The sequence below is a fragment of the Catharus ustulatus genome, chromosome 39 (assembly GCF_009819885.2).
Source record: "Catharus ustulatus isolate bCatUst1 chromosome 39, bCatUst1.pri.v2, whole genome shotgun sequence".
NCBI lineage: Eukaryota > Metazoa > Chordata > Aves > Passeriformes > Turdidae > Catharus > Catharus ustulatus.
In genome coordinates this window covers 314,364-555,346 of record NC_046259.1, presented here as the reverse complement: position 1 = coordinate 555,346, position 240,983 = coordinate 314,364, and the positions used below count along the sequence as shown (strand labels likewise).

The 240,983-nt window shown below is 51.1% G+C and overlaps 15 protein-coding genes and 7 long non-coding RNA genes across 47 annotated transcripts in view; 14 read left to right on the top strand and 8 right to left on the bottom strand.

Annotated features, from left to right (window-relative positions):
• Positions 1-6: 6 nt before the first annotated feature.
• On the top strand, positions 7-20,814 carry MAG (myelin associated glycoprotein; the record flags this gene model as incomplete). The annotated part of the gene is given in 10 exon segments (XM_033084504.1): positions 7-223; positions 6,117-6,413; positions 7,938-8,023; positions 8,025-8,199; positions 13,363-13,418; positions 14,302-14,506; positions 17,050-17,370; positions 18,402-18,498; positions 19,494-19,569; positions 20,594-20,814. Coding segments are annotated over 10 exon segments (1,677 nt in total), but the record flags the coding sequence as incomplete, so codon positions are not given.
• A 5,275-nt stretch (positions 20,815-26,089) lies between these two features.
• On the top strand, positions 26,090-44,838 carry USF2 (upstream transcription factor 2, c-fos interacting). Its single transcript, XM_033084474.1, is given in 10 exon segments — positions 26,090-26,207; positions 27,222-27,268; positions 28,724-28,836; positions 32,833-32,884; positions 32,887-32,958; positions 34,256-34,352; positions 35,060-35,118; positions 36,831-36,925; positions 41,641-41,769; positions 44,733-44,838. Coding segments are annotated over 10 exon segments (801 nt in total). The 5' UTR covers positions 26,090-26,157; the 3' UTR covers positions 44,820-44,838.
• LOC117010194 lies at positions 29,073-29,633 on the bottom strand. Its single transcript, XR_004420582.1, has 3 exons — positions 29,591-29,633; positions 29,451-29,531; positions 29,073-29,111 (listed from the first exon to the last, which is right to left on the bottom strand). It is a non-coding gene; the product is annotated as an uncharacterized LOC117010194 (long non-coding RNA).
• Positions 44,839-55,134: 10,296 nt separating the features above from the next.
• On the top strand, positions 55,135-58,252 carry LOC117010183 (hepcidin antimicrobial peptide). Its single transcript, XM_033084442.1, is given in 4 exon segments — positions 55,135-55,224; positions 56,916-56,978; positions 58,147-58,215; positions 58,217-58,252. Coding segments are annotated over 4 exon segments (258 nt in total).
• A 14,361-nt stretch (positions 58,253-72,613) lies between these two features.
• Positions 72,614-84,062, top strand: TMEM147 (transmembrane protein 147; the record flags this gene model as incomplete). Its single annotated transcript, XM_033084432.1, has 7 exons — positions 72,614-72,853; positions 73,109-73,178; positions 74,524-74,589; positions 77,619-77,755; positions 81,541-81,625; positions 83,004-83,125; positions 83,978-84,062. Coding segments are annotated over exons 1-7 (642 nt in total), but the record flags the coding sequence as incomplete, so codon positions are not given.
• An 890-nt stretch (positions 84,063-84,952) lies between these two features.
• On the top strand, positions 84,953-85,396 carry LOC117010188. Its single transcript, XR_004420579.1, has 2 exons — positions 84,953-85,110; positions 85,183-85,396. It is a non-coding gene; the product is annotated as an uncharacterized LOC117010188 (long non-coding RNA).
• Positions 85,397-86,016: 620 nt separating this feature from the next.
• On the top strand, positions 86,017-95,257 carry ETFB (electron transfer flavoprotein subunit beta). 7 transcript variants are annotated; one of them, XM_033084467.2, is made up of 7 exons: positions 86,017-86,134; positions 87,198-87,356; positions 89,969-90,121; positions 91,873-91,935; positions 92,280-92,438; positions 94,104-94,286; positions 94,461-95,166. In XM_033084467.2, exons 1-6 carry the CDS (start codon positions 86,078-86,080, stop codon positions 94,275-94,277), a joined length of 765 nt encoding a protein of 254 aa, XP_032940358.1. In that variant the 5' UTR covers positions 86,017-86,077; the 3' UTR covers positions 94,278-94,286; positions 94,461-95,166. The 7 variants fall into 7 exon arrangements, with proteins under 7 accessions (XP_032940358.1, XP_032940356.1, XP_032940360.1 ...); XM_033084465.2 differs by having other exon boundaries at positions 94,451-95,166; XM_033084469.1 differs by lacking the exon at positions 94,461-95,166 and adding an exon at positions 95,238-95,257 and having other exon boundaries at positions 86,018-86,134; positions 94,104-94,296.
• A 937-nt stretch (positions 95,258-96,194) lies between these two features.
• Positions 96,195-120,210, top strand: PPP2R1A (protein phosphatase 2 scaffold subunit Aalpha). 13 transcript variants are annotated; one of them, XM_042780132.1, is made up of 16 exons: positions 96,195-96,355; positions 97,011-97,101; positions 97,339-97,439; positions 99,183-99,415; positions 102,088-102,235; positions 105,567-105,722; positions 106,583-106,697; positions 106,788-106,858; positions 108,067-108,201; positions 109,700-109,873; positions 111,368-111,428; positions 112,613-112,767; positions 115,647-115,688; positions 116,135-116,235; positions 119,141-119,232; positions 120,127-120,210. In XM_042780132.1, the coding sequence occupies exons 1-16, from the start codon at positions 96,278-96,280 to the stop codon at positions 120,141-120,143; spliced, it is 1,770 nt and encodes a 589-aa protein (XP_042636066.1). In that variant the 5' UTR covers positions 96,195-96,277; the 3' UTR covers positions 120,144-120,210. The 13 variants fall into 13 exon arrangements, with proteins under 13 accessions (XP_042636066.1, XP_032940336.1, XP_032940335.1 ...); XM_033084445.1 differs by lacking the exon at positions 115,647-115,688 and adding an exon at positions 114,325-114,366; XM_033084444.1 differs by lacking the exon at positions 115,647-115,688 and adding an exon at positions 113,577-113,618.
• On the bottom strand, positions 113,782-114,322 carry LOC117010189. 2 transcript variants are annotated; one of them, XR_004420580.1, is made up of 3 exons: positions 114,302-114,322; positions 114,143-114,266; positions 113,782-113,807 (listed from the first exon to the last, which is right to left on the bottom strand). It is a non-coding gene; the product is annotated as an uncharacterized LOC117010189 (long non-coding RNA). The 2 variants fall into 2 exon arrangements; XR_004420581.1 differs by lacking the exon at positions 113,782-113,807 and adding an exon at positions 113,954-113,991 and having other exon boundaries at positions 114,154-114,266.
• A 495-nt stretch (positions 120,211-120,705) lies between the features above and the next one.
• On the top strand, positions 120,706-144,221 carry SMG9 (SMG9 nonsense mediated mRNA decay factor). 2 transcript variants are annotated; one of them, XM_033084497.1, is made up of 13 exons: positions 120,706-120,970; positions 121,654-121,725; positions 121,815-122,058; positions 122,918-123,015; positions 123,096-123,208; positions 124,384-124,495; positions 129,876-129,971; positions 132,546-132,631; positions 133,614-133,717; positions 137,750-137,857; positions 140,019-140,144; positions 142,327-142,468; positions 144,091-144,221. In XM_033084497.1, exons 1-13 carry the CDS (start codon positions 120,878-120,880, stop codon positions 144,167-144,169), a joined length of 1,473 nt encoding a protein of 490 aa, XP_032940388.1. In that variant the 5' UTR covers positions 120,706-120,877; the 3' UTR covers positions 144,170-144,221. The 2 variants fall into 2 exon arrangements, with proteins under 2 accessions (XP_032940388.1, XP_032940386.1); XM_033084495.1 differs by having other exon boundaries at positions 121,812-122,058.
• A 64-nt stretch (positions 144,222-144,285) lies between these two features.
• Positions 144,286-153,922, top strand: XRCC1 (X-ray repair cross complementing 1). The gene is given in 15 exon segments (XM_033084494.2): positions 144,286-144,664; positions 144,766-144,858; positions 144,942-145,040; positions 145,996-146,121; positions 146,124-146,171; positions 146,434-146,499; positions 147,246-147,345; positions 147,844-147,920; positions 148,675-148,991; positions 151,189-151,305; positions 151,803-151,994; positions 152,494-152,573; positions 152,657-152,747; positions 153,542-153,617; positions 153,705-153,922. Coding segments are annotated over 15 exon segments (1,638 nt in total). The 5' UTR covers positions 144,286-144,613; the 3' UTR covers positions 153,810-153,922.
• On the bottom strand, positions 149,288-150,101 carry LOC117010206. 2 transcript variants are annotated; one of them, XR_004420585.2, is made up of 3 exons: positions 150,086-150,101; positions 149,418-149,674; positions 149,288-149,346 (listed from the first exon to the last, which is right to left on the bottom strand). It is a non-coding gene; the product is annotated as an uncharacterized LOC117010206 (long non-coding RNA). The 2 variants fall into 2 exon arrangements; XR_004420586.2 differs by lacking the exon at positions 150,086-150,101 and adding an exon at positions 149,798-149,824 and having other exon boundaries at positions 149,418-149,664.
• Positions 150,138-151,717, bottom strand: LOC117010207. The gene is made up of 4 exons (XR_004420587.1): positions 151,703-151,717; positions 150,646-150,659; positions 150,228-150,450; positions 150,138-150,166 (listed from the first exon to the last, which is right to left on the bottom strand). It is a non-coding gene; the product is annotated as an uncharacterized LOC117010207 (long non-coding RNA).
• Positions 153,923-155,481: 1,559 nt separating the features above from the next.
• ETHE1 (ETHE1 persulfide dioxygenase) lies at positions 155,482-163,261 on the top strand. The gene is made up of 7 exons (XM_033084473.2): positions 155,482-155,617; positions 156,750-156,894; positions 158,139-158,284; positions 159,260-159,389; positions 159,988-160,077; positions 161,599-161,715; positions 163,077-163,261. Exons 1-7 carry the CDS (start codon positions 155,525-155,527, stop codon positions 163,124-163,126), a joined length of 771 nt encoding a protein of 256 aa, XP_032940364.1. The 5' UTR covers positions 155,482-155,524; the 3' UTR covers positions 163,127-163,261.
• Positions 163,262-171,944: 8,683 nt separating this feature from the next.
• PHLDB3 (pleckstrin homology like domain family B member 3) lies at positions 171,945-183,586 on the top strand. Of its 5 annotated transcripts, none has more exons than XM_033084415.2 (7): positions 171,945-172,012; positions 172,979-173,057; positions 173,838-174,017; positions 174,257-174,270; positions 176,154-176,331; positions 178,114-178,199; positions 183,325-183,586. In XM_033084415.2, exons 1-7 carry the CDS (start codon positions 171,984-171,986, stop codon positions 183,401-183,403), a joined length of 645 nt encoding a protein of 214 aa, XP_032940306.1. In that variant the 5' UTR covers positions 171,945-171,983; the 3' UTR covers positions 183,404-183,586. The 5 variants fall into 5 exon arrangements, with proteins under 5 accessions (XP_032940306.1, XP_032940305.1, XP_032940303.1 ...); XM_033084414.1 differs by lacking the exons at positions 174,257-174,270; positions 183,325-183,586 and adding an exon at positions 179,237-179,466 and having other exon boundaries at positions 173,838-173,891; positions 173,925-174,017; XM_033084412.1 differs by lacking the exon at positions 183,325-183,586 and adding an exon at positions 179,237-179,466.
• LOC117010172 (ly6/PLAUR domain-containing protein 3-like) lies at positions 183,499-190,502 on the bottom strand. Its single transcript, XM_033084431.1, has 6 exons — positions 190,239-190,502; positions 188,412-188,537; positions 185,827-186,000; positions 184,183-184,323; positions 183,572-184,105; positions 183,499-183,509 (listed from the first exon to the last, which is right to left on the bottom strand). The coding sequence occupies exons 1-6, from the start codon at positions 190,441-190,443 to the stop codon at positions 183,499-183,501; spliced, it is 1,191 nt and encodes a 396-aa protein (XP_032940322.1). The 5' UTR covers positions 190,444-190,502.
• Positions 190,503-190,702: 200 nt separating this feature from the next.
• Positions 190,703-196,194, bottom strand: PLAUR (plasminogen activator, urokinase receptor). The gene is made up of 8 exons (XM_033084430.1): positions 196,146-196,194; positions 195,881-195,988; positions 195,482-195,664; positions 194,803-194,919; positions 193,813-193,932; positions 192,555-192,677; positions 191,214-191,359; positions 190,703-190,714 (listed from the first exon to the last, which is right to left on the bottom strand). The coding sequence occupies exons 1-8, from the start codon at positions 196,192-196,194 to the stop codon at positions 190,703-190,705; spliced, it is 858 nt and encodes a 285-aa protein (XP_032940321.1).
• A 10,009-nt stretch (positions 196,195-206,203) lies between these two features.
• Positions 206,204-208,810, top strand: ZNF526 (zinc finger protein 526). Its single transcript, XM_033084428.1, has 4 exons — positions 206,204-206,501; positions 206,586-206,684; positions 207,337-207,744; positions 208,788-208,810. The coding sequence occupies exons 1-4, from the start codon at positions 206,204-206,206 to the stop codon at positions 208,808-208,810; spliced, it is 828 nt and encodes a 275-aa protein (XP_032940319.1).
• On the bottom strand, positions 208,755-211,283 carry ZNF576 (zinc finger protein 576). The gene is made up of 3 exons (XM_033084427.1): positions 211,258-211,283; positions 210,808-210,908; positions 208,755-209,666 (listed from the first exon to the last, which is right to left on the bottom strand). The coding sequence occupies exons 1-3, from the start codon at positions 211,281-211,283 to the stop codon at positions 208,876-208,878; spliced, it is 918 nt and encodes a 305-aa protein (XP_032940318.1). The 3' UTR covers positions 208,755-208,875.
• A 1,330-nt stretch (positions 211,284-212,613) lies between these two features.
• Positions 212,614-213,785, top strand: LOC117010199. Its single transcript, XR_004420583.1, has 3 exons — positions 212,614-212,635; positions 213,000-213,112; positions 213,311-213,785. It is a non-coding gene; the product is annotated as an uncharacterized LOC117010199 (long non-coding RNA).
• A 106-nt stretch (positions 213,786-213,891) lies between these two features.
• CADM4 (cell adhesion molecule 4) overlaps positions 213,892-240,983 on the bottom strand; it is a 28,819-nt gene continuing 1,727 nt past the window's right edge. Inside the window, exons 2-9 of the mRNA XM_033084509.1 lie at positions 230,252-230,398; positions 227,953-228,105; positions 223,526-223,660; positions 222,057-222,221; positions 220,907-220,997; positions 219,161-219,330; positions 216,600-216,728; positions 213,892-214,067 (exon numbers count right to left, since the gene is read on the bottom strand). Of these exons, the coding sequence (XP_032940400.1) occupies positions 213,961-214,067; positions 216,600-216,728; positions 219,161-219,330; positions 220,907-220,997; positions 222,057-222,221; positions 223,526-223,660; positions 227,953-228,105; positions 230,252-230,398 (1,097 nt within the window). The 3' untranslated portion in view covers positions 213,892-213,960. The remainder of the gene's footprint in view (positions 214,068-216,599; positions 216,729-219,160; positions 219,331-220,906; positions 220,998-222,056; positions 222,222-223,525; positions 223,661-227,952; positions 228,106-230,251; positions 230,399-240,983) is intronic.
• On the top strand, positions 214,129-214,790 carry LOC117010213. Its single transcript, XR_004420588.1, has 4 exons — positions 214,129-214,207; positions 214,469-214,513; positions 214,544-214,623; positions 214,762-214,790. It is a non-coding gene; the product is annotated as an uncharacterized LOC117010213 (long non-coding RNA).

The window sequence follows — 240,983 nt, the reverse complement described above, 5'->3', positions numbered from 1 at the left end:
CCCAAAAATTACCCGCCCGTGGTGGCGCGCTCCAAACCCGGCGCCGTGCACGAGAGCTTCGCCGGGAGAGCGCGGCTGGTGGGGGACCCCGGGCTGCGCGACTGCTCCCTGCAGCTGGGGCCGCCCCTCAGCCCCGAGCTGGCCGGCAGGTATTACTTCAGGGGAGACCTGGGAGGATACAACCAGTACAGCTTCAGCGAGCACACCACGCTAGAGGTTATGGGTAAGTGGTTTGGGGAGAAATTCCAATTTTTTTCTGATTTTTTGGGGTTTTTTTCTGATTTTATTTCGATTTTTTTGTGATTTTTTGGGGATTTTTTTCGATTTTTTAGTGATTTTTTAGTGATTTTTTAGTGATTTTTTAGTGATTTTTTAGTGATTTTTTAGTGATTTTTTAGGGATGTTTTAGTAATTTTTTGGGATTTTTTCAGGAATTTTTTAGTGATTTTTTAGGGATTTTTTCAGATTTTTTTTGGATTTTTTAGTGATTTTTTAGTGATTTCTTAGGAATTTTTAAGTGATTTTTTAGTGATTTTTTAGAGATTTTTAAAGGATTTTTTAGAAATTTTTTAGTAATTTTTAGGGATTTTTATCTGATTTTTTAGGGATTTTTTAGAAAATTTTTAGGATTTTTTAGTGATTTTTTAGGGATTTTTTAGTGATTTTTTAGTGATTTTTCAGAAATTTATTCGTAATTTTTTAATATTTTTTAGGGATTTTTTTGAGATTTTTTAGTGATTTTTTAATGATTTTTTTAGTGAATTTTTAGGAATTTTTTGCGATTTTTTGGGGATTTTTTCGGGATTTTTTGGGTATTTTTTGGGGTGTTTTTCGGGGCTGGTCGGGGAGCCCGGGCTGCGCGACTGCTCCCTGCAGCTGGGGCCGCCCCTCAGCCCCGAGCTGGCCGGCAGGTATTACTGCAGGGGAGACCTGGGAGGATACAACCAGTACAGCTTCAGCGAGCACACCACGCTAGAGGTCATGGGTGAGTGAAATTTGGGGTAATTCTGACTTTTTGGGATTTTTTTGGGGTTTTTTTCTGATTTTATTTCGATTTTTTGGTGATTTTTTAGTGATTTTTTAGTGATTTTTTAGTGATTTTTTAGTGATTTTTTCTGATTTTTTCGGGATTTTTTAGTGATTTTATAGTGATTTTTTAGGGATTTTTTAGGGATTTTTTAGAAATTTTTTAGTGATTTTTTAGTGATTTTTTGGGGTTTTTTAGTGATTTTTTAGTGTTTTTTTAGGGATTTTTTAGAAATTTTTTAGTAATTTTTTGGGATTTTTTAGGGATTTTTTAGTGATTTTTTAGTGATTTTTAAGTGATTTTTTTAGTGATGTTTTGGGATTTTTTAGAAATTTTTTAGTGATTTTTTGGGATTTTTTAGGGATTTTTTAGTGATTTTTTAGAGATTTTTTAGAGATTTTTTTAGGGATTTTTTAGGAATTTTTTTGGAATTTTTTGAGATTTTTAAGGGATTTTTAAGGATTTTTCTCTGATTTTTTAGTGATTTTTTAGGAATTTGTTTCGATTTTTCTGAGATTTTTTAGGGCATTTTTTCTGATTTTTAAGCAATTTTTTGGGGATTTTTTACAGATTTTTTTGGGATTTTTTGGGTACTTTTTGGGGTATTTTTCGGGGCTGGTCGGGGACCCCGGGCTGCGCGACTGCTCCCTGCAGCTGGGGCCGCCCCTCAGCCCCGAGCTGGCCGGCAGGTATTACTGCAGGGGAGACCTGGGAGGATACAACCAGTACAGCTTCAGCGAGCACACCACGCTCGAGGTCATGGGTGAGTGAAATTTGGGGTAATTCTGATTTTTTTCTGATTTTTTGGGGATTTTTTCTGATTTTTTTGGGATTTTTTAGTGATTTTTTGGGGTTTTTTAGTGATTTTTTAGGGATTTTTTAGTGATTTTTTAGGGATTTTTTAGTGATTTTTTTGTAATTTTTTTGTGATTTTTTAGTGATTTTTTAGTGATTTTTTAGGGATTTTTTAGTAATTTTTTGGGATTTTTTTTGGATTTTTTTCAGATTTTTTAGTGATTTTTTAGGGATTTTTTAGGAATTTTTTAGTAATTTTTGGGGATTTTTTAGGGATTTTTTAGGGATTTTTTAGGGATTTTTTAGGGATTTTTTAGAGATTTTTTAGTGATTTTTTAGCGATTTTTAAGTGATTTTTTAGTGATTTTTTAGTGATTTTTTGGGATTTTTTAGGGATTTTTTAGAAATTTTTTAGTGATTTTTTAGGGATTTTTTAGTGATTTTTTAGTGAGTTTTTAGTGATTTTTTAGGGATTTTATAGTAATTTTTTGGGATTTTTTAGGTATTTTTTAGTAATTTTTTGGGATTTTTTTAGGATTTTTTCAGATTTTTTTGTGATTTTTAAGTGATTTTTTAGGGATTTTTTAGGGATTTTTTAGAGAGTTTTTAGAGATTTTTTAGAAATTTGTTAGGATTCTTTAGTGATTTTTTAGTGATTTTTTAGGGATTTTTTAGAGATTTTTTAGGGATTTTGTAGGGATTTTTTAGAAATTTGTTTGTATTTTTTACAGATATTTTAGGGATTTTTTTGTGATTTTTTTAGTGATTTTTTAGGATTTTTTAGGGATTTTTATCTGATTTTTTAGGGATTTTTTCAGGATTTTTTTTTTTATTTTTTCGGGATTTTTAAGAAATTTTTGGGGATTTTTTTGGGATTTTTTTAGGGATTTTTTAGGGGTTTTTTTAGTGATTTTTAAGGGTTTTTTTTAGTGATTTTTAAGGGGTTTTTTTAGTGATTTTTTGAGATTTTTTTTAGGAATTTTTAGAGATTTTTTAGAAATTTTTTAGGATTTTTTAGGGATTTTCTCTGATTTTTTTGGACATCTGGAACTCGATTTTTGAGACATCTAGAACTTGAATTTTGGGATCAAGGACAGGGATTTTTTTGACACCTAGAACTCGACTTTTGAGACATCTAGAACTCGAATTTTGGTCCATCCAGTCCCATTTTTTGGGATCAAGAACAGGATTTTTTTTTGACATCCAGAACTCAATTTTTGCAATCAAGAACAGGAATTTTTGACACACCCAGAACTCAATTTTTGGGACATCTAGAACTTGAATTTTGGGATCAAGGACAGGGATTTTTTTGAAATTTAGAACTCAATTTTTGGTCCATCTAGAACTCAATTTTTGGTCCATCCAGCCCCATATTTTGGGATCAAGAACAGGGATTTTTGGGACATCTAGAACTCAATTTTTGAGACATCCAGAACTCAATTTTTGCAATCAAGAACAGGAATTTTTGACACACCCAGAACTCAATTTTTGGGACATCTAGAACTTGAATTTTGGGATCAAGGACAGGGATTTTTTTGAAATTTAGAACTCAATTTTTGGTCCATCTAGAACTCAATTTTTGGTCCATCCAGCCCCATATTTTGGGATCAAGAACAGGGATTTTTGGGACATCTAGAACTCAATTTTTGAGACATCCAGAACTCAATTTTTGCAATCAAGAACAGGAATTTTTGACACACCCAGAACTCAATTTTTGGGACATCTAGAACTTGAATTTTGGGATCAAGGACAGGGATTTTTTTGAAATTTAGAACTCAATTTTTGGTCCATCTAGAACTCAATTTTTGGTCCATCCAGCCCCATATTTTGGGATCAAGAACAGGGATTTTTGGGACATCTAGAACTCAATTTTTGAGACATCTAGAACTCAATTTTTGGTCCATCCAGTCCCATATTTTGGGATGAAGAATAGGAATTTTCGACACACTCAGAACTTGATTTTTACAATCAAGGACAGGAATTTTGGGAAATCTAGAACTTGATTTTTGGGACATCCAGACATGATTTTTAGGATCAAGAACAGGAATTTTTGGTACACCCAGAACTCGATTTTTTGGGAATCCAGAAGTTGATTTTTGGGACATCTAGAACTCAATTTTTAGGATCAAGAAAAGGGATTTTTGGGACCTTTAGAACTCGATTTTTGGGATCAAGGACAGGGATTTTTGGGACATCCAGAACTCGATTTTTGGGATCAAGAACAGGAATTTTTGACACACCCAGAACTCAAATTTTGGGACATTCAGACACAAATTTTAGGATCAAGGTCAGGAATTTTTGGTACATCTAGAACTCAATTTTTGAGACAACTAGAACTCGATTTTTGGGACATCCAGACACAATTTTTAGGATCAAGGACAGGAATTTTTGGGACATCCAGTCCCATTTTTTGGGATCAAGAACAGGAATTTTTTTTGACATCCAGAACTCAATTTTTGCAATCAAGAACAGGAATTTTTGACACACCCAGAACTCGATTTTTTGGACATCCAGAACTCGATTTTTAGGACCAAGAACAGGGATTTTTGACAAACCCTGAACTCGATTTTTGACACACCCAGAACTTGATTTTTGGGACATCCAGTCCCATTTTTTGGGATCAAGAACAGGGATTTTTGGGACATCTAGAACTCGATTTTTGCAATCAAGAACAGGAATTTTTGACACATTCAGGACTCGATTTTTGCTCTATCCTGATCTCGTTTTTTGGGATCAAGGACAGGGATTTTTGACAAACCCTGAACTCGATTTTTGACACACCCAGAACTTGATTTTTGGGACATCCAGTCCCATTTTTTGGGATCAAGAACAGGGATTTTTGAGACATCTAGAACTCGATTTTTGCAATCAAGAACAGGAATTTTTGACACATTCAGGACTCGATTTTTGCTCTATCCTGATCTCGTTTTTTGGGATCAAGGACAGGGATTTTTGACACCCCCAGAACTCAATTTTTGACACACCCAGAACTCGATTTTTGGGACATCCAGACACAATTTTTAGGATCAAGGACAGGGATTTTTGGGACATCCAGAACTCAATTTTTTTGGACATCTAGAACTCGATTTTTGAGACATCTAGAACTTGAATTTTGGGATCAAGGACAGGAATTTTTGGGACATCCAGATCTCAATTTTTGGGACACCTAGAACTCGATTTTTGGTCCATCCAGTCCCATTTTTTGGGATCAAGGACAGGAATTTTTGACACACCCAGAACTCAATTTTTGGGACATCTAGAACTTGAATTTTGGGATCAAGGACAGGGATTTTTGGGACACCTAGAACTCGACTTTTGAGACACTTAGAACTCGACTTTTGAGACATCTAGAACTCGATTTTTGGGACATCCAGACACAATTTTTAGGATCAAGAACAGGGATTTTTGGGACATCTAAAACTCAACTTTTGGGATCAAGGACAGGAATTTTTGGTCCATCTAGAACTCGATTTTTGGTCCATCCAGTCCCATTTTTTGGGATCAAGAACAGGAATTTTTTTTGACATCCAGAACTCAATTTTTGCAATCAAGGACAGGAATTTTTGACACACCCAGAACTCGATTTTTTGGACATCCAGAACTCGATTTTTAGGACCAAGAACAGGGATTTTTGACAAACCCTGAACTCGATTTTTGACACACCCAGAACTTGATTTTTGGGACATCCAGTCCCATTTTTTGGGATCAAGAACAGGGATTTTTGGTACATCCAGAACTCAATTTTTGCAATCAAGAACAGGAATTTTTGACACACCCAGAACTCGATTTTTGGGATCAAGGACAGGAATTTTTGACACACCCAGAACTCGATTTTTGGGATCAAGGACAGGAATTTTTGACACACCCAGAACTCAATTTTTGGGACATCTAGAACTTGAATTTTGGGATCAAGGACAGGGATTTTTGGGACACCTAGAACTCGACTTTTGAGACATTTAGAACTCGACTTTTGGGACATCCAGTCCCAATTTTTGGGATCAAGAACAGGAATTTTTGAGACATCTAGAACTTTATTTTGGCAATCAAGGACAGGAATTTTGACACACCCAGAACTCAATTTTTTTGACATCCAGAACTCGATTTTTGGGATCAAGAACAGGAATTTTTGGAACCTCTAGAACTCGACTTTTGGAACATCCAGAGCTCAATTTTTAGGACCAACAACAGAAATTTTTGACACACCTAGAACTCGATTTTTCTCTATCCTGATCCCATTTTTGACGCTTTTTGGTGCCATTTGTTGACATTTTTTTGCCTTTTTGGTGTTTTTCAGAGGAGCCGGTGCTGGAGGTGCCGGCCGAGCTGGTGGCCGGCGCGGTGGCCGAGCTGCGGTGCCGCGTGCCGGACTCGTGTCCCCGCCAGCGGCCGCGCCTTCGCTGGGAGGGGACCGAGGAGCTTCCGGAAGTTTCCGAGAGCGAGCGGCGCGAGGACGCGGCCGGCGCCGGCTCCGTGGTGGCGCGGCTCCGCTTCCGGCCCCGGCGCGAGGACGGCGGCCGCAGGTTGGGCTGCCAGGTGACCCTGCCCAACTCCAGCCTGGCCTTCAACGCCGGCGTGGCGCTGGACGTGCAGTGTGAGCGCGACTGGGGGGGGTGGAGACGCACCTGGGGGCACCTGGGCACACCTGGGGGCACCTGGGCACACCTGGGCACACCTGGGCACATCTGGGGGGGATGGAAACGCACCTGGGGGCACCTGGGCACACCTGGGGGGGAGAGAAACACACCTGGGCACACCTGGGGGCACCTGGGGGCACCTGGGCACACCTGGGGGCACCTGGGGGGGATGGAAACGCACCTGGGGGCACCTGGGGGTGGTAAAAACACACCTGGGGGCACCTGGGCACACCTGGGGGTACCTGGGGGGGTGGAGATGCACCTGGGGGCACCTGGGATACACCTGGGGGCACCTGGGGCACACCTGGGGGCACCTGGGGGCACCTGGGGGGGTGGAGAACGCACCTGGGGGCACCTGGGCACACCTGGGGGGGAGAGAAACACACCTGGGCACACCTGGGATACACCTGGGATACACCAGGGATACACCTGCGGCACCTGGGGCACACCTGGGCACACCTGGCGGGGATGGAAATGCACCTGGGCGTACCTGGGGGCACCTGGGTGGGATGGAAACACACCTGGGGGCATCTGGGGACACCTGGACACATCTGGGGGGGGTAGAAACACACCTGGGCACACCTGGGGGCACCTGGCGGGGATGGAAATGCACCTGGGCACACCTGGGCACACCTGGGCACACCTGGGGGCACCTGGGGGGGGTGGACACACACCTGGGAATACCTGGGCACACCTGGGCACACCTGGGGGGGGGTTAGAAACACACCTGGACACACCTGGGCACACCTGGGGAGGTTTTGCAGAGATTTTGGTCTCTCCCTGACTCACCTGGGCAGTTTTTGCTGTCCCTGCCTCACCTGCCCAGGTGTCCCTGACTCACCTGGACAGTTTTTGGTGTCCCTGCCTCACCTGGGCAGTTTTTGGCGTCCCTGCCTCACCTGCCCAGGTGCCCCTGACTCACCTGCCCAGGTGTCCCTGACTCACCTGGGCAGTTTTTGATGCCCCTACCTCACCTGTCCAGGTGTCCCCGACTCACCTGTCCATGTTCTGAGCCCTCCCTGACTCACCTGGGCAGTTTTTGGTGTCCCTGACTCACCTGGGCAGATTTTGGTGCCCCTACCTCACCTGCCCAGGTGTCCCTGACTCACCTGGGCAGTTTTTGTTCTCCCTGCCTCACCTGTCCAGGTGTCCCTGACTCACCTGGGCAGTTTTTGTTCTCCCTGCCTCACCTGCCCAGGTGTCCCTGCCTCACCTGTCCAGGCGTCCCTGACTCACCTGGGCAGATTTTGGGAGGTTTTGTCTGTCCCTGACTCACCTGTCCAGGTGTCCCTGACTCACCTGGGCAGATTTTGGGAGGTTTTATCTGTCCCTGACTCACCTGCCCAGGTGTCCCTGACTCACCTGGGCAGTTTTTGGGGTTCCTGACTCACCTGGGCAGTTTTTGTTGTCCCTACCTCACCTGCCCAGGTGTCCCTACCTCACCTGCCCAGCTGTCCCTGACTCACCTGTCCCCCCCCCAGACGAACCACAGGTGCTGGAGGTGTCGGGCCCCAGCGAGGCCCTCGAGGGCTCCCAGGTGGATTTCGGCTGCCAGGCCGAGGGCCGCCCCCCCCCCGCTGCTCACCTGGTTCCGGGGGCCGCAGGTGCTGCGGGAGGAGCCGGGCGTGGCCTCGCTGCCGCTGCACCTGGCCCAGGTGAGCCCCCAGGACAGCGGCACCTACACCTGCGTGGCCGAGAACCGGCACGGCCGCCACAACCGGAGCCTGGAGCTGCACGTGGCCTGTGAGTGACGCACCTGGGCACACCTGGGGGCACCTGGGATACACCTGAGATACACCTGGGCACACCTGGGCACACCTGGGGGGACAGAAACACACCTCGGCACACCTGGGGGACACCTGGGCACACCTGGGCACACCTGGGCTCACCTGGAGGCACCTGGGGGCACCTGAACCCATCTTTGGGTCCCTCTGCACACCTGTCCCACCTGTTCCTCACCTGTCTCACTTGTCCATCTCTCACCTGTCCAATCTCACCTGTCCCAGGTGTCTCTCACCTGTCTCTGACCTATCACACTTGTCTGTATCTCACCTGTCCATATCTCACCTGTCTCATCTGTCCATATCTCACCTGTATCTCACCTGCCCCAGGTGTGTCTCACCTGTATCTCACCTGTCTATTTCTCACCTGTCCATATCTCACCTGTCCATGTATCACCTGTATCTCACCTGTATCTCACCTGTATCTCACCTGTGTTGAACGGCATGCTCTGGGTCGTTGTGGGTGACCAGGTGTGACTCACCTGTGCTCACCTGTGTCTCACCTGTCTCTCACCTGTGTCTCACCTGTGTCTCACCTGTGTCTCACCTGTGTCACCTGTCCATATCTCACCTGTCCCACCTGTCTCACCTGTGTCTCACCTGTGCATATCCCACCTGTCTCACCTGTCCCAGGTGTCTCTCACCTGTCTCACCTGTATCTCATCTGTATCTCACCTGTCTCACCTGTATCTCACCTGTCTCACCTGTGTTCACCTGTATCTCACCTGTCCCGAGTGTCTCTCACCTGTCTCATCTGTCTCACCTGTCCATATCTCACTTGTCCATATCTGACCTGTCTGTATCTCACCTGTATCTCACCTGTATCTCACCTGTATCTCACCTGTCCCAGGTGTATCTCACCTGTCCCTCACCTGTCTCACCTGTATCTCACCTGTCTCACCTGTCTCACCTGTATCTCACCTGTCCATATCTCACCTGTCCCACAGACGCTCCTCGCCCCCCTGTCCTCAATGGCACGCTGTGGGTGGTGGCCGGTGACCAGGTGTGACTCACCTGTGCTCACCTGTATCTCACCTGTCTCTCACTGTATCTCACCTGTCTCACCTGTCTCACCTGTCCCAGGTGTCTCTCACCTGTATCTCACCTGTCCATATCTCATCTGTCCATGTCTCACCTGTCCCACAGACGCTCCCCACCCACCTGTCCTCAATGGCACCCTCTGGGTCGTTGCCGGTGACCAGGTGTGACTCACCTGTCTCACCTGTATCTCACCTGTCTCACCTGTATCTCACCTGTCTCACCTGTCTCTCACCTGTATCTCACCTGTGTCTCACCTGTCTCACCTGTCCATACCTGTATCTCACCTGTCCCACAGACGCTCCCCGCCCACCTGTCCTGAACGGCACCCTGTGGGTGGTGGCCGGTGACCAGGTGTGACTCACCTGTATCTCACCTGTCCCGGGTGTCTCTCACCTTTTTACCTCACCTATCCATATCTCACCTGTATCTCACCTGTCTCTCACCTGTCCCAGGTGTATCTCACCTGTATCTCACCTGTATGTCACCTGTCCATATCTCACCTGTCCCAGGTGTCCCTCACCTGTATCTCACCTGTCCCAGGTGTCTCTCACCTGTCTCAGGTGTCTCTCACCTGTCCATGTCTCACCTGTCCCACAGACGCTCCCCGCCCCCCTGTGTTGAACGGCACCCTGTGGGTCGTTGCGGGTGACCAGGTGTGTCTCACCTGTCTCACCTGTCTCACCTGTGTCTCACCTGTGTCTCACCTGTATCTCACCTGTATGTCACCTGTCCATATCTCACCTGTCCCAGGTGTCCCTCACCTGTATCTCACCTGTCTCTCACCTGTATCTCACCTGTCCGTATCTCACCTGTCCATATCTCACCTGTCTCTCACCTGTCTCTCACCTGTCCATATCTCACCTGTCTCTCACCTGTCTCTCACCTGTCCATATCTCACCTGTCTCTCACCTGTCTCTCACCTGTCCCACAGACGCTCCCCGCCCACCTGTCCTGAACGGCACGCTCTGGGTCGTTGCGGGTGACCAGGTGTCACTCACCTGTATCTCACCTGTATCTCACCTGTATCTCACCTGTCCCTCACCTATCTCACCTGTCTCATCTCTCTTACCTGTCCCACCTGTCCATATCTCACCTGTGTCTCACCTGTATCTCACCTATGTCTCACCTGTCTCTCACCTGTCCATATCTCACCTGTCTCACCTGTCTCACCTGTATCTCACCTGTATCTCATCTGTCTCCCCTGTCTCACCTGTCCCACCTATCTCACCTGTGCCAGGTGTCTGTCACCTGTCTCTCACCTGTATCTCACCTGTCTCACCTGTATCTCACCTGTCCATGTCTCACCTGTCCCACAGATGCTCCCTGCCCACCTGTCCTCAATGGCACCCTGTGGGTGGTGGCCGGTGACCAGGTGTGACTCACCTGTGCTCACCAGTCTCTCACCTGTCCATATCTCACCTGTCTCACCTGTCTCATCTCACCTGTCTCACCTGTCTCTCACCTGTATCTCACCTGTATCTCACCTGTATCTCACCTGTCCCGCAGACGCTCCCCGCCCCCCTGTCCTGAACGGCACGCTCTGGGTGGTGGCCGGTGACCAGGTGTGACTCACCTGTGCTCACCTGTGCTCACCTGTATCTCACCTGTCTCCCCTGTCTCATCTCTCTTACCTGTCCCACCTGTCCGTGTCTCACCTGTCCATATCTCACCTGTATCTCACCTGTATCTCACCTGTATCTCACCTGTCTCACCTGTGTCTCACCTGTCTCACCTGTCCCAGATGTATCTCACCTGTCTCATCTCTCTCACCTGTCTCACCTGTCTCTCACCTGTCCATATCTCACCTGTATCTCATCTGTCTCACGTGTGTCACCTGTCCCACCTGTCTCACCTGTCCCAGGTGTATCTCACCTGTCTCTCACCTGTCCATATCTCACCTGTCTATCACACCTGTCTCACCTGTATCTCACCTGTCCCAGGTGTATCTCACATTTTTACCTCACCTGTCCATATCTCACCTGTATCTCACCTGTCCCACCTGTATCTCACCTGTCTCATCTCTCCCACCTATCTCACCTGTCTCTCACCTGTCTCTCACCTGTATCTCATCTCTCTCACCTGTCCCACAGATGCTCCCCGCCCACCTGTCCTGAACGGCACCCTGTGGGTGGTGGCCGGTGACCAGGTGTCGCTCACCTGTATCTCACCTGTATCTCACCTGTATCTCACCTGTATCTCACCTGTATCTCACCTGTCTCTCACCTGTATCTCACCTGTCCATATCTCACCTTTTATCTCACCTGTATCTCACCTGTCTCACCTGTATCTCACCTTTATCTCACCTGTCTCTCACCTATCTCACCTGTCTCATCTCTCTTACCTGTCCCACCTGTCCATATCTCACCTGTCTCTCACCTGTATCTCAACTGTCCCCCAGACGCTCCCCGCCCACCTGTCCTGAACGGCACCCTGTGGGTTGTTGCGGGTGACCAGGTGTGACTCACCTGTGCTCACCTGTCTCACCTGTATCTCACCTGTCTCACCTGTATCTCACCTGTCTCACCTGTATCTCACCTGTATGTCACTTGTCCATATCTCACTTATATCTCATCTGTCTCACCTGTCTCACCTGTCTCACCTGTCTCACCTGTCTCTCACCTGTCTCATCTCTCTCACCTGTCTCTCACCTGTATCTCACCTGTCTCTCACCTGTCTCTCACCTGTCCATATCCCACCTGTATCTCACCTGTCCCAGGTGTATCTCACCTTTTTACCTCACCTTTATCTCACCTGTATCTCACCTGTCCCCACAGACGCTCCCCATCCCTTGGTGTTGAACGGCACGCTGTGGGTGGTGGCCGGTGACCAGGTGTGACTCACCTGTGCTCACCTGTATCTCACCTGTCTCACCTGTCTCAATTGTCCCAGGTGTATCTCACCTGTATCTCACCTGTGTCTCACCTGTGTCTCACCTGTCCCGGGTGTCTCTCACCTGTATCTCACCTGTCTCTCACCTGTCTCACCTGTCCCACCTGTCCCACCTGTCTCACCTGTCCCAGGTGTATCTCACCTGTCTCACCTGTATCTCACCTGTCTCTCACCTGTCCCACAGACGCTCCCCGCCCCCCGGTGTTGAACGGCACCCTCTGGGTGGTGGCCGGTGACCAGGTGTGACTCACCTGTGCTCACCTGTGATCACCTGTGTCTCACCTGTCTCACCTGTGTCTCACCTGTATCTCACCTGTATCTCACCTGTCCCTCACCTATCTCACCTGTCTCATCTCTCTTACCTGTCCCACCTGTCCATATCTCACCTGTCTCACCTGTATCTCACCTGTGTCTCACCTGTCTCTCACCTGTCCATATCTCACCTGTCTCACCTGTCTCACCTGTATCTCACCTGTATCTCATCTGTCTCCCCTGTCTCACCTGTCCCACCTATCTCACCTGTGCCAGGTGTCTGTCACCTGTCTCTCACCTGTATCTCACCTGTCCATGTCTCACCTGTCCCACAGACGCTCCCTGCCCACCTGTCCTCAATGGCACCCTGTGGGTGGTGGCCGGCGACCAGGTGTGACTCACCTGTGCTCACCAGTCTCTCACCTGTCCATATCTCACCTGTCTCACCTGTCTCATCTCACCTGTATCTCACCTGTCTCTCACCTGTATCTCACCTGTCTCACCTGTCTCTCACCTGTCCCACAGACGCTCCCCGCCCCCCAGTGTTGAACGGCACCCTCTGGGTGGTTGCGGGTGACCAGGTGTCACTCACCTGTGTCTCACCTGTCCCGGGTGTCTCTCACCTGTATCCCACCTGTATCTCACCTGTATCTCACCTGTATCTCTCACCTGTATCTCACCTGTATCCCACCTGTCCAATCTCACCTGTATCTCACCTGTCGATATCTCACCTGTATCTCATCTGTCTCACGTGTCTCACCTGTGCTCACCTGTCTCACCTGTCTCTCACCTGTCTCACCTGTCTCTCACCTGTATCTCACCTTTATCTCACCTGTCCATATCTCACTTGTATCTCACCTGTCTCACCTGTCTCACCTGTCCATGTCTCACCTGTGCTCACCTGTCTCACCTGTATCCCACCTGTATCTCACCTGTCCCACAGACGCTCCCCACCCACCTGTCCTGAACGGCACCCTCTGGGTCGTTGCCGGTGACCAGGTGTGACTCACCTGTGCTCACCTGTCTATCACACCTGTCTCACCTGTGTCTCACCTGTATCTCACCTGTATCTCACCTGTCTCACCTGTCTCAACTGTATCTCACCTGTTCCAGGTGTATCTCACCTGTCCCAGGTGTATCTCACCTGTATCTCACCTGTATCTCACCTGTATCTCACCTGTCTCTCACCTGTCCCACAGACGCTCCCCGCCCACCTGTCCTCAATGGCACCCTCTGGGTCGTTGTGGGTGACCAGGTGTGACTCACCTGTATCTCACCTGTCCCGGGTGTCTCTCACCTGTATCCCACCTGTATCTCACCTGTCTCACCTGTCTCAATTGTCCCAGGTGTATCTGACCTGTATCTCACCTGTCTCTCACCTGTGTCTCACCTGTGTCTCACCTGTCTCACCTGTGCTCACCTGTGCTCACCTGTCCCGGATGTCTCTCACCTGTATCTCACCTGTATCTCATCTGTCTCCCCTGTCTCACCTGTCCCACCTGTCTCACCTGTGCCAGGTGTCTCTCACCTGTCTCTCACCTATCTCACCTGTCTCATCTCTCTTACCTGTCCCACCTGTCCATGTCTCACCTGTCCATATCTGACCTGTGCTCACCTGTCCATATCTCACCTGTGTCTCACCTGTGTCTCACCTGTGTCTCACCTGTGTCTCACCTGTATCTCACCTGTATCTCATCTGTCCCAGGTGTATCTCACCTGTATCTCACCTTTATCTCACCTGTCCATATCTCACCTGTCTCTCACCTGTCTCACGTGTGTCTCACCTGTCTCACCTGTATCTCACCTGTCTCTCACCTGTCCCACAGACGCTCCCCGCCCCCCTGTTCTGAACGGCACCCTGTGGGTGGTGGCCGGTGACCAGGTGTCGCTCACCTGCGCGGCCGCGAGCCACCCGGCCCCGATCGTGACGCTGGCCCGCGGGCGGCGCGTGGTGGCCGCGGCCGTGTACGAGCCCCAGGTGAGGCTGGAGCTGCCGGCGGCCGCACCTGAGGACGGCGGGGAGTACCTGTGCCGGGCCGAGAACCAGCACGGCGCCAGCAGCCTGGCCTTCAATGTCACCGTGGAGTGTGGGTTTGGGGGGAAAAATGGGATTTTGGGAAAATTATAAATTTTTGTATTTTTTTGGATGTGAAAAATGGGGAAAAAATGGGGATTTCGGGAAAAAAAATGGAAAAAAATTAGGAAAAATTGGGATTTTGGGGTGAAAAAAGGGATTTTGGGGAGCAGCCTGGCCTTCAACATCACCGTGGAGTGTGGGTTTGGGGGGAAAAACGGGGATTTTGGGAAAATTATAAATTTTTGTATTTTTTTGGATGTGAAAAATGGGGAAAAAATTGAGATTTTTGGGGAAAAAAAGGGGATTTTGGGAGGGAAAATGAGGATTTTGGGGATGGGAAATTGGGGTTTTGGGGCCTTCAACGTCACCGTGGAGTGTGGGTTTGGGTTTGGGGGGAAAAAGGGGGATTTGGGGAAAAAAAGAAAAAGTGTCCCCAATGTCCCCACTGTCCCCAAATCCCCCCAATGTCCCCAATGTCCCCAATGTCCCCAATCCCATTTCCACCATTTTCCCCCATTTTTTCCATTTTCCGCCATTTTATCCCCAATGTTCCCAATGTCCCCAATCCCATTTTGTGTCCCCATTGTCCCCAATGTCCCCAATGTCCCCAATCCCCTCAATGTCCCCAATGCCATTTTCCCCCAATTTCCCCCCATTTTTTCCCTTTTTCTGCCATTTTTCCTCAATGTCCCCAATGTCCCCAATCCCATTTTGTGTCCCCAATGTCCCCAATCCCCCCAATGTATCCAATGTCCCCAATGTCCCCACTCCCATTTTTCCCATTTTCCGCCATTTTGTGTCCCCAGTGTCCCCAAATCCCTCAATGTCCCCAGCGTCCCCAATCCCATTTTGTGTCCCCAATGTCCCCAATGTCCCCAAATCCCCCCAATGTCCCCAATGTCCCCAATGTCCCCAACCCCATTTCCGCCATTTTCCCCCATTTTTTCCATTTTCCGCCATTTTGTCCCCAATGTTCCCAATGTCCCCAATCCCATTTTGTGTCCCCAATGTCCCCAATTTCCCCAATCCCCTCAATGTCCCCAAATCCTCAAAGTGTCCCCTATGTCCCCAAATCCCCTCAATCCCCCCAATGTTCCCAATGTCCCCAATCCCATTTTGTGTCCCCAATCCCCCAAATGTCCCCAAATCCTCAAAGTGTCCCCAATGTCCCCAAATCCCCTCAATCCCCCCAATGTCCCCAATGTCACCAACCCCATTTCCGCCATTTTCCCCCCATTTTTTCCATTTTCTGCCATTTTGTCCCCAATGTCCCCAATCCCATTTTGTGTCCCCAGTGTCCCCAGTGTCCCCAATGTCCCCCAATGTCCCCAAATTCCCCCAGTGTCCCCAATCCCATTTTGTGTCCCCAATGTCCCCAATGTCCCCAATCCCATTTCCGCCATTTTCCCCCATTTTTTCCATTTTCCGCCATTTTGTCCCCAATGTTCCCAATGTCCCCAATCCCATTCTGTGTCCCCAGTGTCCCCAATGTCCCCCAATGTCCCCAAATTCCCCCAGTGTCCCCAATCCCATTCTGTGTCCCCAGTGTCCCCAATGTCACCAATCCTATTTCCGCCATTTTCCCCCATTTTCCCCCATTTTTTCCATTTTCCACCATTTTGTCCCCAATGTCCCCAATCCCCCCAATGTCCGCAATCCTATTTTGTGTCCCCAATGTCCCCTCTGTCCCCTCTGTCCCCAGACCCCCCGGTGCTGCTCCCCGAGTCCCGCTGCGCCCCGCTGGGTGACGGCGCCGCCCGTTGCGTCTGCGCCGCCCCAATGTCCCCAATGTCCCCAATGTCCCCAAATCCCCCCAATGTCCCCAAATCCTCAAAGTGTCCCCAATGTCCCCAATGTCCCCAAATCCCCCCAAATCCCCAAAGTGTCCCCAATCCCCTCACTGTCCCCAATGTCCCCAATCCCCTCACTGTCCCCAATGTTCCCAATGTCCCCAATCCCATTTTGTGTCCTCAATGCCCCCAATGTCCCCATTGTCCCCAACCCCATTTCCGCCATTTTCCCCCCATTTTTTCCATTTTCTGCAATTTTGTCCCCAATGTCCCCAATCCCATTTTGTGTCCCCAATGTCCTCAACATCCCCAATGTCCCCAATCCCATTTTGTGTCCCCAATGTCCCCAATGTCCCCAATCCCCCCAACGTCCCCAATCCCCCCAACTGTCCCCAATGTCCCCAATGTCCCCAACCCCATTTCCGCCATTTTCCCCCATTTTTTCCATTTTCCGCCATTTTGTCCCCAATGTCCCCAATCCCCTTTTGTGTCCCCAATGTCCTCAATGTCCCCAATGTCCCCAATCCCATTTCCGCCATTTTCCCCCCATTTTTTCTCAATCACCCCAATATCCCCAATCCCATTTTGTGTCCCCAATGTCCTCAATGTCCCCAATGTCCCCAATGTCCCCAATCCCATTTCCGCCATTTTCCCCCATTTTTTCAATTTTCCGCCATTTTGTCCCCAATGTCCCCAAATGTCCCCAATCCCATTTTGTGTCCCCAATGTCCCCAATCCCATTTTGTGTCCCCTCTGTCCCCAGACCCCCCGGTGCTGCTCCCCGAGTCCCGCTGCGCCCCTCTGGGTGACGGCGCCGCCCGTTGCGTCTGCGCCGCCGCCGCGCTGCCGTTACCTGTGCTCGCCTTCGAGCTGCCCTCGCTCAACCTCACCGTGGCCGAGGGCCACCGCGACTTCGCCCTCACCGCACCTGGCGGTGGCCCAGGTGGCCCCGGTGGTGGCCCGGGTGAGGCGGTGACGGCCGTGCTGACGCTGCGCGGGGGCCTGGAGCCGCGGCTGGCCGTGCTGTGCGCGGCGAGGAACGGCCACGGCGCCGCCAGGATGCAGCTCCGCTTCCATCATCCGGGTGAGTCGTGTTACCTGGGCACACCTGGGCACACCTGGGGTCACCTGGGCACACCTGAGCACACCTAGGGGGTGTATTTGGGTCACCTGTGTTACCTGGGTACACCTGGGATACACCTGGGGCACACCTGGGAGCACCTGGAGGGAAGAACATCACACCTGAGCACACCTGGGCACACCTGGGCACACCTGGGAGGTGTATTTGGGTCACCTGAGCACACCTGGGCACACCTGGGGGACACCTGGGCACACCTGGGCACACCTGGGGGATGTATTTGGGTCACCTGAGCACACCTGGGCACACCTGGGCACACCTGGGGGGTGTATTTGGGTTACCTGGGCACACCTGGGGGCCTGGAGCCGTGGCTGGCCGTGCTGTGCGCGGCGAGGAACGGCCACGGCGCCGCCAGGATGCAGCTCCGCTTCCATCATCCGGGTGAGGCACCTGGGGGGACACCTGGGCACACCTGGGGGTACCTGGAGGACACCTGGGCACACCTGGGGGGTGTATTTGGGTTACCTGGGCACACCTGGGGGCACCTGGGGTTTGTATTTGGGTCACCTGGACACACCTGGGCACACCTGGGCCACAGCTGGGGGCACCTGGGGGCACCTGGGCACACCTGGGGGACAGAATATCACACCTGGGCACACATGGGGGATGTATTTGGGTCACCTGGGCACACCTGAGCACACCTGGGCACACCTGGGGGTTGTATTTGGGTTACCTGTGTTATCTGGGTACACCTGGGCACAGCTGTCCCTATCTCACCTGTCTCACCTGTATCTCACCTGTCCCACCTGTCTCACCTCTGCTCACCTGTATCTCACCTATGTCCCACCTGTCCGTCTCTCACCTGTGTCTCACCTGTCTCACCTGTATCTCACCTGTCCTGTCCCACCTGTCCCTCACCTGTCTCTCACCTGTCTCACCTGTCTGTATCTCACCTGTCTGTATCTCACCTGTCTGTATCTCACCTGTCTCTCCCCTGTCTCTCACCTGTCTGTATCTCACCTGTGTCCCACCTGCAGCCGGGCTGGTCTGGGCCAAGGTGGGCCCGGTCGGCGCCGTCGTCGCCTTCGCCGTCGTCATCGCCCTCGTTTGTTACCTGAGCCAGAGCCGCCGCAAGTGAGCCCCGCCCCCCGCCGGCCACGCCCACCGGGGGGCCACGCCCGCCTGGGGAGGGGGGAGGGAAAAGGGTGGGGGGTGGGGAAGCCACGCCCATTTTGGGGACCACCCCCGTGATAGGCCACACCCATTCTTGGGACCCCTCCATAATAGGCCACGTCCATTTTAGACACGCCCCCAAAGAGACCACGCCCACATTGGTGTGGCCACCATATAGGCCACGCCCATAATCTAACACACCACAAGAGGCCACGCCCATCTAAAACCCCCATGCTAGGCCACGCCCATTTTAGACACGCCTCCCAAATAGACCACGCCCACATTGGGGTGATCCCCAAATAGGCCACGCCCATAAGCTGACACACCCCAAGAGGCCACGCCCATTTTAGACACGCCCCCCAAGAGACCACGCCCACACTTAAGTGATCCCAAATAGGCCACGCCCATAATGTGGAATAACCAAGAGACCACGCCCACATGGCGAGGCCACGCCCACTCTGACACATCATTAGAGAGGCCACACCCATGATCTGACACACCCAAGAGGCCACGCCCACTCTGACACTTCATTGGCACGGCCACGCCCATATCTGGAAACTCCCAGTTAAGCCACGCCCACATTTGGGAAGAGAGGCCACGCCCACAGTGAGTTATCCCCAGCAGGCCACGCCCACATTGATTGAGGCCACGCCCATTTTTAGGAAAAAAAGAGACCACGCCCACATTTATGGTTTAATGAGAGGCCACGCCCACATTTGGGGATAAACCACACCCACGTTTGGGTGTGACCTCAGAGGCCACGCCCCTGCCAGTAACCACGCCCACTTCTATTTTAAAAAAAATTATTGGCCACATCCATCAAGCCACGCCCCTTGGACACCATTTAGGCCCCACCCACTTTAGGCCACGCCTACGCCGTGACTCAGAGGGTGTGGGGGCGTGGCTGGGGGCGTGGCCAAGGCTAACGAGGCCACGCCCCCGCCCCGCCCCTGCAGGAAGGCGTCGGGAAGCCCCGCGGTGACCCCGGTGACCCCGCCGGGGGGGCGGGAGGCGGAGCCACGCCCACTGCAGGTGAGGGGGCGGGGACATCGGCTGGGGACATCTGGGGACATTTCAGGGGTCCCTGAGTGAAATTTGGGGACGTTTGGGGACATTCTGGGGGGTCCTGACCAAAATTTGGGGACATTTTGGGGGTCCTGAGTGAAATTTGGGGACATTTTGCGTCCCTGGGTGGGGATTTGGGGACATTTGGGGACATTTCGGGGGGTCCTGAGCAAAATTTGGGGACATTTTGGGGTCCTTGGTGGGAATTTGGGGACATTTTGGGGTCCTTGGTGGGAATTTGGGGACATTTTGGGGATGCTGAGCAAAATTTGGGGACATTTTGGGAATTCTGAGTGAAATTTGGGGACATTTTGGGGGTCCTGAAGGTGGATTTGGGGACATTTGGGGACATTTTGGGGGGTCCTGAGCAAAATTTGGTGACAATTTGGGGGTCCTGAGTAAAATCTGGGGACATTTTGGGGGTCCTGAGTGAAATTTGGGGACATTTGGGGACATTTTGGGGACATTTGGGGGTCCCTGAGTAAAATTTGGTGACATTTTGAGGGGTCCTGAGGGGATTTGGGGACATTTGGGGACATTTTGGGGATTCTGAGCAAAATTTGGGGACATTTGGGGACCATTTGGGGACATTTGGGGACATTTCAGGGTCCCTGGGTGGGGATTTGGGGACATTTTGGGTGTCCTGAGTGAAATTTGGGGACATTTTGGATCCCTGGGTGGGGATTTGGGGACATTTGGGGACATTTTGGGGGGTCCTGAGTAAAATCTGGGGACATTTTGGGGGTCCTGAGTGAAATTTGGGGACGTTTGGGGACATTCTGGGGGGTCCTGATCAAAATTTGGGGACATTTTGGGGGTCCTGAGGGGATTTTGGGGACATTTGGGGACATTTTTGTGACATTTTGGGGCCATTTTGGACCCACCTGGGAGGACACTTGGGGCTCCAGGTGACCCCAGGTGACCCCAGGTGACCCCGGGTGACCCCAGGTGACCCCAGGTGACCCCAGGTGACCCCGCCCCTCCCCCCCAGCCCCGCTGGCTCCGCGGCGCCGTCGGGCGCTGGGCCCTGGGGGTGGGGGAGGGGCCGGGAGCCCCCCCCGAGCCCGCCCCTCCCCCCAAACCCGCCCGGGGACCCCCCGAGGAGCCCCCGGAGTACGCGGAGATCCGGGTCAAGTGACACCTGGGGACACACCTGGGCACACCTGAACCCGACCTGGACACACCTGAGATACACCTGGGCACACCTGGACACACCTGGACCGCACCCATCACACCTGGACACACCTGGAACACATCTGGATATACCTGGGCACACCTGGACACACCTGAGCATCACCTGGACCACACCCACCTCACCTGGACACACCTGGGCACATCTGGGGACACCTGAGATACACCTGGACCACACCCTGTACACCTGGACACACCTGGGCACACCTGGGTGCACCTGAGCACACCTGAGATACACCTGGACACACCTGGACCACACCCACCACAACTGGGACACACCTGGGGACACCTGAACCCGACCTGGACCACACTCACCTCACCTGGACACACCTGGGCACACCTGGGTGCACCTGGGCACAGCTGGGCACACCTGGACACACCTGGGCACACCTGGGGACACCTGGACGTGACCTGGACCACGCCCACCTCACCTGGACCTGACCTGGACCACACCCATCACACCTGGGCACACCTGGGTGCACCTGGGCACACCTGGACACACCTGAGATACATCTGGGCACACCCAAACCACGCCCACCACACCTGGGCACACCTGGATACACCTGGGAACACCTGGACCTGACCTGGACCACACCCTGTACACCTGGACCACGCCCATCACACCTGGACATCACCTGGACCTCACCTAAACCACACCCACCTCACCTGGACACACCTGGGAACAACTGAGATAAACCTGGGCACACCTGGACCTCACCTGAACCACGCCCACCTCACCTGACCACGCCCACCTCACCTGGACACACCTGGGGACACCTGGAAAATACCTGACCACACCTGGACACACCTGGAAACACATCTGGACACACCTGGACCTCACCTGGACCACGCCCACCACACCTGGACCTCACCTGGACCACGCCCACCTCACCTGGACCACGCCCACCTCACCTGGGCACACCTGAGCATCACCTGGACCTCACCCGGACCACGCCCACCACACCTGACCACGCCCACCTGTCCATCCCGGCTGTGACCACGCCCACCAGGACTCACCCCACCCGGCCACGCCCACTCTGACCACACCCACACCCACATTTGGTCATGTAGCCACGCCCCACTCCTCCTATGACCACGCCCACACCCATATTTGGGGTTAGATCACGCCCATTCCTCCTACGACCACGCCCCACCTCCATATTTGGGGTTAGACCACGCCCAGTCCTCCTATGACCACGCCCACACCCATATTTGGTGTCAGACCACGCCCACTCTGTGACCACGCCCAATTTCCCACACACAACCACGCCCATCTCCTTATCCGGGCATGGCCCCGCCCACCTCTCCAGGCCCCGCCCCCTCGTTAATTATTTATTGTCCCTCATTAACGCCCCTAACGAGCGCCACCCCTCCCCCACCCCCCTCTCCAATCTGTGACCTTTGACCCCCAAATAAAACCGGAAGTGCCCGAAGGGGCTCCTGGAGTTCAAGAATTTTGGGAATTTTGGGGAAATTTGGGAATTTTTTAATTTATTTGGGATTTATTTGGGATTTATTTGGGATTTATTTGGAGGAATTAATTGGGATTTATTTGGGATTTATTTGGAATTTTTTGGGAATTTTTTGGGGGAATTAATTGGGATTTATTTGGGATTATTTGGGATTTTTTTGGGATTTATTTGGGATTTATTTGGGATTTATTTGGGGATTTTTTTTTTAATTTTTTGGGGAAATTTTAAAAATTTATTTGGGATTTTTATGGGATTTTTTTTTTTTTTTTCCTTTGGGATTTATTTGGATTTTTGGGGAATTCTTTGGGATTTTTTGGGGATTTTTTGGGGGGATTTATTTAGATTTATTTGGGGTTTATTTGGGATTTTTTAATATTTTTTTTTATTTATTTGGGATTTCTTTGGGATTTTGGGGGGAAATATTTGGGAATTTTTTTGGGGAATTAGTTGGGATTTATTTGGGATTTTTTGACATTTATTTGGAATTTTTTTTTTAATTTTTTGGGGAAATTTTAAAAATTTATTTGGGATTTTTATGAGATTTAAAATTTTTTTTTAAAATTTCTTTGGGATTTCTTTGGGATTTATTTGGATTTTTTGGGATTTATTTGGGATTTTTTGGGGGAATTAATTGGGATTTATTTGGGATTTTTTGGGATTTTTTGGGATTTTTTGAGATTTATTTGGAATTTTTTGGGATTTTTTTGGAATTTTTTTTTTAATTTTTTTTGGAAATTTGAAAAATTTATTTGGGATTTTTATGGGATTGTTTTTTTTTTTTTCCTTTGGGATTTATTTGGATTTTTTGGGGATTTTTTGGGGGGATTTATTTAGATTTATTTGGGGTTTATTTGGGATTTTTTTATATTTTTTTTTATTTATTTGGGATTTCTTTGGGATTTTGGGGGGAAATATTTGGGAATTTTTTGGGGAATTAGTTGGGATTTATTTGGGATTTATTTGGAATTTTTTTGAGATTTATTTGGAATTTTTTTTTAATTTTTTGGGGAAATTTTAAAAATTTATTTGGGATTTTTATGGGATTTTTTTTTTTTTCCTTTGGGATTTATTTGGATTTTTTGGGGAATTCTTTGGGATTTTTTTGGGATTTTTTGGGGGGATTTATTTAGATTTATTTGGGGTTTATTTGGGATTTTTTAATATTTTTTTTTATTTATTTGGGATTTCTTTGGGATTTTGGGGGGAAATATTTGGGAATTTTTTTGGGGAATTAGTTGGGATTTATTTGGGATTTTTTGACATTTATTTGGAATTTTTTTTTTAATATTTTGGGGAAATTTTAAAAATTTATTTGGGATTTTTATGAGATTTTAAATTTTTTTTTTTAATTTATTTGGGATTTCTTTGGGATTTATTCGGATTTTTTGGGAGTTATTTGGGATTTTTTGGGAATTTTTGGGGGGAATTAGTTGGGATTTATTTGGGATTTTTTTTGGATTTTTAAAAAATTTATTTGGGGATTCTTTTTTATTTTGGGGGGAATTTTTTAAAATTTATTTGGGAATTTTACGGGATTTTTAAATTATTTTTTAAAAATTTATTTGGGATTTCTTTGGGAATTATTTGGAATTTTTGGGGATTTATTTGGATTTTTTTTTTTTTAATTTATTTGGGATTTCTTCGGGATTTATTTGGATTTTTTGGAAGTTATTTGGGATTTTTTGGGGATTTATTGGGGGAAATTTTGGGGTTTCTTTGGGATTTTTTTGGGATTTTTTGGATTTTTTGGGGATTTTTTTTCAGATTTATTTGGGATTTTTAATGGGATTTTTTTGGAAATTATTTGGGATTTTTTGGGATTTAATTTGGAATTTTTCTGGATTTTTTGGGGGGATTTTTTTGGGAATTATTTGGGATTTTTTTGCGATATTCTTTTATTTATTTGGATTTTTTGGGGATTTTTTTTTTTTAGAATTTATTTGGATTTTTTGGGATTTATTTGGGATTTTTTTCAATTTTTGGGGGGGATTTATTCAGCATTTTTTGGGCTTTACTTGAGAAAATTTTTTGGATTTTTTTGCGGGATTTTTTGGGCTTTTTAAAAATTTTTTTGGATTTATTTGGATTTTTGGGGGGTTTATTTGGGATTTTTTCAAAATCTTTTGGGGATTTATTTGGGATATTTTCAGATTTTTTTCGGATTTTTTGGGGGAATTATTTGGGATTTTTAAAAAATTTATTTGGATTTATTTGCATTTTTGGGGGATTTTTTTGGGGGGATTTATTTGGAAATTTTTTTTTATTTTTTGGGGGATTTTTTGGGATTTCTTTGGGATTTTGGGGGGGGGATTTTTTTAAATTTATTTGGGATTTTGGGGGATTTTTTTTTTTTAAATTTGGATTTATTTGTATTTGGGGAGGGGGGATTTATTTGGGATTTTTTCAGAATTTTCCCCAATTTTTTCCCTTTTTTCCCCATTTTTCCCACTCTCCCCACTTCCAAAATCGCCCAAAAAATAAAAAAAATCCCCAAATTTTCGCCTCCCCTCCCCCATCCCCAAAATCCAAAAAATCCCCAAAAAAAACCCAAAAAAAACCCCAAAAAAATAAAAAAAATCCCAAATAATTCCCGAAAAAATTAAAAAAAAATCCCAAAAAAATCCCCTAAAAATTCCCAAAAATCAAAATAAAAACCCAAAAAAAATCCCAAAAAAATCCCAAAAAAATCCCAAAAAAATCCCCAAAAAATCAAGAAAAAATCCCCCAAAAAATCCCCAAAAAAATCCCAAAAAATAAAAAAATCCCCAAAAATAAAAAAAAATAAAAAAAAAATCAGAAAAAAATCCCCAAAAATCCCCAAATTTCCCCCCACCCCTCCCCCACCCCCTCCGCCCCCTCCCCCACTCCCAAAAATTCCCCAAAATCCAAAAAAATCCCCCAAAAATCCTAAAAAAATCCCTAAAAACCTCAAAAAAAATCCCGAAAAAATAAAAAAAAATTAAAAAAAAATCAGAAAAAAATCCCAAAAAATCCCCAAATTTCCCCCACCCCCTCCCCCACCCCCTCCGCCCCTCCCCCACCCCCCAAAATCCCCAAAATTCCCCAAAATTCCCCCAAAAAATAAAAAAAAATCCCAAAAAGACTCAAAAAAATCCCGAAAAATTAAAAAAAAAACCCAAAAAAATCCCCCAAAAATCCCCAAACTTCCCCCACCCCTCCCCCACCCCCTCCCGCCCCCTCCCCCACCCCCCAAAACCCCCCAAAACCCCCCCAAAAACCCCCCCAAATTCCCCTCCTCCCCTCCCCCCACCCCTCCCCCCGCGTTTCCGTTCCCATCCCGGAACTTCCCCTCCCCCCCCCCCCCCTCGGGCCCCTCCCCCCCCTCCCCCGCCCTCCCCCCTCGGCCGCCATCGCTGTCGCCGTCCCCGCTGTCGCGAGAGCCTCGCGCGGACCCCCCGGGGGAAGTCGCGATAGTCGCGAGAGAGGGGGAGGGGGAGGGGGGGGGAGGGGCGAATTTTTTTTTTTCCCCCCCTCGGGGTGGGGGGAGGGGAGAGACCCCCCCTCCCCAAAAAGGTGGGGGGAGGGGGGGGGGGGAGGGGCTCACGTGACCGTGTTTGGCCCTCGTGACCGCTCTCCAAAAAAAAAAAAAAAACAAATTTATATTAAAAAAAAAAATTTATTAAAAAAAAAAATTTCCACCCCTCCCCCACCCTTTAATTCCCCTCCCCCACCCTCAAATCCCCTCCCCCACCTTAAAATCCCCTCCCCCACCTTAAATTCCCCTCCCCCAACCTTTTCCTAAATTTTAGGAATTTTTTAAAAATTTTTTTCCGCCCCTCCCCCACCCCCCGTAAATTTTTTTGGGGGGTTTCGGTCGCCCCTCCCCCCCCCCACTATCGCGATATTCTCTCTCCGCCCCTCCCCCCACTCCATGGACATGTTGGACCCCGGGCTGGACTCGGCCGGAAGCGCCGCCCCCAGGTGAGGGGGGGGAGGGGGGGAGGGGGGGGACCCCCGGAATGGGGGAGGGGGGGAGGGGCAAATTTGGGGAGGGGACCCCAAAAATGGGGGAGGGGGGAGGGGCGGGATCCTGAATTTGGGGAGGGGGGAGGGGAGAGGGACCCCAAAAATGGGGGAGGGGGGAGGGGCAGGATCCTGAATTTGGGGGAGGGGGAGGGGGGGAGGGGACCCCTAAAATTGAGGGGGGGGAGGGGCAAATTTGGGGAGGGGGGAGGGGCAGGACCCAGAATTTGGGGAGGGGGGAGGGGAGAGGGACCCCAAAATTTGGGGGAGGGGCGTTAAAGTTGAGGTGGGGGAGGGGCAAATTTGGGGAGGGGGACCCCAAAATTTTGGGGGCGGGGGGGGAGGGGCAAGACCTCAAATTTGGGGAGGGGGATGGGAAGGGAAGGACCCCAAAAATGGGGGAGGGGAGACCCCGAAATTTGGGGGAGGGGCCTTAAAATTGAGAGGGGGGGAGGGGCAAATTTGGGGACGGGGATCCTGAAATTTGGGGGGAGGGGTAGGGGGGAGGGGCCCTAAAATTGGGTGGGGGAGGGGACCCCAAAAATGAGGAGCGGGGAGGGGCAGAACCCCAAATTTGGGGAGGGGGGGAGGGGCAAATTTGGGGAGGGGTCCCAAAAAAATCAAAATTTGGGGAGGGGGAGGGGAAAAAAATCCCAAAATTTGAGGAGGGGTCCCAAAAAAAACCCAAAATTTGGGGGAGGGGAAAAAAACCAAAATTTGGGGAGGGGTCTCAAAAAAAAACAAAATTTGGGGAGGGGTCCTAAAAAACCAAAATTTGGGGAGGGGAAAAAAAACCCCAAAATTTGGGGAGGGGTCCCAAAAAATCAGAATTTAGGGAAGGGGGGAGGGGAAAAAAATCCCAAAATTTGGGGAGGGGTCTCAAAAAAAGGGTGGGGGAGGGGAGGGGACCCCAGGGTGATTTTGGGGAGGGGTCCCCGAATTTTTGGGGTCTCTCTCCCCTCCCCCCCCCAGTCAGGAGAAGCAGCAGGAGAACGAGGAGGGGGCGGAGCTGCACGAGGGTGAGGGGGGAAATTTAAATTTTGGGGGAATTTTGGGGGGTCCTGGGGGGGTTTTTGAATTTTGGGGGAATTTTGGGGGGTCCCAGGGGGGCTTTGGGGGAATTTTGGGGGGGATTTTGGGGGGGATTTGGGGGAAAATTTTGAATTTTTGGGGGGATTTTGGGGGGGATTTTTTAATTTTGGGGGGGCTTTGGGGGGATTTTGGGGAAATTTGGGGAATTTTTGGGGGGTCCCGGGGGGCTGGGGGTGAAATTTGGGGAAATTTTGGGGGGGATTTTTGAATTTTGGGGGAATTTTGGGAGAAATTTGGGAAATTTGGGGAAAAATTTGAATTTTTGGGGGGGGATTTTGGGGGCAAATTTGAATTTTTGGGGGGATTTTGGGGGGTATTTTTGAAATTTTTTTTAATTTTGGGGGGGGATTTTGGGGGGATTTTTGAATTTTTTTTTAATTTTGGGGGGTTTGGGGGAAATTTGGGAAATTTGGGGGAAAATTTTGAATTTTTGGGGGGGATTTGGGGGATTTTGGGGGGATTTTTGAATTTTGGGGGGATTTTGGGAGAAATTTGGGAAATTTGGGGAAAAATTTGAATTTTTGGGGGGGATTTTGGGGGGAATTTTTGAATTTTTTTTTAATTTTGGGGGGTTTTGGGGAGGATTTTGGGAGAAATTTGGGGAAATCTGGGGAAAATTTGAATTTTTTGGGGGGGATTTTTGGGGGGAAAATTTTGAATTTTTGGGGGATTTTGGGGTAAATTGGGGATTTTGAGGGGGATTTTTTAATTTTGGGGAATTTTTAGGGGGATTTGTGAATTTTTGGGGGGAAATTTTTGAATTTTTGGGGGGATTTTGGGGGGGCTTTTTTAGTTTTGGAGGGATTTTGGGGAAATTTTGGGAAATTTTGGGGGTTCCCAGGGGGCTTGGGGGAATTTGGGGGAAATTTTGAATTTTTGGGGGGCATTTTTGGGGGAATTTTTGAATTTTGGGGGGGATTTTGGGGGACCCCAATTTTGGGGAGGGTTTGGGGGGGTCCTGGGGGGATTTTGGGGGGATGTTGAAATTTTTGGGTGGATTTGGGGGAAATTTGGAGGGGCCTGGGGGGATTTTGGGGAGATTTGGGGGAAATTTTGGAATTTTGGGGGGATTTTGAGGGGGTCCCAGGGAATTTGGGGGGAATTTGTGGGGGATTTTTTCAATTTTGGGGAATTTTGGGGGGGATTTTGGATGAAATTTGGGGAATTTGGGGAGGATTTGGGGGAGATTTTGGGGAAAAATTGAATTTTTGGGGGAATTTTGGGGAGATTTGGGGGATTTTCGAATTTTGGGGGGATTTTGGGGAGGTTTTTTTTTGGTATTTTTGGTGCCCAGGTGAGGCCCTGCCAGGTGAGGGAACATTTTGGATTTTTGGGGTTAATTTCAGGTATTTTGGGTTGTTATTTGGATGTTTTTTGCCCAGGTGAGGCCCCCCCAGGTGAGGGCTCCGTCGCCGTCGCCGCCGTTCCCGGAGCCCCCGGGGCCTTCGCTGAGGGGGGGCTGCAATATCAGTTCAGGAGTGACACAAATGGACAGGTGAGCACACCTGAGACACACCTGAGACAGGTAACACACCTGGGACACACCTGGGATACACCTGAGACACACCTGGGGCACACCTGGGACAGGTAACACACCTGGGGCACACCTGGGCACACCTGGGCACACCTGGGACAGGTAAATACACCTGAGATACACCTGGGATACACCTGGGATACACCTGGGATACACCTGAGATACACCTGGGATACACCTGGGACAGGTAACACACCTGGGACACACCTGAGATACACCTGGGACAGGTAACACACCTGAGATACACGTGGGCACACCTGGGCACACCTGAGATACACCTGGGATACACCAGGGACAGGTAAATACACCTGGGATACACCTGGGACACACTTGGGCACACCTGGGATACACCTGGGACAGGTAACACACCTGGGGCTGCAGTACCAGTTCAGGAGTGACACCAACGGACAGGTGAGCACACCTGAGATACACCTGGGCACACCTGGGGCTGCAGTACCAGTTCAGGAGTGACACAAACGGACAGGTAAGGGTACCTGAGACAGGTAAATACACCTGGGATACACCTGAGACACACCTGGGACAGGTAAATACACCTGAGATACACCTGGGCACACCTGGGATACACCTGGGACAGGTAACACACCTGGGGCTGCAGTACCAGTTCAGGAGTGACACAAACGGACAGGTAAATACACCTGGGACAGGTAAATACACCTGAGATACACCTGGGACACACCTGGACAGGTAAATACACCTGGGACACACCTGGGCACACCTGGGCACACCTGGGATACACCTGAGACACACCTGGGACAGGTAACACACCTGGGGCTGCAGTACCAGTTCAGGAGTGACACAAACGGACAGGTGAGCACACCTGGGACAGGTAAATACACCTGGGCACACCTGGGCACACCTGGGATACACCTGGGACAGGTAACACACCTGGGGCTGCAATATCAGTTCAGGAGTGACACAAATGGACAGGTGAGCACACCTGGACAGGTAACACACCTGGACAGGTAAATACACCTGAGATACACCTGGGATACACCTGGGACACACCTGAGACAGGTAACACACCTGGGATACACCTGGGACAGGTAACACACCTGGGATACACCATGGGTACACCTGAGATAGACGTGGGGGACACCTGGGACAGGTAAATACACCTGGGACAGGTAACACACCTGGGACAGGTAAATACACCTGGGACACACCTGAGACACACCTGGGACAGGTAAATACACCTGGGAACACCTGGATACACCTGGCACACCTGGGACAGGTAAGCACACTTGACATACACCTGGGACAGGTAACACACCTGGGACACACCTGGGATACACCTGAGATACACCTGAGACAGGTAACACACCTGGGATACACCTGGGACAGGTAACACACCCTGGGACACACCTGGGCACACCTGAGATACACGTGGGGACACCTGGGACAGGTAAATACACCTGAGATACACCAGGTGTGCCCAGGTGCCCCCAGGTGAGGCTCTCACCCCCACCCAGGTGTGCCCAGGTGTGGCTCCCTGCCCACCCAGGTGTGCCAGGTGCCCCCAGGTGCCCCCAGGTGTGGCCCCCACCCCGCCCAGGTGAGCCCAGGTGTTGTGTCCCTCCCCAGGTGACCCCAGGTGCCCCCAGGTGAGCCCAGGTGTTGTGTCCCCTCCCCAGGTGACGTTACCGCGTGGTTCAGGTGACCGAGGCTCCCCTCGATGGCACCGAGGGCGGCGCCGTCAGCGTCGTGTCGGACCTTCGCCGGACCCCCCAGGTGAGCGGGACACACCTGGGACACACCTGGGACACACCTGGGACACACCTGGGATATACCTGGGGACACCTGGGACACACCTGGGACACACCTGGCACACCTGGGCACACCTGGGACACACCTGGGATATACCTGGGGACACCTGGGGGGTGAGGACACACCTGGGACACACCTGGGACACACCTGAGGGGTGGGGATGCACCTGGGAACACACCTGGGGGGGGCTACACACCTGGGCACACTGGGACACACCTGGGACACACCTGGGACACACCTGGGGGGGTGGGGACACACCCTGGGACACACCCTGGGATACACCTGGGGACACCTGGGACACACTTGAGCACACCTGGGACACCTGGGGGGTGGGGAAACACACCTGGGGAGATAGAAACACACCTGGGCACAGCTGGGACACACCTGGGGGACACCTGGGACACACCTGAGGGGTGGGGATGCACCTGAGACGCACCTGGGACACACCTGGCATGATAAAAACACACCTGGGGTACACCTGAGGGGGTGGGGACACACATGGGGTGTACCTGAGATACACCTGGGACACACCTGGGACACACCTGGGGGATAGAAACACACCTGGGGACACCTGGGGGGTGGGACACACCTGGGACACACCTGGGCACACCTGGGGCACACCTGGGGCACACCTGGGACACACCTGGCCACAGCTGGGACACACCTGGGTGATTTGGGGGGCATTTTTTTGGGGATGATTTTGGGTTGTTTTGGTTCCCCCAGGTATCCTCAGGTGTGTTTGTGCCCCCCCCCAGGTGTGTTTGTGTCCCCAGGTGTGTTTGTGTCCCCCAGGTGTGTTTGTGTTCCCCCCAGGTGTGTTTGTGTCCCCCCAGGTGTGTTCCCCAGGTGTGTTTTTTCTATCCCCTCCCAGGTGTGTTTGTTGTCCCAGGTGGTGTTTGTGTCCCCTAGGTGTAGTCCCCCAGGTGTGCCCAGGTGTGTTTCTCCCCTCCAGGTGTGTTTCTATTTCCCCCAGGTGTGTCTGTGTCCCCCCAGGTGTGTTTGTGTCCCCCCAGGTGTGTTCCCAGGTGTGCCCAGGTGTGTTTGTGTCCCAGGTGTGTTTGTGTCCCCCCAGGTGTGTTTGTGGTCCCCCCCAGGTGTGTCTCCAGGTGTGCCCAGGTGTGTTTTTCCCTCAGGTGTGTCCCCAGGTGTGTTTGTGTCCCAGGTGTGTTGTGTGTCCCAGGTGTGGTCCCCCTCAGGTGTGTCTGTGTCCCCAGGTGGGGTTTTGGGGTTGTTTCAGGTGTCCCCAGGTGTTTTTTATCTGCCCCAGGTGTGTTCCTATCCCCCCCAGGTGTGCCCAGGTGTGTTTTTTTCTCCCCCAGATGTGTTCCCCAGGTAACCCAGGTGTGTTTTGGGCAGGTGTCCCAGGTGTGTCTGTGTCCCCCAGGTGTGTTCCTATCCCCCCCAGGTGTCCCCAGGTGTGTCTCTCTCCCACCCAGGTGTTCCCAGGTAACCCAGGTGTGTTTTCTCTCCCCCCAGGTGTCCTCAGGTGTGCTTTTCCCCCCATGTGTGTTTGTGTCCCCCCCCAGGTAACCCAGGTGTGTTTGTGTCCCAGGTGTGTTTGTGTCCCAGGTGTGTTTGTGTCCCCCCCCAGGTGTCCCCAGGTGTGTTTTTCCCCCCAGGTGTGTTTCTCTTCCCCCAGATGTGTCCCCAGGTAACCCAGGGTGTTTTCTATCCCCCCCAGGTTGTGTTTGTGTCCCAGGTGTGTCTGTGTCCCCCCAGGTGTGTTTCTATCACCCCCAGGTGTGTTTTTATCCCCCCCAGGTACCCCAGGTGTGTTGTGTCCCCCCAGGTGTGTCCCCAGGTGTGTTTCTATCCCCCAGGTGTGTTCCCCAGGGGTCCCCAGGTGTGTTTGTGTCCCCCCAGGTGTGTTCCTCTTCCCCCCAGGTGTGTTCCTATCACCCCAGGTGTGCCCAGGTGTGTTTTTATCCCCCCCAGGTAACCCAGGTGTGTTTCTATCCCCCCCAGTGTGTTTGTGTCCCCCCAGGTAACCCCAGGTGTGTCCCCCAGGTAACCCAGGTGTGTCTGTGTCCCCAGGTGGGCTGTGGGATTTGTTTCAGTTATCCCCAAGGTGTGTGTTTCTCTCCCCCCAGGTGTGTTTTTGTCCCACCCCAGGTGTGTTTTTATCCCCCCCAGGTGTGTCCCCAGGTAACCCAGGTGTGTTTCTCTCCCCAGGTGCTCCAGAACCCCTTCAGCAACGGGGGCAGCCCCGGCAGCGAGGGCGGGGCCGAGGCCGGCTCACCTGGGGGGGGGAGGGGGCGGTGGCCGTGCAGGCTGACCCCGCCCTGGGCCAGGCTGGAGGTGAGAGCGCACCTGGGCACACTGGGGGGCGGGGGAAACACACCTGGGTACACTGGGGGGGAATAAACACACTGGGGGGGATAAAAACACACCTGGGTACACCTGGGCACACCTGGGGGGGGATAAACACCTGGGATACACCTGGGGGGGGGGAAACACACCTGGGGTAGAGAAACACACCTGGGGGGGAATAAACACACCGGGGCACACCTGGGGGGGATAGAAACACCTGGGGGGGAGAAAAACACACCTGAGATACACCTGGGGGCACCTGGGGGGGAGAAAAACACACCTGGGGAGGACAGAAACACACCTAGGGGGAATAAAAAAACACACCTGGGCACACCTGGGCACACCTGGGGGGGGATAAACACACCTGGGGGGGAGAGAAACACACCTGGGCACACCTGGGGGGGGGATAAGCACACCTGGGGCACCTGGAGGGGAGAAAAACACACCTGAGATACACCTGGGCACACCTGGGAAGGGAAAAACACACCTAGGGGGAGAGAAAAACACACCTGGGCACACCTGGGAGAATAAAAACACACCTGGAGGGGAGAGAAACACACCTGGGGACACCTGGGGGGGAGAAAATCAAACCTGGGGGGGATAGAAACACACCTGGGCACAGCTGGGCACACTGGGGGGAGATAAACACACCTGGGGGGGAGAGAAACACACCTGGGCACACCTGGGGGGGGGGAAAACACCTGGGGGGATAAAAACATACCTGGGGGAGAGAAAATCAAACCTGGGGGGAATAGAAACACACCTGGGGGGGGGGAAAAACACACCTGGGTACACCTGGGGGGAGATAAAACACCTGGGTACACCTGAGGGGAATAAAATCACACCTGGGTGGATAAAAACACACCTGGGATATACCTGGGCACACCTGGGGGGAGGAAAAAACATAACTGGGATTCACCTGGGAAGGAAAAAACACACCTGGGGGGGAGAGAAACACACCTGGGCACACCTGGGGGAGGATAAAATCACACCTGGGAGGGAGAAAATCACACCTGTGGGGGAGAGAAATACACCTGGGGGGGAAAAAAAACACACCTGGGTACACCTGGGATATACCTGGGCACACCTGGGGTACACCTGGGGGAGGTTTTGAGCCCTGTGGGTACCCAGGTGTGTGACAGGTGAGTCCAGGTGTGCCCAGGTGTATCTCAGGTGTGATTTTATGCCCCCAGGTGTGTCCCAGGTGTGCCCAGGTGTGCCCAGGTGTCATTTTATGCCCCCAGGTGTGTCCCAGGTGTGCTCAGGTGTGTCCCTCCCTCCCCAGGTCAGTTCTACGTGATGATGACCCCTCAGGACGTGCTGCAGGCGGGGGGAGGGGCCCCGCGCGGCCTCGGCCCCCACGGCCACCCTACTCACCGTGAGTCACCTGGGCACACCTGGGCACACCTGGGGGGAGATTGGCACACCTGGGCACACCTGGGGGGAGATTGGGACACCTAGGCACACCTGGGGACACCTGGTGACACCTGGGGGGGAGATTGACACACCTGGGGACACTGGGGGGCACCTGGGGGAGAGTTTAAGACACCTGGGCACACCTGGGGCACACCTGGGCACACCTGGGGGATACTTGGGCACACCTGGGGGGTACCTGGGGACACCTGGGGGGGAGATTGACACACCTGGGCACACCTGGGCACACCTGGGGGGAGATTGGGACACCTGGGTGCACCTGGACACACCTGGGCACACCTGGGGGGAAGGCTGGGACGCCTGGGACACACCTGGGTACATCTGGGGGCACCTGGGGACACCTGGGCACACGTGGGGGAGAGTTTGGGATACCTGGGACACACCTGGGCACACCTGGGGGGCACCTGGGGTTACTGGGACACACCTGGGCACAGCTTGAGGGGAGTTTGGGACACCTGGGGCACACCTGGGCACACCTGGGGGATACCTGGGCACACCTGGGGGGGAGATTTGGACACCTGGGCACACCTGGACCCACCTGGGGGCACCTGGGGGGGCACCTGGGCATACGTGGGCACACCTGGGGGGGAGATTGGCACACCTGGGGCACACCTGGGCACACCTGTGGGTCACCTGGGCTCACCTGTGCCCACAGGAAGCTGGAGGGGCCGCGAGTGCCGCGGGACGAGCGACGGCGAGCGCAGCACAACGAGGGTGAGACTCACCTGGGCACACCGGGCACACCTGGGGGGCTCTAATGTCACCTGAGTGACACCAGGGTCACCTGGGGCTCACCTGGGCTCACCTGGGGCTCACCTGAGTCACCTCAGTGTCACCTCAGGGTCACCTGGGCACACCTGGGGCACACCTGTGTGACCTCAGTGACACACTTGGGCACACCTGAGAGTCACCTGGGATCACCTAGGGGCATTTGGGACTCACCTGGGCACACCTGGGGGTACCTGGGCTCACCTGTGTGACCTCAATGTCACCTGGGGCACACCTGGACCCACCTGTGTGACCTCAGTGTCACCTGAGCTCACCTAGGCTCATTGGGGCACCTGGAGCACACCTGGGCACACCTGAGACTCACCTGGGCACACCTGGGGCTCACTTGTGTGAGCTCAGGCTCACCTGGGCTCAGCTGGGATGCATCTGGGGCACACTTGGACACACCTAGGACCCACCTGGGGACACCTGGGCTCATCTGGGACTCACCTGTGTGACCTCAATGTCACCTGAGACTCACCTGGGCACACCTGGGCACACCTGAGCTCACCTGGGACACCTGAGTGGTCTCAGGGTCACTTGGGGCTCACCTGTGCACACCTGGAACTTATCTGGACACACCTGAGCTCACCTGGGGCTCACCTGGGGGTACCTGGGGCACACCTGGGGCTCACCTGAGCTCACCTGGACACACCTGGGGACATCTGTGTGATCTCAGTGTCACCTGGGGCTCACCTGGGGCACACCTGGGGCACACCTGGGGGGACAGAAACACACCTGGGGCTCACCTGGACACACCTGAACTCACCTGGGCACACCTGGGACCCACTTGAGCTCACCTGGGGCTCATCTGGGGGTACCTGGGCACACCTGGGACTCACCTGAGTGACCCCACTGTCACCTGGGCACACCTGGGCACACCTGGGATCACCTGGGACTCATCTGGGGTTCACCTGAACACACTTGGGCTCAGTCTGAGCACCTGAGACTCACCTGGCGCTCACCTGTGTGACCTCAGTGACAACTGGGGCTCCCCTGGGCACACCTGTGCACACCTGAGCTTTAACTGAGCTCACCTGGGATCACCTGGGACTTGCCTGGACACACCTGGGGCTCACCTGGAACTTAGCTGGGCACACTGGGGGACAGAAATACACCTGGGGGTCACCTGTGTAATCTCAACGTCACCTGGGCACACCTGGACACACCTGGGACCCACCTGAGCTTTAACTGAGCTCACCTGGGCACACCTGAGACTGAACTGGGACCCACCTGGACACACCTGGGCCTTACCTGGGCACACCTGGGGCTCACCTGAGCTCACCTGGACACACCTGGGCACACCTGGAACTTATCTGTGCTCACCTGAGCTCATCTGGGACTCACCTGTGCTCACCTGAGCACACCTGTGCACACCTGGGACTCACCTGAGCACACCTGGAATTTACCTGTGCACACCTGGGACACACCTGGGGCACACCTTAGCACACCTGAGCTCACCTGTGCCCACCTGGGCACACCTGGCCCACCTGGGCTCACCTGGGACACACCTGGGGCTTACCTGGGACACACCTGGAATTTACCTGTGCCCACCTGTGCCCACCTGTGCCCACCTGAGCTCACCTGAACTCACCTGGGCACACCTGGAATTTACCTGTGCCCACCTGTGCCCACCTGTGCCCAATTCCCGTCCCCAGTGGAGCGGCGGCGCCGGGACAAGATCAACAACTGGATCGTGCAGCTCTCCAAGATCATCCCCGAGTGCGGCGCCGACGGCGGCAAGGCCGGGGCGGTGAGAGAAAAACGGGGGGAAAACGGGGAATTTGGGAAAATATAAATAATAATAATTATGGGGGATTGGGGGAAAATGGGGATTTTGGGAAAAAAAAAAAAAAATTATGATGGGTGTTTGGGGGGAAATAATAATGATAATAATAATAATAATATTAACAATAATAATAATAATGATGATAATAATAGGGGGTTGGGGGAAAAATGGGGATTTTGGGGAAAATAATTATAATATAATATAATATAATATAATATAATATAATAATAATAATAATGGGTGTTTGGGGGAAATAATAATAATGATAATAATAGTAATAATAATAATAATAATAATAATAATAATAATAATAATAATAATAATAATGATGGGTGTTTGGGGGAAATAATATTAATAATAATAATAATAATAATGATGATATAATGGAGGGTTGGGGGGAAAATGGGGATTTTGGGGAAAATAATAAAAATAATAATATAATATAATAATAATAATAATAATAATAATAATAATAATAATAATAATAATAATAATAATAATAGTAATAATGGGTGTTTGGGGGAAATAATAGTAATAATAATAATAATAATAATAATAATGATAATGGGAGTTTGGGGGGAAAATGGGGATTTTGGGAAAAAAATTAATAATAATAATAATAATAATAGGAGATTGGGGGAAATAATAATAATAATAATTAATAATAATAATAATAATTAATAATAATGGGGTTGGTGGAAAATAATAATAATAAATAATGATAATAATTAATAATAATAATATTAATAATGGGCGTTTGGGGGAAATAATAATAATAGTAATAATAATAATAATAATAATAATAATAATAATAATAAAATAATAATATAATAATAATGATGGAGGATTGGGGCAAAAAATGGGGATTTTGGGTAAAAAAAATAATAATAATAATAGTGATAATAATAATAACAGTAGTAATAGTAATAATAATACTAATAATAATGGAGGATTGGAGAGAAAAACGGGAATTTGGGTAAAAGATAATAATAGTGATAGTAATAATAATAATAATAATAATAAAATAATAATAATAATAATAATAATAATAATAATGGGGGATTGGGGAAAAAAGGGGAATTTGGGAAAAAATATAATAATAATTATAGTGGGGGATTGGGGGGAAAAAAACGGGGATTTTGGGGAAAATATAAAAAATTGGGATTTTGGAAAAAAAAATGTGATTTTAGGGAAAATTTAAAAATTGGGGGATTGGGGGAAAAACGGGGATTTGGGGAAAATATAATAATAATTAAAAATAATAATAATAATTATAGGAAGGGGGGATTGGGGGAAAAAAATGGGATTTTGGACAAAAAATAATAATAATGAAAATAAAAATAGTAATTAAAAATAAATAATAATAATAATAATGAGGGATTGGGGAAAAATGGGGATTTTGGGAAATAATAATAATAATATAATAATAATAATATAATAATAATAATAATAATAATAATAATAATAATAGGTGTTTGGGGGGAAATAATAATAATAATAATAATAATAATAATAATAGTAATAATAATAATATTAATAATAGGTGTTTGGGGAAAATAATAATAATAATAATAACAATAGTAATAATAATAATAATGATGGGTGTTTTGAGGAAATAATATTAATAATAATTAATAATAATAATAATGATGATGATAATAATAATGGGGGGTTGGGGGGAAAATGGGGATTTTCGGAAAAATAATAAAAATAATATAAATATAATATAATAATAATAATAATAATAATAATAATAGTATAATAATAATAATAATAATAATAATGGGTGATTGGGGGAAATAATAATAATAATAATAATGATAATAATAATAATAATGGGGGGTTGGGGGAAAATGGGGATTTTGGGGAAAATAATAAAAATAATAATATAATAATATTATAATAATAATAATAATGGGGGATTGGGAGAGAAATAATAATAATAATAATAGTAATAATGATAATAATGGGGGGTTGGGGGAAAAGGGGATTTTGGAAAAAAAAAAAAAAAGGTTGTTTGGGGGGGAAATAGTAATAATATTAATAATAATAATAATAAAATAATAATAATAATAATAAAATAATGGGAGTTTGGGGGAAAATGGGGATTTTGGGAAAAAAATTAATAATAATAATAATAATAATAATGGGAGATTGGAGGGAAAATGGGAATTTGGGAAAATATAAAAATAATAATTGTGGGGAATTGGGGGGAAAAATAATGGGAATTTTGGGAATAAAACGGGATTTTGGGGAAAGAATAATTATGGGGTTTTGGGAAAAAAAATTGGGGGTTTAGGGGGAAAAAATAGTAATGGGGTTGGGGGCACAAAATGGGATTTTGGGAAAAAAAATAAAAATTGGGAATAGGGGGAAAAAAATAATAATGGGAATTTTGGGAAAAAAACGGGATTTTGGGCAAAAATGGGAATTGGGAATTTGGGGGGAAAAAATGGGATTTCAGGGGAAATTTGGGGATAATTTTGGAGGTTCTCAGGTGGATTTTGGAGTTCCCAGGTTAAATTTTGGGGAATCCCAGATAAATTTTGGGATTTTTGAGGGATCCCAATTTATATTCTGGCATTCCCAGGTGGATTTTTGAGAATCCCAGGTTATATTTTGGAATTTTTGAGGGATCCCAGGTTAAATTTTGGAAATCCCAGATAAATTTTGGGATCCCAGATAAATTTGGGTTTTTTTGGCAGAGCAAGGGCGGGATCCCAGGTGGATTTTGGGATTTTGGGGGATCTCAGGTTAAATTTTTGGGGTTTCCAGGTGGAATTTGGAAATCCCAGATAAATTTTGGGTCTCCCAATAAAATTTTGGGATTTTTGGGCAGAGCAAGGGCGGGATCCCAGGTGGATTTTTGAGAATCCCAGGTTAAATTTTGGAATTTTGAGGGATCCCAGGTTAAATTTTTGGGGTTTCCAGTGGAATTTGGGGATCCCAGATAAATTTTGGGTCTCCCAGGTAGATTTTTAGGGATCCCAATAAATTTTGGGATTTTTTTGGCAGAGCAAGGCGGGATCCCAGGTGGATTTCGAGAATCCCAGGTTAATTTTTAGAAATCCCAGATAAATTTTTGGAAATCCCAGATAAATTTTGGGTCTCCCAGATAAATTTTTGGGTATCCCAATAAAATTTTGGGGTTTTTTTGGCAGAGCAAGGGCGGGATCCCAGGTGGATTTTGGGATTTTTGGGGATCCAGGTTAAATTTTAGGGATCCCAGATAAAATTTTGGGTCTCCCAGATAAATTTTTGGGTATCCCAGATAAATTTTGGGGTTTTTTTGGCAGAGCAAGGGCGGGATCCCAGGTGGATTTTGGGATTTTAGGGGATCCCAGTGGATTCTGGCGGATCCCAGGTTAAATTTTGGGGAATTCCAGGTGGAATTTGGAAATCCCAGATAAATTTTGGGTCTCCCAGATAAATTTTTTGGGTCTCCCAATTAAATTTTTGGGATTTTTGGCAGAGCAAGGGCGGGATCCCAGTGGGATTTGGGGATGTTTGGGTGTTCCCAAATGGATTTTAGGGATTTTTGGGGGGAATCCCAGGTGGATTTTTGAGTATCCCAGATAAATTTTGGGTCTCCCAATAAAATTTTGGGATTTTTTATTCAGAGCAAGGGCGGGATCCCAGGTGGATTTCGAGAATCCCAGGTTAATTTTTAGAAATCCCAGATAAATTTTTGGAAATCCAGATAAATTTTGGAAATCCCAGATAAATTTTTGGAAATCCCAGGTTATATTTTGGGTCTCCCAATAAATTTTGGGATTTTTTATTCAGAGCAAGGGCGGGATCCCAGGTGGATTCGAGAATCCCAGGTTAATTTTTTAGAAATCCCAGGTTAAATTTTTGGAAATCCCAGATAAATTTTGGAAATCCCAGATAAATTTTGGAAATCCCAGATAAATTTTGGGATTTTTGGGGTTCCCAGGTTAAATTTTGGGTCTCCCAATAAAATTTTGGGATTTTTTGGCAGAGCAAGGGCGGGATCCCAGGTGGATTTTTGAGAATCCCAGGTTATATTCGGAATTTTTGAGGGATCCCAGGTTAAATTTTTGGAAATCCCAGATAAATTTTGGGGATCCCATTAAATTTTGGGTCTCCCAGGTTATATTTGGGTCTCCCAATAAAATTTGGGATTTTTTGGGCAGAGCAAGGGCAGGATCCCAGGTGGATTTGGAGAATCCCAGGTTAAATTTTTGGGGATTCCAGGTAGATTTTGGGATTTTTTGGGGGATCCCAGGTTAAATTTTGGGGAATTGCAGGTGGAATTTGGGGATCCCAGATAAATTTTTGGGTATCCCAATAAAATTTTGGGATTTTTCTGGCAGAGCAGGGCGGGATCCCAGGTGGATTTGGTGAATCCCAGATTAATTTTTAGAAATCCCAGTTAAATTTTTGGAAATCCCAGATAATTTTGGAAATCCCAGATTAATTTTGGGTCTCCAGGTTATATTTTGGGTATCCCAATAAAATTTTGGGTTTTTTTGGCAGAGCAAGGGCGGGATCCCAGGTGGATTTCGAGAATCCCAGGTTAATTTTTGGAATTTTTTGAGGGATCCCAGGTTAAATTTTTGGGGTTTCCAGGTGAATTTGGGATCCCAGATAAATTTTGGGTATCCCAGGTAGATTTTCAGGGATCCCAAATAAAATTTTGGGGTTTTTTGGCAGAGCAAGGGCGGATCCTGTCCAAGGCGTGCGATTACGTGCGGGAGCTGCGCCAGAGCAACGCCCGCCTGCAGGAAACCTTCAAGGAGGCCGAGAGGCTGCAGGTGGACAACGACCTCCTGCGCCAGCAGGTGACACAAAATCCCCAAAATCACCCAAAACACCCAAAATCCAAAAAAAAATCCAAAAAAATCAGGCAAAAAATCACCCAAAATCGGCAAAAAATCCCCGCGAAAAATGGCCCAAATCGCCAAAAATCACCCTGAAATCACCCTAAAATCACACAAAAATCCAAAAGAAATCCAAAAAAAATCACCCAAAAATCACCCCAAATCACACAAAAATCCCAAAAAATCGGGCAAAAAATCACCCAAAAATCCCACCAAAATCGCCACAAAATTGGCCCAAAATCACCTAAAAATCGCCCCAAAATCAACCAAAATCAGCCAAAAATGACCCAAAATTGGACAAAAATCGCCACAAAATGACCTAAAAATCACCCCAAAATCACCCAAAAATCACCCCAAAATTGGCCAAAGATTACCCAAAAATTGCCACAAAATGACCCAAAAATCAGCCCAAAATGCCCCAAAAAATCACCCCAAAATCACCCAAAAATCGCCCCAAAATCCCCCAAAATCGCCACAAAATGACCTAAAAAATCACTACAAAATTGGTCAAAAATTACCCCAAAATTGCCCAAAATCACCCAAAAATCACCACAAAGTCACCCAAAATTGGCCAAAAATTACCCCAAAAATCCCACCAAAAATTGCCACAAAATGACCTAAAAATCACCCCAAAATCACCCCAAAAATCAAAAAAAATCGGGCAAAAAATCACCCAGACTCGGCAAAAAATCCCCGCAAAAAATGGCCCAAATCGGCCAAAATGACCAAAATTGGACAAAAATCGCCACAAATGACCAAAAATTACCCCAAAATCGGCTAAAACCACCCCAAAAATCACCCCAAAAATTACCCCAAAATTGCCCCAAAATGACCCAAAAATCACCACAAAATCAGCCAAAAATCGGCCACAAAATCACCCAAAAATCGCCCCAGAATCCCACCAAAAATTGCCAAAAAATGACCCAAAAATAATCCCAAAATCACCCCAAAATTGGCCAAAAATCAGCCAAAAATCACCCAAAAATTGCCATAAATGACCTAAAAATCACCCCAAAATTGGGCAAAAATTGCCACAAATCACCCCAAAAATTGCTACAAATTGGCCAAAAATGACCCAAAAAATCGCCACAAATCAGCCAAAAATCATCCCAAAGTCAGCCAAAAATCCCCTCAAAATCGACCAAAAATCACCCAAAATTGCCCCAAAATCGCCCAAAAATCAACCAAAAATCACCACAAAACCACCCCAAAATCACCCCAAAGTCACCCCAAATCCCTTCAAAAATCGCCACAAAATGACCTAAAATCACCCCAAAATCACCCCAAAATTGCCACAAAATCGGCCAAAATCGGCCAAAACCGCCCCAAAAATCCCCCCCAAAATCACCCAAAATCCCCCCAAAATTGCCACAAAATCACCACACAAATCACCACAAAAATTGCCACAAAATGGCCCAAAATCACCCAAAAAATGGCCACAAAATGACCCAAAAATCACCCCAAAATCAGCTAAAAATCAGCCAAAAATCCCTGTGAAAAACGCCCCAAAATCACCCAAAATTGGCTCAAAATCCCCAAACCACCCCAAAAATTGGCCAAAAATGACCCAAAAATCACCCCAAGATCCCTCCAAATCCCACCAAAATTGCCACAAAATGACCTAAAAATCACCCCAAATCGGCCAAAAATTACTCCAAAAATCACCCCAAAATCGTCACAAAATGGCCCCAAAATCACCCAAAAATCAAAAAAAATCGGCCAAAACTCCCAGTGAAATTGGCCCAAAAAGACCCAAAAATTCCCCAAAACCTCAAAAATTTCCCTCTCCCCCAAAAAAAACGGGTTTAAAGGGGAAAATTTGGGTTTAAAAAATGGGAAAATTTAGGTTGAAAATGGGGAATTTAGGTTGAAATGGGGAAAATTGGTTAAAAATGGGAAAAATTTGTTTAAAAATGGAAAAATTCAGGGAAAAAATGGGATTAAAGCCGTGAAAATCGAGGAAAAAATCAAATTAAAATCGGGAAAAATTTGGAAAAAAATTGGGTTAAAAATGGGAATTTTTGGGGACACGAATTTGGGGCTAAAAAGGAATTTTGGGTTTTTAAATGGAATTTTGGTTTTAAAAGGGAAATTTTTGGTTTTTTTAAAATGGAATTGTGGTTTTTAAATTGAATTTTGGTTTTTAAAATGGAATTTTGGGTTTTTAAAACGGAATTTTTGGTTTTTAAATGGAATTTTGGGTTTTTTAAATGGAATTTTGGGTTTTAAATGGAAATTTTGATTTTTAAAAGGGAAATTTTTGGTTTTTAAAATGGAATTTTTGGTTTTTAATGGAATTTTGTTTTTTTTTTTTTTTTTTTTTTTTTTTTTTGTGTTTTTTGGTTTTGGTTTTTTTTTTGGTGCTAAAAAAGGGAATTTTGGGGTTTTTAAAAGGGAATTTTTGGACTTTTAAATGAAATTTTGGGGCTAAAAAAGCAAATTTTGCGTTTTTAAATTGGAATTTTGGGGCTAAAAAAGGGAATTTTGGGGTTTTTTTGTGCTAAAAAAGGGAAATTTTGGGTTTTTAAAAGGGAATTTTGGGGCTAAAAAATGAAATTTTGGGTTTTTTGGGGCCAAAAAATTGGAATTTTGGGGGTTTTGGTGCTAAAAAAGGGAATTTTGGGTTTTTAAAAGGGATTTGGGGGTTTTTTGGGGGCTAAAAGGGATTTTGGGTTTTTAAAATGGAATTTTGAGGTTTTAAAGGGAATTTTGGGTTTTAAATGGAATTTTGGGTTTTTGGGGGCTAAAAAAGAATTTTTGGTTTTTAAATGAAATTTTGGGTTTTAGATGGGAATTTTGGGTTTTTTGGGGGTTAAAAATGGAAATTTTGGGGTTTTTTAAGGGAATTTTGGCTTTTAAAATGGAATTTTGGGGGCTAAAAAAGGGAATTTTGGGTTTTTAAATGAATTTTGTTTTTTTTGGCAGTGGAGGAGCTGAAGAGCGAGAACGCCGCGCTCCGGGCGCAGCTGCAGCAGCGGGGGCTGGGCGGGAACCACGAGGGAATCAATCAATAATCCATTTATTCATTTGGAATTGGTTCATTTGGAATTTATTAATTTGAATTTATTCATTTGGAATTAATTAATTTGGAAATTTGAAATTAATTAATTTGGAATTTATTCATTGGAATTTATTCATTTGGAAATTCGAAATTAATTAATTCAGAATTCATTAATTTGGAATTTATTCATTGGAATTCAATAATTTGAAATTAATTAATTCAGAATTAATTAGTTTGAAATTTATTCATTTGAAATTATTAATTAAATTGGAATTAATTATTTTGGAATTAATTAATTTGGAATTCATTAATTTGAAATTTCTTAATGTAGAAATTTGAAATTAATTAATTCAGAATTTATTCATTGGGAATTTGAATTAATTAATTCAGAATTCATTCATTTGGAATTCATTAATTTGAAATTTGTTAATTTGGAAATTTGAAATTAATTAATTCAGATTTATTCATTTGGAAATTTGGAATTAATTAATTTGGATTTATTAATTTGGAATTCTATAATTTGAAATTAATTAATTCAGAATTCGTTAATTTGGAATTTATTCATTTGGAATTTATTTAATTATTTTAAAACCCATTAATTCAGAATTTATTCATTTGGAAATTTGGAATTAAATTAATTCAATTTGTTAATTTCAAATTTATTCATTTGGAATTTATTAATTATTTTAAAATCCATTAATTTGGAATTATTCATCGGGAATTTGTTAATTTGGAAATTGAAATGAATTAATTCAGAATTTATTCATTTGGAATTTGGAATTAATTAATCAGAATTCATTAATTTGGAATTTATGCATTTGGAATTTATTAATTAATTTGGAATTAAATAATTTGAAATTTATTCATTTGGAATTCATGAATTCGTTTGGAATTAATTAATTTGGAATTAATTTGGAATTAATGGATTTGAGATTTATTCATTTGGAGTTTATTTATTTGGAATTTGTTAATTTGGAATTTATGTGAAATTAATTCAGAATTAATGAATTTGAAACTTATTCATTTGAAATTGATTCATTTGGAATTGATTCATTTGGAATTTATTAATTTGGAAATGTATTCATTAGGATTTATTATTTGGAATTAATTAATTAATTTGGAATTAATTAATCTGAAGTGAATTGATTCTGAATTGATTCATTTCAATTTATTAATTTGTAATTCATTAATTCAGAGTTCATTAATTGAAATGTATCATTTGGAATTCATTAATTTGGAATTCATAAATTTGAAATTTCTTTGAAATTCATTAATTCAGAATTAATTAATTTGAAATTTATTTATTTGGAATTTGTTAAATTGAAATTCCGTTATTTTGAAATTTGTTTCATTTGAAATTTATTAATTAAATTGGAATGAATTATTTTGGAATTTAGTGAATTTGAAATTCATTATTTGAAATTTGTTAATTTAGAAATTTGAAATTAATTAATTTGGAATTTATTCATTTGGAATTTATTAATTATTTTAAATCCATTAATTTGGAATTTATTCATTGGGAATTAATTTATTTGGAAATTTGAAATTAATTGATTTGGAATTTATTCATTTGGAAATTTGAAATTAATTAATTCAGAATTCATTAATTTGGAATTTATTCATTTGGAATTCTATAATTTGGATTTAATTAATTCAGAATTATTAATTTGAAATTTATTCATTTGAAATTTATTAATTAAATTGAATTAATTATTTTGGAATTCATTAATTTGGAATTCATTAATTTGAAATTTGTTAATTTGGAAATTTGAAATGAATTAATTCAGAATAATTAATTTGAAATTTATTCATTTGAAATTTATTAATTAAATTGGAATTAATTATTTTGGAATTATTAATTTGGAATTTATTCATTGGGAATTTCTTAATTTGGAAATTTGAAATTAATTAATTCAGAATTTATTCATTTGGAAATTTGGAATTAATTAATTCAGAATTTATTCATTTTGAATTTATTCATTTGGAATTAATTTATTTGGAAATTTGAAATTAATTGATTCGGAATTTATTCGTTTGGAAATTTGAAATTAATTAATTCAGAATTCATTATTTTGAATTTATTCATTTGGAATTCTATAATTTGAAATTAATTAATTCAGAATTTATTAATTTGAAATGTATTCATTTGAAATTTATTAATTAATTGGAATGATTATTTGGAATTAGTGAATTTGGAATTCATTAATTTGAAATTTGTTAATTTAGAAATTTGAAATGAATTAATTCAGAATTTATTCATTTGGAATTTGTTCATTAATTGGAAATCATTAATTTGGAATTCAATCATTTGAAATTCATTTGAAGTTAATTAATTCAGAATTATTATTTGAAATTATTAATTGGGAATTAATTTGAAATTCATTATTTCGAAATTTATTCACTTGAAATTTATTAATTAAATTGGAATTAATTAATTTGGAATTAATTAATTAATTTGGAATGTATTCATTTGGAATTTATTAATTTGGAATTCATTAATTTGGAATTTATTAATTAATTTGGAATTCATTAATTTGGAATTTATTAATTAATGTGAAATTAATTCAGAATTAATTAATTTAGAATTCAGTCATTTCAAATTATTTAATTTGGAATTTATTAATTCAGGCTTAATTTGAAATTTATTCATTTGGAATTTATTGATTTGAAATTCATTAATTTGGGATTCATTAATTAGAAAATAATTCAGAATTCAATAATTTCAAAATTTATTCATTTGGAATTTGTTAATTTGAAATTTATTCATTAATTCAGAATTAATTAATTTCAAAATTATTGATTTGGAATTTATTAATTTGAAATTTATTATTGGAATTCATTAATTAATTTGGAATTAATTAATTTGAAATTTATTCATTTGAATTTGTTAATTTGGAATTTATTATTTGGAAGTGATTAATTTGGATTTAGTTAATTTGTAATTCATTAATTAATTTGGAATTAATTAATTCAGAATTCATTAATTTGAAATTAAATATTTTGGATTTAATTAATTTGAAATTAATTACTTGAATTCAATAATTCTGAATTAATTAATTTGAAATTTATTTATTTTGAATTAATTAATTCTGAATTAATTAATTTGAATTTTGTTCATTTGAAATTCATTAATTCAGAATTAATTAATTTGAAATTAATTAATTAATTTGGAATTCATTAATTTGTTGCTTCCAGCCTCGTGGGATTTTTTTGTAGAGTTTTCTCCTCTTTTTTTTGGTTTTTTTTTTGGTTTTTGGGATTTTTTTGGGTTTTTTGGGGGTGGGGGAGGGGGAAGGGAAGGGAATGGATTGAAAAATTTTAAAAAATAAAAAAAAAAAACTTTAAAAAAATAATTTTTGTGTATTTTTTTGTGGTGGTTTTGGGATGGGGGAGGGGAAGCTGAGAAAAAAAAAATTAAAATAATTTTAAAACCTAAAAACATATTTCAAAATTAAGAAAAATATTAAAAAGCTAATTTAAAATAATTAAATCATTTTTTTTTTAAACTAGAAATATTTTAAAAAGAAGAAAAAAGGGAAATTTTGGGGGATTTTTTGGGGTTTTGGAGTTTTTGGGGGGTGGGGAAAAAATAATTTGAAAAACTTCAAATAATAATTTAAAAAAATGAAAATTGCATTTTAAAATAATTAATTTTTTTTTAATTCAGGAAAATTTTGGGGTAAATTTTGGGGAATTTTTTGGAGAAACTTTGGGAAAATTTTGGATAAATTTTGGGAACTTTGGGGAATTTTTGGGGAAAATTTGGGGGATTTTGGAGAAATTTTTTTGGGTAAATTTGGGGAATTTTTGAGAATTTTTTGAGAAATTTTTTTGAAATTTTGGAGAAATTTTAATAAATTTTGGGGGAATTTGGGGAATTTTGGAGAAATTTTGGAGAAATTTTGGGAAACTTGGGAAATTTTGGGGAAATTTTTGGATAAATTTTGGGGAATTTTGGGGGAATTTTGGGGAAATTATTTTTAATTTTTGGGAAACTTTTGGGAGGAATTTTGGGGAATTGTTGGATAAATTTTGGGAAACTTTTGGAGAAATTTTGGAGAAATTTTGAGGAATTTTTGAAGAAACTTTTGGGGTATTTTGGGAATTTTTGAATAAATTTTGGGGAAATTTTGGAGAATTTTGGGAAATTTTGGGAAATTTTGGGGGGAATTTTGGGAATTTTTTTTTTAATTTTTAGAAAAATTTTGGGTGAATTTTTTTTTATTTTGGTGAAATTTTTGAGAAATTTTTGAGAAATTTTTGGGAAATTTGGGGAATTTTTTTGGGACATTTTTGGGAAATTTTCCGGGAATTTTTTTTGGGGAAATTTTTGGGAATTTTTTTTTTTTTGTTGTTTGGGGAGGGGAGGGGAGGGGGGAGGGGCGAGGGACACCGGCGCTGCCACCCCGAATGTCGCAACTGTCACCGTCAGAGGCGCCAGCGCGGCGCCGGGGCCACCAACCCCCCCTGGGGACATCGATGGGGACATCAGGGACATCGGGACAGGGCCACCAACCCCTGGGGACAGAGCCACCAACCCCCCATGGGGACATCGACAGGGACAGGGACAGTGCCACCCCCCCTGGGGACATCGGGGACAGGGACAGGGACAGGGACAGTGCCATCCCCCCTGGGGACATCAGGGACATTGGGGACATCAGGACAGGGACAGGGACAGGGACAGTGCCACCCCCCCTTGGGGACAGGGCCACCAACCCCCCCTGGGGACATCGGGAACAGGGACAGGGACAGTGCCACCCCCCTTGGGGACATCAGGGACAGTGCCACCCCCCCTTGGGGACATCAGGGACAGTGCCACCCCCCTTGGGGACAGTGCCACCAACCCCCCCTGGTGACAGCGGGGACATCAGGGACAGGGACAGGGACAGTGCCATCCCCCCCTTGGGGACATCAGGGACATCGGGGACAGTGCCACCCCCCCTGGGGACATTGGGACATCAGGGACAGGGACAGGGACAGTGCCACCCCCCCTTGGAGACATTGGGACAGGGACAGTGCCACCCCCCTTGGGGACAGGGACAGGGACATTGGGGACAGTGCCACCCCCCCTTGGGGACAGGGCGACCAACCCCCCTGGGGACAGGGACAGGGCCACCCTCCCCTCCTTGGGGACATGGGGACAGGGCCACCACCCCTTGGGGACATTGGGACATCGGGACATCAGGGACAGGGACAGTGCCACCCCTCTGGGGACATCAGGACAGCCACCCCCCTTGGAGACAGGGACACCCAAACCCCCCTGGGGACATTTGGGACATCAGGGACAGGGACAGTGCCACCCTCCCTTGGGGACATCGGGGACATTGGGGACAGTGCCACCCCCAATGTCATTGTCACCCCTCCCCAGGACGCTGCTGTCACCCCCTGGGACATTGTCACATTGTCACTCCTTTAGGGACAGTGCACCCCCCCCAGGACATTGTCACCCCTGGTGCCACCCTGTCCCCCTGTCCCTGTGTCCCCTGTCCCATCATTGTCACCACCAGTGTCACCAAAATGTCCCCTCAGTGTCACCATCATTGTCACCAGATCATTGCCACCATCAGTGTCCCATCAATGCCACCATCGGTGTCACCTCCCTGTGCCATCAGTGCCACCATCAGTGCCACCATCAGTGTCACCATCATTGTCACCAGATCATTGTCACCATCAGTGTCACATCAGTGCCACCATCATCAATGTCCCATCATTGTCACCATCAATGTCCCATCATTGCCACATCAGTGCCACCATCAATGTCACCATCAGTGTCCCATCAGTGTCACCTGCCTGTCCCACACATGCCACCATCAGTGTCACCATCATTGTCACCACTAGTGTCACATCCCTGTCACCATCCCTGTCCCATCAGTGTCACATCCCTGCGCCATCAGTGCCACATCAATGTCCCATCATTGTCACCACCGTTGTCACATCCCTGTCCCACCAGTGTCACATTAGTGCCACCATCAGTGTCCCATCAGTGTCACATCATTGTCACCATCAGTGCCATATCATTGTCACCAGATCATTGTCACCATCATTGTCACATCCCTGTCCCACTCATGCCACCATCAGTGTCCCATCAGTGCCACATCATTGTCACCAGATCATTGTCACCATCAATGTCACCTCCCTGTCCATCAGTGCCACCATCAGTGTCACCTCCCTGTCACATTGATGCCACCATTAGTGTCCCATCAGTGTCACCCGTTGTCACCTCCCTGTCCGTCAGTGCCACCATCACTGTCCCACCGGTGCCACCGTCGATGTCCCCTCGGTGTCGCCGCCGCTGCCACCCCTCGTCACCTCGGCGCCACTCAAGGCCACCGGCGCGGCGCCACCGCGGTGTCACTGTCCCTGTCCCTGTCCCTGTCCCTGTCCCTGTCCCCAAGGCCACCCCCGCTGCGTCCCTGATGTCCCCTCACTGTCCCCCTGTCCCCCCTCGATGTCCCCAAGGTGTCCCCAAGGTGTCCCCATGTCCAGCCCGGTGTCCCCCGCGATGTCCCCCGCTGTGCCACCAAATTGTCACCAAATGTCCCCTCACAATGTCCCCTCTGTCCCCCCTCTGTCCCTCTGTCTGTCCCTCTGTCCCTCTGTCCCTCTGTCCCCCTGTCCCTCTGTCCCTCTGTCCCTCTGTCTGTCCCTCTGTCTGTCCCTCTGTCTGTCCCTCTGTCTGTCTGTCCCTCTGTCCCCTCTGTCCCCCTGTCCCCCTGTCCCTCTGTCCCTGTCCCTCTGTCTGTCCCCTCTGTCTGTCCCTGTCCCTCTGTCTGTCCCCCCTCCCTCTGTCCCTCTGTCCCTCTGTCCTTTCCCTGTCCTCTCTGTCTGTCCGTCTGTCCCCTCCCTGTCCCTCTGTCTGTCCCCTCTGTCTGTCCCCCTGTCTGTCCCTCTGTCTGTCCCTCTGTCTGTCCCTCTGTCTGTCCCTCTGTCTGTCCCCTCTGTCTGTCCCTCTGTCTGTCCCTCTGTCTGTCCCTCTGTCCCCTCTGTCCCCTCTGTCCCCCTGTCCCTCTGTCTGTCCCCTCTGTCCCTCTGTCCCTCTGTCCCCTCTGTCTGTCCCTCTGTCCCCCTGTCCCTGTCCCCCTGTCTGTCCCCCGTCTGTCTGTCCCCTGTCCGTGTCTCTGTCCCCCTGTCCCTGTCCCTCTGTCCCCTGTCCCTCTGTCCCCTCTGTCTGTCCCTCTGTCCCCGTGTCCCTCTGTCTGTCCCTCTGTCTGTCCCTCTGTCCCCCTGTCCCTCTGTCCCTCTGTCCCCCTGTCCCTCTTCCCCTCTGTCCCTCTGTCTGTCCTCTGTCCCTCTGTCCCTCTGTCCCTCTGTCTGTCCCCCTGTCTGTCCCTCTGTCCCTCTGTCTGTCCCTCTGTCCCCTCTGTCCCTCTGTCCCTCTGTCTGTCCCTCTGTCCCCTCTGTCCCTCTGTCCCTCTGTCCCTCTGTCTGTCCCCCTGTCTGTCCCTCTGTCCCTCTGTCTGTCCCTCTGTCCCCTCTGTCCCCCCTGTCCCTCTGTCCCTCTGTCCCTCTGTCTGTCCCTCTGTCTGTCCCTCTGTCCGTCCCCCTGTCCCTCTGTCCCCTCTGTCTGTCCCTGTCCCTCTGTCTGTCCCCCTGTCTGTCCCTGTCCCTCTGTCCCTCTGTCTGTCCCTCTGTCCCCCCTGTCCCCTCTGTCCCTCTGTCCCTCTGTCCCTCTGTCCCTCTGTCCCTGTCCCCCCCTCTGTCCCCGCGCTGGCGCCGCCGGGTCTGGCCCGGGGTGACCTCGGGAGGGGACAACAAACACGGGGACAGCAGCGGGGGGGGCACCTGGGGGACACCTGGGGACACCTGGGACCCCCCTGGACACACCTGGGACACACCTGGGGACACCTGGGGGACACTGGACACACCTGAGAACACCTGAACCCCCTGGACACACCTGGACACACCTGGGGGACACTTGAACTCCCCTGGAACACCTGAGTGACCCCTGGACACACCTGAGTGACCCCAAAACACACCTGGGGGACACCTGAACTCTCTGGGGGACACCTGGGGACACCTGGACCCCCCTGGACACACCTGAGTGACCCTGAAACACACCTGGGGGACACCTGGGGGACACTGGGACACACCTGAGAACACCTGGACACACCTGGGGGACACCTGGGACCCCCCTGGACACACCTGGGGGACATCTGGGGGGCACCTGGACCCCCCTGGACACACCTGGGGGACATCTGGGGGGCACCTGGGGGACACCTGGGGGACACCTGGGGGACACCTGGGGGACACCTGGACCCCCCTGGACACACCTGAGTGACCCTGAAACACACCTGGGGGGCACCTGGGGGACACTGGGACACACCTGAGAACACCTGGACACACCTGGGGACACCTGAACCCCCTGGACACACCTGGGACACACCTGAGTGACCCCTGGACACACCTGAACCCCTCAGACACACCTGAGCCCCCCTGAACACACCTGAGTGACCCCTGGGCAGACCTGGGACACACCTGGGGAGGCTGGGATGCACCTGAGCCCCCCTGGACACACCTGAGGGACACCTGGACACACCTGAGTGACCCCTGGACACACCTGAGCCCCCCTGGACACACCTGAGCCCCCCTGGACACACCTGGAACAGACCTGAACCCCCCCCGGACACACCTGAGCCCCCCCTGGACACACCTGGAACACATCTGGGACACACCTGAACCCCCCCTGGACACACCTGGGGGACACCTGAGTGACCCTGGACACACCTGAGTGACCTCTGGACACACCTGGACACACCTGAGCCCCCCGGACACACCTGAGTGACCCCTGGACACACCTGAGCCCCCCTGGACACACCTGAGACACTTTTGGGGGGTCCTGGACACACCTGAGCCCCCCTGGACACACCTGGGGGACATCTGGACACACCTGAACTCCCCTGGACACACCTGAGTGACCCCTGGACACACCTCAACCCCCCTGGACACACCTGAGTGACCTCTGGACACACCTGAGTGACCCCTGGACACACCTCAACCCCCCTGGACACACCTGGGGGACATCTGGACACACCTGGGACACACCTGAGCCCCCCTGAACACACCTGAGTGACCCTGAAACACACACCTGAACTCCCCTGGACACACCTGAGGCCCTTTTGGGGGGTCCTGGACACACCTGAACTCCCTGAACCCCCCTGGACACACCTGAGTGACCTCTGGACACACCTGAGTGACCCCTGGACACACCTGAGACCCTTTTGGGGGATCCTGGACACACCTGAACCCTCCCAGATACACCTGAGCCCCCTGGACACACCTGGGGACACCTGAGTGACCCCCAGACACACCTGAGGCCCTTTTGGGGGACATCTGGACACACCTGGGACACTTTTGGGGGGTCCTGGACACACCTGAGCCCCCCTGGACACACCTGAGTGACCCCAAAACACACCTGGGACACACCTGAGTGACCTCTGGACACACCTGAGTGGCCCCTGGACACACCTGAGAACACCTGGGGGACACTGGGACACACCTGAGACACTTTTGGGGGGTCCTGGACACACCTGAGCCCCCCTGGACACACCTGGGGGACACCTGGACACACCTGAGGCCCTTTTGGGGGGTCCTGGACACACCTGAACCCCCCTGAACCCCCTGAACACACCTGGGACACACCTGAGACCCCCCGGACACACCTGAGTGACCCCCAGACACACTGAGCCCCCCTGGACACACCTGAGTGACCCCTGGACACCCTGGGGGACATCTGGACACACCTGAGCCCCCCTGGATACACCTGAGCCCCCCCGACACACCTGGAACACATCTGGGACACACCTGAACCCCCCCTGGACACACCTGGGGGACACCTGGACACACCTGGAACACAACTGAGGCCCTTTTGGGGGTCCTGGACACACTGAGCCCCCCGGACACACCTGAGCCCCCCTGAACACACCTGGGGGACACTTGGACACACCTGGGACACTTTTGGGGGGTCCTGGACACACCTGAACCCCCCCGGACACACCTGAACCCCCCTGGCACACCTGAGTGACCCCCGGACACACCTGAGTGACCTCTGGACACACCTGAGACCCTTTTGGGGGGTCCTGGACACACCTGAGACCCCCCGGACACACCTGAGTGACCCCCTGGACACACCTGAGCCCCCCCAAACCCTCTCCCCTCCCTCCCCCACCCAATCTTGGCGTTTTTCCACCCAAACCTCGCTGGGGGAGGGGGTGGGGCGGGGGGCGGGCCAGGTGCGGGGGCGGGGCCAGGTTTGGGGGCGGGGCCAGGTGCGGGGGCGGGGCCAGGTGCGGATAAAGGTGCGGAGGGGCCGCGCCCCCCCCCCGAGCGCGATGAGGCCGCTGCAGGTGCTGCCCCTCCCCCACCTGGTGCTGCTGCTGCTGCTGCTGAGCGCGGGGACAGGTGTGGCACACCTGGGACAGGTGGGACAGGTGAGTGACACCTGGGGGAACAGCTGGGGAAACAGCTGGGGAACAGCTGGATGGGGGCACACCTGGGACAGGTGAGACAGGTGAGTGACAGCTGGGACAGGTGGGACAGGTGAGTGACACCTGGGGAGCACACCTGGGACAGGTGAGACAGGTAAGTGACACCTGGGACAGGTGAGACAGGTGAGAACAGCTGGGACAGGTGAGACTGGCTGGGGGAACAGCTGGGGAATAGCTGGGACAGGTGAGACAAGTGAGTAACGGATGGGGGAGCACACCTGGGACAGGTGAGACAGGTGAGTGACACCTGGGACAGGTGAGACAGGTGAGTGACACGTGGGACAGGTGAGACAGGTGAGTAAGAGATGGGGAACAGTTGGACAGGTGAGTGACACCTGGGACAGGTGGGACAGTGAGACTGGCTGGGGAACAGCTGGGACAGGTGAGACAGGTGAGTGACACCTGGGGAACAGCTGGGGAACAGCTGGATTGGGGGGACACACCTGGGACAGGTGAGACAGGTGAGTGACACCTGGGACAGGTGAGAACAGCTGGGACAGGTGAGACAGGTGAGAATGGCTGGGGGAACAGCTGGGACAGGTGGGACAGGTGAGTGACACCTGAGACAGGTGAGTGACACCTGAGACAAGTGAGTGACACCTGGGACAGGTGAGACAGGTGAGTGACGGATGGGACAGGTGAGAACAGCTGGGACAGGTGAGACAGGTGAGTGACAGCTGGGGGAACACACCTGGGACAGGTGAGACAGGTGAGAGACACCCGGGACAGGTGAGACAGGTGAGACTGGTTGGGGGAACAGCTGGGGAACAGCTGGATTGGGGGGCACACCTGGGACAGTGGGACAGGTGAGTGACACCTGGGGGAGCACACCTGGGACAGGTGAGACAGGTGAGACAGGTGAGTAACAGCTGTGGGAGCACACCTGGGACAGGTGGGACAGGTGAGTAATGGATGGGACAGGTGAGACCAGCTGGGACAGGTGGGACAGGTGAGAACAGCTGGAGGAACAGCTGGATTGGGGGGGGTCACACCTGGCACAGGTGAGGAACAGCTGGAGGGGCACACCTGGCACAGGTGAGAACACCTGGCCTTGAGGGGGGGTCCACATCTGGATTTTGGCCTCTCCAGGTGTGCTCTGGGCTGTTCAGGTGTGCTCTGGCCTGTCCAGGTGTGCTCTGGCTGCCCAGGTGTGCTCACCCAGGTGTGCTCTGGCCTGTCCAGGTGTGCTCTGGGCTCTCCAGGTGTGCTCTGGCCTGTCCAGGTGTGCTCTGGTTGCCCAGGTGTGCTCAGGCCTGCCCAGGTGTGCTCACCCAGGTGTGCTCTGGGCTCTCCAGGTGTGCTCTGGCTGTCCAGGTGTGCTCTGGCTGCCCAGTGTGCTCACCCAGGTGTGCTCTGGCTGTGTCCAGGTGTGCTCACCCAGGTGTGCTCTGGGCTCTCCAGATGTGCTCTGGGCTCTCCAGGTGTGCTCACCCAGGTGTGCTCTGGCTGTCCAGGTGTGCTCTGGCTGCCCAGGTGTGCTCTGGGCTGTCCAGGTGTGCTCACCCAGGTGTGCTCTGGCTGCCCAGGTGTGCTCTGGGCTGTCCAGGTGTGCTCACCCAGGTGTGCTCTGGACTCTCCAGGTGTGCTCACCCAGGTGTGCTCACCCCCCTCTCCCCTCCCCCCAGCCCCAGGTAGCCCCGGAGTCGCCGCTGGAGCCGAAACCCCCGGCCCTGATGGGGGATGGGCAGGTGAGTGACCCCAGGTTGCTGGGACCCTCACCTGGATTTGGGAGCTCCAGGTGTTCTCACACCTGGAATTTGGGGTTCCCAGGTAACCCCACACCTGGATTTGAGGGGATCCAGGTGATTCTCACCTGGATTTGGGAGCTCCAGGTAACTCCACACCTGGATTTGGGGGGATCCAGGTGTTCCACACCTGGATTTGGGGCTCCCAGGTAACTCCACGCCTGGAATTTGGGCTCCCAGGTAACTCCACACTTGGATTTGGGGGATCCAGGTGTTCCTCACCTGGAATTTGGGGTCCCAGGTAACTCCACACTTGGATTTGGGGGGGATCCAGGTGTTGCTCACCTGGATTTGGGAGCTCCAGTAACTCCACCCTGGATTTGGGGGATCCAGGTGTTCCACACCTGGATTTGGGGCTCCCAGGTAACTCCACGCCTGGAATTTGGGAGCTTCAGGTGTTCTTCACCTGGATTTGGGGTTCCAGTAACTCCACACCTGAGTTTAGGAGCTCCAGGTGTTGCTCACCTGGATTTGGGGTTCCCAGGTGTCTCACACCTGGAATTTGGGGTCCCAGGTAACTCCACACCTGGAATTGGGAGCTCCAGGTGTTCCTCACCTGGAATTTGGGAGCTCAGGTGTTCCTTACCTGGATTTGGGAGGATCAGGTGATTCTCACTTGGATTTGGGGCTCCCAGGTAACCCCACACCTGGAATTTGGGAGCTCCAGGTGATTCTCACCTGAGATTTGGGGTTCCCAGGTGTCTCACACCTGGATATGGGGGGATCCAGGTGTTGCTCACCTGGAATTTGGGAGCTTCAGGTGTTCTTCACCTGGATTTGGGGGGATCCAGGTGTTGCTCACCTGGAATTTCGGAGCTCCAGGTGATTCTCACCTGGATTTGGGAGCTCCAGGCGTCTCACATCTGGAATTTGGGGCTCCCAGGTAACTTCACACCTGGATTTGAGGGGATCCAGGTGTTCCACACCTGGATTTGGGAGTTCCAGGTAACTCCACACCTGGAATTTGGGGGGATCCAGGGTTCCACACCTGAATTTAGGAGCCCCAGGTGATTCTCACCTGAGATTTGGGTTCCAGGTGTCTCACACCTGGATATGGGGGCTCCCAGGTAACCCCACCCCCACACCTCACCTGTCCCCCCCTCACCTGCAGCACACCTGGGCGCGGCGCCGCCGGCACAGCCCCCACTTCCCGCTCTGCTCCTTCTGCTGCGGCTGCTGCGGCAAACCGCGGCTGCGGCTTCTGCTGCCGCACCTGAGCGCACCTGGGCGCGCCTGGGCACGCCTGGGACTCACCTGAGAACACCTGAGACTCATCTGAGAACACCTGAGGACACCTGAGAACATCTGGGCACACCTGGGCCTCACCTGAGACTCACCTGAGACTCATCTGAGAACACCTGAGGACACCTGAGAACATCTGGGCACACCTGGGCCTCACCTGAGCCCCCTGCATACCTGGGACTCACCTGAGCCTCACCTGAGTGCACCTGAGCACACCTGAGCCTCACCTGAGCTCCCTGCACACCTGGGCCTCACCTGGGACTCACCTGAGAACACCTGAACCTCACCTGAGCCTCACTTGAGCCCCTTGCACACCTGAGCCTCCACCTGAGCACACCTGAGCGTCACCTGAGACCCCTGAACACCTGGGCCTCACCTGAGTGCATCTGAGGCACACCTGGGACTCACCTGAGCCTCACCTGAGCCTCACCTGAGCCCCCTGCACACCTGAGCCTCACCTGAGAACACCTGAGAACATCTGGGCACACCTGGGCCTCACCTGAGAACACCTGAGGACACCTGAGAACATCTGGGCACACCTGGGCCTCACCTGAGCCTCACCCGAGCCCCCTGCATACCTGGGACTCACCTGAGCCTCACCTGAGTGCACCTGGGCACACCTGGGCCTCACCTGAGCCTCATCTGAACCTCACCTGAGCCTCACCTGAGCTCCCTGCACACCTGAGCCTCACCTGAGCACACCTGAGCCTCATCTGAGCCCCCTACACACCTGAGAACACCTGAGCCTCACCTGGGGACACCTGAGCCTCACCTGGGGACACCTGAGCCTCACCTGAGTGCACCTGGGCACACCTGAGCCTCACCTGAGACTCCTGAGCCTCACCTGAGCCCCTTGCACACCTGAACCTCACCTGAGCCTCACCTGAGCCTCATCTGAACCTCCTGCACACCTGAGAAACCTGAGCCTCACCTGGGGATACCCGGGCCTCACCTGAGCCTCATCTGAGCCCTCTGCACACCTGAGCCTCACCTGAGCTCCCTGCACACCTGAGCCTCACCTGAGCCTCACCTGAGCTCCCTGCATACCTGGGACTCACCTGAGCCTCATCTGAGTGCAACCTGAGCACCTGAGCCTCACTTGAGCCCCCTGCACACCTGAGCCTCACCTGGACTCACCTGAGAACATCTGAGCCTCACCTGAGCCCCCTGCACACCTGAGAACACCTGAGCCTCACCTGGGGACACCTGAGCCTCACCTGAGTGCACCTGGGCACACCTGAGCTCACCTGAGACTCCTGCACAGCTAGACCACACACTGGGCACATCTGAGGCTCACCTGAGGGTCACCTGGGCCTCACCTGAGCCTCACCTGAGCACACCTGGGCCTCACCTGAGCCCCCTGCACACCTGGGACTCACCTGAGCCTCACCTGAGACTCACCTGAGCTCCCTGCACATCTGAGCCTCACCTGAGCCTCATCTGAGACCCCTGCACACCTGGACATTACCTGGGCCTCACCTGAGCCTCACCTGAGCCTCACCTGAGCCCCCTGCACACCTGAGCCTCACCTGAGCACACCTGAGCCTCACCCGAGCCCCCTGCACACCTGAGTCCCCCCCTATTTATTACCTGTCCCCTCCCCCCGCATTAAAGATGATTTTGTAAAATCCTCGCCTGGTTTTGGGGGGCCCGGGAGGGTTTGGGGGGGCTCAGGTGAGGGGGGGGGGCGGACAGGTGAGGTTGGGGGACAGGTGAAGTTTGGGGGGGGGGTCCCAGGTGGGATTTGGGGGTCCCAGGTGAAATTTGGGGATCCCAGGTGAAATTTGGGGGGTTCCAGGTGATTTTTAAGGAATTCTCAGGTGAAATTTGGGGTTCCAGGTGGATTTTTAAGGAATTCCCAGGTGAAATTTGGGGGTCTCAGGTGGATTTTGGGGGTCTCAGGTAAAATTTGGGGGGTCCCAGGTGATTTTTAAGGAATTCCCAGGTGAAATTTGGGGGTTTCCAGGTGGATTTTGGGGGGTCCCAGGTGAAATTTGGGGTTCCAGGTGGATTTTTAAGGAATTCCCAGGTGAAATTTGGGGTTCCAGGTGGATTTTTAAGGAATTCCCAGGTGAAATTTGGGGTCTCAGGTGGATTTTGGGGGTCCCCAGGTGAAATTTGGGGGTCCCAGGTGATTTTTAAGGAATTCCCAGGTGAAATTTGGGGGTCTCAGGTGGATTTTTGGGGGTTCCAGGTGGATTTTGGGGGGTCCCAGGTGAAATTTGGGGGTCCCAGGTGAAATTTGGGGGGTTCCAGGTGGATTTTTGGGGGTCCCAGGTGGATTTTGGGGGGTCCCAGGTGATTTTTAAGGAATTCCCAGGTGAAATTTGGGGGGTCCCAGGTGATTTTTAAGAGGTTTCAGGTGAAATTTGGGGGTCCCAGGTGGATTTTGGGGGGTCCCAGGTAAAATTTGGGGTCCCAGGTGATTTTTAAGGAATCCCAGGTGGATTTTGGGGACATTTGAGGAATTTGCACCAATTTTGTTGTTTTCCAACCCCAAATCTCTCAAGGGGTGCCTCAAAAATCCGGCAAAACTTGTGAAAAATTGGGAGGTTTTTGGTTTTTGTGAGGGGATTTGAGGGAGATTTGGGTTTTTTCGAGGGGGTTTTTGTTTTTTCTGAGGGGATTTGGGGTTTTTTTGGGAGGTTTTTGGGTTTTGTGAGGGGATTTGAGGGAGATTTGGGTTTTTTGGGAGGTTTTTGGGTTTTGTGAGGGGATTTGAGGAGATTTGGGGGTTTTTTTGAGGTTTTTGGGTTTTGTGAGGGGATTTGAGGGGGATTTGGGGTTTTTTGGGAGGTTTTTGGTTTTTGTGAGGGGATTTGAGGGAGATTTGGGTTTTTCGAGGGAGGTTTTTGATTTTTCTGAGGGGATTTGAGGGAGATTTGGGGTTTTTTGAGGGAGGTTTTTGGGTTTTGTGAGGGGATTTGAGGGAGATTTGGGTTTTTTGAGGGAGGTTTTTGGTTTTTCTGAGGGGATTTGAGGGGGATTTGGGTTTTTTTTGGGAGATTTTTGGCTTTTGTGAGGGATTTGGAGGTTTTTGTGGAGGTTTTTGGTTTTTGTGAGGGGATTTGGGGGATTTGGGTTTTTTGAGGAAGGTTTTTGGTTTTGTGAGGGGATTTGGGGGTTTTTTTTTGAGGTTTTTGGTTTTTGTGAGGGGATTTGAGGAGATTTGCGGGTTTTTTTGGGTTTTGTGAGGAGATTTGGGATTTTTGGGGAAGGTTTTGTGAGGGGATTTGGGGGGGATTTGTGTTTTTTGGGGAAGTTTTTGGGTTTTGTGAGGGGATTTGGGGAGATTTGGGTTTTTTGAGGGAGGTTTTTGGTTTTTCTGAGGGGATTTGGGGTTTTTTTGGGAGGTTTTTGGGTTTTGTGAGGGGATTTGAGGGAGATTTGGGGTTTTTTGGTTTTTGTGAGGGGATTTGAGGGAGATTTGGGTTTTTTCGAGGAGGTTTTTGTTTTTTCTGAGGGGATTTGGGGGAAATTGGGTTTTTTCGAGGGAGGTTTTTGTTTTTTCTGAGGGGATTTGGGGGGATTTGGGTTTTTTCGAGGGAGGTTTTTTTTTTTCTGAGGGGATTTGAGGGGGATTTGGAGTTTTTTGGGAGGTTTTTGGGTTTTGTGAGGAGATTTGGGATATTTGGGGAAGGTTTTGTGAGGGGATTTGGGGGGATTTGGTGTTTTTTGGGGAAGTTTTCGGTTTTCGTGAGGGATTAGGGGGAGATTTGGGGTTTTTGGGAGGTTTTTGTTTTTTGTGAGGGGTTTTGGTTTTTTTGAGGAGGTTTTTGGTTTTTGTGAGGGGCTTTCAAGGGGGTTTGCCGTTTTTGGGGGGCATCTCCGGAGTTTGTGGGACAGTTTTTGTGGGGCGGGCTGGAGGGATTTGGGGGGAAGTTGGAGTGCCCCGGGGCGCTCTGCGGGGAGGATTTGGGGCGGTTTTGGGTGGATTTTGGGGCATTTTCCGCGGTTTGGTGTCTCCCCCTCCCGTCCCTTCCCACCTTCCTCAGCCGCCATCTTCAAAGCCCCGCCCGCGCTCGGCGCTGATTGGCCGAGCTCTTCCCGCGCTTGGCGCTGATTGGCCGAGCTCTTCCCGCGCTTGGCGCTGATTGGCCGAGCTCTTCCCGCGCATGGCGCTGATTGGCCGAGCTCTTCCCGCGCTTGGCGCTGATTGGCCGAGCTCTTCCCGCGCTTGGCACTGATTGGCCGAGCTCTTCCCGCGCTTGGCGCTGATTGGTCGAGCTCTTCCCGCGCTTGCCGCTGATTGGCCGAGCTCTTCCCGCGCTTTGCGCTGATTGGCCGAGCTCTTCCCGCGCTTGGCGCTGATTGGCTGGTACTAGTCACGTGCCCCCGCGCTGATTGGCTGCTCCCCTCGGCCAGCCATCTTTTCCCCGCCCTTTTCCGGTTCCCGCCCTTTTTGCCACCTCACCTTTTCCGCCGTTTTCTCCTCACAGTTTCCTCCATTTTTTACTCCCATTTTCCTCCTTTTTTTTAACTCCAATTTTTAGCACTTTTAAACTCCCATTTTCTACCCTTTTCCCCTCACATTTTCCTCTTTTTTACTCCCATTTTCTGCCGTTTTCCCCTCACATTTTCCTCTTTTTTACTCCCATTTTCTGCCCTTTTTACTTTTCCCTTCGCATTTTCAACCCCGTTTTTTGCTTTCTCAGCCTCATTTTTTGGCTGTTTTCTGCCTCATTTTTTTCTGTTTTTCACCCATTTTTTGCCGTTTTCACCCCATTTTTTGCCATTTTTCACCTCATTTTTTACCATTTTTCACCGCATTTTTTTCTCTTTTCCATCCCCAATTTTTACTGGTTTTCACCCAATTTTATTCTGTTTTTCACCCCATTTTTTGCTGTTTTTCGCCCCATTTTTTTCTCTTTTCCATCCCCAATTTTTGCTGGTTTTCACTCAATTTTATTCTGTTTTTCACCTCATTTTTTGCTGTTTTTTCACCCCATTTTTTGCTGTTTTTTGCCCCATTTTATTCTCTTTTTCATCCCCAATTTTGCTGTTTTTCACCCCATTTTATTCTGTTTTTTCACCCCATTTTTTGCTATTTTTCACCCCATTTTTGCTGTTTTTCACCCCATTTTTTTCTCTTTTCCATCCCAAATTTTTACTGGTTTTCACCCAATTTTATTCTGTTTTTCACCCCATTTTTTGCTGTTTTTCGCCCCATTTTTTCTCTTTTCCATCCCCAATTTTTGCTGGTTTTCCACTCAATTTTATTCTGTTTTTCACCTCATTTTTGCTGTTTTCACCCCATTTTTTGCTGTTTTTTGCCCCATTTTATTCTCTTTTTCATCCCCAATTTTTGCTGTTTTTCACCCCATTTTATTCTGTTTTTCACCCCATTTTTTGCTATTTTTCACCCCATTTTTTGCTGTTTATTCACCCCATTTTTTTTCTTTTTTCCATCCCAAATTTTTGCTGGCTTTCACCCAATTTTATTCTGTTTTTCACCCCATTTTTTGCTGTTTTTCACCCCATTTTTTGCTGTTTTTCACCCCATTTTTTTCTTTTTCCATCCCCAATTTTTGCTGGTTTTCACCCCATTTTATTCTGTTTTTTCACCCCATTTTTTTGCTGTTTTTCACCCAGTTTTTTTGCTGTTTTTTCACCCCATTTTTTTCCCATTTCCACCCCGTTTTTTTTCTCTTTTCCATCCCCATTTTTTCTGTTTTTCACCCCATGGCCTTTGCCTTTATTGGGCATTTCGGACCCCCCCCGAATTTGGGGAAATTTTGGGGGATTTGGGGAAATTTGGGGATTTTTGGGGTCACTGCTCGCCCTGCCACCAGTGGTAGAGCTGATCCGTCAGGATCCCGTTGTAGGTGACCACGGCCGTGGTGCCCTGCTCGTACGCGGGTTCTGGGGAAAAAAAACCAAATTTTAGGAAAAAAAAAATTTTTATAAATAAGCCAGAATTTTTGGGGAAAAAAACCAATTTTTTTGTGAAAAAAACAAGATTTTTGGGGGAAAAAACCAAATATTTTTGGGGAAAAAACCAGATTTTGGGGGAAAAAACCAAATATTTTTGGGGAAAAAACCAAATTTTGGAGGAAAACCAAATTTTGGTGGAAAAAACCTGATTTTAGGGGTGAAAAAATCTGATTTTTTGGGGTATGTTTGAAGGGATTTGGGGAGGTTCCTGCTCGTACGCCATTCTGGGGGAAAAAAAAACAAATTTTAGGAAAAAAAAATTTTTTATAAATAAGCCAGAATTTTGGGGGAAAAAACCAAAATTTTTGGCAAAAAAATCAAAATTTTTGGGGAAAAAAAACTGATTTTGGGAGGGAAAAACGGATTTTTGGGGGAGTTGTACACCATTCTGGGAGAAAAAAAACAAATTTTGGGAAAAAAACAAATTTATGGGGAAAAAAATCAAAATTTTGGGAGAAAAAATCAAATTTTTCTGAAAAAAACCAAAATTTTTGGGGAAAAAAACTGATTTTGGGGGTGAAAACTCTGATTTTTTGGGGAGTCGTACGCTGTCCTGGAGGAAAAAAAACCAAATTTTAGGAAAAAAAAAATTTAAAAGAAATTGGAGGGGAAAAAAACCAGAATTTTGGGGGAGAAAAACCAAGATTTTGGGGAAAACCCCCAAAATTTTGGGGAAAAAACCAAAATTTAAGAGGGAAAACCCCAAGATTTTGGGGAAAAAAACCCCAAATTTTAGGAGAAAACCAAATTTTTTTTAAATAAACCAGAATTTTGGGGAAAAAACCAAAATTTTTGTGAAAAAAACCCCAAATTTTTTGGAGAAAAATACCTGATTTTGGGGGGAAAAAACCAGATTTTTAGGGGAGTCGTACACCATTCTGGGAGAAAAAAAAACAAATTTTGGCAAAAAACCAAAAATTTTTGGGGAAAAAACCAAATTTTAGGAAAAAACCAAAATTTTTGGGGAAAAAAATCAAAATTTTTTTGGGAAAAAACAAAATTTGGGGGAAAGAAAACCAAGATTTTTGGGGAAAAAACCTGATTTTGGGGGGGAAAAATTGGATTTTTTGGGGAGTCATATGCTGTTCTGGGGGAAAAAAAATGAAAATTTTAGGAAAAAATGAAATTTTGGGGAAAAACCCCAAAATTTGGGGGGAAAAAAAACCAAATATTTTTGGGAAAAAACAAATTTTGGGGGAAAAAACTGATTTGGGGGGAAAAACCAAAATTTTGGGGGGGGAAAAATCTGATTTTTTGGGGGAGTCCTTGGAGGAATTTTGGGGAGGTTCCTGCTCGTGTCCCGGTCTGGGGTAAAAAACCAAATTTTAGGAAAAAAACCAAATTTTTTGGGGGGAAAAACCCAAAATTTTGGGGAGAAAAAACAAAATTTTAGGGGAAAAAACCCAAATTTTGGGGAAAAAACCTGATTTTTTTTTGGAAAAAAACCCAAAATTTTTGGGAGAAAAAACCAAAATTTTGGGGAAAAACCCCAAATTTTAGGAAAAAACCCAAAATTTTAGGAAAAAAACCCAAGAAGGGTCCCTGATTTTTGGGGTTCAGGGTGTTTATAATTTTGGGATTTTTGGGGTTCAGGATTATTTTGGGATTTATATTTTAGGATTTTTGGGGTTCAGGGTTATTTTGGGGTTTTTATATTTTGGGATTTTGGGGTTCAGGGTATTTTGGAATTTCTATTTTAGGATTTTGGGGGTTCAGGGTTATTTTGGGGTTTTTATATTTTAGGATTTTGGGGGTTCAGGGTTATTTTGAGGTTTATATTTTGGGATTTTTGGGGTGATTTTGGGTTTTTGGGGTTCAGGCTGATTTTGGGATTTATAATTTAGGATTTTTGGGGGTTCAGGTGTTTATATTTTGGGATTTTTTGGGGTTTCAGGGTGTTTATAATTTAGGATTTTTGGGGTTCAGGGTGTTTCTACTTTGGGGTTCGGGGTCATTTTGGGATTTATATTTTGGGATTTTTTGGGGTTCATGGTTTTTATATTTTAGGATTTTTGGGGTTCAGATTATTTTGGGTTTCAGGAGTGTTTATAATTTAGGATTTTGGGAGTTCAGGCTGTTTTATATTTTGGGGTTCAGGGTCATTTTGTGTTTTTGGGGGTCCCAGATTTTGGGATTCAGGGTGATTTTGGGTTTTTGGGGTTCAGGTTATTTTTGCGTTTCTATTTTGGGATTTTTGGGGTTCAGGGTGTTTATATTTTGGAGTTCTGGGTCATTTTGGGGTTTCTATTTTGGGATTTTTGGGTGATTTGGGGTTTTTGGGGTCCCAGATTTTGGGATTTTTGGGGTTCAGGGTGTTTATAATTTGGGATTTAGGGTGATTTTGGGTTTTTGGGTTCAGGCTGATTTTGGGGTGTATATTTGGGATTTTGGGGTTCAGGCTGTTTATATTTTGGGGTTCAGGGTCATTTTGGGGGGTTCTATTTTAGGGATTTTTGGGCTGATTTTGGGTTTTTGGGGTCCCAGATTTTGGGGTTCAGGTTTATTTTGGGATTTATAATTTAGGATTTTTGGAGTTCAGGGTGTTTATATTTTGGGATTTTGGGGTTCAGGGTTATTTTGGGATTTATAATTTAGGATTTTTGGGGTTCAGGTGTTTATATTTTGGGGTTTTTGGGGTTCAGGGTGTTTCTATTTTGGGATATTTGGGGTTCAGGTTTATTTTGGGATTTATAAATTTGGATTTTTGGGGTTTCAGGGTGTTTATAATTTAGGATTTTGGGAGTTCAGGGTGTTTATATTTTGGAGTTCAGGGTAATTTTGGGGTTTCTATTTTGGGATTTTTGGATGATTTGGGGTTTTTGGTGTCCCAGATTTTGGGTTTTTGGGGTTCAGGCTGTTTATAATTTAGGAATTTTGGGGTTTTGGGGTTCAGGATTATTTTGGGGTGTATATTTGGGATTTTTTGGGGTCTCACCTGATGCGCTGCTGAGCCTCGGGCAGGCTGAGCCGCTGTTTGGATTTTGGGGTTTTTGGGGTCCCAGATTTGGGATTTTTGGGGTGATTTTGGGTTTTTGGGGTTCAGGCTGATTTTGAGATTTATAATTTAGGATTTTTTGGGGTTCAGGCTGTTTATATTTTGGAGTTCAGGGTAATTTGGGGGTTTCTATTTTGGGATTTTTGGGTGATTTGGGGTTTTGGGGTCCCAGATTTTGGGATTTTTGGGGCGATTTGGGTTTTTGGGTTCAGGCTGATTTTGGGGTGTATATTTGGGATTTTTTGGGATTTTGGGTCTCACCTGATGCGCTGCTGAGCCTCGGGCAGGCTGAGCCGCTGTTTGGATTTTGAGATTTTTGGGGTTCGGGATGTTTCTATTTTGGGATTTTTTGGGTGATTTTGGGTTTTTTTGGGTTCAGGCTGATTTTGGGGTGTATATTTGGGATTTTTTGGTCTCACCTGATGCGCTGCTGAGCCTCGGGCAGGCTGAGTCTCTCCAGCACCGCCCCCGCTGCCGAGCTCACCTGGCCCAGGTAACCCCGGAGCTGCCCCAGAGCCCCCGGGGGGGGGAGGGGCGGGGGTGGCCCCGGCTGGGGGAGGGGAAAGGGGGTGAGATTTTGGGGGAATTGGGGGAAAATTTGGGATTTTTGGGATTTTTGGGGAAATTTTGGGGAATTTTTGGGGAATTTTTGGGGATTTGGGGAATTTTGGGGTGAGATTGGGGGGATTTGGGGGAAAATTTGGGGAATTTTGGGATTTTTGGGGGAATTTTGGGGAAATTTTGGGGAATTTTTGGGGATTTGGGGGAAATTTTGGGGAAATTTTGGGGAATTTTTGGGGAATTTTTGGGGATTTGGGGGAAATTTTGGGGTGAGATTTGGGGGGATTTGGGGGAATTTTGGGGGAATTTTGGAGGGGTTTTGGGATTTTTGGGGAAAATTTTGGGGAAATTTTGGGGAATTTTGGGAGAATTTTTGGGGATTTGGGGGAATTTTGGGGGAATTTTGGGGAGATTTTGGGAGAATTTTGGGGAATTTTTGGGGATTTGGGGGAATTTTGGGGAATTTTGGGGGGGATTTGGGGGATTTTGGGGAAAATTTTGGGGAAATTTTGGGGAATTTTGGGGAATTTGGGGTGAGATTTGGGGGATTTGGGGGAAAATTTGGGGAATTTTTGGGCATTTGGGGGATTTTGGGAGGATAGGGTGAGATTTGAGGGAATTTTGGGGTTTTGGGGGAGAATTTGGGGGAATTTTGGGGAAATTTTGGGATTTGGGGGTGAGGTTTGAGGGAATTTTGGGGTTTTGGGGGGATTTTGGGGGGGATTTTGGGGAAATTTTTGGGGAATTTTTGAGGATTTGGGGATTTTGGGGTGAGATTTGGGAGGATTTTGGGGGGATTTTGGGGAATTTGGGGATTTGGGGTGAGATTTGGGGGAATTTTGGGGTTTTAGGGAATTTTTGGGGGAATTTTGGAGTTTGGGGAGGATTTTGGGGTTTGGGGAATTTTGGGGTGAGATTTGAGGGAATTTTGAGGGAATTTTGGGGGAATTTTGGGGGAATTTTGAGGGGGATTTGGAGGAAATTTTTGTGGGGATTTTGGGGAGGATTTGGGGGAATTTTGGGGGAATTTTTACAGGGATTTTGAGGAGAATTTGGGGAAATTTGGGGAGGATTTTGGGGAATTTGGGGAATTTGGGGAGGATTTGGGGGAATTTTGGGGAATTTTGGGATCGAGATTTGGGGAGGATTTTGGGGTTGATTTTGACATTTTGGGGGGGATTTGAAAGGATCAGGATGCCCCAAAATTGGGAAAAAATCTCCATAAAAATTGGAGAAATCTCCTCAAAATTTGGGGAATTCTCCCCAAAACCAGGATGGGGATTTTTGGGGGGGATTTTCCCCAATTTTTTGGGGATTCTCCCCAATTTTTGGGGTCTCACCCGAGCAGAGCAGCAGCAGCAGCAGCAGCGCCCCCATCACCCCGGGGGGGGCCCGGGCCATGCTGGGACCTGGAAACCCCCCCAAAAAAAAACCCCAAAAATTCAGAATTTCGACCCAAAAAATCCGGAATTTTATCCCCAAAAAATTCCAGAATTTGATCCAAAAATTCTAGAATTTTATCCCAAAAATTCCAGAATTTCAACCCAAAAATTCCAGAATTTTATGCCTAAAATTCCAGAATTTAATCCCCAAAATCCCGGGATTTCATCCCTAAAAAATTCCAGAATTTAATCTAAAAAAATTTCCAGAATTTTATCCCAAAAATTCCAGGATTTAATCCCCAAAAATTTGGGGTTTTCTCTCCCCCAAAACCCCTCCAGGACCCCCAAAAATTGGGATTTACTCCCCAAAATTTGAATTTTCCTCCCCCAAAATTTGAATTTTCTCCCCAAAATTTGATTTCTGTCCCCCATAATTCGATTTTTCTCCCCCAAAATTTGAATTTCCCCCCCCAAAATTCGAATTTTCTCCCCCCAAAATCCCTCCAGGACCCCCAAAATTTCAATTTTATCCCCCAAAATTTAAGTTTTTCTCCCAAAAATTTAAATTTTCTCCCCCAATTCGGAATTTTGTCCCCCAAAATTTAAATTTTCTCTCCCAAAAATTCGAAATTTCTCCCCCAATTTGGGATTTTCTCCCCCAAAACCCCTCCAAGACCCCCAAAAATTGGGATTTACTCCCCAAAATTTAACTTTTCTCCCCCAAAATTTGAATTTTCTCCCCCAAAATTTGAATTTTCTCCCCCAAAATTTGAATTTTCTCCCCAAAACCCCTCCAGGACCCCCAAAAATTGGGATTTACTCCCCAAAATTTGAATTTTCTCCTCCAAAATTTGAATTTTATCCCCCAAAATTTAAATTTTCTCCCAAAAATTCGAAATTTCTCCCCCAAAACCCCTCCAGGACCCCCAAAATTTGATTTTTTCTCCCCTCAAATCGAAATTTCTCCCCCCAATTTGGGATTTTCTCCCCCAAAACCCCTCCAGGACCCCCAAAAAATTGGGATTTACTCCCCAAAATTTAAATTTTCTCCCCCCAAATTTGAATTTTTTCCCCCCAAATTGGAATTTTCTCCCCCAAAATTTAAATTTTCTCCCAAAAATTCGAAATTTCTCCCCCAAAACCCCTCCAAGACCCCCAAAATTTGAATTTTCTCCCCACAAATCTGAATTTTTTCCCCCCAAATTTGAATTTTTCTCCCCCAAAATTTGAATTTTCTCCCCCCAAAATTTGAATTTTCTCCCCCCAAATCGGAATTTTCTCCACAAAATTTGGGATTTTCTCCCCCAAAACCCCTCCAGGACCCCCAAAAATTGGGATTTACTCCCCAAAATTTGAATTTTCTCCCCCAAATCGAAATTTTCTTCCCCAAGTAAGAATTTTCTCCCCCAAAATTTGAATTTTCTCCCCCCAAAATTCGAATTTTCTCCCCCAAATTTGGGATTTTCTCCCCCAAAACCCCTCCAGGACCCCAAAATTTGAATTTTCTCCCCACAAATCTGAAATTTTTCCCCCAAATTTGAATTTTTCTCCCCCCCCCCGCACCCACCGTTGGTAGCGGCCGCTCCTTCCCCTCCCCCCGCTTGGGCCGCACCATTTATGGGGGCGGGGGGGGGGGCGGTGCCGGGGGGGCAAAGTCCGGACAAACAGAGCGGGGGGGAGGGGCCAAATTTGGGGAAAAGTCGCGGAATCGGCAAAAAAATAAAAAATAAAAAAAATCTGAGATGAGTTCCCCAAATTCTCCAAAATTTCAGAGTTTTAGCCCAAAAAAATTCAGTATTTTTTCCCAAAAAATTCAGCATTTTATCCAAAAAAATTTCGTTATTAAAAAAAAGTTCTAGAATTTTATCCCAAAAAATTCAGTATTTTATGCCAAAAATTTCAGCGTTTTATCCCAAAAAATTTCATTGTTAAAGAAAAAAATTCCAGAGTTTTATCCCAAAAAATTCAGTATTTTCATGCCAAAAAATTCCAGGATTGAAAAAAAAAATATTCCAGGATTTTTTTCCAAAAATTCCAGGATTTTATCCCCAAAATACCAGTATTTTATCCCAAAAATTTCAGTATTTTATCTCAAAAATTTCAGTATTTTATCCCAAAAAATTCAGCATTTTCATCCCAAAAAATTCCAGGATTAAAAAAATAATTCCAGGATTTTATCCCAAAAATTCCAGGATTTTATCCCAAAGCTCTGGGATTTTTTCCCCAAAATTCCAGTATTTTATCCCCAAAATTCCAGGATTTTTTTCCAAAAATTTCAGTATTTTATCCCCCAAAATTCCAGATTTTTGTCCCAAAAATGCCAGGGTTTTATCCCCAAAAATTCCAGGTTTTTATCCCAAAAATTTCAGTATTTTGTCCCAAAAATTTCAGTGTTTTGTCCCAAAAAATTCTGGGATTTTAAAAAAACTTCCAGGATTTTATCCCCCAAAATTCCAGATTTTTGTCCCAAAAAATTCCAGGGTTTTAGCCTCAAAAATTTCAGTATTTTATCTCAAAAAATTCCAGAGTTTTTTCCCAAAAAAATCCAGATGTTTTTCCCAAAAATTCCAGAATTTACCCCCAAAATTTCAGTATTGTATTTTAAAAAAAATTTCCAGGATTTTATCCCAAAACTCCAGTATTTTTTCCCCAAAATTCCACCCAAAATTCCAGAATTTTATCCAAAAATTTCACTATTTTATCACCAAAAATTTCCAGTATTAAAAAAAAAAAAAATCCAGAGTTTTATCCCAAAATTCCAATATTTTTTTCCCAAAAGTTCAGTATTTTATCTCAAAAATTCCAGTATTTTAGCCTCCCAAAATTCCAGATTTTTATCCCCAAAATTCCAGAATTTTGCCCCCAGAAATTCCCGTTTTTTTTTTTTTTTTTATTATTTTTGACAAAATTTTGGGATTATTTCTTAATTTTCGGGGATTTTTGAGGAGTTTTGAGAGAATTTGGGGGGATTTTGAGGCATTTTGGAATCCTGGAATAAATCCGGGAAAATTTTATTTTTTTGGGATTTTTTTGCGATTTCTTTTTTATTTTTTGGGGATTTTTTGGGATTTCTTTTTTATTTTTCTGGGATTTTTGGGGCGAATTTTCAGCGATTTTCAGGAGTTTTTTGGGGGGATTTCCGTGGATTTTGAGGGAATTTTGGGGGTCCTTGAGGGGATTTTGGGGTAATTTTGCCTCATTTTTTAATCCTCGAGTAGATCCAGGAAAATTTTTATTTTTTTGGGGATTTTTTTGGGATTTTTTTGCCTTTTTTGGGATTTTTTTGGGGTGAATTTTCCGCCATTTTGGCGCCGTTTGGGCGCGAACCGCGAGGATGGGCGTGGCCTCACTAAACCCCGCCCTTATGACGTAACACCCTCTGATTGGCCACTCAACACGCTCTCTGATTGGCTACTTGTAACGCTCTCTGATTGGCTGGCCCAACCGGAAGTCCCGCCTCGTGTGGGCGTGACTTCCGCCTTCCCATCACCCCCCACGGCCGCCAGGCCCCGGTGTCCCCAAACCCGGAAACTCCAAACAAAAAAAATCCCCAAAAATCCCCAAAATCGCCCCAAAAATTCCCGAATTTTCCCCAAAATCCCCTCAGGGGACCCCCCCGCGGCCGCCATGACTTTGTTTCACTTCGGGAATTGCTTCGCGCTGGCGTATTTCCCTTATTTCATCACCTACAAGTGCAGCGGCCTGTGAGGGACTGGGGCGAACTGGGACAAACTGGGACAGACTGGGAGGGACTGGGGGGCGCTGGGAGGGGATTCGGGGGCACTGGGATGGACTGGGATGGACTGGGAGGGACTGGGAGGGGGTTAAAGGGAGATTCGGGTGTTACTGGTTTATACTGGGAGGGGATTTGGGGGTTTACTGGTTTATACTGGTTTAAATTTGTCCATACTGGTTTGTACTGGTTCATACTGGTTTATACTGGTTTGTACTGGTGCCAGGTCCGAGTACAGCGCGTTCTGGCGCTGCGTCCAGGCTGGAGCCACCTACGTACTGGTGCAACTGGGAAAGGTGGGACAGCAACTGGGAGCAACTGGGAATCCCCAAATCCAAACTGGGAGCAACTGGGAATCCCCAAATCCCAACTGGGAGGAACTGGGAACACCCAAATTTTAACTGGGAGCAACTGGGAACCCCCAAATTCCAACTGGGAGCAACTGGGAATCCCCAAATCTCAACTGGGAGCAACTGGGAACCCCTGAATTTTAACTGGGAGGAACTGGGAGCAACTGGGAGCCCCCAGATTTTAACTGGGAGCAACTGGGAATCCCCAAAACCCAAACTGGGAGCAACTGGGAGGAACTGGGAATCCCCAAATCCCAACTGGGAGCAACTGGGAACCCCCAAATTTTAACTGGGAGCAACTGGGAACCCCCAAATTTTAACTGGGAGGAACTGGGAACCCTCAAATTTTAACTGGGATGAACTGGGAATGCCCAAAACCCAACTGGGAGCAACTGGGAACCCCCAAAATCCAACTGGGAGTGACTGGGAACGACTGGAACCCCTGAATTTTAACTGGGAGCAACTGGGAACCCCCAAATTCTAACTGGGAGCAACTGGGAATCCCCAAATCCCAACTGGGAGCAACTGGGAGCAACTGGGAATCCCCAAATCCAAACTGGGAGTGACTGGGAACCCCCAAATTGCAACTGGGAGCAACTGGGAATCCCCAGATTCTAACTGGGATGAACTGGGAATCCCCAAATTTTAACTGGGAGGAACTGGGAACCCTCAAATTCCAACTGGGAGCAACTGGGAATCCCCAAATCCAAACTGGGAGTGACTGGGAACCCCCAAATTGCAACTGGGAGGAACTGGGAACCCCCAAATCCAAACTGGGAGCAACTGGGAATCCCCAGATTCTAACTGGGATGAACTGGGAGGAACTGGGAGCAACTGGGAACCCCCAAATTCCAACTGGGAACCCCCAAATCCAAACTGGGAGGAACTGGGAATCCCCAAAATCCAACTGGGAGCAACTGGGAACCCCTGAATTTTAACTGGGAGGAACTGGGAGCAACTGGGAATCCGCAAATCCCAACTGGGAGGAACTGGGACCCCTCCCCCAAATCCCAACTGGTCTAAACTGGTCCATACTGGTCCATACTGGTCCATACCGGTCCATACTGGTCCATACTGGTCCATACCGGTCCATACTGGTCCATACTGGTCCATACCGGTCCATACTGGTCCATACCGGTCCATACTGGTCTGTACTGGTTTGTACTGGTCCATACTGGTCCGTACTGGTTTATACTGGTCCATACTGGTCCATACTGGTTTATACTGGTCCATACTGGTCCATACTGGTTTATACTGGTCCATACTGGTCCATACTGGTCTCTTCCCCCAGATGTTGTTCTTGGCCACGTTTTTCCCCACCTGGGAGGGACCCTCGGGCGGCTTCGACCTGGTGGGGGTGAGTGACCCAAAATCCCCAAAATTCACCCCAAAAATCCCAGAATTCGCCCCAAAATTTATCCCAAAAATCCCAAAATTTATCCCAAAATTTATTCTGAATTTATCCTGAATTTATCCTGAATTTATTCTGAATTAATTTAAATTTATCCTGAATTTATCCTGAATTTATTCTGAATTTATTCTGAATTTATCCTGAATTTATTCTGAATTTATCCTCAATTTATCCTGAATTTATCCTGAATTTATCCTGAATTTATTCTGAATTTATCTTGAATTTATCCTGAATTTATTCTGAATTTATCCTGAATTTATCCTGAATTTATTCTGAATTTATTCTGAGTTTATTCTGAATTTATTCTGAATTTATTCTGAATTTATTCTGAGTTTATCCTGAATTTATCCTGAATTTATCCTGAATTTATCCTGAATTTATTCTGAGTTTATCCTGAGTTTATTCTGAATTTATTCTGAATTTATCCTGAATTTATCCTGAATTTATCCTGAATTTATTCTGAGTTTATCCTGAGTTTATTCTGAATTTATTCTGAATTTATCCTGAATTTATCCTGAATTTATCCTGAATTTATTCTGAGTTTATCCTGAGTTTATTCTGAATTTATCCTGAATTTATTCTGAATTTATTCTGAATTTATCCTGAATTTATCCTGAATTTATTCTGAATTTATCCTGAATTTATTCTGAATTTATCCTGAATTTATCCTGAATTTATCCTGAATTTATCCTGAATTTATCCTGAATTTATTCTGAGTTTATCCTGAGTTTATTCTGAATTTATCCTGAATTTATTCTGAATTTATTCTGAATTTATCCTGAATTTATCCTGAATTTATTCTGAATTTATCCTGAATTTATTCTGAATTTATTCTGAATTTATTCTGAATTTATCCTGAATTTATCCTGAATTTATCCTGAATTTATCCTGAGTTTATCCTGAATTTATCCCAAATTTTTCCTGTCCTGGTGGGGGTGAGTGACCCAAAATCCCCAAAATTCATCCCAAAACTCCCCCTAAAATTTCTCCCAATTTTCTCTTTTTTTTTTCATTTTTCCCTCTTTTCTTTCTTTATTTTCCCCCTCATTTTCCCCTAATTTTCCCTAATTATCCCCAAGTTATTCTGTAATTTCCCCCTAATTATTCCATAATTTTTCCCTAATTATTCCCGAATTTTTCCCTAATTATTTCCTAATTACTCCTTAATCTTCCTCTAATTTTTCCCTAATTATTCTCTAATTATCCCCTAATTATTCCATAATTTCTCCCTAATTATTCCCTAATTTTTCCCTGATTTTTCCCAATTATTCCCTAATTTTTCCCAATTTTCCCCTGATTATTCTCTAATTATTCTGTAATTATTTCCTAATTTTGCCCCAATTATTCCCCAATTTTCCGCGAATTTTTCCCTAATTATTCTCTAATTATTATTTAATTTTACCTAATTATCCCCTAATTTTTCCCTAATTATTCCCTAATTTTCTCCTAATTTTTCCCTAATTTTTCCCTAATTTTATCCTAATTGTTCCCTAATTTTTCCCTAATTTTTCCTCAATTTTCCCCCAATTTTCCCCCAATTTTCCCCAATTTTCTCCCAATTTTGCCCAATTTTCCCCCATTTTTTTCCCAATTTTTTCCCAATTTTTTCTCAGTTTTTTCCCATTTTTTTCCCAATTACCCCCAATTTTTTTCTCATTTTTTCTCCCATTTTCCCCACCCAAAAACCCATTTTTTCCCCAATTTTTTTCCCAATTCTTCCCAATTTTTTTTCCATTTTCCCCCATTTTTCTTTGTTTTTCTCTCATTTTTTCCCCAATTTTTCCAAATTTTTTCCTGATTTTTTCCCACTTTTTCCTCCATTTTTTCCCCAATTTTTCCTCAATTTTTTCCCCACTTTTTCCCCAATTTTCCCCATTTTTTCCCCAATTTTTTTCCCAATTTTTCCCAATTTTTTTTCCATTTTCCCCCATTTTTCTTTGTTTTTCTCTCATTTTTTCCCCATTTTTCCCCCAATTTTTTCCCCAATTTTTCCCAATTTTTCCCCTGATTTTTTTCCCCGTTTTTTTCCATCATTTCCCCCACCCCTCCCCAAAATTCCCCAAATTTCCCCATGTTTAATTTTTCCCAGTTTTTCTCTCAATTTTTTCCAATTTTTCCCCAATTATTTCCCCTTTTTCCCCATTTTTCCTTCCGAAAATCCCAAATTTTCCTCAATTTTTCCCCAATTTTTCCCCATTTTTTCTCAATTTTTTCCCAATTTTTCCTCAGTTTTTCCCAATTTTTTTCCATGTTCCCCCAATTTTTTTCTCATTTTTTCTCCAATTTTTCCCAATTTTTACTTGTTTTTTCCCCATTTCTCCACCATTTCTCCTCCTTTTTTTTCCCCATTTTCCCCCAATTTTTTTTCCCAATTTTTCCCCATTTTTTCCCCATTTTCACCTCAGTTTTTCCCCAATTTTCCCCCAATTTTCCCCCAATTTTTCCTCATTTTTCCTCAATTTCCCCCCAATTTCCCCCCAATTTTTCCCCAATTTTTCCCCAATTTTCCCCCAATTTTTCCTCCATTATTTCCCTATTTTTTCCCAATTTTTCCCCAATTTTTTTCCCAATTTTTCCCAATTTTTTTTCCATTTTCCCCCATTTTTTTTCTCATTTTTTCTCCATTTTTTCCCCATTTCCCCCCATTTCCCCCCCATTTTTCCTCAATTTTCCTCAATTTTTTCCCCAATTTTTCCCCAATTTTTCCCCAATTTTCCCCCAATTTTCCCCCAATTTTCCCCCAATTTTCCCCCAATTTTTCCCCAATTTTTCCCCAATTTTTCCCCATTTTTTCCCCAATTTTCCCCCAATTTTTTCCCCAATTTTTCCCCGTTTTTCCCCATTTTCCCTCCCAAAACCCCAAATTTTCCCCGATTTTTTCCCCGTTTTTTTTCATTTTCCCCCCCTAAACCCCCCTAAAATTCCCCATTTTAAATTTTCCCATTTTTTCCCATTTTCCCTGTTTTTTCCCCCAGGAATTCCTGCGAGCCACGGTGGACGCCGCCGACCTGGGGGGGCTGCAGCTGGCGCTGGGCCGGGGCGGGGGCCGGGGGGAGCTCCGGATCCTGGTGGCCGCTCTGGGCTGGGCCAGTGCTGAGCTACTGACAGCCAGGTGAGAGTTCTGGAAAGTTCCAGAAAATTGGGAATTTATTGGGAATTTTTGGGGATTTTTTGGGATTTTTTTGGGATTTTTTGGGGATTTTTTTGGATTTTTTTTGATTTTTCGGGGATTTTTTTTTTATTTTTTGGTGATTTTTTGGGGATTTTTTTAGGGAATATTTGGGATTTTTTGGGGATTTTTTTGGGGTTTTTTGGGATTTTTTTTGAATTTTTTTTGAATTTTTTTGGATTTTTTTAGGGAATATTTGGGATTTTTATGGGATTTTTTTGGGATTTTTTTGGGATTTTTTAAGGGAATATTTGGGATTTTTATGGGATTTTTTTGGGATTTTTTTGGGATTTTTTTGGATTTTTTCTTTATTTTTTAGGGGTTTTTTGAGAATTTTTTGGGATTTTTTAGAGAATATTTAGGATTTTTTGGGGATTTTTTTGGCATTTTTTGGGGATTTTTTTGGGAAATTTCGGGGCTCTGGGCTGGGCCAGTGCTGAGCTCCTCACAGCCAGGTGAACGTTCTGGAAAGTTCCAGGGATTTGGGAATTTATTGGGAATTTATTGGGAATTTTTGGAATTTTTTTCGTAATTTTTTGGGGATTTTTTGGGATTTTTTTTGAATTTTTTTTTAATTTTTTGGGATTTTTTTTTTATTTTTTGGGGATTTTTTTTTTATTTTTTGGGGATTTTTTTGGGGATTTTTTTAGGGAATATTTGGGATTTTTATGGGATTTTTTTGGGATTTTTTTGGGATTTTTTGGGGATTTTTTTGGATTTTTTTGGGATTTTTAGGAATTTTTTGGTGATTTTTTTTGATTTTTTAGAGTTTTTTTGAGAATTTTTTGGGATTTTTTTGGGATTTTTTTTGGGATTTTTAGGAATTTTTGGGGATTTTTTCTTTAATTTTTAGGGATTTTTTAAGGAACTTTTTGGGATTTTTGGGGAATTTTTGGGGATTTTTTTGGGATTTTTTTGGGATTTTTTTGATTTTTTTGGGATTTTTTTGGATTTTTTATGAATTTTTTGGGGATTTTTTTAGGGAATATTTGGGAATTTTTTAGGGATTTTTTTGGATTTTTTGGGATTTTTTTTTGATTTTTTGGGGATTTTTTTGGGATTTTTTTAGGGAATATTTGGGATTTTTTGGGGATTTTTATGGGATTTTTATGGGATTTTTTGGGGATTTTTTTTTAATTTTTAGGGATTTTTTAAGGAACTTTTTGGGATTTTTGGAGGATTTTTTAGGGAATTTTTTGGGATTTTTAGGGATTTTTTTGGGATTTCTTGGGAAATTTTTTTTTATTTTTTAGGGAATATTCGGGGTTTTTTATGGAATTTTTTGGGATTTTTTTGGGATTTTTTTGGGAATTTTTTGGGGATTTTTGGGGGATTTTTTAGGGAATATTTTGGGATTTTTTTGGGATTTTTTTGGGATTTTTAGGAATTTTTTGGGGATTTTTTTTGAATTTTTAGGGGTTTTTTAAGGAACTTTTTGGGATTTTTTTGGCATTTTATGGGGGATTTTTTTGGGATTTTTTTGGGAAATTTCAGGGCTCTGGGCTGGGCCAGTGCTGAGCTCCTCACGGCCAGGTGAGGGTTCTGGAAAGTTCCAGGGATTTGGGAATTTATTGGGAATTTTTGGGATTTTTTTCGTAATTTTTTGGGGATTTTTTGGGATTTTTTTTTATTTTTTTTTAAATTTTTTGGGGATTTTTTCGTGGATTTTTTATGGTTTTTTGGGGATTTTTTTAGGGAATATTTGGGGATATTTAGGGATTTTTTTGGGGGTTTTTTTTTTTCATTTTATAGAGATTTTTTGGTGATTTTTTTTGATTTTTAGAGTTTTTTTGAGGATTTTTTAGGAATTTTTTGGGGATTTTTTGGGATTTTTGGGGGATTTTTTTGGGATTTTTTTTTTAATTTTTAGGGATTTTTTAAGGAACTTTTTGGAATTTTTTGGGATTATTTTGGATTTTTAATGTATTTTTTGGGGATTTTTTTAGGGAATATTTGGGATTTTTTTAGGGATTTTTTTTTGATTTTTAAGGGGTTTTATAGGGAATGTTTTTTGATTTTTCAGGGAATTTTTGGGATTTTTTAGGGATTTTTTGGGGATTTTTTGGGGATTTTTTTTCATTTTGTAGGGTTTTTTTGATAATTTTTTGGGATTTTTTTGGCATTTTTGGGGGGATTTTTTTGGGATTTTTTTGGGAAATTTCAGGGCTCTGGGCTGGGCCAGTGCTGAGCTACTCACAGCCAGGTGCGCGTTCTGGAAAGTTCCAGGGATTTGGGAATTTAATTGGGAATTTTTGGAAATTTTTTCGTAATTTTTTGGGGATTTTTTGGGATTTTTGGGGATTTTTTTGTTGTTTTTTGGGATTTTTAAAAATTTTTTTTTAGTGCTATTTTTTAAGGATTTTTTTAATTTTTTTAGGGAATTTTTGGGGGATTTTTTCAGGATTTTTTAGGGATTTTTAAAATATTAGGGATTTTTAAAATATTTTTAGGGATTTTTTTTTTTATTTTTTTAGGCTTTTTTTAGGGATTTTTGGCGATTTATTTGAGATTTTTGGGGACTTTTTTTAGGAAATTTTTGGGGGTTTCTGTAGGAATTTTTGGATTTTTTTGGGGATTATTGTGGGGATTATTTGGGATTCTTTATGGAAATTTTTTTTTATTTTTTAGGGAAATTTTTGGGGATTTTTTTTATTTTTTAGGGTTTTTTTAGGGATATTTTTAATGAATATTTGGGATTTTTAGGGATTTTTTTAGACTTTTTTTGAATTTTGGGGGGATTTTTTTAAATTTTTGGGAATTCTTTTGGATTTTTGGGGGATTGAGGTTTTTTTTGGAATTTTTTTTATTTTTTGGGATTTTTTTGGAATTTTTGGGGTTTTTTGGGGGGGGGTTTGGAATTTTTTTGCATTATTTTTTGGGGATTTTTTTTATTTTTTGGTAATTTTTTTGGAGATTTTTTACAGGATTTTTTGGAAATTTTTATTTGTTGGGAATTTTGGGCTTAGTTTTGGAGATTATGGGATAAATTTTTGGGTGAATTTTGAGGATTTTGTTGTGAATTTTTGTTGTGAATTTTGGGAATTTTTTGGGAATTTTTGGATGAATTTTGTGAATTTTGGGATAATTTTTTTGGGTAAATTTTGTGATTTTTTTGGGGTGAATTTTGGAGATTTTAAGATGAATTTTTGAGTTGAATTTTGGGTATTTTGGGATAAATTTTTGGGTGAATTTTGAGGATTTTGGGGTGAATTTCTGTTGTGTTTTTTGGGGATTTTTTTGGAATTTTAGGGTGAATTTTGGGGGTTTTGAGATGAATTTTTGGGTTGAATTTTGGGTATTTTGGGACAAATTTTTGGGTTAAATTTTATGAATTTTTGGGTTGAATTTTAGGTATTTTGGGATAAATTTTTCAGTGTATTTTGAGAATTTTGGCGTGAATTTTTGTTGTGAATTTTGGGAATTTTTTGGGAATTTTAGGGTGAATTTTGTGATGAATTTTTGGGGTAAATTTTGTGATTTTTTTGGGTTGAATTTTGGGTATTTTGGGATGAATTTTTGGGGTAAATTTTATGAATTTTTGGGTTGAATTTTACGTATTTTGGGATAAATTTTTGGGTGAATTTTGAGGATTTTGGGGTGAATTTTTGTTGTGAATTTTGGGGATTTTTTAGGAATTTTAGGGTGAATTTTGGGGTGAATTTTGGGGTAAATTTTGTGAATTTTTGGGTTGAATTTTGATGATTTTGGCTCTCCCTGACCCCTCCCAGGTGTGTCCCGCTCTGGGTGGGGGCGCGGGGGGTGGAGTTCGACTGGAGACACCTCCAGATGGGGCTGGACTCCAACATCAGCCTGGTGAGACTGGGGTATACTGGGATATACTGGGATATACTGGGATATACTGGGATATACTGGGATGGACTGGGAGGGACTGGGATGGACTGGGATGGACTGGGATGGGCTGGGAGGGACTGGGAGGGGACTGGGAGCAACTGGGAGGGAACTGGGATGGACTGGGATGGACTGGGATGAACTGGGAAGCACTGGGAGGCACTGGGAACAGGGCGCAGTTCCCAAAGGCGCCACCAGGGGGAGACAGAGAGACAATGGCGGTTTGTTAATGGGAACTGGGAGGGACTGGGAGTTACTGGGAGGGACTGGGAGTTACTGGGAGGCACTGGGAGAGGGTTGGAACCCAGTTTGGAGGTACTGGGATGGACTGGGATGGACTGGGAGGCACTGGGAACAGGGCGCAGTTCCCAAAGGCGCCACCAGGGGGAGACAGAGAGACACTGGGGGTTTGTTAATGGGAACTGGGATGGACTGGGATGGACTGGGAGAGGGCTGGAGCCCGGTTTGGTGGTACTGGGAAGGACTGGGAGGGACTGGGAGGGACTGGGAGGGGATTGAGAGGGACTGGGAGGGATTGGGAGGGACTGGGATGGACTGGGAGGGAACTGGGAGGGACTGGGAGGGGATTAGGATGGACTGGGAGGGACTGGGAGAGGGCTGGAGCCCGGTTTGGAGGTACTGGGAGGGACTGGGATGGACTGGGATGGACTGGGATGGACTGGGAGGGACTGGGAGGGAGTTGAGGGGCATTGGGACAAACTGGGATGGACCCATTTGTACTGGTTTTTACTGGTCCAGACTGGTTTATACTGGTCCGTACTGGTCCATACCGGTCTGTACTGGTCTGTACTGGTCCAGGCTAGTTCATACTGGTCCGTACTAGTCCAGACTGGTCCATACTGGTTCATACTGGTCCGTACTGGTCTGCACTGGTCCATGCTGGTCTGTACTGGTCTGTACTGGTCTATATTGGTCCAGACCGGTCCATACCGGTTTATACCGGTCCAGACTGGTTAATACTGGTCCATACTGGTCCAGACTGGCTTATACTGGTCCATACTGATCTGTACTGGTCCAGACTGGTCCATACTGGTCCGTACTGGTCCACACTGGTTCATACTGGTTTGTACTGGTCTGTACTGGTCCACACTGGTCCATACTGGTCTGTACCGGTCCAGACTGGTCCACACTGATCCAGACTGGTCCATACTGGTCTGTACTGGTCCATACCGGTCCATACCAGTCCAGACTGGTGCACACTGGTCCGTACTGGTCTGTATTGGTCCATACTGGTTCATACTGGTCCGTACTGGTCCATACTGGTCCGTACTGGTCTGTACTGGTCCAGACTGGTTCATACTGGTCCGTACTGGTCTCCCAGGTGCGCCACGTCGCCGCCGCCGCTCTGCTCTGGGCCTCGGGGCGCCACGACCTCCCCTCCCCCCTGCGGCTGCCCCTGGGCGGGCTCCTGGTGGCCGCGGCCTACGAGGGCTTCCTGATTGGGTGAGAAAAGGGGCGTGGTCTGGAGGGAGGGTCCTGATTGGGTGAGAGAAAAGGGGCGTGGCTTAAAGGGGCTTCCTGATTGGGTGAGAAAAGGGGGTGGTCTATGAGGGGCTCCTCATTGGGTGAGAGAAAAAGGGCGTGGCTTAAAGGGAGGGTCCTGATTGGGTGAGGAAAAGGGGTGTGGTTTAAAGGGGGTTCCGGATTGGGTGAGAGGAAAAGGGGCGTGGCTTAAAGGGGGGGCCTGATTGGGTGTGAAAAGAGGGCGTGGTTTGATTGGGGGTTCCTGATTGGGTGAGAAAAGGGGCTGTGGTTTGAATGGGAAGCCTGATTGGGTGAGAGAAAAGGGGGCGTGGTCTGGAGGGAGGGCTCTGATTGGGTGAAAAAAGGGCGTGGTCTATGAGGGGTTCCTCATTGGGTGAGAGAAAAGGGGGCGTGGTTTAAATGGGGGTTCCTGATTGGGTGAGAAAAGGGGCGTGGCCTCAATGGGGTTCCTGATTGGGTGAGAGAAAAGGGGCGTGGTTTAAATGGGGGTTCCTGATTGGGTGAGAAAAGGGGCGTGGCCTCTGAGGGCTCTGATTGGTTGAGAAAAGGGGGGGGGGCGTGTCCTGGTGGGAGGCTCCTGATTGGGTGGCACAGAATGGGCGTGGCCTGAATGCTGATTCCCAATTGGGTGAGTAGGGGGCGTGGCCTGAACGGTGCTTTCTAATTGGGCAACAAAAAGTGGGCGTGGCCTCAACCAGGCCTCACTTTTCCCAGCTGGGTGGGCGGGGTCGGAAACCAAAAATGGGGGCGTGGCCCAGGTGAGGCTTTACCTGAGGCCCCGCCCCTTTTTTGTCTGTTTTCTCCCCCCAGGTGGGCGGGGCAGGTGCTGGGCCTGGGGCCCTGGGGGGCGCTGGGGCTGCGGGCGCTGGGGGCGGCGGCGCTGGGGCTGGGGGCCATGAGGCTGCTGGTGCCGCTGCTGCCGCCGCCCTGAGCGCACCTGGGCACACCTGGGCACACCTGGGCACACCTGGATGGACACTGACACACCTGGATACACCTGGAGGGGTCACCTGTGCATGGCCCAGGTGTGCCAGTGAGTCCCAGGTGTGCTGGTGCCGCTGCTGCCCCTGCCCTGAGCTCACCTGGGCGCACCTGAGCACACCTGGATGGACATTGACACACCTGGAGGAGTCACCTGTGCGTTTATTGGTGGGGGCTGGGGGCCATGAGGCTGCTGGTGACGCTGCTGCCGCTGCCCTGAGCGCACCTGAGCACACCTGGATACACCTGGATGGACACTGACACACCTGGAGGAGTCACCTGTGCATTTATTGGGTGGGGTTGGTGGCCATGAGGCTGCTCGTGCCGCCCTGAGCTCACCTGGGCACACCTGAGCACACCTGGATGGACACTGACCCACCTGGATGGACACTGACACACCTGGATACACCTGGACAGACATGGATACACCTGGAGGAGTCACCTGTGCATGGTACAGGTGTGTGAGTGAGTCCCAGGTGTGCTGGTGCTGCTGCTGCTGCTGCCCTGAGCTCACCTGGGCACACCTGGATACACCTGGATACACCTGGATGGACATTGATACACCTGGAGGAGTCGGCCCAGGTGTGCAAGTGAGTCCCAGGTGTGCTGGTGCCGCTGCTGCCCCTGCCCTGAGCTCACCTGGGCACACCTGGATGGACACTGACCCACCTGGATGGACGTGGACACACCTGGAGGAGTCACCTGTGCATGGCCCAGGTGTGCTGGTGCCGCTCCTGCCCCTGCCCTGAGTTCACCTGGGCACACCTGAGCTCACCTGAGCTCACCTGTGCCTTTGTTGGGTTTACTGGGGCTTGGGGGGGACAGGAATCGATTCCAGGTGTGCTGGGGAGGGGCTCAGCTGCATCCCAGGTATCCAGGTGAGGGCTCAGGTGTGCTGGGAAGGGGCTCAGGTGGGTCCCAGGTATCCAGGTGAGGTCTCAGGTGAGGTCTCAGGTGTCCAGGTGAGGTCTCAGGTGACCAGGCGAGGTCCCAGGTGTACTAGGGAGGGGCTCAGGTGCAACCCAGGTGTGCAGGTGAGGGCTCAGGTGGGTCCCAGGTATCCAGGTGAGGTCCCAGATGGGTCCCAGGTATCCAGGTGAGGGCCCAGGTGAGGTCTCAGGTGAGCAAAGACGGTCCCAGGTGCGCGGTGGGCGTGGCCCAGGTGTCCAGGTGAGGTGTCAGGTGTCCAGGTGGGTCCCAGGTGGGCGTGGCCTCTCCCCCCCCAGCAATAAACACACCTGGACACACCTGGCAAGGTCACCTGAGCCTTTATTTGAGGGGGGGAGGGGCCCAGGTGGGCTCCAAATCTTTGGGTGAATTTTGGGCAAATTTTTAGGGAATTTTGGGTAAATTTTGGGCCATTTTGGGTGAATTTTGGGGATTTTGGGCGGTTGTGGGGGGATTTCAGGGGCCCACAAAAAAACCACAACCTGGCCCAAAAAACAAAACAAAAAATCACCCTAAAACCTCAAAACCCCCCAAAAAATCTCCAAAAAAATCCAAAAAACCAAAAATAAATCCCTTAAAACACCCAAAAAACCCCGAACCCCCCCAAAACCCCCAAATCCCCCCAAAACCCAAACAAAACCCTGAAAAACCCCTAAAACAACACAAAAAAACACCTAAAACATACCAAAAAAACCCAAAACACCAAAAAAAAACCCTAAAAAATAAGAAAAATAAATTTAAAAAGCGGCTAGGCCGCACTTCCGGTCACGTGACGCGCTCGGATCACGCGCTTTGCGTCAGGGGCGTGGCTTAGACAAGGCGTAAACAACGCGATGACGTCATTAAGAGGCGTGGTTTTGTTCGGCCGGGGGCGTGGCTTGCGCAATAAGGGATTACGTCACAGTCTAAGTGGGTTTGTGGGCGTGGCTTGTCGGTGTTGCCGCGTCGCGCCGGAAGTGACGTCAGTTTAAAGCGCCCAAAATGGCGGCGCTGAAGGTGCTGGTGGGGGTGAAGCGCGTGATCGATTTCGCCGTCAAGGTGAGACCCCCCCCCAAAAAAAATTCCCGGGAAAGGCAAAAAATTTCCCGGGAAATCCTAAAATATGGCGGGAAAGCCTTGGGGGGGTTGGCGGGAAGGGAAAAATTCGGATTTCGCGGGAAAATGGAGCGGGGAGGGGGGAAGGTCAAAGGTGGGGAGGGGGAATTTGGGGGAATTTTTGGGGGATTTTGGGGAATTTGGGGAAATTTGGGGGAATTTTGGGGGGGATTTTGGGAATTTTGGGATTTTTGGGGGGAATTTTGGGATTCTTGGGGGAAATTTGGGGATTTTTGGGGGGAAATTTTGGGGATTATTGGGATTTTTTGGGGGGATTTTTGGGGTTTTTGTGAGAATTTACCAGGAATTTGGGGGGGAAATTTTTTGCATTTTTGGGGGGAATTTTGGGGACTTTTGGGGGAGGATTTTGGGATTTTTTGGGGGATTTTTGGGATCTTTTGGGGAGGATTTGGGGGGATTTTTAGGAATTTGGGTGGGAATTTATAACGAATTTTGCGAAAATTTGGGGGAATTTTGGGGGCGAATTTTGGGATTTTTTGGGGAGATTTTTGGGATTTTTACGGTAATTTTGGGATAATTTTGGGGGGATTTTTTTTTTAATTTTGGGATTTTTGGGGGATTTTTGGAGGAATTTTTAGGGATTTTTTGGGGGGGATTTTGGGTAAATTTGGGGGGAATTTTTTTTTTAAATTTTGGGATTTTTGGGGGGAATTTTTGGGGGGATTTTTGGGATTTTTAGGGGAATTTTGGGCGGATTTTGGGGGGATTTTAGGGGGGGAATTTTTGGGGGGATTTTTGGGATTTTTAGGGGAATTTTGGGCGGATTTTGGGGGGATTTTAGGGGGGGGAATTTTTGGGGGGATTTTTGGGATTTTTAGGGGAATTTTGGGCGGATTTTTGGGACAATTTTTTTTTTAAATTTGGGATTTTTGGGGGGATTTTTTTGATTTTTTCGGGAATTTTGGGGGGATTTTTGGGTGGGAATTTTACCAGGTGAGCTCACCTGCGCCAGGTGCGCCCCCCTGAGCCGGCTGTGCCCCCCCAGGTGCGCGTGGCCCCGGGCGGGGCCGGGGTGCAGACGCAGGGGGTGAAGCACGGCCTGAACCCCTTCTGTGAGATCGCCCTGGAGGAGGCCGTGAGGCTCCGGGAGGGGGGAAAGGCCTCAGAGGTGATTGCTGTGTCCCTGGGGACCAAGGCCAGCCAGGTGAGCACACCTGGGGACAGGTGAGATACACCTGGGCACACCTGGGATACACCTGGGCACACCTGAGTACACCTGGAGGGGATAGGAACACACCTGGGCACACCTGAGCACACCTGGGCACACCTGGGCACACCTGGGATACACCTGGGCACACCTGAGCACACCTGGGCACACCTGGGATATACCTGAGCACACCTGGGCACACCTGGCTACACCTGGGCACACCTTGGCACACCTGGGTACACCTGGGCACACCTGGGCACACCTGGGCACACCTGGGATACACCTGGGCACACCTGGGATACACCTGGGCACACCTGGGCACACCTGGGATACACCTGAGATACACCTGGGCACACCTGGGCACACCTGGGTACACCTGGATACACCTGGAGATACCTGGGGTACACCTGAGTACACCTGGGATAACCTAGGATACACCTGAGTGCAATTGGGATACACCTGGGCACACCTGGACACACCTGGGCACACCTGGGCACACCTGGGCACACCTGAGATACACCTGGGCACACCTAGGAACAGGTGGGATACACCTGGGCACACCTGGGCACACCTGGGCACACCTGGAGGAGGCTGTGAGGCTCAGGGAGGGGGGAAAGGCCTCAGAGGTGATTGCTGTGTCTGTGGGGACCAAGGCCAGCCAGGTGAGCGCACCTGGGCACACCTGGGCACACCTGGAGGGGATAGGAACACACCTGGGCACACCTGGGCACACCTGGATACACCTGGGGACACCTGGAGGAGGCCGTGAGGCTCAGGGAGGGGGGAAAGGCCTCAGAGGTGATTGCTGTGTCACTGGGGACCAAGGCCAGCCAGGTGAGCGCACCTGGGGACACCTGGGCACACCTGAGCACACCTGGGCACACCTGGGATACACCTGGGATACACCTGGGCGCACCTGGGCACACCTGGATACACCTGGGACACACCTGGGTACACCTGGGCACACCTGAGCACACCTGGGTACACCTGGGCACACCTGGGCACACCTGGGCACACCTGGAGGAGGCTGTGAGGCTCAGGGAGGGGGGAAAGGCCTCAGAGGTGATTGCTGTGTCACTGGGGACCAAGGCCAGCCAGGTGAGCGCACCTGAGTACACCTGGGACACACCTGGGCACACCTGGGCACACCTGGGCACACCTGGGCACACCTGAGATACACCTGAGTACACCTGGGCACACCTGGGGGCACCTGGAGATACCTGGGCACACCTGAGTACACCTGGGGGGGATAGGAACACACCTGGGTACACCTGGGCACACCTGGGCACACCTGTGTACACCTGAGCACACCTGGGATACACCTTGGATACACCTGGGTACACCTGGGATACACCTGGAGGGGATAGGAACACACCTGGGCACACCTGGGCACACCTGGGCACACCTGGGCACACCTGGAGGAGGCCGTGAGGCTCCGGGAGGGGGGAAAGGCCTCAGAGGTGATTGCTGTGTCTGTGGGGACCAAGGCCAGCCAGGTGAGCGCACCTGAGATACACCTGGGCACACCTGGGCACACCTGGGCAAACCTGGGCACACCTGGGCACACCTGGGATACACCTGGGCACACCTGGGCACACCTGGGATACACCTGGGCACACCTGGGATACACCTGGGCACACCTGAGATACACCTGGGCACACCTGGGATACACCTGGACACATCTAGGTACAATTAGGACACACCTGGGCACACCTGGGCACACCTGGGACACACCTGGGCACACCTGGGATACACCTGGGCACACCTGGGCACACCTGGGTGGTTTTTCTGGTATTTTCGAGTTGTTTTTTTGGGTTAATTTTGCAATAATTTCGGAATATTTTTTAATTAATTTTGAGATTTTTTTTTAGTTAATTCTGAGATTTTTTGGGATTAATTTTAGGATATTTTTTGGGTTAATTTAGGATATTTTAGATTAATTTTAGGATATTTTTTGAGTTAATTTTAGGATATTTTTGGGTTAATTTTAGGATTTTTTTGGGTTAATTTAGGATATTTTTTGGTTAATTTAGGTTAATTTAGATTAATTTTAGAATATTTTTAGGTTAATTTTAGGATATTTTTTAGGTTAATCTAGGTTATTTTTTGGTTAATTTTAGGATATTTTAGGTTAATTTTAGGATTATTTTTTAGGTTAATTTTAGGATATTTTTGAGTCAATTTTGAGATTTTTTGGGATTAATCTTGGGATATTTTAGAATTTTTTTGGGGTTAATCTTGAGATATTTTTGAGTTGATTTTGAGATTTTTTGGGATTAATTTTAGGATATTTAATTTAACATTTAACCCTTTAATTCCCACAGGAAACACTCCGTACAGCCCTGACCGTGGCTGATTTTGGGATAATTCTGAGATATTTTTTGAGTTAATTTTGAGATTTTTTGGGATTAATTTTAGGTTATTTTAGGTCAATTTTAGGATATTGTAGGATACATTGGGATATTTTTAACCCTTTAATTCCCATAGGAAACTCTCCGTACGGCGCTGGCTGAGTTTGGGTTAATTTAAATTAATTTTAGGATATTTTAGGTTAATTTTAGAATAATTTAGAATATTTAATTTCACATTTAACCCTATAATTTCCATAGGAGACTCTCCGTACTGCCCTCGCTGTGGGCGCTGACCGCGCTGTCCTGGCCGAAGTCACCGAGGGCGCGGCCCCGGGTCCCCTGGAGGTGGCCTCGGCGCTGGCGGCGCTGGCGCGGCGGCTGCAGCCGCAGCTGGTGCTGCTGGGAAAGCAGGTCAGGCCTGGGGGGACCCTATGGAGAGCCTATAGAACCCTATGGAATCCTATGGAATCCTTTAGAACCCTATGGAATCCTATAGAATTCTATGGAATCCTGTAGAATCCCTATGGAATCCTATAGATCCCTATGGAGAGCCTATGGAATCCTATGGAGAACCTATGGAATCCTATGGAATACTATGGAATCCTGTAGAACCCTATGGAGACCTATAGAATTCTACAGAAACCTATGGAATCCTATAGATCCCTATGGAATGCTGTAGAACCCTATGGAATGCTATAGAACCCTATGGAATTCTATAGAATCCTATGGAGTCCTATGGAACCCTATGGAATCCTATAGATCCCTATGGAGAGCTTATAGAATTCTCTAGAGCCCTATGGAATGCTATAGAACCCTATGGAGTCCTGTAGAACCCTATGGAATGCTATAGAATCCCTGTGGAATCCTGTAGAACCCTATGGGATCCTGTAGAAGCCTATGGAATGCTATAGAACCCTATGCAATCCTATAGAATCCTATGGAATCCTGTAGAACCCTATGGAACCTTATGGAATCCTGTAGATCCCTATGGAATTCTATAGAATGCTATGGAATCCTATAGAACCCTATAGAACCTTATGGGATCATATAGATCCCTATAGAACCCTATGGAATCCTATAGAACCCTATGGAATGCTATAGATCCCTAGGGAATGCTATAGAACTCTATGGAATCCTATAGATCCCTATGGAGAGCCTATGGAATTCTCTAGAGCCCCATGGGATCCTGTAGATCCCTATGGAGTTCTATAGAATGCTGTGGAGATCCTATGGAACCCTATAGAACCTTATGTGATCATACAGATCCCTATAGAACTCTATGGAATGCTATAGAATCCCTGTGGAACCCTATAGAACCCTATAGAATGCTATAGAATCCCTATGGAATCCTATGGAGACCCTATGGAGAGCCTATAGAACCCTATGGAATCCTATAGAATCCTACAGAACCCTGTGAATTCTCTATAGAATCCTGTAGAACCTTGTGGGATCTTATAGATCCCTATAGAACCCTATGGAATCCTATGGAGACCCTGTAGATCTCTATGGAATCCTGTAGAACCCTATGGAATCCTATAGACTCCTACAGAATGTTATGGCGACCCTATAGAATCCTATGGAATCCTGTAGAGCCCTATGGAGACCCTGCAGAGATCCTATAGAATCCTATGGAATCTTATAGAACCCTATGGAAACCCTATAGAAGCCTACAGAGATCCCATAGAATTCTATAGAACCTATGGAGACCCTATAGAGCCCTGTAGAACCCTATGGAGCCCCTATAGAACGCCATGGAGGCCGTATGGAGCTCCGAGGGACCCCTATGGAATCCTCTAGAACCCTATAGAATCCTATGGAGCCCCTATAGAACCCTATGGAGCCCCTATAGAACCTTATGGACCCCTATAGACCCCCCTGCAGAACCTTACAGATCCCTCTGGGACCCCTATAGAATCCCACAGACCTCCAAGGAACCCCTATAGATCCCTATAGATCCCCTATAGATCCCCTATAGAACCCCTATAGATCCCCTATAGAACCCTATAGATCCCCAAACCTCCCTCACACACCTGTAGGCCCCGCCGGATTCCCCCCCCACAGCTCCCCCACACGCTGGGGGGGCTCCCCTATGGATCCCCCCCCTTCAGACCCTCTATAGATCCCCTATAGATCCCCTATAGATCGCGCTGTTTCCCCCTCAGGCCATCGATGACGATTGCAACCAGACCGCGCAGCTCCTGGCCGCCATGTTGGACTGGCCGCAGGTAGGCCGCGCGCGGGGCACCATGGGATACATCCCCCCGTAGCGGCTAGGGGGGTGTGTATCCCATCATGCATCGCGGCGGGGGGGGTGCCGATGTAGTCGCCACTTCCGGTGCGGGGATTCGGCGCTTCCGGGTGCGGAGATTCGCCGCTTCCGGTGTGGGGATGCGGATGTAGTCGCCACTTCCGGTGCGGGGATGCGGATGTACCCGCCACTTCCGGTGCGGGGGATGACGGGATATACTCCCCCCATGGGGATGTGAAGCTGAGGGAGTTGCGGGGCCTAGTCCATACCGGGACGCTCCCAGTTCAAACTGGGACGCTCCCAGTCCTTACTGGTTTCCAGGGCACGTTCATCTCGCGGCTGGAGCTGGAGTCGGGCGCGGTTCGGGTGCAGCGGGAGGTGGACGGAGGGCTGGAGACGCTGCGGCTGCGGCTGCCGGCCGTGCTGAGCGCCGACCTGCGGCTCAACGAGCCGCGCTACGCCACGCTGCCCAACATCATGGTGGGTGCCCAAAAAATGCACAAAATGTGGGGAGGGGTCCCCAAAATTCACAAAAAAAATCTGAAAAAATTCCTAAAAAATTCCTAGAAAATTACAAAAAAATTCCCTAAAAAATCCCCCCAAAAAATCTTTTAAAATTCCTAAAAAATCCCTAAAGTTCCCCAAAAAATCCTAAAAAATTCTTAGAAAATTTCCTTAAAAAATCCCCCTAAAATTAAAAAAAAATCCCTTAAAATTAATTAAAAATTACCAAAAAAATCCGAAAAAATTCCTAAAAAATCACTGAATTTCCCCCAAAAAATCCTAAAAAAATCCTAAAAATTCCCTAAAAAATCCCCCCAAAAATCTTTAAAAAGTCCTGAAAAATCCCCGGATTATTACCTAAAATGCCCTGAAAAAATCCTAAAAAATTCCTAGAAAATTCCTTTAAAAATCTCCCAAAAATTCCAAAAAAATTACCTAAAATTCCTCAAAAAATTACAAAAAAAAACCCCCTAGAAATTCCCTAAAATTTCCCCCCAAAGATTCCTAAAAAATCCCCTAAAAATTCTGAAAAAATCCCTAAAAAATTCCCTCCAAAACTCCTAAAAAATTCGTAGAAAGATTCCCCAAAAATTCTTTAAAAATGCCTAAAAAAAATCACCCAAAATTCAAAAAAATCCCTAAAATTCCCCCAAAATTCTGAAAAAATCCCTAAAAAATTCCTCCCAAAAATCCTAAAAAAATTTCTAGAAAAAATCCTCCAAAAATTCCCAACAAATCCCACAAAACTTCCCAACCACTCTGGCTCAACGAGCCGCGCTACGCCACGCTGCCCAACATCATGGTGGGTGCCCGGAAAATTCACAGAAAAAATCTGAAAAAATTAAAAAAAAATTCAAAAAATTACTAAAAAAATTCCCCCCAAAATCCTAAAAAAATAAAAAAAATATTGTTAAAAAAATCACTAACACTCCCCAAAAAATTCCCCCCAAAAATCCGAAAAAATTCCTTTAAAAATCCTTAAAATTCCCTAAAATTACCAAAAAAATCCCAAAAAATTCCGAAAAAATACGAAAAAAATAAAAAAAAAATCCTAGAAAATTCCTAAAAAATTCCTAAAAATTATCACAAAAAATCCTAAAAAATTTTTAAAAAATTTCCTAAAAAAATCACTAAAATTGAAAAAAAAAATCCTAAAAAAATCGTTAAAAACTCCTGGAAGATTTTTAAAAATTAAAAAAAAATCCCCCCCCAAAAAAAATTCAAAAAAATCCCCCAAAAGTTCAAAAAAATGCCCACAAATAAAAAAAAAAATCCCCAAAAAAACCTCTCAAAAAATCCTAAAAAAATCCCCCAAAAATTCACACAAAAATCCAAAAAAATTCACAAAAAAATCCCCAAAAATTCACAAGAAAAAATCCTTTAAAAAAATTTTAAAAAATTCCCCAAAAAATCCCCCAAAACCCCCCTAAAAATTCACCAAAAAAATCCTAAAACAATCCTTTAAAAACCAAAAAAAATCCCCCAAAAATCCCCAAAAAATCCTAAAAAAATCCTAAAAAATCTCAAAAAAATCCTAAAAAAATCACGAAAAATCACGAAAAATCCCCCAAAAAACCTCCCAAAAATTCCCAAAATAATAAAATAATCCCCAATAACCCCATAAATTTTTTTCAATTGCAGAAAGCCAAGAAGAAGCCCCTGGAGGTGATCCCAGCCTCCGACCTGGGGGTCTCGGGGGGCCCCTCCCGCCTCAAGGTGCTGCAGGTGCAGGAGCCCCCGGCCCGGGCAGGGGGGGAGAAGGTGGAGAATGTGGAGACCCTGGTGGAGAAACTGAGGCAGAGCGGCCGAATCTGAGCCTCCCAGTTCATCCCAGTTTGTCCCAGTTCCCATTAAGAAACCGCCATTGTCTCTGTCTCCCCCTGGTGGCGGCTTTGGGAACTGCGCCCTGTTCCCAGTCCCTCCCAGTCCCTCCCAGTCCCTCCCAGTTCATCCCAGTCCCTCCAGACTAGGCTGCAGTCCTCTCCCAGTGCCTCCCAGTTCATCCCAGTTCATCCCAGTCCATCCCAGTTCCCATTAACAAACCGCCATTGTCTCTTTGTCTCCCCCTGGTGGCGGCTTTGGGAACTGCGCCCTGTTCCCAGTCCCTCCCAGTAACTCCCAGTCCCTCCCAGTCCCTCCAGACTGGGCTGCAGTCCTCTCCCAGTGCCTCCCAGTAACTCCCAGTCCCTCCCAGTCCATCCCAGTTCATCCCAGTCCATCCCAGTTCCCATTAACAAACCGCCATTGTCTCTCTGTCTCCCCCCGGTGGCGCCTTTGGGAACTGCGCCCTGTTCCCAGTCCCTCCCAGTCCCTCCCAGTTCATCCCAGTGAGGCTCCAGCTGCTGGACCAGTAAGGACCAGTAAGGAGGAGCTGGTCCCAGTTTGGTGCTGCTGGGTCTGGGAATGGTTCTGGTCACTGCTCCCCTCCCCCCACCCCCAACTGGTGCCTTTTGGCCTGGACCAGTTTGTCCCAGTTCATCCCAGTTCATCCCAGTGTCATCCCAGTAACATCCCAGTACATCCCAGTGCTCTCCCAGTTCATCCCAGTGCCATCCCAGTACATCCCAGTGCTCTCCCAGTTCAACCCAGTGATGTTTCAGTGCCATACGAGTTCATACCAGTGCCTTCCAGTTCATCCCAGTACCTCCCAGTTCATCCCAGTCTCCTCCCAGTTCATCCCAGTTCATCCCAGTCCATCCCAGTCCATCCCAGTCCCCTCCCAGTTCATCCCAGTGCCTCCCAGTCCCCTCCCAGTTCATCCCAGTCTCCTCCCAGTTCATCCCAGTCCATCCCAGTTCATCCCAGTCCATCCCAGTGCCTCCCAGTTCATCCCAGTCCCCTCCCAGTCCATCCCAGTCCATCCCAGTCCATCCCAGTGCCTTCCAGTCTGGCCCAGGCCCCCCCCAGTGCCTTCCTCCCCCACCCCAATAAAGGCGTGGCCAGTCGATGACGTCATCACCCCGGCTGTATGGGCGTGGTTTAAGGGGGCGGGGTCGCGGAGGGGGCGGGGCCACACCCTGGCCCAGTTTTACTGGTTTTTACTGGTTTTTATTGGGTTTTTGCTGCGGGTGCATCCCAGTATAAACCAGTTCGGCAGCGGACGGGTCCCAGTTTGTCCCAGTATAAACCAGCAGCTCCCAGTTCACTTCCAGACGGTTCCCAGTTTGTCCCAGTATAACCCAGGAGCTCCCAGTTCAGCTCCAGCCGGGTCCTGCTGGGTCCCAGTTTGTCCCAGTATAACCCAGCAACTCCCAGTTCAGCTCCAGCCGGGTCCTGCTGGGTCCCAGTTTGTCCCAGTATGACCCAACACGTCCCAGTTCACTTCCAGACTGGTCCCAGTTTGTCCCAGTTCAGCTCCAGGGTGTCCCAGTATAACCCAGCGCCTCCCAGTTCAAATCCTGGTGGCTCCCAGTTTGTCCCAGTCCGGCCCCAGCGCATTCCGGTCTGTCCCAGTATGATCCAGCGGCTCCCAGTGCGTCCCAGTCCGCTCCCAGTTCGTCCCAGTTCGTCCCAGTTCGTCCCAGTTTGTCCCAGTTCCTCCCGGCCTCCGACGCGGCGGCCCCGCGTTGCCAAAGCAACGCCTCGCCCCGCCCCTCCGAGCTGTCAATCAATCGCCTCGCCCAATCAGCGCGCGAGGCTGCGAACCGTCCGCAGGGGCGGGGTTTGGCGTGACTGACAGCGTTCTGAACCAATGGGAAGAGGAGGGGGGCGGGGACTGCGGCAGCGCCGACCAATCAGAGCCGCGGAAGCCCTGCAGGAGCGGAGCGGGCGGCCCCGTACGGCCCCTCAGAGCCGGGGCGGCGGCGGCGGCGAAGATGGCGGCGGCGGACGGCGACGATTCGCTTTACCCGATCGCAGTGCTCATCGACGAGCTCCGCAACGAGGACGTGCAGGTAGCGCTGCCGGGGCTTCGCCGCGACATCCCCGCGCCTTTCCGCGGCCTCGGGGCCTTCCCGCGGCCTCTAGGCCCCGGCCGCCATCGCCGGCTCGCTGCGCTGCGGCCCCCGCTGCTGATGGCCGCTATGAGACGGCCGCGCTGATTGGCTGAGGCGGCCCGGTCCCCTCAGGAGCGGGCGAATGGGGGGCGGCGTTGCATGTGTGGGGTCGTTTTGGTCCTCTTGGTGATTGCGATGAAAAGCGCGCTGTGATTGGCTGGCGTTGGCTTCGGGTTTTGTAAGGCGCGTTCTGATTGGTCCGCAGCGCGCTGAGGGGAAAAATCCCCCCCCGCCCGCCGTGGCGCCCCCTAGCGGAGGGGCAGCGCGGCGTTGCCCCGCCCCTCTGTTCGCCGCAGCCAATGGCAGCGCGAGGCCGAGGCAGCGCCGCTCTCCATTGGCTGCCGCCGGCATGGGCGTGGCTCGGGGGAGCCAATCGGGGCGCTCCTCTCTACTGCGGAGCCGTGAGACGCCGCTCCTGATTGGCTGCCTCGCGTTGGGGGCGGGGCTTGCTCCGTGAGGGGGCAATTTTCCATTTTTTTTCCCCCCAAATTTTCCTCAAATTTTTTCCTTTTTCTTTGTTGTTTTTTTTTGTTTGTTTGTTTTTTAATTCCAGCTGCGCCTCAACAGCATCAAGAAGCTCTCGACCATCGCGCTGGCGCTGGGCGTGGAGCGAACCCGCAGCGAGCTCCTCCCTTTCCTCACCGGTAATTTGACAGAATTCCCCAAAAAATTTCCCCAAAAATTTCCCCAAAAATCCGGGTGGGAGCTCCCAAAATTCTTAAAAAATCGAGATAAATCTTTCTATGAGGTGATTTGGGTGCGGAGTGGGCGTGGCTTGGTGTGGTGGGCGTGGTTTGGTGTGGTGGGCGTGGCTCAGGGGATGATTGACAGGTGTCAGGTGAGGTGATTGATTGACAGGTGTGTCACCTGTGCTGTCACAGACACCATCTACGATGAGGACGAGGTGCTGCTGGCGCTGGCCGAGCAGCTCGGCACCTTCACCGCCCTCGTGGGGGGACCCGAGTTCGTGCACTGCCTGCTGGTGAGAGCCCCAAAAATTCACCTGGGGGACACAAAAATTCACCTGGGGGACACAAAAATTCACCTGGGGGACCCAAAAATTCACCTGGAGGGGCCAAAAATTCACCTGGACACCTGAAAATTCACCTGGGGGACTCAAAAATGTACCTGGGGGACACAAAAATTCACCTGGGGGACTCAAAAATGCACCTGGGGACACAAAAATTCACCTGGGGACACAAAAATTCACCTGGAGGACCCAAAAATCTACCTGGGGGGGCTCAAAAACTCACCTGAGGGACACAAAAACTCACTTGGGAATCAAAAGAACTCACCTGGGGGACATAAAAACGTACCTGGGGGACCCAAAAATTCACCTGGGGGACTCAAAAATGCACCTGGGAAATCCAAAAACGCACCTGGGGACACAAAAACGCACCTGGAGGGCTCAAAAACTCATCTGGGGGACCCAAAAATTCACCTGGACACCTGAAAATTCACCTGGGGGACCCAAAAATTCACCTGAGGGGCTCAAAAACTCATCTGGGGGACACAAAAATTCACCTGGGGGACACAAAAATTCACCTGGGGACACAAAAACTCACCTGGGGACACAAAAACGCACCTGGGGACACAAAAATTCACCTGGGGACACAAAAATTCACCTGGACACCTGAAAATTCACGTGGGGGACCCAAAAATTCACCTGGGAACCAAAAAAACTCATCTGGGGGGCCAAAAAAATGCAACTGGGGGACTCAAAAATGTACCTGGGCACCCTAAAAATTCACCTGAGGACCCAAAAATTCACCTGGAGGGCTCAAAAATGTACCTGGGGGACACAAAAATTCACCTGGGGACCAAAAAAATACACCTGGGGGGCTCGAAAATGTACCTGGGGGACACAAAAATTCACCTGGGGGGCCAAAAAATGTACCTGGGGGACACGAAAACTCACCTGGGGACACAAAAACCTCACCTGGGATCCCTGAACTCACGTCCTGTGTCCATCTGTCCATCCTTTATCTCTCTGTCCATCCAATGTCCATCTCCCCACCCCAATGTCTACTTGTCCATCTGTCCTTCTGTCCACCCCATGTCCCTCTGTCCATCCTTTATCCCTCTGTCCATCCAATGTCCATCTGCCCACTCAATGTCCCTCTGCCCACCCCAATGTCCACCTGTCCCTCTGTCCATCCTTTATCCCTCTGCCCACCTCGTGTCCATCTGTCCATCCATCCCTCTGTCCATCCCATGTCCCTCTGTCCATCCTTTATCATGTCTCTGTGTCCACCCTGTGTCCCTGTGTCCGTCTGTCCATCCATCCATCCATCCTTTATCCCTTTGTCCATCCTTTATCATGTCCCTCTGTCCATCCAATGTCCCTCTGTCCATCCTTTGTCCTTCTGTCCATCCTTTATCCCTCTATCCATCCAATGTCCATCTCCCCACCCCAATGTCTGCTTGTCCATCTGTCCATTTATCCCTCTGTCCATCCAATGTCCCTCTGCCCACCCCAATGTCCATCTGTCCATCCCCATGTCCCTCTGTCCACCCCATGTCCCTGTGTCCATCTGTCCATCCTTTATTCCTCTGTCCACCCTGTGTCCATCTGTCCATTTATCCATCTGTCCATCCTTTATCCCTCTGTCCATCCAATGTCCATCTCCCCACCCCAATATCTACTTGTCCATCTGTCCATCTGTCCCTCTGTCCATCCAATGTCCCTCTCCCCACCCCACTGTCCGTGTGTCCGTGTGTCCAGCCGCCCCTGGAGAGCCTGGCCACGGTGGAGGAGACGGTGGTGCGGGACAAGGCGGTGGAGTCGCTGCGCGCCGTGAGCCACGAGCACTCGCCGCCGGACCTCGAGGGTCACTTCGTGCCGCTGGTCAAGCGCCTGGCGGGCGGCGACTGGTTCACGTCCCGCACCTCGGCCTGCGGCCTCTTCAGCGTCTGCTACCCCCGAGTGTCCAGTCCTGTCAAGGCTGAGCTGCGCCAGTGAGTGACCACTGGGGACAGTGGGGTCAGGGGAGTGACCATTGAGGGGTGGGAGTGACCACAGGGGTCAGGGAGTGACCTCGGCCTGCGGCCTCTTCAGTGTGTGCTACCCCCGAGTGTCCAGTCCTGTCAAGGCTGAGCTGCGCCAGTGAGTGACCACTGGGGTGTGAGTGACCATTGGGGTGTGTGAGTGACCATTGGGGTCAGGGAGTGACCTCGGCCTGCGGCCTCTTCAGCGTCTGCTACCCCCGAGTGTCCAGTCCTGTCAAGGCTGAGCTGCGCCAGTGAGTGACCACTGGGGTGTATGAGTGACCACTGAGGGGTGTGAGTGACCATTCATGGGTGTGAGTGACCACAGGGGTCAGAGAGTGACCTCGGCCTGCGACCTCTTCAGCGTCTGCTACCCACGGGTGTCCAGTCCTGTCAAGGCTGAGCTGCGCCAGTGAGTGACCACAGGGGTGTGTGAGTGACCATTGGGGCCAGTATGGGGTCATAGAGTGACCATTGGGGACAGGGAGTGACCTCGGCCTGCGGCCTCTTCAGCGTCTGCTACCCCCGAGTGTCCAGTCCTGTCAAGGCTGAGCTGCGCCAGTGAGTGACCACTGGGGTCAGTGGGGTCAGGGAGTGACCATTGGGGTCAGGGAGTGACCATTGGGGTCAGGGAGTGACCTCGGCCTGCGGCCTCTTCAGCGTCTGCTACCCCCGGGTGTCCAGTCCTGTCAAGGCTGAGCTGCGCCAGTGAGTGACCACTGGGGTGTGAGTGACCATTGAGGGGTGTGAGTGACCATTGGGGTGTGAGTGACCATTGGGGTCAGGGAGTGACCTCGGCCTGCGGCCTCTTCAGCGTCTGCTACCCCCGAGTGTCCAGTCCTGTCAAGGCTGAGCTGCGCCAGTGAGTGACCACTGGGGTGTGAGTGACCATTGGGGTCATTGAGTGACCTCGGCCTGCGGCCTCTTCAGCGTCTGCTACCCCCGAGTGTCCAGTCCTGTCAAGGCTGAGCTGCGCCAGTGAGTGACCACTGGGGTGGGAGTGACCATTGAGGGGTGTGAGTGACCACAGAGGTGTGTGAGTGACCATTGGGGACAGGTAGTGACCTCGGCCTGCGGCCTCTTCAGCGTATGCTACCCCCGGCTGTCCAGTCCTGTCAAGGCTGAGCTGCGCCAGTGAGTGACCACTGGGGTCAGGGGGGTCAGTGAGTGACCACTGGGGTCAGTATGGGGTCATTGAGTGACCATTGGGGTCAGGGAGTGACCTCGGCCTGCGGCCTCTTCAGCGTGTGCTACCCACGGGTGTCCAGTCCTGTCAAGGCTGAGCTGCGCCAGTGAGTGACCACTGGGGTGGGAGTGACCATTGGGGACAGTATAGGGACAGGGAGTGACCACAGGGGTCAGGGAGTGACCTCGGCCTGCGGCCTCTTCAGCGTCTGCTACCCACGGGTGTCCAGTCCTGTCAAGGCTGAGCTGCGCCAGTGAGTGACCACTGGGGTGGGAGTGACCATTGGGGTCAGTATAGGGACAGGGAGTGACCACAGGGGTCAGGGAGTGACCTCGGCCTGCGGCCTCTTCAGCGTCTGCTACCCCCAAGTGTCCAGTCCTGTCAAGGCTGAGCTGCGCCAGTGAGTGACCACTGGGGTGGGAGTGACCATTGAGGGATGTGAGTGACCATTGAGGGCTGTGAGTGACCATTGGGGACATTATAGGGACAGGGGAGTGACCTTTGGGGTCAGGGAGTGACCACTGAGGGGTGTGAGTGACCATTGGGGACAGTATGGGGTCGGGGGAGTGACCCTTGGGGTCATTATGGGGTCAGTGAGTGACCACAGGGGTCAGGGGAGTGACCACAGGGGTAACAGGGAGTGACCACAGGGTCAGCAACCCATCCCAGGTGTGCTCAGGTGTGTGTGGGCAGTGCCCAGGTGTGCCCAGGTGTGTGTGGGCAGTGCCCAGGTGTGTGTGGGCAGTGCCCAGGTGTGCTCAGGTGTGTGTGGGCAGTGCCCAGCTGTGCCCAGGTGTGTGTGGGCAGTGCCCAGGTGTGCCCAGGTGTGTGTGGGCAGTGCCCAGGTGTGTGTGGGCAGTGCCCAGGTGTGCCCAGGTGTGTGTGGGCAGTGCTCAGGTGTGTGTGGGCAGTGCCCAGGTGTGCCCAGGTGTGCCCAGGTGTGTGTGGGCAGTGCCCAGGTGTGCCCAGGTGTGTGTGGGCAGTGCTCAGGTGTGTGTGGGCAGTGCCCAGGTGTGCCCAGGTGTGTGTGGGCAGTGCCCAGGTGTGCTCAGGTGTGTGTGGGCAGTGCCCAGGTGTGTGTGGGCAGCACCCAGGTGTGTGTGGGCAGTGCCCAGGTGTGCCCAGGTGTGTGTGGGCAGTGCTCAGGTGTGCTCAGGTGTGTGTGGGCAGTGCCCAGGTGTGCTCAGGTGTGCTCAGGTGTGTGTGGGCAGCACTCAGGTGGGCATGGGCGGTACCCAGGCAGGTGTGGGCACCCCCCAGGTGTGCCCAGGTGTGCTCAGGTGTGTGTGGGCAGTGCCCAGGTGTGTATGAGTGGTACCCAGGTATGCTCAGGTGTGCCCAGGTGTGCATGGACAGCACTCAGGTGTTTCCAGGTGTGTGTGGGTGGTACCCAGGTGCGCCCAGGTGTGTGTGGGTGGTACCCAGGTGCCCCCAGGTGACCCAGGTGTGCCCGCAGGTACTTCCGGAACCTGTGCTCGGACGACACGCCCATGGTGCGCCGCGCCGCCGCCTCCAAGCTGGGCGAGTTCGCCAAGGTGCTGGAGCTGGAGCACGTCAAGAGCGAGATCATCCCCATGTTCTCCAACCTGGCCTCCGACGAGCAGGTGAGCGCACCTGGGCACACCTGGGCACACCTGGGCGCACCTGGGATACACCTGGGGGCACCTGGGGGGGCTGGGATACACCTGGGCACACCAGGGGGGGCTGGGATACACCTGGGGGCACCTGGGATACACCTGGGGGGGTTGGGACACACCTGGGGGCACCTGGGATACACCTGGACACACCTGTGCAGGACTCAGTGCAGTTGCTAGGAGTGGAGGGGTTACCTGGGGGTTATTGTGACTCACTTGAGGGTTACCTGAGGCTCACCTGTGCACACCTGGGGGTTACCTGTGCACACCTGCACTCACCTGAGCTCACCTGTGCTCACCTGTACCCACCTGTGCCCACCTGCAGGACTCAGTGCGGCTGCTGGCACTCAAGTCATGAACACAGGGGGTTATTGTGACTCACCTGAGCTCACCTGGTGGTTACTCTGACTCACCTGTGCTCACCTGTGCCCACCTGTGCAGGACTCAGTGTGGCTGCTGGCAGTGGAGAGGTTACCTGGGGGTTATGTAGGGGTTACTCTGACTCACCTGAGGCTCACCTGCACACACCTGAGGGTTACCTGGTGGTTACTCTGACTCACCTGTGCTCACCTGTGCCCACCTGCAGGACTCGGTGCGGCTGCTGGCGGTGGAGGGGTTACCTGGGGGTTACTGTGACTCACCTGTGGGTTACCTGAGCCTCACCTGCACACACCTGTGGGTTACCTGAGGGTTATCTATGCTCACCTGTGCTCACCTGAGCCCACCTGCAGGACTCGGTGCAGCCACTGGCAGTCAAGTCATAAACCTCTGGGTTACCTGAGGGTTACCTGTGCTCACCTGAGGGTTACTGTGGCTCACCTGGTGGTTACTCTGACTCACCTGAGGGTTACCTGTGCTCACCTGTGCTCACCTGTGCTCACCTGCAGGACTCAGTGTGGCTGCTGGCAGTCAAGTCATGAACATGGGGGGTTACTGTGGCTTACCTGGGGGTTATTGTGAGTCACCTGAGGGTTACCTGAGCCTCACCTGTGCTCACCTGAGCTCACCTGTGCTCACCTGCAGGACTCAGTGCAGTTGCTAGGAATGGAGGGGTTACCTGGGGGTTATTGTGATTCACCTGAGGGTTACCTGCACACACCTGGTGGTTACCTGAGCCTCACCTGAGGGTTATTGTGACTCACCTGAGCTCACCTGTGCTCACCTGTGCTCACCTGTGCAGGACTCGGTGCGGCTGCTGGCGGTGGAGGCGTTACCTGGGGGTTACCTGGGGGTTACTGTGCCTCACCTGAGGGTTACCTGAGCCTCACCTGGGGGTTATTGTGACTCACCTGGGGGTTACCTGAGCTCACCTGAGGGTTACCTGTGCTCACCTGTGCCCACCTGTGCCCACCTGCAGGACTCGGTGCGGCTGCTGGCATTGGAGGGGTTACCTGGGGGTTACCTGAGGGTTACTGTGCCTCACCTGAGGGTTACCTGAGCTCACCTGCACACACCTGGGGGTTACTCTGACTCACCTATGTTCACCTGAGCTCACCTGTACTCGCCTGCAGGACTCAGTGTGGCTGCTGGCAGTCAAGTCATGAACATGGGGGGTTAATGTGGCTCACCTGAGGCTCACCTGGGGGTTACCTGTGCTCACCTGAGCTCACCTGTGCCCACCTGTAGCACTTGGTGCAGCCACTGGCAGTCAAGTCATGAACCTCTGGGTTACCTGAGGGTTACCTGTCCTCACCTGGTGGTTACTCTGACTCACCTGCACACACTTGTGCTCACCTGTGCAGGACTCGGTGCGGCTGCTGGCGGTGGAGGTGTGCACAGGGGGGGTTACTGTGCCTCACCTGAGGGTTACCTGTGCTCACCTGTGCACACCTGTGCTCACCTGTGCAGGACTCGGTGCGGCTGCTGGCGGTGGAGGCGTGCACATGGGGGTTACCTGGGGGTTAACCTGAGCCTCACCTGGGGGTTATTGTAACTCCCCTGAGGGTTACCTGAGGGTTACCTGTGCCCACCTGAGCTCACCTGTAGTCACCTGTGCAGGACTCAGTGTGGTTACTGGTACTCAAGTCATGAGCACAGGGGGTTACTGTGCCTCACCTGAGGGTTATTGTGACGCACCTGGTGGTTACCTGAGCCTCACCTGGGGGTTACTCTGACTCACCTGGGGGTTACTCTGACTCACCTGGTGCTCACCTGTGCTCACCTGTGCCCACCTGCAGGACTCGGTGCGGCTGCTGGCGGTGGAGGCGTGCACATGGATAGGGGGGGAATCACCTGAGGGTTATTGTGACTCACCTGTACTCACCTGGTGGTTATTGTGACTCACCTGAGGCTCACCTGCGCTCACCTGTGCCCACCTGCAGGACTCGGTGCGGCTGCTGGCGGTGGAGGTGTGCACAGGGGGGGTTACCTGAGCCTCACCTGAGGGTTACCTGAGCTCACCTGGGGGTTACTCTGACTCACCTGAGCTCACCTGTGCTCACCTGCAGGACTCGGTGCAGCCACTGGCAGTCAAGTCATGAACATGGGGGGTTAATGTAGCTCACCTGAGGGTTACCTGAGCTCACCTGCACACACCTGGGGGTTACTCTGACTCACCTGTGTTCACCTGAGCTCACCTGTACTCATCTGCAGGACTCAGTGTGGTTGCAGGCACTCAAGTCATGAGCACAGGGGTTTACTGTGACTCACCTGAGGGTTATTGTGACTCACCTCTGCACACCTGAGCTCACCTGTGCCCACCTGTGCCCACCTGCAGGACTCAGTGTGGTTGCTGGCAGTCAAGTCGTGAACATGGAGGGTTAATGTAGCTCACCTGAGGGTTACTCTGACTCACCTGGGGGTTACCTGAGCCTCACCTGCACACACCTGGGGGTTACCTGAGCCTCACCTGCACACACCTGGGGGTTACCTGTGCACACCTGAGGGTTATTATGACTCACCTGAGCTCACATGTGCTCACCTGAGCTCACCTGTGCTCACCTGTGCCCACCTGCAGGACTCAATGTGGCTGCTGGCAGTGGAGGGGTTACCTGGGGGTTACCTAAGGGTTACCTGAGGGTTACCTGTGCCCACCTGTGCTCACCTGTGCCCACCTGCAGGACTCGGTGCGGCTGCTGGCGGTGGAGGCGTGCACAGGGGGGGGTTACTGTGGCTCACCTGAGGGTTACCTGAGCTCACCTGCACACACCTGTGCTCACCTGGACACACCTGTACTCACCTGTGCAGGACTCAGTGTGGCTACTGACACTGGAGGGGTTACCTGGGGGTTATCTGCGGGTTATTGTGCCTCACCTGAGGGTTACCTGTACTCACCTGCACACACCTGTGCCCACCTGTGCAGGACTCGGTGCGGCTGCTGGCGGTGGAGGCGTGCGTGAGCATCGCGCAGCTGCTGCCGCAGGAGGAGCTGGAGGGGCTGGTGATGCCCACGCTGCGCCAGGCGGCCGAGGACAAGTCCTGGCGCGTCCGGTACATGGTGGCCGACAAGTTCACCGAGGTGGGGGCACACCTGGGGGCACCTGGGCACACCTGGGGGGTGGGAAACGGGGAAAAAATGGGGAAATTTGGGGTTAAAATGGAAAAATTTGGGGAAAAAATGGGGAAATTTGGGGTTAAAATGGGGAAATTGGGATTAAAATGGAGGAAATTGGGGGTTTGGGCACACCTGGGCACACCTGGGGGTACCTGGGGGGAGCTGAGGGCACCTGGGCACACCTGGGGGCACCTGGGGAGGGAGAAATGTCGAAAAAATGGGGAAATTTGGGGTTAAAATGGAGAAATTTGGGGTTAAAATGGAAGAATTTGGGGTTAAAATGGAGGAAATTGAGGGTTTGGGCACACCTGGGCACACCTGGGGTTACCTGGGACACACCTGGGCTCACCTGGGGCACACCTGTGACACCTGGGCACACCTGTGCCACACCTGTGCCACACCTGGGCTCACCTGTGCCATACCTGAGCACACCTGGTCACACCTGAGCTCACCTGGGGCTCACCTGGGGCGCACCTGCGCACACCTGTGCTCACCTGTGATACACTTGAGCACACCTGGGCACACCTGGGGTTACCTGGGACTCACCTGGTCTCACCTGTGACATACCTGGGACTCACCTGTGACACACCTGGTCACACCTGGGCTCACCTGGACACACCTGGGCACACCTGGGGTTACCTGGTCTCACCTGTGACATACCTGGTCTCACCTGGGGCTGATCTGGGCACACTTGCACACACCTGGTCACACCTGAGCACACCTGGGGCTCACCTGGGCTCACCTGTGCCACACCTGGACACACCTGGGGTTACCTGTGCCCCACCTGGTCCCACCTGGTCTCACCTGTCCATCCCCCCCCCCAGCTGCAGCGCGCCGTGGGCCCCGAGATCACCAAGACCGACCTGGTCGGGGCCTTCCAGAGCCTGATGAAGGACTGCGAGGCCGAGGTGCGCGCGGCCGCCTCCCACAAGGTCAAAGGTCAGCCTGGGGTCACTCACCTGTCCTGGGGGTCACTCACCTGTCCCAGGTGTCCCCCTCACCTGTCTGAGGTGTCCCCTCTGTCCCCAGAGTTCTGTGAGAATCTCTCCCCCGACTGCCGCGAGGCCGTGATCATGGGGCAGATCCTGCCCTGCATCAAGGTGAGCGCACCTGGGCACACCTGGGCACACCTGGGATACACCTGGAGAGGGGTGGGATACACCTGGAGAGGGGTGGGATACACCTGGAGAGGGGTGGGATACACCTGGGGGCACCTGGGGAGGGGTGGGATACACCTGGGCACACCTGGGATACACCTGGGGGGGATAGGAGCACACCTGGGGACACCTGGGATACACCTGGGCCTGAGGCACACCTGGAACAAACCTGTTCTCACCTGTACACACCTGTGCACATCTATAACTCACCTGTTGTCACCTGTGCACACCTGTGCACACCTGTACTCACCTGTTCTCACCTGTAACTCACCTGTGCTCACCTGTAACTCACGTCTCTCACTTGTAACTCACCTGTTCTCACCTGCTCTCACCTGTTCTCACCTGTACACACCTGTTCTCACCTGTAACTCACCTGTTCTCACCTGTACTCACCTGTTCTCACCTGAGCTCACCTGTAGCTCACCTGTGCATACCTGCACTCACCTGTTCTCACCTGTATTCACCTGTGCCCACCTGTACACACCTGTAACTCACCTGTTCTCACCTGAGCTCCCCTGTTCTCACCTGTTCTCACCTGTAACTCACCTGAGCTCACCTGTAACTCACCTGTAACTCACCTGTTCTCACCTGTTCTCACCTGTACACACCTGTGGACACCTGTTCTCACCTGTTCTCACCTGTTCTCATCTGTACTCACCTGTTCTCACCTGTTCTCACCTGTAACTCACTTGTGCTCACCTGTAACTCACCTGTTCTCACCTGTGCTCACCTGTGCTCACCTGCTCTCACCTGTTCTCACCTGAGCTCACCTGTAACTTACCTGTGCTGACCTGTTCTCATCTGTACTCACCTGTACTCACCTGTGCTCACCTGTAACTCACCTGTTCTCACCTATGCACACCTGTTACTCACCTGTAACTCACCTGAGCTCACCTGTGCACTCCTGTGCACACCTGTGCTCACCTGTTCTCACCTGTGCTCACCTGTTCTCACCTGTACACACCTGTCCTCACCTGTCCCACCTGTCCTCACCTGTTCTCACCTGTGCTCACCTGTACACACCTGTCTCACCTGTAACTCACCTGTGCTCACCTGTCTTCACCTGTGCTCACCTGTAACTCACCTGTGCTCACCTGTTCTCACCTGTCTCACCTGTAACTCACCTGTGCCCACCTGTCCCGCCTGTGCAGGAGCTGGTGTCGGACGCCAACCAGCACGTGAAGTCGGCGCTGGCCTCGGTGATCATGGGGCTGTCCCCGATCCTGGGCAAGGACAACACGGTGGAGCACCTGCTGCCCCTCTTCCTGGCACAGCTCAAAGATGAGGTAACACACCTGAGATACACCTGGGCACACCTGAGATACACCTGAGCACATCTGAACACACCAGTTCCCTCCCAGTTCATCCCAGTCCATCCCAGTTCCCATTAACAAACCACCAGTGTCTCCCTGTCTCCCCCTGGTGGCGGCTTTGGGAACTGCGCCCTGTTCCCAGTCCATCCCAGTCCCTCCCAGTCCCTCCCAGTCCCTCCCAGTCACTCCCAGTCCCTCCCAGTCCATCCCAGTCCCTCCCAGTGCCTCCAAACTGGGCTCCAGCCCTCTCCCAGTGCCTCCCAGTCCCTCCCAGTTCATCCCAGTGCCTCCCAGTCCCTCCCAATCCCCTCCCAGTCCCTCCCAATCCCCTCCCAGTCCCTCCCAGTCTCTCCCAGTGCCTCCAAACTGGGCTGTAGCCCTCCTCCAGTCCCTCCCAGTCACTCCCAGTGCCTCCCAGTTCATCCCAGTTCATCCCAGTCCATCCCAGTTCCCATTAATAAACTGCTGTTGTTTCCAAGTCTCCCCCTGGTGGTGACTTTGGGAACTGCGCCCTGTTCCCAGTCCCTCCCAGTTCATCCCAGTCCATCCCAGTGCCCCCAAATCCCCTCCCAGTCCCCTCCCAGTCCTCTCCCAGTCCTCTCCCAGTTCCTCCCAGTCCATCCCAGTCCATCCCAGTCCCTCCAAACTGGACTGCAGTCCTCTCCCAGTGTCTCCCACTAACTCCCAGCGCCTCCCAGTTCATCCCAGTCCCTCCCAGTTCCCATTAATAAATCCTCTGTCTCTCTGTCTCCCCCTGGTGGTGACTCTGGGAACTGCGCCCTGTTCCCAGTCCCTCCCAGTCCCATCCCAGTTCATCCCAGTCCATCCCAGTTCCCGTTAATAAACTCCTATTGTTTCCAAGTCTCCCCCTGGTGGCGGCTTTGAGAACTGCGCCCTGTTCCCAGTCCCTCCCAGTGCCTCCCAGTGCCCCCAAACTGGGTTCCAACCCTCTCCCAGTGCCTCCCAGTCCCTCCCAGTCCCTCCCAATCCATCCCAGTGCCCCCAAATCCCCTCCCAGTCCCCTCCCAGTGCCTCCCAGTAACTCCCAGTGCCTCCCAGTTCATCCCAGTCCCTCCCAGTCCATCCCAGTTCCCATTAATAAACTGCTGTTGTTTCCAAGTCTCCCCCTGGTGGTGACTCTGGGAATTGCGCCCTGTTCCCAGTGCCTCCCAGTCCCATCCCAGTCCCTCCCAGTCCCTCCCAGTGCCTCCAAACTGGACTGCAGCCCTCTCCCAGTCCCTCCCAGTAACTCCCAGTCTCTCCCAGTCCATCCCAGTCCATCCCAGTCCCTCCCAGTTCCCATTATTAAACTTCTATTGTTTCCAAGTCTCCCCCTGGTGGCGACTTTGGGAACTGCGCCCTGTTCCCAGTCCCTCCCAGTCCCTCCCAGTGCCTCCCAGTCCATCCCAGTCCCTCCCAGTGCCCCCAAATCCCCTCCCAGTGCCTCCCAGTAACTCCCAGTCCCTCCCAGTGCCCCGAGGTGCGGCTGAACATCATCTCCAACCTGGACTGTGTCAATGAGGTGATCGGCATCCGGCAGCTCTCGCAGTCGCTGCTCCCGGCCATCGTGGAGTTGGCCGAGGACGCCAAGTGGAGAGTGAGGCTGGCCATCATCGAGTACATGCCGCTGCTGGCCGGCCAGCTGGTGAGACTGGGAGGGACTGGGAGCCACTGGGAGGGCACTGGGATGGACTGGGAGCAACTGGGAGGGGACTGGGAGCAACTGGGAGGGACTGGGAGTTACTGGGAAGGGACTGGGAGAAGGTTGGAGTCATGTATGTGGTGCGGCAATGGAGTTATAAGCTTGTTTATGGGAACTGGGAAGGAACTGGGATGGACTGGGAGGGGACTGGGAATGACTGGGATGGACTGGGAGGGACTTGGAGGTCACTGGGATGGACTGGGATGGACTGGGAAGGACTGGGAGTTACTGGGAGAGGGTTGGAGTCACGTATGTGGCACTGTGATGGAGTTCTAGGTTTGTTTGGGGGGACTGGGATGGCACTGGGAGCAACTGGGAGGGACTGGGAGTGACTGGGATGGACTGGGAGGGACTGGGAGGGGACTGGGATGGACTGGGAGGGACTGGGAGGGACTGGAGGAGGACTGGGATGGACTGGGATGGACTGGGAGGGACTGGGAGAAGGTTGGGGCCATGTATGGGGCAGTGCGATGGAGTTCTAGGCTTGTATGGGTGGACTGGGAGGGACTGGGAGGGACTGGGATGGACTGGGAGGGACTGGGAGGGGACTGGGATGGACTGGGAGGCACTGGGAGGGGTCTGAGAGGGACTGGGATGGACTGGGAAGGACTGGGAGTTACTGGGAGAGGGTTGGAGTCACGTATGTGGCACTGTGATGGAGTTATAGGCTTGTTTGGGGGAACTGGGACGGCACTGGGAGCAACTGGGATGGCACTGGGAGCAACTGGGATGGACTGGGAGGGACTGGGAGCAACTGGGAGGGCACTGGAAGCAACTGGGAGAAGGTTGGAGCTTTGTATAGGGGAGTGCGAGGGAGTTATAGGCTTGTATGGGGGGATTGGGAGGGCACTGGGATGGACTGGGAGGGGACTGGGATGGACTGGGAGGGAACTGGGATGAACTGGGAGGGACTGGGATGGACTGGGAGGGGACTGGGATGAACTGGGAGGCACTGGGAGGGAACTGGGATGAACTGGGAGTTACTGGGAGGGACTGGGAGGGACTGGGAGGCACTGGGAACAGGGCGCAGTTCCCAAAGGCGCCACCAGGGGGAGACAGAGACAATGGGAGTTTGTTAATGGGAACTGGGATGGACTGGGATGAACTGGGAAGGACTAGGAGGGGACTGGGATGGACTGGGAGAGACTGGGAAGGACTGGGAGTTACTGGGAGGGAACTGGGAGGGACTGGGAGCGACTGGGAGGGGTTTGTCGGTACTGGTCATACTGGTTTACCTGGATTTGTACTGGTTTATATTGGTCCATACTGGTTTATATTAGTTTATACTGGTTTATACTGCGCCATACTGGTTTATACTGGTCCATACTGGTTTATACTGGTTTATACTGGTCCATACTGGTTTATACTGGTCCGTACTGGTTTATACTGGTCTATACTGGTTTATACTGGTCCTTACTGGTGTCTCTCCCCCCCCAGGGCGTGGAGTTCTTCGATGAGAAGCTGAACTCGCTCTGCATGGCCTGGCTGGTGGATCACGGTACTGGGAGGGCACTGGGAGCTACTGGGAGCTACTGGGAGGGACTGGGAGATACTGGGAGGGACTGGGAGGGCACTGGGAGGGCACTGGGAGGGCACTGGGAGGGCACTGGGAGTTACTGGGAGGGACTGGGAGGGCACTGGGAGTTACTGAGACCAGAGGAGTGGGGCGCTGATTCATGTTGATTTATATTGGTTTATACTGGTCCATACTGGTTTATACCGGTCCGTACTGATTGATACCAGTCCATAGTGATCTATACTGGCCCATACTGGTCCATACTGGTTTATACTGGTCCATACTGGTCCATACTGGTTTATACTAGTTCATACTGGTCCATACTCGTCCGTACCAGTCCACACTGGTCCATACTGGTCCATACTGGTCCACACCAGTTTATACTGGTCCATACCGGTTTGTACCAGTCTGTACTGGTTTATACTGGTTTATACTGGCCCATAGTGATACATACTGGTCCTTACTGGTTTATACTGTTCCATACTGGTTTATACCAGTCTATACTGGTCCTTACTGGTCCATATTGGTTTATACCAGTCTATACTGGTCCTTACTGGTCCATACTGGTCCATACTGGTTTATACTCATCCATACTGGTCTGTACTGGTCCATACTGGTTTATACTGGTCCATACCAGTTCATACTGGTCCATACTGATTTATAATGGTCCATACGGATTTGTACTGGTCCATACTGGTCCATACTGGTTTATACTGATTTATACTGGACCATACTGGTTTGTACTAGTCTGTACTAGTTTATACTGGTCCATACCAGTCCATACTGGTTTATACTGGTCCATAGTGATGCATACTGACTTATACTGGTCCATACTGGTTTTTATTGGTCCATACCGGTTTCTACTGATCCATACTGGTCCGTACCAGTCCGTACCAATCCGTACTGGTTTATACTGGTCCATAGTGATACATACTGATTTGTACTGATCCATACTGGTCCGTATTGGTCCATACTGGTTTATACTAGTCCTTACTGGTCTGTACTGGTCCATACTGGTCCTTACTGGTCCATATTAATCCATACTGGTCAATACTGATCCGTACTGGTCCTTACCAGTCCATGCTGGTTTATACTGATCCATAGTGATGCATACTGGTTTATACTGGTCCATACTGGTCCTTACTGGTCCATCCCTCTCCCCCCAGTGTACGCCATCCGCGAGGCCGCCACCAGTAACCTGCGCAAGCTGGTGGAGCGATTCGGGCACACCTGGGCCCAGGGCACCATCGTCCCCAAGGTGCTGGCCATGGCCGCCGACCCCAACTACCTGCACCGCATGACCACGCTCTTCTGCATCAACGTGGGTACACCTGGGGGCACCTGGGATACACCTGGGGGCACCTGGGCACACCTGGGGGCACCTGAGATACACCTGGGGGCACCTGGGGGCACCTGGGGGCACCTGGGCACACCTGGGATACACCTGGGCACACCTGGGGGGGATAGGAACACACCTGGGCACACCTGGGGGCACCTGGGGGCACCTGGGTACACCTGGGGGAGATAGGAACACACCTGGGTACACCTGGGATACACCTGGGTACAGCTGGGGGCACCTGGGGGGGATAGGAACACACCTGGGCACACCTGGGCACACCTGAGATACACCTGAGATACACTTGGGATACACCTGGGCACACCTGAGCACACCTGAGCACACCTGGGCACACCTGGGATACACCTGGGCACACCTGAGCACACCTGGGCACACCTGGGATACACCTGGGCACACCTGAGCACACCTGGGCACACCTGGGCACACCTGGGATACACCTGGGCACACCTGAGCACACCTGGGCACACCTGGGATACACCTGGGCACACCTGAGCACACCTGGGCACACCTGGGATACACCTGGGCACACCTGAGATACACCTGGGCACACCTGGGCACACCTGGGGGGGATAGGAACACACCTGAGCACACCTGACCTGAGACATGAGCAATGGATGTTTCCAATCCCTGTCCCCATCTCACCTGTCCGAGATGTTCCCCTCTCACCGGTCACACCTGTCTTACCTGTATCTCACCTGTCTCACCTGTCTGTGTCACACCTATCATACCTGTTCATGTATCACCTGTATCTCACCTGTATCTCACCTGCCCAGGTGCTGTCCGAGGTGTGCGGCCAGGAGGTGACCACCCAGCAGATGCTGCCCTGGCCCTGTCACACCTGTCCATGTCACACCTGTCACACCTGTCCCATGTTACCTGTCACACCTGTATCTCACCTGTATCTCACCTGCCCAGGTGCTGTCCGAGGTGTGCGGACAGGAAGTGACCACCCAGCAGATGCTGCCCTGGCCCTGTCACACCTGTCACACCTGTATCTATCACACCTGTATCTATCACACCTGTCACACCTGTCCCATGTTACCTGTCTATATCTCACCTGTCTCACCTGTCCAGGTGCTCTCAGAGGTGTGTGGCCAGGAAGTGACCACCCAGCAGATGCTGCCCTGGCCCTGTCACACCTGTCCTGTGTTACCTGTCACACCTGTATCTATCACACCTGTATCTCACCTGTATCTCACCTGCCCAGGTGCTCTCAGAGGTCTGCGGACAGGAAGTGACCACCCAGCAGATGCTGCCCTGGCCCTGTCACACCTGTCCTGTGTTACCTGTCACACCTGTGTCTGTCACACCTGTCCCATGTTACCTGTCCATGTCACACCTGTATCTCACCTGTATCTCACCTGTCCAGGTGCTCTCAGAGGTGTGTGGCCAGGAGGTGACCACCCAGCAGATGCTGCCCTGGCCCTGTCACACCTGTCCATGTCACACCTGTCCCATGTTACCTGTCACACCTGTATCTATCACACCTGTATCTCACCTGTCTGTATCTCACCTGTCCAGGTGCTCTCAGAGGTGTGCGGACAGGAGGTGACCACCCAGCAGATGCTGCCCTGGCCCTGTCACACCTGTCCTGTGTTATCTATCACACCTGTCCCATGTTACCTGTCCATGTCTCACCTGTCTCACCTGTATCTCACCTGTCACACCTGTCCAATGTCACCTGTCCAGGTGCTCTCGGAGGTGTGTGGCCAGGAGGTGACCACCCAGCAGATGCTGCCCTGGCCCTGTCACACCTGTCCATGTCACACCTGTCACACCTGTGTCTATCACACCTGTCCCATGTTACCTGTCCATGTCACACCTCTCACACCTGTCCAATCTCACCTGCCCAGGTGCTCTCAGAGGTGTGTGGCCAGGAGGTGACCACCCAGCAGATGCTGCCCTGGCCCTGTCACACCTGTCCATGTCACAGCTGTCTGTATCTCATCTATCACACCTGTCACACCTGTATCACACTTGTCCCATGTTACCTGTCTCACCTGTATCTATCACACCTGTATCTCACCTGTATCTCACCTGTCCAGGTGCTCTCGGAGGTCTGTGGCCAGGAGGTGACCACCCAGCAGATGCTGCCCACCGTGCTGCGCATGGCCCTGTCACACCTGTCCTGTGTTACCTGTGTCTATCACACCTGTCACACCTGTATCTCACCTGTCTCACCTGTATCTCACCTGTCCAGGTGCTGTCCGAGGTGTGCGGACAGGAAGTGACCACCCAGCAGATGCTGCCCTGGCCCTGTCACACCTGTCACACCTGTCCCATGTTATCTATCACACCTGTGTTTATCACACCTGTATCTCACCTGTCTCACCTGTCTGTCTCACCTGCCCAGGTGCTCTCGGAGGTGTGTGGCCAGGAGGTGACCACCCAGCAGATGCTGCCCACCGTGCTGCGCATGGCCCTGTCACACCTGTCCATGTCACACCTGTCACACCTGTGTCTATCACACCTGTCCCATGTTACCTGTCTGTATCTCACCTGTATCTCACCTGTATCTCACCTGTCCAGGTGCTGTCCGAGGTGTGCGGACAGGAAGTGACCACCCAGCAGATGCTGCCCTGGCCCTGTCACACCTGTCCCATGTTATCTATCACACCTGTGTTTATCACACCTGTATCTCACCTGTCCCATGTTACCTGTCCATGTCTCACCTGTCACACCTGTCCCATCTCACCTGTCCAGGTGCTGTCCGAGGTGTGTGGCCAGGAAGTGACCACCCAGCAGATGCTGCCCTGGCCCTGTCACACCTGTCACACCTGTCCCATGTCACCTGTCCATGTCTCACCTGTCTCACCTGTCTCACCTGTATCTCACCTGTCCAGGTGCTGTCCGAGGTGTGCGGCCAGGAAGTGACCACCCAGCAGATGCTGCCCTGGCCCTGTCACACCTGTCCATGTCACACCTGTCCCATGTTACCTGTCTGTATCTCACCTGTATCTCACCTGTCCAATCTCACCTGTCCAGGTGCTGTCCGAGGTGTGCGGTCAGGAAGTGACCACCCAGCAGATGCTGCCCTGGCCCTGTCACACCTGTCCTGTGTTATCTATTACACCTGTCCATGTCTCACCTGTCTCACCTGTCTCACCTGCCCAGGTGCTCTCGGAGGTGTGTGGCCAGGAAGTGACCACCCAGCAGATGCTGCCCACCGTGCTGCGCATGGCCCTGTCACACCTGTCACACCTGTCCTGTGTTACCTATCACACCTGTGTTTATCACACCTGTATCTCACCTGTCTCACCTGTATCTCACCTGTCTCTCACCTGTCCAGGTGCTCTCGGAGGTCTGTGGTCAGGAAGTGACCACCCAGCAGATGCTGCCCACCGTGCTGCGCATGGCCGCCGACGCCGTGGCCAACGTTCGCTTCAACGTGGCCAAATCGCTGCAGCGCATCGGGCCCATCCTCGACAGCGGGTACTGGGAATACTGGGTTATACTGGTTTGTACTGGGAGGGACTGGGATGTGCATCGGGCCCATCCTGGACAGCGGGTACTGGTGTTACTGGGTTATACTGGGTTATACTGGTTATACTGGGAGGGACTGGGGTGTGCATCGGGCCCATCCTGGACAGCGGGTACTGGTGTTACTGGTTTATACTGGGTTATACTGGGTTATACTGGGATGTGCATCGGGCCCATCCTGGACAATGGGTGCTGGTGTTACTGGTTTATACTGGGAGGGACTGGGATGGACTGAGAGGGACTGGGATGTGTACTGGGGCCTCCTGGACAGCGGGTACTGGGAATACTGGTTTATACTGGTTTATACTGGGAGGGACTGGGAGGGACTGGGGTGTGCATCGGGCCCATCCTGGACAGCGGGTACTGGTTATACTGGTTTATACTGGTTTATACTGGGAGGGACTGGTTATAATGGGAATTTGTACCAGGCCCATCCTGGACAGCGGGTACTGGGGCATACTGGGTTATACTGGTTTATACTGGTTTGTACTGGGAGGGACTGGGATGGACAGGGCCCATCCTCGACAGCGGGTACTGGTTTATACTGGGTTATACTGGTTTATACTGGTTTATACTGGGATGTGCATCGGGCCCATCCTCGACAGCGGGTACTGGTGTTACTGGTTATACTGGTTTATACTGGGTTGTACTGGTTTATACTGGGATGGACTGGGATGTGCATCGGGCCCATCCTGGACAGCGGGTACTGGGCATACTGGTTTATACTGGTTTATACTGGGAGGGACTGGGATGTGCATCGGGCCCATCCTGGACAGCGGGTACTGGGCATACTGGTTTATACTGGTTTATACTGGGAGGGACTGGTTATAATGGGAATTTGTACCAGGCCCATCCTGGACAGCGGGTACTGGGTTATACTGGTTTATACTGGTTATACTGGGAGGGACTGGGATGTGCATTGGGACCATCCTGGACAGCGGGTACTGGTTATACTGGTTTATACTGGTTTATACTGGTTTGTACTGGGATGGACTGGGACCATCCTCGACAGCGGGTACTGGGCATACTGGTTATACTGGTTTATACTGGTTTGTACTGGGATGTGCATCGGGCCCATCCTGGACAGCGGGTACTGGTTATACTGGTTTATACTGGTTTGTACTGGGAGGGACTGGGATGGACAGGGCCCATCCTCGACAGCGGGTACTGGTCATACTGGGTTATACTGGTTTATACTGGGAGGGACTGGGAGGGACTGGGGTGTGTACTGGGGCCATCCTCGACAGCGGGTACTGGGCATACTGGGTTATACTGGTTTATACTGGGAGGGACTGGGATGTGCATCGGGCCCATCCTGGACAGCGGGTACTGGGCATACTGGTTATACTGGGTTATACTGGGTTATACTGGTTATACTGGGAGGGACTGGGATGTGCATCGGGCCCATCCTCGACAGCGGGTACTGGTGTTACTGGGTTATACTGGTTTGTACTGGTTTGTACTGGGATGGACAGGGCCCATCCTGGACAGCGGGTACTGGGTTATACTGGTTATACTGGTTTATACTGGGAGGGACTGGGAGGGACTGGGATGTGCATCGGGCCCATCCTGGACAGCGGGTACTGGGTTATACTGGTTTATACTGGTTTATACTGGGAGGGACTGGGAGGGACTGGACCCATCCTCGACAGCGGGTACTGGTGTTACTGGTTATACTGGTTTATACTGGTTTGTGTATTGGGGCCTCCTGGACAGCGGGTACTGGGTTATACTGGTGTTACTGGTTATACTGGGATGGACTGGTTTGTGTATTGGGGCGTCCTGGACAGCGGGTACTGGGACATACTGGGTTATACTGGTTATACTGGGTTATACTGGTTATACTGGTTATACTGGGAGGGACTGGGGTGTGCATCGGGCCCATCCTCGACAGCGGGTACTGGGGATACTGGTTATACTGGTTTATACTGGGAGGGACTGGGCCCATCCTGGACAGTGGGTACTGGGCATACTGGGTTATACTGGTTTATACTGGGAGGGACTGGGATGGACAGGGCCCATCCTCGACAGCGGGTACTGGGTTATACTGGGTTATACTGGTTATACTGGGAGGGACTGGGGTGTGTACTGGGGCCCGTCCTGGACAGCGGGTACTGGGTATACTGGGTTATACTGGTTTATACTGGGAGGGACTGGGATGTGCATTGGGACCATCCTGGACAGCAGGTACTGGTTTATACTGGTTTGTACTGGGATGGACTGATTTATACTGGTTATACTGGGAATTTGTACCGGGCCCATCCTGGACAGCAGGTGCTGGTTATACTGGTTATACTGGTTATACTGGTTTGTACTGGGATGGACTGGGAGGGACTGGGATCAACAAGGCCCATCGTGGACAGCGGGTACTGGGTTATACTGGTTTATACTGGTTTATACTGGGATGTGTACTGGGCCCATCCTGGACAGCGGGTACTGGTTTATACTGGTTTATACTGGTTATACTGGGAGGGAGTGGGATGGACTGGGCCCACCTGTCCCTGTCTCACCTGTCCAATCTCACCTGTCCAATCTCACCTGTTTGATCTCACCTGTGTGATCTCACCTGTCCTTGTCTCACTTGTCTCACCTGTCTCACCTGTCTGCTCTTACCTGTTCCTTTCTCACCTGTCTGATCTCACCTGTCCCACTTGTCTCACCTGTCTCACCTGTCTAATCTCACCTGTCTGCTCTCATCTGTCTCACCTGTGTCTCACCTGTCTGATCTCATCTGTCTGATCTCACCTGTCCAATCTTACCTGTGTCTCACCTGTCTCACCTGTCCCTGTCTCACCTGTCTCACCTGTCTCACCTGTCCAATCTCACCTGTCTCACCTGTCGGGTCTCACCTGACCAGGACGCTGCAGACGGAGGTGAAGCCGGTGCTGGAGAAGCTGACGCAGGACCAGGACGTCGACGTCAAATACTTCGCACAGGAGGCGCTGACAGGTGAGGGGACACCTGGGACACACCTGGGGGGGAGAAACACACCTGGGGGGGACAGGGAAACACACCTGGGGAAGAGACACACACCTGGACACACCTGGGGGGAGAGAGAAACACACCTGGGGGGACAGAAACACACCTGGGGGGGACAGAAACACACCTGGGGGGGACAGAAACACACCTGGGGGGGATAAAAACACACCTGGGGGGGAGAGAAACACACCTGGATACACCTGGGACACACCTGGGGGGAATAAAATCACACCTGGGATACACCTGGGGACACCTGGGGGGAGAGAGAAACACACCTGGGGACACCTGGGCACACCTGGGAGGGATAAAATCACACCTGGGGACACCTGGAAGTCACTGAGGACACCTGGGAGGGGTTGGGGACACCTGGGCACACCTGGGGGGACAGCTGGGGGGGATAAAAGCACACCTGGGGACACCTGGGGACACCTGGGGGGGATAAAATCACACCTGGGACACACCTGGTGACATCTGGAGGTGATTAAGGACACGTGGGGGGGGTTGGGGACATCTGGGCACACCTGGGAACACCTGGGGAACACCTGGGCACACCTGGGGGCAAAGAGAAACACACCTGGGGACACCTGGGGGGGGTTGGGAGCAAAGAAGATTTGGGGGGACGGGGCTCAGGTGACCTCAGGTGAGCCCAGGTGTGCCCAGGTGTGCCCAGGTGAGGCTCAGGTGAGCCCAGGTGTGCCCAGGTGTGCCCCAGGTGTGCCCAGGTGTGTCCCAGGTGTGTCCAGGTGAGCCCAGGTGTGCCCAGGTGTGCCCAGGTGAGCTCAGGTGTGGCTCAGGTGTGCCCAGGTGTGCCCAGGTGTGCCCAGGTGAGCTCACCTGATCTCTCTCTCTCCCCTCCCCCCGCAGTGCTGGCGCTGGCCTGACCCCCCCGGACCCCCCCGCATGTGACCGGAGCTGTGACCGCCCCTCCCCCACCCCCATCCCCCTCCCCTCCCCACACAACGGTGTCACCCCTCCCCCACCCCCCACCGCCCCTCCCCCCCCGCTGTTCATCCGTTCATTAATTAACGATTTCGCCGTTAATAAAAATCACAACGAGGCTCCGGAGTTGTTTATTTGGGGAGGGGGGAGGGGCAAGGGTGGGGGAGGGGTCACGTGGTGCGAAACGCTCCCCTCCCCCCTTTAAAAAATCTAAAATAAAAAAAAATACACGCTGGCCCTTTAAATCTAAGCCACGCCCATCTGCGCTTCCGTGGCGCCGCAATTCTTCTGCGCATGCGCGCGGCGCATCCGTTTTAGGCCACGCCTTTCTGCGCATGCTCAAAGTGCTTCCTGTTTAGGCCACGCCTTTCTGCGCATGCGCAGCACTTCCTCAGCGTCCCCGCTTTGCTGCGCATGCGCGCTGCATTTCCGCTTTAAGCCACGCCTTTTTGCGCGTGCGCACGGCAAAGCCAGCAGGCCACGCCCATTTCGCGCATGCGCGCGGCCCTTTCCGTGCAGGCCGCGCCCCCTCCGCGCCGCCCGCGCGCGCCGAGCAGCGGGAAAAGAACCGGAAGCTCCCTCAGGAGCTCCGAGACCCCCGGGACCCTCCCGAGACCCCTCCGGGGACCCCTCCGGGGCTCGGGGACCCTCCCGGGACATCCCCGGCGCCGCCGCCATGTCGGACTCCGGACAGAGCCCCGCCCCCGGCGCGCGGCGGCGCTGCTGGAACCGCGAGAAGGAACCGGAAGGAGGCGGCGCGGAGCGGAGGGTGGGCGGGGCTTGGGTGGTGTGGGCGGGGCTTGGGAGGGTGGGCGACGTTTATGTGCGACAGCGGGCGGGGCTTGGGAATGATTGACAGGTGTTGTGAGGGGCGAAACTGTGGGCGGGGGCGTGGCTTGGGAATGATTGACAGCAGTAGAGTGAAGCTTGTTTGGGGCGTGGCTTGGGAAGTGATTGACAGCATGTATGTGGGGCGGGGCTTGGGAGTGATTGACAGCTGTAGAGTGAAGCTGGTTTGGGGGCGTGGCTTGGGAGTGGTTGACAGCACTTTTATTGGGTGGGACTGATTATGGGGCGTGGCTTCTAATGATTGACAGCTGTAAGGGGTTACAGCTATTGGGGGCGTGGCTTGCAATGATTGACAGCTGTAATGCCTTGAAATTACTGGAGGCGTGGCTTGTAATGATTGACAGCACGTTTATTGGGTGGGACTGATTATGGGGCGTGGATTGTAATGATTGACAGCTGTAAGATGTTGAAACTGCTTGGGGGCGTGGCTTGCAATGATTGACAGCAGCCACACAGGGCGTGGCTCACTGTGGGGGCGTGGCCTCGCACCTGTGGGCGTGTCCAAAATCCTTACAGCTTCTGATGGGCGGGGCTCTACCTGGGTGGGCGTGGCTCTCTCTGGGCGTGGTGGGCGTGGCCTCGCTGACCCCGCCCCGCCCACAGGAGGTGGGGGAGGAGCCAACGGGGCCCCTGCAGAAGACCCCGATCATCCTGGCCAAGCCCCCGGCCGAGCGGGTGAGACTGGGGGGGCGTGGTCACCCAAAAAGGGGCGTGGTGTCGTGTGGCCACACCCCCATGACGTCACCCCCTTTTTTGGCCAGCAGCAGCCCCCCCCAGCCGCGCCCAAGGCGGGGCCAACCCAAGCCCCGCCCCCTCCCGCGCCGGCCCCGCCCATCGTGCTGATGAAAGCGCGGGGGGAGGAGGGGCGGGGCGCGGGGGGCGGGGCCTCGGCGGCCGCGGGGGAGGGGCCAACGCAAGCCCCGCCCCTGGAGAGGGAGGGGCCACGCCCCACCCAGCCTGTCTATCAACTGCACAGCCGGGGCTTGGCCCCGCCCGCCGCGCTGGACCGTGAGTGGGCGGGGCTTGAGGGGGCGGGGCTTAAAGGGGTGGGGCTAAAAAGGGTGTGGCTGGAGGGGCGGGGCTAAAGGAGGGGTTTTGAGGGGATTGGATGGTGGAAAGGGGCGGGGTTTGGGTGTGGCCGTTGTGGGCGTGGTCAGTGGTTTGTGGGCGGGGTTAAAGGGTGGGGCTCGATGTGATTGGGTGGTGGAAAGGGGCGGGGTTAAGGGAGACTGGGAGGGACTGGGATAGACTGGGGTGGACTGGGATGGACTGGGAGGGACTGGGAGGGACTGGGACGAACTGGGAAGGGACTGGGAGTGACTGGGATGTACTGGGAGGGGACTGGGATGGGACTGGGAGTGACTGGGAAGGGGGTGGGGAAGAACTGGGAGGGGATTAAGAGGAACTGGGATGTACTGGGATATACTGGGTTGGATTGTGGAGGGAACTGGGAGGTACTGGGACATACTGGGAGGCACTGGGATGCACTGGGAGGTACTGGGGTGGACTGGGATGGGACTGGGAGGTACTGGGATATACTGGGAGGTACTGGGAGTGACTGGGAAGGGGATTGTGAGGAACTGGGATGTACTGGGGTCGATTGCAGAGGGAACTGGGAGGCACTGGGACGCACTGGGAGGTACTGGGGTGGACTGGAATGGGACTGGGACACACTGGGAGGGACTGGGATATACTGGGAGTGACTGGGAGGGAAATTGTGAGGAACTGGGATGGACTGGAGTGGATTGTGGAGAGAACTGGGCGGTACTGGGACATACTGGGACACACTGGGACACACTGGGAGGGTGTCCCCGTGGTGGGCGTGGCCCCGGAAGGGGGCGTGTCCCACCCCTGGCCCCTCCCCCAGCCGCCCAGGCCCAGGCCCGGCTGGCGGCGCCCGAGAAGATGAAAACCAGTATCAAACTGGTGGACGAGCAGATGAACTGGTGCGACAGCGCCCTGGAGGTGGGGGAGGGGCTGAAGGGGGGGTGGGGGGGGTGGGAGGGGTGGGGGAGGGGCCTCCCAGTGACTCCCAGTGCTCCCAGTTCCTGCTGGAGCAGACGGACGTGCTGGTGGTGGGAGCGCTGGGGCTGCAGGGAACTGGGAAATCCACGGTGCTGTCGCTGCTGGCTGGGAACCAGCCCGAGGAGGACCCGCGGTACTGGGAGGCACTGGGAGGGACTGGGAGGGGATTGGGAAGGGATTGGGATGGACTGGGAAGGGATTGGGATGGACTGGGAGCAACTGGGAGGGACTGGGAGGGACTGGGAGGGACTGGGAGAGGGCTGGGAGAGGGCTGGGATGGACTGGGATGGACTGGGAGGGACTGGGAAGGACTGGGATGGACTGGGAGGGGATTGGGAGGGACTGGGATATACTGGGAGGGACTGGGAGACACTGGGAGAGGGCTGGGATGGACTGGGAGGGACTGGGAAGGGGTTGGGAGGGACTGGGAAGGACTGGGAGGGAACTGGGAGGGACTGGGATGGACTGGGGTGTACTGGGAGAGGACTGGGATGGACTGGGATGAACTGGGAGGGACTGGGATGGGGTTGGGATGGACTGGGAGGGGATTGGGAGGGACTGGGAGGGAACTGGGATGGACTGGGAGAGGGCTGGGAAGGACTGGGAGGGACTGGGAGGGACTGGGAAGGGATTGGGATGGACTGGGAGGGACTGGGAAGGGAATGGGATGGACTGGGATGAACTGGGAGGGACTGGGATGGGGTTGGGATATACTGGGAGGGACTGGGATGGACTGGGAGGGAACTGGGATGAACTGGGAGGGAACTGGGAGGGACTGGGAGGAACTGAGATGGGACTGGGATATACTGGGAGGGACTGGGAGACACTGGGAGACGGCTGGGAGGGACTGGGATGGACTGGGAAGGGACTGGGATGGACTGGGATATACTGGGAGAGGGCTGGGATGGACTGGAAGGGACTGGGAGGAACTGGGATATACTGGGAAGGGATTGGGAAGGAACTGGGAGCTACTGGGACATACTGGGAGGGTTTTTGGCCATACTGGGCCAAACTGGGACGAGTTTAGAGTATACTGGGATGTACTGGGATGTACTGGTTTGGTGGATACTGGGAAGGGTTTGGGCCATACTGGTCCATACTGGTTTATACTGGTTTATACCGGTCCATACTGGTCTGTACTGGTTTATACTGGTCCGTACTGATCCATACTGGTCCGTACTGGTTTATACTGGTCCATACTGGTTTATACTGGTCCATACTGGTTTATACTGGTCCATACTGGTTTATACTGGTCTGTACTGGTTTATACTGATCCATACTGGTTTATACTGGTCTATACTGGCGCAGCTCCTTCGTGTTCCGGCCGCAGCCGCCGGAGCTGCGCGAGCGCGGGGGGGCCCAGACCGGCGGCATCGACCTGTTCGTGACCCAGGAGCGCGTCCTGTTCCTGGACAGCCAGGTAATTAACGCTAATTAGGGTTAATTAGGGTTAATTAGTGCTGATTGGGGTTAATTGGGGTGTTCCTGGACAGCCAGGTCATTAATTAGTGATAATTAATTGGGGTTCGTTGGGCTTGTGACCCTGGAGAGGGTTCTGTTCCTGGACAGGCAGGTAATTAGGGTTAATTAATGCTAATTAGGGCGAATCGGGGTTAATTAGAGCTAATTGGGGCTGTTCCTGTTGTGTGTATTACTGTAATTACCCAAATTTGGTAATTACGGTAATTTGGGTAATTACGGTAATATTTGTAATTATGGCAATTTTGGTAATTAGGGTCATTTTTGTAATTGCAGTAATTTGGGTAATTACGGTAATTTATTGTAATTATGGCAGTTTTGGTAATTAGGGTCATTTTTTTAATTGCAGTAATTTGGGTAATTACGGTAATTTATTGTAATTACAGTAATTTTTTTAATTAAGGTAATATTTGTAATTATGGTAATTTTTGTAGTTGCAGTAATTCGGGTAATTACGCTAATGTATTGTAATTACGGTAATTTTTATAATTAAGGTAATATTTGTAATTATGGTAATTTTTGTAATTGCAGTAATTTGGGTAATTACGGTAATTTGTTGTAATTACGGTAATTTTTGTAATTAAGGTAATATTTGTAGTTATGGTAATTTTTGTAATTGCAGTAATTTGGGTAATTACGGTAATTTGTTGTAATTACAGTAATTTTTGTAATTAAGGTAATATTTGTAATTATGGCAATTTTTTAATTGCAGTAATTTGGGTAATTACGGTAATTTTTGTCATTACGGTATTTTTTGTAATTACGGTAATTTTGGTGATTGCAGTAATTTGAGTAATTACGGTAATTCATTGTAATTACAGTAATTTTTGTAATTAAGGTAATATTTGTAATTATGGCAATTTTCGTAATTACGGTAATTTTTGTGATACTGCGACTTTGTACGGTAAATTACGGTAGTGCAGCTATACACCCTAAATTACGGCACTGCGAGTTTCTACTGTCAATTACGGTAACACGACTTTACACTTCAAATTACGGTACCGCGACTTTATACTGTCAATTACGGTAGCGCGACTTTATGCTGTAAATTACGGTAGCGCGACTTTATATTGCAAATTACGGCATCGCGTCTTTATACGGTAAATTACGGTACCGCGACTTTATACAGTAAATTATGGCAATGCGACTCTATACTGCAAATTACGGTACCGCGACTTCTATACTTTAAATTACGGTACCGCGACTTTATACGGAAAATTACGGTAGTGCGAGTTTATACTGCAAATTACGGTAGTGCGACTTTATGCTGTAAATTACGGTACCGCGACTCTATACTGCAAATTACGGTAGCGTGACTTTATTTGGTAAATTATGGTACTGCGACTTTATACTTCAAATTACGGTATCGCGAGTTTATACTGTAAATTACGGTACCGCGATTTTTATACTGTAAAATACGGTACCACGACTTTATACTGCAAATTACGGTACCGCGACTTTATACAGCGAATTACGGTACCGCGACTATATACTGTATATTACGGTAGTGCGACTCTATACGGCAAATTACGGTACTGCGACTTTATACCTTAAATTACGGTACCGCGACTTTATACAGCGAATTACAATACCGCGACTTTATACTGTAAATTACGGCACCGCGATTTTTATACTGTAAAATACGGTACCACGACTTTATACTGCAAATTACGGTACCGCGACTTTATACAGCGAATTACGGTACCGCGACTATATACTGTATATTACGGTAGTGCGACTCTATACGGCAAATTACGGTACTGCGACTTTATACCTTAAATTACGGTACCGCGACTTTATACAGCGAATTACAATACCGCGACTTTATACTGTAAATTACGGCACCGCGACTCTATGCCTTAAATTACGGTACCGCGACTTTATACTGAAACATACGGTACCGCGACTTTATGCTGTGAATTACGGTACCGCGACTTTATATAGCAAATTACGGTACCGCGACTCTATACTGTAAATTACGGTACCGCGACTTTATACTGTAAATTACGGTACCGCGACTTTATACCGTAAATTACTGTACAGCGACTTTATACCGTAAAATACGGCACCGCGACTTTATACTGCAAATTAAAGTACCGCGACTTTATACGGTAAATTACGGTATCGCGACTTTATACTTCAAATTACGGTAACGCGACTTTATACTGTAAACTACGGTACCGCGACTTTATACTGTATATTACGGTACCGCGACTTTACACTGTAAATTACGATACCGCGACTATAAACTGTAAATTACGGTAACGCGACTTTATACTGTAAATTACGGTAATGCGAAAATTTTAAGTACTGTGACTTTATACTGCAAATTACGGTATCGCGACTTTATACTGCAAATTACGGTACCGCGACTTTAAATGGTTAATTACGGTAGTGCGCCTTTATACTGTAAATTACGGTACCGCGACTTTATACTGCGAATTACGGTAGTGCGAATATACACCCTAAATTACGGTACAGCGACTTTATAGTGTAAATTACGGTAACTCGACTTTATACTGGTAATTACGGTACCGCGACTTTATGCTGTAAATTACGGTACCGCGACATTATACTGCAAATTACGGTACCACGACTCTATACTGCAAATTACGGCAATGCGACTTTATACTGTAAATTACGGTATCGCGACTTTATACTGTAAATTACGATACCGCGAGTTTATACTGTAAATTACGGTAACGCGACTATATACTGAAAATTACGGTACTGCGAGTTTCTACCGTAAATTGCGGTATTGCGACTCTATACTGCAAATTATGGTATCGCGACTTTACACTGCAAATTAAGGTATCGCGACTTTATACCGTAAATTCTGGTAGTGCGACTTTATACGGCAAATCACGGTAACGCGACTCTATACTCTAAATTATGGTACCGCGACTTTATGCTGTAAATTACGATTGTGCGACTTTATGCTGTAATTTACGACAGTGCGACTTTGTACTTTAAATTACGGCAACGTGACTTTATGCTGCGAGTTACGGTAATGCGACTTTATACCGTAAATTACGATACCGCGATTTCATACTGTAAATTACGGTAACGCGACTTTATACTTTAAATTACGGTACCGCGACTTTATATTGCAAATTACGGTAGCGCGGCTTTATACTGTGAATTACGGTAATGCGACTTTATACTGTAAATTACGGCAGTGCTACTTTATACTGTGAATTACGGTACAGCGACTTTATTCGGCGAATTACGGTAGTGCGACTATATACTTCATATTACGGTAGCGCGACTTTATACTGTAAATTACGGTAATGCGACTTTATACTGCAAATTACGGTACCGCGACTTTATACTTTAAATTACGGTACCGCGACTTTATATTGCAAATTACGGTAGCGCGGCTTTATACTTTAAATTACGGTAACGCGACTTTATACTTTAAATTACGGTGCCGCGACGATATACTGTAAATTACGGTAATTACCATAATTTACGGTGTATCGTCGCGGTACCGTAATTTGCCGTATATAGTCGCGGCACCGTAATTTAGGTTGTATAGTCGCACTACCGTAATTCACCGTATAAAGGCGCGGTACCGTAATTTCCACTATAAAGTCGCGCTACCGTAATTTACAGTGTAAAGTCGCGTTACCGTAATTTGCCGTGTATAATCGCGGTACCGTAATTTGCGGTATAAAGTCGCACTGGTATAATTTCAGTTTATGATTCCTGTACCGTAATTTTCTGTATATAGCCGCGCTACCGTAATTTGAAGTATAAAGTCGCATTACCATAATTTACGGTGTAATGTCGCATTACCGTAATTTAGGGTATAAAGTCGCACTGAAGTAATTTTCAGTATAATATGCTGTACCGTAATTTACGGTACATTGCAGCAGTTTCCTAAATTACCATAATTAGTCAGATTGCCGTAATTACCCCCAATTACCTTAATTACCCCAATTACCGTATTCACCCTAATTAACGTAAATTACCCCTAATTACTGTAATTTACCCCAATTACCATAAATAACCTAATAACCCCAATTATCTTAATTACCCACAATTACCATAATTATCTCCAATTACCTTAATTAGCCTCAATTACCATAATTATCTCCAATTACCATAAGTATCCCAAATTGCCATAATTAATCCAAACCACCCCAATTACCATAATTACCCCAATTGCTATAATTACCCCCAATTATCTTAATTACCCCAATTATCCCTAATTACCGTAATTTACCCCAATTATTGTAATTACCCCAATTACCATAATTACCCCAAATTACCGTAATTACCCCAATTATCATAATTACCCCAATTATCTTAATTACCCCAGTTACCACAATTACCCCTAATTATCGTTTTACCCCAATTACTGTAATTACCCCAATTATCATAATTACCACAAATTACTGGTATTACCTCCAATTACCATAATTATCCCAAATTACCGTAATTAACCCAAACCAGCCAATTATTATAATTACCTTAATTACTTCAATTACCCCAAACCTCCCCAATTATTGTAATTACCCCAATTACCATAGTTACTCCAATTACTGTAATTACCCCAAACCACCCCAATTACCTTAATTACCCCAATTACCGTATTCACCCCAATTAACTTAATTACTCCAAATTATCTTAATTACCCCATTTATCTTAATTACCCACAATTACTGTAATTACCCCAATTGCTATAATTACCCCCAATTATCTTAATTACCCCAATTACCCCCAATTACTGTAATTATCCCTAATTACCTTAATTTACCCCAATTACCATAATTACCTCCAATTACCATAATTACCCCAATTACCATAATTTCCTCCAATTACCATAATTACTGTAATTACCCCAATTACCTTAATTACCCCAATTACCGTAATTATCCCTAATTACCGTAATTTACCCCAATTATTGTAATTACCTCAATTACCATAATTACCCCAAATTACCTTAATTACCGTAATTACCCCAATTATGGTAATTAAAACAAACCACCCCAATTATCATAATTACCCCCGATTGCCATAATTACCATAATTACCCCATTTATCTTAATTACCCACAATTACCGTAATTACCCCAATTGCCTTAATTACCCCAATTACCTTAATTACACTTAATTACTGTAAATTACCTGAATTACCATCATTACCCTAATTACCATAATTACCTCAATTACTGTAATTACCCCAATTACCATAATTACCCCAAATTACCTTAATTAACCCAAACCACCCCCATTACCGTAATTACCCCCTTGCCCCGCCCCCTCATTACCATAATGGGAGTGGGCGTGGCCTCACCCTCCTGGCCCCGCCCCCAGCCCATCCTCAGCCCCGCCCACCTGGATCACCTGATCAACAACGACCGGAAGCTTCCGCCGGAGTTCGCGCTGCCCCACGCCTACGTGGAGACACAGGTGGGGCTAATTAGGCTAATTAGGGGTTGTTAATTGGGTTAATTGCGATAATTGGGTTAATTAGGGGTTGTTAATTGGGTTAATTGGGTTAATTGAGTTACTGAGGGTGTGTTAATTGGGTTAACTGGGTTAATTAGGGGTTTTTAATTGGGTTTATTGGGTTAATTGGGTTAATTAGGGGTTGTTAATTTGGTTAGTTGGGTTAATTGGGTTAATTAGGGATTGTTAATTGGGTTAATTGAGTAAATTGGGTTAATTAAGGGTTGTTAATTGGGTTAGTTGGGTTAATTGGGTTAATTAGGGGTTGTTAATTGGGTTAATGAGGGTTGGTTAATTTGGTTTATTGGGTTACTTGGGGTTTGTTGATTGTGTTAATTGGGTTAATCGGGTTAATGAGAGTTTGTTAATTGTGTTAATTGGGTAACTGAGTGTTTGTTAATTGGGCTAGTTGGGTTAATTGGCTTAATTGGGTTAATTGAGTTACTGAGGGATTGTTAATTGGGTAAATGAGGGTTTTTAATTGGATTAATTGGGTTATTTAGAGTTGGTTTATTAGGTTAATTGGGATTGGTTAATTGGAGTAATTGGATTACTGAGGGCTGGTTAATTGGGTTAATGAGAATTTGTTAATTGGATAATTGGGTTTTTAAATTGGGTTAATTGGGGTTATTAATTGGGTTGAGTTAATTAGGGTTGGTTAATTGGGTTAGTTGATTTACTGAGGGTTGGTTAATTGGGAGTAATTAGGGTTAGTGAGGGTTGGTTAATTGGGTTAATGAGTATTTGTTAATTGGTTATTTGGTCTAATGAGGGTTTGTTAATGGGGTTAATTGGGTTAATGAGGGTTGGTTGATTGTGTTAATTTGGTTAATGAAGATGGGTTAATTGGGTTATTTAGATTAATTGGATTACTGATGGTTTGTTAATTGGGTTAATTGTGATAATTGGGTTACTGAGGGTTTGTTAATTGGTAAATGAGGCTTTGTTAATTGGGTTAATGAGAGTGGGGTAATTGAGTTAATGAGGGTTTGTTAATTGGGTTAATAAAGGTTTGTTAATTGGGTTAATGTGGATTTGTTAATTAGTTAATTGTGTTAATTAGGGTTGGTGAATTGGGTTAATTTGGGTTTGTTAATTGGGTTAATCGGTGTCTGTTAATTGTGTTAATTGGGTTGATTTGGTTTGTTAATTATGTTAATTGGTTAATTGTGTTCATGGGGTTTGCTAATTGTGTTAATTATGTTAATTGTGTTACTAGGGTTAATGACTATTTGTTAATTGTGTTAATTGCATTAATTAGTGTTTTTAAATTGTGTTAATTGGTTAATTTTGTTAATTGGGTTGTTTAATTGTGTTAATTGTTTTAATTGGTTTGTTTAATTGTGTTAATTGTGTTTATTAATTGGTTAATTATGTTAATGGTGTTAGTGGGGTTAGTTGGGTTACTGAGGGTTTGTTAATTTGGTTAATTGCATTAATTAGGGTTTGTTAATTGGTAATTGTGTTACTGAGGGTTTGTTAATGGTGTTAATTGGGGTTTGTTAATTGGTTAATTGTGTTAATTACGTTAATGACGTTAATTGTGTTGATTGGGTTACTGAGGGTTTGTTAAATGCCAATTGTGTTACTGAGGATTTGTTAATTGGGTTAATTGTGCTAATTGTGTTTGTTAATAATGTTAATGATGTTAATTGTGTTAATGAGGGTTAATTAATTACGTTAATGACGTTAATTGTGTTGATTGCAGTCGCTGTAGATCGCGGCGTTCCTGTTCACCGTGTGCCACGTGATTGGGGTTTGTTAATTGGTTAATTGGTTAATTAGTTAATTGGTTAATTGCAGTCTCTGCAGATCGCGGCGTTCCTGTTCACCGTGTGCCACGTGGTTGGGGTTTGTTAATTAATTAGTTAATGACGTTAATTGGTTAATTGCAGTCTCTGCAGATCGCGGCGTTCCTGTTCACCGTGTGCCACGTGATTGGGGTTTGTTAATTAATTAGTTAATTAGTTAATTATGTTGATTGCAGTCCCTGCAGATCGCGGCGTTCCTGTTCACCGTGTGCCACGTGATTGGGGTTTGTTAATTGGTTAATTAGTTAATTACATTAATTGTGTTAATTGCAGTCCCTGCAGATCGCGGCGTTCCTGTTCACCGTGTGCCACGTGATTGGGGTTTGTTAATTAGTTAATTACATTAATTGTGTTGATTGCAGTCCCTGCAGATCGCGGCGTTCCTGTTCACCGTGTGCCACGTGGTTGGGGTTTGTTAATTAATTAGTTAATTACGTTAATTGTGTTAATTGCAGTCTCTGCAGATCGCGGCGTTCCTGTTCACCGTGTGCCACGTCATTGGGGTTTGTTAATTGGTTAATTAGTTAATTATGTTAATTGCAGTCCCTGCAGATCGCGGCGTTCCTGTTCACCGTGTGCCACGTGGTTGGGGTTTGTTAATTAATTAGTTAATTATGTTAATTGGTTAATTGCAGTCCCTGCAGATCGCGGCGTTCCTGTTCACCGTGTGCCACGTGGTTGGGGTTTGTTAATTAATTAACGATGTTAATTGTGTTAATTGCAGTCCCTGCAGATCGCGGCGTTCCTGTTCACCGTGTGCCACGTGGTGCTGCTGGTGCAGGATTGGTTCACGGACCTGGGGCTCTACAGGTGGGGACCCCAAAAACTGACCCCTGAGTGACCCCTGAGTGACCCCTGAGTGACCCCAGAGTGACCTTAAAGTGACCCCAAGAACTGACCCCTGAATGACCTCCCAGTGACCCCCAGAGGGGCCTCAAAAGTGGCCCAAAAGTGACCCCAAACTGACCCTGAAGTGACCTCAAAGTGACCTCAGGACTGACCCTTAAGTGACCTTAAAGTGACCGAAAAGTGACCCCAAAACTGACCCTGAACTGACCCCAAAGTGACCCCAGAGTGACCCTAAAACTGGCCCAGAACTGACCTTAAACTGACCGAAAAGTGACCCCAAAAATGACCCTAAACTGACCCTGAAGTGACCCCTAAGTGACCCCAAAACTGATCCTGAACTGACCCCAAAGTGACCCTTGAGTGACCTCAGAACTGACCCGAGTGACCCCAGAGTGACCCCAAAGTGACCCTTGAGTGACCCCAAACTGACCCTGAACTGACCTCAAAGTGACCCCAGAGTGACCCCAAAAGCTGACCCCAGAGTGACCCCTGAGTGACCTCAAAACTGATCCCAGATTTCCCAAAATTCCCCCAAACTCCCCCATAAATTCCCCAAATTTCCCAAAATTCCCCCAAAATCCTCCAAAATCTCCCAAAATTCCCCGAAACTCCCCTATAAATTCCCCAAATTTCCCCAAATTTTCCCCAAATTCCCCCCAAATTCCCCAAATTTCCCCCAAACTCCCCCATAAATTCTCCAAAATCCCCCAAATTTCCCCCAAAATTTCCCAAAAAATCCCCCAAATTTCCCCAAAATTCCGCCATAACTCCCCCAAACTCCCCCATAAATGCCCCAAATTTCCCCAAATTTTTCCCAAATTTCCCCATAACTCCCCTATAATTGCCCTAAAATCCCCCAAAATCCCCCAAATTTCCCCAAAACCCCCCAAATTTCCCCCAAAATCCCCAAATTTCCCGAATTTCCCCCAATCCCCGTGCCCAGGTTCCTGCAGACGGCCGAGATGGTGAAGCCGCCGACGCCGTCCCCGAGCCACGACGGAGCCGCGAGTGGGGCTGAGGAGCCCTCGGAGTATTACCCACACCTGGGTAATGTATGGAGAGACTGAATGTATGGATTCTATAGGGTCTGATCCTGATTCCATAGATCCTATAGATCCTACAGAGCCTCGTTATCCACACCTGGGTAATGTATAGAGAACCTATAGATCCTATAGATCCTGATCCTATAGAGCCTGTAGAACCTCGTTACCCACACCTGGGTAATGTATAGACTGAACGTATGGATTCTATAGATCCTATAGAACCTCGGAGTACTACCCACACCTGGGTAATGTATAGAGGGTCTGAACCTATAGATCCTATAGATCCTGATCCTATAGAACCTATAGAACCTCGTTATCCACACCTGGGTAATGTTTAGAGAGCCTATAGATCCTGAACCTATGGATTCTATAGGGTCTGGACCTATGGATCCTCATTATCCACACCTGGGTAATGTATAGAGAGCCTGAACCTATGGATTCTATAGGGTCTGATTCTATAGAGCCTATAGAACCTCGTTATCCACACCTGGGTAATGTATAGAGATCATATAGATTCTGTAGCATTACTCACACCTGTGTAAGGTATATCCTGAATGTATGGATCCTATGGATTCTATAGGGTCTGATTCTGTAGATCCTGATCCTATAGAACCTATAGAACCTCATTATCCACACCTGGGCAATGTATGGAGAGCCTGAACCTATGGATTCTATAGGGTCTGATCCTATAGAGCCTCGTTATCCACACCTGGGTAATGTATAGAGAGCCTGAACCTATAGATCTTATAGATCCTGATCCTATAGATCCTATGGATCCTCATTATCCACACCTGGGTAATGTATAGAGATCTTAACCCTATAGATCTTACAGATCCTCATTATCCACATCTGGGTAATGTATTGAGAGCCTAAACCTATGGATTCTATAAGGTCTGATCCTGTAGATCCTGATCCTATAGAACCTATAGAACGTCATTACCCACACCTGGGTAATGGATAGAGAGTCTGAACCTATGGATTCTATAGGGTCTGATCCTATAGAGCCTCATTACCCACACCTGGGTAATGTATAGAGAGCCTATAGATCCTGAACGTATGGATTCTATAGGGTCTGATCCTATAGAGCCTCATTATCCACACCTGGGTAATGTATAGAGAGCCTGAATGTATGGATTCTATAGATACTGATCCTATAGAACCTATAGAACCTCGTTACCCACACCTGGGTAATGTATGGGCTGAATGTATGGATTCTATAGGGTCTGATGCTATAGATCCTCGTTACCCACACCTGGGTAAGGGACATTCTATAGGTTCTATAGGGTCTATAGGGTCTGGTCCTATAGATTCTGATCTTATAGGGGCTATAGAACCTTGTTATCCACACCTGCGTAATGTATAGAGATCCTATAGATCCTGACGCTATAGAGCTTCATTATGCACACCTGGGTAATGTGTAGAGAGCCTATAGATCCTGAACCTATAGATTCTGTAGGGTCTGATCCTGATTCTATGGCATTATCCACACCTGGGTAATGTATAGAGAGCCTAAATCTATAGATCCTATAGATTCTGATCCTATAGAACCTATGGATTCTCATTACCCACACCTGGGTAAGGTATAGCCTGAATGTATGGATTCTATGGATTCTATAGGGTCTGATTCTATAGATTCTGATCTTATAGAACCTATAGAACCTCGTTACCCACACCTGGGTAATGTATAGAGAGCTTATAGATTCTATAGGGTCTGATCCTATAGAGTTTTATTATCCACACCTGGGTAATGTATGGCCTGAATGTATGGATTCTATAGGGTCTGATCCTGTAGAGCTTCATTATCCACACCTGGGTAATGTATAGAGATCCTGAACCTATAGATCCTATAGGGTCTGAACCTATGGATCCTCATTATCCACACCTGGGTAATGTATAGAGAACCTATGGATTCTATAGCACTACCCACAACTGGGTAATGTATATCCTGAATGTATGGATCCTATGGATTCTATAGGGTCTGAGCCTGTAGAGTCTCATTATCCACACCTGGGTAATGTGTAGAGAACCTATAGATCCTGAACCTATGGATTCTATAGGGTCTGATTCTATAGAGCCTCATTAGCCACACCTGGGTAATGTATGGAGAGCCTGAACCTATGGATTCTATAGGGTCTGATCCTATAGAGCCTCACTACCCACACCTGGGTAAGGGATATTCTATAGATTCTATAGGTTCTATAGGGTCTGGTCTTATAGATTCTGATCTTATACAGGCTATAGATCCTCGTTATCCACACCTGGGTGATGTATAGAGATCCTATAGATCCTGACGCTATAGAGCTTCATTATGCACACCTGGGTAATGTGTAGAGAGCCTATAGATCCTGAACCTATAGATTCTGTAGGGTCTGATCCTGTAGAGCCTCATTATCCACACCTGGGTAATGTATGGACTGAATGTATGGATTCTATAGGGTCTGAACCTATAGAACTTACAGATTCTTATTATCCACACCTGGGTAACGTATAGAGATCATATAGATCCTGAATCTATGGATTCTATAGGGTCTGATCCTATAGAGCCTCATTAGCCACACCTGGGTAATGTATGGAGAACCTGAACCTATGGATTCTATAGGGTCTGATTCTATAGAGCCTATAGAACCTCGTTATCCACACCTGGGTAATGTATAGAGATCATATAGATTCTATAGCATTACTCACACCTGTGTAAGGTATATCCTGAATGTATGGATCCTATGGATTCTATAGGGTCTGATTCTATAGATTCTGATCTTATAGAGCCTATAGAACCTTGTTACCCACACCTGGGTAAGGTATAGAGATCTTAGACCTATAGATTCTATAGATCCTGATCCTATAGATCCTGTAGATCTTCATTACCCACACCTGAGTAATGGATATCCTGAATGTATGGATTCTATAGGGTCTGATCCTGATTCTATAGAACCTACAAAGCCTCATTACTCACATGTGGGTAGTGTGTAGAGATCATATAGATCCTGATCCTATAGATCCTGAACCTACAGAGCCTCATTACCCACACCTGGGTGAGATACAGCCTATGGATCCTATAGATTCTATAGGGTCTGAGTCTATAGATCCTGATCCTATAGAACCTATAGAACCTCATTACTCACACCTGGGTAAGTTGTATGGATCATATAGATCCTGATCCTATAGATCCTACAGAGCCTTGTTACCCACACCTGGGTAATGTATGGCCTGATCCTATAGGTTCTATGGATCCTATGGTGTTACCCACACCTGGGTGAGCTCCATGGGTCCTGTAGATCCTATAGGGTCTGAGCATGATCCTATAGATTCTAGAAATCCTAGAGATCCTCATTACCCACACCTGGGTGAGCCCCCAGGTACCACCAGGTGTCCCCAGGTGTCCCCAGGTGTGACCCAGGTGTGACCCAGGTATATCTCAGGTGTATCTGAGGTGTCCCCAGGTGTGCCCAGGTGTCCCCAGGTGTGCCCAGGTGACCCCAGCTGTCCCCAGGTGTCCCCAGCTGTCCCCAGTTGTCCCCAGGTGTCCCCAGGTGTCCCCAGGTGTCCCCAGGTGTGCCCAGCTGTCCCCAGGTGTCCCCAGGTGTCCCCAGGTGTCCCCAGGTGTCCCCAGGTGACCCCAGCTGTCCCAGGTGTGCCCAGGTGCCCCCAGGTGTCCCCAGGTGTCCCCAGGTGCTCTCAGGTGTCCTCAGGTGTCCCCAGGTGTCCCCAGCTGTCCCCAGGTAACCCCAGGTAACCCCAGGTGTATCTCAGGTGTATCTCAGGTGACCCCAGGTGACCCCAGGTGTCCCCAGGTGTTCCCAGGTGTATCCCAGCTGTCCCCAGGTGTCCCCAGCTGTCCCCAGGTGTCCCCAGGTGTGCCCAGGTGACCCCAGGTGTCCCCAGGTGCTCTCAGGTGTCCCAGGTGACCCCAGGTGTCCCCAGGTGCTCTCAGGTGTCCCAGGTGACCCCAGGTGTCCCCAGGTGTCCCCAGCTGTCCCCAGGTGTATCTCAGGTGTATCTCAGGTGTCCCCAGGTGACCCCAGGTGTCCCCCCCCAGTGTTCGTTCAGACCCGCGCCCCCCCCGAGAGTTTCTCCCCGCGGCGCCTGGGGCAGATGCAGCGAGTGCTGGGCAGGCTCATGGCTCATTCACGGCTAAAATATCGAGGTAATTTAAATTTTGGGGGGATTTTGGGGGTCTCAGGTAAATTTTGGGGGGTCCCAGGTGAATTTTTGGGGGATTTTTGGGGGTTTTTTGGGGATTTTTTGGGGATTTTTGGGGATTTTTTGGGGATTTTAGGGGGATTTTTGGGGATTTTTTGGGGGATTTTTGGGGATTTTTGGGGGATTTTTGGGGATTTTTGGGGATTTTTGGGGATTTTTTGGGATTTTTTGGGGATTTTTTTGGGGATTTTTGGGATTTTTTGGGATTTTTGGGGATTTTTTGGGATTTTTTTGGGGATTTTTGGGGGATTTTTGGGGATTTTTTGGGGGATTTTTGGGGATTTTTGGGGATTTTTGGGGATTTTTGGGGGATTTTTGGGGATTTTTGGGGGATTTTTGGGGATTTTTTGGGGATTTTCTGGGATTTTTTGGGGATTTTTTGGGATTTTTGGGGGATTTTTGGGGGTTTTTTGGGGATTTTTTTTGGATTTTTTGGGGATTTTTGGGGATTTTTGGGGATTTTTTGGGGGATTTTTTGGGGATTTTTTGGGGATTTTTTGGGGATTTTTGGGGGATTTTTGGGGATTTTTGGAGATTTTTTGGGGATTTTTTGGGGATTTTTGGGGATTTTTTGGGGGATTTTTGGGGGATTTTTGGGGATTTTTGGGGGATTTTTGGGGATTTTTGGGGATTTTTTGGGATAAATTTTGGGTTAATTTTGGGTCTTTTTTGGATATTTTCAGGATAATTTAGGGTTAATTTTGGGATATTTTTTGTGTATATTTTGGATATTTTAAGGATAATTTTAGGTAAATTTTGGGTTGATTTTGGGATAAATTTTGGATAATTTTTGTCAATTTTCAGGGTATTTTTGGGTTAATTTTGGGATTTTTTTGTCTATTTTTGGGATATTTTTGCGTTAATTTTGGGCTATTTTAGGATAATTTTAGGATATATTTTGGGTTAATTTCTGACATTTTTTGGGGTTAATTTTGGATATTTTTTTGTCAATTTTGGGTTAATTTTGGGTAAATTTTGGGTTAATTTGGAGTTAATTTTGGGATATTTTTGGGGTTAATTTTGGTCAATTTCAGATAAATTTTGGGATATATTTTGGGTTAACTTCTGACATTTTTGGAGTTAATTTTGGGTTAATTTTATGATAATTTTGGGATATTTTTGGGGTTAATTTTGGGTTAATTTTGGTCGATTTCAGATAAATTTTGGGATTTTTTTGGCCCAATTTCTGACATTTTTGGGGTTAATTTTGGGATAATTTTGGTCAATTTCAGATAAATTTTGGGATTTTTTTTGGCCCAATTTCTGACATTTTTTGGGTTAATTTTGGGTTAATTTTATGACAATTTTGGGATATTTTTGGGGTTAATTTTGGGATAATTTTGGTCAATTTCAGATAAATTTCGGGATTTTTTTTGGCCCAATTTCTGACATTTTTTGGGTTAATTTTGGGTTAATTTTATGATAATTTTGGGTTAATTTTGGTCAATTTCAGATAAATTTCGGGATTTTTTTGGGCCCAATTTCTGACATTTTTTGGGGTTAATTTTGGGAAAACGTTGGGATATTTTCAGAATGATTTTTTGGGATGATTTTGGTCAATTTCAGATAAATTTTGGGATTTTTTTTGGGGCCAATTTCTGACATTTTTGGGGTTAATTTTGGGTTAATTTTATGACAATTTTGGGATATTTTTGGGGTTAATTTTGGGTTAATTTTGGTCAATTTCAGATAAATTTCGGGATTTTTTTTGGCCAATTTCTGACATTTTTGGGGTTAATTTTGGGTTAATTTTGGTCGATTTCAGATAAATTTTGGGATTTTTTTGGGCCAATTTCTGACATTTTTGGGGTTAATTCTGGGTTAATTTTATGATAATTTTGGGTAAATTTTAGGATAATTTTGGGTTAATTTTATGACAATTTTGGGATATTTTTGGGGTTAATTTTGGGTTAATTTTGGTCGATTTCAGATAAATTTTGGGATTTTTTTTGGCCCAATTTCTGACATTTTTTGGGGTTAATTTTGGGAAAATGTTGGGATATTTTCAGGATGATTTTTTGGGATGATTTTGGTCAATTTTAGATAAATTTTGGGATTTTTTTTGGGTTCATTTCTGACATTTTTTCTCCATTTTCCCCCCCCAGGTTCCCTCTCCATGCGCGACCCCTCCCCCACCCCCGGCCCCGCCCCTCCCCCCCCCGAGGCCGAGGTCAATCTGTTCCTGCTGCCCCCCCTGGAGTCCGAGCCCGAGGACACCCTGCCCAGGGCAGGTAAAACCAGTACAAACCAGTATAGACCAGTATAAACCAGTATAGACCAGTATAGACCAGTATAAACCAGTATAAACCAGTATAAAACAGTATAAGCCAGTATAGACCGGTATAGACCAGTATAAACCAGTATAAACCAGTATAGACCAGTATAGACCAGTATAGACCAGTATAAACCAGTATAGACCAGTATAAACCAGTATAGACCAGTATAGACCAGTATAAACCAGTATAGACCAGTATAGACAATACAAACCAATACAAACCAGTATAGACCAATACAGATCAATATAAACCAGTATAAACCAATATAAACCAGTATAAACTGGTATAGACAAGTACAAACCAATATAAACCACTATAGACCAGTACAGACCGGTATAGACCAGTATAGACCAGTACAGACCAGTACAGACCAGTATAGACCAGTATGGACACTACAAACCAGTACAAACAAGTATAGACCAGTATAAACCAGTATAGACCAGTAACACCCCTGAGATCCTTCCCAGTCCATCCCAGTCCCTCCCAGTTCCTCCCAGTTCATCCCAGTCCCTCCCAGTCCCATCCCAGTTCATCCCAGTCCCTCTCAATCCTCTCCCAGTTCCTCCCAGTCCATCCCAGTTCCCTCCCAGTTCCTCCCAGTTCATCCCAGTCCCTCCCAGTTCATCCCAGTCCATCCCAGTTCATCCCAGTCCATCCCAGTCCATCCCAGTTTGTCCCAGTTCCCATTAACAAACCCCCAGTGTCTCCCAGTCTCCCCCTGGTGGCGCCTTTGGGAACTGCGCCCTGTTCCCAGTGCCTCCCAGTCCCTCCCAGTAACTCCCAGTAACTCCCAGTGCCCTCCCAGTCCCTCCCAGTCCATCCCAGTCCATCCCAGTTCCCTCGCAGTCCCTCCCAGTCTCTCCCAGTTCCCTCCCAGTCCCTCCCAGTCCATCCCAGTCCATCCCAGTTCCCTCCCAGTCCCTCCCAGTTCCCTCCCAGTCCCCCCAAACTGGGTTCCAACCCTCTCCCAGTCCCTCCCAGTCTCTCCCAGTCCAACTCAATCCCCTCCCAGTTCATCCCAGTCCATCCCAGTCCCTCCCAGTCCCTCCCAGTCCCTCCCAGTCCCTCCCAGTCCTTCCCAGTCCATCCCAGTTCCCATTAATAATCTCCTATTGTCTCTCTGTCTCCCCCTGGTGGCGCCTTTGGGAACTGTGCCCTGTTCCCAGTCCATCCCAGTCCCTCCCAGTCCCTCCCAGTCCCTCCCAGTGCCTCCAAACTGGGCTGCAGCCCTCTCCCAGTGCCTCCCAGTAACTCCCAGTCCATCCCAGTTCCCATTAACAAACCACCATTGTCTCTGTCTCCCCCTGGTGGCGCCTTTGGGAACTGCGCCCTGTTCCCAGTCCCTCCCAGTGCCTCCCAGTCCATCCCAGTCCCTCCCAGTTCATCCCAGTCCCCTCCCAGTCCATCCCAGTCCCTCCCAGTAACTCCCAGTCCATCCCAGTCCCTCCCAGTTCATCCCAGTCCATCCCAGTTCATCCCAGTTCATCCTAGTTCATCCTAGTTCATCCCAGTAACTCCCAGTCCATCCCAGTCCCTCCCAGTCCCTCCCAGTCCCTCCCAGTCCATCCCAGTCCATCCCAGTTCCCATTAACAAACCCCCAGTGTCTCTCTGTCTCCCCCTGGTGGCGCCTTTGGGAACTGCGCCCTGTTCCCAGTGCCTCCCAGTCCCTCCCAGTCCCTCCCAGTCCATCCCAGTCCCTCCCAGTCCCTCCAGACTGGGCTGCAGTCCTCTCCCAGTGCCTCCCAGTAACTCCCAGTTCATTCCAGTCCATCCCAGTTCCCATTAACAAACCCCCAGTGTCTCTCTGTCTCCCCCTGGTGGCGCCTTTGGGAACTGCGCCCTGTTCCCAGTGCCTCCCAGTTCATCCCAGTCCCTCCCAGTGCCTCCCAGTTCATCCCAGTCCCTCCCAGTCCCTCCCAGTCCCCTCCCAGTTGCTCCCAGTGCCTCCCAGTCCCTCCCAGTCCATCCCAGTTCCCATTAACAAAGTCCTATTGTGTCTTTGTTTCCCCCTGGTGGCGCCTTTGGGAACTGCGCCCTGTTCCCAGTGCCTCCCAGTGCCTCCCAGTCCCTCCCAGTCCCTCTCAATCCCCTCCCAGTCCCTCCCAGTGCCTCCCAGTAAGCCCAGTTTCCCCACAGGTGGGGGAGGGGCGCTGTTCCCGGCCCTGCCCCCGTTCCGGGGCCGGGGGGGGCTCGGGGGGCTCCTGGCGCGGCTGCGGGGGAGGGTCCTGGGGGCGGCGCGCTCCCAGTTATCCCACAGCCTGCTGACCGAGAGGAACTGGTGAGACTGGGGGGCACTGGGGGGGACTGGGAGGGGCTGGGAGGGGATTGAGAGGGACTGGGAGGGGACTGGGAGGGACTGGGAGGGGATTTGGGGGCACTGGGATGGACTGGGATGGACTGGGAGGCACTGGGAACAGGGCGCAGTTCCCAGAGTCGCCACCAGGGGGAGACAGAGAGACACTGGGGGTTTGTTAATGGGAACTGGGAGGGACTGGGAGGCACTGGGAGGGGATTGAGAGGGACTGGGAGGGACTGGGAGGCACTGGGAGGGACTGGGAGGGGACTGGGAGGGACTGGGAGGGACTGGGATGGACTGGGAGCGACTGGGAGGGGATTGAGAGGGACTGGGAGGGACTGGGATGGACTGGGATGGACTGGGAGGGGATTGGGAGGGACTGGGATGAACTGGGAGGAACTGGGAGGGACTGGGATGGGACTGGGAGGGGATTGGGAGGGACTGGGATGAACTGGGAGGAACTGGGAGGGACTGGGATGGGACTGGGATAGACTGGGATGCACTGGGAGGGGATTGAGAGGGACTGGGAGGGACTGGGAGGGGACTGGGATGTACTGGGAGGGACTGGGAGAGGATTGAGAGGGACTGGGAGTGACTGGGATGGACTGGGAGGGGATTGGGGGGCATTGGGAGGGACTGGGAGGGGACTGGGAGGGACTGGGAGTTACTGGGATGGGACTGGGAGGGGATTGAGAGGGACTGGGAGGGACTGGGATGGACTGGGAGGGACTGGGATGGACTGGGAGGGGATTGAGAGGGACTGGGATGAACTGGGAGGGACTGGGAGGGACTGGGAGGCACTGGGGGTTTGTTAATGGGAACTGGGATGGACTGGGAGCCACTGGGATGGACTGGGAGGGACTGGGATGGACTGGGATGGACTGGGAGGGGACTGGGATGGACTGGGATGGACTGGGAGGGACTGGGAGGGACTGGGAGGGACTGGGATGGACTGGGAGGGACTGGGATGGACTGGGAGGGACTGGGAGGGGACTGGGAGGGACTGGGATGGACTGGGATGGACTGGGAGGGACTGGGAGGGGACTGGGAGGGACTGGGATGGACTGGGATGGACTGGGAGGGGATTGAGTTGGACTGGGAGGGACTGGGAGGGGACTGGGATGGACTGGGAGGGACTGGGAGGGACTGGGAGGGGACTGGGAGGGACTGGGAGGGACTGGGAGGGGATTGAGAGGGACTGGGAGGGGACTGGGATGGACTGGGAGGGACTGGGAGGGGATTTGGGGGCACTGGGAGAAACTGGTTTGTACTGGGAGGGGGTTTGGGCCTAACTGGGATGAACTGGGATATACTGGGAATGGGTTTGGGGGTACTGGGATTAACTGGGATGTACTGGGAGGGGGTTTGGGCCTAACTGGGATGAACTGGGATGTACTGGGAGAGGGTTTGGGCCTAACTGGGTTGTACTGGGAGGGGGTTTGGGCCTAACTGGGATAAACTGGGAGGGGTTTGGGCCTAACTGGGAGCTCGAATTTAACCTGTACGAGTCTGTCCTCACCCGTACTGGTCCATACTGGTCCATACTGGTCCGTACTGGTCCATACTGGTCCGTACTGGTCCATACTGGTCCGTACTGGTCGCAGGTTCCACTACGCCGCCCGGATTTGGGACGGGGTGAAGAAATCCTCGGCCCTGGCCGAATATGGCCGCTTACTGGGATGAACTGGGAGCACTGGGATGAACTGGGAGAGCCAATAAACCGCCTGGAACCCCCTCAAACCGCCTCGTGCTGCTTTTAATTAATGATTAATATTAATTAATTACCTTTCCGGGGGTAATTAAGAGTAATTTTCCCTCAGAAATTTAATTTTTCGTCTCCCCCATCGCGCCCCCCCCCTTTCCCCTCACGGTTTTCCCGCGCTGCGAAAAGGGCGGGAAAACCCCGCTGGGAGGACCGCGTGACCATAGAGAGGCGGGAGGACCGGGCGGCCAGAGCGCCCCCCCTGCGCACCGGAAGTTCCGTTGTAAACCATAGAGCGGAAGCGCCGCTTGGCGGAGCGCCTCCCGTGGACTTCCGGTGGATGCTGAGGCGACTTCCGGTGCCTCTCTGAGGCGACTTCCGGTGCATCTCTGAGGCGATTTCCGGTGCATGGCGGCGCTTCAGCGATGCCGGAGATTCCGTTAACGCGCGTGGTGTCCGTGAGCAGCGCGGACCCGGTGAGCCCCGGGATAAACTCGGAGTTACCGGGGAGAGGATGAAGAGCGGCGGGCGTTGAGTTTTTGTTGTTTTTAATTTTTTTTTTTTGGTGTTTCCGCAGCGTCACCCGGCGGAGAATTTGCTGCGGCCCGATGATGGCGGGCGCTGGAGGGGGGCGGCGGCGGGGGAGAAGCAGCTGAGCGTGGTGCTGGAGGTGAGGGCTGGGATTTGTGAGGGATAATTTATTTTTATTCTTTAATTTTTAATTTTTATTTTTTGTTTTGATGTCGATTCCAGCTGGGCGATTCCCGCCCCATCCACTCCCTGCACATCGGCAACGACGGCGCCGCCTTCGTGGAGGTGCTGGGGGGGTCCTCGGCTGGGGGGGAGTTCCAGGTAACCTCACCTGGGCGCACCTGGGGGCACCTGGGGTCAGCTGGGCACACCTGGGATCAGCTGGGATCACCTGGGCCTTACCTGAGCACACCTGGAGTCATCTGGGGTTACCTGGGATCACCTGAGCACACCTGGGCCTCATCTGGGCACACCTGGGGGCACCTGGGGTCACCTGGGGATCATCTGAGGTCACCTGGGGCACACCTGGGCACACCTGGGGTCATGTGGGGCATGGCTGGGGTCACCTGGAGAGGGCTGGGATACACCTGGGCACACCTGGGGCACACCTGGGCTTTACCTGCGCTCACCTGGGGCTCACCTGGGATCACCTGGGGTCACCTGAACCTTTTCTGGAATCACCTGGGGCTCACCTGAGCCTTACCTGGGGTTACCTGGGGTCACCTGAGCGTCACCTGGGGTCACCTGGGGATCATCTGGGGTCACCTGGAGTCACCTGAGCCTTACCTGGGACACACCTGGGATCACCTGGGGCTCACCTGGGATCATCTGGGATACACCTGGAATCACCTGGGATCACCTGGGGTCACCTGAGCTCACCTAAGCCTCACTTGAATCTCACCTGGACTCACCTGAGCTCACCTGGGACACACCTGGGCTCACCTGGGCTCACCTGGGACACATCTGGGCCTCATCTGGGCTCACCTGGACTCACCTGAGCTCACCTGGGGTCACCTGGGCCTTACCTGAGCCTTACCTGGGGTCATTTGGGATCACCTGGGGTCACCTGGGGCACACCTGGAATCACCTGGGAACACCTGGGGCACACCTGGTCACATCTGGAGTCACCTGAGGTCACCTGGGTTTGTCTGAGCACACCTGAGCCTTACCTGGGCACACCTGAGATCACCTGGGGCTCACCTGGGGCACACCTGGGGTCACCTGATCTTACCTGGGCACACCTGATCTCACCTGGGCTCACCTGTCCCCCTGTCAGGTGCTGCTGCCCAGCGCGGCGCTGATGTCGCCCAGCGAGAGCCGGGCGGGGGCGGAGCCGCGGCGCGTTCGGCTCTTCGGGCCCGAATCGCTGGTCAGGGGTCCCAGCTCACCTGGGGCACACCTGGGCACACCTGGGACAGGCTGAAGGTGGTGCTGAGCCAGCCCTACTGCCAGGTGAGCTCACCTGGGGGGAGGGGATCACACCTGGGGACACACCTGGGCACAGCTGGGACACACCTGGGCACACCTGGGCACACCTGGGGTCACACAGACACACCTGGGCACACCTGGGGGGGGAAAAAATCACACCTGGGACACACCTGGGCACACCCGGGACACACCTGGGCACACCTGGGCACTCAAATCACACCTGTGTGGGGTCAGAGGTCACCTGTGTGGGGTCAGAGGTCACCTGTTGACCTTTGACCCCCCCCAGAGCCGCCCCTACGGCCTCTCCTTCATCCGAGTGTTCGCGGCGCCCGCGGAGGACGAGGCCCCGCCGGTGAGTGACCTCTGACCCCTGAGTGACCCCTGAGTGACCTCTGACCCCTGAGTGACCCCTGAGTGACCTCTGAACTCTGAGCGACCCCTGAGTGATCACTGGCCTGTGAATGAGCCCTGAGTGACCCCTGAGTGACCTCTGAACTCTGAGTGATGCCTGAGTGACCCCTGAGTTACCTCTGAGTGACCTCTGACCTCCGTGTGACCCCTGACCTGTGAGCCCTGACCAGTGAGTGACCCCTAAGTAACCTCTGAGTGACACTGAGTGACCCCTGAGTGACCACATGGTGACACTGAGTGACCCCTAACCCCTGAGTGACCCCTGACCCCAGAGTGACCCCTGTGTGACCCGAGTGACCTCTGCATGACCTCTGAACTCTGATCCCTGACCAGTGAGTGATGCCTGAGTGACCGCTGACCTCTGAGTGACCGAGTGACCCCTGACCCCTTAATGACTCCTGAGTGACCCTTGACCCCTGAGTAACCTCTGAGTGACCTCTGATGCCTGAGTGACCCCTGAGTGACCCTTGACCCCTGAGTAACCTCTGAGTGATCTCTGGCCCCTGAGTGACCTCTGTGTGACCCCTGACCTGTGAGTGACCTCTGCATGACTTCTGATCCCTGTGTGACCCCTGAGTGACCCTAGAGCTCGGAGTGACCTCTCAGTGACCCCTGACCCCCGAGTGACCCCTGAGTGACCCCTGAGTGACCCCTGACCCCCACGCTGACCTTTCTCCCCTCCCCCAGCGGCGCCGCCTGGGCCCGTTCACGCTGCGGGAGGAGGGGGAGGGGAGCCCCCGGCGCCCCCCCGGGGCCCTGTTCTACCAGCGCCCCTCCCCCACCGCAGGTAAGGGCTGCCCCTCCCCCACTGCCCCTCCCCCACCCCCAAAACCACCCTGCCCCTCCCCCACCCCACTGCCCCTCCCCCACCCCCCAAACCCACCCTACCCCTCCCCCCGGGGCTCTGTTCTACCAGCGCCCCTCCCCCACCGCAGGTAAGGGCTGCCCCTCCCCCACTGCCCCTCCCCCACCCTCTCTACCCCTCCCCCACCCTCTCTACCCATCCCCCACCATCCCTGACCCTCCCCCACCTCCCTGCCCATCCCCCACCTCCCTGCCCATCCCCCACTCTCTCTGCCCCTCCCTCACTGCCCCTCCCCCACCATCCCTGCCCCTCCCCCACTCTCTCTGCCCATCCCCCACTCTCTCTGCCCCTCCCCCACCTCTCTGCCCATCCCCCACCCCCTCTGCCCCTCCCCCACTCTCTCTGCCCCTCCCCCACCTCTCTCTGCCCATCCCCCACTCTCCCTGCCCATCCCCCACTGTCTCTGCCCCTCCCCCACAGCCCCCCCTCGGGACCCCTCCCCCGGGCCGAGCTACGCGGCCGCAGCGCTGAGAGGGACGGGGAGCGACCACGGACAGGTGAGTGAGGGGGGGACAAAACACACCTGGGGACACACCTGGGACACCAAAAATACACCTGGGACTCCAAAAAATACACCTGGGACCCCAAAAATACACCTGGGACCCCAAAAATACACCTGGGACACACCTGGGGACCCTCAAACCACACCTGGCACACCCAAAATTACAACTGGGACCCCAAAGTCACACCTGGGGACACCTGGGACGCACCTGGGGACCTGAAAACACACCTGGGAGCCCCAAAATTCCATCTAGGACCCCTGGGACACACCTGGGTACCCCCAAACCTCACCTGGGACCCCCAAAATCTCACCTGGGACCCCCAGAATGACACCTGGGTACACCTGGGGGGATGAAAACACACCTGGGGACACCTGGGACCCCCAAAATTCCACCTGAGAGCCCCAGAATCTCACCTGGGACACATCTGGGACCCCAAAATCACACCTGGGACCCCCAAAATCCCATCTAGGACCCCTGGGACACACCTGGGGCCCCAAATTCACACCTGGAACCCCAAAACCTCACCTGGAGACGCCTGAGATTTACCTGGGACCCCCAGAATCACACCTGGACACACCTGGGGACCCCCAAAATCCCATCTAGGACCCCAAAACCACACCTGGGACCCCAAAATCTCACCTGGAGGCACCTGAGATTTACCTGGGACCCCCAGAATCACACCTGGGGACACCTGGGACACACCTGGGGACCCTCAAACCTCACCTGAACCCCCCAATTTTCCCCACAGCCACCCCCAAAAAAACCCAAACCTCACCTGGACACCCCCAAAACCACACCTGGAACTCCAAAATCTCACCTGGAGACCACCAAAACCTCACCTGGGACCACAAAAACCTCACCTGGGACCCCCAAAGCCACACCTGGAACTCCAAAGTCACACCTGGGAGGATCCAAAGCTCACCTGGGCGGACCCAAGCCCCTGGAGGGCGTGGTGCTGGCGCTGAGCGGGTTCCAGAACCCTCTGCGGGGTCACCTGCGGGCGGCGGCCGCGGCGCTGGGGGCGCAGTACCGGCCGGACTGGGGCGAGGACTGCACTCACCTGGTGTAGGTAACACCTTTATAACCACACCTGGGGTCAGGTGGGGTCACCTGAGTGTTAATTGGGCTCACCTGGGCCTTACCTGAGCTCGCCTGGGCTCACCTGAGCTCACCTGGGCTCAGTACCGGCCAGACTGGAGCGAGGAGTGCACTCACCTGGTGTAGGTAACACCTTTGTGACCTTACCTGAGTTCACCTGAGTGTTAATTGGGGTTACCTGAGCTCACCTGGGCACACCTGGGGTCACCTGAGCTCACCTGGGCTCAGTACCGGCCGGACTGGGGCGAGGACTGCACTCACCTGGTGTAGGTAACACCCACCCTACCTTACCTGGGGTCACCTGAGTGTTAATTGGGGTTACCTTGGCACACCTGGGGTTACCTGAGCTCACCTGGGCTGATCTGAGCCTTACCTGGGGTTACCTGAGCTCACCTGAGCTCACCTGGGCTCAGTACCGGCCGGACTGGGGCGAGGACTGCACTCACCTGGTGTAGGTAACACCTTTGTGACCTTACCTGGGGTCACCTGGGCACACCTGGGGTCACCTGAGCTCACCTGGGCACACCTGGGGTCACCTGAGCTCACCTGGGCTCACCTGGGCTCACCTGGGCTCAGTACCGGCCGGACTGGGGCGAGGACTGCACTCACCTGGTGTAGGTAACATCCCCCTGTACCTCACCTGGGGTCACCTGAGCTCACCTGGGGTTACCTGGGGTCACCTGAGCTCACCTGGGCTCAGTACTGGCCGGACTGGGGCGAGGACTGCACTCACCTGGTGTAGGTAACACCTTTGTGACCTTACCTGGGGTCACCTGGGCTCACCTGAGTGTTAATTGGGCTACCTGGGGTTACCTGAGCTCACCTGGGGTTACCTGAGCTCACCTGGGCTCAGTACCGGCCGGACTGGGGCGAGGACTGCACTCACCTGGTGTAGGTAACACCTTTGTAACCTTACCTGGGCTCAGGTGGGGTCACCTGGGCCTTATCTGAGCCTTACCTGAGCTCACCTGGGCGCAGTACCGGCCGGACTGGGGCGAGGACTGCACTCACCTGGTGTAGGTAACACCTTTGTAACCACACCTGGGGTCACCTGGGGTCACCTGAGTGTTAATTGGGCTACCTGGGGTTACCTGAGCTCACCTGGGGTCACCTGGGCTCACCTGTACTGATCTGAGCCTTACCTGAGCTCATCTGGGGTCACCTGGGGTTACCTGAGCTTTACCTGAGCTCACCTGGGGTCACCTGGGCACACCTGAGCTCACCTGGGCTCAGTACCGGCCGGACTGGGGCGAGGACTGCACTCACCTGGTGTAGGTAACACCTTTATAACCACACCTGGGGTCAGGTGGGGTCACCTGAGTGTTAATTGGGCTCACCTGGGGTTACCTGGGCACACCTGAGCTCACCTGGGCGCAGTACCGGCCGGACTGGGGCGAGGACTGCACTCACCTGGTGTAGGTAACACCTTTGTGACCTTACCTGAGTTCAGGTGAGCTCACCTGAGTGTTAATTGGGGTTACCTGAGCTCACCTGGGCTCACCTGAGCTCACCTGGGCTGATCTGAGCCTTACCTGGGGTTACCTGGGCACACCTGGGCTCACCTGGGCTCAGTACCGGCCGGACTGGGGCGAGGACTGCACTCACCTGGTGTAGGTAACACCCACCCTACCTCACCTGGGGTCATCTGGGTGTTAATTGGGGTTACCTGGGGTTACCTGAGCTCACCTGGGCTCACCTGGGCCTTACCTGAGCTGAGCTGGGCTCACCTGGGCCTCACCTGAGCGTTACCTGGGCTCACCTGGGCTGAGCTGGGCCTTACCTGGGCCTTACCTGAGCTCACTTTAGCCTTACCTAGGCTGAGCTGGGATCACCTGGGCCTTACCTGGGCTCACCTGGGCTTTACCTGGGCTGATCTGAGCCTTACTTGAGCTCACCTGAGCTCACCTGGACACACCTGAGCATTACCTGGGCTCAGTTGGGCCTTACCTGTGCACACCTTGGCTCACCTGGGTCTTACCTGGGGTCACCTGGGCACACCTGGACCTTACCTGAGCTCACCTGGGCCTTACCTGTGCACACCTGAGCTCACCTGAGCCTTACCTGAGCTCACCTGGGTCTTACTTGGAGCTCACCTGATCTTTGTGTCTCACCTGATATTTGTATCTCACCTGAGCTCACCTGGTGTTTGTGTCACCTGTCCCAGGTGCGCCTTCGCCAGGACTCCCAAGGCGTCGCGGGCGCGGCAGCGCGGGGGGGTGGTGGTGACACCTGAGTGGATCTGGGAGTGTCAGAGAACCGGAAAAAGAGTTACCTGTGAGCGGTGAGTGACACCTGGGCACACCTGGGCACACCTGGGGACACACCTGGGCACACCTGGGGGGTGGTGGTGACACCTGAGTGGATCTGGGAGTGTCAAAGGTCACAGAGGAGAGTGTCCTGTGAGCGGTGAGTGACACCTGGGCACACCTGGGCACACCTGGGGACACACCTGGGCACACCTGGGGGGTGGTGGTGACACCTGAGTGGATCTGGGAGTGTCAAAGGTCAGGGAGGAGAGTGTCCTGTGAGCGGTGAGTGACACCTGGGCACACCTGAGGCACACCTGAGCTCACCTGGGACACACCTGGGATACACCTGGGTACACCTGAGATACACCTGGGGACACCTGAGATACACCTGGGCACACCTGGGGATACCTGTGACACACCTGGGGACACCTGGGCACACCTGGGACACACCTGTGCTCACCTGAGCTCACCTGTCCGTGCCCCACCCCTCACCTGTGTCCCCACCTGTGCCCCTCCCCCCCCCCCCCAGGTACCTCCTGCGCGGCTCCGCCTCCTCCAGCAGCGAGGGGGAGGGGCCTGATGAAGCCCCGCCCCCTCCCCGCCCCTCCCCCGCCAAGGTCAAGAAAGGGGCGGAGCCAAAGGAGCCGGACACGCCCGAGACCCCGCCCCCAACGGCACCGGCCACGCCCCCCGAGTCACCTGAGAGCGACGGCCAATCAGAGTGAGGCTGGGGGAGAGGGGGCGGGGCCGGGCCGGAAATGGGGGGGTAAACAGGAAGTGGAAGGGGGAGACAGGAAGTGGGGGGTCAAAACAGGAAGTGGAAAGGGAAAACAGGAAGTGGGGGGGTAAAACAGGAAGTGGAAGGGGAAGACAGGAAGTGTCTGGGGTAAACAGGAAGTGGGTTGGGTAAAACAGGAAGTGGGTGGAGAAAACAGGAAGTGGGTGGGGTGGACAGGAAGTGGGAGGAGCAGACAGTGGGTCAGACAGGAAGTGGGCAAAAATCTCACCGGAAATGGGTGGGTACAGACAGGAAGTGGTTTATCCAAAGCGGAAGTGGGCAGAGATCACTCAGGAAGTGGGTGGTGTCACACCGGAAGTGGGTGGGAGGAAACAGGAAGTGGGTGGGGTCAGACAGGAAGTGAGCATAAATCACACCGGAAGTGGGTGTGGCCACACCCGCGATGGGCGTGGCCTCACCTGGCCCCTCCCCCCGCCCCCAGCACCGACCCCTACGGCGGCTCCACCGAGGAGAACAGCGAGGACGAGGAGGGGGAGGGGGAGCCCATCCCCCAACTGCCAGGTGGGCGCCCCTCCCCCACCCCTGACCCCTCCCCCCACTCCCCCATAAGGCCCCTCCCCCCTCACCAGGCCCCTCCCCCACAGATTTTTTCCAGGACAAAACTTTCTTCTTCCACGGCGAGTTCCCGGCGGGGGTGGAGCGGCGGCTGCTGAGATACGTGGTGGCGTTCGGGGGGTGAGACTGGGGGGACTGGGGGGGACTGGGAGGGACTGGGAGGGGATTTAGATAGACTGGGATGGACTGGGATGGACTGGGATGGACTGGGATGGACTGGGAGGGACTGGGGGGGACTGGGATGGACTGGGATGGACTGGGAGGGACTGGGAGGGGATTTGGATAGACTGGGATGGACTGGGAGCACTGGGAGGGGATTGGGAGGGATTGGGAGGGTTTGTACTGGTTCATACTGGTCTGTACTGGTTTGCACGAGTCCATACTGGTTTATACTGGTCTGTATCGGACCATACTGGTCCATACTAGTTTATACCAGTCTATACTGGTCCATACTGGTTCATACTTGTTCATACCGGTCCATACCACTTTATACTGGTCCAGACCAGTCCATACTGGTTCATACTGGCTTATACTGGTCTGTACCGGTCTGTACTGGTCCACACTGGCCTATACAGGTTCATACTGGTCCATACTGGTCCATACTGGTTTATACCAGTCTGTATCGGTCCATACTGGTTTACACTGGTCCATACTGGTACATACCAGTCCATACTGGTTTATACTGGTCCATACCAGTCCGTATTGGTTTTTACTGGTACATACTGGTCCATACCGGTCTGTACCGGTCCATACTGGTTCATACTGGTCCATACCGGTCTGTACTGGTCCATACCGGTCCATACTGGTCTGTACTGGTTTTTACTGGTCCATACTGGTTCATACTGGTCTGTACCAGTCCATACTGGTCCATACTGGTCCATACTGGTCCATACTGGTCCATACTGGTCTCGCAGCACCCTGGCCCCCTACATGGACGACTCGGTGACGCACGTGGTGACGGCGCAGGACTGGGACCCCGCCTTCGAGGAGGTGTGGCCTGGGTGGGGAGGGGGGCGTGGCCTTGGAGGGGTGGGCGTGGCCAATCCCCTTTAACCCTGACAGCCCCGCCCCCTGCAGGCGCTGGAGCTCCGCCCCTCGCTGACCTTCGTGCGTCCCCATTGGCTGCTGCAGTGCGGGGAGCGGCAGCGCCCCCTGCCGGCCCCGCCCTTCCCCCGGGCGTGACCTCATCTGTGACGTCATCATCATCATCAGTGACATCATCATCAGTGATGTCATCAACGCTCCTCCCCCCTGAGATTGAAATAAAAGCGATTTTTGGGCAGAAATAAAATGGATTTTTTTTTAAATTAAAGTGGGCGTGGTTTGTGAGAGGAGGGCGGGGCCCACCCGGAGGCGTCGCCGCTTTAAGAGAATTTTTACAATTAATATTAAAAGTTAAATATTAAATATTTTAGAATTATTTAATTCAAATATTTAACATAATTTTTACAGTTACTAATAAATATTAAATATTAATTATTAATTATTTTATGATTATTTAATAAAAATATTTTAACATTAAAAGGTAGTGCCGCTTTAAGAAAATTTTTTTAATTAATATTTAAAATTAAAAAATAAACACAAAATATTTTAGAATTATTTAATTAAAATATTTAACATAGTTTTGACAATTACTAATAAATATTAAATATTAATTATTAATTATTTTATGATTATTTAATAAAAATGTTTTAACATTAAAAGGTAGTGCCGCTTTAAGAAAATTTTTTAAATCAATATTTAAAATTAAAAAATAAACCCAAAATATTTTAGAATTATTTAATTAAAATATTTAAAGGTTAAAAGGTGTTGCCTCTTTAAGAAAATTTTTATAATTATTATTTTAAAATATTAACTATTTTAGAGTTATTTATTTAAAATATTTAAAAGTTAAAAGGCGTTGCCGCTTTAAGAAAAATTTTACAATTAAAAATTAAATATTGAATATTAAATATTTTAGAATTAAATTGAATATTAAATATTAAATTAAATATTTTAGAGTTCAATATTAATATTAAATATTTTAGAGTTAATTAAAGCATTTAAAGGTTAAAAGGCGTCGCCACTTTAAGAAAATTTTAAAATTAATAATAAAAAATAAATATTAAATATTTTAGAATTACTTAATTAAAATATTTAAAAGGTGTTGCTGCTTTAGGAAGATTTTTACAATTGATATTAAAAATTAAATATTAAATATTTTGAAATTATTTAATTAAAATATTTAAAGGCTAAAAAGTGTCGTCACTTTAAGAAAATATTTACAATTAATAATAAAAATAAAACATTAAATATTAATTATTTTAAAATTATTTAATTCAAATATTTAAAGGCTAAAAGGCGCCGCCGCTTTAAGAAAATGTTTTAAATTAATATTAAAAATTAAATGTTAAATACTAAATATTTTAGAGTTATTTAATTAAAATATTTAAATATTAAAAAGTGTCACCACTTTAAGAAAATTTAAAATTACATATTAAATATTTTAGAAATTTTAAATACAAAATAAAACATAAATATATAACGAACACGTGAAACAAATACAAAATAAACATATAAAGAACACCTAAAATAAATACAAAATTAATATAAATACCGAAAAAACTCGTAATAAACAATAAAATTAAACACACAACGAACACAAAAAACAAACACAAAATAAATAAAAATTTACAATAATCATATAAGCGAAATAAACACAAAATAAATAAAAATAAAAATACAAACCCCCAACCATTTCCCCTTTAAGGCGGTCCCCACCCCTTTTAACGCGCATCGCCGCTTTAAGCCAAGCCCCGCCCCTCCGCCGTTGCCCTTTTAAGGCGCTGCCGCCTGTTTAAGCCCCGCCCCTTCCGCCCCTCTTAAAGCGGCCGCGCTCTGCGGGCCCCACCGCCGCCATGTTGCTCCGCCGCCTCCCCTCAGCCGCTGTCGCGACAGCGCGGGGCCTCGCGACAGCGCCGGGGGCGGGGCGACAGCTCCTCATGCGGCAGGTGGGCGAGGGGAGGGGGGAAGGGGAAAATTTGGGGTTTTTTAGGGGGGGAAAATGGAGGGAGAGGCGTGAGGGGGCAAAGGGCGGGAAAGGGGGAGGGGAGGTTGTGAGGGGGGGGCGGGGCGAAGGGAGCGGGGGAGCTGAGGCGATTTTAAATTTTTTTTTTTTTTTTGTGAGGCGATTTTTTTTTTATTTAAATTTTTGTGAGGCGATAGTTGAGGGTTTTTTTTTTTTGAGGCGATTTTTTAAGGGATTTTTATTTAAATTTTCTGAGGTGATTTCTGAGGCGATTTCGGTGTTTCTTTTAACTTTTATCACTGGGATTTTTTATTTATTTTTTAATTTTTCTGAGGCGATTTTTGAGGGAATTTTTAATTTTTTTTTTTTTTTAATTTTTGAGCCGATTCCTGAGCCAATTCTGCTTTTTTTACTTTTTTCATGGGGATTCTTTTTTTTTTTTCTGAGAGGATTTTTGAGGGGATTTTTGAATTATCTAAATTTTTTTGAAGGAATTTTGAGGCGATCTTTTATTTATTTTTTATTAATTTTCTGAGGTGATTTTTAGATTTTATTTTTATTTTTTTGAGATGATTCCTGAACCGATTTTGCTTGGTTTTTTTACTTTTTTCGTGGGTTTTGTTGGGATTCTTTAAATTATTTTTTTGAGGCGATTTTTGATTTATTTAAAAAGTTTTTGAGGGGTTTTTTGAGGCTTTTTTTGTTTTAATTTTTTGAGGGGGTTTTTTAATTTTTTTTTTTTTGAGAGGATTTTTTATTTGAATTTTTTTTGGTGGGGATTTTTGAGATGGTTTCTTAAATTTTTTTTATTTTTCAGAGGTGATTTTTGAGGCGATTTTTTATTTATTTGATTTTTTTTGGTGGGGATTTTTGAGATTATTTCTTAATTTTTTTTTTTTTTTTAGGTGATTTTTGAGACGATTTTTAATTTTTTTTTTTTATTTTTGGGCCAATTTTTCAGCCATTTTTTTTTTTTTTTTGAGGCAATTTTTTTTTAATTTTTTGAGGTAATTTAAGATTTTTTTTGAGGCAATTCTTTCAGGGATTCCCGCCCCGATTTCACTCATTTTTCCCCGTTTCCCCCCTAAATATTTTGATTTCTTCCCCCTCCCCAGCTGTTCGAGCCCCAGTCGTGCACCTACACGTACCTGCTGGCGGACGGCGCCACCGGCGACGCCGTCATCATCGACCCCGTGCTGGACACGGTGCCGCGCGACCTGCGGCTGCTGCGCGAGCTCGGCCTCACCCTGCGCTACGCCGGTGAGATTCGGGGCTGGCCACGCCCACTTGGGCCACGCCCACAGCGGCCACGCCCACCTAGGACACGCCCAGAGCAGCCACGCCCATCTAGGCCACACCCAGATGATATTTTACCCGGCCATGCTCCTTTAGGCCACGCCCAGAAGTGGCCACGCCCACCTAGGACATGCCCAGAACTGGCCACGCCCCCTTAGGCCACACCCAGATCATATTTTACTCGGCCACGCCCCTTTAGGCCATGCCCAGAAGCGGCCACGCCCACCTAGGACACACCCAGACCAGGCACACCTTCTTAGACCACACCCAGAACAGACCACGCCCATATCAGCCACGCCCATTAGGTCACGCCTCTTTAGGCCACACCCAGAACCAGCCACGCCCACTTAGGCCACACCCCCTTAAGCCACCCCCAGGCCAGCCACGCCCACCTAGGACACGCCCTGAATTAGTCACGCCCCTTAGGCCACACCCAGAATGGACCATGCCCACCTAGGCCACGCCCAGAACCGATCACACCCACCTAGGCCACACCCAAAATTGGCCACGCCCACCTAGGCCGTGCCCAGAACTGGCCACACCCACCTAGGCCACACCCATAACCGGTCACACCCCTTAGGCCGCGCCCTGAATGGCCACGCCCCTTTAGGACACGCCCAAAGGTGGTCACGCCCACCTAGGCCATGCCCAGAAGTGGTCACGCCCCCTTAGGCCACGCCCTGATGGGCCTGGAGCTGTCCACACCCACCTAGACCACACCCAGGCCAGACACGCCCACCTAGGCCATGCCCCAAATTGGTCATGCATCCTTAGGCCACACCCACCTAGGCCACTCCCTCTTAGACCATGCCCTAAATTTGCTTTGAGGTGGCCACGCCCCTTTAGGCCACGCCCAGAACCGGCCACACCCCTTTAGGCCACGCCCAGACTTGTTTTTTACTGGCCATGCCCCTTTAGGCTACGCCTGCTTAGGCCACGCCCACCTAGGCCATGCCCCTTTATTCCACACCCCTTTAGGCCACGCCCAGAATCAGTCACACCCACTTAGGCCACGCCCAGAACCGACCACGCCCTCCTAGGCCACGCCCAGACCAGGACAGCAGTGGGAGCTACAGGGAAGGGACTGGGAGCTACTGGGACATACTGGGAGCTACTGGGAGGCACTGGGACCCACTAGGACCTCACAACGGGGCCATGACGTCACTCCCTGATGACGTCATCACTCAATGACGTCATTTCCCCCGCAGCCAACACGCACTGCCACGCGGATCACGTGACCGGCTCCGGCGCGCTCCGCCGCGCCCTCGGCTGCGCCAGCGCCATCTCCAGGGCCAGCGGCGCCAGCGCCGACCTCAGACTGGGGGAGGGGGACGAGCTGCGCTTCGGGAGCTTCGTGAGGACACGCCCCCTTTCTGGGAGAGACCACGCCCACTTCCGGGACAGGCCACGCCCATTTTCCGCAATATACCACACCCCTTTTGGGATAAGACACACTCACTTCCGGGACAGACCACGCCCTTTCCCGGGAGAGACCCCGCCCTCTTTCTGGGATAGGCCACACCCACTTCCGGGGGAGGCAACGCCCATTTCCGGGATAGATCACGCCCCCTTTCCGGGAGAGACCCCGCCCCCTTTCTGGAATAGGCCACACCCACTTCCAGGATAGGACACGCTCACTTCTGGGAGAGGCCACGCCCCTTTCCAGAAGAGACCACGCCCCTTTTCAGAGAGAGGCCAAACCCCTCTTCTGGGATAGGCCACGCCCCTTTTCTGAGACAGACACGCCCCCTTTCTGAAAGAGGCTCCGCCCCCTTCTGGGAGAGACTCCACCCCTTTTTTGGGACTGGCCCCACCCCTTTTCCAGGACAGGACACACCCCTTCTGGGTTAGGCCATGCCCCTTTCTGGGATAGGCCACGCCCCTTTCTGGGTCAGGACACACCCACTTCTGGGATAGGCCACGCCCCCTTCCCAGAGATCCAGCACTTTTCTGGGAGAGACCACGCCCCCATTTTAGGAGAGACCACGCCCCTTTCTGGGACAGGCCACTCCCATTTCCAGTGGAAACCACGCCCCCTTTCTGGGACAGAACCCCACCCCTTCCAGGACAGGCCACGCCCCTTTTTGCAGGACAGGCTCCACCCCTTATGGGTCAGGCCACTCCCCTTCTTGGAGAGGCCACGCCCCTTCCAGAACAGGCCACGCCCCTTCTGGGAGAGAACCCAGTTCAATTTTTGAGTCCCCAGTTCCATTTTTTAAATTCCCAGTTCAATTCTTTGAATTCCCAGTAACATTTTTAAATTCCCAGTTCAATGTTGGGATTCCCAGTTAAATTTTTGGATTCCCAGTTCGATTTCCGGTGTCCCCAGGCCCTGAGGGTCGTCCCCACCCCCGGCCACACCCCCGGCTGCGTCACCTTCGTCCTGGACGATTCCTCCATGGCCTTCACCGGGGACGCGCTGCTGGTGCGGGGCTGCGGCAGGACCGACTTCCAGCAGGGTGGGATGGGGAACTGGGGGAACTGGGGGGGACTGGGGGGGACTGGGAGGGACTGGGAGGGGATTTAGGGGGACTGGGAGGGACTGGGATGGACTGGGAGGGACTGGGATGAACTGGGAGAAACTGGGAGGGACTGGGAGAGGGACTGGAGGGCACTGGGAGGGACTGGGATGGAGTTATAGGCTTGTACTGAGGCACTGGGAGGGAACTGGGGGAACTGGGATGGGCTGGGAGTGACTGGGATATACTGGGAAAGGGTTTAGAGAGAACTGGGAGGGACTGGGATGGATTGGAAGTGACTGGGATTGAACTGGGATAAACTGGGAGTGACTGGGAGGTCTCAGGTCCTTGAATTCCCACTGTCCCCGTTACCATGGCAACAAACCCTTTATAACAAATCCCGGTTGCCATGGTGACAATGTCACGGTTGCCATGGTAACCTGTCCCCTCCCCCATTTCAGGCTGTGCCCGCACCCTGCACCGCTCGGTTACCATGGCAACAAACCCCTTATAACAAATCCCGGTTACCATGGTGACTGTGGCACGGTTACCATGGTGATGATGTCACGGTTGCCATGGTAACCATCCCCTTCCTCAGGCTGTGCCCGCACCCTGCACCGCTCCGTTCACGAGCGAATCTTCACCCTGCCCGAGAGCTGCCGGATCTACCCCGGGCACGACTACCACGGTGGGGGAGGGGCCATGGGGGTGGGGGAGGGGCTGGGGGGGGAGGGGGAGGGGCCATGGGGTGGGGGAGGGGCAATGGGGGGTGGGGGAGGGGGAATGGGGGTGGGGGAGGGGGGATTTGTGGGGGATTTGTGGAGATTTGGGGGGATTTTCGGGAATTTTGGGGGGTGGGGGAGGGGTGGGGGGAGGGGGAGGGTCACTCTGGGGTCATTTAGGGTCAGCCAGGGGTCACTCAGTGTCCTGGGGGTCAGAAAGGGGGGTTCAGGGTCACTTAGAGGTCACTCAGGGTCAGTTAAGGTCACTCAGGATCACTCGGGGTTCACCCAGGGGTCACTCAGGGGTCACTCAGTGTCCTGGGGGTCAGAAAGGGGGGTTCAGGGTCACTCAAGGTCATTTAGAGGTCACTCAGGGGTCAATCAGGGTCATTCAGGGGTGATTCAGGGGTCACTCAGGGGTCAATCAGGGGTCAATCAAGTGTCAATCAGGTCACTCAGGGTCACTCAGTGGTCACTCAGTGTCCTGGGGGTCACCCAGGGGTCACTCAGGGTCACTCAGTGGTCACTCTGGGTCACTCAAAGGTCACTCAAGGTCACTCAGAGGTCACTCAGGGTCACTCAGGGTCATTCAAGGGTGATTCAGGGGTCACTCAGCGGTCAATGTGGTCACCCAGGGGTCAATCAGGGTCACTCAGTGGTCAGGGGTCACCCAGGGGTCACTCAGGGTCACTCAGGGGTCAATGTGGTCACTCAAAGGTCACTCAGGGGTCACTCAGTGTAACTCAGGGTCACTCAGGGGTCACTCATTGGTCACTCAGTGTCACTCAGGGGTCAATGTGGTCACTCAAAGGTCACTCAGGGGTCACTCAGTGTAACTCAGGGTCACTCAGGGGTCACTCATTGGTCACTCAGTGTCACTCAGGGGTCAATGTGGTCACTCAGAGGTCACTCAGGGGTCACTCAAAGGTCACTCAGGGGTCACTCAGGGTCATTCAGAGGTCACTCAAGTCACTCAGTGGTCACTCAGTGTCCTGGGGGTCACTCAGGGGTCACTCAGGGGTCACTCAGGGGTCAGGGGTCACTCAGAATCACTCAGTGTCCTGGGGATCACTCCTGGTCACTCAGGGTCACCCAGAGGTCACTCAGGGGTCACTCAGGGTCACTCAGAGGTCAGTGTGGTCACTCAGGGTCACATAGAGGTCACTCAAGGTCACCCAGGGGTTACTCAGAGGTCACCCAGGGGTTACTCAGGGTCACTCAGGGTCAGTTAAGGTCACTCATGGTCATTCAGGGGTTACTCAGTGTCCTGGGGGTCACTCAGAGGTCACACAGGGGTCACTCTTGGGTCACAGAGGTCATTCAGTGTCACTCAGGGGTAACCCAGGGATCACTCAGAGGTCCCTGTGGTCACTCAGGGTCATTCAGGGGTCACAGAGGTCACTCAGGGTCACTTAGAGGTCAATAATTGGTCACTCAGGGGTCACCCCGGGGTCACCCATCCCCCCTGACCCCTCCCCTCCCCCCAGGGCACACCATGAGCACGGTGGGGGAGGAGCGGCGCCACAACCCCCGGCTGAGGCTGAGCGCCGACGACTTCGTGGCGCTGATGGAGCGGCTGCGGCTGCCCCGGCCCCGCCTCATGGGTCAGGCCACGCCCCCTGAACCCCCCAAAAACAGCCCCAAAATCCTCCCTGAGCATCCCCAAAAAATCTTCAAAATCCTCCCTGAACATCCCAAAATCCTCCCTGAACATCCCAAAAAATCCTCAAAATATCCCCAAAAACAGCCCCAAAATCCTCCCTGAACCCCCCAAAAAACAGCCCCAAAATCCTCCCTGAACATCCAAAAAAATCCTCAAAATATCCCCAAAAAATCCTCAAAATCTGCCCCAAAGATCCCCCCAAAAACAGCCCCAAAATCCTCCCTGAACACCCCAAAAAATCCTCAAAATATCTCCCAAAAAATCCTCAAAATATCCCAAAAAATCCTCAAAATATCCCCAAAGATCCCCCCAAAAATCCCCAAAATCCTCCCTGAACATCCCAAAAAATCCTCAAAATATCCCCAAAAAATCCTTCAAATACCGAAAAAATTCTCAAATTCTGCCCCAAAAATCCCCACCAAAAATCCCCAAAAATTCCTCAGAAATCCTCAAAAAATCCCCCCAAAAAAATCCTCAAAATCCTCCCTGACCAACTCCCAAAAAATCCTCAAAATCTGCCCCAAAAATCCCTAAAATATCCACAAAAAATTCCCATCAAAAATCGTCAAAATCCTCCCTGATCCACCCTCGAAATCCCCCCCAAAAAACCTCAAAATCCCCCTCAAAAAATCCCCAAAATCCCCCCTAAAAGCTCCCAAAATATCCCCAAAAATAAAAAAAAATCCCCCCCAAAAATCCCCAAAATTTGCCCAAAAAAATCCTCAAAAAATCCCCCAAAAATCCCCAAAAAACCCCAAAATCCCCCCAAAAAATCCCTACCAAAAATCCTCAAAATCGTCCCCAAAAATCCTCAAAATATCCTCAAAATCCCCCCAAAAAATCCCTAAAATATCCACAAAAAATCCCCAACAAATATTGTCAAAATCCTCCCTGACCCACCACCAAAATCCCCCCCAAAATCTGCCCCAAAAATCCCCCCAAAAATCCCCAAAATCTTCCCTGAACCTCCCAAAAATCCCCCTTAAAAATCCCCCCAAATCCCCCAAAAAAGTCCCCAAAAAATCCTCAAAATATCCCCAAAAATCCCTCAAAATCCTCGCAAAAAAAGCCCCAAAAAATCCTCAAAATCCCCACCAACCCCTCCCAAATCCCGCTGAAAAAAATCCCAAAATCCCCCAAAAAATCCCTAAAAATCCACAAAACCCTCAAAAATCCCTCTAAAAAAACCCAAAAAATCCTCCCAACCCCCCAAAACTCCCCTGACCCCCCAAATCCTTCCTGACCCCCAAATCCCCCCAAAAAATCCCAAAATTCCCCGCTGACCCCTCCCCCATTTTCCAGACGTCGCCGTTCCCGCCAATCTCCGCTGTGGGATCCAGGACGAGCCGTAGCCACGCCCCCTTTTCCCGCCAAAACTCACCTCCACTTCCGGATTAAAATCACGTCCACTTCCTGTTTAAATTATGTCCACTTCCTGTTTAAATCGCGTCCATTTCCGGATTAAATCATGTCGACTTCCTGTTTAATTCACGTCCACTTCCGGTTTAAATAATGTCCACTTCCGGTTTAAATTATGTCCACTTCCGGTTTAAATCAAGTCCAGTTCCAGATTAAACCACATCAACTTCCGGTTTAAATTAAGTCCAGTTCCGGATCAAACCATCTCCACTTCCGGTTTAAATTGAGTCCATTTCCGGATTAAACCTCGTCAACTTCCGGTTTAATTTCATTCCAGTTCCGGATTAAACCAGCTCCACTTCCGGTTTAAGTTACGTCCACATCCGGTTTACCTGGTGCCGACTTCCGGCTAAAAATCTGAGGGGCACTTCCGGTTGAAGCTGCCCTCACTTCCTGTTCAACTCACACTCACTTCCTGTTTAACCCACACTCATTTCCGGTGTAGCCCACACTCACTTCCGGTGCCGTCTCCCAACCAATGAAATCGCGGCACCAGAACGAGGCCGGAGTGGGCGTGGCCCCGGCCCGTGGGAAAAGGGGGCGTGGCCGCTTTCCCACGGGGTGGGGGAGGGGCGGGAGGAACCGGCGCGTCCAGGTGCGCGCGGTGACGTCACCGGGCCACGCCCCCCGCCCCTCCCCCACCCCAGGTGTGCGCGCTCGGAGCTGGGGGGGAGGTGAGGAGTGGGGGGAGGGGGCAGCGCGACCTTTGACCCCTTCCCATGGTGCAGCGCGGAGGGGGGGAGACCCCCCCCAGCCCCTCCCCCACCCCCGGCGGGGGGGGGAGAGGAGAGAGGGGTGAGACTGGGGGGGACTGGGATGGACTGGGATGGACTGGGAGAGACTGGGGGGGACTGGGAATGGGAGTGGAGGGGACTGGGGTAAACTGGGATGGACTGGGAGGGACTGGGAGGGGGATTGGGGGAACTGGGGTAAACTGGGAGGGACTGGGATATACTGGGAAGGACTGGGAGCAACTGGGAATGGGAGTGGAGGGGACTGGGGTAAACTGGGGGGAGACTGGGATGGGCTGGGATGGACTGGGAGGGACTGGGGTAAACTGGGAGGGACTGGGAGAGACTAGGGGGCGATTGTGGGGGGACTGGGACGGACTGGGGTATACTGGGAGGGACTGGGAGGGGGATTGGGGGGACTGGGAGGGACTGGGATAGACTGGGATGGACTGGGAATGGAAATAGAGGAGACTGGGATGAACTGGGAGACGGGCTGGAGGGAACTGGGTGGGACTGGGATGGACTGGGAGAGACTGGGAGGAACTGGGAGGGACTGGGAGGGACTGGGAACAGGGCGCAGTTCCCAAAGGCGCCACCAGGGGGAGACAGAGAGACAATGGGGGTTTGTTAATGGGAACTGGGATGGACTGGGATGGACTGGGATGAACTGGGATGGACTGGGAGAGACTGGGAGGGACTGGGGGGGACTGGGAGAGGGCCTGTAGGGAACTGGGATGGACTGGGGGGTACTGGGAGGGACTGGGATATACTGGGAGGGATTGGGATGGACTGGGGGGGACTGGGTGAGACTGGGATGGGTTATGGGGGCACTGGGATGGACTGGGAGGAACTGGGGTAAACTGGGAGGGACTGGGAGAGGATTGTGTGGGGACTGGGATGGACTGGGATATACTGGGATGGGGCCTGGAGGCACTGGGGTAAACTGGGATGGACTGGTATGGACTGGGAGGGACTGGGATGAACTGGGAGGGACTGGGAATGGGAATGGAGGGGACTGGGATATACTGGTATGAACTGGGAGGGTCTGGGATGGACTGGGAGGGAACTGGGAGTGACTGGGGGGCGATTGTGGGGGAGACTGGGCTGGACTGGGATATACTGGGAAGTACTGGGGGGTACTGGGAGGGACTGGAATGAACTGGGAGCAACTGGGAGAGAGATTGTGAGATACTGGGAGAGCAGTGGGGCGATACTGGGATGGACTGGGAGGGGCTGGGGGGCACTGGGATTTACTGGGAGGCACTGGGATGAACTGGGAAGGGGACTGGGAGTTACTGGGCCAGACTGGGACAGAACTGGGGGGCACTGGGATGGACTGGGGGGGGCACTGGGGCCTTACTGGTCTGAACTGGTTTGAACTGGTCTGAACTGGGAGCCAGGACGGGACCACGGCAGCGCTGGAGGGGCTGAGGCTGGAGGTAACGCCCCTCCCCCACCTTCCATTGCCCCTCCCCCACCCCCATGGCCCCTCCCCCACCCCATGGCCCCTCCCCCACCCTTTATTCCCCCTCCCCCACTCCCTGAATCCATGACGTCATTTTTTGCCCCACCCCCACCCCCATGGCCCCTCCCCCACCCTTTATTGCCCCTCCCCCACCCCCATTTCCCCTCCCCATTTCCCCTCCCCCAATGGCCCTCCCCCACCCCATGGCCCCTCCCCCACCCTTGAATCCATGACGTCATTTTTTTGCCCCTCCCCCTTTCAGGACACGCCCCCTGCCCCGCCCGATGGGGGAGGGGCGGCGGCGGCAGCGATGACGTCAGAGACGATGACGTCACAGGCGGCGCTGACGGCGGGGGGGCAGGTGGGGCCCCTCCCCCACCCCAAATCGGGGGGGAAATTTTGGGAATTTTGTGGAAATTTTGGAATTTTGGGGAAAAAATCGGGAATTTTGGGATTTTTTTTAAGATGATTTGGGGTATTTTGGGATTTTTTGGGGAAAATTTTGTGGAAATTTTGGGATTTTTGGGAGAAATTTTGGGAATTTTGGGGAAAATGTTGTGAATATTGGGATTTTTGGGGAAAATTTTGGGGAATTTCGGGATTTTTTGGGAAAATTTTGTGGAAATTTTGGAAATTTTGGGGAAAATTTGGGGAAATTTTGGGGGATTTGGGGATTTTTTGGGAAAATTCTGGGAATTTTGGGGAAAAAAATTGGAATTTTGGGATTTTTTTGAAGATGATTTGGGGGAATTTTGGGATTTTTTGGGAAAATTTTGGGAAAATTTTGTGGAAATTTTGGAAATTTTGGGGAAAATTTGGGGATTTTTGGGGGAAATTTTGGGGGATTTTGGGATTTTTTCGGGGAAATTTTGGGAATTTGGGGACTTTGGGGGAAATTTTTGGGGAAATTTCGGAATTTTTGGGGGAAATTTTGGGGAATTTTGGGATTTTTTGGGGAATTTTGGGGTAAATTTGGGGAAGATTTTGGGATTTTTGGGGGGAAAATTTTGGGGAATTTGGGGAATTTTTTGAAAATGATTTTGGGTATTTTGGGATTTTTGGGGAAAATTTTGTGGAAATTTTGTGGAAATTTTGGGGAAAATTTGGGGATTTTTGGGGAAATTTTGGGGGATTTTGGGATTTTTCGGGAAAATTTTGGGAATTTGGGGACTTTGGGGGAAATTTTTGGGGAATTTCGGAATTTTTGGGGGAGATTTTGGGGAATTTTGGAATTTTTGGGAGAAATTTTGGGAATTTGGGGGAAAATTTTGGGGAAATTTTGGAAATTTTGGGGAAAATTTGGGGATTTTTGGGGGAAATTCTGGGGATTTGGGGGGACATTTTGTGAAATTTTTGAATTTTGGGGGAAATTTTTGGGAATTTTGGGATTTTTTGGGGAATTTTTGAATTTTTGGGGAATTTTGGGGAAATTTGGAATTTTTGGAGGGGAATTTTGGGATTTTTTGGGGGAAAATTGGGGAATTTGGGGATTTTTTGGAGGTGATTTTGGTAATTTCAGAAATTTTGGGGGAAATTTTGGGAATTTTGGGATTTTTGGGGTTTATTTGGGGATATTTTGGATATTTTGGGATATTTGGGCTGATTTTGGGTCGATTTCTGGTGATTTTGTATTTATTTTGGCATATTTTAAAATATTTTTTTATATTTTCGGGATATTTTGGGATATTTTGATTTCAGGGGATTTTGGGGTGATTTTTGTTGATTTTTGTTAATTTTGTTTTGGGTTGATTTTGGCTGATTTTGGTCAATTCCACTCCCAGCTGATGTTAATTTCGGGGTGATTTTGGGTTGATTTCTGTGGATTTTGGTTTATTTTGGGTTATTTCAGGTTCATTTCAGGTTAATTTTGGGTTGATTTCAGGATATTTTGATTATTTTTGTCATTTTTCAGTTGATGTTTTCCCAGCGCACCGACCGGCGCTGGGTGTTTTGGGTTTATTTATGTTAATTTTGGGTTTATTTCAGGTTTATTTCAGGTTTATTTCAGTTTATTTCGGGTTTATTCTGGGTTATTTTGGGTTTATTTTATTTTATTTTATTTTATTTTATTTTATTTTATTTTTATTTTTAGTTAATGTTTTCTCGCCACACCGACTGGCGCTGGGTGTTTTGGGTTTATTTTGGTTAATTTCAGGTTTATTTCTTGTTTATTTCAGATTTATTTCAGGTTTATTTTGGGTTAATTTTGATTATTTTGGATTTATTTTATTTATTTTATTTCCAGTTGATGTTTTCCCGCCGCACCGACCGGTGCTGGGTATTTTGGTTTATTTCAGGTTAATTTCTGTTATTTCAGATTTATTTCAGATTTATTTTGATTATTTTGGGTTATTTTGGTTTATTTTTATTTATTTTATTTTTTAGTTAATGTTTTCCCGCCGCACCGACCGCTCCTGGATCCTTTGGTTTATTTCAGACTTGTTTTGGTTAATTTCAGGTTAATTTCAGGTTTATTTGGATTTATTTTATTTTATTTTATTTTATTTTATTTTATTTATTTTATTCCCAGTTGATGTTTTCCCGGTGCACCGACCGCTCCTGGGTGTTTTGGATTTATTTTAGTTAATTTCTGTTATTTCAGGTTTATTTCAGATTTATTTCAGGTTAATTTCAGGTTTATTTTATTTTATTTTATTTTATTATAATTTATTTTATATTTAGTTGATGTTCTCTCGCCGCACCGACCGCTCCTGGATCCTTTGGTTTAATTCAGATTTATTTTGGTTTATTTCAGGTTTATTTTATTTTATTTTATTTTATTTTATTTTATTTTATTTTATTTTATTTTATTTTTAGCTGATGTTTTCCCGCCGCACCGACCGCTCCTGGATCCTTTGGTTCATTTCAGATTTATTTTGGTTTATTTCAGGTTTATTTCAGGTTGATTTGGGTTATTTTTAATTTAATTTATTTTATTTTTTAGTTAATGTTTTCTCGCCGCACCGACCGCTCCTGGATCCTTCGGTTTATTTCAGATTTATTTTGGTTTATTTCAGGTTAATTTCAGATTTATTTCAGGTTTATTTTATTTTATTTTATTTTATTTTTATTTTTTAGTTAATGTTTTCTCGCCGCACCGACCGCTCCTGGATCCTGCTGGGCCCCCCCTGTGACCCCCCCCGGGTGCTGCAGATGCGGAGCCAAGTGCAGGTGAGTGACCAACTGACCAACTGACCAACTGACCACTGAGTGACCACTGAGTGACCACTGACCCTGAGTGACCACTGAGTGACCAATGAGTGACCAACTGACCACTGACCCTGAGTGACCAACTGACCAATGAGTGACCAGAGAGTGACACTGAGTGACCCTGAGTGACCCTGAGTGATCAATGACTGACCAACTGACCCTGAGTGACCAACTGACCACTGAGTGACCACTGAGTGACCAATGAGTGACCAACTGACCAACTCAACTGACCACTGACCCTGAGTGACCAACTGACCACTGAGTGACCAACTGACCAATGAGTGACCACTGATCACTGACCAACTGACCACTGAGTGACCCTGAGTGACCACTGACCAATGAGTGACCAATGAGTGATCAATGAGTGACCACAGAGTGACCACTGACCCTGAGTGACCAACTGACCATTGAGTGACCTGAGTGACCACTGACCAATGAGTGACCACTGACTGACCAACTGACCACTGACCCTGAGTGACCAACTGACCACTGAGCGACCACTGAGTGACCAACTGACCCTGAGTGACCAACTGACTACAGAGTGACCACTGAGTGACCACTGAGTGACCACTGAGTGACCACAACTGACCACTGAGTGACTAGAGAGTGACCAACTGACCAGTGATCAATGAGTGACCACTGAGTGACCACTGACCAGTAATCAGTGACAACAGACCAATGAGTGTTCAGTGAGTGACCACTGACCAACTGACCCTGAGTGAACGAGTGACCAGAGTGACTAAATGACCACTGAGTGACCAGAGAGTGACCAGAGTGACAAACTGACCCGAGTGACCAACTGACCACTGATCAATGAGTGACACAGAGTGACCACTGACCAATGAGTGACCAGAGAGTGACCAGAGTGACCAATGAGTGACACTCAGTGACCAACTGACCAGAGAGTGACCACTGACCACTGATCAATGAGTGACACAGAGTGACCACAACTGACCACTCAGTGACCCCTGAGTGACCAAATGACCACCGAGTGACCACTGACCAGTGACCCTGAGTGACAAGTGACCAGAGTGACCAAATGACCAACTGACCAATGGGTGACCACAGAGTGACCGACTGCCCACTGAGTGACCACTGAGTGACCAGAGAGTGACCAATGAGTGACCAACTGACTCTGAGTGACCACTGACCAACTGATCACTGATAAATGAGTGACCCTGACTGACCAGAGAGTGACCAAATGACCAAGGAGTGATCAATGAGTGACCAGAGAGTGACCACTGGGTGACCAAATGACCATCTGACTACTGACCAGAGAGTGATCAGAGTGACCAAATGACCACTGAGTGACCATGAGTGACCAACTCACCATTGAGTAACCCTGAGTGACCAACTGACCAACTGATCACTGACCAGTGAGTGACCAATGAGTGACCACTGGTCACTGATCAGTGACCCTGAGTGACCAGAGAGTGACCAGTGACCACTGAGTGACCACAACTGACCGAGTGACCACTGACCAGTGATCAATGAGTGACACTGAGTGACCAGAGAGTGATCAGAGTGACCAGAGACTGACCAATGAGTGACCACAGAGTGACCCCTGAGTGACCAACGGACCACTGATGAGTGACCAATGAGTGACCAACTGACCGTGAGTGACCACTGACCAACTGATCACTAATCAGTGATCAGAGAGTGACCAGGGAGTGACCAGAGAGTAACCAGTGACCAGAGTGACCCTGAGTGACCACAGCTGACCACTGACCAACTGACCAACAGACCCTGAGTGATCAGAGAGTGACCAGAGTGTGACCACTGAGTGACCAACTGACCAATGAATTACCAATGAGTGACCAACTGACCATTGAGAGTGAGTGACCACTGACCACAGAGTGACCACTGAGTGACCACAGTGACCCTGAGTGACCAATGAGTGACCCCAAGTGACCCCAAATATCCCCAAAATATCCCCCAAAATGTCCCCAAATGACCCCTGAGTGACCCCTGAGTGACCCCCGAGTGACCCCTGGCTGACCTCTGACCCCAGGGCGCCATTGGGCTCCAGAGGGCCGAGAGCCTCCCCCGGCGCCGGGGGGGGGGAGGGGAGAGGTCGGGACCCCCCCGGAGCCCCCGGAGCCCCCGACCCCGCTCGGAGCACGGTGAGGGGGGAGGGGAAATTTGGGGGAAAATTTGGGTGGAAATTGGGATTTTTTGGGGATTTTTTCTGGGATTTTTGGGGGATTTTTTTGGATTTTTTTGTGATTTTTTGGGGATTTTTTTGGATTTTTTGGGATTTTTTGGGATTTTTTGGGGTTTTTTGGGGATTTTTTGGGGATTTTTTGGGATTTTTTGGGATTTTTGGGGTTTTTTTGGGGTGAATTTTGAGGATTTTGAGGTTTTTTGGGTGGGATTTGGGGTTTTTTGGGATTTTTTTGGGGTGTTTTTGGAGTTTTGGGGTTTTTTGGGGATTTTTTGAGGATTTTGGGATTTTTTGGGCGAATTTTGGGGTTTTTGGGTTCTTTTGGAGATGGATTTTGGGGTTTTTGGGTGGATTTGGGGTGAATTTTGGGGATGGATTTTGGGGTTTTTTGGGGATTTTTGGGGTGAGTTTTGAGGTTTTTTGGGATTTTTTGGGGGTGGATTTTGGGGTTTTTGGGATTTTTTGGGGTGGATTTTGAGGATTTTGAGGTTTTTTGGGTGGGATTTGGGGTTTTTTAGGGATTTTTTGGGGATTTTTTGGGCAAATTTTGGGGTTTTGGGGTTTTTTTGGGTGAGATTGGGGTTTTTTGGGGATTTTTGAGGATTTTGGGGTTTTGGGTGGAAATTGGGATTTTTTGGGGATTTTTTTGGGGATTTTTGGGGATTTTTTGGGGTGGATTTTGAGGATTTTGGGGTTTTTTTGGGGTGGGATTTGAGGTTTTTTGGGATTTTTTTGGGTTGAATTTAGGGGTTTTTGGGTTTTTTGGGGGTGGATTTTGAAGATTTGGGGTTTTGGGGGGATTTTTTGAGGATTTTGGGATTTTTTGGGCAAATTTTGGGGTTTTTGGGGTTTTTTTTGGGGTGAATTTTGGGGTTTTTTTTGTTTTTGGGGTGGATTTTGAGGATTTTGGGGTTTTTTGGGATTAATTTTGGGGTTTTGGGGATTTTGGGGGATGTGTTTGGGTGGGATTTGGGGAGAAATTTGAGAATTTTGGGTCTTTGGGGGTTTTGGGTGGATTTTGGAGGAATTTTGGAGATTTTGGGTTTTTTGGGTGGGTTTGAGGAGAATTTTGGGATTTTTGGGGGTTTTTTGGGCTGAATTTTTTTGGTTTTTGGGGTTTTTTTGGGGGTGAATTTTGGGTTTTTGGGGTGGATTTTGGGATAAATTTTGGGGTTTTTTGGGGTTTTTTTGGGGTTTTTTTGTCCCCCCCAGGAGCGCTGATGCTGCAGCTGGACCCGGAGTCGTACAGGTGAGAGTGACCCCAAAATGACCCAAAAATGACCCAAAAATGACCCAAAACTGACCCAAAAATGACCCAAAATGACCCCAAAGTCACCCAAAAATGACCCAAAGTGACCCAAATCTGGCCTCAAACTGACCCTAAAACTGACTCTAAAACAGGCCCAAAATTGACCCAAAAATTACCCAGGAATTGACCCAAATTAGCTCTAAACTGTCCCAAAACTGACCCAAAACTGACCCAAAACTGACCCAAAACTGACCCAAAAACTGACCCAAAAAATGACCCCAAAATTAACCCTAAAAATGACCCCAAAGTGACCCCAGAGTGACCCCAGAGTGACCCCAAAATGACCCAAAAATGACCCAAAAATGACCCAAATTAACCCTAAAATTGACCCAGTATCCCCCAGTACCCCCCAGTTGTTCCCAGTTACTCCCCCAGTCCCTCCCAGTCCCTCCCAGTCCCTCCCAGTATCTCCCAGTGTTCCCAGTTCCTCTCCCAGTTCCTCTCCCAGTCCCTCCCAGTTCCCCTCCCAGTCCCCTCCCAGTCCCTCCCAGTCCCTCCCAGTAACTCCCAGTTGTTCCCAGTGTCCCCAGTTCCCCTCCCAGTTCCCCCCAGTAACTCCCAGTATCCCCAGTACGTGTCCCCAGTCCCTCCCAGTCCCTCCCAGTTGTTCCCAGTAGCTCCCAGTTCCCCTCCCAGTCCCTCCCAGTCCCTCCCAGTCCCTCCCAGTAACTCCCAGTGTCACCAGTTCCTCTCCCAGTTCCTCTCCCAGTCCCTCCCAGTTCCTCTCCCAGTCCCTCCCAGTCCCCCCCAGTAACTCCCAGTCTCCCCAGTACGTGTCCCCAGTCCCTCCCAGTCCCTCCCAGTAACTCCCAGTAACTCCCAGTATCCCCAGTACGTGTCTCCAGTTGTTCCCAGTTCCCCTCCCAGTCCCTCCCAGTCCCCCCCAGTAACTCCCAGTGTTCCCAGTACGTGTCTCCAGCTGGCCCAGTTGCAGCTCCGGGTGCGGGAGGCGCTGGCCGAGCGAGAGCGGCTGCTGCGGGCGCGGGTGAGGGGGCGTGGCCTGGGGAGGGGGCGGGGCCGGGGTGGGTGTGGCCTAAAGAATGACATCATCCATTGTTACAATGGTGGGCGTGGCTTATATGGGTGTAGGCGTGGTTTAATTGGGCGTGGTTTATTTGGGTATGTCCCGTTGTATAATCCATTGTTTCTGTTGGTGGGCGTGGCTTAATTTTGTGTGGGCGTGGCCTAAATGATGATGTAATCCATTGTTGCAGTGGTGGGCGTGGTCTAAATGGGTGTGGGCGTGGCCTAAATGCAATAATTAGGTGGTTGGTGGGTGTGGCTTAATTGGGTGTGGGCGTGGCTTAAAGAGTGATGTGATCCATTGGTTAAATTGTGGGTGTGGCCTAAATGGGCGTGGTTTAATTGGGTGTGTCCCGTTGTATAAACCATTGTTTCTGTTGGTGGGCGTGGCTTAATTGGGTGTGGGTGTGGCCTAACTGTAATGATTTATTAAATTATTGGTGGGTGTGGTTTATTGAGTGTGGGCGTGGCCTAGAGAGTGATGTCATCCATTGTTTAAATTGTGGGTGTGGCTTAATTGGGCGTGGCCTTGTATAATTTGTTGCTAAATGGGCGTGGTTTAATTTGGTGTGGGCGTGGCCTGAAGAGTGACATAGTCGATTGTTTAAATTGGTGGGTGTGGTTTATTTTGGTGTGGGTGTGGCCTAAATGCAACCATGGTTTATTTGGTTGGTGGGCGTGGTTTGATTGGGTGTGGTCAATGTGGGCGTGGTCTAAAGGGGGTGTGGCTTCCCCAATCCAGGAGGCCCGGAAAGCCGCCAAGGCCACGCCCACAGAAACATCAATCACTGCCAAGGCCACGCCCACAGAAACGTCAATCACCACCAATGCCACGCCCACTGAAGTGCCAATCACCACCGAGGCTCCACCCCCTCTACCACAGGCCCCGCCTACTCCGGATCCAGCCCCGCCCCCTCCTGAGGTGACGCCCGGGGGAATTTGGGGAATTTTTGTGGAAATTTGGGTTTTTGTGGGACGATTTTTGTCAATTTTGGGTTTTTTGGGGGGGGGATTTTGGGGTAAAATTTGGGGTTGATTTGGGGGTGATTTTTTATTGATTTTGGGGTGATTTTTCTGGATTTTGGGGTTGATTTTGGGGTGATTTTGGCTCAATTTCAGTGAGAATTTTTGTGCTCAGTGCTAACTTTTCATCTCTCACAGCTCTCCAATTTCTCGTGAGTACTAACCCTAATTTCTAATTTCTAATTTCTAATTTCTAATTTCTAATTTCTAATTTTATTTTTTAACTTTAATTTTTAATTTTTAATTTTTAATTTCTGATTTTAATTTTTATTTTATTTTTTATTTCTAATTTTTAGTTTCTAATTTCTAACTTCTAACTTCTAATTTCTAATTTTGATTTTATTTTTTATTTCTAATTTTTGATTTCTAATTTCTAATTTCTAATCACTAATTTCTAATTTTTAATTTTTAATTCCTAGTTTCTAATTTTAATTTTTTATTTTTATTTTTAATTTTTTATTTTTATTTTTAGTTTTATTTTTAATATTTGTTTTTAACTTTTAATTTTTAATTTCTAATTTTTTATTTTTAATTTCTAATTTTTAATTTCTAATTTTTAATTTCTAATCTCTAATTTCCAATTTCGAATTTCTAATTTTTAAGTTTTAATTTCTAATTTCTAAGTTCTAATTTATTTTTTAATCTTAGTTTTTTATTTTTAATTTCTAATTTCTAATTTTAATTTTATTTTTTGATTTTTAATTTTTAATTTCTAATTTCTAATTTTTAATTTTAATTTTATTTTTTAATTTTTTATTTCTAATTTCTAATTTTTAATTTTAATTTTATTTTTAAATTTTTAATTTTATTTTTAATTTTAATTTTACTTTTTAATTTCAATGTTCTAATGTCTAATTTTAATTTTAACTTTATTTTTAAATTTTTAATTTAATTTTTAATTTTAATCCTATATTTTAATTTTAATTTTCTAATTTCTAATTTTAATTTTAATTTTATTTTTTAATTTTTAATTTAATTTTTAATTTTAATTTTATTTTTAATTTCAATTTTCTAATTTTTAGTTTTAATTTTAACTTTATTTTTGAATTTTTAATTTAATTTTTAATTTAAATTTTATTTTTTATTTCTAATTTCTAATTTTTAATTTTAATTTTATTTTTAAATTTTTAATTTAATTTTTAATTTTATTCTTATATTTTAATTTCAATTTTCTAATTTTTAATTTTAATTTTAATTTTATTTTTAAATTTTTAATTTAATTTTTAATTTTAATTTTATTTTTTAATTTCAATTTTCTAATTTTTAGTTTTAATTTTAACTTTATTTTTAAATTTTTAATTTAATTTTTAATTTTAATTTTATTTTTTATTTCTAATTTCTAATTTTTAATTTTAATTTTATTTTTACATTTTTAATTTAATTTTTAATTTTAATTTTATTTTTTAATTTCAATTTTTAAATTTCTAATTTTAATTTTAACTGTATTTTTTAATTTTTAATTTAATTTTTAATTTTAATTTTATTTTTTAATTTTAATTTTCTAATTTTTAATTTTAATTTTAACTTAATTTTTTAATTTTTTATTTAATGTTTAATTTTAATTTTATTTTTTAATTTTAATTTTCTAATAATTTTTAATTTTAATTTTAATTTTAATTTTAAATTTATTTTTAATTTTTAATTTTAATTTTATTTTTTAATTTTAATTTTCTAATTTTTAATTTTAATTTTAACTTTATTTTTAAATTTTTAATTTAATTTTTAATTTTAATTTTATTTTTTATTTCTAATTTCTAATTTTTAATTTTAATTTTATTTTTTAATTTTTAACTTAATTTTTAATTTTATTCTTATATTTTAATTTCAATTTTCTAATTTTTAATTTTAATTTTAATTTTATTTTAAATTTTTAATTTAATTTTAATTTTAATTTTATTTTTTGATTTTTAATTTTTAATTTCTAATTTTTATTTTTTAATTTTAATTTTTAAATTTCTGATTTTAATTTTAATTTTATTTTTAATTTTTAATTTAATTTTAAATTGTAATTTTAATTTAATTTTATTTTATTTAGCCCGACCTCCTCCTTGCCCTGCGCGCCCGCGGGCACCGCCCCGAGAGCGTCGGGGGGCTGCGGATCCTGGGGGGGTCCCTGCGGGGTCCCCTCACCAAAATGGGCGGAAAAATCAAAACCTGGAGGCGCCGCTGGTTCCACCTGGACCCCACCAGGAGGGTCCTGGCCTATTACGGGGGTACTGGGGAAAATTCGGGGGAAATTTGGGGGTTTTGGGTGAAATTTGGATTTTTTTGGGGTGATTTTGGGTGAAATTCTGGATTTTTTGGGGACTATATTGGTGTGAAATTTGGATTTTTTGGGGTAAAATTTGGATTTTTTGGGGTGATTTTGGGGTGAAATTTGGATTTTTTAGGGTGAAATTTGGATTTTTTGGGGCGAAATTTGGATTTTTTGGGGTGATTTAGAGGTGAAATTTGATTTTTTTTGGGTGAAATTTGGGATTTTTGGGGTGAAATTTGGATTTTTTGGGGTGAAATTCGGGTTTTTTGGGGTGAAATTTGGATTTTTTGGGGTGAAATTTGGATTTTTTGGGTGAAATTTGGGTTTTTTTGGGTGGTTTTGGGGTGAAATTTGATTTTTTTTGGGTGAAATTTGGGATGTTTTGGGGTGGAATTTGGATTTTTTGGGGTGATTTTGGGGTGAAATTTGGATTTTTTGGGGTGAAATTTGGATTTTTTGGGGTGGTTTTGGGGTGAAATTTGGATTTTTTGGGGTGAAATTTGGATTTTTTGTGGTGAAATTTGGATTTTTTGGGGTGAAATTTGGGTTTTTTTCGGGTGGTTTTGGGGTGAAATTTGATTTTTTTTGGGTGAAATTTGGGATGTTTTGGGGTGAAATTTGGATTTTTGGGGTGATTTTTGGGTGAAATTTGGATTTTTTGGGGTGAAATTTGGATTTTTTCAGGTGAAATTTGGATTTTTTGGGGGGATTTTGGGGTGAAATTTGGATTTTTGGGGTGATTTGGGGTGAAATTTTGGATTTTTTGGGGACTATTTTGGTGTGAAATTTGGATTTTTTGGGGTAAAATTTGGATTTTTTGGGGTGAAATTTGGATTTTTTGTGGTGAAATTTGAATTTTTGGGGGTGATTTAGAAGTGAAATTTTATTTTTTGGGGGTGAAATTTGGGATTTTTGGGGTGAAATTTGGATTTTTTGGGGTGAAATTTGGATTTTTAGGGGTGATTTAGAGGTGAAATTTTTTTTTTTTGGGGTGAAATTTGGGATTTTTGGGGTGATTTTGGATTTTTTGGGGTGGTTTTGGGGTGAAATTTGGATTTTTTGGGGTGGTTTTGGGGTGAAATTTGGATTTTTTGGGGGGATTTTGGGGTGAGTTTTGGATTTTTTGGGGTGAAATTTGGATTTTTTGGGGTGAAATTTGGATTTTTTGAGGAATATTTTGGGGTGAATTTTGGGTTTTTAAGGAAAAATATTGGGGGGTATGGAGGGATTTTGGGGTGAAATTTGGATTTTTTTGAGTGAAATTTGGATTTTTGGGGTGATTTTAGGGTGAAATTTTGATTTTTTGGGTGGAATTTTGATTTTTAAGGAACGATTTGGGGGTATGGTGGGATTTTGGGGTGAAATTTGGGTTTTTTGGGGTGATTTTGGGGTGAAATTTGGATTTTTTTGAGGAATATTTTGGGGTGAAATTTGGATTTTTAAGGAAAAATATTGGGTGGAATATGGTGGAATTTTGGGGTACAGGAATGATTTTTTTGGGGTGATTTTGGGGTGAAATTTGGGATTTTTAAGGAAAAATTTGGGAGGAATATGGCAGAATTTTGGGGTGAAATTTGGATTTTTAAGTTAAAATCTTGGGGAAAATGGCAGAATTTTGGGGTGAAATTTGGGATTTTAAGTAAAAACACGTTGAGGTGATTTTGGGTGAAATGTGGCGGAATTTTGGGGCACAGAATTTTTTTTTTTGGGGTCACAGCTCAGCTTTTTTTCCCCCCAGACCAAGCCCAGACGAAGCTCAAGGGCGTCATTTACTTCCAGGCCATCGAGGAAGTTTGGTACGACCCCGGGCGCGTGGCCGGAAAGGTAAAAAAAAAATTTTAAAAATTTTTTAAAAAATTAAATTTAAATTTTATGGGTTCAACATGGCCGCCAGGAAAAGGAAATTTTTAAAAAAATTAAAAATTTTTAAAATTAAATTTTATGGGTTCAATATGGCCGCCAGGAAAAGGAAATTTAAAAAAAAAAATTTTTTTTTAAATTTAGATTTAAATTTTACGGGTCCAACATGGCCACCAGGAAAAGGAAATTTAAAAATTAAAATAATAATAATAATAATAATAATAATAATAATAATAATAATAATAATAATAATAATAATAATAATAATAATTTTAAAATTTAAATTTTATTGGTCCAACATGGCCACCAGGAAAAGGAAATTTTAAAAAATAAATTTAAAAAACCCCAAAAAATTAAAATTTATGGGTCCAATATGGGCGCCAAGAAAAGGAAATGAAAAAAAAAAAATGGAATTTAAATTTTATGGGTTCAATATGGCTGCCAGGAAAAGAAAATTAAAAAAACAAAATTAAATTTAAATTTTATGGGTTCAAAATGGCCACCAGGAAAAGGAAATTTAAAAAAAATATTTTTTTTTTTAAATTTAAATTTAAATTTTACTGGTTCAACATGGCCGCCAGGAAAAAGAAATTAAAATAAAAATAATAATAACTTTTTAAAAATTGACTTTTATGGGTTCAACATGGCTGCCAGAAAAAGGAAATTTAAAAAAAAAATTTAAAAATGTAAAAAATTAAATTAAATTAAAACTTTATGGGTCCAACATGGCCGCCAGAAAAAGGAAATTGTAAAAAAAAATTTTAAAAAAATTAAAAAATTAAATTTAAATTTTATGGGTCCAACATGGCCGCCAGGAAAAGGAAATTTTAAAAAATAAATTTAAAAAACCCAAAAAATTAAAATTTATGGGTCCAACATGGCCGCCAAGAAAAGGAAATTTTAAAAAAAAAATTTTAAAAAAAATTTTAAAATTAAATTTAAATTTTATGAGAATTAAACATGAAATTAAAAGGAAATAAAAAACCAAAATGTCTCCCCAGAGCCCCAACCCCCGCCTCACCTTCTGCCTCAAGACGTACGAGCGCCTGTTCTGGCTGGTGGCGCCGAGCGCGGAGGCGCTGCGGATCTGGATGGACGCGGTGCTGACGCTGACGCGCGCGGGGGGATCCTTCTGACATTGAAATCTTGGTTTATGTCGTTTTATTTCATTTTTTCTGTCATTTTATTTCATTTTTTCTGTCATTTTTTCTTCATTTTATTTCATTTTTTCTTCATTTTTTTGTCATTTTTTCTTCATTTTTTCCGCTATTTTTCAGTCATGGTTTCCGCCATTTTCCCCTCAGGTTTTCCCACTCTTTTTCCCCTCACATTTTCCACCATTTTTCCTTCATGTTTTCCTATTTTTCCCCTCAAATTTTCTTAGATTTTCCCCTCACATTTTCCGCCATTTTCCCCTCACATTTTCCGCCTTTTTCTCCTCACATTTTCCGCCTTTTTCCCCTCATGTTTTCCTTCATTTTTCCTTCATCTTTTCCGCCATTTTTCCCTCACATTTTCCGCCATTTTTCTTTCATGTTTTCCGCCGTTTTCCTCTCAATTTTTCCTCCATTTTCCCCTCACATTTTTCTCCATTTTCCCCTCACATTTTCCTTTTTTCCCCTCAAATTTTCCTGCCCTTTTCCCTTCACATTTTCCACCATTTTTCCTTCTTGGTTTCCGCCATTTTCCCCTCACATTTTCCTCCATTTTTCCTCAAATTTTCCTCCATTTTCCCCTCAGATTTTCCCACCATTTTTCCTTTATGTTTTCCTTTTTTCCCCTCACATTTTCCTCCATTTTCTCTTCAGATTTCCCGCCACTTTCCCCTCACGTTTTCCACCATTTTCTCCACACATTTTCCTCCATTTTCCCCTCAATTTTTCTGCCATTTTCCCCTCACATTTTCTGCCATTTTCCCCTCACAATTTCCACCATTTTCCCCTCAAATTTTCCGCCATTTTCCCCTCAGATTTTCCTCCATTTTCCCCTCACATTTTCCACCTTTTTCCCCTCATCTTTTCCACCATTTTCCTTCAAATTTTCCACCATTTTCCCCTCACATTTTCCTCCATTTTCCCCTCAATTTTTTCTCCATTTTCTCCTCACGTTTTCCGCCATTTTCCCCTCACGTTTTCCCGCTCTTTTTCCCTTCATATTTTCCTTTTTTCCCCCTCAAATTTTCCTCCATTTTCCCCTCACATTTTTCTCCAATTTTCCCTCATGTTTCTGTCCATTTTCCCCTCAAATATTTTCCATTTCCCCCTCAAATTTTCCCGCTATTTTCCCCTCACATTTTCCACCATTTTTCCTTCATGTTTTCCTGTTTTTCCCCTCACATTTCCCGCCCTTTTCCCCTCAATTTTTCTGCCATTTTCCCCTCAAATTTTCCGCCATTTTTCCCTCACGTTTTCCTACCATTTTCCCCTCATGTTTTCCGCCATTTTCCCCTCATATTTTCCTCCATTTTTCACTCAAATTTTCTTCCATTTTCCCCTCAGGTTTTCCTCCATTTTCCCTTCATGTTTTCCTTTTTTCCTCTCAAATTTTCCTCCATTTTCCCCTCACATTTTCCGCCATTTTTCCTTCATGGTTTCCACCATTTTCCCTCACATTTTTCTCCATTTTCCCGTCAGGTTTTCCTGCTCTTTTTCCATTCATGTTTTCCTTTTTTTCCCCTCAAATTTTCCACCATTTTTCCTTCATCTTTTCTACCATTTTTTTTTCATTTTTTCCGCCGTTTTCCCTTCATGTTTTCCGCCATTTTCCCCTCACATTTTCCACCATTTTTCCTTCATGGTTTCCACCATTTTCTCTTCACATTTTTCTCCATTTTCTCCTCAGGTTTTCCCGCCCTTTTCCCTTCATGTTTTCCTTTTTTTCCCTCATATTTTCCGCCATTTTTCCTTCATCTTTTCTGCCATTTTTAATTCATTCTTTCCGCCATTTTTCCTTCATGTTTCCATCATTTTCCCCTCATATTTTCCTTCATTTTTCCCTAAAAGTTTCCTCCGTTTTCCCCTCACATTTTCTTCCATTTTCCCCTCACATTTTCCATCATTTTTCCTTCATGGCTTCCGCCATTTTCCCCTCATATTTTCCTCCATTTTCCCCTCACATTTTCCATCATTTTTCCTTCATATTTCCCTTTTTTCCCCTCAAATTTTCCTCCATTTTCCCCTCACATTCTCCACCATTTTTCCTTCATGGTTTCCACCATTTTCTCTTCACATTTTTCTCCATTTTCCCCTCAGGTTTTCCCGCCATTTTCCCTTCATGTTTTCCGCCATTTTCCTTCATGTTTTCCGCTATTTTCCCCTCATATTTTCCTTCATTTTTCCCTAAAAGTTTCCTCCATTTTCCCCTCATATTTCCCACCATTTTTCCTTCATGGTTTCCACCATTTTCCCCTCACATTTTCCACCATTTTCCCCTCAAATTTTCTTACATTTTTCCCTCAAATTTTCTCGCCCTTTTCCCTTCACATTTTCCACCATTTTTCCTTCCCATTTTCCTCCATTTTCCCTCACATTTTCTGCCCTTTTCCCCTCATATTTTCCTTTTTACCCCTCAAATTTTCCTACATTTTTCTCTCACATTTTCCGCCATTTTTCCTTCATGTTTTCCGCCATTTTCCCTTCAGATTTTCCGCTATTTTCCCCTCAATTTTTCTGCCATTTCCCCTCACATTTTCCACCATTTTTCTTTCACATTTTCCGCCATTTTCTCCACAAATTTTCCTCCATTTTCCCCTCACATTTTCCGCCATTTTTCCTTCATCTTTTCTGCCATTTTTTCTTCATATTTTCTGCCATTTTCTCCACACATTTTCCACCATTTTCCCCTCATGTTTTCCTCCATTTTTCCTTCATCTTTTCCACCATTTTCCCCTCAAATTTTTCTCCATTTTCCCTTCGGATTTTCTGCCATTTTTCCCTCAGGTTTTCCCGCCATTTTCCCCTGACATTTTCCACCATTTTCCCTTCACATTTTCCTTTTTTCCCCTCAAATTTTCTTGCCCTTTTCCCCTCACATTTCCCACCATTTTTTTCTCCCATTTCCTGCCATTTTCCCCCCAGGTTTTCCCGCCATTTTGCCCTCACATTTTGCCGCCATTTTCCCCTCAAATTTTCCCGCCATTTTCCCTCCCATTTCCCGCCATTTTCCCTTCAGGTTTTCCCGCCATTTTCCCCTCACATTTTCCCGCCATTTTCCCCTCACATTTTCCCGCCATTTCCCTTCCCGTTTCCCGCCCCCTGGGTTGTATTTATTAAAGGTTTTTTTGGGTCAAAATCCTCTTTTCTGGTCATTTTTGGGAGGGGGGGATTGTGGATAAGAAAAAAGGAAAATAAAAATAAAAATAAAAGTAAAAATAAAAAGTAAAAATTAAAAAATAAAAGTAAAAATAAAAGTAAAAGTAAAAATAAAAATAAATAAATATAAATATAAATATAAATATAAATATAAATATAAATATAAATATAAATATAAATATAATTATAGAAATAGAAATGTAAATGGAAATTCAAATAGAAATAGAAATTGAAATAGAAATGGAAATAGAAGTGGAATGGAAATTCAAATAGAAATAGAAATAGAAATAGAAATTGAAAGAGAAACAAAAATGTTGAAAAATTAATGAAAAATATTGAAAATCTAACAGAAAAAATTGAAAAACAACAAAATTAAAAAGATAATAAAAAGAAAAAAAATTACAATGAAAAATATTTTAAAAATTAATTTAAAATATTGAAAATATAATGGAAAAAAATTGAAAACCAGCAAAATTAAAAAGATAATAAAAAGAACAAAAATTACAATGAAAAATATTTTTTAAATTAATTTAAAATATTGAAAAAATTAATGAAAAATATTGAAAACATGACATAAAAAAAATTGAAAAACCTAACAAAACATATTAAAAAAAAAAAGAAAAAAAATCTCTGCAAAATTAGAATTAAAATACCAAAACCCTAATTAAAAAAATTTTAAAATAAAACAAAAAATAATTTTAAAATAAACATTAAAAAATTTAAATTCACACAATAACGACACCGCCGCTCGCTTTTCCCGCCACGTTCGTTTATTTCAGCGCAGGAGGGGCAGCAACAGGAAGGGGAGGAGCCACCCGGGCCCGCCCAGGGCTTGGCCCCGCCCCACCGGCCCTTTGACCCCGTCCTTGCGCCCCATTGGCCGGCTGTGTACCACGTGACCGGCAGCCATTTTGTCACCGGAAGCCATTTTATCCTCGGTGGCCATTTTGTCTTCAGCGGCCATCTTGTCTCCGGAAGCCATTTTGTCACCGGAAGCCATCTTGTCCCCGGAAGCCATTTTGTCACCGGAAGCCATTTTGTCTCCAGCAGCCATCTTCTTCCCGGAAGCCATCTTGTCACCGGAAACCATCTTGTCCCCTTCAGCCATTTTCTCCCCGGCAGCCATCTTGTCACCATCAGCCATTTTCTCCCCGGCAGCCATCTTGCCACCATCAGCCATTTTGTCCCCAGCATCCATTTTATCCCCGGCAGCCATCTTGCCCCCGGCAGCCATCTTGCCACCACCAGCCCTCCTATTCCCGCTGACCCCTTCACTCTCAGCCCCCGCCATTTTGGAACCACCCCCACCACCGTCAGCCATCTTGTCCCCCCCACCCTCCGTAGCATTCCCGGGCGTGGCCGTGGGGGCGTGGCCGTGCGGGAGCAGCTCGAGGCGGGGCAGGTCGGGCTCGAAGAAGGTTTGGTTGGCCGGGTGTTGATTGCAGAGGTCTCCACGGCAACAGGAGCCGCCCAGCGACGCCGCGTCGTCCCCGCGCCGCTCCCGCCCGCAGGCGCCGTCGGCGACGCAGCCGCGGATTTCCCGCCAAAAGGTGAGGTTACCTGGGGGGGGAAATTCAAGGGTAATAAACCCCGCCCAGGGTGACACTTCCGGTCAGGTGACGCGTCACGTGACCCACCCATGCGCAAAGTGACGTTGCCGTGGAAACAGGCGCGCTGGTCGTCGTAGCAACGGACGATGGCGGAGGGGGGGCAGGGCCCGGCCTCGGGGCAGCCGTAACAGCGAATCCCGTTGGGCGTCCGGGCGCTGGCGTTGGGGGCTGGGGGGGGTCAAAGGTCACGGAGGGGTCGTGGGGTCACGTCAAGGACACGCCCCCTCCCGGTTTGTTGGGCTGGTTGTGCTGGGAGGGGTTTCCCAGTATGGACCAGTATGGACCAGTAGGAGGTGGGGGTGGGTTCTGGTTTGTCCCAGTTTGTCCCAGTTTGTCCCAGTTTATCCCAGTGTCCCTAAATCTCCTCCCAGTTCCCTCCCAGTACATCCCAGTCCCTCCCAATCCTCTCCCAGTCCCTCCCAGTCCCCCCAGTAACAGACTGGGGCAGCGCCCCGTGCCCCCCCAGTCCCTCCCAGTACCCCCAAATCTCTTCCCAATCATCTCCCAGTGCCTCCCAATCCCCTCCCAGTTCCCTCCCAGTCCCTCCCAGTTTATCCCAGTCCCTCCCAGTCCCCTCAAATCCCCTCCCAGTCCCTCACAGCTCATCCCAGTCCCTCCCAGTCCCTCCCAGTCGCTCCCAGTCTCTTCCAGTCCCTCCCAATCCCCTCCCAGTCCTTCCCAGTCCATCCCAGTCACTCCCAGTCCCCCCAAATCCCCTCTCAGTCCCTCCCAATCCCCTCCCAGTTTATTCCCAGTCCCCTCCCAGTCCATCCCAGTCCCTCCCAGTCCCTCCCAGTCCATCCCAGTTCCCATTAACAAACCCCCAGTGTCTCCCAGTCTCCCCCTGGTGGCGCCTTTGGGAACTGCGCCCTGTTCCCAGTCCATCCCAGTCCATCCCAGTCCCTCCCAGTGCCTCCCAGTTCATCCCAGTTCATCCCAGTTCCCTCCCAGTGCCTCCCAGTCCATCCCAGTCCCTCCCAGTAACTCCCAGTCCCTCCCAGTGCCTCCCAGTCCATCCCAGTGCCCCCAAACCGGGCTGCAGCACTCTCCCAGTGCTCCCAGTGCCTCCCAGTTCCTCCCAGTCCCTCCCAGTCCATCCCAGTCCCCTCCCAGTAACTCCCAGTCCCTCCCAGTCCATCCCAGTTCCCATTAACAAACCCCCAGTGCCTCCCAGTCTCCCCCTGGTGGCGCCTTTGGGAACTGCGCCCTGTTCCCAGTCCCTCCCAGTCCATCCCAGTCCCTCCCAGTCCAACTCAATCCCCTCCCAGTCCCTCCCAGTGCCTCCCAGTGCCCCCAAACTGGGCTCCAGCCCTCTCCCAGTGCCTCCCAGTTCATCCCAGTAACTCCCAGTTCCAGCCCAGTCCTTCCCAGTCCATCCCAGTGCCTCCCAGTGCCCTCCCAGTCCATCCCAGTCCCTCCCAGTCGCTCCCAGTCCCTCCCAGTGCCCCCAAATCTCCTCCCAGTCCCTCCCAGTCCTTTCCAGTGCCCCCAAATCCCCTCCCAGTCCATCCCAGTCCCTCCCAGTGCCCCCAGATCTCCTCCCAGTCCCCTCCCAGTCCCTCCCAGTCCTTTCCAGTGCCCCCAAATCCCCTCCCAATCCCCTCCCAGTCCCTCCCAGTGACCCCAAATCCCCTCCCAGTCCCTCCCAGTCCCTCCCAGTGCCCCCAGTACCGGGTTCAGGCAGCGCCCCGCGCCCCCCCAGGGGCAGGGCTCCGTTGCAGGACCCCCCCTCGCAGTTGCGGCGCCGCTCGAAGGCCACGAGGCCCCAGAGCTGCAGGGCCCGGGCCAGCGACCCCGGCTGACCCCGGCCGCAGCCGCGGCCACCCAGGGCGAAGCGGCCGTGACCTGAGGGGTCAGAGGTCACGGGGTCACCGGGGGGGTCATGGAGAGGGGTTTGAGGGGTGGTGCAAAGGGGAAGGATTGGAATGAGAACCAGTTCGTCCCAGTTCATCCCAGTCCCTGGACAGTCCAGAAATGACCATGATGGACACCCCAAAAATGACCACTGTGGACACTCCAGAAGTGACCATTGATGGACACCTCCAGAAATGACCACTATGGACACTCCCAGGTGGACAAGGATTAAAATGACCATGATGGACACCCCAAAATTGACCCCTATGGACACCCCCAGAAATGACCACTATGGACATCTTGGAACTGACCATTAATGGAAACCTCCAGAAATGACCATGATGGACACTCCCAGGTGGACAAGGATTGAAATGACCACGATGGACACCCCAAAACTGACCCTATGGACACCCCCTAGAACTGACCCTTCCAGAAATGACCACTATGGACACCCCAGGTGGACAAGGCCAGAAATGACCACTGTGGATACCCCAGAACTGACCCCTATGGACACCCCTAGAACTGACCCTTCCAGAAATGACCACTATGGACACCTCAGAAGTGACCATTGATGGAAACCTCCAGAAATGACCACTATGGACATCCTGGAACTGACCATTAGTGGACACTTCCAGAAATGACCACTGTGGACACCTCCAGGTGGACAAGGACTAAAATGACCACGATGGACACCCCAGAAGTGACCATTGATGGAAACCCCCAGAAATGACCGCTATGGACACTCCAGAAGTGACCATTGAGGGACTGACCCCTATGGACACCCCCAGGTGGACAAGGATTGAAATGACCACAATGGACACCCCAAAAATGACCATTGTGGACACCTCCAGAACTGACCCCTTATGGACACAGCCCCAAAAATGACCACTGTGGACACTCCAGAAATGACCATTGATGGAAACCCCAGAACTGACCCTATGGACACCCCAAAACTGACCCTTCCAGAAATGACCACTATGGACACCCCAGAACTGACCCTATGGACACCCCAGAACTGACCCCTATGGACACCCCCAGAAATGACCATTAAGGGACATCTTGGAACTGACCATTAATGGACACTTTCAGAAATGACCACTGTGGACACTCCAGAAGTGACCATTGAGGGACTGACCCCTATGGACACTCCCAGGTGGACAAGGCCAGAACTGACCACTGTGGACACCCCAAAACTGACCCCTTATTATGGACACCCCCCAGAAATGATCCCTATGGACACTCCCAGGTGGACAAGGCCAGAAATGACCATGATGGACACCCCAAAACTGACCCCTATGGACACCCCCAGAAATGACCATTAAGGGACATCTTGGAACTGACCATTAATGGACACTTCCAGAAATGACCACTGTGGACACTCCAGAAGTGACCATTGAGGGACTGACCCCTATGGACACTCCCAGGTGGACAAGGATTGAAATGACCACAATGGACACCCCAAAAATGACCATTAGTGGACACTCCAGAAGTGACCATTGATGGAAACCCCCCAGAAATGACCACTATGGACACTCCCAGGTGGACATGGCCAGAAATGACCACGATGGACACCCCAAAACTGACCCCTATGGACACCCCCAGAAATGACCATTAAGGGACATCTTGGAACTGACCATCAATAGAAACCTCCAGAAATGACCATGATGGACACCCCAGGTGGACAAGGCCAGAAATGACCACTGTGGATACCCCAGAACTGACCCTTTATGGAAACCCTAAAAGTGACCACTATGGACATTCCTTATGGACACAGCCCCAAAGTGACCACTGTGGACACCCCAAAACTGACCCCTTACTATGGACACCCCCCAGAAATGACCATTAAGGGACATCTTGGAACTGACCCTATGGACACCCCAAAACTGACCCTTAATGGAAATCCCAAAACTGACCCCTTATTATGGACACTCCCCAAAAATGACCACTGTGGACACCCCCAGGTGGACAAGGATAGAAATGACCATGATGGACACCCCAAAACTGACCCTATGGACACCCCCCAGAACTGACCCTTCCAGAAATGACCACTATGGACACCCCAGAACTGACCATTAATGGAAATCCCCCAAAAATGACCACTATGGACACCCCAAAAATGACCCTATGGACACATCCCAGAACTGACCATTGATGGAAATCCCAGAACTGACCCCTTATGGACACAGCCCCAAAAATGACCACTGTGGACACACCCAGAACTGACCATTAGTGGAAATCTCAAAAAAAATGACCACTATGGACACCCCAAAAATGACCCCTATGGACACATCCCAGAACTGACCATTGATGGACACCCCAAAAAATGACCATTAATGGACACAACCCACAAAGTGACCACTATGGACACCCCAAAACTGACCCTCACCCCATCCCCCACTCACTCCAGGTGACGGCCACCAGCGCCTCGCTGCAGACGTCGCTCTCCGCGGGGCAGGTGACGTTGGTGACGTCCCCACAGATTCCGTCGTCGTCCGCCCCACAGCTCAGGCACTGCAGCCCCAGAGATCCTGCCCCATAGATCCAGCCCTATAGATCCTGCCCCATAGATCCATCCCCATAGATCCTGCCCCATAGATCCAGCCCCATAGATCCTGCCCCACACATCCCACCCAGCCCCACAGCTCAGGCACTGCAGCCCCAGAGATCCTGCCCCACAGATTCTGCCCTATAGATCCTGCCCTATAGATCCTGCCCCACAGATCCCCCCCAGCCCCACAGCTCAGGCACTGCAGCCCCAGAGATCCTGCCCCATAGATTCAGCCCTATAGATCCTGCCCCACAGATCCTGCCCCATAGATCCTGCCCCACAGATTCTGCCCTATAGATCCAGCCCCACACATCCAGCCCCACACATCCAGCCCTATAGATCCTGCCCCATAGATCCCTGCAGCCCCAGAGATCCTGCCCCACAGCTCAGGCACTGCAGCCCCATAGATCCTGCCCCACACATCCAACCCTATAGATCCTGCCCCACAGATCCAGCCCTATAGATCCTGCCCCACAGATCCCACCCAGCCCCACAGCTCAGGCACTGCAGCCCCATAGATCCTGCAGCCCCACAGATTCTGCCCTATAGATCCTGCCCTATAGATCCTGCCCCACAGATCCTGCCCCATAGATCCTGCCCCACAGATCCAGCCCCACAGATCCCTGCAGCCCCATAGATCCTGCCCCACACGTCAGAGGCCTCCAAACGTCACAAAAACAAAACCCAAACCCCAGAAACGGCCGCGCCCTCCCCGCGGGGTTTGGGACCTGCCCCGGCCTGTCCGGGCCCGACCCACGGCGCGCCCAGGGAAGCCAAAGAGGTGTGGGTGCTGCCCCATGGCTGGGCTGGTATCACCCTGCCCCATAGATCTGAGCCCTGCCCCATAGATCTGAGCTCCTGACACCCCAGAGATCTCAGCCCTGCCCCACAGATCTGAGCATTGACAACCCAAATACCCCAGAGATTTGAGCCTTGACACCCCATAGATCTCAGCCCTGCCCCATAGATCTGAGCTCCTGACAACCCAAATATCCCATAAATCTGAGCCCTGACACCCCACAGATCTCATCCCTGACACCCCATAGATCTCAGCCTTGACACTCCCTGCCCCATAGATCTGAGCCCTGAAAATCCAAGTACCCCATAGATCTGAGCCCTGACACTCCCTGTCCCACAGAGCTCATCCTTGACAATCCCTGCCCCATAGATCTGACCCCAAACACCCCACAGATCTGAGCTCTGACAACCCAAATACCCCAGAGATCTGATCCCAAGTACCCCACAGATCTCAGCCCCTGACACTCTCTGCCCTATAGATCTGAGCCCTGACACCCCATAGATCTCAGCCCTGACACCCCATAGATCTGAGCCCAAACACCCCACAGATCTGAGCCCTGACACCCCATAGATCTCAGCCCTGACTCCCCACAGATCTGAGCCCTGACACCCCATAGATCTGATCCCAAACACCCCATAGATCTGAACCCTGACACCCCATAGATCTCAGCCCTGACACCCCATAGATCTCAGCCCTGACACCCCACAGATCTGACCCCAAACACCCCATAGATCCCAGCCCTGCCCCCCATCCCCCCAAACCCCCCCGCCCCACCCCACAGCCACCACCCCTCACCCCCCCTGCCCCACACTCCCACCCCACAAACCCTGCCCCCTCCCCACCCCCCAAACCCCCCCAAATCCCCCCAAATCCCCCCCGTACCTGGCAGGAGCAGCAGCAGCAGCAGCGGCAGCAGCCGGGCCCCCCCCATGGCCCGGCCCCACATCTCGGCCCGGCCCCGGGGCCGTGGGGCAGAACCGCCCCATTTATGGGAGCCGGGACAGGGTGGGACCAGGGTGGGGACGGGGTGGGGGGCCCTGGGGGCTCCCCGCCCCATAGCGAGGTCCCACGGGTTGCTCCACCCCATAGCAGGGAACTATGGCATCCCAGAGCCTCCCCTGCCCCATAGAGTGACCCCAAGGCCTCTCCTGCCCCATAGCGTGGTCCCAAAGCCTCTCCTGCCCCATAGAGTGACCCCAAAGCCTCCTCTGCCCCATAACAGGGTCCCAAAGCCTCCCCTGCCCCATTGAGAGGTCCCAAAGCCTCCCCTGCCCCATAGCTCGGTCCCACGGGTTCCTCCACCCCATAGCAGGGTCCCAAAGCCTCCCCTGCCCCATAGCACGACCCTAAATCCTCCCCTGCCCCATAGAAGGGTCTCAAAGCCTCTCCTGCCCCATAGCAAAATCCCAAATCTCTGCCCTATAAAAAACCCCCATACCTCAGCCCCTACAGCTCTGCCCCACAGCAAAGCCCCCCAAATCTCTGCCCCATAGAAAATCCTCCCCCCACAACTCAGCCCCACACCCCCTCCCCCACCCCACTGAGTCATCCCCCAAGTGATTCACACCCCTCCCCCACCCCACCCCACCCCATAGCCGGGGGTGGGGGAGGGGCTGACCCCTCAAAAAAAATCTATGGGGCAGCGAGGAGGGGGAGGAGGAGGAGGAGGAGGAGGAGGAGGAGGGGGAGGGGCGTGAGGGGGGGAGGGGCGGAGCTGGGAGGGGGGGAGGGGTCGCCGGGGAGGGAATTGCAGAAATCGCCCCGGCAGCAGAGGAGCAGCCCCAGAGAATCGTCCTGCCCCATAGATCTGTTCTGCCCCATAGATCTGTTCTGCCCCATAGAATCGCTCTGCCCCACGGATTCCTCCTGCCCCATAGATTCGCTCTGCCCCACAGATCCCTCCTGCCCCCCGGAGCCCCCCCAGAGCCCCCCCAGCCCCACGGGGGTCTCGCACCACTCGGGGGTGGCGCAGCCCCGGATCAGCCACGGCTCCCCCGAGGGACCTGGGGGGGGGAAAAAAAAAGGGAAAAGGGGTCAGAGGGGGGGTCCCGGCCCCATAGAGAGCCCCAAAAAATCCCCCAGACCCACAGAAACCCCCCCAAAAAAACCCCAGACCCATAGAAACCACACACAGACCCCATAGAGACCCCAAAAAAAACCCCCAGACCCACAGAGACCCCATGGAAACCCCATAGAGACCCCAAAAATCCCCTCAGACCCACAGAGACCCCAGACCCATAGAGACCTCACACAGACCCCATAGAGACCCCAGACCCACAGAGACCCCATGGAGAGCCCAAAAAATCCCCAGACCCATAGAGACCCCCCAAAAAAACCCAGACCCACAGAGACCCCAGACCCACAGAGACCCAAAAAAAATCCCCAGACCCATAGAAAGCCCCTCAAAAAAACCCCCAGACCCACAGAGACCCCAGACCCATAGAAACCCCACAGAGCCCCATAGAGACCCCCTGGAGAGCCCCCAAAAAACCCCCAGACCCATGGAAACCCCAGAGGGACCCCCATAGAGACCCCCGACCCATAGAGAGCCCAAAGAAAACCCCAGACCCACAGAGACCCCCCAAAAAACCCAGACCCATAGAGACCACACAGGGAACCCATAGAGACCCCAGACCCACAGAGACCCCATAGAGACCCCACAGAGACCCTAAAAACGCCCCCAGACCCATAGAGGCTCATGGAGACCCCATAGAGTCCCCCAGAGACCCCCCCAGACCCACAGAGACCCCAGACCCATAGAAACCTCACAGGGACCCCACAGAGACCCCAAAAACGTCCCCAGCCCCGTAGAGACCCCCCAAAAAAACCCCAGACCCACAGAGACCCCATGGAGACCCCATGGAGACCCCAAAAAAAAACCCCAGACCCACAGAAACCTCACAGGGACCCCACAGAGACCCCAGACCCATAGAGCCCCTCCCCCACCCCTCCCCCACCCCATAGAGCCCCTCCCCCACCCCACAGAGCCCCTCCCCCACCCCACAGAGCCCCTCCCCCACCCCATTAAACCCCTCCCCCACCCCATAGAAACCCCATAGATCCCCTCCCCCACCCCACAGAGCCCCTCCCCACCCCATAGATCCCCTCCCCCACCCCAAAGACCCCATAGAGCCCCTCCCCCACCCCATAGAGCCCCTCCCCCCCCCCCCCCCCCCCCCCCATCCGCCCCTCCCCCACCCAGGCTCCGGGCCAGCACACATCGGGTCCTTCCCCCCCCACAGGGCAGAGCTCGGGGGGCGCAGCCGGTGGGGGAGGGGCCGTCACAGCCCCAGCAGCGCAGGCCGGAGGGGGGAGGGGTCTCTGCGCCAGTATAGACCAGTATGGACCAGTATGAGCCAGTGTGTACCAGCATGAACCAGTACAGACCAGTACAGACCAGTATGGACCAGTACAGACCAGTATGGACTGGTATAAACCAGTATGGACCAGTATGAGCCAGTGTGGACTGGTACAGACCAGTACAGACCAGTACAGACCGGTATAAACCAGTATGGACTGGTATGAACTGGTACAGACCAATATGGACCAGTGTAAACCAGTACAGATTGGTATGAACCAGTACAGACCAGTATAAACTGATATGGACCAGTATGGACCAGTATGAACCAGTGTGCACCAGTACAGACCAGTACAAACCAGTATGAACCAGTATGAACCAGTAGGAACCAGTATGAACCAGTGTCGACTGGTACAGACCAGTACAAACCAGTACAAACCAGTATGGACCAGTATAGACCAGTATAAACCAGTATAGACTGGTATGGACCAGTGTAGACCAGTATAGACCAGTATGGACCAGTATAGACCAGTATAGACCAGTATAGACTGGTATGGACCAGTGCAGACCAGTATAGACCAGTATGGACCAGTGCAGACCAGTATAGACCAGTATAAACCAGTATAAACCAGTACAGACCAGTACAAACCAGTACAGACCAGTACAAACCAGTATGGACCAGTATAAAGCAGTATGGACCAGTCTAAACCAGTATGGACCAGTACAGACTGGTATAAACCAGTATGGACCAATATAAACCAGTATGGACCAGTAAGAACTGATAGGGACCAGTATGGACCAGTAAGGACCAGTTTAAACCAGTACCCCCCTCCCAGTCCCTCCCAGTCCCTCCCAGTCCCTCCCAGTTCATCCCAGTCCCTCCAGACTGGGCTGCAGCCCTCTCCCAGTGTCTCCCAGTCCATCCCAGTTCATCCCAGTAACTCCCAGTCCATCCCAGTTCCTCCCAGTCCATCCCAGTTCCTCCCAGTCCCTCCCAGTTCCCATTAACAAACCCCCTTTGTCTCTCTGTCTCCCCCTGGTGGCGCCTTTGGGAACTGCGCCCTGTTCCCAGTGCCTCCCAGTTCATCCCAGTCCCTCCCAGTCCCTCCCAGTCCCCCCCAGTCCCTCCCAGTGCCCCCCAGTCCCCCCCAGTCTCACCCAGTCCGCACTGGGCGCTCTCACAACATTTCATTTCCACCCCGCGGCCGCCGGAGTCGAAGCCCAGGAGGCCCCGGCAGGGCCCGGCCCGGCCGCAGCCGCGGAGCCGCCCCTCCCCCACTGCGGGGTCACGGGGGGGTCACGGAGGGGTCACGGGGTCACGGGGGGGAGGGGCGGGACCTCACCCACCCATTAAACCCCTCCCCCTTTTTTCTTGCCCCTCCCCCAGCCTTTAAACGCCTCCCCCTCAACTGAGGCCACGCCCCTTTTTCATGCCCCTCCCCCAACCATGGCCCCTCCCCCATTTTTTATTGCCCCTCCCCCACACCCCAGGACCCCTCCCCCACTTTTTCCTGCCCCTCCCCCACCCTTAAAACCCCTCCCCCACACCCAGGACCCCTCCCCCCAACCCCTCCCCCCATTGTGGCCCCTCCCCCTTTTTTCTTGCCCCTCCCCCACCCTTTAAACCCCTCCCCCATCGTGGCCCCTCCCATATTTTCTCTGCCCCTCCCCCACCCATTAAACCCCTCCCCCACTGTGGCCCCTCCCCCTTTTTTGCCCCTCCCCCACCCTTTAAGCCCCTCCCCATTGCGGCCCCTCCCCTTTTTTCTTGCCCCTCCCCCGCCCATTAAACCCCTCCCCCACTGTGACCCCTCCCCCTTTTTTCTTGCCCCTCCCCCACCCATTAAACCCCTCCCCCACACCCAGGATCCCTCCCCCAAACCCCTCCCCCCATCGTGGCCCCTCCCCCTTTTTTCTTGCCCCTCCCCCACTCATTAAACCCCTCCCCCTTTTCTCTGCCCCTCCCCCACCAAAACCCCTCCCCCATTGTGGCCCCTCCCACATTTTCTTGCCCCTCCCCCACTCATTAAACCCCTCCCCCACCCTTTAAACCCCTCCCCCGTTGTGGCCCCTCCCCCTTTTCTGCCCCTCCCCTACACTGACCCCGCCCCCACCTTGACCCCGCCCCTCCCCCCGCCCCTCCCCCACCTCCTCGGGGTCCCCGGGCGGTGACGTCGATGCAGCGATCGCCGGGGTGGGGGCAGGGCAGGAGGGGGGAGGGGCCCAGGCAGGAACCGTCCGAGGAGTCGCAGGTGGGGCAGAGAGCTGGGACCAGTACGGACCAGTATAAACCAGTATGGACCAGTATGGACCGGTATGGACCAGTATGGACCAGTATGGACCAGTATAAACCAGTATGGACCAGTATGGACCAGTATGGACCAGTATAAACCAGTATGGACCAGTATGGACCAGTATGGACCAGTATAAACCAGTATGGACCAGTATGGACCAGTATAAACCGGTATGGACCAGTATGGACCGGTATGGACCGGTATGGACCAGTATGGACCAGTATAGACCAGTATAAACCAGTATGGACCAGTATAGACCAGTATAAACCAGTACGGACCAGTATAAACCAGTATGGACCAGTACGGACCGGTATGGACCAGTATGGACCAGTATAAACCAGTAAAAACCAGTACAGACCAGTACGGACTGGTATAAACCAGTATGGACCAGTATGGACCAGTCCAAACCAGTAAAACCAGTTTAAACCAGTATAAACCAGTAAAACCAGTTTAAACCATTATAAACCAGTATAAACCAGTATAAACCAGTCCAAACCAGTACAAACCAGTCCCCGCCCCTCCCCCACACTCACCTGCCCCCCTCTCATCCCCGGCGGGGGGAGGGGCGGGGCTGGGGGCGGGGCTTCCCCCGGGCCCCTCCCCCCAGCGCTCCTCCCGCAGCGTCACCAGCTCCCCGTGGGACCGGAAGTGCAGCACCACTTCCGGCGGGCCGGTGACGTCACATCCGGTCAGCTCCCGCCGGAAGTGCCGCCCGCCTGGGGGTGGGGGAGGGGCTTAGAGGGGTGGGGGAGGGGAATTGAGGGTGGGGGAGGGGATTTGAGGGGTCTGGGAGGGGATTTGAGGGGTGGGGGAGGGGAATTGAAGGGTGGGGGAGGGGCAGATGGGGGTCTCACCCCTCCCCCACCCCCACCTGCCCCTCCCCCACCCCCACCCGCCCCTCCCCCACCCGCCCCTCCCCCACCCCCCCTCACCTCTCAGCGTGGTCAGGGTGGTGCGGCGGCACACGGCGTGGGGGGAGGGGCAGGGGGCGGGGTCACGGCAGCCGGTGACGTCACAGCGGGGGCAGAGGAGGGCGGGGACTGAGGGGTGGGGGAGGGGCGAGGTGAAAAAATCCAAAATTTTCCCCAAAAATTTTGGGAAAAAAATTAAAATTTTGGAGCCCCTCCCCCACCCTGAGGGGTTGTCAGGGGGGTGGGGGAGGGGTTAAAGGTGGGGGAGGGGTGGGGGAGGGGTTACCTGTTCCCAGCAGCCCCCACAGCAGCACCAGGCCCCTCCCCCACCCCATCGCCCCCTCCCCCGCGGCTCCAAAAGGAAAAAAAAATTTTTTGGAGGTTCCTTTTTATAGCCCAGGGTGGGGGAGGGGCTTGGGGAGGCCCCTCCCCCATCCCCCCCTCGAATTTCCTCTTTTTTCTTGGGTGTGGAAATCGGGGTGGGGGAGGGGCGGGATTGACCAATCTGATTTTATTTTATTTTATTTTATTCTATTTTTATTTTATTTTATTTTATTTTATTCTATTTTTATTTTATTTTATTTTATTTTTTTCTATTTTATTTTTTTTATTTTATTGTATTTTATTTTAATTTATTTTACTTTAATTTATTTTCATTTTATTTTATCTTATTTAATCCTAATTTAACTTTATTGTATTTTATCTTATTTTATATTATTTAATTTTAATTTAATTTACCATTTTATTTTATTTAATTTCATTTCATTTTTATTTCATTTAATTTTGTTTCATTTTAATTAATTTATTTTAATTTTTTATTTATTTTATTTATTTAATTTTTATTTTATTTTTAGGGGGTGGGGGAGGGGCGCAGAATCCACCAATCACAATCCATTTAATTTAATTTAATTTTTATTTATTTTATTTCATTTTTATTTTCAATGGGGTGGGGGAGGGGCAATAAATAAATGGGGGAGGGGCTCAGAGGAGGAGGGGGAGGGGCACCAACACCGCCAGCAGCGGGGGGAGGGGCGACCAAAAGGGGGCGGAGCTTGAAACCCCCGGGGGGCCGCGCGGGGGAGGGGCCGTGACCGGAAACGCGGCGGGGGGGGGAGGGGCGGCGCAGCCGGGAGGGGGAGGGGCCGCGGGAGCTTCTGTCCCCTCCCCCCCCACGGCCACGTCACCGCCGGGGGCCACCAAGATGGCGCCGGGCGTGGGGGTGACGTCACTTCCTGTTTTGGGGGCACTTCCGGTGGTGCCATTTCTGCTGGCGTCACTTCCTGTGACGGCATCCAGACTGTTCAATATGGCGCCGGGTGTTGATGTCACATCACTTCCTGTTTGAGGATCACTTCCTGTGCTTGCACTTCCTGTTTTGGGGTCACTTCCGGTGATGTCACTTCCTGTGCTGACATCCAGGTGGTTCAAGATGGCGCCGGGTGTTGATGTGACACCATTTTCTCTTTCGGGGGCACTTCCGGTGGTTCCACTTCCTGTGATGCTATTTCCTGTGACGTCACTTCCTGTGATGGCGTCCAGGCTGTTCAATATGGCGCCGGGGGTTGAAGTGACATCACTTCCTGTTTGAGGATCGCTTCCTGTGGTGCCACTTCCCGTTGTGAGGTCACTTCCGGTGGGGTTGCTTCCGGTGTTGACATCAAAATTGTTCAAGATGGCACCGGGGGTCGAGGTGACGCCATTTTCTGTTTCGTGGGCACTTCCGGTGGGGGAACTTCCTGTTTTAGGGTCACTTCCTGTGGTTCCACTTCCTGTGATGGTGTCCAGGCTGTTCAAGATGGCGCCGGGGGTTGGTGTGACGTCACTTCCTGTTTGAGGGCCACTTCCTGTGTCTGCACTTCCTGTTGTGGGGGCACTTCCGGTGATGTCACTTCCTGTGCTGACATCTAGGCTGTTCAAGATGGCGCCGGGTGTCGACGTGACGTCACTTCCTGTTTGAGGATCACTTCCTGTGCTTGCACTTCCTGTTTTGGGGTCACTTCCGGTGGTGCCACTTCCTGTGATGGCGTCCAGGCTGTTCAAGATGGCACCGGGGGTTGGTGTGACATCACTTCCTGTTTGAGGGTCACTTCCGGTGGTGCCACTTCCTGTTGTGGGGTCACTTCCGGTGGGGGCGTTTCCGGTGCTGCCACTTCCGGTGGAGCCCTCCCGGCTGTCCAAGATGGCGCCGGCGCAGTCGGGGGCCACCGAGGGGCCCGGGGTGGCCACCAGGAGTTTGTCACTTCCTGGGGTCACGGGGTCAGATGTCACTGAGGTTACCATGGTGGTGGCACTTCCGGTGACGTCATTGGTGTCCCCAAACCCCCCTGTGATACTCGGATCTGCTGTCCCCTCCATGGCTACTAAATGTCCACTGGTGGCCACCAAGACTTTGTCACTTCCTGGGGTCACGGGGTCAGAGGTCACCAAGGTCACCGCGGGGGTGGCACTTCCGGTGACGTCATCGGTGTCCCCGGAGCAGTTGGTGGCACCTGGGGCTGCCGAACCCCCCGTGGCCACCAAATCCCCCGGGGTGGCCACCAGGATTTTGTCACCTCCTGGTGTTGTGACACTTAAGGCCGCCTCGGTGGTGGCACTTCCGGTGACGTCATCATTGTCCCCAAACCCTCCGGTGACGCTCGGATCCTCTGTCCCCTCTGTGGCTACTAAATCCCCAGGGGTGGCCACCAAGACTTTGTCACCTCCTGGGGTCACGGGGTCAGAGGTGACAGCAGTGGTGGCACTTCCGGTGACGTCATCGATGTCCCCAAATCCTCCTGTGACACTCGGGTCCTCTGTCCCCTCCGTGGCTACCAAATCCCCTGGGGTGGCCACCAGGACTTTGTCACCCCCTGAGGTCACGGGGTCAGAGGTCACCAAGGTCACCGCGGGGGTGGCACTTCCGGTGACATCGGGGACCCGGCCCAGAACGTCCCCGGAGCAGTTGGTGGCACCTGGGGCTGGTGAGACCTCGGTGGCCACCAAACCCCCTGGGGTGGCCACCAAGATTTTGTCACTTCCTGGGGACGTGGCGGCCATTGTCACCTCGGTGGTGGCACTTCCGGTGACGTCATCAATGTCCCCAAATCCTCCTGTGACACTCGGGTCTGCTGTGCCCTCTGTGGCCACCAAATCCCCCGGGGTGGCCACCGAGTCACCTGGAGTGGCCACCAAGACGTTGTCACTTACTGGGTCAGAGGTCACCGAGGCCACCATGGTGGTGGCACTTCCGGTGACGTCATCGGTGTCCCCAAACCCTCCGGTGACGCTCGGATCTTGTGTCCCCTCCATGGCTACCAAACCCCCAGGGGTGGCCACCAAGATTTTGTCACCCCCTGGGGTCACGGGGTCAGAGGTCACCGAGGTCACCGTGGTGGTGGCACTTCCGGTGATGTCATCGGTGTCCCCAGAGCAGTTGGTGGCACCTGGGGCTGCCGAACCCCCCGTGGCCACCAAATCAGCTGGGGTGGCCACCAAAATTTTGTCACCTCCTGGGGTTGTAGGGTCAGAGGTCACCGTGGTGGTGGCACTTCCGGTGACGTCATCAATGTCCCCAAACCCTCCGGTGACACTCGGATCTGCTGTCCCCTCCATGGCCACCAAGTCCCCACTGGTGGCCACCAGGATTTTGTCACCTGCTGGGTCAGAGGTCACTGAGGCCTTTAAGGTGGTGGCACTTCCGGTGACGTCATCGATGTCCCCAAATCCTCCTGTGACACTCGGATCTGCTGTCCCCTCCATGGCCACCACATCCCCAGGGGTGGCCACCAAGTCACCTGGAGTGGCCACCAGGATTTTGTCACTTCGTGGGGTCACAGGGTCAGAGGTCACCAAGGTCACCACGGTGGTGGCACTTCCGGTGACGTCATCGATGTCCCCAAAGCCACCGGTGACACTCGGATCTTGTGTCCCCTCTGTGGCCACCAAATCCCCCAGAGTGGCCACCAGGATTTTGTCACTTCCTGGGGTCACGGGGTCAGAGGTCACCGTGGTGGCGGCACTTCCGGTGATGTCATTGATGTCCCCAAATCCACCGGTGACACTCGGATCTGCTGTCCCCTCCATGGCCACCACATCCCCCGGGGTGGCTACTGAGTCACCTGGAGTGGCCACCAAGACTTTGTCACCTCCTGGGGTTGTGGGGTCAGAGGTCACTGTGGTGGTGGCACTTCCGGTGACGTCATCAATGTCCCCAAATCCTCCTGTGACACTCGGGTCCTCTGTCCCCTCTGTGGCTACTAAGTCACCCGGGGTGGCCACCAAAATTTTGTCACTTCCTGGGGACGTGGCGGCCGTTGTCACCTCAGTGGTGGCACTTCCGGTGACGTCATCGATGTCCCCAACCCCTCCTGTGACACTCGGATCCTGTGTCCCCTCTGTGGCCACCAAATCCCCAGGGGTGGCCACCAGGATTTTGTCACCTGCTGGGTCAGAGGTCACCGAGGTCACCACGGGGGTGGCACTTCCGGTGACGTCATCGGTGTCCCCAGAGCAGTTGGTGGCACCTGGGGCTGGTGAGACCTCGGTGGCCACCAAACCCCCTGGGGTGGCCACCAAAATTTTGTCACCTCCTGGGGTTGTGACACTCGAGGCCACCTCGGTGGTGGCACTTCCGGTGACGTCATCGCTGTCCCCAAACCCTCCTGTGACACTCGGGTCCTGTGTCCCCTCTGTGGCCACCAAATCAGCCGGAGTGGCCACCAAAATTTTGTCACTTCCTGGGGTCATGGGGTCAGAGGTCACTGAGGTCACCGCAGGGGTGGCACTTCCGGTGACATCATCGGTGTCCCCAAATCCTCCTGTGACACTCGGATCTGCTGTCCCCTCCATGGCCACCACATCCCCAGGGGTGGCTACTAAGTCACCATTGGTGGCCACCAAGATTTTGTCACTTCCTGGGGACGTGGTGGCCATTGTCACTGTGGTGGTGGCACTTCCGGTGACGTCATCGCTGTCCCCAACCCCTCCGGTGACGCTCGGCTCCTCCGTGGCCACCGAACCCCCCGGGGTGGCCACCAGGGCTCTGTCCTGGCAGTCCGGGGGGGGTGGGGGAGGGGCGGTGGGAGGGGGGGGTGGGGGGAGGGGCGGCGAAGGGGCAGCGGGAATTGGGGGGGGGTGGGGGAGGGGCGGGGGCGGAGAGGAGGGCGGGGCTCAGAGCTGGGGGGGAGGGGCAAAAAAAAATAAAGGGGGGGAGGGGTTAGAAATGGGGAGGGGGAGGGGCGGCTCTATAGAGACCCCTCGGGACCCCTCCCCCACATTACAGAGACACAGAGACCCCTCCCCCCATAGAACCCCCCATAGAACCCTATAGGGACCCCTCCCCCACCCTATAGAACCCTTTAGGGACCCCCCCCCAGACCCCTCCCCCCATACAGAGACCCCTCAGGGCCCCTCCCCCACTTATAGAGACCCCCAGACCCCTCCCCCATCCCATAGGACCCCTCCAGACCCTATAGGGACCCCTCCCCCACCACAGAGACCCCTCCCCCAAATAGAACCCCATAGGGACCCCTCCCCCACCCTATAAAAGACCCACAGACCCCTCCCCCACCCCATAGAACCCCCCAGACCCTTTAGAGACCCCTCCCCCCCTTTTAGAGACCCACAGACCCCTCCCCCATCCTACGGAGACCCAGAGACCCCTCCCCCACCATAGGGACCCCTCCCCCACCCCATAGGACCCCCCCAGGCCCTTTAGGGACCCCTCCCCCACCTATAAAGACCCCTCCCCCACTCCCCAGACCCCATAGGGACCCCTCCCCCCCTATAGAGACCCAGAGTCCCCTCCCCCACCCCATAGGACCCCCCAGGCCCTTTAGGGACCCCTCCCCCACCTATAAAGACCCAGAGACCCCTCCCCCAAACCCTACAGGACCCACAGCACCCATGGGACCCCTCCCCCACCCCATAGGACCCCCCAGACCCCTTAGAGACCCCTCCCCCCCTATAGAGACCCACAGACCCCTCCTAGAAGCCCCCAGACCCCATAGAGACCCCTCCCCCACCATAGAACCCTGTAGGGACCCCCCATCCCCCACAGTACCCAAGGGACCCCTCCCCCACCCCATAAAACCCCCCCAGACCCTCTAGAGACCCCTCCCCCACTACAGAGACCCAGAGACCCCTCCCCCACCCCCCCAGACCCCATAAGGACCCCTCCCCCACCATAGAACCCTTTAGGGACCCCCCCGTCCCCCACAGCACCCATGGGACCCCTCCCCCCCCCCGCCCCTCCCCCCCTCGTACCCCACAGGACCCCCAGTCCCAGCAGCACCTCAGCCCCTCCCCCACAGCCCCCAGACCCCCCACAGCACCCAAGGGACCCCCACCCCTCCCCCCCCCGCCCCTCCCCCACCCCTCGTACCCCACAGGACCCCCAGTCCCAGCAGCAGCCTCGCCCCCCTCGGCTCCATCCCGGATTTTGGGGTCCGTCCCCCCCCCTCCCCCCCCTTTTATCCCCTCCCCCACCCCCACAATTCCGGCCCAGGGCTGTGGGGGAGGGGCCGCGGCCCAGCCCAGGAATGTGGGGGAGCCGCCCCCGCCCCCACCCCAATCAATTATGGGCACCCCAAAAACGGGGCCCCGCCCCCACCTCTGCCCCAGTGACCCCGGGGTGGGGGAGGGGGAATTCGGGGCCTGACCTCAAAAATTTGGGGTTCCGGGTTCAGAATTTGGGGTCACGACCCCCGGATTTGGGGTCATGACCCCCGGATTTGGGGTCACGACCCCCGGATTTGGGGTTTGGTCCCAGAAATTTGGGGTTCTCCTCCCCCACCCCCGTTAATTTGGGGTCCCCTCTGTCCCCAGATCCCAAAAATTTGGGGTCCTGAATCATCAATTTGGGGTCCCCCCACATCCTGACCTCAAAAATTTGGGGTCCCCCAATCCCTAACTCAAAAATTTGGGGTCTTGGTCCCAAAAATTTGGGGTGCTGGGTTCAGAATTTGGGGCCCTGGTCCCATAAATTTGGGGTCTCCCTGTCTTGGCCCCAAAAATTTGGGGTCTCCCTGTCCCCAGATCCCAAAAATTTGGGGTCCCCCCAAAATCCCAACCTCAAAAATTTGGGGTTCTGGTCCCAAAAATTTGGGGTCCCGGGTCCAGAATTTGGGGTCCCCCATTCCCAGCCCCATTAATTTTGGGGTCCCCCCACATCCTGACCTCAAAAATTTGGGGTCCCCCTGTCTTAATTCCAAAAATTTGGGGTTCTGATCCCCGGATTTGGGGTTCTGGGTCCAGAATTTGGGGTCCTGACCCCAAAATTTTGGGGTCCCTCTGTCTCGGCCCCATTAATTTGGGGTCTCCCTGTCCCCAGATCCCAAAAATTTGGGGTCCCCCCACATCCTGACCTCAAAAATTTGGGGTCTTGGTCCCATAAATTTGGGGTCTCCTTGTCCTTACCCCAAAAATTTGGGGTCTCCCTGTCGCCAGACCCCCGGATTTGGGGTCCCCCCACATCCTGACCCTATAAATTTGGGGTCTTGGTCCCAAAAATTTGGGGCCCTGGGTCCAGAATTTGGGGTCCCCCCTGTCTTGGTCCCAAAAATTTGGGGTCAGGACCCCCCGGATTTGGGGTTCTGGGTTCAGAATTTGGGGTCCTGGTCCCATAAATTTGGGGTGTCCCTGTCCCAGCCCCATAAATTTGGGGTCCCCCGATATCCTGACCCCAAAAATTTGGGGTCTCCCTGTCCTAATCCCAAAAATTTGGGGTCAGATTTGGGGTCCTGGGTCCTGAATTTGGGGTCACGACTCCCGGATTTGGGGTCCCCCTGTCCCCAGATCCCAAAAATTTGGGGTCCCCCAAAATCCCAACCTCAAAAATTTGGGGTCTTGGTCCCAAAAATTTGGGGTCCCGGGTCCAGAATTTGGGGTCCCCCCTGTCTTGGTCCCAGAAATTTGGGGTCTTGATCCCCGGATTTGGGGTTCTGGGTTCAGAATTTGGGGTTCCCCAATCCCAGCCCCATTAATTTGGGGTCCCCTCTGTCCCCAGATCCCAAAAATTTGGGGTCTCCCTGTCCCCAGATCCCAAAAATTTGGGGTCCTGACCCCCAGATTTGGGGTCCCCCTGTCTTGGCCCCATTAATTTTGGGGTCCCCCAATCCCAGCCCCATTAATTTTGGGGTCCCCTCTGTCCTAATCCCAAAAATTTGGGGTCCTGACCCCCGGATTTGGGGTCCCCCGAATCCCAACCCCAAAAATTTGGGTTTCTGGTCCCACAAATTTGGGGTCTCCCTGTCTTGGCCCCATTAATTTGGGGTCCCCCCACATCCTGACCCCAAAAATTTGGGGTCTCCCCGTCCTAATCCCAGAAATTTGGGGTCAGGACCCCCCGGATTTGGGGTTTTGGGTCCAGAATTTGGGGTTCCCCAAATCCCAACCTCAAAAATTTGGGGTCTTGGTCCCATAAATTCAGGGTCTCCTTGTCCTTACCCCAAAAATTTGGGGTCAGATTTGGGGTCCTGGGTCCTGAATTTGGGGTCACGACCCCCAGATTTGGGGTCCCCCTGTCTTGTCCCCATTAATTTGGGGTCCCCCCACATCCTGACCTCAAAAATTTGGGGTTCTGGTACCAAAAATTTGGGGTCCCCTCTGTCCCCAAACCCCAAAAATTTCGGGGTCCCCCAAATTCCCCCCCCCCCATTTTTGGGGGTCCCTTCCCCCCCTCCCCCCCAATTTTATTTTTGTTTTTTTTTTCCCCCTCCCCCCCTATTTGGGGTCTTTCACCCCCCCATTTTTGGGGTCTCTTTTCCTCCCCTCCCCCAATTTTTGGGGGCTCCCCTCCCCCCCTCATTTTTGGTTTTTTTTTTCCCCTCCCCCCAATTTTGGGGGTTCCCCTCCCTCCCCCATTTTTGGTTTTTTTTTCCCCTCCCCCCTCCCCCCATTTGGGGTCTTTCCCCGTCCCCTCCCCCCCCTCATTTTTGTTTTTTTTTTTTTTTTCCCCTCCCCCATTTTTGGGGTCTCTTTTCCCCTCCCCCCTCCCCCATTTTTGGTTTTTTTCCCCTCCCCCATTTTTCGGGGTTTCCCCTCCCCCATTTCTGGGGTTCCCCTCCCCCATTTTTGGTTTTTTTTTCCCCTCCCCCCTCCCCCATTTTCGGGGTTTCCCCTCCCCCCCATTTTTGGGGTTTTTTTCCCCTCCCCCCTCCCCCATTTTCGGTTTCCCCTCCCCCATTTTTTGGGGTTTCCCCTCCCCATTTTTGTTTTTTCTCCCCTCCCCCCTCCCCCAATTTCGGTTTCCCCTCCCCCATTTTTTTGGGGTTTCCCCTCCCCCATTTTCGGTTTCCCCTCCCCCTCCCGCCCCAGTTTCGCTCCCGGGGGCGGAAAATTTTTTTCCTCCCTCCCCTCCCCCACCCATCACGTGACAACCCCCAAACAACATCACGTGTCCCCCCCACGTGACCCCTCCGCGCTTTTTTTTTCCATTTTCCCGCCAGGTGGCGCTAAAAGCGCGGTGGGCGTGGCTTGGGCGTGGTTTAATGATGGAGGGGGCGTGGTTTGGGGCAGGCCCCGCCCCCCCGCGCCTGCGCAGAGCGGGAGCGGCGGCGGCGGCTCCGGGAGCGGCTCCGGGCGGTGAGAGCGGCCCCGGGGGGGGAGGGGGAGGGGAAAAGGGAGCGCGGGGCATTGTGGGAGCGGGGGGGGGGGGAGGGGAGGGCGCCCCCCAGCGGGGAGAGAGGAGCGCGCCCCTCCCCCCCCCCACCACGGCAAAGGGGGCGCGGGGCATTGTGGGATGGGGGGGGATGGGGAGGGGGTGGGGGAGGGGCGTGGGGTGGGATAATGAAGGGGGGAGGGGGGTGAAGGGTGGGGGAGGGGCTTGAAAATTGGGGGAGGGGCCTGAGGGGTGGGGGAGGGGCTTGGGTGGGTTAATGAGGGGGGAGGGGCCTGAAATTTGGGGGAGGGGCTTGGGTGGGATAATAAGGGGTGGGGGAGGGGCATGGGGTGGGATATTGAGGGGGGAGGGGCTTGTGCGGTTGGGGGAGGGGCTGAGAGAGTGGGGGAGGGGCTTGAAAATTGGGGGAGGGGCCTGAGGGGTGGGGGAGGGGCCTGGGGTGGGATAATGAGGGGGGGAGGGGCTTGAAGGTTGGGGGAGGGGCCTGAAATTTGGGGGAGGGGTCTGAGGGGTGGGGGAGGGGCTTGGGAAAGGGGGAGGGGCTTGGGTGGGATAATGAGGGGTGGGGGAGGGGCCTGAATTTTGGGGGAGGGGCTTGGGGTGATGGGAGGGGCCTAAAGGTTGGGGGAGGGGCAGAAAATGTTGAGAGGGGTTTGTGAGGTGGGGGGAGGGGCTTGGGTGCCAAGGGATGGGGCTGGGGGCGAGGTGGGCGTGGCCTAACCGAGGTGGGCGTGGCTCCACATAATATGGGCGTGGTCAGCGTGTTATGGGCGTGGCCTGGCTGGTGTGGGCGTGGCCCCATGCAATGTAGGCGTGGCTCGACTGGGAGTGGGCGTGGTTTGATGGATGTGGGCGTGGCCATGCCGGGAATGGGCGTGTCCCTCTCTGAGGTGGGCGTGGCCCCCAGGGCGGCCATGATGGCGGCCGGGCGGGGCCCGGGGCAGGACGGAGCCTTCGAGGAGGAGGAGGAGGAGGAGGAGGAGGAAGAGGAGGAAGAGGAGGAGGAAGAGGAAGAGGAGGAAGAAACGGCGGCAGCACCCGGGGGTGAGCGGGGGGAGGGGCGTGGTTTGGGTGGGGGAGGGGCTAACAGTGATGACGTCACTCCTAAAGCCCCGCCCCCTCCCTTAGCCCCGCCCCCGGACGATGACTCCGCCTCCGAGGCCGCCTCGGTGACGTCATCATCGGGGGACAGCCCCTCCCCCCCGCCCTCGGCCAATGGCTGTGCAGGTAACGCAGCCCCTCCCCCACCCCCACAGCCCCTCCCCCACCCTCATGAACCACTCCCTTAAAAACCTCAAAAAAATTTCTCAAAAATCTCAAAAAAAAATTTCTAAAAATCTAAAAAAATCACAAAGAACTCACCAAAAAATTCCCCAAAAATCTCAAAAAAAAAATTAAGAAAATGAAAATAATTTTAAGTAAAAAAAATCCCAAAAATACCTTCAAAAATCTCCAAAAAAATCACAAAAAAATCCACAAAAATCCCCAAAAAAACTTCTCCAAAAAAAATCCAAAAAAATCCCAAAAACAACCCAAAACCGTTAAAAAAAATCCCTAAAAAATCACAAAAAAATCACAAAAAAAATCCACAAAAAAAATCCACAAAAATCCCCAAAAAACACCAGAAAAAATCCCAAAAAATTCCTAAAAAATAATTTTAAAACTCCCCCTCCCCCCAACCCCTCCCCCACCCCCCATAACCCCTCTCCCCCCTCATTAACCCCTCCCTTAAAAATCCTAAAAAAAAAATCACAGAAAAATCCCAAAAACACCAAAAAAAATCCCAAAAAATTCCTAAAAAATAATTTTAAAAATCCCCCTCCCCCACCCCCCATCACCCCTCCCCCACCCCCATTTTAACCCCTCCCCTCCCCCACAGGACCCCGGAGCCGCCCGCAGGGTGAAGACCCTCGACCCTTCCCGGAGCCTGGAGGGGGAGGGGACAGCGAGGGTGGGGGAGGGGCCTCTCACGGCGCAGGGGGCGGTGGGGGAGGGGCAGCAGGGGGTGGGGGAGGGGCGGAGGATTGGCACCGCTGCCCCGAGTGCGGCCGCGCCTTCGGCACCTCCCGCGCCCTCAAGGTTCACCGCAGCTACCACGTGGGCAGGAAACGCCCCCAAGCCCCTCCCCCAATGGGCGTGGCCAGGCCTAACCCCTCCCCCACCCCTCCCCCACCCTCCCAATGCCCCTCCCCCCCGTTCAAATTCCACTACATCTGCGCCGAGTGCGGCCTGGGCTTCGCGGCGCCGGCGGCGTTGGGCGCTCACCGCTGCGACCGCCACGGCTGGCGCCGCCGCCGCCGCAGCCCCTCCCCCACCGCCGACCCCTCCCCCACCCCCGCCCCTCCCCCGCCGCGCCGCGCCGCCCCTCCCCCGCCGCCCGCGGCGCTGTTCCGCTGCACCGAGTGCGCCGGCGCCTTCGGGCTGGTGGCCGAGCTGCACGAGCACTACATGCTGCACGCGCGGGGGGAGCTGTGAAACGGGGGGAGGGGGGGGTGGGGGAGGGGCGCGGGGGGTGGGGGAGGGGCGGGGTGGGGCGGCGGAGTCGGTAACAGGAAGTGATGTCACAGGGTGTGGGCGTGGTGGTGTGGTGATTGATGAGGGTTTGATGTTAAGCTCCGCCCACCCTGTTGGTGACGTCACACGGAGCGGCCAATCGGAGCTGGGGGGGTTTCCCCGCCTTTTCTTGCTAAGCCCCGCCCACAGCAGTGACGTCACAAAGGTGTGGCCAATCAGGAATTGCTTCATTTCCCGCCATTTCCTCTTTAAGCCCCGCCCCAATGACGTCACACCCAGGGTGTGGTTTATTACCTTTGATGCTCCGTCCCTTCCCCTTTAAGCCCCGCCCCCAGCCTCTCTTTCACCTCAGTGACGTCACAACCCTGCAGCCAATCAGGGACTGGTTTGTTGCCCTTGAGGCTCCGCCCCTTCTGCTCTAAGCCCCGCCCCCAAGCCTCTCTTTCACTTTAATGACATCACACCCATGCAACCAATCAAAACTCGCTTTATTTCCCGCCATTTCACCTTTAAGCCCCGCCCCCGAGCCTCTCTTTCACCTCAATGACGTCACAATCCTACAGCCAATCAGAACCTGCTTTATTTCCCGCCTTTTTCCCTTTAAGCCCCGCCCTTTCCACTCTAAGCCCCGCCCCCAAGCCTTTCACCTCAGTGATGTCACAACCATGTGACCAATCAGGAACCGCTTCATTTCCCACCATTTTAATTTAAGCCCCGCCTCTTCCGCCCCAAGCCCCGCCCCCTCAGAGCTCCTTTTCTCCCACCAATGACGTCACAACTCTCGACCAATCACAACCCGCTTTATTCCTCTTTTAGCCCCGCCCCTTTCACCCCGATGACGTCACAACCGCACGACCAATCAGGACCCGCTTTATTTCCCGCCTTTCCACTGAAGCCCCGCCCCTCAGAGCTCCCCGCGCGCGTGCCGGATGTAATGGCGGTGCAGCGCCCCCTCGCGGGCGAAGGCGCGGCCGCACTCGGTGCAGGCCAGAGGGGGCGTGGCCGCCGGAATGGGCGTGGCCTGCACACCGGAAGTGGGTGTGGACATGACCGGAAGTTGCTTGGATTTCACACCGGTTGTAGGTGTGATATTGGCTTGGAGGGGCGTGGCCTGCACACCGGAAGTGCTTGTGGGTAGGACCGGAAATGGTGCGGCCTTGGCACCGGAAGTGGACGGGGTGAGGACCGGAAGTTGCCTGGACTCAGCACAGGAAGTGGGCGGGGTGAAAACAGGAAGTGCCTTTGTTTTGCCACCGGAAGTGGGTGCAGCAAGGGCCGGAAGTGCTCTGGTTTGGGCACCGGAAGTGGGTGGGGTTATGACAGGAAGTTGCCTTGTTTTGGCACCGGAAGTGGGTGTTGCCATTACCGGAAGTGCCCTGGTTTTAGCCCCAGAAGTGGGTGTCGCTATGACCGGAAGTTGCCCGGGTTTTGGACCGGAAGTGGGTGTAGCTATGACCGGAAGTGCCCTTGTTTTGGCACCGGAAGTGGGCGGGGCGAGGGCGTGGCCGCGCTGGTGGCGCAGCAGCGCGGGGGAGGAGCCGAAGGGGCGGGCGCAGACGAAGCAGACGAAGAGCGCCCCCCGCAGCGCGGCCGCCGCGAAGTCCCGCGGGTGCTGGCGCTTGGCGTGGCGGGCGGCAAACGCCGCGTCCGGGAACGTGATCAGGCAGCGGCGGCAGCGGCGCGAGCCCAGCCGGTCTGGGGGAGGGGACACGGGGACACTGGGACACCCAAAGGGACACGGGGACAGTGGTGACACCAACAGGGACACCCCCAGGGATGACGCTGGGACCCCCCCCAAAGGGACACGGGGACACTGGGACACCCCAGGGAGACCCCCAGGGACATGGGGACAGTGGTGACACCCCAGGGGACACTGGGACATCCTTGGGGACACCCAAAGGGACATGGGGACATCCCAGGGACACGGGCAGGGACATGGGGACACCCAAAGGGACACGTGGAGACCCCCAGGGACATGGAGGTGACACCTGGGGGTGACACAGGGACACCCAAAGGGACCCCCCAGGGACATGGGGACACCCACAGGGACACCCAGAGGGACACAGGGACCCCTCCAGGACCCCTCAAAGGGACATGGGGACGGTGGTGACACCCCCAGGGACATGGGGACATCTCCAGGGATGGCACTGGGACACCCCAAGGGGACACTGGGACATCACAGGGACACCTGAAGGGAGATGGGGACAGCGGTGACAAACCCAGGGACACCCAAAGGGACACAGCCAGGACATGGGGACACCCTGGGGCCACCCTTAGGGACAAGGGGACAGTGGTGACACCCACAGGGACACAGGGACATCCCCAGGGATGGCACTGGGACACCCAAAGGGACTTGGGGACACCCAAAGGGACACGGGGACAGCGGTGACACCACCAGGGACAGCAGGGACACCCTGGGGACACCCGAAGGGACACGGGGACAGCAGTGACACCCCAGGGATGGCACTGGGACACAGGGGTGACACTGGGACCCCTCCAGGACCCCCAAAGGCACACGGGGACAATGGTGACACCCTAGGGACACCAAAAGGGACACCCTGGGGATGGCACTGGGACATGGAGGTGACACAGGGACACCCCAGGGACCCCAAAGGGACACAGGGACACCCTGGGGACACGGGGACCCCTCCCAGGACCCCCCAAAGGGACCCAGGGACAATGGTGACACCCCCAGGGACACCCAAAGGGACCCAGGGACACCCCAGGGACACTGGGACCCCTCCAGGACCCCTCAAAGGGACACGGGGACACCCTGGGGACACCCAGAAACCCCCCCCAACCCCCGCCCCCCTCCCGCCGCCCCTCCCCCACTCACACACGGGCCCTTTGAGCCGCGGCCCGGGGGGGCTCCCGAGGGCCCCTCCCCCCCCTTCTCCTTCCTCCTCCTCCTCCTCGTCCTGGGGGCGCCGGGGGCGGCTCCGGTGGGGGGAGGGGAGCGCCGGGGGGGGCGGCGGCGGCTCCGGGAGCGGCGGCGGCGGCTGCGACATCCCGGGGGGCTGGGGGAGGGGAGATCGGGGGGGTCACGGGGGATGGAGCGACCCCAGACCCCCCCTCGGGTCCATCCGGGGGTCCCGAATCCCCCCCGGAGCCCCCAAAATCCGCCCCGCCCCCCCCGCGCCCCTCACTCGCTGTCGCGGCCGCGTCGCGCCCCCCCCCCCGGCGGCGGCGACTTCCGGCTTCCGGTGCGACCCGAGGGGAACTTCCGGTTCCGGTGTGAGCCCCGCGCGGCGCTTCCGGTTCTAAAGCGCGGCGTGGCCACGCCCACTGCGCTGCGCCGCGGGGTGACGTCATGGGCGGCCAATCAGAAGAGAGGGGCGGGGTTTCAGTGCGCAGAGGGGGCGGGGCTTGGCGGGGATTGCGCGGGAAACGCTCCCAGTTCAAACCAGCGCTCCCAGTTCAAACCAGCGCTCCCAGTACGGCCCGGGGGGCTCCCAGTGCGGCCTGGAGACCCCAAACTCCCGCCTGAGCCTCTCCCAGCCCCTCCCAGTTCATCCCAGTCCCTCCCAGTCCCTCCCAGTCTCTCCCAGTCCCCTCCCAGTTCATCCCAGTTCCCTCCCAGTCCATCCCAGTCCCTCCCATTCGCTCCCAGTCCCTCCCAGTCCATCCCAGTTCATCCCAGTTCCCTCCCAGTCCCTCCCAGTCCATCCCAGTCCCCCCTAATCCCCTCCCAGTCCATCCCAGTTCCCTCCCAGTCCATCCCAGTTCCCTCCCAGTCCCATCCCAGTCCCCCCCAGTCCCCTCCCAGTCCATCCCAGTTCCCTCCCAGTCCCTCCCAGTTCCCTCCCAGTCCCTCCCAGTTCCCTCCCAGTCCCTCCCAGTCCCTCCCAGTCCATCCCAGTCCTTCCCAATCCCCTCCCAGTCCCTCCCAGTCCCCTCCCAGTCGCTCCCAGTTCATCCCAGTCCAGCCCAGTCCCCCCCAGTCCCCTCCCAGTCCCTCCCAGTCGCTCCCAGTCCCTCCCAGTCCATTCCAGTCCCTCCCAGTCCCTCCCAGTCCAACTCAATCTCCTCCCAGTTCCTCCCGGTTTATCTAAATCCCCTCCCATTCCCTCCCAGTCCCCTCCCAGTTCATCCCAGTCCAGCCCAGTCCCCCCCAGTCCTTCCCAGTCCCTCCCAGTTCGCTCCCAGTCCATCCCAGTTCCCTCCCAGTCCCCCCCACTCCCCCCCAGTCCCTCCCAGTCCATCCCAGTCCAGCCCAGTACGAATCGGGGGTTTGTTTATTGCGTATCAAAGGTGGTTAAAATGTTATTTACAGCCACACCTGCGGAGGGGGGCGGGGCCTCGCCCGGCCACGCCCCTATGACGTCACGCCCATCCCCCTCTTTAAATTGTGCGCGGGGACACGGCCACGCCCCTCCCCCACCCCTGCCCCTCCCCCACCCCCCCTCCCCCCTCATGGCTTTGATTTTGGGGGGGACCCAAAGCTGAGCCCCTCCCCCACCCTGGGGCTGAGCCCCTCCCCCCCCTCGTGATGTCCCCAGAGCTGTCCCCTCCCCCCACAGGTGTGCCCAGGTAACCCCAGACACCCTCAGGTACCCCCAGGTGTTCCCCAGGTGTGCCCAGGTGTGTCCTAGACACTCCCAGGAACCCTCAGGTGTGTCCCAGGTGTGCCCAGGTGTATCTGAGGTACCCCCAGGTGTGCCCAGGTAACCCCAGACACCCTCAGGTACCCCCAGGTGTATCCCAGGTACCCCCAGGTGTGCCTCAGGTAAGCCCAGGTGTGTCCTAGACACTCCCAGGAACCCTCAGGTGTGTCCCAGGTGTGCCCAGGTGTCCCTTAAGTACCCCCAGGTGTCCTCAGGTGTTGCTCAGGTAACCCCATAAACTCCCAGGTGTGCCCAGGTGTCCCCCAGGTGTCCCTTGAGTACAGCCAGGTGTGCCCAGGTACCCTCAGATATCCCTTAGGTACCCCCAGGTGTATCCCAGGTGTATCTCAGACACCCCCAGGTACTCCCAGGTGTCCCTCAGGTGTGCCCAGGTGCACCCAGGTGTGTCCCAGGTGTCCCTCAGGTGTGCCCAGGTGTATCCCAGGTACCCCTAGATAACCTCAGGTGTGTCCTGAACACCCCCAGGTACATCCAGGTGTGCCCAGGTGTCCCTCAGGTACCCTCAGACACTCCCAGGTACCCCCAGGTGTCCCTCAGGTGTCCCTTAAGTACACCCAGGTATGCCCAGGTGTGCCCAGGTATCCCTTAGACGTCCCTCAGGTGTCCCCAGGTGTATCCGAGACACCCCCAGGTGTGCCCAGGTGACCCTTAAGTACCCTCAGGTGTGCCCAGGTAACCCCAGACACCCCCAGGTGTTCTCCAGGTGTGGCCCAGGTATCCCTTAAGTACACCCAGGTGTGCCCAGGTACCCCCAGGCGTATCCTAGATACCCCCAGGTGTTCCCAGGTGTCCCCCAGATAACCTCAGGTGTGTCCTGGACACTCCCAGGTACCCCCAGGTGTCCTTTAAGTACCCCCAGGTGTATCCAAGACACCCCCAGGTGTGCCCAGGTAATCCCAGACACTCCCAAGTGTCCCTCAGGTGTGCCCAGGTGTATCTCAGGTGTCCCTAGGTGTATCCAAGACACCGCCCAGATGTCCCCAGGTGTATCTGAAGTACCCCCAGGTGTATCCCAGGTACCCCCAGGTGTACCCAAGTGACCCTTAAGTACCCCCAGGTGTATCCTAGGTACTCCCAGGTGTGCCCAGGTGTATCTCAGGTGTGCCCAGGTGCATCCAAGACACCCCCAGGTACCCCCCAGGTATCCTTTAAGTACCCCCAGGTACCCCCAGACACCCCCAGGTGTATCCCAGGTGTGCCCAGGTGTCCCTTAGGTACCCCCAGGTACCCCCAGGTGTGCCCAGGTGTCCCTCAGGTACCCCCAGACACCCCCAGATGTCCCCAGGTACCCCTAGGTGTGCCCAGGTATGCCCAGGTGTCCCCAGGTGTCCCCAGGTGTGCCCAGGTGTCCCCACCCCTCCCCCTCAGATGAAGAACTCCTCTTTGCGTTTGGCGCCGTCGCCGCCCAGGAACGCCTCGCGCGCCTCGCCGTGCTCCTCCAGCTCGCTGGCCTCGTGGGTCAGGTATGAACCTGGGACAGGTAAAGGGACAGGTGAGACAGGTGTGAGAGGTAAGGGACAGGTGAGACACACAGGGACAGGTGTGACAGCAAAGCCTCGCCGTGCTCCTCCAGGCCGCTGGCCTCGTGCGTCAGGTATGAACCTGGGACAGGTGAGATTGAACAGGTGAGACAGGGACAGGTGAGGGGACAGGTGAGATACAGACAGGTGAGACAGGGACAGGTGTGACAGGTGAGGGGACACAAGGTGGCCTCGTGCGTCAGGTATGAACCTGGACAGGTGAGACAGGTAAAGGGACAGGTGAGACACACAGGGACAGGTGAGATGGGACAGGTGTGACAGGAACGCCTCGCGCGCCTCGCCGTGCTCCTCCAGCCCGCTGGCCTCGTGGGTCAGGTAAGAACCTGCACAGGTGAGACAGGTGAGACAGGTAAAGGGACAGAACACACAGGGACAGGTGAGTTATGGACAGGTGTGACACAGACAGGTGTGACAGCAAAGCCTCGCCGTGCTCCTCCAGCCCGCTGGCCTCGTGGGTCAGGTATGAACCTGGGACAGGTGAGACAGGTCAGACACAGGTAAGGGGGCAGGTGAGACAGGGACAGGTGGAACAGGGACAGGTGTGACAGGTGAGGGGACACAAGGTGGCCTCGTGCGTCAGGTACGAGCCTGGAACAGGTGAGAGAACAGGTGGGACAAGGACAGGACAGGTGGGACAGGTGAGACAGGGACAGGTGTGGGACAGGTGAGGACACGGCCAGGACAGGTAGAGACACCTGAGGACACACCTGGGGACAGGTGGGACAGGTGTGGGGACAGGGACAGGTGAGGACACACACACATCACACACAGCACACCTGCCACAGGTGAGGCCACGCCCACCCACAAAGCCCCGCCCCTTTTCTGGCTCCACCCCTCCAGTACAACATGATATCACCCCAGACGCCAAACCACGCCCCTTTCCTAAAGCCCCGCCCCTTCCTCATTAAGCCCCACCCCTTTCACTGAAGCTCCGCCCCCTCTATTTAGCTCCGCCCACCCTTCTGGCTCCACCCCTCCATTAAAGCAATGACGTCACCCCAGACTTTAAACCACGCCCCTTCTCTGAAGCCACACCCCATTTCCCAAAGCCACACCCCTTTCCCATTAAATCCCACCCATTTTATGAAGCTCCACCCCTTTTATTTAGCCCCGCCCACCCTTCCTTGGCTCCACCTCTCCATTAAACCATTACATCACCCCAGACTTTAAACCACGCCCCTTCTCTGAAGCCACACCCCTTCCACAAAGCCACACCCCTTTTCTATTAAGCCCCACCCATTTCGAAGCCACGCCCCTTTTATTTAGCCCCGCCCACCCTTTTCTGGTTCAATTCTCCCATTAAAGCAATGACATCACTCCAGACGTCAAACCCCGCCCCTTTCTTTCGAAACCACGCCCCTTCCCCAAACCACACCCATCTCCCCGAGGCCCCGCCCCCTTTATTTAAGCCCCGCCCACCTTTCTGTCAGACAGAGCAGTGACATCACTCCCAAACATTAAACCACGCCCCTTTCCCCAAACCACACCCCCTTCCCCAATACCCCGCCCCTTTAGGAAACCACGCCCCCTTTCCCGAAGCCCCGCCCCTTTCTTTAGCCCCGCCCACCCTTTCCTGCTTCCACTCCTCCATTAAAGCAATGATGTCACCCAAGACTTTAAACCACGCCCCTTTTCCCAAACCACACCCCATTCCCCACGAAGCCCCGCCCCCTTTCCCGAGGCCCCGCCCCCTTTATTTAAGCCCCGCCCACCTTTTTGCCTGACGGAGCAGCAGAGCAATGACATCACTCCCAAACATTAAACCACGCCCCTTCCCCAAAGCCCCGCCCCATTTATGAAACCCCACTCCCTTTCCCCGATGCCCCGCCCCTTTAGGAAGCCCCGCCCCTTTCCCGAGGCCCCGCCCACCTTTCTACCTCACAGAACAGCAGAGCAATGACATCACTCCCAAGCATTAAACCACGCCCCTTCCCCAAAGCCACGCCCCACTTATGAAACCACACCCCCTTCCATAGGCCACGCCCCCTTTTTAGGAAGCCCCGCCTACCTTTCTGCCGGACGGAGCAGCAGAGCAGTGACATCACTCCCAAACACCAAACCACGCCCCTTCCCCAAAGCCACGCCCCACTTATGAAACCACACCCCCTTTACCCGATGCCCCGCCCCTTTAGGAAGCCCCGCCCCTTTCTTTAAGCCCCGCCCACCTTTCTGCCGGACGGAGCAGCAGAGCAATGACATCACTCTCAAACATTAAACCACGCCCCTTTTCCCAAACCACACCCCATTCCCCCGAAGCCCCGCCCCTTTCCCCGATGCCCCGCCCCTTTAGGAAGCCCCGCCCCCTTTTTAAAGCCCCGCCCACCTTTCTGCCGGACGGAGCAGCAGAGCAGTGACATCACTCCCAAACATTAAACCACGCCCCTTCCCCAAAGCCACACCCCATTTCCCAAAACCACACCCCCTTTTCCTGGCCCCGCCCCTTTTCAGGAAGCCCCGCCCACCTTTCTGTCTGACGGAGCAGCAGAGCAGGGCCCCGAGCAGCAGCAGCAGCAGCACCACCAGCAGCGCCAGGGCCCCGCCCACCACGGCGAACGGCCCCGCCCCCTGCGCCGCCACCACCGCACCTGGGTCTGGGGGGGACACGTGGGGGGACAGGTGAGTCCCAGGTACCACCAGGTGTGCCCAGGTGAGCCCCAGGTGTGTCTTAACCACCCCCAGATGTGTCCTATGTCAGTCCCAGGTGTGCTCAGGTGTGCCCAGGTGAGTCCCAGGTACCCCCAGGTGTGCCCAGGTGTGACCCAACCACCCCCAGGTGTGCCCAGGTGTGCTCAGGTGAGTCCCAGGTGAGTCTCAGGTGTGTCTAAACCACCCCCAGGTGTGTCCCAGGTGTGCTCAGGTGTCCCCAGGTGAGTCCCAGGTACACCCAGGTGAGCTCAGGTGTGTCCCAGGTGTGTCTTAACCATCCCCAGGTGTGCCCAGGTGTGCTCAGGTGAGTCCCAGGTGAGTCCCAGGTGTGTCTTAACCACCCCCAGGTGTGTCCCAGGTGTACTCAGGTGAGTCCCAGGTGTGTCCAGGTGTGTCTGAACCATCCCAAGGTGAGCTCAGGTGTGTCTCAACCACCCCCAGGTACCCCCAGGTGTGCCCCAGGTGTGCTCAGGTGAGTCCCAGGTGTGTCTAAACCACTCCCAGGTGTGTCCAGGTGTGTCCCAGGTACCCCCCAGGTGTGATCCAACCACCCCCAGGTGTGTCTTAATCATCCCCAGGTGAACCCAGGTGTGTCTTAACGACACTCAGGTGAGACCAGGTGTGTCCCAGGTGTGCCCAGGTGTGCCCAGGTGCCCCCAGGTGTGCCCACATGTGCTCAGGTGTATCCCAGGTGTATCCCAACCCCCTCCAACCCTCCCCAGGTATCCCCAGGTGTCCCCAGGTGTACTCAGGAGTATCCCAGGTTTGCTCAGGTGTATCCCAACCCCCTCCAACCCTCCCCAGGTGTGCTCAGGTGAGTCTCAGGTGAGTCCCAGGTGTGTTCCAACCCCCTCCAACCCTCTCCAGGTGAGTCCCAGGTGCCCCCAGGTGTGCTCAGGTGAGTCCCAGGTGTATCCCAACCCCTCCAGGTGTGTCCCCAGGTATGTCCCAGGTGTGTCCCAGGTGTGTCCCCATTCCCCTAGGTATCCCCAGGTGTGCCCAGGTGTATCCCAGTTGTGTCCCCATCCCTCTAGGTGTACTCAGGTGTGTACCCAGGTGTGCCCAGGTGTGCCCAGGTGCACTCACCATACACCACCAGCACGTAGGTGTCCGTGGCCCTCCCGTGGGCGTTGCCCACCTGGCAGGTGTGTGCCCAGGTGTGTCCCCAGGTGTGTCCCCATCACCCCAGGTGTACTCCAGGTGTGCTCAGGTGTATCCCAACCCCCTCCAACCCTCCCCAGGTGTATCCAGGTGTGCTCAGGTGTGTCCCAGGTACCCCCAGGTGTGTCTCAACCACCCCCAGGTGTGCTCAGGTGTGCTCAGGTGTGTCCCAGGTGTGTCCAGGTGTGTCCAGGTGTGCTCAGGTGTGCTCAGGTGTGTCCCAGGTGTGTCCAGGTGTATCCAGGTGTGCTCAGGTGTGCTCAGGTGTATCCCAACCCCCTCCAACCCTCCCCAGGTGTGCCCAGGTGTGTCCCCATTCCCCCAGGTGTGCCCACATGTGCCCAGGTGTGCCCAGGTGAGTCCCAGGTGTATCCCAACCCTTCCAGGTGTGTCCCCAGCTGCCCCCAGCTGCCCCCAGGTGTATCCCAGGTGTCCCCAGGTGTCCCCAGGTATCCCCAGGTGTTCACTCACCATACACCACCAGCACGTAGGTGTCCGTGGCTCTCCCGTGGGCGTTGCCCACCTGGCAGGTGTGTGCCCAGGTGTGTCCCCAGGTGTGTCCCCATCACCCCAGGTGTGCCCAGGTGTGTCCCAGGTGTGTCCAGGTGTACTCCAGGTGTGCTCAGGTGTATCCCAACCCCCTCCAACCCTCCCCAGGTGTGCCCAGGTGTGTCCCCATCCCCCCAGGTGTGCCCAGGTGTATCCCAGGTGAGCCCAGGTGTGCCCAGGTGTGCCCAGGTGTGCCCAGGTGTGCCCAGGTGTGTCTTAACCACCCCCAGGTGTATCACAGCTGTATCCCAGGTATCCCCAGGTGTGTCCCCATCACCCCAGGTATCCCCAGGTGTACCCAGGTGTCCCCAGGTATCCCCAGGTGTGCCCAGGTGTGTCCCAGGTGTGTCCCCAGGTGTATCCCAACCCTCCCCAGGTGTGCCCAGGTGAGTCCCAGGTGTATCCCAACCCTTCCAGGTGTGTCCCCATCCCCCTCAGGTGTACCCAGGTGTCCCAGGTGTCCCCAGCTGCCCCCAGGTGTGCTCAGGTGAGTCCCCAGGTGTGCCCCAGGTGTGTTCACTCACCATACACCACCAGCACGTAGGTGTCCGTGGCTCTCCCGTGGGCGTTGCCCACCTGGCAGGTGTGTGCCCAGGTGTGTCCCCAGGTGTGTCCCCATCCCCCCAGGTGTCCCCAGGTGTGCCCAGGTGTGCCCAGGTGCACTCACCATACACCACCAGCACGTAGGTATCTGCAGCTCTCCCGTGGGCGTTGCCCACCTGGCAGGTGTAGGTGCCGTTGTCCTGCGGCCCCAGCGCCGGCAGCGTCAGCCGCTCGCCCTCGGCCCGGGCCCGCACAGGTAACGACTCGTTCCCGCGGCTCCAGGTGACTGTGGGGCTGGGGAGGGGTCAAAGGGTCAGCCAGGTGTGCCCAGGTGTGCCCAGGTGAGTCCCAGGTACTCCCAGGTGAGCCCCAGGTGTATCCCAGGTGTGTTCCTATCCCCCCAGGTGTGCTCAGGTGTGTCCCAGCCACTCCCAGGTGAGCTCAAGTGTCCCACAGGTGAGTTCAGGTAACCCCAGGTGTGCTCAGGTGTGTCCCAGGTGTGTTCCCATCCCCTTCAGGTGTGCCCAGGTGTGTCCCAGGTGAGCTCCTATCACCCCAGGTGAGCTCAGGTGTGTCCCAGGTGTGTCCCAAGTGAGCTCAGGTGTCCCACAGGTGAGTTCAGGTAACCCCAGGTGTGTTCAGGTGTGCCCAGGTGAGCTCAGGTGTGTCCCAGGTGAGTTCCCATCCCCCCCCCAGGCAGCGTCAGCCGCTCGCCCTCGGCCCGGGCCCGCACAGGTAACGACTCGTTCCCGCGGCTCCAGGTGACTGTGGGGCTGGGGGGGGACAGGTGAGACCAGGTGAGTGCTCAGGTACACACAAGTGAGCTCAGGTGTGTCACAGGTGAGCTCAGGTGTGCCCAGGTGTGTCTTAACCACCCCCAGGTGGGCTCAGGTGTGTCCCAGGTATCCCCAGGTACCCCCAGGTGTGTCCCAGCTGAGCTCAGGTGTGTCCCAGGTGTGCCCAGGTGTGTTCAGGTAACCCCAGGTGAGCTCAGGTGTGTCCCTCAGGTGTGTTCCTATCACCCCAGGTGTGCTCAGGTGAGTCCCAGGTGAGCTCAGGTGTCCCACAGGTGAGTTCAGGTAACCCCAGGTGAGCTCAGGTGTGTCCCAGGTGTGTTCCCATCCCCCCAGGTGAGCTCAGGTGTGTCCCAGGTGAGTTCCCATCCCCCCAGGTGTGTCCCAGGTGTGTTCAGGTGAGTCCCAGCCACTCCCAGGTGAGCTCAAGTGTCCCACAGGTGAATTCAGGTAACCCCAGGTGTGTTCAGGTGTGTCCCAGCCACTCCCAGGTGAGCTCAGGTGTCCCACAGGTGAGTTCAGGTAACCCCAGGTGTGTTCAGGTGTGCCCAGGTGTGTCCCAGGTGTGTTCTTATCCCCCCAGGTAACCCCAGGTGTGTCCCAGGTGAGCTCAGGTGTGTCCCAGGTGAGCCCCAGGTGAGCTCAGGTGCCCCCAGGTGTGGCTAGGTGTGTCACAGGTGAGTCCCAGGATTCTCAGGTGTGCCCAGGTGTGTTCCCATCCCTCCCAGGTGCCCCCAGGTGTATCTCAGGTGTATCCCAGGTGTCCCCAGGTGTCCCCAGGTGTCCCCAGGTGTATCTCAGGTACCCCCAGGTGTGTTCCCATCCCCCCCAGGTGTCCCCAGGTGTATCTCAGGTGTCCCCAGGTGTCCCCAGGTGTGTTCAGGTGTGTCCCCAGGTGTGTCCCCTCCCCCCTGTCACTCACCGGGGGTTCCCGCTGGCCGCACAGGTGAGCACCAAGGTGTGCCCAGGTGTGTTCCTATCCCCCCCAGGTGTATCCCAGGTATCTCAGGTGTGTCCCCAGGTGTCACCAGGTGTCCCCAGGTGTGTTCAGGTGTGTTGTTTCCCCTGTCACTCACCGGGGGTTCCCGCTGGCCGCACAGGTGAGCACCAAGGTGTCGCCCTCGCGCAGAACGCTCTGGGAGGGGACGATGCGGGCGGAGGGGGGGTCTGGGGGAGGGACAGGTGAGACACAGGTGAGACACAGGTGAGACACACCTGGGATGTCCCCAGTGCTCCCAGTGCCTCCCAGTCCCTCCCAGTCCATCCCAGTCCCTCCCAGTTCCCTCCCAGTCCCTCCCAGTTCATCCCAGTCCCTCCCAGTCCATCCCAGTTCCCATTAACAAACCGCCATTGTCTCTCTGTCTCCCCCTGGTGGCGCCTTTGGGAACTGCGCCCTGTTCCCAGTGCCTCCCAGTCCCTCCCAGTGCCTCCCAGTCCCTCCCAGTCCCTCCCAGTCCATCCCAGTCCCTCCCAGTAACTCCCAGTCCCTCCCAGTGCCTCCCAGTGCCTCCAAACTGGGCTCCAGCCCTCTCCCAGTGCCTCCCAGTAACTCCCAGTAACCCCAAACTCAACACCAGTATAAACCAGTAACCCCCACTCCCCTCCCAGTCCATCCAAGTTTGTCCCAGTCCCCTCCCAGTCTATCCCAGTGCACTCCAATCCCATCCCAGTCCATCCCAGTACAAACCAGTAACCCCAAATCCATTCCCAGTCCCTCCCAGTCCCCTCCCAGTTGCTCCCAGTCCCTCCCAGTCCCTCCCACTTCCATCCCAGTTTATCCCAGTCCCTCTCAATCCCCTTCCAGTCCATCCCAGTCCATCCCAGTCCCTCTCTATCCCCTCCCAGTGCCTCCCAGTAACTCCCAGTGTGTCCCAGTCCATCCCAGTTCCATCCCAGTGCCCCAATACAAGCCTATAACTCCATCCCAGTCTATCCCAGTTCATCCCAGTCCCTCCCAGTCCCTCCCAGCGCCCCCAAACTGGGCTGCAGCCCTCTCCCAGTGCCTCCCAGTCCGTCCCAGTCCCTCCCAGTCCATCCCAGTAACCCCCAGACTGGGCTCCAGCCCTCTCACAGTGCCTCCCAGTAACTCCCAGTTCATCCCAGTCCCTCCCAGTGGCACCCAGTGCCTCACAGTCCCTCTTAATCCCCTCCCAGTCCCTCCCAGTCCCCCCAGTGCCCCCAGTGCCCCCAGTCCCCTCCCAGTGCCCCCAGTGCCCCCAGTCTCACACTGCACGTCCAACTGGTACTGCGTCAGGCGCCGCTGGCCCCGCCCCAGCGCCGGGTGCGAGGCCTCGCAGGTGACGACGGCGCCGTGGTCGCGGCGCTCGACCGGGAGGCGCAGCACGGAACTCTGGGAGAACACCTTGCCGTGCTGCAGGTGAGAGCTGGCACCTGGGACAGGTAAAATACACCTGAGATACACCTGGGACAGGTACAGGTGAGATAGAGACACCTGGGACAGGTAACACTGACACTGAGCTCTGGGAGACACCTTGCCGTGCTGCAGGTGAGAACTCGCACCTGGACAGGTAACAGACAGGTGAGATACACCTGGGACAGGTAACAGACAGGTAAAATACACCTGGGACAGGTACAGGTGAGATACAGGTGAGTTATGGACAGGTAACACTGGCACGGAACTCTGGGAGACACCTTGGGGTGCTGCAGGTGGGAGCTGGCACCTGGGACAGGTAAAATACACCTGAGATAGGTACAGGTGAGATAGGGACAGGTAACACTGGCACGGAGCTCTGGGAGACACCTTGGGGTGCTGCAGGTGGGAACTCGCACCTGGGACAGGTAAAATACACCTGAGATACACCTGGGACAGGTAAAATACACCTGAGATACACCTGGGACAGGTACAGGTGTGATACAGGTGTGATAGAGACACCTGGGACAGGTACAGGTGAGACATGGACAGGTAACATTGGCACGGAGCTCTGGGAGACACCTTGGGGTGCTGCAGGTGGGAACTCGCACCTGGACAGGTAAAATACACCTGAGACAGGTGAGACACACCTGAGATACACCTGGGACAGGTACAGGTGTGTACAAGTGTCTCAGGTGAGTCTCAAGTGTGTCCCAGGTGTCCCCAGGTGAGTCCCAGGTGTGTCCCTCCCCCCCAGGTGTATCCAGGTGTGTTTCAGGTGTGGCCAGGTGTCTCAGGTGTCCCCAGGTGAGTCTCAGGTGTGTCTCAGGTGTGTACAAGTGTCTCAGGTGAGTCCCAGGTGTATCCAGGTGAGTTCCAGGTGCCCAGGTGTGTCTCAGGTGTGTCCCAGGTGTCTCCAGCTGTCCCAGGTGTGTCCCTTTCCCCCCAGGTGTATCCAGGTGAGTCTCAGGTATCCCCAGGTGTGTCTCAGGTGTGTCCCCAGGTGTGTCCCTCCCCTCAGGTGAGCTCACCTGGCAGCTCCCGGCGGTCCCGGTACCACCTGAGCGTGGCCAGGGGTCGCGCTCGGGGCACCACACAGGTGTGCCCAGGTGTGTCCCCAGGTGTCCCCAGGTGTGCCCAGGTGTCCCCAGGTGTGCCCAGGTGTGTCTCAGGTGTCCCCAGGTGTGCCCAGGTGTGTCTCAGGTGTCTCCAGGTGTGTCCCCAGCTGTCCCCAGGTGTGTCCCTCCCCCCCAGGTGTGTCTCAGGTGTGTCCCCAGGTGTGTCCCTCCCCCCCAGGTGTGTCCCTCCCCCCAGGTGAGCTCACCTGGCAGCTCCCGGCGGTCCCGGTACCACCTGAGCGTGGCCAGGGGTCGCGCCCGGGGCACCAGACAGGTGAGCTCCAGCTCCCCCCCCTCCACCGCCAGCGCCGACGCCTCCACCTGCGGCTCCTCGGGGGGCACTGACAGGTGAGAGACAGGTAAGGGACAGACAGGTGAGAGACAGACAGGTGGGACAGGTGAGACATGGACAGGTGAGATTGGACAGGTGAGACAGGTGAGACAAGTGAGACATGGACAGGTGAGATACAGACAGGTGAGATCAGGTGGGACAGGTGAGACAGGGACAGGTGAGATCAGACAGGTGAGACAGGTGAGATCCAGGTGAGATGCAGGTGAGGGCCAGGTGAGATCCAGATGAAATCCAGGTGAGATCCAGGTGAGGGTCAGGTGAGACAGGTGAGACAGGTGAGATACAGACAGGTGAGACAGGTGAGATCAGACAGGTGAGATCCAAGTGAGGGCCAGGTGAGATCCAGGTCAGATTCAGGTGATATCCAGGTGAGACAGGTGAGGGCCAGATGAAATCCAGGTGAGATCCAGGTGACATCCAGGTACAGCCAGGTGAGATCCAGATGAAATCCAGGTGAGATCCAGGTGAAACAGGTGGGACAGGTGAGAGCAAGGTGAGAGCCAGAACAGCCAAGTGAGACAGGTGGGACAGGTAAGAGTCAGGTGAGATCCAGGTGAGTCAGGTGAGATCCAGGTGAGACAGGTGAGATCCAGGTGAGACAGGTGAGGGCCAGGTGACATCCAGAACAGCCAGGTGAGACAGGTGAGATCCAGGTGAGACAGGTGAGATCCAGGTGAGATCCAGGTGAGAATCAGTTGAGATTCAGGTGAGATCCAGGAACATCCAGGTGAGAACCAGGTGACATCCAGGTGAGATTCAGAACAGCCAGGTGAGAGACAGGTGAGGGCCAGGTGAGACAGGTGAGAGCCAGGAACAGCCAGGTGCAATCCAGGTGAGAACCAGGTGAGACAGGTGAGATCCAGGTGAGATTCAGGTGAGATCCAGGAACATCCAGGTGAGAGCCAGGAACAGTCAGGTGAGGGCCAGGTGAAACAGGTGAGACAGGTGAGATCCAGGTGATATCCAGGTGATACAGGAACAGCCAGGTGAGACAGGTGAGATCCAGGTGAGAGAGGTGAGGGCCAGGTGAGGTCCAGATGAAATCCAGGTGAGATCCAGGTGAGGGTCAAGGACATCCAGGTGACATCCAGGTGATACAGGAACAGCCAGGTGAGATCCAGGTGAGACAGGTGAGAAAAACAAAGACACAGAGATGAGGGACAGGTGTCAGCTCAGGTGGCACCTGTCCCCAGGTGTCCCCAGGTGTGCCCAGCTGTATCTCAGGTGTTCTGTACCTGTCCCCAGGTGTGCTGTACCTGTCCCCAGCTGTCCCCAGGTGTCCCCAGGTGTGTCCCCAGGTGTCCCCAGGTGTCACATACCTAGAACAGTTAATGTAGCAATCTGGTGATGGGTATCATCAGCGTAGAGCTGGCAGAAGTGTCCCTGTGTGCCCAGGTGTGCTGTGCTGTACCTCAGGTGTGCTGTACCTGTCCCCAGGTGTGCCCAGGTGTCCCCAGGTGTGTCCCCAGGTGTGTTGTACCTGTCCCCAGGTGTCTCTCACCTAGCACAGTCAGAGTGGCTATCTGGTGATGAGTATCATCAGCGTAGAGCTGACAGAAGTGTCCCTGTGTGCCCAGGTGTGCTGTGCTGTATCTCAGGTGTGCTGTACCTGTCCCCAGGTGTCCCCAGGTGTCCCCAGGTGTCCCCAGGTGTGTCTCACCTAGCACAGTCAATGTAGCAATCTGATGATGGGTATCATCAGCGTAGAGCTGGCAGAAGTGTCCCTGTGTGCCCAGGTGTGCACAGGTGTGCTGTACCTGTCCCCAGGTGTCCCCAGGTGTCCCCAGGTGTGTCCCCAGGTGTGTCTCTCACCTAGGACAGTCAGAGTGGCTATTTGATGATGGGTATCATCAGCGTACAGCTGGCAGAAGTGTCCCTGTGTGCCCAGGTGTATCTCAGGTGTGCTGTACCTGTCCCCAGCTGTACCCAGGTGTCCCCAGGTGTGTCCCCAGGTGTGTCCCCAGGTGTGTCTCACCTAGCACAGTCAATGTAGCAATCTGATGGTGAGTATCATCAGCGTAGAGCTGACAGAAGTGTCCCTGTGTGCCCAGGTGTGCTGTGCTGTATCTCAGGTGTATCCCAGGTGTCCCCAGGTGTGCTGTACCTGTCCCCAGGTGTCCCCAGGTGTCCCCAGGTGTCCCCAGGTGTCACATACCTAGAACTGTCAAGGTGGCTATCTGGTGATGGGTATCATCAGCGTACAGCTGACAGAAGTGTCCCTGTGTGCCCAGGTGTGCTGTGCTGTATCCCAGGTGTGCTGTACCTGTCCCCAGGTGTCCCCAGGTGTGTCCCCAGGTGTGACATACCCAGCACAGTCAGAGTTGCTATCTGGTGATGGTATCATCAGTGTACAACTGACAGAAGTGTCCCTGTGTGCCCAGGTGTGCCCAGCTGTTCCCAGCTGTCCCCAAGTGTGCTGTACCTGTCCCCAGGTGTGTCCCCAGGTGTCTCTCACCTAGCACTGTCAGAGTTGCTATCTGATGGTGAGTATCATCAGCGTACAGCTGGCAGAAGTGTCCCTGTGTGCCCAGGTGTGCTGTACCTGTCCCCAGGTGTCCCCAGGTGTCCCCAGGTGTCCCCAGGTGTGTCCCCAGGTGTGTCTCACCTAGCACTGTCAATGTAGCAATCTGGTGATGGGTATCATCAGCGTAGAGCTGGCAGAAGTGTCCCTGTGTGCCCAGCTGTACCCAGGTGTATCTCAGGTATACTCAGGTGTATCCCAGGTGTCCCCAGGTGTCCCCAGGTGTGTCCCCAGGTGTGTCTCTCACCTAGCACAGTCAGTGTGGCTATCTGATGGTGAGTATCATCAGCGTACAGCTGACAGAAGTGTCCCTGTGTGCCCAGGTGTATCCCAGGTGTCTCAGGTGTATCTCAGGTGTACTGTACCTGTCCCCAGGTGTCCCCAGCTGTCCCCAGGTGTCCCCAGGTGTCCCCAGGTGTCCCCAGGTATATCTCACCTAGCACTGTCAATGTAGCTATCTGGTGATGGGTATCATCAGCGTAGAGCTGACAGAAGTGTCCCTGTGTGCCCAGGTGTGCTGTGCTGTATCTCAGGTGTTCCCAGGTGTGCTGTACCTGTCCCCAGGTGTCCCCAGGTGTCCCCAGGTGTGACATACCCAGCACAGTGAGTGTAGCTATCTGATGATGAGTATCATCAGCATAGAGCTGACAGAAGTGTCCCTGTGTCCCCAGGTGTACCCAGGTGTATCTCAGGTGTTCCCAGGTGTGCTGTACCTGTCCCCAGGTGTCCCCAGGTGTCACATACCCAGCACAGTCAGTGTGGCAATCTGGTGATGAGTATCATCAGCATACAGCTGGCAGAAGTGTCCCTGTGTGCCCAGGTGTGCTGTGCTGTATCTCAGGTGTGCTGTACCTGTCCCCAGGTGTCCCCAGGTGTCCCCAGGTGTCCCCAGGTGTGTCCCCAGGTGTGTCTCTCACCTAGAACAGTCAATGTAGCAATCTGATGATGAGTATCATCAGCGTACAGCTGACAGAAGTGTCCCTGTGTGCCCAGGTGTGCCCAGGTGTGCTGTGCTGTATCTCAGGTGTGCTGTACCTGTCCCCAGGTGTCCCCAGGTGTGCCCAGGTGTCCCCAGGTGTGTCCCCAGGTGTGTCTCACCTAGCACAGTCAGTGTGGCTATCTGGTGGTGAGTATCATCAGCGTAGAGCTGACAGAAGTGTCCCTGTGTGCCCAGGTGTGCTGTGCTGTATCTCAGGTGTCCCCAGGTGTCCCCAGGTGTCCCCAGGTGTGCCCAGGTGTGTCCCCAGGTGTGTCTCACCTAGCACAGTGAGTGTGGCTATCTGGTGATGAGTATCATCAGCATACAGCTGGCAGAAGTGTCCCTGTGTGCCCAGGTGTCCCCAGGTGTATCTCAGGTATCTCAGGTGTATCTCAGGTGTATCTCAGGTGTCCCCAGGTGTCCCCAGGTGTGTCTCACCTAGCACAGTCAATGTAGCAATCTGGTGATGGGTATCATCAGCATACAGCTGGCAGAAGTGTCCCTGTGTGCCCAGGTGTGCTGTGCTGTATCTCAGGTGTATCTCAGATGTCCCCAGGTGTGTCTCAGGTGTCCCCAGGTGTCCCCAGGTGTGTCCCCAGGTGTCACATACCCAGCACAGTCAATGTAGCAATCTGATGATGGGTATCATCAGCGTAGAGCTGGCAGAAGTGTCCCTGTGTGCCCAGGTGTACCCAGCTGTACTCAGGTGTATCTCAGGTGTCCTCAGGTGTGCTGTACCTGTCCCCAGGTGTCCCCAGGTGTGTCCCCAGGTATATCTCACCTAGCACAGTCAGAGTTGCTATCTGATGGTGAGTATCATCAGCGTACAGCTGACAGAAGTAGCCGCCCTCGTCGTCCAGGCGCGCCCGGGCCAGGCGGAGCCGCAGGCGGCGGCGACTGAACTCGGCCAGCTCGAAACGCTCGTCCTTCAGCGCTGGGGACAACAATGTCACAGTGTCACAGTGTCACAATGTCACCTTGGGGTCACAGGGTCACCCACAGGGTCACCCAGGGGTCACAGTGACAGCCATGGGGTCACAGGGTCACCCCTGACAGCCCCAGCTCGAAACGCTCGTCCTTCAGCGCTGGGGACAATGACAACAATGTCACCTTGGGGTCACAGTGCCATCCCAGAGGTCACAGTGACAGCCAGGGGTCACCCAGGGGTCACAGGGTCACCCAGGGGTCATAGGGACAGCCATGGGGTCACAGGGACAGCCATGGGGTCACAGGGTCACCCCTGACAGCCCCAGCTCGAAACGCTCGTCCTTCAGCACTGGGGACAAAGGGACAATGACAACAGTGTCACCTTGGGTCATAGTGTCATCCCACAGGGTCACCCAGGGGTCATAGGGACACCTTGGGGTCACAGGGACAGCCATGGGGTCACAGGGTCACCCAGACCCCCTGACAGCCCCAGCTCGAAACGCTCGTCCTTCAGCGCTGGGGACAAAGGGACAGGGACAGGAGTGTCACCTTGGGGTCACCCAGGGGTCACAGTGTCACCCACAGGGTCACCCAGGGGTCACAGTGCCATCCCTGGGGTCACAGGGTCACCCAGACCCCCCCAGGGACAGCCCCAGCTCGAAACGCTTGTCCTTAAGGGCTGGGGACAAAGGGACAATGACAACAGTGTCACCTAGGGGTCACAGTGTCACCCACAGGGTCACCCAGGGGTCACAGGGTCACCCAGGGGTCACAGGGACACCCCCAGGGTCACAGTGTCATCCTAGGGGTCACAGGGTCACCCCTGACAGCCCCAGCTCGAAACGCTCGTCCTTAAGGGCTGGGGACAAGGACAAGGACAGGAGTGTCACCTTGGGGTCACAGTGACAACCAGGGGTCACCCAGGGGTCACAGGGTCACCCAGGGGTCACAGTGACAGCCATGGGGTCACAGGGTCACCCCTGACAGCCCCAGCTCGAAACGCTCGTCCTTCAGCGCTGGGGACAAGGGCAGCAATGTCCCCAATGTCCCCTCAATGTCCCCTTGATGTCCCCAAGGTCCCCATCCCCTCAATGTGTCCAATGTCCCCTCAGTGTCCCCTCAATGTCCCCAATCCCCTCAGTGTCCCCTGACTGTCCCCAATCCCCCCACTGTCCCCAATGTCCCCAATGTCCCCACTGTCCCCTCACCTCGTGTCCCGTTGAAGAACAATGTCCCAATGTCCCCAATCCCCCCAATGTCCCCATGTCCCCTCACTGTCCCCAATGTCCCCTCAGTGTCCCAATGTCCCCTCAGTGTCCCCAGCCCCCCCATGTCCCCTGACTGTCCCCTCAGTGTCCCCTCACCTCGTGTCCCGTTGAAGAACAGCGTTTGCTGTGCTTGGTCCCTCACTGTCCCCAATGTCCCCTCAATGTCCCCAATCCCCTGACTGTCCCCAATGTCTCCTCAGTGTCCCCAATGTCCCCTCAGTGTCCCCAATGTCCCCAATGTCCCCTCACTGTCCCCAGTCCCCTCAGTGTCCCCACTGTCCCCATGTCTCCATTGTCCCCATTATCCCCAGTGTCCCCTCAGTGTCCCCACGGTCCCCTCACTGTCCCCAATGTCCCCTCAATGTCCCCACTGTCCCCTCAGTGTCCCCACTGTCCCCTGACTGTCCCCATGTCCCCAATGTCCCCAATGTCCCCTCACTGTCCCCAAGGTCCCCAATGTCCCCAGTGTCCCCTCAGTGTCCCCTCACCTCGTGTCCCATTGAAGAACAGCATTTGCTGTGCCAGGTCCCTCAATGTCCCCATGTCCCCAATGTCCCCAATGTCCCCACTGTCCCCAATGTCCCCTCAGTGTCCCCATGTCCCCTCAGTGTCCCCTCACCTCGTGTCCCATTGAAGAACAGCGTCCCCATGTCCTCAATGTCCCCACTGTCCCCAATGTCCCGTCAGTGTCCCCATGTCCCCAATCCCCCCAATGTCCCCAGTGTCCCCTCAGTGTCCCCATGTCCCCTCACCTCGTGTCCCGTTGAAGAACAGCGTTTGCTGTGCCAGGTCCCTCAATGTCCCCTCACTGTCCCCACTGTCCCCAATCCCCCCAATGTCCCCAATCCCCCCAATGTCCCCAGTGTCCCCTCAGTGTCCCCTCACCTCGTGTCCCGTTGAAGAACAGCGTTTGTCGCGCCGGGTTCTGGATGACGACGATGGAGCCGTCGTACCTGTGCAGGTGACAGGTGATCTCTGCAGTGCCACCCTCCAGCACGGTGACATTCTCAGCCTGGACCTCCTGAGCCTGGCCTGGGGACAGTGACAGTGACACAGTGACACAGTGACACAGTGACACAGTGACACAGTGACACAGTGACACAGTGACAGTGACAGTGACACAGTGACAGTGACAGTGACACAGTGACACAGGACAGGTGATCTCTGCAGTGCCACCCTCCAGGACAGTGACATTCTCAGCCTGGACCTCCTGGGCCTGGCCTGGGGACAGTGACAATGACACAGGGTCACCAGGGGACACAGTGACACAGTGACAGTGACACAGTGACACAGTGACACAGTGACAGTGACACAGTGACACAGTGACACAGTGACACAGTGACACAGTGACACAGTGACAGTGACACAGTGACACAGTGACACAGTGACACAGTGACAGTGACAGTGACACAGTGACAGTGACACAGTGACAGTGACACAGTGACACAGGACAGGTGATCTCTGCAGTGCCACCCTCCAGCACGGTGACATTCTCTGCCTGGACCTCCTGGGCCTGGCCTGGGGACAGTGACAGTGACACAGTGACACAGTGACACAGTGACACAGTGACACAGTGACAGTGACACAGTGACAGTGACACAGTGACACAGGACAGGTGATCTCTGCAGTGCCACCCTCCAGCACGGTGACATTCTCTGCCTGGACCTCCTGAGCCTGGCCTGGGGACAGTGACAGTGACACAGTGACACAGTGACACAGTGACAGTGACACAGTGACAGTGACACAGTGACACAGTGACACAGGGACAGTGACACAGTGACACAGTGACACAGTGACACAGTGACACAGTGACACAGGACAGGTGATCTCTGCAGTGCCACCCTCCAGCACGGTGACATTCTCTGTCTGCACCTCCTGGGCCTGGCCTGGGGACAGTGACAGTGACACAGTGACACAGTGACAGTGACACAGTGACACAGGACAGGTGATCTCTGCAGTGCCACCCTCCAGGACAGTGACATTCTCTGTCTGCACCTCCTGAGCCTGGCCTGGGGACAGTGACACAGTGACACAGTGACACAGTGACAGTGACAGTGACACAGTGACACAGTGACACAGTGACACAGTGACACAGTGACAGTGACACAGTGACAGTGACAGTGACACAGTGACAGTGACACAGTGACAGTGACACAGTGACACAGTGACAGTGACACAGTGACAGTGACACAGTGACACAGTGACACAGTGACACAGTGACACAGTGACACAGTGACAGTGACACAGTGACACAGTGACAGTGACACAGTGACAGTGACACAGTGACAGTGACACAGTGACAGTGACAGTGACAGTGACACAGTGACAGTGACACAGTGACACAGTGACACAGTGACACAGTGACACAGTGACAGTGACACAGTGACAGTGACAGTGACACAGTGACAGTGACACAGTGACACAGTGACACAGTGACACAGTGACAGTGACACAGTGACACAGTGACAGTGACACAGTGACAGTGACACAGTGACAGTGACACAGTGACAGTGACAGTGACAGTGACACAGTGACAGTGACACAGTGACACAGTGACACAGTGACAGTGACACAGTGACAGTGACACAGTGACAGTGACACAGTGACACAGTGACACAGTGACACAGTGACAGTGACACAGTGACAGTGACACAGTGACACAGTGACAGTGACACAGTGACACAGTGACACAGTGACACAGTGACACAGTGACAGTGACACAGTGACAGTGACAGAGTGACACAGTGACACAGTGACAGTGACACAGTGACAGTGACACAGTGACAGTGACACAGGGACACAGTGACACAGTGACACAGTGACAGAGTGACACAGTGACACAGTGACAGTGACACAGTGACAGTGACACAGTGACAGTGACACAGTGACACAGTGACACAGTGACACAGTGACACAGTGACAGTGACAGTGACACAGTGACACAGTGACACAGTGACACAGTGACAGTGACACAGTGACACAGTGACAGTGACACAGTGACACAGTGACACAGTGACAGTGACACAGTGACAGTGACACAGTGACACAGTGACACAGTGACACAGTGACAGTGACACAGTGACACAGTGACACAGTGACACAGTGACAGTGACACAGTGACACAGTGACAGGGACACAGTGACACAGTGACAGTGACACAGTGACAGTGACACAGTGACAGTGACACAGTGACACAGTGACAGTGACACAGTGACAGTGACACAGTGACACAGTGACAGTGACAGTGACACAGTGACACAGTGACACAGTGACAGTGACACAGTGACACAGTGACACAGTGACACAGTGACACAGTGACACAGTGACACAGGGACAGTGACACAGTGACACAGTGACACAGTGACACAGTGACACAGTGACACAGTGACAGTGACACAGTGACAGTGACACAGTGACAGTGACACAGTGACACAGTGACAGTGACACAGTGACACAGTGACACAGTGACAGTGACACAGTGACACAGTGACAGTGACACAGTGACAGTGACACAGTGACACAGTGACACAGTGACAGTGACACAGTGACAGTGACACAGTGACAGTGACACAGTGACACAGTGACAGTGACAGTGACACAGTGACACAGTGACACAGTGACAGTGACACAGTGACACAGTGACACAGTGACACAGTGACACAGTGACACAGTGACAGTGACAGTGACAGTGACACAGTGACACAGTGACAGTGACACAGTGACAGTGACACAGTGACAGTGACAGTGACAGTGACACAGTGACACAGTGACACAGTGACAGTGACACAGTGACACAGTGACAGTGACAGTGACACAGTGACACAGTGACACAGTGACACAGTGACACAGTGACACAGTGACAGTGACACAGTGACACAGTGACAGTGACACAGTGACAGTGACACAGTGACACAGTGACACAGTGACAGTGACACAGTGACAGTGACACAGTGACACAGTGACACAGTGACACAGTGACACAGTGACACAGTGACAGTGACACAGTGACACAGTGACACAGTGACACAGTGACAGTGACACAGTGACACAGTGACACAGTGACAGTGACACAGTGACAGTGACACAGTGACACAGTGACACAGGGACACAGGACAGGTGATCTCTGCAGTGCCACCTTCAAGGACAGTGACATTCTCTGTCTGCACCTCCTGGGCCTGGCCTGGGGACAGTGACAGTGACACAGTGACACAGTGACACAGTGACACAGTGACACAGTGACACAGTGACAGTGACACAGTGACACAGTGACAGTGACAGTGACAGTGACAGTGACACAGTGACAGTGACACAGTGACACAGTGACAGTGACACAGTGACAGTGACAGTGACACAGTGACAGTGACACAGTGACACAGTGACAGTGACACAGTGACAGTGACACAGTGACAGTGACACAGTGACACAGTGACAGTGACACAGTGACAGTGACAGTGACAGTGACACAGTGACACAGTGACAGTGACACAGTGACAGTGACACAGTGACACAGTGACAGTGACACAGTGACAGTGACACAGTGACACAGTGACACAGTGACAGTGACACAGTGACAGTGACACAGTGACACAGTGACACAGTGACAGTGACACAGTGACACAGTGACAGTGACACAGTGACAGTGACACAGTGACACAGGGACACAGTGACAGTGACACAGTGACAGTGACAGTGACACAGTGACAGTGACACAGTGACACAGTGACAGTGACACAGTGACAGTGACACAGTGACACAGTGACACAGTGACAGTGACAGTGACACAGTGACACAGTGACAGTGACACAGTGACAGTGACACAGTGACACAGTGACACAGTGACAGTGACACAGTGACAGTGACACAGTGACACAGTGACACAGTGACACAGTGACACAGGGACACAGGACAGGTGATCTCTGCAGTGCCACCTTCAAGGACAGTGACATTCTCTGTCTGCACCTCCTGGGCCTGGCCTGGGGACAGTGACAGTGACACAGTGACACAGTGACAGTGACACAGTGACAGTGACACAGTGACACAGGGACACAGTGACAGTGACACAGTGACACAGTGACAGTGACACAGTGACAGTGACACAGTGACACAGTGACACAGTGACAGTGACAGTGACACAGTGACACAGTGACAGTGACACAGTGACAGTGACACAGTGACACAGGGACACAGTGACAGTGACACAGTGACAGTGACAGTGACACAGTGACAGTGACACAGTGACACAGTGACAGTGACACAGTGACAGTGACACAGTGACACAGTGACACAGTGACAGTGACAGTGACACAGTGACACAGTGACAGTGACACAGTGACAGTGACACAGTGACACAGTGACACAGTGACAGTGACACAGTGACAGTGACACAGTGACACAGTGACACAGTGACAGTGACACAGTGACACAGTGACAGTGACACAGTGACAGTGACACAGTGACACAGGGACACAGTGACAGTGACACAGTGACAGTGACAGTGACACAGTGACAGTGACACAGTGACACAGTGACAGTGACACAGTGACACAGGGACACAGTGACAGTGACACAGTGACACAGTGACACAGTGACACAGTGACACAGTGACAGTGACACAGTGACAGTGACACAGTGACACAGTGACAGTGACACAGTGACAGTGACACAGTGACAGTGACACAGTGACAGTGACAGTGACACAGTGACACAGTGACACAGTGACACAGTGACACAGTGACACAGTGACAGTGACACAGTGACAGTGACACAGTGACACAGTGACACAGTGACACAGTGACAGTGACAGTGACACAGTGACAGTGACACAGTGACACAGTGACACAGTGACACAGTGACACAGTGACAGTGACAGTGACACAGTGACACAGTGACAGTGACACAGTGACACAGTGACAGTGACAGTGACACAGTGACAGTGACACAGTGACAGTGACACAGTGACAGTGACACAGTGACACAGTGACACAGTGACACAGTGACACAGTGACACAGTGACAGTGACACAGTGACAGTGACACAGTGACAGTGACACAGTGACAGTGACACAGTGACACAGTGACACAGTGACACAGTGACACAGTGACACAGTGACACAGTGACAGTGACACAGTGACACAGTGACAGTGACACAGTGACAGTGACACAGTGACAGTGACACAGTGACACAGTGACAGTGACACAGTGACAGTGACAGTGACACAGTGACACAGTGACAGTGACACAGTGACAGTGACACAGTGACAGTGACACAGTGACACAGTGACAGTGACACAGTGACACAGTGACACAGTGACAGTGACACAGTGACACAGTGACAGTGACACAGTGACAGTGACAGTGACACAGTGACACAGTGACACAGTGACACAGTGACAGTGACAGTGACACAGTGACAGTGACACAGTGACACAGTGACACAGGGACAGTGACACAGTGACAGTGACACAGTGACAGTGACACAGTGACAGTGACACAGTGACACAGTGACACAGGGACAGTGACACAGTGACAGTGACAGTGACACAGTGACACAGTGACACAGTGACACAGTGACAGTGACACAGTGACACAGTGACAGTGACAGTGACACAGTGACAGTGACAGTGACACAGTGACAGTGACACAGTGACACAGTGACACAGTGACACAGTGACACAGTGACAGTGACAGTGACACAGTGACAGTGACACAGTGACACAGTGACACAGTGACACAGTGACAGTGACACAGTGACACAGTGACAGTGACACAGTGACACAGTGACACAGTGACACAGTGACAGTGACACAGTGACACAGTGACAGTGACACAGTGACACAGTGACAGTGACAGTGACACAGTGACACAGTGACAGTGACACAGTGACAGTGACACAGTGACACAGTGACACAGTGACACAGTGACACAGTGACACAGTGACAGTGACACAGTGACAGTGACACAGTGACACAGTGACAGTGACACAGTGACACAGTGACACAGTGACACAGTGACAGTGACACAGTGACAGTGACACAGTGACACAGTGACACAGGGACACAGTGACACAGTGACAGTGACACAGTGACAGTGACACAGTGACACAGGGACAGTGACACAGTGACACAGTGACACAGTGACAGTGACACAGTGACACAGTGACAGTGACACAGTGACAGTGACACAGTGACACAGTGACACAGTGACAGTGACACAGTGACAGTGACACAGTGACAGTGACACAGTGACAGTGACAGTGACACAGTGACACAGTGACACAGGGACACAGTGACACAGTGACAGTGACACAGTGACACAGTGACACAGTGACACAGTGACAGTGACACAGTGACACAGTGACAGTGACACAGTGACACAGTGACACAGTGACAGTGACAGTGACACAGTGACAGTGACACAGTGACACAGTGACACAGTGACAGTGACACAGTGACACAGTGACACAGTGACACAGAGAGGTGACACTGAGAAGTGACACTGTCAGGGACACAGGGACAGGGACACTGAGTGTCACCAGGGTCACCAGGGGTGGCAGGGGACACCAAGACGGACACAGGGACAGGGGACACAGGGGACAGGGACAGGTGACACTGACACAGACAGGGGACATTGACAGGGACACCCACAGGTCACAGCAGGGGACATGAGGACACAGGGACAGGTGACACGGGGACAGTGACACTGCCAGGGTCACCAGGGGTGGCAGAGGACACCAAGATGGACACAGGACAGGGGACAGGGACAGGTGACACAGGACAGGTGACACTGACAGGGACAGGAGACACCAAGATGGACACAGGGACACAAGGACAGGGGACACAGGGACAGGGTCAGCAGGGGTGGCAGGTGACACTGACAGGGACATGGGGACACCAACAGGTGACACTGACAGGGACAGGTGACACTGCCAGGTGACACCGACAGGGACACGGGGACAGGAACAGGGTGACAAAGGGACACAGGGACAGGGTCACTGACACGGACAAGTGACACTGACAGGGACATGGGGACACTGACAGGTGACACTCACAGGTCACAGCAGGGGACAGGGTGACAAAGGGACACAGAACAGGGGATAGAGGGACAAGGTCACCAGGGGACACTGACAGGGTCACTGGGGTGGCAGAGGACACCAAGATGGACATGGGGACACAGGGGACAGTGACACAGACAGGGGACACTGACAGGGACAGAGGGAAGCCCACAGGTCACAGCAGGGGACAGTGACACTCCCAGGGACACCAGGGGACACCCACAGGTGACAGGGACAGGGACACAGGGGACAGGGGACAGCAACAGGGACAGGGGACAAGGACATTGACAGGGACAATGACAGGGACAGGTGACACTGAAAGGGACACAGGGACAGGTGACACCAACAGGGACATGGGGACACCCACAGGTGACACTGACAGGTCACAGCAGGGGACAGGGACAGGAACACTGCCAGGTGACACAGACACTGCCAGGGACAGGTGACACTGACACGGACAGGGGACATCCACAGGTCACAGCAGGGGACAGGGACACAGGGACAGACACAGGGACACGGACATGGGGACAGGGACACTGCCAGGTGACACTGCCAGGTCACAGCAGTGACACAGAGACAGGGTGACAAAGGGACACAGGGACAGGGTCACCAGGGGACAGGGGACACTGACAGGGACATGGGGACACCCACAGGTGAGAGGGACAGGTCACAGCAGGGGACAGGGTGACAAAGGGACACAGGGCAGGGTCACCAGGGGACAGGGGACAGAGACACAGACAGGTGACACTGCCAGGGACAGGGACACTGAAAGGGAATGGGGACAGTGACAATGACAGGGACACTGGGGTGGCAGAGGACACCAAGAGGGACACGGGGACAGGGGACACTGACACAGATATGGGAACAATGACAGGGACAGGGACAGGTGACACTGACACTGACAGAGGGACACCCACAGGTGACACTGACAGGTGACACCGACAGGGACACGGGGACAGGGACAGGGTGACAAAGGGACACAGGACAGAGGACAGGGACAGGGACACTGGGGTGGCAGAGGACACCAAGACAGACACGGGGACAGGGGACACAGGGGACAGGGACAGGTGACAGGGACACAGACAGGGACATGGGGACAGGTGACACGGGGACAGTGACACTGCCAGGGTCACCAGGGGACAGGGGACACCAAGAGGGACACAGGGACAGGGACGGTGACACAGACAGGTGACACTGACAGGGACACTGACAATGACAGTTACAGGGGACACTCACAGGTGACACCGACAGGCCACAGCAGGGGACAGGGACACAGGGACAGGTGGGGAGGACACCAGGGACATCTGGGGACATCTGGGGACATTTGGGGACACTGCCAGCAGCAGGGCCACCTAAACCAAGGTGACAATGACACAGAGGTGACAGCGACACAGAGGTGACAATGACAGAGGTGACAGTGACACAGAGGTGACAGTGACAGAGGTGACAGTGACACAGAGGTGACAATGACACAGAGGTGACAGTGACACAGAGGTGACAATGACACAGAGGTGACAATGACAGAGGTGACAGTGACACAGAGGTGACAGTGACACAGAGGTGACAATGACAGAGGTGACAGTGACACAGAGGTGACAGTGACACAGAGGTGACAGTGACACAGAGGTGACACAGAGGTGACAATGACACAGAGGTGACAGTGACAGAGGTGACAATGGCACAGAGGTGACAGTGACACAGAGGTGACAGTGACACAGAGGTGACACAGAGGTGACAATGACACAGAGGTGACAGTGACAGAGGTGACAGTGACACAGAGGTGACAATGACACAGAGGTGACAGTGACAGAGGTGACAGTGACACAGAGGTGACAATGACAGAGGTGACAGTGACACAGAGGTGACAGTGACACAGAGGTGACAATGACAGAGGTGACAGTGACAGAGGTGACAGTGACACAGAGGTGACAGTGACACAGAGGTGACAATGACAGTGACACAGAGGTGACAGTGACACAGAGGTGACAGTGACAGAGGTGACAGTGACAGAGGTGACAGTGACACAGAGGTGACAGTGACACAGAGGTGACAATGACAGTGACACAGAGGTGACAGTGACACAGAGGTGACAGTGACACAGAGGTGACAATGACACAGAGGTGACAGTGACACAGAGGTGACAGTGACACAGAGGTGACAGTGACAGAGGTGACAGTGACAGAGGTGACAGTGACACAGAGGTGACAATGACACAGAGGTGACAATGACACAGAGGTGACAGTGACACAGAGGTGACAATGACACAGAGGTGACAGTGACACAGAGGTGACAGTGACAGAGGTGACAGTGACAGAGGTGACAATGACACAGAGGTGACAATGACACAGAGGTGACAATGACACAGAGGTGACAGTGACACAGAGGTGACAATGACACAGAGGTGACAGTGACACAGAGGTGACAGTGACACAGAGGTGACAGTGACAGAGGTGACAGTGACAGAGGTGACAGTGACACAGAGGTGACAATGACACAGAGGTGACAATGACACAGAGGTGACAGTGACACAGAGGTGACAGTGACAGAGGTGACAGTGACAGAGGTGACAGTGACAGAGGTGACAATGACACAGAGGTGACAATGACAGTGACACAGAGGTGACAATGACACAGAGGTGACAGTGACAGAGGTGACAACGACAGAAAGGTGACAATGCCACCAGGGGGTTGGGGACACCGGGGGTGGCACCTTGGTGACAGCCAGGGTGGCACTGTCCCCTCCAATGTCCCCTCAATGTCCCCAATGTCCCTTCCTGTCACCATGGCAACGCTGGGGGGGGGGGGGGGGGAGGGGACACAAAAGTGACACTGGGGGGGGGTTGGGGACACTGAGGTGACACAAAAGTGACACAAAGTTGGGGAGGGGACACCAAGGGGGGGTTGGGGACATCAAGGTGACACCAAGGTGACACAAAGGGGGGGAGGTGACACCAAGGGGGGCAAGGGACACAAAATGGGGGAGGGGACACCGAGGTGACACCGAGGGTGGGGGGGAGGTGACACATAAGTGACACTGAGGGGGGGAGGTGACACAAAAGTGACACCAAGAGGACACTGTGGGGGAGTTGGGGACATCGAGGTGACACAAAAATGACACGAAGGGAGGGGAAGGGGACACTGAGGGGACACCAAAGTGACACCGAGGGGGGGTTGGGGACACCAACATGGGGGGAGGTGACACAAAAATGACACCAAAGTGGGGGAGGGGACACCGAGGGGACACTGAGGTGACATCAAGGGGGGGGAGGTGACACCAAGGTGACACAAAAGTGACACTGGGGGGGGGTTGGGGGCACTGAGGGGACATTGAGGAGGGGGGGGAGGTGACACAAAAGGGGGGTTGGGGACACCGAGGTGACACCAAGGGGACACCAAAGGGGGGGAGGTGACACAAAAGTGACATCAAGGGGACACCAAAGTGGCACGAAAGGGGGAGAGGGGACACCAAGGGGACACCGAGAGGGGGTTGGGGACACCGAGGTGACATCCAGTTGGGGGAGGTGACACCAAGGGGACACAAAAGTGACACCGAGGGGGGTTGGGGACA

Excerpts from the sequence above, each read along its gene's own strand:
- ETFB (XM_033084469.1), top strand. The coding sequence starts at position 86,078 with ATGGCGGCGCTGAAGGTGCTGGTGGGGGTGAAGCGCGTGATCGATTTC. Across the intron at positions 87,357-89,968 it reads TGGGGACCAAGGCCAGCCAG|GAGACTCTCCGTACTGCCCT; the intron begins GTGAGCACACCT and ends TAATTTCCATAG. Across the intron at positions 91,936-92,279 it reads CCATGTTGGACTGGCCGCAG|GGCACGTTCATCTCGCGGCT; the intron begins GTAGGCCGCGCG and ends ACTGGTTTCCAG.
- PPP2R1A (XM_033084443.1), top strand. The coding sequence starts at position 96,278 with ATGGCGGCGGCGGACGGCGACGATTCGCTTTACCCGATCGCAGTGCTC. Across the intron at positions 99,416-102,087 it reads GTCAAGGCTGAGCTGCGCCA|GTACTTCCGGAACCTGTGCT; the intron begins GTGAGTGACCAC and ends GTGTGCCCGCAG. Across the intron at positions 116,236-119,140 it reads GGGCCCATCCTCGACAGCGG|GACGCTGCAGACGGAGGTGA; the intron begins GTACTGGGAATA and ends TCACCTGACCAG.
- SMG9 (XM_033084495.1), top strand. The coding sequence starts at position 120,878 with ATGTCGGACTCCGGACAGAGCCCCGCCCCCGGCGCGCGGCGGCGCTGC. Across the intron at positions 123,016-123,095 it reads GGTGCGACAGCGCCCTGGAG|TTCCTGCTGGAGCAGACGGA; the intron begins GTGGGGGAGGGG and ends CAGTGCTCCCAG. Across the intron at positions 133,718-137,749 it reads GGAGTATTACCCACACCTGG|TGTTCGTTCAGACCCGCGCC; the intron begins GTAATGTATGGA and ends GTCCCCCCCCAG.
- ETHE1 (XM_033084473.2), top strand. The coding sequence starts at position 155,525 with ATGTTGCTCCGCCGCCTCCCCTCAGCCGCTGTCGCGACAGCGCGGGGC. Across the intron at positions 156,895-158,138 it reads CCTCACCCTGCGCTACGCCG|CCAACACGCACTGCCACGCG; the intron begins GTGAGATTCGGG and ends TTTCCCCCGCAG. Across the intron at positions 159,390-159,987 it reads CAGGACCGACTTCCAGCAGG|GCTGTGCCCGCACCCTGCAC; the intron begins GTGGGATGGGGA and ends CCCCTTCCTCAG.
- PHLDB3 (XM_033084411.1), top strand. The coding sequence starts at position 171,984 with ATGCTGCAGCTGGACCCGGAGTCGTACAG. Across the intron at positions 176,332-178,113 it reads GGTCCTGGCCTATTACGGGG|ACCAAGCCCAGACGAAGCTC; the intron begins GTACTGGGGAAA and ends TTTTCCCCCCAG. Across the intron at positions 178,200-179,236 it reads CCGGGCGCGTGGCCGGAAAG|AGCCCCAACCCCCGCCTCAC; the intron begins GTAAAAAAAAAA and ends ATGTCTCCCCAG.
- LOC117010172 (XM_033084431.1), bottom strand. The coding sequence starts at position 190,443 with ATGGGGTGGAGCAACCCGTGGGACCTCGCTATGGGGCGGGGAGCCCCC. Across the intron at positions 188,538-190,238 it reads GCTGCTGCTGCTCCTGCCAG|GATCTCTGGGGCTGCAGTGC; the intron begins GTACGGGGGGGA and ends TCTATGGGGCAG. Across the intron at positions 184,324-185,826 it reads CGGGGCGCTGCCTGAACCCG|CCCCCAACGCCAGCGCCCGG; the intron begins GTACTGGGGGCA and ends GACCCCCCCCAG.
- PLAUR (XM_033084430.1), bottom strand. The coding sequence starts at position 196,194 with ATGGGGTGGGGGAGGGGCCTGGTGCTGCTGTGGGGGCTGCTGGGAACA. Across the intron at positions 195,989-196,145 it reads GTGGGGGCTGCTGGGAACAG|TCCCCGCCCTCCTCTGCCCC; the intron begins GTAACCCCTCCC and ends CCCACCCCTCAG. Across the intron at positions 192,678-193,812 it reads GAGCGCCCAGTGCGGACTGG|AGACCCCTCCCCCCTCCGGC; the intron begins GTGAGACTGGGG and ends ATACTGGCGCAG.
- ZNF526 (XM_033084428.1), top strand. The coding sequence starts at position 206,204 with ATGGGCGTGGTCAGCGTGTTATGGGCGTGGCCTGGCTGGTGTGGGCGT. Across the intron at positions 206,685-207,336 it reads CTCGGCCAATGGCTGTGCAG|GACCCCGGAGCCGCCCGCAG; the intron begins GTAACGCAGCCC and ends CCTCCCCCACAG. Across the intron at positions 207,745-208,787 it reads CTGCGACCGCCACGGCTGGC|CCCCGCCCCTTTCACCCCGA; the intron begins GCCGCCGCCGCC and ends TTCCTCTTTTAG.
- ZNF576 (XM_033084427.1), bottom strand. The coding sequence starts at position 211,283 with ATGACGTCACCCCGCGGCGCAGCGCA. Across the intron at positions 210,909-211,257 it reads TCACCCCGCGGCGCAGCGCA|CCGCCCCCGGCGCCCCCAGG; the intron begins GTGGGCGTGGCC and ends CCCCCACCGGAG. Across the intron at positions 209,667-210,807 it reads GCGGCTCAAAGGGCCCGTGT|ACCGGCTGGGCTCGCGCCGC; the intron begins GTGAGTGGGGGA and ends CCCCTCCCCCAG.